Raw genomic sequence first — 222,095 nt, 5'->3', positions numbered from 1 at the left:
TAACATAAATGGGAAAAAAAAAAAAAGAAGAGGAGTCAGTGGCTCTAAAAGTTTCATTCCTTCAATATGTTTTAAAAGGTGTAGTTTTAGAGTTAAATGTAATAAATATATTAATGCCAAATGAATAAGTGAACATTTTCATTTTTATGTCTCTTCTTAGTGGTTTTATCACGACCTGAACCTTTAAACTGTCTGACATGTTAGTCGTCTATTATTACTGGTCTCAGTGACGCAGTGTCCAAATTGTGAGTAATGGCCTTGGTTATTAATGGTTACGTCATTTCGGGTTTACCAGTTTAACCTTAATCTAAAACATGATCATGCCTCCTCTTTTTATAAACCTAAATGTTGTGCTCATTAATGTCTTATAACTGCAATAGTAAATGATTTATAAACCATCAGGGAAGTCATTACTCATGAGTTCGAATCTGATAAGGACTGTCTTCTTAGAAGTGAGATGAAATTAAATTAAAATATTGGCTGAGTCTCATAAAATGTAACTGGTTACCAGTAAGCATCCATTATGGTGTATCCACGACTAAAAGCAACATGAACTGGATGAACTGGACTTGAGAGTGTAAAGAATGAGATGGATTCTATTAAAAGAAAATAAAGAAGTATAAACACTTGAATACATGCTGTAAGAATAGAGAATCCATAATAACCTACCTTTTAACTGTGTGTGTCCGTATGTGTGTGTGTGTGTGTCGTTGCTTCCTTGCATGACTGCATATTCATGTGTGTGCTGCCCGTTGACACGTCCCACCCTCCCCTGACAGTTTTAATAGCCGGGAATGAGGCTTCATGCACTTCCTGAGGCCTCATTTGCATATGATTCACTGATGAGCTGCCACCGCTAACCAGCAACACCAAACCAAAGCCCTATTAATATTCTCCCATTCAGGTTGTAAAGCACACAAACCTAATCAGCTTAGAAATTACTGTATGGAAACCATAATTACGCATGTTTAATTGCTTATCATCTGATGGGTACAAGTTTATTAGAAAAATATATTCATGGTAATTGCTTCCTGAGGTATCTGGTGTGCTACAATACCATGTGATATCCTGTCAGCTCCCATTTGGGAGGATTAATGCGTTCTGAAAAAGTCACAAAATTAGATACTATGTCTTGCCTCTTTGGATGCTTGGTTTAACTCAAAGTGATTTTTAATTTAGGGATTTCTAAATTACTGCTTAAGCTCGGATAAGTCTTTGGAGTGAGATCCGTCAAAATCAGTATATCTTGCTGTTGTTAAGACATGTTGGCATATCACAGAGATAAAAAAAAAAATGGCTATAAAAGTCAGCAAATGCCTGTGTAATCATGATGCAACCAGAAAATAGTCACACACCTGCCTGGTACGGTGGAGACTACATTTCTATACCCCTGGCAGAATGAGTTGTAAAATCAGGGGGAAGGCAGGAGCAGCACAAAAGTGAAAAGTCACAGGCATGAAATGAGGAAAAACATCTTATAAGAGAGAGTTTTGAAGTAAAGCCATCTGAAAGCCAATGAATTATTCAGTCCTGAAACAAGCAGATTAAAACGCAGCACACTGCAGGTCCCACGGAGGGGCCCGCACCCAGCCAAGAACGTCGAGTGGGCCTTTTCAGCCATGGACCTCAGTGAATCTTACAGCTCCTGCCCACTCTTTGATGATCTCTCTGTGGTTTATTGTAATCACTGTTGGCTCTCAGTCCCTCCGACACACTTGTTAATTCATGCTGTCTTATAAGAAAATGCGGTGCAGGTCCAGTCAGTAGATCCTCTCTGGATAACTCATCCTTTGATCAGACCGGTGATTCCCAATTAGGAGAGTTTCTTCAGTTACCAGTGTGCAAAGATATAGGAGCTCTGTTAAATTTTAAAACACAGATTTATTATTTAAGGACTAAATACGCCATGCAGTGTATGTTTTTAGGAGGAACATAAATGTACAAACATACGTGAGGCTAATATTTATTACGGTCTTTATCATCAGTTAATTAAATAAGACCAACACAACAAACTGAGATTCAGACAGTTCTAAGTTCTGTAAGTGCACTGTACAGGATTTAGTGGCATCTAGTGGAGCGGTTGCAGATTACAACCAACTGACTACCTGTTGCCTTGTCAAAATGTTCCAAACAGGTAGAGCAGGGGTGTCAAACTCATTTTAGTTCAGGGGCCACATTCAGCTAAATTTGATCTGCAGTGGGCCGAACCAGTAAAATAACAGAACATATATAACAATATAACATAATAATATATAAATGTCAACCCCAAACTTTTCTCTGTGTTTAAGAGTGAAAAAAGCTAATTTACATAATAAAAAGGTTTACATCTACAAACTATCCTTTCAAACAATGTGAATAACATGAACAAACTGAAAAAATAAGTCTAATTTTAACAATATTCTGCCTCAGTTTATCATTTACACACATGTACATTGTAACTTACAGATCACAGTGGATCTACAAACACACAAAACATTTAATAACAGACAGAATTTTATTAAAATTGTACGTACTTCTCTTAAGACATTTCACATTGTTCATATTTGTTCAGGTTATTCACATTTTTTGCTAAATTATACTTTGTTTTAGTGTAAATACATGAAAATATTTACATTTTGTAAGAGAAAAAATTGGAGTTGTCATTATTTATATGTTATTATGATAGTATTTGACTGGTCTGACTCACTTGAGACTGAATTGGTCTGAATGTGGAACCTGAACTAAAAGAATTGTTAATATCTTAGTGTAATTTTTGCATTTCACAAATTCACCCCAAGGGCCGGACTGGACCCTTTGGTGGGCCGGATTTGGCCCCCAGGCCGCATGTTTGACACCTGTGAGGTAGAGGAACCTGGTGGCTGCTACAAATATGGACAATGTAAGAGCTAGCATTTGTTTTGTCTTTTCTAGGCTACTGTAGAAACACACACAGGTACCTCAACGTCGGAGGTTAAGAGACAAGTATGCATTTACAAGGTATATGAAGTGAAAACATGGAAATCTAAATGAGGAGCAAACAAGCACTAATGCTCCATCTCATCATCCATAGCTGACCACGTTACAAAACCACTTCGGCTTTTTTTTTTTTATCCTTCACAGTAAAAGTTATGTGCACATACTGTACACTGCAGAACTGAACTCAGATTCACTGAGCTTTGATAATCCAGTAAAATACACACACACCATCGACTGTGTCCAAATTAGTGCAGATTTTCTTCCCTTTGAAGCCAGAGAAAGCGCACAGATTTAAAGAAATGTATAGTTTATTCATTAGAAATAGAGTTTTACAGTTATAACCTTCCCTGTTGAGATCTGTAACTTAAAGTGGTTGAAGTGATCTCATCTGGAGTTCTGAAGGGTTCCTCTCATGTAGACTCCATGGAAGACGACTTGCTTCTATGATGTGTTAGTATTAAAACTGAAATCAGGACCCTTAAATAATACCCTTATTAATGGCAAGAGGCTCATTGGTAAAACCCATTCTGCTCTCTGGGTTATGATATGCATAACTCTGCAGTGATGTCACAGTTATTAAAACCCCTTTTACTGGCATTTCTACTATTTAAAACATCTAAAACTAATCTTTTTTTGCAATCATAGCTGTTCTGTCAGCAGCTTTACAGACGTCTCTATGAGGAAAATTGGTAACAGTTCGGAGAGGTGGCACTATATACAGACGTCTATGATCTGGCCCCTATGTGGAGACCAACTGCTCATTCTGACACAACAAACACAGCCATCTCTTTAGGTTTTATATAGTAATTTTAAGCCATTATATACAACTGACAACATATCTGCAAATAGATCCCTATAAATCCTAAACTATGTATTTCATAAAACAGACAAAAAATAGACAGCAGAGTTAGTTTAGGAACAAATACTAAGAATATCTAAAATAAACTGTGTTCAGAGGTTTAAAAACACTACAAACAGGTTGCCTCTAAGATACAATACGTGCCAAAAATTGAAGGGAGCATTGGTTGCCAGGCAACCTCACCTGAAGAAAAGACACCAGGAGCATCGTAGACCCGATAAAGAAACACTCCAGCCCATAAAGGCCTTTCAAACAGCCTCCTAAAAACCCCTGAAGAAGATATTAGATATGTTTAGATCATCAAATAAATGATTTTTACACAAGAAACTGGGCAGAAGGAGAAACAGGAGCCTGTTGACTCCTAAATGCATTTACTTTACATCATTTATAAAATAAAATGTGCATATTTTACTAATTAAACTTTAAAAGTTGATTTTAAATTAATCTCCTAAATGTAATAATTTTGTTTCAAGTACACTGTTGCCCATAAAGTTGGAATATATTGGTTTTCAGCCACATTCCTCTATTTATTCTTATGTTTACACATCAGTAATCACCTTTGACCTTTGAGTCTCAGTTATAATTTATTTATCAAGAATAAATCACATTGTCACAATCACTTCATGAAAAGTTCAAAAAATCTATAAATCTACAAAAATGGATTGATATTCCAGTTTTATATGCTAACCACACTAGTTGTTACCTCCGCCAAGGAGGTTATGTTTTTGCCAGGGTTTGTTTGTTTGTTTGTCTGTCTGTTTGTTTGTCTGTCCGTTAGTGTGCAACATAACTCAAAAAATTATGGACAGATTTGGATGAAATTTTCAGGGTTTGTTGGAAATGGGATAAGGAAGAAATGATTAAATTTTGGTGGTGATCGGGGGTGGGGGGGCCCACGGGGGGGCCCACTGATCAGCCTTGGCGGAGGTCTGCGCTCTCCGAGTGCTTCTAGTTTCCTCTGCTTCCAGTCTTTATGCTAAGCTAAGCTAACTCAGACCGTGTTGGAGCCTCAGACAGAGTCGTATTGATCTTCTGATCTGAGTCTCTGCTGGAAGGTGAGTAGGAGTAGCAGTGGTGGGAATGATAAGTAGCTGAAAGGTCAAAATGTATAACATGGTGGAACAATTTTATATTTACTTCAATTTTTACTTGATGTGATACTTGATCTTTTTGGTATAAAAGCCTCATTTGTGGAAATGTGCAGTATTATGGGTAACGCACCAAAAACAGTTGGTTTTTTTGTGGAATTATTGGACATATCAAATTCAGATGGACTAGGATCAGATCAACTTGACTGTTGAAAAAACACTGAATACTTTAAAAATGTATCCAGACTTCAGGTGCTTTTACCTTTTGCCCTCTGAAAATGCATTTTCAAAATACCTGCTGATGGTGGGGCTTTTGGATGGTAAGACACAACATGCTGACAAACATGTCATTTCCCCACAGAGTAGGATGGGAGATCCCGGAGTGTTTGCCTGTTGGAGAAACTGCCTGGGATGCTTTCCAGGATTTCCCAAAGAGAAAAGCCTTGTTTTTCTTTGCTGGTGTTGTTGGGAGTGAATGGAGAGCAGATTGCAGAGGCTGTGCCTCTCATGTCTGTCCAAGGCCCTGATACCTTTGATCTTCTTAAGAAACAAACAAGCTTTTAAACTTGGCACTCAAGGCTAGTGTCTCTCTGCTTCTTCTTCTGTCAAAATGCTGATCCTGAGAAAATTGATCTTGCCAGAATAGTAGCACATAAGTCATTGCTTATGCAATGACTTGAGATTGAAATATGGACCTCCAACATGTTGTCAAAAAAAACTTAAAATCTGGAAAAGAAAAGCCAGATCAGATGTGATATGTGACTGCACTACAATACACACAAACAACAACAAAGCTTTACCCAGACAAAAATAATGATTTTGCATTTTAATGCAGCACAACAGTGTATAGCTCTCGGATTAATCTTTGGAAAAGCTTGTGTTTCTTTCTTGTCTTTGAACAAACTACTAAGCTTACAGTTTAATCAGCTACTAACAATATTTCAAGCATCCTATTTTCCTCCCAAACTACCATTTTTTTTAGATTTTCTATTATGGATCAAAGATGAAAACAACATTGAGGGACTTTGAAACAGTTTTCCAAAGAAATGGATTCTGAGTATAATTATTTATCCTCGGGTGCTAAACTCATGTCAGATGTAAAATTCAGCGGTGAACCCTTCAATGAACCTGCAGTTCAGTCAGAACCAGCCACTGAATGACAGTGAAACAGGTTTTAAAGGTGAAAAGAGCCAACATCTGGCTGTGCAGAAAAGGCAAAGCCTTCAATCAGAAAACAAATCTCCTCTCATTACCCTCGTGCTTCCTTCTCTCTGGTTATTAATGCGCACACAGCAGCCACAATGACATTTTACAGCATTTCATCTCTGTCCCATCATGCATCTGGGGATACCCTGGCATTTGGCTGCTGTGTTTTCATCAGTGTCTGTGGTGACGCTGACCAGCGCGACTTCAATCCTGCTCACTGTCACTCATCATAAGTGAGTTTATCAACACACATCTAATCGCTGCACTCCGCAGGGACCTTAACCATTTGCATACTAAGATTGCTTTCTTTTGCTCGGCTGAGAACGCACCTCCTTTGCATAATTATTAATGATAAAGAGGCAGTGAACAAATGTGTCAGAAGGTATTAGCATCGGGTATACAACTAGATTCTAAAGGATCCGTTTAGTAACGTGCCGGGAGGAAAGATGAGGGCAAAGTGTAGGAAAACTGAGTCTGCACAGCACAACTGTCAAGGGATGCACTTTTACATGGAGGGAAGAGGTTAATTAAAGGACCAGAGATGGAAAACAGAAAGAAGTGGGATTTTTTTTTCTTTTTTTCAAATCAATGTGTTGCAAAATGCCCCAATGACATTAAAATGTTCTGTCTAATAGAATTCAGAAAGTGCAGACAAATGTAATAAATACACTGGGATTTAAGTCTAGAAGCAGAGCAGCAGAAATATAACATATAATTACACCAAAGAAAATATTGCTCCAGTTGAAGGAAAACCCACAATGGTGAACAACACAAGATGTTTACATACAGCAGAGTCACTGTAGCTGCTCATTTCAGTATTTCTGCTGTGTACCATTAAAGCAGCAGGCCCATATTGTCTGTCATCTGTTGTCTGTAATTACCACTTTTTACACTGTCTTACCCTCTGTGGATAATGTTCAGCGTCTATACCAGAAGTGTTTCGTATGAACAGTTTAACTGTTTGCCACTTTATATGAAACAGCTGCACTCTTTTTACAGGACAGGAATAAATAAGCCGTACACACTACGGTTCAACTGGGGGTTGAAATGCCCTCCCTGTATCCTCCGCTAAACACAGGCCTGTATGCGCCACATAGCATAATAGCATGATATTAAAAATGCCCACAGCGATTGTTAAGTCACGGCGGCACATTTGCACTACGATGGATGACCTTTTATGAATCCTAATGAGGCTTTTTCATGAGTTTGAAAAGCAAAACATACTCTAGCATGTAGAATAATAACAGCTGTGTGAAAAGTCTCTCTAGTTAAATGCTTTTGTGAGCAGCACAAAATTAAATCACAGTCTCTTGTAAACATATCGTACACAGACAGCTTTGTTTTCCTTCTTTCTTGACTGCATTTGAAATAATTCATGTTTAAGCTTCTCTGAAAAGCATCACACTGGTATTTGATGACTTTCAGATGGAATATTAGATGGCGTTTCCCCCCTTTTTGAAACATATAAAGGTTGTTTCACAGGGTGCACACTTTAAAGGTCACATGATGAAGAATAATCTCAGGGGTCACGAGGGGTCATCACGTCTCCCTGTGGCTCTCAGTCAACAAATAACTGATAATGACCTTTGACCTCCCTGTTTTTACATGACAATTGGCATCAGTCTCCTGCAGCCCCCTCCCAAACTTGCATTTTTTTAATGAACCCATCCAGAGGTGGGGGGTGGGGCTGCATTTTGGAGGAGGGAGGAGACACGGGGTGAGGGAGTGGAGGAGTTGAAGGGGGAGGTGGGGTGGGAGGGCTGGCTTCGGGCTCATCTGCATCACAGATTAGGGTGCTTAGAGAAAAATCAACCATCCATGATTCATTACATGTTTCCTGCTGAGCCTCTGAGATGGCAACCGTCCTAGCAACAGGATCCTAGCAACAGCAACAACTCTCTGCCGCCGCAGCAGCCTATCAGAAACTTTGATGCCTGATCAAAATTTAGCCAATGGAGAGGAGAAGACATGCGGAAAACGTGATGATGCGCTTCCTCAGTGGGACGAATGGTGTGTGTGAGGAGCTCTGAACTGTGGAGTAACAGTTTGTTTATGTGCATGTTAATCTAATGCATCATGACTTGTCATCATCACATTGTTACTGATTCACATTGAATTTGTTTGCTTTTTAATAAACTAATGATAAAGCATAAATAAATGATAATATGTAGCATATTAAAGATACTATAATGTGTCAGCGCTTGATCAGTTAAAATAAATATACAAACACAATAAGAGGTGAAAAATCAACTCCTGTTTTCTATTTTTTTTTACTGGAACATCAAAGCTGCACCATGTTCTATCTACACCTAAACCAGTAAAAGCTCACTATCTACTTTAACATTATTATATCACGTAGGAGAATGTGGATACAAACAAAATAACCAGTATTATATTTGTTAGTTTTGGCACATTTCAGTCTGTGAAAATTTTTTGATGTGATGCCATGTTTACTACTCTGAATAAATGTCCACATTGGCTCTAATTGTACAATTGTATTATATTTAAGACATGCAGTATGAGATCTCCATGTTATTATTATGTTTAACACTGTCCTGGAAAACTTGTATAAACTTGTATTGTGATGTGAAACACATCTTCTGCCCTCAGCAGATTATCTTTAATGCTATCTTCAAAGCATTTATACTGTTTCTAATGTTTCAAACTACTACAAATTACCATTATTTTAAAGTGAAATTATGTTAAAATTAGGGCTGTCAAAATGAACGCATTAACGCAGATTAATCCATCATCATGATTAATCTGATTAAAAATTTGAATGCAATTAACCCATTTGTAGTGCAGAATGATTCTGAATGTTTTTGTCAAGGCATTTGGGGCAGTTTGTCCAAGAAGAGTTACCTTCGCACATGTGCAAATGGGCAGTTGATCCGGTGGTGACTGACAGAAGATCCAACCCATAAAGATGGAAGACACTAAACAGTATATTTGCCCTCTGGGTGGAAATATGGGGATAAAACAAAACAAGACGTACAGTCGACCAACATAAAGTATTAAACACACTCTGCAGGAAGGAGTTTTCTTTTCACTGAAGCACTTCCATCTTAAAATACCACATTAACACAAAACATACGTTAGTTGGGGATTCTGCTAACACTTTGGATAACATATCGCCCAGCTTGTGTTAAGTGTACATATGTCCCTTCTTTCTTGAGTCTGTTTACCTATGCAAGGTGAAATGTGATTAATATAGATTAAAATTAAATGATATTTAATTGTGATTAATCGAAATTAATCCACAGCAACCCTGTGATTAATCTGACTAAAAATTTTAATCGTTTGACAGCACTAGTTAAAATATATATCAACTATGATGCAGCAAGTGGATAATGTAGCTTATATGTAAACACCTTAATCCTCATTGTATTGCAATTCATGCCATTAGTCTTCCATAATGGCAATAAATTCATTTGATTATTTAACTGAACTAAAATGTCATCCTAAATCTATTCAGAGAGCAATTTTTATAGTTTTATGTATCAATTTATAGAGTAAAATTTATATACAGGGTTCCTACGGGGTCTTAAAAAGTCTTAAAAGTCTTGAATTTCCAAATCTGCATTTAATGCCTTAAAAAAGACTTTAAATGTCTTAAATTTGATATGGTAGGTCTTAAGTTATGTTGCCATAAACTTGTTGGCTGTGTTGTGTTTAAATGTGTCTGGAAAATTTCCAAGCTGCAAAGAAAGTAACATTAGTCCACTCAGTTCCACCCGTTCCAACCCGACAATTTATATTGAAATTAGGAACCAGTGATCACCTACTTTGCAAAACATTCAGCCCAACACACGTGCAGCTGTTAGTCATTCCTGCACCATCTGAGAAATCTGACTTTGGGAACTTTAATGGCAGCTTAAAGGCTAAAAGTAAGCCTAGGGAAGTGCAAATGTAAAAATGCCAGGTTGGAGAAAAGATCATTCTGGACCTGGTTGACACAAGTTGAGTTGAACATGTCTGAAGTTCGCTCCACCTTGTGCAAGAAATCAATTCAACTCGGAACGATAGGAATCAAGGCATTAGAGTAAATAAATACATTCTCCTAAATTCTAGAAGTCAAGAATTTTTGCCAGTATGGTTGTGAAATAAGCTGTGAAATGGGCATTACATTCTGTTCTAAGTAGTCTTAAGAAAGTCCTAAAAAGTCTTGAATTTACCTTGTAGAAACCTGTAGGAACCCTGTATATATGTATTTTTTTTATATACATGCATATGTGCTCTCATGACATGCAATAATTTGTTTGTTACTTTCCAAAACTTCTTTATTTTTCTCGTTGGCTGTCACTGAAAGAAGTACAATTATCATTATGTTGTTATGATATAACCTATTTGGAAACATACACAAAATGTATGACTTTACAGAAACTGTTTCTTTTCTGAACTGCAAGGAAAAAATAAAAATGTTTTAAGAAATGAAAAAAGAAGCATACCAGTGATGCGTACACTTTTTGTACGTGTAACTGTCTGTGTTAAATAAGTAAAAAAATTAATTTGACCAATGATTACATTAGTATTTTCATTTTTCTTCTTTTTTTTTTTTCTTTGCTTTACTTGGTTGGTCAACCTTGACAGGATTAAAGAGACTTTAGTTGTACTTGTAAACATCTAAACCCAATTTTACCTATTTTTAATGGTTTATAAGGAGAATATCATAACCTTGATATTTTGTCTAATTTTATTTGATGTGAAAAATGTATTTTGTGTTTCAACAACATAATTCTGTTAGGTATTTTTTTCACATAACACTTTTTAGAAAATACAAACTTTTTCTTCATATATAGCATAAAATACCCACAGTGTTCCCACAAATGAAAAATACATAAACAAGTTACCGAACTCCTACAAGATAAGCCTGGTTTATTTCCATTTAATCTATGATAACGAATGCACATTTTGCCACTAAATGACTCACTTCTTTCTGTACTTTATTGTAAACATCTCCTCAGCAGCCCACAAACAACATAATGATGATATTTCTGATTTACAGCATACTCCTCTCACATGTAAATGATCCAAAAGTGTGGGATGTTTGTTCACCTGCTTCCCTGTAATCATCGTCATTATTCACAAAGCGCTCTGACTGTCATCTGATGTCAGATAGGCCTGATCTTCACTTGAAAGGGATATGCACTGTGCTGGTCCAAATGGTCTGATAATATGCACAGCGATAATGCATCACACTGAAGTCTCTTTCACCACTTTAGAGTAATCTTGCTCTCTCCGCTGTGCAGCTTACAGCAGCAGGGTTATCATCCCCCCATGAGAGGAAGAAAACTATACAGGAAAACTCAAAAATGTAGATTAATGGATATGTTTTTGCGGTCTTCTCTTCTGACAGGGTGGACTAGAGTGAATAAACTTCAAGCTAAACATCAATGATCTTTACATGCTATACTGAATATGACTGAATGAATGTCTGAGCCAAAAGTAAAAAATAAAAGAGTATCAGTAACCTTTTTGGGTCATGAACTTTTACAGACCTAGAACTATTTTTGTGATGACTTCCAAGTTATTTTTCCCTCCATACATTTAACCTTTCCGAAGTGATTTGTCACCATTTATTATTACCCCGGCCCCAAAGGGAAGTCAAGGGGTATTGGTTTTTGGTTCGGTTTGTTTCTTTGTTTGTTTAACATTCTAGAGGCACAACTATTGGGTTAATTCGTATCTATTTTGGTTCATAGATTTCCAGTGACCCAGAATAGATGTCATTACATTTTGGGAAAAATAGGTCAAAGTTCAATTTTTTTAAAATAAATTTTTTAAATCATTTTTTCCCCATTTATTTATAATGGGTGGAATTTTAAATGTCTGTAGCACCAGAAGTATTAGTTGAATTTATACCAAATTTGGTTTATAGATTGCCAGTGACCCAGAATAGATCTCATTACATTTTCAGAAAAATAGGTCAAATTTCAAATTTTTTATATGTTTTTAAAATCTTTTTTCTTCGCCCATTTACTTATAATGGGCGAAATTTCACATGTCTATAAAAACATCGATTTTGTTTCAGTTTACTTCAGACTTGGCACATATATAGAGGCAATTGATATGCTGACATCATCACACGCATAGACATGATGACATCAGCTGGATCGATGCCAAAATAAGCAACAATACGTGCAAGGGGCGGGGTTTGTTGTGCCTGGAACCACTTATTCCATTACTGTCTGCATTTTATATGTTACAGTGAAAATCAGGTAGTTTATTATATTTAATTTGCTGATCGTGTAAATGTTCATAAAAGCTCAATGTAAATTCAAAGTTTATTATGTGAAAACAGAGAAAACTGTAAGAAATGGTAACCTTTGAGTCAAAATATTTAATTATTTGGACATAAAGCAAGTGTCTACAACCAATGTTATTTGTCAAACTACACAGGTATTACTGGTGAATCAATGTCACAAAAGATGACGATGTTTTGACATTTCCTATGGAGCGATCGTCTAAATGTATCACATCTGATGTCACTGTAAAGCCGAGAAACTGCATTTTTACCTGAAATATTCAATGTATTAACCCTTTCATGCATACTGATCACTACAGTGGACAGCTATTCTACAGCTGTTCTATTGTTACTTCATGGGTTTTGTTGTTTTAGTTCCATATCAGGACTCTTATGCATCATCCAAAACATTGCAATACATACAATTACTGTAACTTTGCTGTTCTTCATAAACCTGATCTGCGCTAACATGTTTTAGTGTGACTGTAATAAACAATTTTATTTATTTATTTATTTATTTGCTTATCCTCCTGAGACCCAGCAATGCATTTTGTCCTCTGTAGGGGACAAAAGTTTGACAGTTTTACTATAAAAATGCTATGCATTGCAAAGGACATTCCTTTAAAAAAATCAATCAATAAATAAAAATAGTTTTAAAAATGTATCTGAAAAAACTGTTGCATGATGCAGTTTCCAATCAAGACAAATTTTAAAGTAAAAAAGCTAAAACTGTCCATTTCCTGGGTCTCAGGAGGATTTTATCTCCATGAAATGAGTAATAACTAATATTAGAGTACGATAAAATGTGAGAAAACAGTAGCGATTTAGCAATTAGCGGCATTAAAAATGCTTTTATTTCATAGTTTTCACACAGTTTATCATTTTCTGATGATGAGTTTTAAATAAATGTTTCTTTGCTTCAAAACTTAAATGCATGGTGTCCAGCTGAGTGGACATTTTTGTAACTCCATGAAAAATACGTTCATAAAAAATTTTAAAAAATTAAAAAATCAATTGCATTGGTTTTTTTATGCGTAAAGTGGAATAAAAACACTCAAGAGAAAAATGTTGACTAAGGTTCTCATAATTCGTGCATGAAAGGGTTAATAGGATTAGCAGTTCTAAAGTTATTTTACATTTTAGATCGGTAGATGTTTTTAGTGTTTTCTTTGACACAAAAATACAATCTTGGCCCTATAGCTGAGTATAGTATGGGCTACATTACAGCAAAGGATGTCTTTCGTTGTAGTGTTTGATTGCTAGCTTCTCCAAGGGTTAAACATTACAAATCTATCGAGCACAAAGACGAGGATGCAAAGAAGAGTGGAGGTTACAAAGGGCAAATACTGTGAAATGCTTTAAATGCTGTGGTTTTCTTTGACCTTATCTTACATTGTTATTCTGTAAAACTGTGTGATTGAATGCAGAATTCACTCAATAGTGATATCTAAGCCTGACTGAACCCAGGAGTATATTCTGAATGCATGTGAACAGTTTGTTGTGGAGAAGTGAGCTACAAGTGCATAGAAGCACAAAAGCAGTGCAATATCTACAGAAGGATGAAGACCTATTTTTTCCTTGACCCCTTTTCCATGCCATCATATTAAGTGTGACAACTAGTAAACAAAGATGAAAATAAAAGTATATGGGTTTACGTTCCATAGTAGAACATTCGTTTCTGAAGCCTTGAAACCTATCCTCTTCACATGAAAATGGCAGAAAGGGCAGATTTCTGTTTACTTGTTCTGTTGTCACACAGCATGAAATGGATAGAAACAATATATAAACCACCTTGATACTGACACTTGACATGGAATTTTATCTCTCACCAATTCAAACAGTATTATCACAGTATTCAGTGCATTCACATGAGGCAAAAAAAACAGTTCTTATCAGAATATTTTTCGCAAAACAGGGAACAAAACTGGCCCTACTTTAAAATAAGCCTATCCTTATGAAGAATTTAAAAATTATTTATAATTAGGTTATTAATTAGGGTTATAAATACACAACACATAAGCATCATTTAATACAAAACACATCAGCTCCATCTGATTTGTATTACTAAGTTACCATCCATCCAGGGGCAGCGACCTAACCTGATAAGCTTAGACTTCACACTCCCCTGTCACCTCCTCTAGCTCCACTTGGGGACACCAAACTGTTCCCAGACCAGCCGAGAGACATAATCCCTCCAGTGTGTCCTTGGTCTGCCCTGGGGCCTCCTGCTGGTTGGACATGTCTGAAATACCTCACCAGGCCGGTGTCTGGGAGGCATCCTGGCCAGACGAAGAACATTTATTTTCTCTTAAAGGTGTCCATCCATCCATCCATCCATCCATCCACCCACCCATATTCTTCTTATCCATGTCTGGGTCATGTGGGATCATCGTAACCATAGAAACTGGTCTCTTCACCCCCAGCCATGTCCTCTAGCTCCTCCTCGTGGACACTGCTGTGTTCCTAGGCCATCTCAGAGATATAATCCCCCCCAGTGTGTCCTGGGTTTTGTTATGACCCTGGGTCATAATTTGTCTATTTGTGTTTATATGTACAGGGTGTCCCACAAGTCTCCATACATAGGAAAAATAAACGTTTCTTGACAAAAACCATTTTTATTTATATAATATGCTCTATATGACTGCCATTTTGTCGGGAACACATTTCAATGCGTGTCCTCCAAGGCTGAAGAACTACAAAGAAGAAATATAAAGAAACATATGTTAGAACCATGTATGTATGGAATTTATTATGTCTCCTATGTATGGAGACTTATGGGACACCCTGTATAAATGTTTTCTGTATAGTGTGTGTTCTCCCTCCCAGCCCTGTAGGGGTGCTGTGCCTTTTTTTTTTGTCATTTTGTTTCCCTTACAGGGTGAAGCTGATTGGTGGAGCAAGATAACCCGGCCCCTTTTAAAAATGGCCCTGGTTCCAGCAGTTCACGCTCTCCTTGTTCGCTGCCAGCTCACAACTGTGATTCCTGCGTGTGTGTCAATTGTCAGTCGTCATGTGTTTGTGTGTGTTAAGTCATAAATTGTACATAGGTGTAAATAGCATTTTTGTAAATCGATCCTTTTTTCTGGTAGGGGAGGACAGCTCTTTTATTTTCACGTTTTCTCCTATTTTTTCGTAGGGAGTTTAGGTTAGTTGTATTTTATTTCTTGCATTTATTTTTGGTCAGGGAATTTAGTTTGAACTTTGAAGAAGACTTTTTGTTTGTTGTTTTAGCCAAGCCCTCCCCTAACCCTCCTTTAGTTGTTTAATAATAAATATTGTGAACTTTAGTTTGGACTGACGTGTGTGCTTGGGAGTTGGGAGAGGACAAGAGAGTATATTATGTCCGTCTCGGTAAACCCCTAGGCTGGGACGTAACAGTTTGCCCCAGGGTCTCCTCCTAATTGGAATTTACTCCAACACCTCACCAGGGGACCGTCCAGGATGCATCCTGATCTGATTCCTGAACCACCTCAGCTGGCTCCTCTCAATGGGGAGGAGCAGCAGCGCTACACTGAGTCCCTCCACTGTGGCTGAATTCTTCCCCATACCTCTAAAGGCGAAGACACACCAACCCGACTGCCAACCATTGCCAGAAAAGGTAGCATGAAGTCCATAGTCAACACTGACTGGGACTCATTCAGATACAATACAAGCAGTGAATGGATTATTATAGAAGACAATAATAGTGTGAAGTACCTTGGCATAGCTGTATTCACCTGTAAACTTCTCCTTCACTGATTCACTAGTCAAGGGCTATCCCTCCACCAATCAGATTGGTCCAACTGAATGACAGGTAGTGGCCAATTACACATGTTGAATTGGCTGAAAAGACTGGCGATGACATAAACAATGGCCAATCGCACAGAATACACCAAACAGACTCATGTCACTGACCTCGCCAAACTGCCCGACGATGTCTGACCACCGAAAATCGGGTTGGTGTGTCTTTGCCTTAAAGGAGAGCCCACCTTGCAGAGGAAACGTTTTCACACTTGTATCTGTAATAAAGCCTGCACTAGGAATGAGTCTGAGTACTGACAATGTGGATCAAATGCCGCGTTTCCACTACGTGGAACCAGCTCGATTCGGCTCGGCTCGACTCTGTATTCCTGGAGACCATTTCCATTACAAGATACTACCGACTTTACAGTACCTGGGTGTAAGAGCAATGCGGTGCGTTACATCCATGTTGGCTGTTCAGAGAGCTGCTGACAAACTCGCTCGTTGCTCGTTGTTTCGTCAGAATTTTTACGTCAGCCACCAAAGACTGAATCTCCTCGACCGACCATGGTGTAGTTTTGGGCTGTTATCATGTGAATTAATGTACTGCTATATTTACTGTCCACTTCCGCATCTATTTTATGTAAAACAGCGGGTCACAGAGAAAACTCTCTGACCAATCAGTGGCCTGCGGTGTGTACACATCACGTTTTAGTGTTTGGTCCCCAGTCCTGGAACCTCGGTGGAGGTGATACCAAAAAGGTAGTACCAGGTATCAGATTCCAGGTCCTTCTTCGCAATGGAAACGCAAAAAGGCCGAGCCGAGTCGAGCTGATACCACGCAGTGGAAACGGGGCAAAACTCTGACTATGATCATACCAGCACCAAATGGCCCATAGCAGTGGACCATGGACCCTGTATTCCCCTCCCAAAGGGACATGGTTGAATACCACAATTCAACAAAACACATGGGCTGGCTGCTTAAAAAGTGTTTACAACCTAAGAGTAACTTAATTAATTAAAAACAATTCATTAATATTTTATAAGAATTCTCTTATGGAATGAGGTCCCCAAAAACCTAGTGGAACCATAAAGTTTGAATATTACACACTGTAGAGGGACTTGGAAGATCTAATCACAGAAATTAAAAAGAATATTCACAAATTATGACTTATGTCTATTTTGGTATAGAATGAAAATAACAACAGCATTTTTCTACCTTTACAAGGCCATTTATTTCACAGAGTGAGCTGGTCTGATGGTCCAACATGCCTCTGACAAGATCATCAGGGGATTCTGTCATTAAGTTTTTTTTAACACGTAATTATTACAATATTCAGTGTGTTAGCGGACCTTAGCTACTTTAGCTAATGATAGCATTCAGCCTGCAGCCTGTTTCAGTCTCAATAATTTCCCCTGGGATTAATAAAGAATTCTGATTCAATAATTTATATAATAAGGATGAATACGATATATCAGCTAGCCTCCTAACTAGCCCATCCAGCACTAATGGGCTTTGTGCACAGCCTCACTACTTCCTGAACTTAAGACAACTCCTTTATTTCCTGTCTGTCATTATTGGACACACTGATTAATCCAGGTGTGTCTGCTACTTCTTATTGTGACTACTTTGGTCACACACACCTGGATTAATCAGTGTGTCCAATAATGACAGACAGGAAATAAAAGAGTTGCCTTAAGTTCAGGAAGTAGTGAGGCTGTGCATAAAGCCCATTAGTGTATTTATACATTTCACACCTCTGATATCACTTATGAAACACACCTCTATATGTCAGCCTCAACGCAGTAAATTGAAATTTCTTTAACTGAGTACAATATATATTATATATTAGTCAAAGTGGACATGTTTTGGGTTCACTCTTCCACAAATCTATCTTCATTTTCTAAATATAGCCACTTTATACAAAAATAAAAAATAAAAAAATGACATGGTGACAGTCTCAAGCATCTCAAGACTTTAAAACAGCAGCCCAGAAACTAATGGGAGATGTCGTCCAGTCTGTGATGTGGACCAGAGATTTATCCCCTTTCAACTGTAGTCTTTTATATTTTTTTCCTGACACTGGGCAAAAATTCATCAATAACTTATTTAACTATTTAAAATTTCATTGTAATTCCTACTCGTTTCCTGTGTTTTCAGGCTGCAGAATATATACCCTATGATACCCCAGTTTTGTCTAATCACAGCAGTTTTCAGTTAGGGGGTGGGATTAAACACATGACTGACATCTGTGTTTTCCAACGCAACCTGGATGTGACTCTATTACTTGACATGGAAACTTGGAGAACCTATGTTTTTATTGTGTCTTTTCAATTGGACAAAGAGGAGAGGTCAGCTCCTGCATAAACACTATTAAAATGTAAAGATCAGACAAAACAAATACTGTCTTGAAAAGTTCTTTTTAGTCTTTTGTGGACACCATAGGGGAAGGTGAGGTATTCATTAGTGTGAAATTAACAACTTCACTGCAGGATGTCACTAAATATTACACACAGAACCTTTAAAAACATAAGTCTTTTAACCTCCTGAGACCTACCAGTGCATTTGTTCTCTCTAGGGCGGTGTTTTTCAACTTTGGGGTTGGGACTCCACATGGGGTCACCTGGAATTTCTAGTAATTGATAAAAATAAAAATAAAAATAAAAAACTAGTAAGAAATATATGGTGAGTTGAGAGAGACAATCATAATACATAAAAGACATGACACACTCTGAAACTGAAGCACTGTGGTACTATTTATCTTTCAAATGTTCATTGTGGTCGGTTTCAGATGCTGCAGCTCTTTCATAATTCATAGTTTGACTTATTGCTTTTTCAGTATTAATTTGCAGCTTTGTAAATACAAGCTGGACTGACTGTACATATCCTGACCAAAGAAAATAAAATTCTCACTTTGTGCAGTAATCTACACCTGGCTTTTCTGCCTCCATCCAGAATAATATACATTATATAGACTAAATGTCATCTAAAATTAATATTTATTTGCAACATTGTATAGCAAACTATTACATGATCAAAACCAAATTAATTTTAGCAAAAAAAAAAAAAAAAAGTCTCCGTTTTGAATGTCAGGGGTCATCAGAAATTTGTGATGTTAAAATGGGGTCACAAGCCAAAATGAGTTGGGAACTACTGATCTAGGGGGCAAGAGTTTCACAGCTTTACTTTAAAGGTAGGGTAGGAGATGTTTTCCTAGAGCATTTTTTACTATATTGCTTAAAATCCCCATCACACCTCGATTGCAACCAACTAATTAAATGCTCTAATACAAAAATAAAAAAATTTAGTCACCTCTGGATCGGACAGGACGGAAAAAACACCATCCAATCATTTTAACTGGCCCATCGGAATGATTGAACGGTGATATGTCTATCAAATTCAACTGCAATTTGTCCCTCCCCCCTCTGCGAGTACAATCAATACAATGGAGGCGTGGCTTCGGGGAGAAGTCTGAAGAAAAGGGTTTGGACTTTTGAATTTTTCAATTTTTCAAAATGTAGCTTGCTAGAACCGTTTTTCCAAGCTCTCCTACCCTACCTTTAATAAAAGAAAAAAAATAAAAAACACCACAAAAAGAATTAAAAAAATGTATCTGACAAAAACTGTTGCATCATTCTGTTTTTAATCAAGACACTTATGCAATATAAAAAAAAAAAAAAGCTCAGACTTTTACTTTCTTAGGTAAACTACTGATTCTAAGTATAGATCTCTTTTCTGATCACTACCTGTAACTCTGTTTTAGTAACATAGGCTCCTATTTCATCTAATAAATACATGTACTCCATTATTCCCCAGCAGTGATGTAATGGTCCCTGGAGAAGTGGGTATATACCTTGTTTTTTAAGTAGATCAGAAAAACGCCCTGCTTTAGAAACAGTGGCATGTCAGACTACTCTATTTAGTTTACCTAAAAATCCATCAGTAGTATTTGCTCACTGTTATAAAATTATCATGACTTAATCAGGAGCAGTTTGTAGGTGTTACTGGTCACACAAACAGCTGCATGAATGAAAATGTATTCAGCATGAGGCAAACATAGAATAATGTTAGCCTTTCATAACGTTAGCCTTTCATAACGTTAGCCTACTCACATAGTTGAACTATTGGCGACAAAATCTCTGTGCCTCTAAATAAGCAGTCATATGGCTAGTAGTTTAACAGTGACTCATTTGAAAACCACCTTAACCTTCTAAGACCCAGAAAAAGTCAGCAAAGTATCAGCTTTTTTTGTTTTTTTTATTAAATAATTGCCAATATAGAGGGAATGCACATATGTCACTTCCCCCCTGGGCCACGCCCCTCTAAGTCAGACTGAGTGGCAAAAACAAACCGGCTCTACATGGCGGAGCATAGCAGTAACTACAGCGAGACCGGGAAAAATGTGGAATATAACATGAAATTAAAGACAATTGGACTCGACATGGATCCATACAAGCTACCAAACAAGTGATCTATGAACATCGATATGTGGCCAGAAATCACGTATCCTGAAAAACGATAGCTCCGAGTGCTTTTTAAGCCTATTTGTGTAATCAATGGCACAACAGCTCTTCCCCATTTTTTAGGTTGTTCTAAAGTTTTCGCAGTATTCAAGCCAAAGCCGCTACTCGTCTCCCTCTTTCTGCCACTCGGTTGACGTAACCACGGTGACTTCCGCTAGCGGTGACGTCACGTGCATACCCTCTATTGAAACATCAGGATGCAACAGTTTTTTCAGATGCAGTTTTTAAAATCTTTATGGAATGTCCTTTGTGGCGGACAGTTTTCTTTTCTTTTTTTTTATATAAAGTTGTGAAACTCTTGTCCACAAATGTAGACAGAAAACCCATAGCTGGGTCTTAGGAGGTTAAAATTTACTTCAGAATTATGTATTCCATGTAAGTAGGTTCTCTGGATATGTGTCACTCACTTAAAAGATGTTTATTCTGCCTTTCTCCTTCACATTTCCAACAATCACACACTTTTCAACGAGACGTGCAGTGACCCGTCAATCAACTGGGGTGGCACTGGTTCCAGAGGTGTCCAATCAGGTTCCAAAGGTGGCCAGCACTAGTTAGCAATATTTTCCTTGGCATGACCTACCCTACTTTGCCTCTGATTGGCTCATTAATCTTCATGCCTAAAGTTAACCAATCTAATCAGTGACGGCAGCGAGTACTAGCCAATTAAAGGCAGAGTAGGGCGGGTCATGGCTTCACCATCCTAGGGGGAAAAATAATTTGGCTACAATTTGGCTCAGATACTACTGAATGGTGCACATCAGGGGGATTTAGAAGTGGGTATTTGCAATGCTGACTGAAAAATAAGTAGGTATACTCCATTTACTGCCGTATACCCTGGACTACACCACTATTCCCCAGCACTGGATGAACTCACCTACAGTGCATACAGTACATGGAGCTCACACTCAGCCCCACTATCCAGGGACTAAGTGACACTCAGACTGCCCAGACAGATTTCTATTCCTGTCAGGAAAAAAATACAGCCACCTGAGTCAGACGTGGACTCCAGTAACTCTGCTGTCACGGTCACAGCTCCTGCCGGCTGTCGTCGCATTGCAGTTATAAGACAGGGTTTATAGTTAGTGCGCTAACGATCCAATTTGTACACAACAACAAAATGTGAGGCATTTGTTCAGACTGACATAAATCCTTCACCCACTCCCAAAACAAAACAGCATTAATTCCTCTAATGCGTTAATAAGCAGAAGGGAGTCAACAAACAGTACATGAAGAATCAATCACTCAGGAATTTGGAGATTTGGATGAGAGTCAACAATTAGCAGACGTCTTGCCAAAACTTACCCAAAAATGATCTATCCACTTGTTTATTTATGCTAAACTCTGTGTTTTTATGTTAGGATATATCACAATTTGACATCAGGAGAAACATGCAGAAGCATAGTGAAGAAAGCTTTTATTTCAGGCCGTGACTCGCCACCTTTCTGTTTCCTTTGCCCGTTTAATAAAAGGACACTTGCTATGATGGCTCCTCTCTCCTAATCTGCTGAGTGCTCCTCTAGAAAAAAAAATCACACTCCAATTTAGCTCCACGTAAATCCCTGTCTGACAGCTGTTCCAAAGTAAAGTACACACAGGTGGCTTTTTGTTTCACTTTGTATTTTGTATTTTTACTTCATTCCAACTGCATCAGGTAACCAAATTATTTAGTTAAACTGAAAAGGAACAAAATAGCATCAGGCTTCTTTTAACCTAAACTTGTTATTCTAATTCATGGAAAGTGTAAAAGTCTGTGAGTGTGACAGAAAAAGCCCTTCTGATGAGCAGATGAGTAACAAATTCTCTGCAGTGACGACTTTTCAAAGGCTGTCTGATACAGGAGGGATTTATGAGCAATTTCTGCACCAAACCAATTTGGCACTGGTGGAAAAAAAGAAAAACATCTGTGTGTTTAGAGCTTATTCTGTTTCATAATCCAATCAAGGACACTTATAAATGCAATTGCATTTATTAATTTCAACAGGAGTGTATATTTGTCGTGGTCACGACCTTCTAGACTGCTGCAATTTGAATTATAATAACAATAAAGAGGCCATCTGGATTGATCAGACCAAACAATACCCACTCGTCTGCTTTCTCTGTCAGATGAATAAAACATGCATGATGCAATTTGTGACACTAGAGATGACAAAATGTGTACTTTGATCAGTTGCTTAGAAAGATTCTGAACCACTTGGCTGTTTCTTGTGCATAACACATATTTTTCAGTGTTCCTCTTTATCTATCTATCTATCTATCTATCTATCTATCTATCTATCTATCTATCTATCTATCTATCTATCTATCTATCTATCTATCTATCTATCTATCTATCTATCTATCTATGCTGTCAGACAGGTTAACGATAATAACCTTGCCATCCATCCATCCATCCATCCATCCATCCATCCATCCATCCATCTATCCATCTATCTATCTATCTATCTATCTATCTATCTATCTATCTATCTATCTATCTATCTATCTATCTATGCTGTCAGACAGGTTAACGATAATAACCTTGCCATCCATCCATCCATCCATCCATCCATCCATCCATCCATCTATCCATCTATCTATCTATCTATCTATCTATCTATCTATCTATCTATCTATCTATCTATCTATCTATCTATCTATCTATCTATCTATCTATCTATCTATCCAGATTATAATAGTTTTGGATTTTTCATTATAGTTTAGTTTTATTTAGTTTTGACTTTTTCTCAGATTCAGTTAGTTTTAATTCATTCTTACAGCAGGTTTGCTAGTTTTTATTAATTTTCATTATTTTCTAAATGCTTAGTTTTAGTTTAATTTTATTTTTTTATTGTATCTTTTATCTTCCGTGGTATTCAAATAAATCCCAGACAGGACTCTGCTGCTTTCTCCCACCTTTACTCTCCATGTTTCCAGGTAGAGTGGGGACCAGAAGACGACTGTAAACCACAAATGATCACAAGTGATGGACCCTTAAATATCATATGGTGCCACTAGCTAAAATTGCTTGAAGGAAATAAATCGATTTCCTATCAATCCGACATTGACAAAGACGAAAACGAAGGAAATTTTATCCATAATTTTTATATGTTTTAGTTAGGTTTGTAAACACACAATACAGTTTCAATTAGTTATCGATTTTTTCTTTTAATTATAGTCTTTATTTATTTCAGTCAACGAGAATGTTTTTACAATTCTAGTTTTTGTCATTTCGTTAGTTTTCGTTAACGATTATAACCTTGCCATCCATCCATCCATCCATCCATCTATCCATCTATCTATCTATCTATCTATCTATCTATCTATCTATCTATCTATCTATCTATCTATCTATCTATGCTGTCAGACAGGGTTGTGTCTTTCTTTATGCTCTCATTCGGCTGTATTACATGTACACACTTACATTTAACATAATTTCCCTCCATGCAGTGATGGGTGTCGATAGGTGCTCCGCTTCATTCAGGTGAAAGTGGGTGATTTTTCTTTTAAAGGAGGCAGACAGTGGCTGACAGGGAGCCTGACAGTGAGCTGTCACTCCCCTCGTCGCTCCTCAGGAGGTAGATGTCCTCAGAGTGGAAGTCAATAGGAGGATTTCACTGTTTTTTTTTCCTTCCCCTAGTCAGTAACAGTTGTGTAATGACTTCAGGAGGAGAGATGTGTTAAAAAAAAAAAAAAAAAAAAAAAAGTAAGGCAATGGAGGGAGATGGGCCACTGCCTCGACACTGTTTAATTAAACCCTTAGAGACTACTGGCTGCATGGGAACAAGAGCCAAATGAGTTGCTGGGTCATGTGCATGAGTTCTGCCACATGAATAATACAAAACACTGCAGGCTCGTTCAAAATAATCGGAGAATACTGCTCCTTCCAGGGCTCTACCCATGTGACAAGAAAATCCAGGGTGTTTGGTCGCTGCTTCTATTCAATTACTGTGCTTACAGTAGGTGAGCGGAGCAGGAAACGCCATATGTGGCTCAGGTTAATGACTGAGGAGGCAACACGACACAATAGGACCTGGTTGGCAGCATTTGTTTTGTATGTGGTTTTGGAACTTGATATAGAGTGCACTGTGGGGTTATTTTTAGTTGGAGAAGATAAATTTGGGTTTTGTATCCTAAAATCCACCACATGACTCAGTATGTACAAAGGCAAACTGGAACTTCCATCTATTGTTGGCTCTAAATATATTTGGTTTTGTTGCATTTAGTAGAAAATTTAAGATTTGTTTAAAATCTGTTAGATCAGATTAGATTAGATTAGATTAGATTAGATTAGATTAGATTAGATTAGATTTGATTTCATAGAACTTTATTGATGCTTTAGGCAGAACCTTCTGGAAATTGTTATTGCAGTTATTCGTTGTTGAGGATTAGTGTCATACATTATATGGACAAAATTAATGGGATACATTACCTCTACTTCTTATAGGTCTTCCCATTCCTGTTGGTTTGAAACATTATTATGATAAAAAATAAATAAAATTCAGGTCAGAATTGTTACCAGCAGTTATCACAGTAAATGTCAAATCAATATTCAAAGGCTGATTTTTGTTTCTGAGTAAGGCTGGTTTATGCTTGCCACACGAATGTGATGTGCGGAAAATAGATGCGGGGAGTCGGCACAAGAGTACGCGCGTGGTGCTTTTATACTCCGGGTAGCTCCACGCAGCGTCTATTCCTCAACTGCAGGGGGCAGTGTGCCACAAGTGCATGTCTATCACAGTTAAAAACCAGAGACGAAGAGAAGTTTTCTGTTTTCACATAATTATCAATAAACTTACATCCTCCAGAGGGAAATTTGTGTCTGTTTCCCTGTGTTTAATAAAATTCCAGAGCCAGCTCAACTCTCTCAGAATCCGTGGGACATTTGGGCTCCCCCGTGGGTCTCTACTTCTCCCTTTGGGGGTCTTTTTTGCTTTCACATATCTGTCCCGAATGTTTTTCCAGGTTTTTTTTGCCCATTCCTCCTCTTTGCCGACTGTAGCTGCAATTTCCCTCCATGAATTGTTCACCACACGGCTGTCGTGGTGGTCCTAGTGTGAGGAATCATATAAGTGCCTGTACTTCTGCACTTCTACCACCAGGAGCTCCTGAATGTCGGCCATGTTGTCCACGCGTTTCTTACAAATTTTCTGAGGTGCACGACGCGGAAAGTTTCCACTTGAGATGAGCCATGCAAAGGGGTGTGACTGTGAAAATAACGTCAACTGACCACGCGGAGCTCGCTGACACGGTAAGCATAAAACAGCCTTAAGAGTAAAAGGACAGAGACGGTTATAATTTCAACATAAAGTAAAATTAAGTAAAAACAAACTGTGTAAGCATTGATGACAATGTAAATTAAGTTAACCAGAAAGAAGAAATAAAGACATTTATTGATGTGATATTTACCACAGTTAAAAATGATATTATATTTGCCATTATTTTGTAGCACAGCCCCATGTTAGCAATGAAACACCTGACTTCAAAGTGTCCCAACATTTTTGTCCATGTTGTGGATGTGTTGCCTATTTCAATGATTCTGCTTTTCACTTATGGCCCAAGATGGGCATGATAATAATTAGGACACATTACTTAGCATTATTTAACATGCACTTAATGTTAGCATCAGTGTTACACATCTAATAAGCAAACACATGGAAAATCCAAAGGCCACTGACTGGGTTTTATTTTGTGATTACGGATCAGCGTTCAGTACACTCCAACCTCATTTCCTTGTTCAAAGCTCACTGACCTGCATGTTAATCCTTTAATCGTTAAATGGTTTTAGTCCTTTTTTTTTTTTTTAACTAATAGGACCCAGCAGGTAAAGGTAAATGATTCTCTCTCTGCAGTGAAACATCAGAAGTAGAGGGAAACCACAATACTGTGTGAGCTCATCTATCCTGTTCACACTGTGCATGAACAAATGTGGACACAGGCAGCAGAACCGGTGCATCATCACATTTTTTGATGACACTGTGATTGTAAATCTGTTGTGTAAAGACGACTATACTGCAGTATATCACAACGAGACTAAAACTTTCAAAGACCAGTGTGACAACTATCGTGACTTGATTTTAGATGTGAAACTAAAACAAAGAAACATTTTTTGACCCAACAGAGTCCATGAAGCAGTGACTTTTAAATATAGTGAAATTAAACTAGTACATTCTAACTTATGTGTTGTGATGGACTGTACTTCAGTGGAACGACCACATCCAGTGTTTGGGCTCTAAATTAGCTCAGAGGCTGCATCTTCTCAGAAGACTGAGACTTCCTGGGGTAAACAGCACCATCATGTTATGTTTTCATAAAAACACAGACAGTATTCTGTTAAAAAGTAGGGTCAAAGAAAGAATACCACTGTGTCTACACCCCCGGTTAAAAAAGAAGAATCATTAACGACACATCCTCTGTGAGTAGTAGTATGTAATTAGTGTATTGTCACTGTCGGGTGGAAACCTCCTACATCCAAAATGGTTATTTTCCAGGAAACTGCATATTCTAAATAAATTACTAGAGTTAGAGATCTAGTCATGAGCCATTTTCAACACTTTTGATTGGTTAAATATTTCTAAAACCTTCAGGCCAACATGAAGACTGACCATTCATTTATTCATTCATTCATTCATTATCTGAACCCGCTTTATCCTCACTAGGATCATGGTGGTCGCTGGAGCCTATCCCAGCTACTTATGGGCGAAGGTGGGGTACACCCTGGACATGTCACCAGTTCAACACAGGGCTATGAAAACTGACCAATAGAATCATTTTATGACCAAAAAACCCCCAAAAACAGACTTATGAGGTTTCGACCCAACAGCAACAACATAGTTGTGATTGTGTTTATCATATAGTTATGTGGATGGTAGAGGTTTCTGGGTCAATATATAATTGAGGGACTTTTGAAGTCCATGGGCTATATCTTGCATACATCTTATTAAAAGTACAAGAAATGCATGTTTTTATGTTCATTATGAGCATGTCTTTAAAAATTCCATAATTATTTAATTACAGAAACAATCACTTATTAATAAATGATTAATAAAGAATTAATGAATGATTAGATATACTAAAATGTCAACTAAATAACTGCCCGAATTTAATAACAACCACCCTCTAATTAGCTAAGCAATACTAAAATGAGCTTATTGAAAATTTATTTTGATTGTGTTCTTTTCATTAAGTTGAGATAATCATGACAGATATTTCTTTTTTTGGCAATATATCAATATTGCATGTATCTGTGTCCGACAAATCACTTTCATCTAAGTTACCCATTAAAAAAAACACCTCTCAAGGAAGTGTGTTAATTCCAGATCACATGACCTGCTCCACATGGTGTCATTTCCTCCCGAAGAAAACACTGGCTAGACTCCAAGATATGTTCTCTCTCCTCTTTCTTAGTTATTTTATATAAAGTAGTGTGTGAGTCAAGTGTGTATTTGTCACACTCTTATGTCAACAGTGTTATTACAATATCGTTATAAATAACTTTCAATTTCAATTTTACTCAATTGTATATATGATATTTACAAAAATCTTTTTGTAAAAATGCCATGTGGTGTTTGGTTATGTTGATTTTAGGTCTGAAAACAACAAAAATGTCAACTATACCTGTCAACTACGTTACCCTGTAAAGGGAACTCAAAAAGTCTCTAAAATATATATTAACCCTTCCATTACTGGTACAGCTGCAGTAGTAGCATATCCACTGTTAGTACTTGTATTTGGAGTAGTAGTATTAACACTTATGGGTATTTGTACTAATTATTGGTAGTTATATTAATAACAGCAATATATTCTGCTGTCACCAAGTGTTTGCTCCTGGTGGATTCAGTTGGTTTCTGTAAATTGGTTTAAGAGTCTGGTTTAGACCAGCTCTATGTAAAGTGTCATGAGGTCACTACTTACTTACTCCTCTTCATCCCCTTGGGGACAAAAGGCTTCAATGAGCTCTCTCCATCGTATACGGTCCTTGGCAGCATGTTGTGTTTCTCCCCACGACATGTTAATCTTTTGAAGCTCCTGTACCACAGTTCTACACCAGGTGCTTCTGAGTCTCCCAGGTTTTCTTTTGCCAGGTGGTGTCCATCTTAAGGCAACTCTTGGGATCCGGTCTTGCTCCATTCTTAACACATGTCCAAGCCATCTGAAGCGTCTTAATGTGATGTCCTTGGTGATGTTATGTTACTGGTTATGCTATTTTGTTATGATGTGGTGCTATATAAATAAAATTTGGTTGATTGATTGATTAATTAACCCATAAGGACCCAGTGTGACATTAGTGGCAGTTCCCAAATAAATTTTCCTCTACATTTAATCTTTCTTAAATGATTTATCACCACTTATTTTAATAATATCCTCTGAATTTTGTGGGGGGGTTTTTCATAGAAAGTCATGTATTTTCCTATATTTAATTTACTGATCATGTAGATGTTCATTAAAGCACACATGCCGGCGACAGCCTAATTAAAATCACACGGTTCCGTTACTATTATTATTCTATGCCGCTTTTAATGTAAATTTGACCCCCTGAATGTTAACGAAAAGTCAATTTTATTTGACCAAAAATTCAAGTCCGGCGAAATTTTTTTTAATTTGAAGTCGCCAAGAAAACATATCGCAAAATGACTCAGCAGCGCCCCCTCAAAAATCAAAATACATTACGCGGAACGGAGCCTTCCCCAAATTTTTTTCCACGTACGAACATGGAACTTGGTTCAGACATAGCCCATGGTAGGACAAGTAAAAAATTACATTATGGTCCCGCCCTAAACCCAACAGGAAGTCGACCATATTGAATGGACGTGTGGACCTCTAAAATCTCACCCCTCATACTTTCATCATCTCCTCCCAGGGTTTACATCCAATTTGGACCAAACTTGGTAAAAATCACGTACACATGTGTGATCAAAAGTTATCACCTACATTTTTGATCAAATACTGGGCGTGGCTGTATTGGCCTCACAACGAAGCGGCCATTTTTAGAAGTATAAAAGTGTGTATATCTCACACATACAGTGTCAGATTGTGTTGGAACCAGTGTAACATTTGTGCGGAATGACAACCTGAACACGATGATATGGAACTCGTATCGTTGGATTGTAATTTGGCTCTCTGGCGCCCCCTACAGTTTTTGAATGGGAGTCAAAAAAATTTTTCACAAACAACAACCGTGTTACCATGGCAACACCAAAACTGTACCATTCGAATGGGGTTTTGACACAATGATGCAATTGCTGAAAAACTCTTTGTGTTACACTAATGGTACACAGACTGAAAATTACACTGTGGAAAAAGTAGAGGTTTCAAAATATTGAAAAATGACTTGGCCACGCCTGCTCAAAATATGAAAATACATTGCGTGGATGGGAACCCACCCAAAAAAATTCCCATGTAGAAAAATGATACTTGGTACAGACATAGCCCATCGTAGGACAAGTAAAAAATTACATTATGGTCCCGCCCTAAACCCAACAGGAAGTCGGCCATATTGGGTGGAAGTGTGGACCTATAAAATCCCACCCCTCATATCTCCTCCTAGGGTTTACATCCAATTTGGACCAAACTTGGTAAAAATCACCTACACACATGTGTGATCAAAAGTTATCATCTACATTTTTGATCAAATGTTGGGCATGGCTGTGACGAGCCTGTGATGAAGCGGTCATTTTCAGAAGTATCAAACTGTGCTTATCTCGCAGAATGTCAGATCAAGTCCACGATACGGTGTCCTCTCACTGTCGGTGGCCTCAGCGGTCACATGGGAGGGCGAGGGGCTTAACACTGCCTGCGGTTTTAATTATAATAATAATAATTATTATTATTATTATTATTATTATTATTATTATTATTATTATTATTATTATTATTATTACTATTATTATTTTGCTACTTGTACTTTACGGTGTGTAATTGCTTGTTTTGTTTTGTTTTTTAATACAGTTTTCTTTTTTAGAGTTACATTTTCTTGTGTGTATATTCAGTGTTTGTGCAGCTATTGGAACCTGCATTTCCGGAGGTCTCTGCCCAAAGAATCAGTAAAGTTCTATCAAGTCTAATCTAATCTAATCTAATATGATCTAATCTAATCTAATCTAATCTAATCTAATCTAAATATAACTTGATCTAATCTAATCTTATCTAAATTAATCATAATCTGATCTAATCTAATCTAAAATAAACTAATCATAATTTGATCTAAAATAATCTAATCTAAACTAAACTAATCATAATCTGATCTAATTTAATCTAATCTGATCTAATCTAATCTATTCCAAACTAAACTAATCATAATACAATCTAATGTAATCTAATCTAAACTAAACTAATCATTATCTGATCTAATCTAATCTAAACTGAATTAATCATAATCTGATTTGATCTAATCTAATCAAATCTGATTTGATCTAATCTAATCTAAACTAAAATAATCATAATCTGATCTAATCATAGTCTAATCTAATCCTAATCTAATATAAACTAATCCTATCCTAATATAATCCTAATCTAATCCAAACCAATCCAAATCTAATCTAAAATAAACTAATCCTAATCTAATCTAATCTAATATAATATAATATAAACTAATCCTAATCTAATATAACCTAACCTAAAGTAATCTAAACTGATTCTAATATAATCCTAATTTAATCTGAATTGAATCAAATCGAATCTAACCTAATCCAAACCAATCTAAACTAATCTAATCCAAACTAATCCTAATCTAATCTGACCTAACCTAATCTAATATAAACTGATCCTAATCTAATCCTAATCCTAATATAATCCCCATATAATCCTAATCCAATCCAAATCTAATCTATTCTAATCATATCTAATATAACCTAACCTAATCTAATCTAAACTGATTCTAATATAATCCTAATTTAATCCGAATTGAATTGAATCGAACCTAATCCAAACCAATCTAATCTAATCTAATCTAATCTAATCTAAAACCATCCTAAACAGAGTCCTGACAGTCCTAGTCTGTGTGCAGGTGCATCTGTTGGACCTGGTGCACAGGAGTGTCCGTCTGGCTGCAGGTCCATCCACAGCGGTACGAGCCCCAGACGTCTGTGCGTCTGTGTCGGAACAGCTGGCCTGCATACAGCTGACACTCATCCACATTCTCCTGCTCCTCCACTGTGTGGGCAGCACCGTCTGTGGCACTGATGGAGAATGCCTCTTAGGGGAACTTGGTGTCTGACACTGGAAGGACTCACATTCAGATTTATTCATCATTTCATCTTAAAAAATACACAGAAACTAAACACTGTTCTCAGGTCCCTGATTGTCAGCAATATTTAGTAAAATACAAATAAAATACTGACAAAAATAATAAGATACTGTCATGACCCCTCCCTTGTGGTCATGTGGGCTGCTTGTCCGTCCCTAACATTTGTCTGCAGGTGGAGTTAGGGGCGGACCAGCGTACATGTGTGGCACATCTGGGCCCGACGCGCAACACCGATTTATACCGGAGGCAAAGCGCCGGACTCTCTCTCTCCTTCGCTGCTCAGGCCGACACCAGCGCCAAACCACCTGTATCTTTTCATTACCTTTGTCTTTTGTTTTACACCATACAACACCCACACTTATCACATTCACTCACCTCAACGCTCACCCCATTACTGATGCTACAGATGTCACATCCAGTACGGTTTAAACTGTTTTACACATTTCTCTTTTTTTCATTGTGAATAAATGACCTTATTCTTTGATGCATACTTGTAGACGTCCTTTTGCCATGCCTACACCCAGGACATGAAAATATAAAAAAATAAATAAAATAAAAACAATAAAAAACACCCCTCCCTTAAAAAGTTACACATAAATAACTAAGGTTTAAAAAAGTGCAAATGTAAAGCACATTCCAGGGCTTCAAAGGATGAGTGTGAGGAGGAAGAGGAGGAGGAGGAAGAGGAGGAGGAGGGAAAGAAGGAAAAGGAGGAGGAGGAGGAAGAAGAGAAGGAGTGTGAGGGGAGGAGGAGGAGGAGAGAGAAAGAGGAAGAGGAAGAGGAGGAAAAGGAGGAAGAGGAGGAGGAGGGAAAGCAAAAAAAGTAGTAGGAAGAAGAAAAGAAGGAGTGTGAGGAGGAGGGGGAGGAGGAGAGAGAAAGAGGAAGAGGGGGAAAAGGGGGAAAGAGGAGGAGGAGGAAGAAGAGAAGGCGGAGGAAATAGAAAGAGAATGAGGAGGAAAAGGAGGAAGAGGAGGAGGAGGGAAAGCAAAAAGTAGGAGGAAGAAGAAAAGAAGGAGTGTGAGGAGGAGGAGAGAGAAAGAGGAGGAGGAAGAAGAAGAGAAGGAGGAGGAAATAGAAAGAGGAGAAAGAGGAGGAGGAGGGAAAGCAAAAAAAGTAGTAGGAAGAAGAAAAGAAGGAGTGTGAGTGGGAGAAGGGGGAGGAGGAGAGAGGAAGAGGAGGACGAGGAGGAGGAGAGAGAAAGAGGAAGAGGGGGAAAAGGGAGAAAGAGGAGGAGGAGGAAGAAGAAGAGAAGGAGGAGAAAATAGAAAGAGGAGGAAGAGGAGGAGGAGGGAAAGCAAAAGAAGTAGGAGGAAGAAGAAAAGAAGGAGTGTGAGTGGGAGAAGGGGGAGGAGGAGAAAGAAGAGGAGGAAGAGGAGGAAGAAGAGTGTGAGGAGGAGGAGGAGGAGGAGGAGGAGAAGGAGGAAGAAGAGAAGGAGTGTTGTACCAGAAAATTGGGTTGGGGACTGAGTTAACCCTAACCCTAACCCTAACCCTCGTCACAACCCTAACCCTAGCCACAGCCCTAACCCTAGCCAAAGTCCTAACCCTAACCCCTCACCCTAACCCTAACCCCCTAACCCTAATCCTAACCCAAACCCTAACCCCTAACCCTAACCCCTACCCCTAACCCTACCCTAACCCTAACCTTTACCCTAACCCCTAACCCTAGCCACAACCCTAACCCCAACCCTAGCCACAGCCCTAACCCTAGCCAAAGCCCTAACTCTAACCCTAACCCCTCACCCTAACCCCCTAACCCAAACCCTAACCCCTAACCCTGACCTTTACCCTAACCCCTAACCCTCGTCACAACCCTAACCCCATACCTAGCCACAGCCCTAACCCTAGCCAAAGCCCTAACCCTAACCCTAACCCCTCACCCTAACCCCCTAATCCTAACCCTAACCCCATACCTAGCCACAGCCCTAACCCTAGCCAAAGCCCTAACCCTAACCTCTCACCCTAACCCCCTAACCCTAACCCCTAACCCTAACCCCTAACCCTGACATTTACCCTAACCCCTAACTCTAACCCTAACCCTCCCTAACCCTAACCCTAGACATGACACAAGAGGAGAATTTAACAAAATAAAACTGGGAATAACAGACAAAACAGACAAAACATGCCTACACCCTAACCCCCTAACCCTAAACCCTACACCCTAACCCTAATCCTCTAACCCTAACCCCCCTAACCCTATTCCTAACTAACCCAAACCCTAACCCTAACCCCTAACCCCCGAACCCCCGAACCCCCGAACCCCCGAACCCCCGAACCCTAATCCTAACCCTAACCCAAAACCTAACCCCTAACCCTACCCCTAACCCTAACCCTAACCCTAACCCTAACCCTAACCTCCTAACCCAAACCCCCTAACCCTAACCCTAATCCTCTAACCCTAACCCCTAACCCTAACCCTAACTAACCCTAACCCTAACCCAAACCCTTTCCCCCTAACCTCTAACCCACTAACCTTAACCCTCATCCTAACCCTAACCCTAACCAACCCTAACCGTAACCCCCTAACCCTAACCCCCTAACCCTAAACCCTAACCCAAACCCTCTAACCCTAACCCTTACCCCCCTAACCCTAACCCCAACCCTACTAACCCTAACCCTAACCCCTAACCAACCCTAACCCTAACCCTAACCCAAACCCCCTAACCCTAACCCCCTGACCCTAACCCTAACCCTAAACCCAAACCCTCTAACCCTAACCCTTACCCCCCTAACCCTAACCCCCTAACCCCTAACCCTAACCCCTAACCCAAACCCTAAGCCCTAAACCCTAACCCTAATCCTAATCCCCCTAACCCTAACCCTACTAACCCAAACCCTGACCCTAACCCTTTAACCCTAATCCTAACCCTAACCCTAACCAACCCTAACCCTAACCCCCTAACCCAAACCCTAAACCGTAACCCTAATCCTCTAACCCTAATCCTAACCCCCCTAACCCTAACCCTAACCCTACTAACCCAAACCCTGACCCTAACCCTTTAACCCTAACCCCTAACCCTAAACCCTAATCCTCTAACCCTAACCCCCTTACCCTAACCCCTAACCCTATCCCCTAACCCTAACCCCTAACCCTAACCCCCAACCCTAACCCCTTAACCCTAACCCTAACCCCTAACCCTATCCCCCTAACCCTAACCCTATCCCCCTAACCCTAACCCCTAACCCTAACCCCCAACCCTAACCCCTTAACCCTAACCCTAACCCCTAACCCTAACCCTAACCCTATCCCCCTAACCCTAACCCTATCCCCCTAACCCTAACCCTAACCCCTTAACCCTAACCCTAACCCCTAACCCCTTAACCCTAACCCCTAACCCTATCCCCCCTAACCCTAGCCACAGCCCTAACCCTAACCAGATGCCCTAACCCTAGCTACAGCCACAACCCTCAGAAAACTGACAAAGAGTGACTTTTTAAGCAAAGATATCATTAACTGAACACAAAAATAACTTACAACCACTCTCATACTTAACTGGTGAATCAATTTTGTAGTAGATGACAGTGTTTCCACGGTAACTACAGAGCCTCTGAATGTCCCAATGGGTCATATTTGATGACTATGAAAAGATGACAAACTGCATTTTACACCAATTATTTACATGTTTTAATCAGAAGTTTGTGAACATTTTAGAGCAGTAGATCATTTTAGTTGCCAGTCGCTGTTTGGGTCTTTGTGGGTTAATTGATTGATTGATTGATTGAATGAGTCTTACCTTTAGGTAAATGTTTCAGAGTCAGTAGACACAAAAAGAATGGTTAAGTTCTCCTTGCTCTCCAATACCATGACCCTACTCCACAAACAGCTGAGGTCTAAGGCAGTGGTTCCCAACCTTTTTTGTCTCGTGACCCCATTTTAACGTCACAAATTTCTGGCGACCCCAGACTTTCAAAACGGAGATATGTTTTTGCTAAAATTGATTTGTTTTTGATCATGTAATAGTTTGTTATGCTATGTTGCAAATAAAGGTTAATTTTAGATGACATTTAGTCTATATAATGTGTATTATTATGGACGGAGGCAGAAAAGCCAGGTGTAGATTACTGCACAAAGTGAGACTTTTTTTTCCTTGGTCAGGATATGTACAGTCAGTCCAGCTTGGATTTACAAGGCTGACAATTAATACTGAACAAACAAGAACTCAAACTATGAATTATGAAAGAGCTGCAGCATCTGAAACCGACCACAATGAACATTTGAAAGATAAACAGAACCACAGTGCTTCAGTTTCAGCTTCACAGTTTGTCATGACTTTTATGTATTGGGATTGTCTCTGTCAACTCACCATATATTTTTAATTAGTAAGTTTTCATTTGTATTTTTATCAATTACTAGAAATTTGAGGCGAGCCCATTTGAATTCCAGGTGACCCCACATGGGGTCCTGACCCCAAGGTTGAAAAACACTGGTCTAAGGTATTAAGGAGTATTTATTCTGGTGTTTATGTTCTTTTACACTCCTTTACTTCATATTTCTTTCACGTTCTCTGTATGTATTTTAATCTGATTTCATGCCGACTGCTCATTGACATTGCGGGGACAGTAAAATATTGCATTGCATTGTACTGTATTATTTATGCTTAAATGTGACAGTAATGTGAAAGACTAATTTGCCTGTTGGAATAATGACATATGTTTATTTTATACTTTCATGGTATGGAGTTTAGAAAGTGGAAGAAATGTGACCTCCATATGTAGCCTTATTACTCCATTAAGGTTACAGTTAGAATTGTGTTTATATATATATATATATATATATATATATATATATATATATATATATATATATTTGTGTGTGTGTGTGTGCTGTGCTTTATTCTATTTTATCTTAACTGTCTGTGTTAAATAAGTAAAAAAATACATTTGACCAATGATTACATTAGTATTTTCATTTTTCTTCTTTTTTTCCTTTGCTTTACTTGGTTGGTCAACCTTTACAGGATTAAAGAGACTTCAGTTGTACTTGTAAGAGCAAACATCTAAACCCAATTTGACCTATTTTAATGGTTTATAAGGAGAGTATCATAACCTTGATATTTTGTCTAGTTGTATTTGATGTGAAAAGTGTATTTTGTGTTTCAGCAACATAATTCTGTTAGGTATTTTTTTCACATAACACTTTTTAGAAAATACAAACTTTTTCTTCATATAGCATAAAATACATAAAAATGAAAAACACATAAACAAGTTACCAAACTCCTACAAGATATATGTGTGTGTGTGTGTGTGTTTTAATGATATACACTTTCCAATACCAATATTTTGTTAGTTGTAATAAATTTTCTGTGAGTGTTTGCAATTTGTTACAAGCGTTTTACCCAGCTGTGTTTGTGTTGTTTCTAGGTTTTCCTGACTTTTCTAATGAATGTCCTTGTTCATCTGTCAGTTCTTGACTTCATTCAGACACGACCTGATCTATGTATGTCCATAAAATGTTATAAAAGCCCAAATATTTAGAGTATTTAAAGAATTTGACAGACAAGAGGATGTAAAGTTGGCTGCCCACGATGATCTTTTTAGCCTTTATTGGTAGGAGTCCATATAAAAGAGCACTTCTCAGACTTGTCCATCTTTCCCCATAATCAAGAAAACAACCTGTCAGGGACAAACTAGACGAGGGAAAGTGTGACAACCACTTCAACACCCATGGAAGGTGAACAGGCAGTGGGACTCAGTCGGAAGAATCCTTCAAAATACAACAACAACAACAGCAACAACAAAACAAACTCTTTGAGAGGGGTTAATGGTTATTTTCCACCCTTTTTGATGAAGGAATGGAAAATGTTACCACCAGAGTGTTGACAGTGTTTTCACGGTGGTATTAACAGGACATTCCCTTTATTCTTCAGTGTTTTTATTCTCTATTCACCCTCATATTCACCTCTATCATTTCCTCTTTCAAAAAATTATCCACTGAACATCTTGACCTTCACTTATTCTCACATGTTATGTACAATAGCAGCATATTTTGTCTCACTTATCAAGACTGCTAATGTTCACCTCCTTCCTCTTTCTCATCCAAAACACTCATTAAAAACATACTTTAAAAAGTGGGCAACTTATTCATGGGATTAATTACCTCTACACCTCTTAATGCTCACAGTACATCTGCAGGGTCCAGCATTGGCAGAAGCTTTAAAAGGGATCTCAGACAAAACAACAACAAGCAACAGGTGAGGTCTCTGCAGGCAGGTGTTACGCTCTGCACCGCAGCTGATAGACAAGGCGAGATATGGCACAGCAGTGAGGATCTAATGCCATGTATGATTAATGGCGCTCTGGCCAACAGATATGGATGTGAGTGTTTGTTTAAAAAAAGGCCCCGAGTCCACCGAATCGGGGGAAGAGTCGAGGTGCTCTTTTCTTTTTGGGGTCTGCCTCCTTTAACCACAGTTTCTTCCTCTTGGTGTCGGTGTATCCTACAAAACAGAAAAAAAAACCCATAATTATCTTTATTTGGCATCACTTTTTTATTACTTGAAAAAGAATCCAATGGATGCCAGTTGTAAAATGATGCACTAAAGCATTATTGATCTTTATAAGCCATTATATGGAAGTAAATCTGTCTCATCAGATTTTGAATTATAAAAGCCATTGAATTTCTAGCACTGAATTTTTTTTGCACTAAAATTAAGTATCTGGATTTTTTGTCTCTCAATTTAACTATGTTGATAAATTTATATAAAAGAAATTCAGTAGCAAAAAATTCAGAAGCAAAAAATTCAGAAGCAAAAAATTCAGATGCAAAAAATTCAGATCACACATCCAGGACACCAAGGATAAGCAATGATTCTATCTCAAGTCGAACCGTCAGCCAGCCAATCAAGTTACGTTAGATTGGTCATGTGACACTGATGCAGGAAAACGGTCAGCGCGGATGTGTGACCTGAATTTTTTGCATCTGAATTTTTTGCATCTGATTTTTTGCATCTGAACTTTTTGCTTCTGAATTTTGTGCTTCTACATTTTTTTCATCTGAATTTTTTGCATCTGAATTTTTGCATCCGAATTTTGTGTATCTGAATTTTTTGCATCTGAATTTTTCACTTCTGAATTTTGTGCTTCTAAATTTTTTTCATCTGAATTTTTTACTTCTGATTCTTTTGTATCTGAATTATTTGCTACTGAATTTTGTGCTTCCGAATTTTTAGCGTCTGAATTTTTTGGCTTCTGAATTTCTTGCATCAGAATTTTTGCTTCTGAATATTTTGCATCTGAATTTTTTGCATCTGAATTTTTCCAGCTGATTTTTTTGCATCTGAATTTTTTTATTCTAAATTTCTGAACATATTTGAATTCAGAGACTTAATTTCAGTGCAAAAAAAAAAAAAATCAGTGCTAGAAATTCAATGGCTTTTATAATTCAAAATCTGATGGGACAAATTTACTTCCATACCATTAACATAACTACTTTTGGGCTACGAGGTTGTAAAACATCTTTCTGGCTTCTGTTAGAAACAACAAAAGTCAGTTCATTGTTATGATTAGCTGCAAAACACTACATTTCACTATCACTGCAAACATTTATTTATAATGTGTTGTAGCCTCCCAAAGGAACTTGGGCCCAAAACCACAGGCACTCAAGTGAATCACCCCCAAAGAACTCAGAACTACGGGAATATTTTTATGTTTTTTGCCATTTTGCGACTAAAAGTATACGTCAAACTGGGGCCAGAGCTGGACAACGACCATAGACTGAATATCATGAGTGGATGAAGGGACTGTGGCGTCACGCACTGGTTTCTTATCCTCTATTTTGAAGCCAGTAGTTTGTAATTCTTTTCATCACCATATTGGATTTTTGGAGCTGAAAGTGACCATATTTGGACAAAGCATGCAGGGCTAAATGACCTGAAGGGTTGGAGGTGAGTTAATGCTAAACAGTAGCTTACTGATTTGGTAAAATTGCAAATTTCATCAAGCAATGCATAACAAAATCATTTTACAGTCTTATTAGTAGAACCTGTTTATCAAAACTACAGTCAAGTATGTCATTCAAGAAAAATATTAAAACCTTCTAATCAACCTGAACAGGGCAAAAATCAAACTCTAATCAGATTATTTATTCAAGGTTCTAAATATGGATGAGACAAGACTGGCTACTGGAAGAAAATGTATTCCTTTAGTATTTTTTAGAGTATTTTCTGAGATTAGATGTAAGTAATTCTACAAGCACCAGGGCTGTTTGGAGTTCAGTGCATATCAACTGTATTAGAACTTTAAAAGATTTCCACATTGGCTTCATTTTGGAGGCAGCATCCTTAACCCAGGATAAGGACAGAGTTATGCTGATGTTACGGATACATTTTATAATGTATTGTCACTGATTAACCCTCCGGTATCCCGTCCAGCAAGGCCCTTACTAAGCACCAAGTGTGCCTTTTTGGCACACTTGTGGAATAATGTCAAAAAAAAATTTCATACAGTTTGTTTTTAATTCTTTTACACTTTTTTCTATTTCATCAACTTGAGCCGTAAATAAAAATACCAAATACTCAATAACTGTCACATTTTTCAACCCTTTACATGCAGTATTTGTAATGTAAACAAACCTTTTTTTTTTATGCAAAAAAACACAAAAAATAAATTTTTGTCAATATTTTACATAAAAAGTGGATCACATATTATTTGATTTTTGCAGCCTGGCATATGTCAATGATTAACAGCAAAATCGGTGCATTATTATTTTTGGCTCAAGGTCAAATGTTCAAAAATACTATCATCTTTCAGCAAGTGTGCCAAAAATGCACACCTATAAATCAAACTATTAAATATTGATTTATTTCTCTGCTCTAATTTGGTTTTATTTTTGTAAATCAAGGTCAGCTCTAATTATACATATCAAATGGAAGAAATAGTGCGTTTTAGGCACACTTGGGAGACAGATGCTAGTCCTGTAATTTTCTTTTGTTTACAATGTGCAAATTTTAGTTGGTGGCCAGAATTTTAAAGATCATGCAAAAATGAACAACTTTTGAATTATAACCTTATTTAAATTGGGAAAAATAATATGAAGTTTTTTAAAACGAAGTGCAAAGTGTGCCTAAAAGGCGCACCCGGATACCGGAGGGTTAAAAACAGTCCTCTCACTCCCTATGATCACAAAGAAAGAAAACATACCAGTGCATAAAGCCTGGGTCACTAAAGCAACAAAAGTGATGCATATATAAAAGTCGGAATACATTGAAACATGAGAAACAACTTAATGTCATGTACTGATTACTATGTGTGTTTTTACTACACTGGAGCTACAATGGATGTGATTGTTATTCTTCATTGGGGATGAAATGATGTGACTCATTAGTCTGTTGATCAACTGGACTAACTGTGAGAACCATATTACTGGTATTTTGAGAGTCAGTAAATACTTTTTAAAAAGGGACATAGTTGTGGAACTTCCACACAAAGCACAAAATCCACTGTAAACTTCACAATGAAGTTCCAGGTTTTTCACTCTATCTCTACTGGCAATTACAAAAAAAAAGCTGATTTTGCATATTTTGCAATTTTGTTAAATGTATAGGCAGAAATGGGTACGGCCTATATCAGCAGCATTTGAATGTGGAATGTACAAGTTAGTAAAAAAAAAAAAAAACAGGTTATTCTAGCACCGTGTTGTGGTTCATATGTTGCAGGTTGAATTCAGATTATTTCCTTTTGTAAGTTCAATCATTCTCCATTCAGTTTTGTTGTTAGATAAATAAAGATCCAAGAAAAACAACGTAACACAAGTCTCAACCTGGCAACCAAAAGTTGTCCTTAATCCTAATCTTTAAAGAATTAGTAAATAATTTGATAAGAAATATTTACAGCACTCTAAAAAGTGGTGCTGGGTTTTCTCATATGTAGAAATCTTTGTTTCAGTCAGAAGCAGCAGTAGCTAGAACCGTACCCTCTAAGGCCGCATTAGTATTTTGTATCATTATCTCACAAAGAGAATTAGCGCTTTTGTTTGCATCCCAGCAGGAACTATGCATAGTGAAATTAAAGGTTCTTTACTTAACTAACCAAGCTGCTATTATAAAACATTCAGTGACTGTGTTCTATAGATAATTGCTGAGCTTTTCTGTGTGACGTCCTGACCCGGTGAAGGGAAACAGAGGCCGGCCTCTGACCTCTGGTCGTTACTGTGGTGTAGAACAGAGCTGCCTAATGAACACCTCGGTTTTCAGTGTTTACATGTGCCAATCAAGCGTGCCACTCTTCGTCAGCTTCCTTTGTGTGGCCATCAGACACAAAAGCAGACAATTAGCTGTGCTTATTAAGACTCTGATCTTTAAAGGAGGGCTCTGTCTGCTGGTAATTAATCAGCCCTGCAGTGGCGGATGGGCGGACCTCTTGTTAGTCCCAGACTCTGTAGGCCGTGCTCCTCCTCTTCCTCTGAGGGGTTCTGGGCGGAGTTCCTCAGGTAGCGCTGGTGGAGGCCAAAGGTTGGAAGTGCATTCTGTCTGCGGCGACGGAAGTCTTCCTCCAGGGGGTCTTCAGCTCCAATATCTGTGGGTGTGAGCAGAGCGTTGTGGGTGGAAATGAATCAAAACTAAACCCTATCTTCATACTGTCTGTATAGATGGCCCGAGGTGCTGTAGCCAGCATTAGATCTTCATTTTTCTATGTGAATTTCTGCTTTCTGACATGAGATGTGTGATGCAAAAAAACAGTACACTGAAAGGAAAACATATTACCTTGTGATGCCCTTGGCAGTGTGACAATACAGTCAGATAATAAAAAAAAGAGAGATACATCTATTACAGCAAGTTGAGCACTGGTGCAAAAAGGTATATTGATGTAACCAACAAAAAACAACAAAAATGATCTGAAACAAGTTCAAAGAGTACCCAAGGCAATAAAGACCCCTCCCACTGCACAAACGCCAGCCATATATTTCATTCATATTTCATCTGCCCGACTTTATTGTGATTAGTCATGTAAATAAAATGAGATTTGGTTATTCTTTTCTCTAGGTAATTTACATTTATATTGAATTAGTGGCAGGCAGGGTATAGGGGGGAGAGGGGCGACTTATTATGCTGCGAGATTACAGGCAGATCTCATCGCCATTGTGTTGTGTAATTAAGGCAGTGGAGAGGAGAAGAAAGGAGGCCAGATGCTCACCGTGCCGAACCTGGTCCTATTTAGAGGAGATCTGCACCACCATTTCATATCCCCCCGCACGGTGTGTAATAGCCCAGCCTTAAACAAATCAGAAGTCATTAGAGGCACGCCAGCTTTGTTTGACAGATTGCTGTATACCTGTAGGAACACATGCTGTCTCAATATAAACGTATAGCCATTTGAATCATTAATGCAGACTGGAAGCCACTCATTGTGGGTACTCTGCAACACTGTCCTTGATGGTTTTTCTTCCCTGCGTGCAACATAAATGTATTTTAAATCAATGAGGGGTGGGGGTGGCTCTCTTTTGAGTCTTTCAGCCGGAGCTCAAGGGTTTTGAGGCAATCAACAACGGCTGCATGTGCTCAGGGTAAAAGAGGCCTTAAGAGAGACAAAGGCATCACTAGATTTAAATTTTCACTGAATAGACGTCTTATTTCTGCAGGTCGCCCATTTTGACCCGAGTCTGTCTCTTTGTCACAAACGTTTTGGGAGTGTGTTAAGGTCAGATTGGCAGAGCATTTGCTATGTAAGGTTGATTTTCTTGCTGAAAACACCTAAAGGGAGGTAAACAAGAAGCACAATTCAAGCTTTTTTTTTTTTTTGATTTGGCTTGAAGGATTTCTTTTCTCCCCCTCCAAGTTTGTAAATCAGCCGGTTATATCCAACACACTCCCAATCAGACAGTCACTTGAAAAAAACAAAATAAATAAATAAATAAAAATACAGAGGTGACCCCACAGACACAGGGAGACCAGATCCCATTGGACTTGCTAAAACAGGACAATTTGTAGCTTTATTCTGAAGGCTTCTGCAATTCCATCTTAAGAAAAAAAACAAAAACAATTCCCAACCTGTATTTCCCTCTTTGCAGTATGCCTGGTGATCCTATCAGTCCTGCTGTGCTGCAGTAGATGGCTGGATTAAACCAACATGTGACTCCAAGGTTGTGTGCTTTGTTCCAGCTTCCCCTGCCCTAGAGGATCAATATTTGCGTCTATTATGGTCCAGTTACCTGGGTGATAAGATTCCTTCCGCTACCAAGTCGCATAATCCATCATCATTTAATTAATTTCAACAAAACAATATCAAAGAGCAACAGTGATAATGAGATCTTTTAATGCTCATAGAGGGGCCCTTTTATTTTCTGGATCAAGGACTTAATTTGAGAAGCAGAGTGAGTACAGCGCACCCAAGTTCCTGGGTGCTTTCATTTGCAACTATTGTCTTGAGAGTGCCTGTCATTTATCTCCTGGCAGAACAATGCTGTGTGTATCTGTAAAGGCTTTGTGGTACATGCTGTCTAGACTGCCATGGAGTGTACACAGGCACAAGCACTCATGTTAACACCTAAAACACACAAAGACACAAAATCTATCTGTTTCTGCACAGTAACTGGCCTTACCGCAGCAGGCTGGAGCTTTAGTGGAAGATGGGGAAAGTTGAAAATAAATCACTGTGGAAGAAGAGGCTAACCCTACATGACAACTACAACTGTGGATCAGATTATTTTCAACTATCCACCTTACTCCGGTTCAAGAAGTCTGGTGTTGTGCTGATGTGACTTTACTGCTGAGCACACACAGATACTGTCTGTGCCCTTGTTCAGACGCTGTCAGAGAGGAACAGGAGGCTTATCTTTTCCCCATCGTTCATAAAGTGGCCCATGGCCCCGGGTTGGGCAGACTCAGACAAGTTAGACGAGGATTAAAACTGGATGCTGGGATACCCGGGGGACAGGAAATCAAAGTATTATGTGTCGTATTGTAGCAGATGGATAAGATAGTCTGGCAAAAGATCTCAGACTTCATTTCTAACATATTTTGGTTATCTTTTTTTTTTTTTTTTTTTGAGAGAATAAGAGGGCATATTGGAAAACAAATGGAGCAAAACTATATATCATCATATGAATAATCTGATGCGTTTGGTGATGTTGATTTGCAAGATGCACAGGGAATTCCAAAAAATCACAAAGATGAATATCACATGTCACGTGTTGCCACAGCTCCTTCCTGTTGTACAAATTCATCCTGCCAAATGTCATGTTGGTGTGTTTTGTGCACAAACAGTGTCACCTAGTGGTCATATCTGATTCAACCTTGAGTTTACATTTTTAGACGAAACACTGGAGCCATTTTTCAGCCTTAGCATTTATTTTCGACGACTGCTTGTTTTGTTCCACATTATTTTTCAGAGGTTTGTAATAAAGAAAAAAAGAGATGTAGTTCAACATGATTTATAGAATACGGGTTAATCCAGCAGAGGGTGCTATTGTAATATAAATCTAAAAACCTGCTACTGCAACGCCTGTCATACCAGTTTTAATAAAATTAATAAAAAAAAAAGCCACATTTTATTCTATGTTCAATAAATTGCAATATAGACTAAAATAATGAAATTCTGGTCTACATGGGTAAATAATAAGAGGGCATATTTGATTTATGATATATATACACGGATGGTTAATGTATTAATCCAGCCCCGTTTAACCCTTTCATGCATAGGTCACCTCAGTGGACAGTTATTCTCCAGCTGTTCTCTTGTATATTAATGAGTTTTGTTGTTTTAGTTCCATATCGGCCAACACAGTGGACACTGATGCGCCATCCCATACACTGTAATTCAGACCATTACTGTAACTTTGCTGTTCTTGATAAACCTGATCTGCAGGAACATGTTTGAGTGTAATTGTTATTTGTTAGACAAGAAGGTTTTTTTTTTTTTTTTTTTCATATTATCTCCATGAAGTGAGTAATTACTAGCATTAGAATATGTTAAAATGTGAGAAGACATCAGATTAGCAGCATTAAAAATGTTTTTATTTCATTGTTTTCATATCACTTTCTGATATTGGGTTTTAAACACATGTTTCTTTACTTCAAAAATTAAATGCATGGATATTTTTGTAACTCCATAGGGGGGAAAAAAACTCGATCGCATTGATTTTTTCATGCCTAAGGAGGAATAAAAACGCTGAAGAAAAAAAAATCTTGACTAAGGTTCTCACAATTCATGCATGAAAGGGTTAATAAATCTATCCACGGTCACTAATAATCACACACCAACATGCTCTTGCACAAGGACAGGGAGGACTGTGATTGGTGCAGGCTGCGGTGTCACCTAGCAACAGGACTGCGCAAGCGCAACAGCCACCTTAATCAGTGCCGGAAGAGGAATTGACACAAGGAAAAAAGTAGACCGTAAATTGTAAATTATATGGCTTGTACTTATAAAAAAACCCCGACGTTTAGACATTACACCAGGCGTGGCCCTTCAGGTACATAGTATAAAACGTGGTCACCTCAGCTTTCCTTATCTGAAGGCCTCACCCTGCCCCTTTAGTTCCTCACTCCTGACTTGTCTCACCAAAATATGCAGTGAGGATTGTGTAAATAAACTAGCCCCGAGCACATTCCACAAGAAGTGCACACAGTGTCTTTGTACACAGTGACCTATAAGCTGACGGCAATCACACTCACAATCCGATCTGAAGTACAAAGAATTCAACAAGTGTATTTATGACAGACTAAAAGAATCCCCCCTTTTAACACTTTATATATATATATATATATATATATATATATATATATATATATATATATATATATATATTGTTTCCTCAGCTACTACATGACACAAGACAGTATGTCAGTGATGAACTTTAACCCTTTCATGCACGAATTATGAGAACCTTAAAGGGTCAAAACACATTAATGTTCAGTCAGAGAGCGAAATTTAATTGATTGCCATTCCAACATTTATTTCAATATAATATAACTCCTGTTATGGATAATCCCTTATGGACCAACTAAAGCAAAAATAAATTTAAAAATAAAAATGTGAATCAAATTGTCTCTAAAACGTCCCTTCAGAGAGATTTTGAATACCGTTTTTTGACCCTAATCAAAATATTTTTCCTGAGTGTTTTTATTCGTCTTTAGGCATGAAAAAAACAATGCGGTTAAAAAAATTTTTATGGAGTCGAAAAAATATTAATTCAGCTGGACATGATGCATTTAATTTTTGAAGCAAAGAAACATGTATTTACTGATATACTGTGTGAAAAGTATGAAATTTTTTTAAAATGCTGCTAATCTGGTGTTTTGTCACATTTTAACATAGTCAAATATTAGTTATTACTCATTTTATGGAAATAATATGCAAAAAAAAAACAAAAAACTTTTTGTTTAAGAAACATAGTTTATTACAGTCTATTAACACTAACAAGCAATTTATTTAGACACAAACATGTTACTGTAGATCAGGTTTATCAAGAACAGCAAAGTTACAGTAATGGTATGAATGTCAGTGTATTATGGGATGATGCATAAGTGTCCACTGAGTCAGCTGATATGGAACTAAAACAATAAAATCCATGAATATACAAGAAAACAGCTGGAGAATAACTGTCCACTGGAGTGACCACTGTGCATGAAAGGGTTAACCCTTTCATGCATACTGGTCACTACACTACAGTGGACATCTATTCAAAGCTCTTCTCTTGTATATTTTTGGATTTTGTTGTTTTAGTTCCATATCAGCTGACACAGTGGACACTTATGCATCATCCCATACACCAGTGTTTCTCAAAAAGTGGGGCAGGCCCCCCCAGGGGGGGGTGCGAAGGCTTGCCGGGGGGGCATGGGATCATTCCTAGGTGTTTATTTTTTCTTCAGGTTCGAACATGTAGTAGGTGAAACTAATGTTTTAGCGTTGGAGCACCCTGGACTCATTTTAGGGATGTACAACAAATAAATCTACTGCCATGGTGATCTGTCACTAGACTAGACCAAGAGTTTAGGTTTGGAGAGTGGACAAGGACTGGACTGGAAAAGACAAATGTGCAATGTTTCTGTTTTTGCACAGTTTGTACAGTTTGCACTTTGATGTTCTCAGATCTGGAATGTAAACGGGCTCACTGCAGCCACTGATATTGTTAAAATGTTCATCTTTGTTACCAAAATGTGTTTGTTGTTCTAAAAAAAAATTACCTTATTGTCATAGTTGTAAGATAATTACACATTTCCTATTTTTATTTTGAAAAATAATTTCTCAGGGAACAGTCTTGTTGAGTTCATTTGTATTGTTCAATCAAAAATCTACATTATTTTTAATTTGCACTACAAATTATTCAAGGAAAAGCAAAAAGTATTCTTACGATATTGATGTTTCTTTCAATAAAAGTAATAATTGCACCACAGGTACAATTTTGTTGGGGTTGAGGGGGGCTTGGAGATTTTTCATGCTCCAAAGAGGGGCCCGACAGAAAAAGATTGAGAACCACTGCCATACACTGACATTCATACCATTACTATAACTTTGCTGTTCGATATAAACCTGATCTGCAGTAACATGTTTGAGTGTTGAAGGGGTGGGATTAACCCTTTCATGGATAGGGGTCACTACAGTGGACAGCTATTTTACAGCTGTTCTCTTGTCCTCAAAGAGAAATGACGGCAGGTCACCACAGAGCTTCAGTCTATAGACCTAAAAACCACCAACCAGGCCAGAAATCTGGGTGTAGTGATGGACTCAGACCTAAATTTTGAAAAACACATCAAGGCAGTCACAAAATCAGCCTACTATCACCTTAAGAACATCTCAAGGATAAAAGATCCGATGTCTCAGCAGGACCTGGAAAAACTAGTCCATGCATTCATCTTCAGTCGGCTCGATTATTCTAACAGTGTCTTCACAGGTCTACCTAAAAAATCCATTAGACAACTGCAGCTCATTCAGAACTCTGCTGCTGGAGTCCTCACTAAGACCAGAAAAGTGGACCACATTAGTCCACCTCTGAGGTCCTTCCACTGGCTGCCTGTCCGTCAGAGGATAGACTTTAAAGTTCTGTTGCTGGTCTATAAAGCTCTGAAAGGTTTAGGACCAAAATGCATCAGTGACCTCCTGACCCAGTATGAACCCACCAGACCCCTCAGGTCATCCGGATCCGGCCTGTTGTCAGTTCCCAGAGTCAGAACCAGACATGGAGAAACTGCGTTCAGCTTCTATGCTCCACATGTCTGGAACAAACTTCCAGAAAACCTCAGATCAGCTGAAACACTCAGTTTATTTAAATCCAGGTTAAAGACCCATCTGTTCTCAGCTGCATTTGAATAGTTTGTATTCATCAGTTCAGATCTGCACTGTTCCTTTTAAGCTAAAAGTTTTTATCTGTTTTATCTGCTTGTCTCTTTTATCTGTTTTACCTTTTTATCTGATTTTTGTTTTTCTCATGCCTTCTGCTGTAATGCTTTTGTTTTATGTAAAGCACTTTGAATTGTCTTGTACATGAAATGTGCTATATAAATAAAGCTGCCTTGCCTTGCCTCTTGTATATTCATGCAATTTGTTGTTTTCGTTCCATATCAGCCAACACAGCAGATACTTACGCATCATCCCATACGCTCCAATTCACACCATTACTGTAACTTTACTGTTCTTGATAAGCCTGATCTGCAGTAACATGTTTGAATGTATATCAATTGCTTGTTATTATTATTAGTGTTTTGTTTTTTACTAAACATAGTTTTTTTTTGCATATTATCTCCATGAAGTGAGTAATGAGTAGTATTAGAATGTGTTAAAACGTGAGAAAACAGATTAGAAGCAGTAATTTTTTAAAAAATTATTTCATAGTTTTCAAGTGATGTATCAGTAAATACGTGGTTTTTGCTTCAAAAATCAAATGCATGGTGTAAAACTGCATGGACATTTTTGGAACTCCATGAAAAATAGATTCATAACAAAATTTTCAATCGCATTGTTTTTTTCATGCCTAAAGAGGAATAAAAACACTCAAGAAAATAAATCTTAAGGTTCTCACAATTCATGCATGAAAGGGTTAAATAAATTATACTTCCTCCTACTCCTTTTCGAATGTGCAAATGAAGTCATGTATAAGTGTGGTTTTTTTGTTTTCTTCCATGACCTCTTAGTGTTTTATTCCTAAAGACTAAGATTACTTTGTCTTGTTGCATATTCGAAATAAACTAAACTAAAAAAAAATTTAATTGCTTGTTATTGTTACTAAACTGCAATTAACTGTGTTTTTTTAAACAAAAAAGTTTTTAGTTTTTTTTTTGCATATTATCTCCATGAAGTGAGTAATGACTAGTGTTAGAGTATGTTAAAATGTAAGAAAACAGCAGATTAGTGGCATTAAAAGGGTTTTTATTTCATAGTTTTCACATGATATATCAGTAAATCCATGTTTCTTTGCTTCAAAAATGAAACGCATGGTGTCAAGCTGACATTTTTGGAACTCCATGAAAAACAGGTTCATAAGAAAATTTTCAGTCGCATTGTTTTTTTCATGACTAAAGAGGAATAAAAACACTCAGGAAATAAATGTTGATTAAGGTTCTCATAATTCATGCATGAAAGTGTTAAAGTCCTTGGGTTTGTATGTGAGGGCGTACTCAGAAGAGGTGCACTATCAGCACTTTTACACGCTTATAAAAATGCAAACCAGAGGAACGACTAGAGATATGAAGAAATGAGGAAAGAAATTTGAAACCTGGAATTCAGTGGGTGTTGTTTCATTCTCACCTGGTCCTCATCTGAAGTAAATTATACCTACCGCAGAGTCCGAATAGAAGTATCCTGGCAGGTTTCAGCTGGAATAAAAGTTATCACCTCTCAAAAACTCATAATAAATGATAAAAGTAATTATTTTAGTGAGTGCAAACATGGGAGTAACACACCAGATGAGTGACCAAGCCCTGATGTGAGTCACCTCCGCTGAAACCGAGGCATTAGTAGTTAGTGATCAGAGCACACAGTGAGCTACATGATGACATGTGAGTGTTCAAATGAAACAGCCGCTGTGGTTTTCTTTTATTGTGATAATGTAAAGCAAGTTTCAGAATGAGATCAGGCACAGGCACACACACCTCAAACATCCAGAAGAAGCGCGAGTTGAAAAGCCACGAAAGCTATAAGAAGAATCATCACACAGACACCAGGTGACTGCAGCAGCCGTTCCGCAACGTCAAACTGAAGTTTATTGACCAAATCTGAACTCTTTATTTTGGTTTTTACAAAGAATGAAAAATCCCCTGTCTGTCCGGTAACAATGCACGGTTTATGTGAGGTTGAAATTCATGGTAAGAGCTGTTGTTACACTTACAGTGAAACTATAAAGCAGCCTCCTGGAATCAAATCATGCAGAAACAAATGAAAACACACTGTGGTATTTCCAAATTCACAAACAAACTTTAAAGTAAGAAAATGCATATTATCATTAATTTATTAATAAACTATGTCAAATTACACACGCGTGAACATGGTTACAGCTAACAGGTTAGCGATGTGAATTTTAAGTTAAAGACACTGGGTGAAGTGGTTAAGCTTTTATCATTCACTTGTTAAACTGGTCAAATGAAAAGAGCAAAAATGACATGCTTGAGTGAAATTACACAGCATCTTGTTCTCCTGTTACAACAAGAAATACAATATCCATCCCAAAGGAAAAGTCATATATAGCACGTACCCAGCTTTGTGCATATGGCAGAAGTAAAAGGTACAATTCAGTTATTATTAGTAAACAAAAAAAGAAAAAAAAAATTAAAATCCCGGCACAATGGTCCCCCCGAAATAATGGAATAAATACAAATATACATATACTCTGCACATCTGTGTCTCTCCTCTGTTTCTGCAAAGCTAAACTGAGAAAACTGTTCTTCAAGATGAGATGTACGACAGAGAGAGGAGAGACCAACTGCCGACAGCAAACACAGTCACTGGGTGAGAACTTCCAGGTTTGAAAACTGTATGTTGGTCAAATGTTGTGTGGAGATAATTACTTGTTATCCAGTCTTAGGAGCTGCTCCTTACCATTAACTGTTAGAGATTTTAACTGACCATCCTCCTCCACCTCCACGCGCTCCTGGCCGTTCTCCACGATCCTGTTACCAACACAGAAATGTAGAGGCTCGGTGAAATGCAAGTCCAGTAATGACGGAGCGCCTTTAAAGAAATACTTGACTTTTATTACCGCTTTGTTGTAATTTTTCTGCCGTTGACGAACTTGGTGGAGGTCGACACAGATTTGAAATTACCCATTCCTCCTCCCCCGCCGCCAAACGATGAAGTAGAGAAAGAAGTAAATCCTCCTCCTCCCATTTCTCCAAATGAGCCAAAACCTGCAGAAGACCAACAGAAAAAATGTTAATGAAGTGTCATGAATTAATTCTGAATGAAAACACATAGTACAGTCATGGAAAAAATTATTAGACCCCCCCTTACTTTCTTCAATTTCTTATTCATTTTAATGCCTGGTACAACTAAAGGTACATTTGTATGGACAAATATAATAACAACAAAAATAGCTTGTAAGAGTTACATTTAAGAGCTGATATCCATCTATTTTCCAATAGTTTTCTTGATAATAACCAAAATCACTTCAGTTCTTACATCAATAGCTATGGCACACTGCAAAAATCTAAATCTTACGAAGTGCATTTTTCTCATTTCTAGTCAAAATATCTCATCACACTTAAAACAAGTCATAATCACCTAAAGAGTAACTTGTAAGTGAGATATAAGAACTTATTTTTAGGCAATAGATCTTGAAAATGTCCGGCCGGGCCCAGCCCGAAGGAGCGACGTGGGCCTGCCCTCCGGTGGACTCACCACCCACCGAGGGAATCGTAGGGGCCGGGTGCATTGTGGATTGGGTGGCAGTCGAGGGCAGGGAGCCCGACAACCCGATCCCCGGACACAGAGTCTAGCAATAGATTGACAGACGGATCGGTGCAGCGTCTGCAGTGATGCAGTCGCTGTATCGGTCGGTTGTGGTGAAGAAGGAGCTGAGCCGAGAGGCGAAGCTCTCGATTTACCGGTCAATCTACATTCCTACCCTCACCTATGGTCATGAGCTTTGGGTCATGACCGAAAGGACAAGATCCCGGATACAAGCAGTCGAAATGAGTTTCCTCCGCAGGGTGGCTGGGCGCACCCTTAGGGACAGGGTGAGGAGCTCAGTCACCAGGGAGGAGCTCGCAGTAGAACCGCTGCTCCTCTGCGTCGAGAGGGGCCAGCTGAGGTGGCTCGGGCATCTGTTTCGGATGCCTCCTGGACGCCTCCCTGGGGAGGTGTTCCGGGCATGTCCCACTGGGAGGAGACCTCGGGGAAGACCCAGGATACGGCCTGGGAATGCCTCGGGGTCCCCCCGGAAGAGCTGGAGGAGGAGTCTGGGGAGAGGGAAGTCTGGGCATCCCTGCTTAGACTGTTACCCCCGTGACCCGGCGCCAGATAAGCGGAAGAAAATGGATGGATGGAAGATCTTGAAAATGTTATTCCAAGAAATCTTACAAAGATAATTTTCACGTTATGATAGTGTTTATTATACAGTTCCATAGATGTTCTAGTTCAGTTATCTGTGCATCAGCTACTTCCATGTGTGCCCCCCCCCCCAGTCTGTCTCTATCTCTATCGCTCTCTCTTTTCTCCTCCTTTACTCTCTCTCTTTAACCCAACTGGTCAAGGCAGACGGCCATCCTTCAGGAGTCAGGGTCTGCTCGAGGTTTCTGCTGTTAAAGGCAAGTTTTTCCTCGTCACTGTCACCAGTCACAATGGTTTGCTCCTGGAGGATTCTGTTGGGTTTCTGTCAATTGGCTTAGAGTCTGGTTCTGACCAACTCTATATGTAAAGTGTCATGAGATAACTTTTGGCGCTATATAAATAAAATTTGATTTGATTTATTTGTTCTTATCTATCTCTCCTTTATGTGAAGCACTTTGTAACATGTTGTTTTAAAAAGTGTTATATAAATAAAGCTTTACTTATTACTTACTTGTTCCATTGGCAGATTTCTTTTTGCTTAATTCAAGATTTTTTTTTTGCTTAATTCAAGCACAAAAATCTGCCAATGGAACAAGTGAAAATTATCTTGGTAAGATTTCTTGAAATAAGATTTTCCAGATCTATTGTCTAAAAGTAAGTTCTTATATCTCACTTACAAGTTACTCTTCAGGTGATTATGTCTTATTTTAAGTTTGATGAGATATTTTGACTAGAAATAAGAAAAATACATTTAGGTAAGATTTTGATTTTTGCAGTGCATTGTACTGCCAAAAACAGTGCTTTTAGGCATTCCATGTTTTTTTTTCTGTCTTTTAGTCACATGATTCACACAGGAGTTAGCACTTGATTGTATAACCGTTGTTTCTGATGGCTTTTGATGGTCTAATAATTTTTTCACAAATAATGAAGACTTAGTTTGTTGAGACGTGCACACCTGAGTCAAACGCTGAGAAGCCAGGTGCAAACTGCGGGAAGCCCCCAAACCCAAAGAATGACCCCCCCATTCTGCTTCGGCTTGCGCCCCTTTGTCGACTGTGAATACCTCCAAAGAAATCATCACCGTCATCACCTGTGGAGGGAATGGAAGCACAGGAATGAAACAGTGATGAAGACGTCTGCATGTTTTTCAGCTTTAATGATGATGCTGGACATAAAAGCATCAAATGAGAAAAATCTAGTGCCCACTACTAATTCTGATCCCGAAGCCCTGTGGACACGCTACTAATTGTGCTCTCCAATCTGGGTCACCTCAGCAGGATAAGACTGGATCACTGGCACCATTTGTTGAAAGAAGACTCCTCCTTCAACCTTGAATGTACAAGGCAGAGACAAGAAAGCAGTGCTTGTTCTCTGTGACAGAATGCTTAAAATAAAACTATCCCCTGACTGCTGTTTTAATGGCATTATCCTGTCAATATACCTAGAGGAAGACATTACAGGAGGCGACTATTACCATGAGGTTAATAAGAAAGACAGAGGGGAAAGAGCTGAGAAATGCCACTACTGTTTAAACATTTACATTCTGCTTGAATTCCACTGTACATCAACATTCTGTACACAAGACACAGCTGGAGAAAAATTGAGGCAGATCACAGAACAAAAGAAAATTTAAGAGGACCTGTCAAGCACTAAGACAGCACTTAAATTAGTCATGAATGTGCCACACCTATATATTACAGCTACGGGGGAAACAGAAGAAAATGAGAACTACCAGTGAGTTTGCAGAAAGTGAAGTGACACTAAACTGATACTCGACTATGATTAAAAAAAAAAATTAGAACTAAAAGTTTACAAGAATTAAAACAAGAGTATAACTTGACAAATCAAGACCACTTCCTGTACCTACAATTAAGGGACTTTTATGACAAAAAAAAAAAAAGCACAGTATTGATTCTAATAACAATGAGCTTGTAAAAATGATCATTGGAGTATATCATTCTAAAAAATACAGACATATCTTCTCTTCACAAACATTTAATGGGGAAGAGAGGTTGAAACACTTTGGATGTGAAACAGAAATGGGAAAAAGAACAAGGAATTGCTGTCTCAGAGGAGGAATGGGTAAATATCTGGAGAATTCAACAGTCAGCCGCAGCTTCAAGAATATGGAGGGAACATTGCTGGAAAAATATAATTCGATTTTTCATAACTCCTAAAATTACAGCTAAATATGTGTGCAGAGTTCAACCTTATTGGAGAGAATGTGGAGGTGTCAGTGTAAATCATGCACATGTCTTTTGGTTATGTGCTAAACTTGCATAATTTTGGGATAATGTATATTTTACAGTTGTTAAGATACTGGCTTATGCAACTCCTAAAACATGTTTGGTGATGTATTTCGATACACTACTGGGAATAATGTAATTAAAAATGATAGAGTTTTCTTTTTTAAATATACTTAGCGCCAATAAAAACGCATGGTCCAAACATGTGGTGTAATTTTCAGAAAATTCTTTGCTCAGGCGTCTATTTTGTATATGTTGCTCACGAGATGAGTAACATGGTTAACAGCTGGATTTTTTTCATTCCCGATGTATGAGACATTGGCGTTTGGACTAATCCCTAAATGTCGGACAGTGAGTTGAATCTATTGTACAGAGTCACACTTGACTGGTAACTTTAGGTGTGGTCAATAACCAATATAAAGGCAGCAAAGAAAATGCACAAATGTTTTTGCCAGCTCATCGCCGTCTGCGCTGTTATCTCTATACATTCAGTCATCTGATTGATTTGATTTCTCCTGGAAAGAATCATGAGATCAGTTCCATGCGTCGTCACTGCACTGCTTGTTTGGAAGACAGAGGTGGAAACACCCGATATTGAATGATGACACTTTCAATTTCTGAGTACCTGTATTTAGCGTACTGAATAAACATGTTAAGCTGACAACAATTTGTCCACAGTTCATTCTCTAATGACCAATGCTTCCCTCTTTGATATGAAGGTAACCCCAAACCAATTAATTTACTCTATCACCAAATATAAATATTATTCTGACCCATGCGTTTTCAATGGCGCTAAGTATACTATTAGCAGCCTGTAAAAAGGCTATTACCAAAAAATGGTGCAGATTAGAACCACCTGCAACTAACAACTGGCTACAAATTGTGAATGGAATATTTGGGATGGAGATTCTGACCCATAGATTGAGGACTCAAGAAGAGCAGTGTCAAGATAAATGGGAAAAATGGACAATTTTCATTCTAACGTCACATTATTAAAACCAATTGTTACCAACGGTCAGTGTATCCCAAATGTCCCTTATGTCTGTATTGTACAAAATTCAAAACAATAAAAACCAGAAAAGCACTTGAGAGCGCAGATCTCCACTAAGGCAGATCAGTCGTCCCATCCCTCGATCACCATCAAAAATCATGTATCATTTGTTCGTTGTGCCAGTATCAACATTTCCTGAAAATCTGATTCAAATCTGTCCATAACTTTTTGAGTTATCTTGCTAACAAACAGACAAACCCCGATGAAAACATAACCTAAGGTAATAAAGTAACAACTAGAAGCACTCGGAGAGCGCAGACCTCCGCCAAGACAGATCAGTGCCCCGGATTTGGATGAAAATTTCAGGAAATGTTGATACTGGCACAAGGAACAAATGATTACATTTTGGTGGTGATCGGGGGGGGGCCCCACTGATCTGCCTTGGCGGAGGTCTGTGCTCTCCGAGTGCTTTTCTAGAAAAGACAGCACAGTAGAAAAGACAGCACAGACCTCTGCCAAGGCAGATCAGTGGGCCCCCCCCCCCCCGATCACCACCAAAATGTAATCATTTGTTCCTTATGCCAGTATCAACATTTCCTGAAATTTTCATCCAAATCCATCCATAACTTTTTGAGTTATCTTGCACACAAACAGACTGACAGACAAACAGACAGACAAACCAACGCCGACAAAAACATAACCTCCTTGGCGGAGGTAAAAAAACAAAGCAGAACATCTCCATAAATCAATCTGTTCGATTTAAATGGGTGGTACATCAATTACTGTTTCAACTGTAACCTTACTTGAAACAGTAATACCTAATCCGTCATGCACTCATGCTTTTTTTTAACCCAAGAAACTGAAAACAGAAAGTGCTTTCTGTCAAACAGAAACCTTGAAACAGTCAGCAGTGTTTGAATTGCTTCATGTCTTACATTACTAGAACTCCCTTTTCTCCATATGCAGCAAAAGGTCTCACCACAATTAATCCAAAATGCAGACACCAGGACTTTACAAAATACAGGACTGATTAATTATCGGATATTACCCATGTGACAGAAATTAAGTTCACTAAATATATGACTATTAGAAACGGAATAATTGTATAGCTGATTCAAAGTATAAATAACTCTATCACTGAACATCACATTCAAATACTCAATCAATAAGTCTGGAACTTTTCTGAGGTATTATTTTCCCTCAGAGTCAATAATTCTGGTTGAGTAGGCTAACAGATATCAGCCACTATCAAACAAACATTACGCTGATAAGAGTAGTTTATAGAATGTTTTATTGGCATATTGTGTGGTCCAATTCTTCAGAAAATACTAAAATAAATACATAAATACATAAAAGGTGACAGAGCCTGACCTTTTCAACTGCTAAGAGATAAAGTTGAATAAATCTCTTCTCAAAAACATACTTTTATTGTCTAGCCTTGCAGTTAAACCTTAACACTCACTTCACTGTTTTTATTTTGTATGATTTATTACTGTGTTCTATGGTTACTGCTTCTTGTTTTATTGATGGTGCTATTCCCCCTACTGATTTTTGTTTTCCCCTTCTTTATTTTTTACCTTGCAAAGCACTTTGTAAAGCTGTTGAAGTAGAAAAAAGGAGCCATATACGTAGTGTCCAAGTTCTGCTGTTTGTGCCAAATGTACCAAATTTGTACCAAATGTATGTAAAATGAGCTTGTGATAATCTCCTCCTCCCCTTGTTCTTCTCGTGTTCATTTAAGAATGAGTGTGTGCTGTTCTTGGCAGACCACCAGGCCCTCGTCATCAAGTGAATCTGTATTTGTCTCAACACCCCCCTCCCCCCCTTCCCACTCCACTCAGTGTGTTTGCGGCTCCAAGGTGGGTGAGTGACAGATCCACGGGACCAGCTGCTGCTCACTGAGACAAGCTGCTGGACAATCCGGACTCAAGGCTGGACATGGATTTTTAAGCATGTTTGGTCTTTCGGTGGTTTCTAACTTTAGTAAGGTCAGGAAAAGGTTCTTTCAGAGGGAACATACATGATACAAGTTAGAAATAAAGTTGGCAACGTGTCTCATATCCTGTGCACCAATACGGCATAATAAAGTAGCCCCGGTCAAAATAGAACTTGAACTTGACTTTTCTTGGAGACATGCAGACAGCTTTACGGGGAGGCTTTTTTTACTCTCACTGTTTACTGGAAAGAGTAAACAGCAACAGCCCGCCTCTTCTATTTGTGCTTATGTTAATAAATACACATCAGCGTCACATACATGTATAAAAGTGGGCACTCTCATCTTGATTTTCAGAACTCTGTGTCCTTTTTAAGCATCATGTCTAACAATTCTTTATATTACAGTTTTTACAGCAACTTTGTCCTACACAACCGCGCACTGGAGCTCACGTCGTACCACGTTTTCCATGTGCTCTGACACATGCAGTCACTCACACTTGGCGTTATTACATCTGCTTTTGTTTTAATACGGAAGCTATTTTTGAAAGCATTCCAGTTGAGTGATGTAGATGCTCAAATCCATCCTCTGCCTGCGTCTGAACTCCATATTTAGAGCTACACGGGGTGAACTACACATGCCTTCCAATCAGCCTTTTGCTGAACCCAGACAAACCGGGGCAAACGATAAACCTCCTATTACTATGGAATATTTAATATTCGACTTGCGAGGCGATGAATGAGAGGCCATTGCTAACAGTACTGTAAACCAAAGTAAGATAGTCAATTGAAAACATAAATTAATTAAAAGGTCCTGGTTAATTGATGAAGGTTAACTAATGAAGCTGAGGTCAATATCCAGCAGAGATACCCTGCGTTTTCCAACATGTGACATTTAGTGTCAGCTGACCTCCTGATGTGAGCAGTGATTAATGTATTAGAGATGCACACTGCAGTGATGAGATTAGCACCGCGGCTTAAAAGAAGCTTAAATATGCCATCTTCCATATTTCTACTTAGCTGCTAGCCAAAAGACAACGTAATTAAGAATTCATAATACCATTATTTTACACTATTTAAAACAGGGCCTACTTTTGACAAGTCCTTTTTTCCTGACTTGATTTTTCTCTCTCCCTCTTAAGCTTTCCAGGCCATCTGTGTTTATTTTTGACCAGATAAAATTATGAAGTTAATAATAGCTGCTGCATGCTCCCCACTCTCTGACTCGCTTCAGATCCTCTCTCTTCCTACGAGATGGACTTACCGAAAAAATCTGCAAATGGATCTCTGCCACCAAAAAATTCCCTGAATACATCTTCAGGATTACGGAATGTGAACCCGCCACCGCCAAAGTGATCGTAATGGCCTCCTGGAAAACAGAAAAGGATAGCAAAGCTTGTAAGCTGTAGAAATACTCATCACAAACATTCCTACAACCAGAAATGTTGTTAAAAGGTAATAAGCTTTATTCTTAATTTAAATTAATAAAGGTTGGTGCCAGTGGAGAACAGACATCCCACACCTGTCATTAAAAATCAGCAGAATCATGCTTAATTGATATTCATGTCCTTACCACCTCCTCCTCCTCCTCCTGAAAGGCCGTCTTTGCCATATCGGTCATAAATATTCCTTTTCTTTTCTGTAACAGGAAAAGCAAACTTTAGACAAGATACAGAGAAAACACACAGAATATGTTGCTCTGTAAACTTTTGTCAAGATCACATTCATTGATTTTGAGAATATCTAATTTATATTTTGGGCTTTTTTCTGTGAGTTTCTATTTCTTCATCACATACAAAAGACAGAGTGATTTAATTCATCATTCTGACTGATTGCTGTGACTTCAATTGGACAAAGGTGCTCTTCAGCAGGAAAAAGGTGGAGTCACTCTGGTAAAAGTGATAGCCACCTTTGGCCTTGGATGTCAAAACAAAAGTAAAACTGAACCCAATACACAAAGATGTTGGTTGCGTGATAACAAAAGAGACATACATAGCCCAACCCACACAATACCAACATTGTGCAATGCCTATGCCAACAATGCATATTTCTCCGAAATGGATGTGTGGAACATACCAAGAACTAATAAAAATGTGGCATGCCCCTACTTAAACCTACATCTGAATTCCTGCTGTTTGTTAAAGTTTGTGGATGTCAGACAGAAACTCAGGAAACAGAAACACAAACAAAAAAGTTTGATAATGTTTTTTTTTTTTAATTTATAGAACGATGGAAGAAGGGCTGAGAATCTAAAATCAATACTTTCTGTTACCAAGTAAAGTATACCTGCAGTACAACTAATACATTTGGAAATACATGCCAAATCAGATAAGTAGGCTTGTTAAAAGATTATCTGATTACATCCTGATTAAGCCTTGGCTAGAATTGCAATTTTGACCATTTCAGGCTGTATTTTTATGTCCTATGATGCTGCTTGATATTAGAATACATGTAACATTTAAAAACACAAAAGTTTTCACTGAAACAATGATCATCCATGTAAATCGCAATTAGCAATAGTTAAAAGTGATTGAACCATTTTGAAATATTTTTCACATCTAGATCATCTGATGTGAAAACTGGGCTAGTTGTCTTTGTCTATAATGATGTAACAGCTTGGGTACTGCTGATTTAGGTTGGATGATTAAGAAATTATTTTTTTCTTAACTTAAAGCTTGTCAAAGGTAGGTACAGAAGAAGTATTGTTTTGTTAAAGCTCATGACTGTTAATACTGCTACATTCTTTCAGAAAACGTTGTGTTGTAGTAAGGAATGCAGAAAGTTCTTACCGTCTGAGAGCACCTCATATGCCTCTGACAGCTCTTTGAACTTTTTCTCTGCTTCGTCCTTGTTGTCTGGGTTCTTATCTGGATGCCACTTCAGTGCCAGTTTTCTATAACTGAGACACAAATACCACACAGTAAAATTACATCAGGGTATTTCTAGATCAAGGATAAATAGTCAGTTCCTAATACACTGGTGGGAGGGGGAAATGTGTATTCCAACAGATATGTAACTGTCAGATAATATGTAGAAACATGTCAAGTCTTTTTTTAGGACAGCAACCATGACAACAACACACACAGAGATGTCCACCAACCCTGTGTACACATACACACGGTCCTTTCTTTCCAGCCAAGTAGAAATCACAAAGACAGCCTGAACTCCATTGACGTGCAGCGTAGGCACGCACAGCGGCTTACGCTGCATCAGCTGTTTGTTTCTAAGCCGAGCAGCACCCACCAGCAGCGGACACACACACTGTAGATGAAGCTGGGGACTGAAGGTTAGCCTGAAAAAAAGAAAAGGCTCCATACAATCCCGGGATTGACTCCCTCATGGATCCATGATGAATAGTCTTTGTAGTCTCCGTCTTTGTTATAATCGGTGACATTATGCGCCTATCAATGGTCAACCAGCAGAACTATTTCGAACAATGTAGTGTGGTTGTAATGCAAGAGTCTCTAGTGTGACCCTACTGCCTGTTCACTAATAAAAGCAACAGCCCTATTGTCTTCCACAGTGCTCTCAATATAGTGAATTCAGCTGGAAAGTCTCTGAGGTAAATATTCCAATGTCTGTAACTAACATCACATTTAATCGCAGACCTTGACAACACATTGTACTATTGAGTCACTATGGGCACACAGCCAAAATTACAGAACAGAATTTTAAGTCTAAGTAGGCTGGAATCAGGTAATATTTCATGCCTTTTTCGTCATCTCTCTTTGCACTAAAATAAGTAAGGGTATCCTGGGATTCACACTTACATTTGTTTTCTTTTCATTATTGCACTTAGAACAGTTTATTAATAAATACATATTTATGTTAAAGTGAAAGGAAATGTTATGCTGTAAACATCAATCAGAAGAAACTGGAAAATAGAAAACAGAGCTGGTGTCAAGGGCTGCAGGGAATCTGCTGATTAGTGTCAGTAAAGATAAGGTCTGGTTAGAAGATTGTCAGCCTCTCTGTTTTTTCAACCATGATTTCAGCCTGGTTTGTAAATGTATCCATAGTTATTCAACTTTAACTGATATAGTCAGAAAAACAATCCTCCTATTTAATTATCATTTTCTTCATTTAATGAATTACTGACACAAGCATTTTTAGGGAGTTAATGTTTGTAATGTGTGAGTATAGGGGAAGGTATTTGATTGCAGCAAGGTTACAGGAAGAACAGTGGAAACTTTCTGCACTGTGGACTCTGTGCCTGTTCTCTCCGTAAGTTTGCTCCAGGGAGATATAATTAACCTATTACACCCCTATGAGTGGCTCACGTTTAACACCACCAACAACAAAGGAATACTGTGTCAGAACCAGGTGGAGCACTTACGCTTTTTTGATGTCCTCTTGCGTTGCATTTTTCTGGACTCCTAATATCTGGTAGTACTCCACCATGGCTCTGTCTGCTGTGTTTGTGGTGGGTGCTGTCCTGGATGAGGGTCCTCCACGTGGACTCTGTTGAGAAAGAGTGAAGTTCTGTTAAGGCATGTTAGCTTGGGGAGATAATGCCAAACAAATTCAACTGAGTGTAACCATGTGAGACGGGTAAGAAAACCCTCTTTGCGGGCCAGGAGGGGTAAACTTGGAAACAAGATGGGGGTGGGCATGAGCATTAAACAGGGTGGCAATTCCCAACAATGTAATCAACTGCACTAAAATAGAGATGCATGGAAGAGGACAGCTAAGCTAATACAAGCCCAACAAAATTACATAATAAGTGAGTGATCACCACTCACCTAAGGGTGTAAGAGAAAATGTGAATAGTGTTCTTCTGTCAAATTTTTGGAGATAGCTATAAAGACCATGAAGATTTTTTTTTTTTTTTTGAATGTGACCTAATCCTGCAAATATGAAAAGCAGGACAGAACATGTCTGATGAAAAAAAAAAATCAAGCCATCCTTCTGAATGTGTCTGTAGTGTACTGGCCCAGAGCTTTCTTTGGAGATAATAACCTTTACCAACAAAGTCACATGCTTGTAACATCCTCAGTTATCATCTTATATATAAGTCTGTCCTGAAATGAAGAAAGAGACAACTAAGAAAACTAAGATAATATTCTTCATCAGTGACAAAGTTGCTAACTGGTGGTGGATGTAAACATTTATTCTTACCTGCCAAAGTTATTATTGGTCAACGTAAACTTTTTATAATAATTAACATGAAAGACTCTTAAACTAAATCTAGTCATCTGTAGAAACCAATGCTCATTAGCCTATCTGTGTAATTACACTGCTCCGAATCCACAACAATCTACTGAACACATATAGTCTTCATCTGACACTGAGAGATGCTTATGACATCTTGGCAGTCGCATGACCTTCATCATGTTTATCTTCCAATGCTGATTATCAGTAGTACTTTCTTACATGTAAAAAGACTTGTTTATTGGTTTGACTACCTTTCTAGGTCCAGTACTGTGCTGGCGGACTAAAACATGGCACAAGTTTTCTTTTGAATGTCAAGTTCAACTACAACTTTTCAACATTTATATTAGGAGAAAAGGAAAAAGCTCTGCGTCTTCGTGAAGATTTATACTACTATGCTTTTTAAGGCTAAGGAAGTCTTTGCCAAGGCGTCTTCTAATCGGAGTACAGATAAAGATTTTAATACGCAGTGATCCTGTTTCATATGAAGTATGACAACAGTCCCATACACGCATCCTTAAATAAAGTCTGCATCTCTATGACAACGCTTTGGCTGAAACCATAAAAACTCTATCACACCCAGTACTGGTCAAAATGTCCACATTTTTGTTCAACACACTGACCTCAACATAGAACTCACACCTAAACAAGTAAATTTTGTCATTCTCACAAGGTGAAAAAAATGAAAAGTCCATCTACAACCTTAAAAAACCCACCTGCAAAAAGACCCAAATCTAACTGACGTGAATCATTAATAATTAAGTCATATGATATCTTTCTAAAAATAATCAACAAACCGGTCAGGACTACTTACACTGGGAGTCCACTGTGTCCTGTTTGTTTGCTATTTATAACTGGCCTTTGCAGTTAGATTGTGTTTGTGTGTTATGAGCATGTGGGGGTTGGGGCTTTTTGGCAGCATCGGTGAATGGCTCTTGGTTGGACCACGGTGCCGACACTAAACACCTCACAGTGTTTTCAGCCAAGTCAGAGTTAGACAGTATACCTTATCACACTGTGATACCTCCTTTCTCACATCTGAAACCTTTTCAACCTTGAAGGCTCTCTTCAATTATATCCACAATCTACATAGATGTGACCCCAAAAGTCGTCTTTTATCACTGCATTTTTCTAAAAAACCAACTCAGTGTCCTGACTCATCATATTAAATGTACTTTATTTTACCTCCCACATTTTCAGCCATCTCTGACCCACTCATTCATCACCAGTTCCCTGCAGCAGCTGAGATTTAATGGATACTAGTGGTACCTTCAGATGGGTTACTCACAGTTTTGTGCAGTGTGTGTATTTGTGTGTTCATGCATGTATGTGCAGATTCATGCCTTGCAGTAGCATTAAACAGCTAACCCAGATCTGACGGATTTCTACACTATACAGATTGAACCGTGCCTCAGTGTAAGTGAAGTATGTGGGTCAGACAATCCTATGAAACCTCAGTGAGCCAGAGGTGATGGTAGCATGGCTAGAAATGGTATCATCTCACAAACAGAAGCAACAAAATGCTAGAATTCACATTTTAAATTATTAAGTTTGTCTAAATTTGTCATGAACATAGTCTACATTTTTCTTACAAGAAAAAAAAACATAGTTAAAAAAAAATACTCCTACCCTTTTAGCACAATTTTTAACAATGTATTTAACAATGGTGACTCTCATGAGTCCACAAAATGGATGCATGGATTTGGGTTGTCCATTAAATCAATGACAATAATTTTAACAGAGCCTTCACTAGTAATTCTGCTTAAAAGGTAATTTAAAATAAAATAAAATGCAGGTGATTTCAGAGGTGAACAGAAAGAAAACAGGCTGAAAGATAGTTAGGTGTAGTATATGTGCTGGTGGTAAAACCATAGTGTTAATGATAAAGCTGTTCCGCAAGGTAACTCTGAATTTGCAGTTTTAGGGTGAACCTGACATAAGACAAACCCCATCCACATCATTTTAAAAACAAAAACTCCACACAACCAAAATGAAACCTTTCCACGGGGCAGGTGGCCTTATTTTCCACTAAGTGAAAAGGTGATGACCTCTGTGATGAGGTGCTTCTTCTATGTTTACAGAGGCCAGCTGAGGCAGGGTGGACCCTAGACCCCTCCACATATTGACAGGTGCACTGAGCACATCTGATTGGAAGAGCACCCTGAAGCACAACTCTCTGGAGGGGCTATATCAGCAAGCTGCCTTTGAAATGTGGGATTCCCAGCAGCAAATGTTGAAGGATGCAAGGGAAAAGAGATCTCAAAAATCAATAAAGGGAGGATTATTCAGTGATTTAAGAAGTAGGTTGCCAAAGGGAGAGCTTATGACTTATGTGTGGTGGTGGTTATGAGAAGGTCTGCTGGTGAAAAGAAGTAAATAGCAATGGTCTGATCTCAGTGCTTACTTTCTCATGAAGTTCTGGCTCATTATGAATCTTTACGGAATTTGGGAACACATACTTCCAGACAAAATAAGCAGCCAGAGATTACAACATCTGTTCGTGTTTTTTTTTTTTTTTTGTGCTGTGCCAAATTAGATCTCCCTTAAAGGGGCAACATTGTGTAACTGATGATGAGATGAAAAGTCAAATTATTGGAAATGGGAAGCAAAAGAAGCAAGAGTAAAGCCAAGAATCCCATAGCGTCTATTTTATATTACCTACTCTGTGTGAATAAATCCAGTCATTGCTAAATGTCATAAAATGCTGACATGATTTTGTTCAAGTACAAGCTGTAATGATTTCTGTGAACAGAGCAAGTCTCCAGTTAATTACCTGCAGAGCAACTCCAGTTTTTATCTACTGATTAAAATCTCTGATTAGACTTGAATTCTGTTTTTAGCTTTGATCAAGACAACCCATGTGCGTGTCCACCATTAGAAATACAATAAGCTATAAACTTCTCCTCTTACTAGTGTTATTACCTGTATACTTAACCTCTCACTGTAAAAGACTGCACACTTTTGCAAAGACTGGAATCAAAAAGACAACTCAAGGAGGTCCGTCAGCGCCTAAGAACACTCACTACAAATTTGACATTAACAAGGCAAGAGCAGCGAACAAGAGGCTTTGCAAAAATGGAACAAAACACCCAACACAAATGAAAGCTGACAAGACAAAGACACAGATAACAGCAAAACACAACAACAGAGTGTACCTTAAGTGAGAGACCCTCCAAATGCATCATAAAGAGAGTATGTATATGACCAACAGTGTATTTGTGTTCAAACAGAAATCAATGGAAATGTATCATCTGTACAATATCACCTCATTTAGGTATTGTAAACATCATACTGGTCTTGTTGCAGCAGAAACAGTATTTATTTACACTTCCACTGACAGATTAAATGACACCATAAAACAATTCATGCTGTATCTTGTCTTAAATGTCAAACAGAAAGAATGAACTGAAAAGGTTATCAACAATCCCAAATAATAACACTCCTACAAATGTTTAATTTAATACAGGTTCATTTAATTTATCCACACTTCTGTATTATTCATGAGCAACTCTATGGCCAGTAAATGGCATAGATGGATGCAGATTGGTGTTGTGGTCTACAAGGAAGTGCTGGTATTTACACTACACCCATCTTAGCAAATCGATGCTTGAAACCGAAATGTCATTGAATACGACAGCTAACAACTTTATGCTTATTCATATTTCATTACCCAGTGTTTCTCCAGTCAAACCATGTGGTAAATACACCGACAGGCACATCTGTGAAACACATTTCAGTGCCTGGGAAATCCTGAATGTTTTATTTCATGTGATATATACAAATTGTTTGGCTCTAGCTGTAACTGAGCATAAATTTGCTACGCAGACTGAACAAAATGGGTTTCCTTCCTCTGAACATAATGTAGCTGCACTTTCAGGAAGCTAACATCAACAGGCTAATCAGTCATTGCAAGTGTCATGGTTACTTAGGAAGTGACTAGAAACTTCTGGAAACACTTTAATCTGAAAGACTGTCAGTCCCAAATACACTAAATATAAATGATAAAAAATAATCTGGAAAGTCACATAAAAAGAAAAGCATCTCTTAATGGCGATTTCGTAACTTTAGCTGTTAATTGTTACGTTTTTTATTTCCAGACCTGGCACTGAATCAACTAGCTAGCCACGTTGGAGTAACGAAAGCGGTAACTATAGCTAACGTTACACAACAAAATATATATCTGACAGTAGTTTGTACACATTTTAACGTGTTAGAAAATACTTCATAGGAATTAAACAGTATTGAGAAGTTCCTAATGTGACTAAGGTATAATTTGAGTTTGACTAAGTACAACCAGCTCCACTTATACTTTGTAATGTATCAATGTTAATTTATGCTAGCTAGTTATAAGATAAACATTAGCCGGCTCTACTGTAAACAACTATTACCAAGAGTGTTACACATTTATGGTCAAGACTTAACTACAAAATCAACATAGATATAATATAGTTGAGTATAGGAGCGATAGTATCAGAGGGGGGGACATCAGGTTGCGACATCCCAGCATCCCCACATGTACTGAAGACTCTGCGACAGCACACCGTAAACAACACCGCGCTTTCAGTTACGAAAGGCTGTCAACACATTTAGCACTGACACTATATATCACCAACTGCTCACCTGTGATGAGGAAATGTCCGCTCCTAAGGCCTGTGTGTTGTTGCTACTCCCCTGTCTGTGCCTGAGTGCGGAAAATGTAAGAGCAGTCGCTGGTGGCTGGTTGGCTGCTGGTGGTGTGGCTGCCGATGTCGACTGGCCCACAATGTTACTGATGCTTTCAAGTACTTCCGGATTTAAGACGTATCAAGTTAACCAATTAGAACGAATACTTCTTCGAAAATTATACGTGTACATTTATACAAAGAAGTTAGATAAACATAACTTATATATTTTCTATACGTAATCTGTGGTTAAATAAACAGGTGTTCCATCGTATCCCTGAACAGCTGTGGCTTTTCCGAGGTAACCTGAATGCATCCCACCTCTCAGTGTTGAAGACAGGGCAGATCTGGTCTCCGGCTTTTCACATCCTGACACTGAACAGACAGATTACCGGGACAGACGTGTCTCTGCTGTTGTGAGAAGACACGAGGCAGACACAAGAACTGTCCCGTGGCTTATATATTTTTTCCCGACATAAATAAATTAAGGCGATCCGACTGTCGTGAAGCATGCAGACACCAGGACGCACCGGCTTGGTGCGCCATCTGTCGCGTACTATTCTGAACTGACGCCCCAGGGTACAGGCCAACAATAAAAACACACATTTACATCAGAACCATCAGACATCTACGACAAAAACATTCTTTTAACTTTTTCATGCATGAATTATGAGAACCTGAATCAAGATTTTTTTTTTTTCCAGAGTGTTTTTATTCCTCTTTAGGCATGAAAAAACAAACAAACAAACAAAAAAAAAAAACAATGTGATTGAATTTTTTTTTTTTAAATCAACCTGTTTTTCATGGAGTTACAAAAGTCCACTCAGCTACACCATGAATTTTATTCTTGAAGCAAAGAAACATGTTTTTAACCCTTTCATGCATGAATTACGATTACTGAAATAAAGATTTTTTTCCTGAATGTTTTTATTCCTCTTTAGGCATGAAAAAAAACAATGCGATTGAAATTTCTTTATGAAACTATTTTTCATGGAGTTACAAAAATTTCCCCTCAGCTGGACACCATGCTTTTAATTTTTGAAGCAAAGAAACATGTATTTACTGGCATACTGTGTGAAAACTATGAAATAAAATCATTTTTAATGCTGTGAATCTGATGTTTCCTCACATTTTAACATACTATAATACTAGTTGTTACTCGATCAGATAATATGCAACAACAAAAAAAACCTTTTTGTTTTAAAAGAAATTTAAATTACAGTCTAATAACAATTAGCAATTGATTTAGACTCAAATATGTTACTGCAGATCAGGTTTAGCAAGAACAGGAATGGTAATGGTATGAATTGTAATGTATGGGGTGTTGCATAAGCGTCCACTGTACTGGTTGATATGCAAATAAAACAACAAAATCCATGAATATACAAGAGAACAGCCGTAGAATATATGTCCACTGGAGTGGCAACTGTGCATGAAAGGGTTAAAACCCAATATGATAAAGTGATATGAAAATAGTGAAATGAAACAATGTTTAATGCAGCTAATCTGGTGTTTTCTCACATTTTAACATATTCTAATACTAGTTATTACTCACTTCATGGAGATAATATGCAAAAAATAAATATTAACAATTGATTCCCACTCAAGAACCGATCAAGAACAGCAAAGTTACAATAATGGTATGAATTGCAGTTTATGAGATGATGCGTAAGTGTCCACTGTGTTGGTTGATATGGAACTAAAACAACAAAATCCATGAATATACAAGTAAACAGCTGCAGAAGAACTGTCCACTGTAGTGACCTCTATGCATGAAAGGGTTAATTTCAAATCATTATGCCCAAATCTATTACATGAATTTTAGTGAATGCAAGTTTGATTTTGATTTGATTTTAGTGATTTATTCCAAGCAAGCAATGAAATTTAACATATATGCACTTGCAAAACGTACATAACAATACAAATATTAAGAATCATAACAATCGTAGTTGGAAGAAAAGCACAATAAATCCATTTACATGCCTGAAAAGGGGTGGGAAGAAGTACAATTTATTTAATCCCACCCCCTCTCCCTACAATATTATTAATAACACTAGGTTACAAAAAAATGTTTTTTTGCAACTTGTCTAGGTTTTTTCAACTGATTTAGGACCATTTTGCACCACTAAATCCAAAAATGACACCTGTTTTTCTCAGTCAGGTCAGGTTTTTTTGCTAATTTGAGTTTGAAAAATTTGATCTTCTCACAAAATTTATTACATTTTTGTGACTTTATCAGTTGATTTTTTGTGTAGTTCTCACCCAAAATAGGTTTTAAGAGAAAAAAAAAATCATTTTCTAACAGGATTCCTGTTAGGTACAATGGTGTATTCACTGCAGATGTAGCAGAATACATCAGGCTTATTTTTGCAAGATCTTCTAGTCAAAGCCATTTCATTCACTTGTAATATTAAAAAAAACATGAATCATAAATTGGCAAAAGTAAATCTTCAGAACTCGTTTATTGCAAGAAATATGAAAGAATTTTGTATCATATGATGTGAAAATGCCCATAAATGTAAGCAAAAATGTTAAAAAGCCAATATGTAGCATAGTTCAGAAAGTTGACCTGATTGAGCAAAATTAATGTGATTTTTGGATTCAGCACACCAAAATTATCCTAAATCAGCTCAAAAAACTTAAACAATAAATTTGTTGTTGACCAGTGTAATATATGTCCTTCTTCCTTTTACATTACTCTTCTATATTTATATATCTATTCACACACACACTCATTCATCCATATATAGGGGTTGGACAAAATAATGGAAACACCTTCACCTCAAGATGATAATGCCCCAATCCATACAGCTAGAATTGTTAAAGAATGGCATGAGGAACATTCTAATGAAGGTGAGCATCTTGTATGGCCAGCACAGTCCCCAGACCTCAACATTATTGAGCATTTATGGTCAGTTTTAGAGATTCAAGTAAGACGTCGATTTCCACCGCCATCGTCTCTAAAAGAGTTGGAGGGTATTCTAACTGAAGAATGGCTTAAAATTCCTTTGGAAACAATTCACAAGTTGTATGAATCAATACCTCGGAGAATTGAGGCTGTAATTGCCGCAAAAGGCGGACCTACACTATATTAAATTATATTTTGTTGATTTTTTAAGGTGTTTCCATTATTTTGTCCAACCCCTGTACACATATATACATTTATACATATACACACATACAAATACACAAATAATCTTTTATCAATGCCTTTCTTAGTTGTGCTGGCAAATAAATAAACAAATAATAACTAACTCAAGGAAGTAAATATATACATAAACAACAGTGAACATATGGTGACAATTAATAACCCTCTTCCCTATATCTTGTGAAAAACATGTTCTTATAAGTGTTTTTGGATTGTCTTCTGTTTGAACATTCCTTGTGCTCCTCCCGCAGTCTATTCCAGACTTTAACACCACACACAGATATGCTAAAACTTTTCCTAGCAGTGCGCACCCTTTGAATTTTGAGATTAAATCTACCCCTTAAATTATAACTCCCTTCCCTTTCAGTGAATAATTTCTGTATTTTTCATGGTAGTAGATTATTTTAGGCTTTGAATATGATTTGTGTTGTTTGTAGTTCTATGATGTCTTTGAGTTTTAGTAATTTTGACTGTAAAAATAATGCATTTGTGTGATCTGTGTAACCTGCCTTATGAATGATCCTTACTGCTTTCTTTTGTAGAATGATTAGTGGATGGATTGTACTGTTGTAGTTATTGCCCCAAACCTCTGCACAGTAACTTATATATGGTAGAACTATGGAACAGTAGAGAATGCGGAGTGATTTGTGATCCAGAACCTGTTTTGCTTTATTTAACACTGCTATGCTTCTTGATAATTTGGACCGTATATGTCTTATATGTGACTTCCAGCTGATCTGCTCATCTATTGTTTCTTATTTATTAGTATGTTTTTAAAGGCTTTATATTCTCAGATGGTTTTCTGTGCAGGTTGTCTCATCCTGGGAGTCAAAGAGATGTAAGTAAACACAGGTCTGTTCTAAGAAGAGTTTGGTACAATGGTTCCCAAACTTTTTTGGCTTGTGACCTCATTTTAACATCACAAATTTCTGGCGACTCCAGACATTCAAAACAGAGACTTTTTTTTTGTTGTTGCTAAAATTAAACTTTTTTGATCATGTAATAGTTTGCTCTACTACGTTGCAAATAAAAGTTAATTTTAGACAACATTTAGACTATATAATGTAAATTTTTATTAGAAAGTTTTATTTTTTTTTAATTTTTTAAAATAAATTATTAGAAATTTCAGGCGACCCCAGACATTCAAAACGGAGTTGTTTTATATGCTAAAATTAATTTGTTTTTGATCATGTAATAGTTTGCTATAATCTGTTGCAAATAAATGTTAATTTTAGGCAACAATTAGGCTATATAATGTAAATTTTTATTAATAAGTTTCAATTTTTCATCAATTGCTAGAAATTTCAGGCAACCCCATTTGAATTCCAGGTGACCCCATGTGGGGTCCCGACCCCAAGGTTGAAAAACACAGGTTTAACACAAAAGTAAATACCCATCCTGATTAACCCTTTCATGCATAATGGTCACTACAGTGGACGGCTATTCTACAGCTGTTCTCTTGTATATTCATGGGTTTCAGTTTGTACCATTACTTTAACTGTACTGTTTTTGATAAACCTGATCTGCACCAACATGTTTGAGTGTAAATCAATTGCTAATTGGTATCACTGTAATTAGCAGTTTTCTTAAACTTTTTTTTTTTTTTTCGCATATAACCCCATGAAGTGAGTAATAGTTAGTATTAGAGTATGTTAAAATGTGAGAAAGCATCAGATTAGCTGTATTAAAAATGTTTTTATTTAATAATTTTTACGCAGTTTATCACTTTCTGATGATGGTTTTAAATAAATTTTTCTTTGCTTTAAATATTAAACAAATGGTATCCAGCTGAGTGGACATTTTTGTAACTTATTAAAAAAAAAGATTCACTAAAAAAATAAGGTTTTCATAATTTGTGCATGAAAAGGTTAAAGTGAAAATACAGGGTTGGATTATTCCTATGCAAATATTCACAACTTACCACAAATGTATTGATCATTTGATTGAATAGGTACCAAACCCTGGATTATATTATCACCTGAAATCAAAACATTAACAGAACTCAAGGTTTTTAACACAAAAAAAGCAATGGCTGAGACTGAAACAAGCCTGTGAACATTAACTTTTACATACTATTGCACAGGTAGCCTCTGGTCCTTATCTCTCTTGTGTTACTGTTTGATATTTTTGGTCAACTTTTCAGGTTTGTTTTTATATGTTTGGTATTTTTAATATTTTCTACACTATTTTATCTCTGCTCTTAAACTTTGCTTTGACAGTAAAGGCCTAACCAGGGACAGTGGTTGCAAATTAGCCTTGGCTAGAAATTCATATGCATGACTTCTGCTTTGCATTTCCTATGAAGTAATGCAGGGCCGTGGCCAGGGGCCAACTTGGGGTCAGTGACACCCCCCCCACTCCCGGACAAAAACTGCCCCCCACAGGGACATGCTCTGTCCCCTTGAAATGTCCTGTCCAGCCTGTCAGAGCTGAAGGGATGCTGTTTGACAGTCATGCCCCCCCACCCCCACCCCCCCAATCCTACAAACACCCCACCACCACCACCCTGTCCAACAATATTTTTCTGCACTCCCAGATAAGCAAAATGCCCACACATCTATGACATTCTGGTCACACCTCTGAAGTAATGTCAGTTGCAGTTGTCCCTGTTAAATATAAATAAATATCTAAATAAATAAATAAATAAATAAACAAATAAAGAAATCTTATGAGGATAACTTTCAGGAATGAGCTCATACTGTAAGCTTAGATGAGTTATCGAAACACTTTTTTCTGTTTTTTAATTTCAATAAGGTTCCATTAAGCTTTCCTGTAAGATCAAGCACCCAGTCAGACCATTCACAGCTTCTAACAAGAAATAAGAAATCTGAACTCCCCACAGCCCAAAGAACAAAAAATGAAGTCTGTCTGGACTCTTCATTGCAGGTTATAACAGTAAAAACCAAACTGATTCTGAAATGACAAAGTCGCATTGATTTTAAATGGAAAATGAAGGTCGTTCATGCAGTTACCGCCTGCAGGAGCTCTTGCCAGCTTAAGAAGTCCCAATGAAAATGACAGATTGCTATTATACTGGATATTATAGGCGGTCAGCATCTAATTAGACTCATTGAGCAGGACAGAAAGGAAGAATCACAGAAGTAGATATCATGTACACACTGATAGTTCTGGTTTGTCTTACTTCACATGTCAGATCTATCCTGTATTTTATATGGTATTTTTTGAAAGAAAGGCAGTGAAAGTTCTTAACTTTGAAATAACTCAAATAAGGTAGGCTGTAGTCGATCACAAACCGGTAATCTTAAAAGCAGAAATAAGGTGGGTCTACTCCCTTTCATGTCCAGACAGGTAGACAGTATGCTCGCAGCTCTGCCCTATCATCCACAGAGCTGTACCCATGAGCCTCTCTGGCATATTATTAAAGCAATGATTATGTCAGAAACCTGTTTGACATTTTAGATCATTATGCAAAAACTTCTCCAACTGCCAAAATGCAACAATTATCTCTCTGTGGATTGTTTCAGGGAGCCACCAGCAAGAAAAGGTGTAGTGACACAGTTTTACATGAATTGTGCTGTTGTAGGCAGTTCTCTGTACTGGGAAGTCTCTAGAGTGCAGGACCTCTGGTTGACCACAAGATGGCACTCACGTATAAAACCTGAACTGATTGGACACAAACGTGACTTATTTGATGACAATACATGACATGAAGCTTTACAGCCATTCTGTAGTTTTTTTGTTTTCTGATTGCCTTGTTGGATACATTTCTTCTTGGGTTTACATATATTAAAAAGTAAGCTTACCATTAATGACATTTTTGGGATAATCCTTTGAGAAGTAGGCTTCAATCCCCTATCCCACCCCTGTGATTTTTTTTTTTTTATGTTTCCTTGCACTGCAGTAAGATAAACAAGGCTAAAAGCTTCAATTAGCCCTTAAAAGGCCTGCAAGCAAGCTAAAGTATATTACGTACTGAGGATGATTCATAACATCCTGCATTAACTTTGTCAGTTATAATCCATCACAAGGTAATAGTCTTAAATAAATCTCATAGTAATTGAGATGAATCCCTCATTTCAATGACAAGTCTGGTTTTTAAGACCCAATTACCACTTTGAGTTCCCTGGCCCAGTGGATGTGTGGGGTTTGGGCTCTGAAACGAAAAAAGGGGGCAGCAGTTGGCCATCCAAAGCAGGAGGAGAGGATGGAGAGATGGAATTGGTCCAAAGAGGGATGGATCTCCTCCTGGGCTGTGCTGCATCAGAGGGCAGGTAGATTTATGACAAACGCACACAATCTTAATTTGTGCTCAGGCCGATAATGCATCTCAAGGCCAGAATAGTTCTGCTCAGTGTTTCTTAACTGGATGTTTCTTTAATTATATGTCAGAGGCCATAAAACTCGGGAGGAGATTTTCCCACAAAGCACTGTTTTATGTCTTGATCATTACTGTAAATTACAAGCAATAAGAAAAGAGACTTATGGAAGGAAACTGCAAAAGAAAAGTTGGTTTATTCATTTCCATACACTCTTTTTCACCCTGTTAGTATACTGATCATTTGTAGCCGTACTCGAGTGATAGACGGAGTGTTGTGCTCCGTAAGAGCGAACTCTAGGGCGCTGACCAGGGAAGAGATTGTTCACCTTAGCAAGCATGTGTGAAAACGAGGCCTCCATTCATCACACAAAGGAAAGAAAAACAAACCTGTACAAATAATGAATAATACAAGAGTAAACATATACATATTCACAAATCCATAATCATGTAATGCACTCCCCCACTCTAGTACAGCAACACAAGCCATTTGCTTCAACATATCCACACATGTAGCATCAGATGGCGTGTGCACACTTATGGTATGGGTTTAGACATGACACTTATTATTAATACTAATAATAACCACTTGAGAAATCACATAGACTGAGTTTTGGTGACCTCTATGTGACAATGCAGGATGGCTATACACAAAAGCTCCCTCGCCTCTACAGCCCTTGGCACACCATAAAGTGGCTTTAGAGTCATACAGTCTGCCCCTCTGTCATTATATTGCCTTTTTTTTTTTAATGATGCCACTTAATCTTTGGTGAAAAATACTCTCTGTTCATTTTAGATCACATAAGAGAGCAGCTGCTACCACTCGATTCTTGTTTTTGTTTCAGCGCATGATGACTCCTGCAAAACTCCACTATTGCTGTTCTTCTAAAGTGTTCTGACATTACATTTAAAATATTTAAAAGTAATAAGGATAAAAAAGGTTCTCTACCCACCCCTTCATCCTCGCACCCTTTCATTCTATGGGCGATCATTCCCTCAGTCGTCTTGGCACACACACATACACACATACACAAACACACAGTAAATCAGGCAGGTCTGTGCATCATTGTTTCCTTCCCCTTTCCTGTCGTTTCTTTTCTAAAACATGTCATGTCTGGGGTGTCAAGTCCATGGATGCAGGGACAGAGAAGCCTTCGCCCTGCTCAGCTCAGCTCAAACCCAGCGGAGGACTCGATAGCATACAGGAGCTTGTTCCTCATCAGGTGCTGGTCGCAGAACTCCGGAAGCTTGAGCAGGTTCATGCATGTGCTGGCCGTGGGCAGACGTTCCAAGTCAGTCCCACCGTTGTGGATGCAGAAGGCCGGGTAGAGTTCCTGTGTGCATGTACAAGCCATTAATAAAAACCGAACTTAATGCCTGGAGTCAACAGAAATTTCAACATTTACAAAGACAGACAAAAAATGAGATGTGAATCAACTCGTGTCAGTAATGATCACAATTTCCAAAGCAATTCCAATTAAGCAATAAATGTCAAATTCCACAAGTGGATAAATGTTAAAAGACAGACATTAAGCGCTAAGCTAATACAGTGGAAGTATAAATTTAGGAAATCAGTTTAGTGCTTGAAAGGTACTGAGTGGGAGACTGGCCCACAGTTTGACCCTTGGATGAGACGCTGAAGGAATGGTCATTTCATGTTGTCTATCTGGCATTTTTTAAAACAAGCCTCCTTATGATGAGGCCACCTCATCTGCAGACTGTGACACTGACCGTTTCCATCACAAGCCAAGCCAACAGACCTGCTCCTCCACCCTGATTTCATTCTGCTATTTAAAGTTAGCATATACCGAGCAGCGGCTATACCAGCCCGATTAAATGGCTCTTCAGGGGCTTAGCCGTAATGACCCCATTTTTCTGACAATTACCGTATTAAACTATCGTTGCTTATTGAGAAAGTGTCATTACCACGGCTATCATTTTGGAAAAAAAGAGAGTTTCCATCATCTTTTTTAAATGGCTTCTCCTGACAGAGCTATTTCTCCTCTAATGAATCCTGGGCCGTTTTCACGACAGCTAATTAAGCCTTAGCTGGCTCAAGCAGCAGGCCGGGTCAGGGGCCGCCTCCCCCTCGAATTACCGCCCTTTCCGGACCAGAGTAGAGACAAAGAGGGAGGGGGGAGTGTTCATATATTGGCCAAAGTCAAACTGATTAAATGAAGAGGGTAGAAAAGTCCTAAACACAGAGGATATACCGCAGAGGATTTTAGGAAGAGTGTTGTTCCTTACTTCTTCTGCAGAACAGCAATTAGGTTTTCTTAACTAATGACAGTAATAAAGAGTACTAAAACCAATCATATGATGATTACAGTGTCTGGATATATGACATAAAATTCTTTAATGGCTCAAAGCAACATTTTCTGCTTTTTTCCCCTTCTTCGAACTACTGAAGTGTCCCATAAGTCAAAGTAATGAGAAAGTGAAACGGCTTCCAATTAAGAAATCATTTCAACTATAAAAGGTTAGCAAAGATGTAGCACTGCTGAAAGGATGTTTTGAAGTTAAGAATATAGTATCCTTGATTGGACATTTAGCTAACAGGAACTGTCTCCTGCCACGTCACATACAGTAAAAGGCACAAGTTCAAAAGTTCAATCTGCTACCGAGTTCTGAATGGTAATATTTGTCCAGCCAGGATTTCTAACACAGCCCAAACATACAGGGTTCTACAAAGAGTTCTTCAAAAGAGGAAGGTCATGAACTATTAAACAACACTGGACATGGAGATAAGACTTCACCACACTGGCCCAGTCTTATCAGCACCTAATTTGAAAATGATCATTTTGAGGGCTGTTATCAGTCTGGGTATTTTCATTACAAGCCCATTAAAAGGGAACACTCCCTTCTGTTGAGCTTGTATAATTTCAAAGGAACAGAGAATACATAGTTTGAAACTCAAGTACACTAGGGAGGAAGGAGAAAAACACATAGAGCACAAGAAACCTTCCGCTTTTGTTGGTCCTCACCTTGAAGCCAAGCAGTGGAGGCCTGGAGCAGCTGGTGACAAATTTCAGCAGCTTACGTTTTTCCTCGTCTGTGAAGCCTTCTACCACTTCCCAGAAGATCTGGATTACAGGATGAGTGGGTGAGTAGCCACCTAAGAGAGAGGGGAATTAAAGTTGAAAAATAAATAAATAAAAATCAGCGTTTCAACACATTATAATACACTGCTACTCCGGTGCATTTTTAAAAACATCCGATCTTACCTGAGTAGTTTGTGAACTGTTTCAGGTCATCCAGACAAATTGGCACATGAGCTCCAGATATGAGTACCTATGAAGCATAAGGACAGATATTTTTAATAGATTTTGTGATTATAATTGTGTGCCAAGTAGCAGTTGTGTGCATACTACCTGGATCTCCTGCTGGTCAAACATACGCAGCCACTCTAGGTTGACCACATTGGCCAGGCCCTGCCTGAAGGCCAGACAGTGAGGTCTGATCTGCTTGTTCAGCCTGTAGTCGGCCACCAGGTGGATGTAGGCAATCCGGTTCGCTGTGGTCACAGGAATGTCTTTTCCTCCTGGCTTCAACTCAACAACCTGGATAAAAAGCGAAAGGTCATTATGTTGTTTTAGATGAGCATGAAGCAAATGTCAATACTGCTTTAAATTGTATTGTATGGATTCTCAGGAGACTTTTAGATTGATTACGTGGACTCTTTTACTGAAGCTAGCTCATCATCATGGAGAACAAAAGATGACCACACATGTTGGTACTACGAAGTGTCACTGAACTCTTAAAGTTATCCTCTTAATGGGATATTTTTATACCTGTCTACATTTCCAGTCCAAGGTGGAAACAGGAATTCTAATCATGCAGAGTCTCTCCTAAAATCAGAATAGTCTTTGCAGCCTCTGAACTACAGACATTAAACCATTACATTCTTAAGGAGTGAAGCACCTCTTGTGAGTGACCTCTGCAACTCCACCCAAAGATGGAACCATTCCTTCAAAATAAACGGCAGTATTTGAGTAATATTACTGTTGGCTATTCCATTTGCATTCTCCATTATGCATATGCATGAGTGTGGGGTCTAAGACGCCAGATGCCCAACAAACAAAGGTGGATTTAATTCAATCACAGTGAGGTAGTTAAAATGTTTTCCAATCGCACTCTGATTAAAGGTAAGGCTCTCTTCAGTGTGTGTTACAGTGAGTTTCAGTATTTCTAAATATAGCACATCCACTGAACATCTGGTCCAATACAATTTGGCCTCAGGTTCTCTTTTCATTAGCTTTAGAGCAGTTAGTGCTTGATAAGATGTGCTCATCGCTGTTCATAAAGCCTGGAGTATGATTTTTTTCACCATCTCCCATAAATCCCATTACAAAATAGAGAAATCCGATTTTCCAAAGCTATATGAAATAACTTAAAGTGATAGAAAAGGGCAAATAGTGTATAATAACATTACACAATGGTGCTTTATTACAAATATGGCAACACAACAGTAGCTACGAAAGTTGTTTTGTTCTTTCTCTAAGTGAAATTTCACTCCTCACAAATGAGAAACTATTTTCCAACTTTTTTTAACCCTTTCAGTTTTGATCCATAAGCCTGAAAGAGAAGAACTACACTTGTGCTACTTCCATCTTATGAGGCCTGTACTGAGCGTCTCATATTAAGATCCTATTTCATGTGCAACAACTTCCTCAATTATCAATAAGCAGCAATTAAGAGATTATAGAGGGAAATCTGTTAATGTTCTTGTGGTTGCAGAATGTGGTCAATTTGAAGAAGGTCTAAACAAATGCTTTATAATAACAGGCAAAAAACCAATATGCTGCTAATATGTGAACTAAAAAGCAAGTGGTTGAATATGTGTAACTTAATATAAAGTGGACCCAAAGTTGACATCCAGTGAGTGTATTATCTCCAGTCTTTTCTCAGTTGCGCTTATTTTCTAAATACTACATAAATCCAGGAGGTGACATTCTAACAAATGCCTTTATGTAAATTACTGAGTTACAAAATCATCATGACTCAGGCCAAACAGGAACACTGCATTAACACCGAGCACAGGTGGTCACATGTAAACTGTCACCAAGACTTACTGAGAGATATTAACAGGATATTTGCTTTACAACAATACTAACTACAGTCAAAACTTACAATGGAGTTGAATCAGCAGCACTCTGACGCAGTCTCGACAAGAGCAGATTGATAAGGTATTGATAAGTTATTGTAATGCAGCGCTATAGAATTAGATTGCATTGTAAGTTTGTAAGGTGTTTCTCTTATTTTGTCAGTTCTTAAAATGTTGTGTACTGAGCATGTGGCCTCACTGACATGTAATCATTTTCAGTTTTTCCCTGCAGTCAATTCTGATTATGTGCTAATGTAAGAGAATTACTGTTGTTATCTTGCTTGCTTTGGCTATCTCATGAGGGCAAATGCAGGGCAGACTGCTCCCGGGTGTGTGCCTAATCTTTCGCAAATTGTTTTCCCTATCGTGTTTGCGATGCCCTATTTGTGACCAGGAGGGCTACATTGTAACTCAGCCATTTCAGGTGTTGTTTGAGAAGAGCTAATAAGACGCGTTAAGGCCCTGAGCAAACAGGGGCTCCGGGTTGAGTGCAGGTCTGGGACTAGGTGACTCAGAGTGGCAATGACTCGTCTCCACAGCCTTGAGCTTTGGAGGGGACGTGCCTAAGAGCAGCTAGCTGCTTCTGTCAGGCGTGTTTTGAGATAATTCCTGGGGTAAAGGCAGGTGGAATGGTCAACAGAGCTGCTGTGTTCCCTGTACTGCAGCAGAGCTTAGGGCGACAGTAGCGACGTGCTTTATCTCTCTCAGTGCTGAAAAGCAGCACATCATGAGGGAAATGAATTATTAACGCCACAAAGAGGAACCAAACAGGAGGAAGGAAAGGCGGATGAATGGAAGGTACAGACCAGGATAGAGACAGAAATGGAAAAAAGGACACGTGAATCATTTATCCATATTCAGCCCACCTGAGCCTCTCCCAGATCGTTGTTGACCACTGTAAAGTTGAGGCCCAGCTCCTCCACGTCACCCTCATAGCTCTTGAGAAAGAGGAGGTTGCGATACATCTCTGGGTCCAGCGAGGCCAGGTGGTGGATATCCACATCAGCACTGGTTCCCAAAAGTTTGGACAGAAAGAAACTGGCAAAGGGCAACTCTACCAGCATGTTCTCATACAGCGCCTGTAGAAAGATGTGGATGTTTACTGGAGGACAATCGCAGGACAAATAAGTAATAGAGATCATTCTTGTTAATTTACAGAGAAACACAAGTCAATCAGTAAAAGCGACAAAATGCAACTCAAGCATTGTTTATTGCTTGGGTGTCACTGAATAAAACATGATGATTAGATAACCGAGATAACTTAATGGGCTGCGGCTTGCATCAAGAAGCAAGCATAATATTAAGTACATACTTAAAAGTCTGATTACAACATACATTACACAATATTAAATTTACTCTACTACTCTTGTATCAAAGAATCATGAGATAACACAGAAAGTCTGGTCACATCAGACTGACTGAGAGCAAAACACAGAACACGAGGGCCAATCTATCTAAAACACACACGCTTCAGTTTCGCCCGCCTCAAACTTTATAAATGCCAATTCTCACCTTGACCTTAAATGCCATTAAGCACCGCAGTCGGGCAGGTGACTCATAAAACCCAAAGCTAATGTACTGGAATAGTCCAAAAAAAGAGCCCGATGGAGGCATTAAAATATACAGGTCTTTATAAATGATAGCGCTAAAAACCCTGACCACATCAGCTAAATGGATTATAAATCTAGAGGATTTCCATAATGCATGCATCTTAAACACACACACACACATAAATCACAGCTATTTTCTAAACACAGGTTAATTGCACAACTTCAAACATTGTCTATTTTTTATGCAAAATAATCCACTTAGTATTTCTCTTGTGGCCGATGCTCGTTTCAGACCATATGCGCGTCATGGCCCCTTGAAACCTATCAATAACACTTGTGCCGGGAAGAGGCAGCAATAAGTATATGGAAAAAACCTGTAGCCTTATTTTTTCAATGCCACTTACTTTATTTATGAGTGTTTATTGCCAGAAATTGTGCCAAAATGACTTGGGCTAGAAAGAATTAATTATTATGGCCTGGGCCTTTTAATATAAGTGAGTGCAGTGGCAACGCAATTAAAGCAGATCGCAGCACCATCAGGTGGAATAAATGCCAACAACATTGCAGGTGCATTCTGTTTGCTGCCAAATAAATTCCTTAATTTACAACATTAAGAATCAATAAAATTATAATGCCTTTCAAACGCATCTCTATCAATCAGTGTTGCCAACCTAACACACCTTTAAATGGAACTATCAGTTGCTTGAGATCAACTGGAAGAGACGGTGCTGAAGTCTGGTGTTAAAAGAGGGAGGAGGATCAAACTTCACTGTGAAGGTGATGATGAGGTTGGAGGTTTTGTGCTAATGAGAGATAGATGAGCCGCGCACATATGTGGTATCCTACAGGTTATATTACATTATGGCAAAATGCGATTTTGACAAAAAACTACCAGCAAACTCACCCAACAAGATCTCATTCATTTTTTAGGTTTTACGTTGGGGGGATTGAACCACAAAAGCAAAGTAACCTGTTTTCATGTCTTCCCATTTGTGACTTAAATCTTTCAGCTTGTCAGCCGAGTGGACAAGTGAGGAAGAAGGATGATGACCGGCCTCTATTCTGATGTTCAATCCCATTTCAGTGAGTACCCTAGACAAGCCACTCCTGCCTGTAATACATCACCCCCACAACAATGGCACGCCTCGGACATTAATTAACAATATTAATCTCCTGTGTCCTTTGAGCCGCAATGTGCACTGTGCACATTGCAGCACCGGTGATGCAATCCCAATCTATATAAACGGTTGCCTTTTATCCAGGCAATAACGGCACTAAACAAATATCAATACACCTTTCAAATGGCCACTCAAACGTCCATTTTTATGGAGAAAGAGGAACTTAAGGTAGGGTTAATTGAAAGTCAAATTCAAATTAATTTCCCCCCACCTAATTGCCTGAACCATTAGCTATGGAGAGCACAATATTGAAGAAGTGGGGGCGGAGAGCTTGTGGCTGCTGATTGATCATTTCTCACTTGGAGAGGATACAGAGAAGAAGAAGAGAAGGAGGAGTTACGATGCTCTGATAAGCAGACCGGACCGTCCCGGGCCGAGCAAGAGAGAAGAGACCTGGATGTTCCTGACTGTAAAACAGATCAAAATGCTATTACCACATGCTTTGAACGCTTATTTATGTCCTGTCTGTGTGGGCTTGCTGATTTAGTGCCAGCCAAATGCAATCACTACACAAACAAGAGGTAGGAATCATCGGCTAATGGAAGCCCTAATTGAGAGGCGACCGCTTGTCATGAGGTAATTCTTCTCTGGTTCAGCTGATAGCCCCCCCTCCATAAGGAAGGCATCTTGATAAACAATCACTACCACATGCATTAAGGATGATTTAGAAACATTAGGCTCTAATAAATAGTGCCATCAAAGGAAGGCGGGGACAGAAAAACAATGCCATCAACAGATTAAGCACAAGGCTAATTAACAACTAAAAAGGCAGCATATGTGCCACGTTCAAGCTCTAAAACCCAGCTCTAAATTCTGGAAGAAACAAATGACAGCAATTTCTTTAAACACCAAATCAACCCTGAACAGTACATACTGTAGGAGCCTCAACACCGACTGACCTTAATTAACATGATGACCATCACATCAAGCAGATCCCTCAACTGAATAGTTTTCTTTCTTTAGAGGAGTGCCATTTAGTAATAAAAATGCGGTGTCTAAATTATCATTGATATTTTGTCTTATTTTGGAGGCGTACCTTTCCAAGAATCCTGCCTAGAAAGTAGTAATGTCTTGTGAAAGAGTCTCCGACCAGCATCTCTGCAGCAGGGCTGGGGTACAGCAGACCCTCGTTGGTAGTTTTAAAGAATCCCTGGTTGGGATTGAAGCCCGACTTGAGGAGTTCATTGAGAAACTCTCGGAAGATTCCCCCGCCATCGATACCAGCTTCATCCAGACCGTGAGCATTTAGGAGATGGACTCGAATCCTTTTCTTCAGGTCTGGTTCTAAAAGACATAGATATATAGAAGAATTTGTAAAGGTAGATGAGGGAAAAAAGTGGGGGAAAACAGAATACATTAAGTGACTATTTTCACTCAATGAATAAAAACTCAAAGGCAATGGGAGGTCTGGCAGAAAGGCAGACGGTGTCTTCCATTGCATATTACATTTCCATTTAGTCCCCAAAAAGAGTTTTATTTTTCATAAAAGGGTACTATTCTGAATTTGGGATTATAGTCAATGTCTTTAACAGAGTTGAGTGTTTGCCTATAGAAGTTATAAATACTGTAACCTGCATTTTCCACATCTGTTGTATAAAATAAACCACATCAAAATACAAAACCAAGCATAACAGTCCAAGTAAACTTCTCAATGAATAAAAAATAAATAAACAAAAAATGTAATATCTATAGAACCTATACCCAGTTTTCTTATTGTTTTCGTTAAACAGATTTTGCAAGGAGGCACTTTCTTGACCTGCAGAATATTCAAATCAAATTCTGTAAGAGGTCATCTTTCAGAATAATTAATGTACAGTGATAAATCAGAGCAGCTATAACTTATAGACACATAAATGATATAGATCATGTCTTCAGCCCAGGTCTCCTACTACTCTTTTTAATCAGATTGCCCCTACTGAAGTGCCCTTTCAAATTCAAACACAAAAGAGGTGACTTAAAATAATTGATTCTGCTTTTATGCGATCCATTATAATAATCGGGACCACAATTATGCTTTGCCGAAATTCAATACTCGGCTCAAGGAGAGAGCTAAACTTGAACCTCAGTATTAACATTTTATAGAACGTAAGAGTTTTTGTAATAGTGCCCATGATACAAATACTTTGTTTCCTTTATACTTACACTACCTGTCCTTAAGAGCAATCAGGGCACATTTTCCAGACATGATTTAATCCATCTTGGCCACACACATTTCATCTAAACATCAACAACACAAGCATAGGGAGAATTGTTCATTTTATGCGTTACAAGTACCATTTTCTGGAGAGAGTTTATCATAGGCGTCTTCATAGATATAGTTGCGTCTGATGGTGACACTAATGCCGTCAGGGAATGGTCCATCTCCCTGCACGTCCCGTTTGTCAGCAAAGATTAACCTCTGGAAGATCTATAAGACAGATGTAAGCCCAGTGGCAGGGTCAGTGACAAACCCGTTCAGTTATAAGTCTAGCAATATGTTTTATTGTATTTTGATCATGCTTTTTAAAAAATTTGATAGTACCTTTACTCGCTCCTCGAATGGAACCACAAAAGGGAGCTCTGTGAGGATGGCCAGATGTCGCTCCTCAGAAACAGACAGCTGGGGAGGCTCTGAGCCAACTGCAGGATAGAAAAAAAAAATACAAGTCTGAATGTTTTAAAGTTTGGACAGAAGGTTTCTTCAAAGTGATGTGACCTGAACAACCTATATTACTGTTATTGTAAAAAAATTATTATACACATGGAGAAGATAAGTTTTCAATGTCATTAATGTAACCACAACAAATTCCCAGAAAGAAGCAAACATAAAAACAAATCTAACAGCCACTCACACTTCTAAATGTGTACGCAGTTAAGACTTGGTCCACTGCTTATGGGTGATCTATTAAAGGCATTTCCATCCTACACCTTTTAATTACACCTTTTTAATTAACCCAACTGTGAGTTGCCCTTCCACCTGCTGGGCTTCATCCATTAGGCTGATGTTTATTTTGTATTAAACTCAGGGTTTAGCCTCTTAAGTCTACAAAAAAATGCCACAATGGCTAAACTGCTCTTCACCCTGCTCACTTTGCGCCCACTGCAGCTCAATTATTCTGCTCAATTAGTCAATCTGATCTGCATTTTCCCATCAGGTTTCCATCTTTGAGGAGAAATATGGCCTTGCAGTGGTCAATACGTTGCTCGTTCATCAGCCACGGGCCTGTCCATTTAAGGAAATGAGAAAAGGCCAGACAAACACATGGACCAGATGTGGCTGAGTTCATCAGGTACTTTCACACTAATTGAATTTATCCCATACAGCCTCTGAGTGGCATTAGGTAGATCATACACACATTGTTATCAGCTTGTTTTCACACCATGTTTCAAAGAAACCCTGGAAGCCAAATTGGGCCAGATGAAGCACTGTGTGTGTCAGTGTATTTTCCTCTGAGTGCCTATCTGTGTCAGTGAATAAAGTAATACATCTTTGTTAAAAAGGTTCTTCTAATTATTTTTGCTCTCCCCCTTAAGGCATTCAGGGAGAGTCATTGCATTCAGAAGCATTTGTTCTCGTCTAAGAAAAGATAATTTGTAAATCTTCACCCAAAGACAGTTCAACTTACAACCTAGCACCAACTCCTGTAAAGACAAGAGCTGGTTTAACTTCCTCTTATGTGATATTATCTTAATGTACAGCTCCATAGTCTATGAACAGCAAACAGAGAAGGTGACTTTGGACAGCAACTTGGAAGATTTCCTGGGCTGTGTCTCAAGCTGACACAAGCATTATACTATTCCAAATTTTCATTCACTGCCAGTTGAGTATCTCTGTGCTGTACGCTGAATGTACTGTTATAGATAACACCCTTAGGAACATCCTGATCACCAATACCTTACAAACTCTATTCCAACAAATACATAATATATCTTGTCTGCCAAATGCATAAACATAAACATATCTTGTGTTTTTAAAGGTCAGGATGAATCGGAATATTATGTACTGATGTGAAAAAAGGTTTACCGTAAGCTAAGATAGGTCTATTTATTTTTAGCTCAATGACAATTTTTACTTGTTTACTAAAAGACCTTCAACATGGTCTTGAAGTAAAAGCGATCTTGTAATTAAAGGTACCATCAAGTGTTGACTGAAGTGGCCCGATGCGACCCATCCTTCGTGTTCGCCACACGTGTCTGGCAGATGGCACATACAGCTGAGTGACCTGAAAAGTGGAGAAGTAGATCACCTCTTCTCAGCAAACCAATTCAAGGAGCTTATGAGGTTTTTCAATCATGCTGTTCAAGTGTAAAGCATCTATTGAATATCTTCATGTAAACTTGACATGAAAGGCTCTAGACGACTCAATTCCATGCAAAAATGTAACCTGCTTAAGTGAATGGCAAGAAATAAACAGCTGAGATGACAGTACCTTATCGGCTCGAATGTTGACCTCTTCAGAGAGCCAGTGACCTGCTGGACAAAAGGGTCGTCTAATGTCACGAGCTTTCACCATCTTCACCAAGTTAGTGATGACCTGGGTAATAGATCAAACAGACCAGCACACGCTGCATTAATATCTCTGCTACCATATGATGCACTTCTAAAGAAACATTTCCAGAAACATACTTCACTGTAGTTTTGCATTAATAAATGTTTCACAAAAGTGTTGTTTGGCCTTTTTCAAAAACTAGTTAAATGCACATTTGGATTAGTGGAAATGTCTTTTTTATTAATCCTCCAAACAACACAACATCAGATGACTGATTAGCTGTACGCAGTTTCTTCCCAGATATTCGGAAAAAGTGTGAAAACGTATCTGGTGGTACAACAGCTAGTGTGGACTGATAAGGAGACCAGACCAGTTCATCTGGCTCATCTGTGATTAGAAAAAAATGCAAACATTTTAGATACAAAACAGCAATGGCATGGTTTACAACCCACTTTCAACTAAGAGATCACAAAGTGGACACAGAGTGTTTTTTCTGTGCGTTGGCTGTTCAATAAGATCAGGTGCCTTATACGAGGAAAAAAAGCAATTTGAGAATTTAGCCATTAGTGCGCCATTTATAGGGAGTATAAAAGAAAAACGACCTGCGCTGTCCCTCAATGTCCAGCCCTGTTAATTACTGGCAAGGTCTGCTGACATCAGCCGTCAGAAGCAGAACGCAAAGACCCAGCACCAATGGTTCAAAGGCTGATAGTACTGTAGCAGAGGTGGTAAGTTTTAGTTTTATGCGAATTTATTTGGACACACATGCTTTAAAAGTTAATCAAAAGGATATTCCAGTGTTTACCACAGCAATTTCACATTAAACCAATTCCACTTATTAAAATTTAGGTGGTATATTGGGACTGTTACTAATAACGTAAGTCTCTTCATCTAACTTCATGAGGGCAGATCATAGGCTCGGCTGTTGCTATGACCAGTTCCTGCCAGACATTCACTGTATAACCTCATACGTGTCAATGCATGAAGATTTGTTAAGTCTGCCATAACAGTTTCGAGCAGTCCATTTCCATATAATACCTAGGCTAGATTGTTTCAATCGAAATGTTCTTTTCTAAAGCACGTCATTTTCATAGAGTGACAATCAATCTCGGCCAATCACCAGAAGGCAACCAGAGTCCGCAATAAGGGCAAGTGCAAAATGCTGTAAAAGGCACGTGGCGATGGGTTTGGAGCGGGCCTACCCCCTGACTCTGGGAATGAATAAGCATTCCTTAATTAGCCCATCGGGTTAAGTGCAAGCCTTAATGGGCCTTTCCCAAACTCCTGTGTGACATCGTTCTCCAAACATGGCCAAGAAGAAAGTTCCATTAGCAATATTAATACAAGCTTAGTTGATCATTTTCATTCAATTAACTTCTTTCAATTAAATAGATAGCTCGACAATGGAGGTGATAAAAGATGGGGAGGGACGGCTGATGACACGAACCAAACATTAGCGTGTTAGGGGTCAGCAGCGCTAAACCGACTGTAAATCCCGCCGTTCAATTTGGAAAATGCATTTCCCCTGCTCCCCACTTCTTTAATGGGTCGTTTTAGCTGACAAGAGGCCTTTGAGCAGATCTTTTATGAAAATTCCCAACGTGCTCTTTGTGTATTTGCCACCTTTAGAAGAACATTGGTGTTGACTTTTAAATCCTTCTGTCAAAGACTAACAGCCAGGAACAAAGTTACTTGATTACAGTTTCCTTGAGAGAGGAAAAGAAAGTGAGGTGTGGAATTACAAAAAGAGGTGCGCTGAATGAAGTTAATGCTGTTTTCTGCCTCATTTGCTCTGGGTAAATAACGAATGCATGAGCTCCATGACTGTGATCCAGCTTGTCTTTCCCTGTTCATGCACGCATGCTTGATTTCCCTAATGCAGATGAGCCTTTGGCCACTATGCTTAAATGCACAGAGAAGCTACATGTTAGTGTGTCACAAATTATGGTTTATATTCCAAGCAAAAATGAAACTAATCTATACATCTGTTATCTGTATATTATTTTTGCAAATCATGGAATCGTGGATCCAAATGTTTTATCTATTTGTTTTGAGAAAATAAGCTAAAACATTTAATTCTCTCGGTTAAATATGTACCTACAGATGATGAACTACGGTGCCAGAAGCTGAAAATTAAAGCTGGGCAAGATATCAGTGATCAGTGTCAATATATTCAATACACTTCTGCATACAATATATGAAATAACAATATTTTTATAGGAAATAAGTGTAATACTTCCTATCATATATGTGCATTTTAAACAAGCCAACAGGAGAGTACAGTGTAGACGAACAACTCTTTTCTTTCTCTTACTAATTGATGTGTGGGCAGTGAGACGCACTGTAGTAGCAGTCACCATTTTCTGCTCTAGTAGTTACCACTAGAGTAATGACAACTGGTAAAGCAGACAACAATACAAGAAAACTAAATTAGTAGAAAATATCCAGTTATCCAGTTTCTCTGGGCTGTGGGTGATTAGTGCTACCGTTTGCAACATAAATTACAATAACAGTCAAATTTGTCCGACCACAAAAAACAACACGAAAGAACGGATGTTAATCTCAGACAAATGCAATTAATTAATGCACATAGAAAACAGTAATGCCCTGTAATTTCTAATGAAAAATTTAATAACATAATAAACACCTAAAATATTACACTTCTTAATAAGTAACGCCAGTTAATGTGGCTTATTTAATAATTAGAACACAAATGAGTGCACAAATGATGAACATTACATTATTAGAATATATAATATACTCTATATGTGGTATCAGATGCTTTTTTGGTGATGCAATGAAGACACACATTATCATTATACTAAATGTATCTAACCTTTAGGATACGGACATACGAATTTTGCAGCCTCATCACCATGCTCTACTTGCAATCATTGTAATCCAAGGAAATTAATCGCACAACCAAGAGATTTTCGTATGGTAAATATAGTAATGTCCAGCAAGTTATTGTATTCATTACTCAATACCTCAAATTTCTGATTAATCAAGAGGATTTAAATTTAGGGCAGCTATGCCTATTACCCACATTCATTTTCTTTTTTTCCCCCTTTACTTGGGGAGTGTAAGGTGTAAATATCACACTGTGAAACACTGTTACCACAATAAGGCTGTTTGGCTTTTGGACATCACTTTTACAGATGAACAAACCTATATTTAATTACTCTAAAACCTTCAGGAAATTAATTAATAAAATTAAAATTACCTAGATTTATTTTTAACTTCTAATAAAAAGTCAGAAAGTGATCAAATTATTGAACACTTGGTATTAGTGATTGCACGTTGTACTAGGGGGAAATTATCTTGATAATTGATGGTGTTGATGATGATGACAGTTATTGTACATGTGGCTATAAAGCAACACAAAGAATGGATTCTCTGACACTAATATATTTCTAAGAGTGAAAGATTTATATTACAAATTGCATGCTTTAAGACCAACAATTTTAAAATATTTCTTCCTCTGTTTTGACAAATATGAAGCATGTTTAGCTGTAGTTACAGTCTTGTTGTAGGAATAACTTACCTTGAATAGCTGCACCCAGCGTTTCTGTTCAGCCTGGATGCGCTGCTGAACCTCTGTGTTTGTCTTGACACCCACACTACGGAAAGCAGCCATGTACTCTTCACGGTGCTCTGTTTTTGTCTCTGGATAGGCCAGCTTGATGATTCCTAGACACGCGTCTCTCAGACAGCGAGACAGTGTCACCAGCTCTAACAAAGTGAAGGGCATCATGGAGGATTGTGTCTGACCTGTTCAGAGGAAGAATGAGTTCACTGTCATTTGCTCCTATTGATTTTCTCATTTACATGGAGGTAAGACAATGTGCCACAAAGAAAACACAAGACACTCGGATAAATCAATAACTTCTAACATAAGAATTATGTTTAGCAATCCTAACATTTCTTAAAGTAAATCACAACAGATTAAAAATTAACAAATCCGACTAAACAAACTTCCCTTTCATGGTTTGAAAAAAAACAAAAAAACTTGGTCTTCTTATTTGCAAAAAAATCTGGAGAAAGTAAAAAGTGTATGATATATAACAGAAGAATCATGTTTAGCAATCCTGACATTTCTTTAAGTAAATAACAACAGATTAAAAATTAATAAATCCAACTAAACAAACTTCACTTTCATGTTTTGTTTTTTTTTAAACTTGGTCTTCTTATTTACAAAAAATATTTGAAGAAAGTAAAAAGCATATAATATTATCTCCTTAAATTACATGACATTTTTAAGATCTGATTTTGGTGTTCGTTACCTTCCATTTCATGACCAAAAAACTCGCTGTCATGCACAGAGATCAGTGAGTGGCTGAAGAGAGAACTGAAGAGATAGAAAAGGGGAATAATGCGATTAGAGTCCTCAAACGACATGGGAGATCCTCTTGAGATCAGCTGCAGCAGCGGCACCATTGAGCTGTAGACAGACAAGGAAAGACATAAACCAAACTGAAAGTACGGTACAGAAATATACTGTATATTTTAGCAAGTGGCACACATTTCTAAACATGTAGATTAATGATATAGGCTCACCCTGTGATCATTTTGGTTGTCATAGACGTTATCAGGTGCCAGAGATGCCTTAGGAAACGTGCATTGAAAGCTAAACTGTACAGCAGTCTGTGAAAAGAACACAGGGACACATCCACCATGAGCATCTATACTGATAAAATGTACAAGTGCAATTAAAAAGAAGACATGACTTAAGGGCTGAATCAGTCTGATGACACAATCAGTGTGAAATATTGTAAAACGACTTTCCGACAATTTGTCTGCCTTGTTGAGACTGTTAACTTTGCCCTGTTAACCAGAGGACTCAAGTAAATGGAGGGAAAAAATAAATGACACAGTTAACCAACATTTCCCTCGTAGAATTTTCTTGGCCTTTCTTTCCCCTTTTATACCTTGTGAGGGCCAAAAAGAGATTAAATGAGCCATTAAGGTTTATTTAGGCGAGGCACCTTCCATTAGTAAACTAGTTGCTGGCGAGGGTACCCAGCTCGGGTCATAAACAGCCCCTCTGGCTTCCTGCTGGAGCCCCATTTAACTTAATGGCCAAGGAGCAAGACAATGGAAGACAGAGGAGGAGGGGAAGCCTGGTCCTCGCTGTGACCCCGCAGCGCCAGCATGCTTCCACACTCACAGTGAATTACATGATAACACTGAGGTGGGCCCGCATACCTCGCTATAGTAGCTCCGCACTCAAACAAGGCTGTGGCACTAAGGTGTGAAGCTGCTCTTTGTTCAAGTGTAAGTGTTTGTGTACTCCTAAATTGCATGCCTTTTCACACAGAGGGTAAGGACAGGTGACAATAATGTGGTAAGTAAGCTAAAAGGCAAAATAAAGTACCCCTGCATATAATAGGGTCTTGTCTAAGAAGTGACAGCATTGACACCTTTAAGGATACTTGCCTTTAATAGCACAGCGTGTATTCTCAGTAGAGTAGAGGAGTAAAGGTCAACAGAAAAGGAGGAAAAAAGAGAAAGGTAATGGACAGAGGAGAAGAGGGGAGCCCTATAATTGTTAATCATCCCTGTGTTGGTGCCAAAATTTTCATCCTACCATTCAATTCCCCAAATGTCATTTCAAAATCCCACAATGGAAATGAGCTATAGTAACAAAGTGGCAGACAACCAACAATTTGTCTTGAAAAATGGTTTGTGCCGAGCACACACCATCTGTCAGTACTACAAGACTCAGGAGAGAAGAAAGCAGTAGTGCTGTGGGCTCATAACAAGTGATGCGGGTGTTTGATTGAAATGGGAAACAAAGCACTAAATGCCAGCTGACATGCTGATTTACAGCCTGAGAGAACCCAAACCCCCATTTCAATCATGGAATGAACCACTAATAAACAAAGTCAAGACATCAAAAGGGGTTGCGTGTGCATGTGTGTTTGCGAAAAAGCTGCTTGATGAATCACACCCGGATCATTTCATTTTGCGGTAATGAAAGAATCTGTTCAGCAGAAAAAAAAAATTACAGTAATGCTCCGGTCAGGTTTTACACCCTAAAGACTGAACGGCTTTCGGCTGATTTACAAATTTGTTTTGCAATATTAGCATGAACATCATTATCTCCGGTCAACACAAAAGTCACAGCAACCATTCAAGGACCTTGCTCATTTACAACAACTTTTATCAGAGCAAGCCCCGTTAGCGACTGAGTGCTGTAGTGAGTGAAACCAAACGACCAAAGAGACACTACAGCAAATATCTAAACACTAAACTATTAAAGTGAAATTACAGCAAATATCCAACACTAAACAATCAAAGTGAAATTACACCATACCTACAAGAACAAAGATGAGCTAAGTACAATTACCAAATCAATCAAACTCAAATCAATTTTTGTACCGCTGTTAAGTTGTCCTCTGAACAAAAAGGCAGAGTGCAGTTTCATGAGACATTTTACATATTTATTAAAAAGGCAGTGTGCCGGGCTGGCTGGACCACCGGCCAGCCTCCTTTTTTTGCTGTAAGAGCAGTAAATCAAGGCTGGGATGCAATTTGCTCCCCTTAGCCTCTTGTAAAGCTATCCCGTCCACTCCTGCAGTGATTAATCTTTCTCAGTGAGCTAATTATTTTGTACAGATATCCAATAATGATGGAAGACGAAGGGCAGGATTTATGGTAAAAGCGGAGGGATGGAGGAAGCCGTAAAAAATTAAGGGGAATGAGCGAGTATGCACTGAAATGATTCTAAATTTGTGAGCAATGCTGCAAAATTACTATATTACCATTGCTCTCCTGCTGCACATATCCACTCCTTTATCCTTCAATGCATCGTTTGGGTAAGCTATGGCTTTAACGGTGATGGTATCAGTAAGACAGTGGCCAAAATGGAATAAATCTGTATCCCACACATATTCCCTCCCACACATAGATATCAACCAGCAGCAACTAGTTCTACTAATAATTAACTAGAGCAGGTTGACCATCCATGAAGCTCAGTCTAGATCACCTCCTGTCAGTCAATGCAGCTCCCTCCTCACCCCCCCTCCCACCCCCCCCACAACCACCTCTGACATCCTAGCCCTAATGTAATCAACCTGAGAAGAGGTAATTGCCCCCATCCAGAACTGACAGCTTTCCTGACATCCCTGCTTCCTCTGCCGGTTGTAAATGCCAGTGGGTGCGGACCACTGATAACTGCCTGCCTGTTTCACTTCACCGTTATTTACATTACTGCTTACAGCGCGGAAACACATAAAGACACAGTTTTCCTCTCAATCAGCTAGGTGTGTAAACATGCCATTTCAGTGTATGGGCTGATGTTTAAAATGTTATGATATGAAATAAAAATAAAGATTTTTAATTAGATTCAGCACACCTTCACGACAGATAGTGTGTCAAAATGCATCACATGAACATGACCCACAATTAGCACAATTTGTGTTAAATGGCCATCTGTTGTTCATTTTGTATTTATCGGACATATTTTCTTTCTTTGTCAATTAAAGTTATCCTGTTTGGACATTTGTACCTGACTTTTGGCACCATGAGGCGATGCTGGACCATCAGTGTGTGACAGATGGAAGCCATCATAGTAAAAACCTCCTCGCTGGCCGAATCCCTCCACACCAGGTTCAGCAGCGCATTGGTCTGCTGCTTGGTGTCCAACTTGTGGACACACTCCTCTGTGATCAGCTGCACTGAGATTCTGCTATCATCCTGACAGGGACAACAGCAGATGTGAGATGAATTAAGGCTAAAACTAAAAAAAATATTCTGTGAAACAATTAAATGACGGTTTTCTTAAACACAAACTACAAGTGAGACAATGAACTTTTTCTAAGTAAGTTTTCTATTTAGCTCTGTGTGCTAATTACCAAGCTCTGCTGTGGGTCCAACAATATTAGTAGTGTTAAAGAGTAACAACTGTAAATTGTTATTTAATATCATGTAATTTTAATCCTATCTCTATCCTCTTCTGTAAATCAACTCTTTCCTCATAATATCTGAAAAACTACTATTACAACCATTAACTGCAATTAAAATCCAAACTGACAGACTGATTAAAAATAGATGAAAAATTCAAGCCTATAATAACTCAGGGGGTGAGTGACTGGAAGTGTACCTGCATGGGTGGTGGATGGATGCCAGCTTCATCCTCGTCTTCTGAGTCGCTGCTCACTTCAGGCCTGCTGCTGCTCTCGGACACCGGCAGCAGCGGCAGCAGCGTCTGCAGAGCTCGCAGGTACAGAAGCAGACCCTCCTCTGATAGTGAGCCTGCCAACACACACCCGTCATCATTACTGTGCACACTATCATATCTTACCAGTCTATAAATCAGTCATCTTAAGAGTTTATGCTTTAAATGAGCCACTTTATTTCCCTTTATCAACACACAGCAATATATTAAGTAAATAAGAAATACAAAGTGTAACTGCATCTACTGTAGCCTTAGCCACCTACCTAAGCAGTTCTCTCCTGCAGAGAGGACAAAGTAAAAGAGCCATGGAGCCTGGGTTTGTGCTGATGAAGAGGAGCCTATGGTGGCTTGAAGGGAGTTTAGGAAGGCCTCAAATGGGAATGAAAGACGGAAGTCTGACAGCGCCGGGATAAAGAAGTGAAAGATTTGTTCGGTGAAGGGTGCCGAGATAAACTCCTCAGTGAAGGCCGCAAACACAAATTGCCTGAGGATGAAAGATACAGGAAAAAGGATTAGAAATTTTGACACCACGTTTTCTGCAGGTTTTAACTAGTTAAATTTAGGACTAACACACAAGAAAATTCGGGGATTTTATTGTTCAAGCAGGAACTTTTTCTTTCTCAATGTCTAAGATCTATCAACAAATCTATAAATCAATAATCAAATATATAAAATTAATACTATTGGTTTTTAGACTTTCTAAGAGGGAGAAATTGTATAACATGACATGAAAACATTGACTGGGTATTTGCGTCTGCTAATTGCTGCATGGTCATGTAGAGTTACTTTGGGAGAATGAGTTGTTCTTCTCTCTGTTCTTTAGGCTTTGTGACTGCGCCAAATATTGTCTTCCCAAACAGAGCGGCTTTGTGTGGCTGTCACACACATCTGGTTGGTCACATCAGATAATTAGCTGTTGGAGTCACAGTGTACACAAGTTCCTCTCACACCCGCCTTGCTTTTCTTTAAAGAAGAAAAGGAGTCCCCTTGTCGTTTGTTATTAAGAATGTCTCAAACTGAAGGCAAATATTCTGCACTCTGGCGAGCAAGCGAGTCTGGGGGCCTTTTATGGTTTGTTGTAAATTGGTCTCTGGAGCAATTACTGTTTCACCACTGACTGGAGGGGACGAAAAACTGCTGTAGTTTGTCTGATCAGACTAATGGATGATTTTAAAGGAATTCACAAGGGACAACAACTTTCCTCCACGGCTATGAAGTAGTTCCTTTATTCGTCTTGATCAAAGCACAGTAATTTTGAACCATATAAATTGTCTATAGGGAGATTTGTTTTTTCGGGCTCTTCTAGAGCATAGTCACAAAATAAAAAAATAAAAAATAATAAATAAATAAATAAATATATTCAGCATATAGATATATATCATCTGCACAGAAATCCACAGAGAACTCATCAAATAAATATCTGTTGAACATGGACACACATAAGCAGAGGTGGTAAAACATGTACACCTCATACATACATAATACATGATGAAGCCTATCTGCTTTCATTGAAATTTAATTTTTAATACCAGATCAGTGGCAAGTTACATAATAAGGGGAAAGTTAAGCACCAGACAAGTTCAACAGTGGAAAATGCAGTTTGCAATAAAGAACCAAACATTTAATTATGAAGCACTGGCGATATGGACTTAGTAAACATATAGAATAATTATTTATTTCCAAGAGAGGACCACTTAATTTTCCGTACACATTCCAAGAAAATACTGTTCAGACAATAGCAGCATTTTGCTCTGGAAAATTATCGTCCTGTGTTGGTCTTAAAATGGTAAGCAATGCATCTGTATCTCAGTAAAACTATACTAAAGAATTTCTGTGTCAGTTGCCGTACCTTGCGCCTGTTGTGCAGGAGGAGTAGGTAAAGTGCAGAGGTTTGAGGATGTGCTCCAACAGTGTGCTTGCCAGAGGGATAGATGCAGTGTCACTGTACTCCAAGCTGGATGGGAGTCTGTGATTCACAAGAATGTACAGCGACCTGTAATATCCTAAAGGGATGAAAAAGATTTTAAAATAATGTTAAGACTGCATCTGAGCCTTTAAACAACAGTTAAACTAATCAACATGTACAATTTTCATTTCTGGACTTTCTACAGCTTTTTATGCTATGTAACCTCCTAATCACCTGTTGTTTTTTTAAAGTCATGTTTGAAAGATACTTTGTGTTTATCTATATTTAAACTTTAAATTTCCTTATGAAGCCTGTTTTACAGCATTTTCGAGGGTATTGAAATTCTCAATCTTATAGCGCTGTTAAAGGTAGCACTTAAAAACACTGCAGATCAACCACTATTGACATTTATCTTCTATATATAACCCTTATTTTTGACAGCAACATACTCAGGGTCCATCATTATTAATTAATAAGGTGGTTTAGGATCACAGCTGGAAATAGTACAATTCTTTATCGACCAGAAAAAAAAGCTGACTGAAGAAGAGGAAACCATCAATATATCAAATGATGCATCTTTCTGATTTACCAAAACAATAACAGATACAGCATCAATTCTTCAGCGTTCCTACATATTTGAAATTTCAAAATTCCAAACTTTTTCCAGACCCTAATTTCCAGATGTCTTGGTAAAAAAATTCCAGCCAGCCAACCAGCCTTTATAATTGGGATTTATGAGCCAGTCGTCAGAGAATTTATATCTACCCATTATGAGTTCGGCCAACGATCATACAAAGCATGTTGAATATCTCACTCACTAACAGTGTGTGGACATCACCTGTCCGTCTAAGCAGCAGTAAAATTTGACGACACCTGGGCGGGTCTTAAAATGGGTTGAAGGAGGATAAGAGCAGAAGGCTGAGCATTCAACTTGTCACTCTACTCAAATGTTTTCTGGGACTCCTAGCCTACTGTATGTCCTCTCACGCAAACACTTTAGCTGTGCTAGCAAGCACCTTAAAAAAACAGATCAATCCATTTATTTTTTTGGATATTCATAATTTTATGTTTTAGAAAATAGAACAGTGGTAACAGTCTTGGAAACATGAATATTTTTCCATACATTTGTTTCCATTTTCCATACTTTTCCAGACCTGGAAATTTATAAAACCAAATTCCATACTTTTCCATACTTTCCATACTTGCATAGGAACCCTGATTTTTCTTTATCTGCAAGATGAACAAATACAAAATACGACATCCATTGTGAACTATGACTTACCTTTCTGTACCATATAGTGCAAAATCTGCTCGAGTAATGAAGCTACATAGTTAGCATCTGGAATACAAGGAAGATAAGTTCTGTCTGAAGAAAAGATTTCTAGCATCCGCATGGGAATTGCCACATTTAAACTGTCATCCGTGCAGTTCTGCAAGAGTCTGGGAGACAAAAAAGGACATGTGATCAATGACAAGTGTTTTAATGAATACGGAGCCCTCTCAATGTGCTTCTGTATGTATGGTTTATTATCAACCAGGTTTACCTGCAGCAGAAGCCTAGAATCCTCTTGATTTGAAAAACACATGTCTGCCTTTGTGGACCGACCAACTGCTTTACAAACTGACCGTTATGTTTCACCAGATTGTGGCACAGCCATATCTTTATCAATACACAGACAGAGACAGTTTGAAGGCTATGCAACAGGCTTTGATACACAAAGCAATGGCTATGACAGGATTTGTGAATCAAACTATATTAAATTCTCACCAATCTATGTGAATCCACACTCTGTCTGTAGAAAAATATCAATTGTCTCGATAAGAGGCAGAGACCAGGACCATCCAAGACCTGCTGACTTCCTGCTGCTTGCGTCTGGGTCACACATTCATCAAACTTGGCTCTCTGTATGGCATACTGGAAGAAAAACTTCAAATTTCACTTGAAGAAATACATCACAACTTCTTCATACAATGCAGGAGAAAACTGCTTCTAAAAATGTATATATAATCATTCTGATGAAGTTCTATGTTGCTTGTTACTTCAAAAGTTTACCGTGCAATTGTACATCTATTCTAAATATTTGAACTGTCTATTTGTCAGCCTTATCAGCCTTGAAAAAAAAACCATAACAATCAATAATCTCATTAAAATCTCATTGGACAGGCATCACCATTCACAAGAATGTTACAAGTGAATGTTCACAACCCAGGCCAACATACCTGTCGTTTTAAGTCTTGGTAGCCTCGTATGTAGGACTGAATGATAATAGCATTCTTCAGTCGTTTTCGTTCATCCTGATTGTTAGAAAATAAACATTTGATGATGAACAACTGATGACGCCACAGTACCAGTGATCACAGAAACAAAGTCCAATAATAACTAAGTAAATAATTCAGTACTTAATATTTTGAACTGCAAACATTGGAGATATGAATTATGCGTAACGTGCCAAAAAAGTACTGCACAGACAGACATTACCTCTCTTTTTCTTCTTTCTTCTTGAGTGCGGTGCAGCAGAGAAGCTTTCTCCTCCTGAAAGTTAATATAATAGAATCAATTTAGAGATACATGCTTCACAATGACAGATGATTGGTTGTTTAACTTTATTGTTTGATCATGTTTATTTTTCTTGAGCTGAGGGAAAAATCAATTTGCCCCAATGGGTAAATAAAATGCATCTGAATCTGTATCATACTCCATGGTAATTATGGATGTTTGAGGGAAACAGACTGTGTCAAAACCTGCAGGTTTGTTTTCAGTTCTCTCACGGACTAAACTGTATCATGTCAAGTCAAATGACACGTACCTTTTTACTTGCTCCTCCAAGTGATACCTTGGGTCTTGTCTTGAAATCTCCCTCAAAGCTAAACATTGTTAGATTTTTTCCATCGACTAATTCCGATGTTGCCACCGACTTCTGAAAGAAAAGGCAAAGGAAACACGTGTACTTACAACAGTTGTTTAACGAAAAAATAAATGAAAATGAAACAAACATGACCTGAAGATTCGTGACTTGGCTAAAATGTAAGCAACTACCCGGCTACATTTTCACCCGACATTTTCACATTAGGGTTTAACTTGTGATGTTTGTTTTTAACATATGAACCCGTCATGCACCTAAACATGGACAACTGTTGATCGACAGGACAGAAGTTAGCCGATCCACAGCTTCAGTTTAGTTGCAACAATAGTTAGCTAGCCGCCGGTTGAGTTAGCTAGCTAATGACTCAGCAGCTGTCTAGCACTAAAAGGCGAGATCTACGTTACAAGACTCAAAGCAGCAACGCAGAGTCGAATTTATAACACATTTTTTAATGACATGTCTTAGAGCTGCTTTAAACGTGTGTAAGTAACATGATTTTGTTGACGTTAGCACTGTAGCTAGCTAGCAGAGCAGCTAAGCACTGAAACAGGCTAACTTTACGGGGGGTGTCTTCGTATCCGCATGTCCTTTTGACATCGTTCATATTACAGGACACGCATTCGAGAGTCATAAAAAGACAACCTATGAAACGTTTACCTTTGACTTTTCAAATAAGTAGCAAAAGAAATACAATAACTCTGGGAAGGCAGTTAAAGTTAATCCAAACGTCAAGTCTTCTTTTCCTCTCCTCTCTAGAAATCAACACAACACAGAGAACAGACGGCTGAACTACATCCGCTTCCTGCCATATCGGAAAGATGATTGGACCAAATTCACATCAATCAAATCAGAGCCGCCCAGACCCGCCTCTTTGACTACTAGAATCATTGAGAAGCTTCTCTGTGTATGTGTGTGGGTCACAGCATGTAGGCACACACACAAAACATGTAACAACAGTAGTTTTCCACCACAAAGGTGCTTTATATTTCTCAACCAAGAAATAATGAACCATCTGCTATTCAAGACGTAATAACATAGAATCAACTTAAATTTTATGTTTTATTTGTATAACATTTAATTTTTCAGGATGAATGTTTTTAGAAAGCATTTTGAGAATTAGTTCCACAGTCCAGATTCACATCTCTAAAACCTTTGATATTATAATTCCTGCTATAATATATTAGTACCTCATCTGCACATATTCAGTAAGGAAAACAGCATTGAACTAACTGCATTGTTCTTTATTACTTGTGATGTTTAGGCAGGATTTTGAGCCACTCTTAACATTGTCCAACATACTGCTGTTATAAATAAACAGCTTTAGAAATAATTATTGGATCTCTGCCATAAAGTAGTGTTTTGTGGTTAAAGCCCACGTTTCTTTACAATTTACTTCAACTTTACTATACTGACAACAACAAACCTTCTTTGCTACAATGATTGTATCTGTCATTTGAGTGATTTAATTGGTTTTCCCCTGTAAGTCGCTTTGGAAAAAAGCGTCTGCCAAATGCATAAACATAAACATTTCTTTATTTTTTTCTATGAAGATGTTTAGCTGGTACTGAACAGTATCATTGTATCATTTGGTAAGTGTTATTCTTGATTTGTCAGGTATGTATGGGTACATAGGAAACTCATGTTGATATGATGGACATTATACATTCAGTTATTTTAGATCTAAAATTGAAGTATTATACTTTCATTTGCAATTATTTGTTATGACATTAAAAGTGTGACAAAATAATTTTTGATAGCTTTATTTTGCTACCCTTTTTATTATTATTTATGAGAACATGAATAGACTTATAATAAATATTGGGCAACTGTGTCTATAGCTGATGTCATGTTATGCAGCTTTAAATTAATGTTTGCCAAACATGTAATATATTGAACATAACGATGATGATGATGATGATGATGATGATGATGATGATCATGCCTTACATTGCTGACGTTGGCTCTACACTAGTGCCTGATGTAAAATAGCAGACAAAATACAGTCACTTTAATCCAGGTTTCATAATATTAGTTTTGGAATATCTGTAATAATCTAAATCCTTCTGTAAATCCTTCTCTGATATTCTAATATTGTACATATAATAATATTTCTCCATCTTTGCGCATTTATATCCAGTAGAACAAAATATCCAAAATATCTAGGAATATGGTACTGTCAGTAAAGCTTGATAATAAACTTTAATCCTGTTTCTCTGACAATGTCAACCAATACTGAATATTATATTCTCATAAACCTGGGAAAAGCTCTTTTGGGATGGATTTCATTATGTCATAATAAACTGGCAATAATACCAGTGTGTGCTGTTTTATTTGTCTGTATACTACCACCTAAAATATTGTTATTCATTTTATAATAGAGAAACTTTTTTTATCCAAATAAAACTTAGAAATCCACCTGGCCATCTAAATGTGAAACTATCTGATGGAAAGATCCAGATTCAACAAAATGCTAACCCTAACCCAGCTTATATCAAAGAAATGCAATTTGTGATCAAATATTTTTCCATTTGACAATTTGACTTATTTTGAAGGTCTTTGAATATTTCCCTTGGCTTTCAACCATATGCTTTAAGTAGGTTATATTTAATAGGCTATAAAATCTCAGACCAATTTAACTCATACATGAAAGAGTCAATTTTATGTCATGGTTTAACATTGCATTTAACGGTTGCATTATTGTTATTGTTATTGTTATTATTATTATTATTATTATTATTATTATTATTATTATTATTATTATTATTATTATTATGCATTCTTCACACATTGTGTCCACAAACTAATCACTTACACACCGGGCTTTTTATTTTTATTGCCCCTGAATGAATAAAAGGCTTTAAAAGCATGAACACATGGCGCAGGCAAATGGTTTCATCAATAAGATCTGATTGGGCCTATATATAATAGTGTGGGCTTTCCATGTTGAAGGAGACGCAGGTAGTACCCTCTCCAGTCAAACTGTATCGATAACACGTCTGAGACAAATTAAGCACCGATAGCCCATCGAATTTCATAAAGACTTGGAGACTTCTTCAGGATTCATAATTACTAACAATAACATTCATATCACATTTTTTTCCTTCTTTTAATCCGATGTAAAAGGGCAGCCCATCAGTCCTTGAGATGCAGAAAAAATCAAACAGAAAAAAAATGATGATGAGCCACAAATGTTTTTAAAAGCATTTTCACACTTTTCAGCGTCCATTTGTGCCAATTTAACCAAACGTATTTATTGCTGCAGCCTAAAAGAGATAGTGCAGGTCCCTTTAAATCGCCTTTTCATAATGAACACATTTTCCGAAGGTAATTAATATATAAACTATCCCGATTTGTCACTTTGATTTGTATTTTAGTTAATTGTGAAAGTAATTACGGAGCAAATTAACAGCTTTCAGGAAAGACCGGGGTTTTAGGGTCCGGTTCCATCTTGGGGCCCTTATTAATTTTCTCTCCCCTAGATGTGATGAAAAGGAGCGATAAATCTCGGTGATCGGTGAAGGCCAATACTAAATGGCTCCATATTTCACCGCTACTTTAATAGAAATATTCATGCTGGGCCCTTAATGAAATTAAACCCGCGGTGGGGACAAGGCGCAGCTACAGGCCGAGAGGCGATCAAGGCTCCGGCTGTTAGAATAATAATAATCATCATCTCAAGGCTGATAAAATGTATTTAATTGATGAGCGAACTGCAAAAGAAGACTGCTGCTTTGGCGACTTAATCCAAAGGTGAAGATGTTTATTTAACTCTTTACATAATAATACTTTTTTTCCCACAGCTTCATCCTTTGTGCACGTGCATAAACGCATATAGGTGCTGAAAATAAATTAGTATATATATATATATATATATATATATATATATATATATATATATATATATATATATATATATATGTTATTATTATATAGAGATCACCGATATACAATCATTATATACATCATATGAACACATCTTAAGGCAGGGGTGTCAAACTCATTTTAGTTCAGGGGCCACATTCAGTTTAATTTGATCTGCAGTGGCCATACCAGTAAAATAATAACATAATAATATATAAATAATGTCAACTCCAATCTCTATATTTTACAGTGAGAAAAGTCAGATTAAACAATGAAAATGTTTACATCCACAAACTGCCCTCTCAAACAACGTGAATAACTTGAACAAACTGAAAGAATAAGTGTAACTTTAACAATATTGTGCCTCAGTTTATCACTTACACAGGTTCATTATAACGTACTGATCACAGTGAGTCTACAAATACACAAAACATTTAGTATCAGGCAGAATATTGTTAAAATTGAACTTATTTTTCTTCAAATATTTCAGGTTCTTCACATTTGCTCAGATTATTCACATTTTTTTGTGAAATTATACTTTGTTTTAGTGTAAATACATGAAAAATATTTATATTTACAAAGAGAAAAATGTGGAGTTGTGAGTATTTATAGATTATTATGATAGTATTTGACTGGTCTGACCCACTGGAGATTGAATTGGTCTGTATGTGGAACCTGAACTAAAATGACTGTTATTTTCTTAATATTTATTTTTGCATTTCACAAATTCATCACAAGGGCCAGACTGGACCCTTTGGCGGGCCGGATTTGGCCCCCGGGCCGCATGTTTGACACCTGTGTCTTAAGGAGTAAAGAGATTGGATACCCTAAGTGTGACATGAAACTCACTTCATTTTCAGCATTATTATTTTTTCTTTTAGATGTACTGTCACTGCCACTATCTCTCTCTGTCTCTCTCTCTCTTTTTTTTTTCCACGTTTCCATGTAGGCCCCACGTCCCACGCACATCAATCTCTCCGTTATCATTCTGTAATTGCTCATGATCATCAAGGTCCACAATTAAATGGCGATCCTTTACTTGAAAACTAGCCGGTGACTTGTTGATTTCCCCCGAGCAAATAAACGTCCCAGGAGCGCGGTTAGCTGATGAATTGACAAAAAACTAATCAGCTTTATTGGTAGACAGGTTAAGGGCAACGGGGTGTCAATAATTCTCATTTTGACCTCCTCTTCCATTACTTTAACTGGCTTATTAGACCGAAGTCACCCCAAGTCACGGGCCTATTACATCTCACTCCTCATTACACTTAAGGCTTTCCATTACTAAATTTTTGCAGCTGGATCGTCACGGTTTGGACCTAAATGTGACATATCTTGACAGCTGTGCATTTAGTTTCTGCAGGACGTGAAAATGGGCTATAATTACATGTCAGAGTGGTTTTTGAAGACGAACACCAATAGCATTTTTTTTTTTTTTTTTTTTTGCAAGGACAAAATAAGATGCACTTTAAGGAAAAGTATATGCGCAATTAAAATACGCACAGTGTAAATTCTAATGCAAAAAATAGTTTGGATTATACAGGCAGCAAGGAGGCTATATGACTGATTATACAGAGCCATTATAACAGGTCAATGTGTCTCTGTCACCTCCCAGTTTGAGGAGCGACAGAAGGAGGGCTTTTACTCAAATTTCCCTGTTGGCCTCAGACAGTTACGGCTCAAGATGTCCACTTTTACGCATGTTTTTCGTCTTATTATTGTTTTTTTTTTACTTACAAATATATAGATTAATTCGATTATTTATTGAAGCTGAGTTAATTCCAGATGGTCCGGATGAACCCAAACGGGTCATCACCTTCACAGTAGGATTATAATGCCGTTTTCCACTGATAGAAAACACATCCATCCATGGTTCACCTACACTGTCGCTTGACGTTGGCAGTTTCTCCTGTTTTGCAAATTCTTTGGTTAAAGGTTAATGAAGCAGCTGCTATCCTCAGATGAACCACCATGCACTTAGAGGAGACAGGGCACATCATGACACTAATAGAAAAAAAAAAGTTACATTCAACACATTTATTGATAATTAGATTAATTTTTGCCAATGATTTTTTAGAATTGATAGAAATGATTTTTTTTAAATTTTTTTTTAATTTTACAAATCTTTTTCAGTAGATATTTAATAGCGCATTACTCATGCTGTCCCAGGGTCATCTGGGAGATGTAAAGTAAAAGCCAAAGCACAAAATCATAAAGTCAGTCATATTCATATAACATCATCCATATCAGTAGTTATACTGTAAACTTCAGCAAAACAAACCAAAAAAAAATATGAGGAAAATTTCTACTCTGTATGCCCCGATTTTATTAAATCACTTATTTTGACTGACTGGTGTATTTTTTCTTTGCCAATATCTCTCATTTTTCATTTGTAGTAATATTTTATGAAAGCTATAAGGCAGATAACGCCGTGCTTGAGTACAGTGATTAGAGCAGAAAGGCGTAGAATGGTCCATTGCGGTGCTTGGGACAGCCCCCTGGTGCACGGCTGCACCAATCGCCTCCATCTAACAGGGATTAAGTGTCACACAGAGCTGCTCCCTCACAGTCCGGACCACATCATAACTTTTGAGAGGTGGGAAAACGGCCCCGACTTCTCCTTCGTTTACAGTAACGCAAGCGACAAGGACGCGCACACGGGGGCCCGTCATGGAGAAATCCAAAAACTTTCGCATTGATGCGCTTTTAGCGGTCGATACACCCAAAGTGCAGACTTCCCCGCTCGCACTTGTAACTTCTCTGTCTTCCTCCTCTTCTATCCCGTCCTCTGGAAGCGTAGCGGCCCCGGAGCTGACCACCAGCGCCGAATCTTTACGCACCGAGACACCGTCCCCGCCGAGGATTTCCACATGCGGGTTGATTCCCAAACCGGGTTTCCTCAACAGTCCGCACAGCATGGTTGGATTACATCCGCAGAGTACCGCAGGGATCCCAGCACAGGCGCTCTACGGCCATCCCATGTACACCTACTCCGCAGCTGCCCTCACAGGCCAACACCCTGCCCTGTCCTACTCCTATCCCCACGGCTCCCATCACCACCACACCAGTGATCCCATCAAACTGACAGCCAGCACCTTCCAGCTGGACCACTGGCTCCGGGTTTCCACAGCCGGGATGATGCTCCCCAAAATGTCGGACTTTAACTGTGAGTAGCTGTTTTATTATAGAACATCCTGGTGATTTTGAGCAATTTTGCAAATGGAAATAATCTAAAGTATTATTTACCACCACAAAATGTCTACGATATAGATGCAGCAATTTTATTAAAATGCAAAATATGTTTGATTAAGATACATACATATGAAGTATGCCTGCATGATGCTGCGTTTACAGGACAGAACCAAATGCATGCCAAATCTGTTCAGATTTTTTTTACCCGTATATTACATTTTTATAGATTTTCAGTGATAACTTCTAGTTTTTCTGACGCATCTGAATGAAACAGCTGTCAGAGGATGATGTTTTTTCTAAGAGGAACTAAAATGGACAGATAATGGACAGTGGGAAAGTGTCAGAGGAGTGTGAAACCCACAGTCGACATGCTATTTGCTCACCAGATACTGCCTTTTTGTTTCTGCTCGTTTTAACAGATTTGTTCAAAATGAAGAAGCAAATAGCTTCTCTATGGAAATATTCATATGTAGTCTGAGACAGAGATGTGGGAAATTATATTATTACATTACTGTTAACGTTTGGGTGTTTAGTGTTTTATTAGTGCCTGTTGGCTGTGGACATTATTTTACAAACTGTACAGTTTTTATCAGGATTTACTGGAATAAACCACTGTTTATTTTTATACAACACGGATGATGTTTTATTCTTGCAGCTCAGGCACAGTCGAACTTGCTTGGCAAATGCAGACGACCAAGAACTGCATTCACAAGTCAGCAGCTGCTGGAGCTGGAGCATCAGTTCAAGCTGAATAAGTATCTGTCACGACCAAAGCGCTTTGAAGTGGCAACGTCCCTAATGCTGACGGAAACTCAGGTAATAATGTCTAAAATACAGAGCTCACTAATGATACACTTATCCTTAATACAGCTATTCCACTTGAATTTTGAAGACTCAGCAGAACAAAAATGTCCATCTGGTTAATTTATCTCATTTGGCTTCTTTTAAAATATTTTCCATTAAGTATTTATCCCTCTTCTAACCTGTGCGTGTCCTTTTTGAAGAGGTAGTTCACTTAATCTAATGTTTTTTTTTATCTTCTAACAAACCCCATAAATGGAAATAACAATTGGATAACACCAGTTATGTTTGTGAGGCTAGTCTTTCATTTTCTAATTTGTTAACTCAATAAGTTTTTGGTCATGTTTTATGTGTAGAGTGTCTGTAAGAAGCCAAAGGTCAATGTCAGGTGGATTTTACGCAATTTTTACGCACCGGTTTGTGTCCTTCTGCAGAAGTTTAGATCAATCAAACAGTTGTTTTGCTTTTTTTTAGGTTAAAATCTGGTTCCAGAACAGACGTATGAAGTGGAAGAGAAGTAAGAAGGCCAAGGAGCAGGCCGCCCAGGAGGCCGAAAAGCAAAAAGGCACCAAGAGCGGCCAAGAGAAATCTGACGGACTCGAACAGTCGGATTATCATAACAAGACGGACTCAAAAAATGGCAGAATAAGAGACTTTAGAGACAGTGACGACGATGAAGGTGACAATTTCCTGTACAATTCGTCAGACTGCTCTTCAGACGACGAGAGGAATCACGCCAGTGACACGAGTCCGCAGCCTTGAAACTGACAGTTGGCGTTGTCCATTTACAAAGACTATAGGGGGGACTTTCCATATAAAAATGCAGTTGCATGTAATCCAACCTCTAATCACTTTCATGGAAATAATGAGAATTTTATTGTTATAAAAGAAAAAGATTTAGGTCAAGACTCGTCATCAACAAGCAATAAAGAATACGTTTTCCAACGCACACATCAGCATCATTTAGCGACCGGCTGTAGGTAAACTGTGACACTGCATGGTTTATATGCAAAACGCTGTAAACTGGCTCAGGACATTGCAATCTTTACCTGCTGTGATGGATAGTTTGATGGAAATAATCTTTCAATAATATCCTATAGCCCAACACTAGTCTGCTGTTATTTATCTTATTTCGGCTTTATTTTGTTCTTTGTGGTGTTATCATTTAGTAGTGTGTCATATCACACTGAAAAAAATGTTATGTTTATTTTTCTATACTGTATTTATAATATGGTTATACCAGTGCATGCTAAATTATTGTTTAGCGTCTCTCTTGGTGCAAACAATGTGAAATAAAATTTTTTATATATATAAAAAAAACACTGCTGTTGTTTAAGCGTAAGTGTTCTTTTAAAAATGCACTCAGCTGATTTATGATTCAGTGGCTGGATGCGCACAGAGGCTTGTGTTTTTCTCCTTGCTCTGACAGGTCGGGTCATGGGAATTACTGTTAATAGCGCTGTCGGATCTGTGCAAACGTGCAGTGAGAGCAAACAGCAAGTAGGCAGTCAGACGGAGGAAACATTTCACACCACACTAGCAATGGGCTCGTATTAATAAAGCTTTAAACGGCTTGATAAACGGCGACTTTTTCAGGAGTCAAGGAGCAACTTATGTAGTATTTTAACTGCGTTTTTCCAGGCAAAAAGATATAAATTACATTTAGCCTAAATGTTTTGTTTTTTTTTTAAATCGTAGTTTTTTGGCCAGATGTTTAACTCAAAATTTTGCAATACAAATAAATAAGAGACTGAAATGCAAACCGAACATCCACCAGATCTCTTGAAATTATTTTGAGCGATATCTATTGTGCCTAATCATAGTGGCGCATGTTGGCAAACCATACCAGTCTCATTTCCACCTGCTTTTATTCTTTCTCTTTTTTTTAATTAAATAAAATTGCATTGTCTGCCGTGGTGAATGGCATATATGGGCTCACTGGTTTAAACGATTCACCAGTTCCTTTAACAGTTCACAAACTGGTTTCGCTCCTTATCTCCGCTTTCCGCAGTCATCAGCAGTAAACCACAGCGGGTTTGACTGATTATGCGCCATTTGTAACAGGATTACTGAGAGATCTGCTGGTTATCTTTCAGGTGTTTGCTTTAGCTTTAGCAGACTAAATCAAAGTTCAGAGGAGGGTCAAGCCCAAGCAGAGCGCACCAGGTTCTGCCTCTCATGGCTCACATCTGCACATCTATGGACTTGAAAGGTGGACAAATAGATCCTAATATCTCAATTTTAAGGACAAATTTGACAATTTTTTCATAATTCTTCTGTCATCAAAACAATCAGCATTTTCAGGTACCCTCTGGAGATTGCTGTGCGCCTCCTGGACTAAAGGAGGACGCGTCAGTCTGGCTGACCTTGGTGGCCTACTGTTGACCTCATGCCTCCTTCCGTCTCAGACTGATTCAGGCCGCACTTATGGAGCTAATTAATAAGAGCAAGTATCAAATGTAACAGAATGACTCTGCTATGCTAACCATGTGGGCAGAAGCTGGTGTCAGCGAGCAAACAGAGCAGGAAAGAGTGGAGGCTCCGGGTCATTTCATCAGGGCGTGTAAACAGTGAATGAACGACATCACCATCTCTGTGCTCTCACTCACATTGTTTGGGTCACGCTCACAGCAGCCCAGTGGAAACATGAACAGAAACTGGTTTTATTAAAATACAAACTTTATTGTAATAGGCTTAATTTTGTGGAAGTGTGTCAACAGACTTAAAGCCTGAAAGAATAGTCCCAGGTGTTTGAGCTATGCAATATTAGATCAGCCTGTGCACTGCCTCCAAGAGAGCGGCCTCAGAAAAACTGAGGAAAAGATGGCAAAGCTTTAACCTCCTAAGACCCAGCTATGGGTTTTCTGTCCACATTTGTGGACAAGTTTCACAACTTCAAACAACAAAAAAGAAAAGAAAACTGTCAACCACAAAGGGCATTCCATAAAAATTTTAAAACTGCATCTGAAAAAACCTGTTGCATAATGTTTCCAAAATAGGCACTTTATTGAATAAAAAACAAAAAAAGCTTGTACTTTGCTGACATTTCCTGGGTCTCAGGAGGTTAAAGAGAAAATATCTACAAATAAGTCTCATCATGTGGAAAAAGGTCAGTTATTTATTGAGGATATAAACCCATATATATAAAATTCTGTATGCAGAATCAACAGGTCTTTGAATTAGGTCGACATGCCACCAGTTTTATTCACCTTTACTGTACAAAAACAGAACACATGAGAAATGCATCTGGGAGTCATGCCATCAGGCATGACAAAAGTCTGCAGTTATTTTTACTGATTTATACAGCTGAGCTAATACACACTATTGAAAAATATAGATATTTCTAATACTTGTGTGTCTAAAAGTTCCGTTGCCAATTTCCAAATTAATAAGTATTTTTTGTAACAATTATGTACAAAGACAATTTCTAAGTGAAACAATCAATTAATACCACCTGATCACCACCTGATGACATCTCCTGGCTGACAGCTACAGTCATACCTGTAGTGACTGAAGTAGAGAGCACCTAGATGTTAATGTAGATATTGTCCTTTAACGTAAACTGAATGTCTTTGTTCTTTGTATTAAGAGGCATTTCATGACAACAGTCCTTCTGTTCCACCGTTGTTTCACAGAATGTCTTTCGCGTTTCTGGTATCTGTGTATGTACCAGGGTTTTACAGTTTGAGCTTGGCCTCTTTGGCCTCCATAGCTTTGGTTGCGACCTGGGCACGCTCTGACAGTAGTGCTGCTTGCTCAGCTGGTCCATGCGACTGGACATTCTTCAGCAGAAAGTGACTGATGAAAAGCTTCAAGCCCTCCCGCAGCATTCCTAGCTTGGGAATTCCAGAAATCCTGAAGGATGAGAGACAATGAGGCACATTGATTTCAGACACTCGCATAGCGTGAGACAGTAAAAAGTAGCGGTTTACAAGATTTGGGTTAATGGAGGTTAACATTGCTTAAAGGTTTGACTATTTTTAAGCGTCTTTAAACAATAGCTTTAGTGTTTTAATCTCAAAGTGGCATGGTGGACTATGCTTACCTTCCAAATATGCTGGCAAGGTCCTCAGGCTCTGTTTCCTTTAGCAGTTTGTTCAACACCTGACGCAAGAAACGAACTTTGGGCTTGTCTAGTTCCCCAAATTCTATGACCTGCACAGAAATGACACAAACTGTGCTCAACACTCACTCATATTTAATCCTGTTTACAACATAATGCCATAAAATACCACTTACTTTGAGTATGGAGAGTGAGAGACACTTCTTCTGCAGGAATGCTGTAACCAGATGCACCAGGTTGTTAAAGGTGGTAGTGGGAAGGTTGGACAGCTCCTTGAATTTGTCCCACAGACTGAACTGGAATGTCATCTAGAATAGTTCATAGCATATGGAGAAAGTGTAAGAATGTATGACTGACACTGACAGAGTTGAAAACACTGTAAATCACACCACCTTCTCACAGGTCATCCTCTCATCCAGATCCAGTTTACATGTGAAAAGCAAACATTCAGCTCTGCTTTGAGCTCTTTGAGGGGGACAATGCTCATCAGTTTCTGATATGGACTGGTGGCCTACATGGCGGCAAAGTAGGAAATGTGCTCTCGCCCCCATTGTTTGTGTGTCGCGGGTTAAGTCAAATAATATCAGAGGGGAGAGGTGCGAAAGGGTCCCACACTGCAGGCCACACAAAGGTCACAGTTTGAGAGTGGGTGGTCACACACATCCAGCAGGTACATTTTATTAATGGTTTAAAACACTAATCAGACACATTTTAATTACCCTTTAGCTTCTCTTGAGTTTTGCATTAACATATACCACATACACAGGGTTCTATGATTGCTGAAAGGTACAGTTGTTATTTCCTAGTGTTAATATCTATTGTAGCAAAGATAAGTTTGGCTCTTTAATGTGATTTTGGAGTAATAAAAAAACCCTACTGTTATCAGTTGGCTGGTTACAAACTTAGATCAAATAATGGTGGAATGTAGCTGTGTTTTTACTCACTGTGCTTAAAGACACAATTCATAAACATGTAGCTGAATATTTACATTTACACCTGTATATTCCTTCTCCACTACATTACTGTGTCAAATATTGTACTTTTTCACCTTCATATATTTGACTGACACCTTTGGGTGCTAGTTAATTTTCAGATTACAATTTTTCATGCGTTTCTTCTTCAATGAAAACCGCACCTCTTCAGAAGGGTTGATTTTGACTATTTATAATAAACTGAAGAAAGAACTGCAGCATTACATCTTAAGAAAATTCTCCTCCTTCCTAAACTGCAGAAACTCTTTCAAATCCCTTTTTGCTGCCACTAGTTTGAGAACGAGGCTGTTTTTCAGAGCTCACATGAAAAGTCTACAGGCATACGGTGATTATATAGACCATGATGCATTGGTGTAGATTAAACTACCCAGTCTATAAAGTACAGCCTTAAATGTATACAGCACAAATACAGAAATAAAGTGATTCCAGAAACATATGTGATAGTAAAACAAATGACTATTCCCTTTTTATGCTTAAAGTATATTTTGGAGACTTCTATACTTTTACTTACAGAAGTATTAAATGTATCTTTTAGTTGTAGTGGGGTATTTTGACAGTGTGCTATTAGTTTCTTTAAATAAAAATAAAGGCTCTGATAATTTTCCACTGCTGTCTGACATCAATGACAATGGTATTTTACGTAATGCTCAATATTGAGTTGTTAAAATGTGAAGGAAAATAAACTGTGCAACCCTGGACAACATAACCACAGAACTGCTAAAACATCTGTAGGGGTCTGAAGTTTAAATGAAGGTGAAGCATATTATACAAAATTAACACATGAGCCAATATTTACCATATACTGTATTTGCATAGACCCACTATAGACCATCAGAAACAAAGGCCGTACTATTAGACATCTAGAATTATTGGCTCTTTTCCTTTACATTTAGATAAAAAAATATAATGTGTTTGCAGATCAAACAAATATCTGAGAAGAAAACATTCACTGTATGCACTAATCTGTGTGTATTGTGGTATGCCATTAAATTTTTGTGGAAATAAGCCAAGTGTGTTTAATGATGTTGTGATTGATAAGGTGTAGCACATGTTCTGTAGGGTGTGTTTATTTGGAAGGTTGTATATGAACAAGGGTAAGTCTATTTTTTATTTGCAATCAAGCCATGTTTTTTTTTTTTTTTCTTCAAGCTTGAGCACCTGGAAGCGGCGGTCGTGGGAGCAGAATTTCTCTCCGAGCACGACGTAGAAGGCGTTGAATGTTTTCTCCTGCAGACAGCAGTCCATCAGAACATGGACGATCTCTCTCTCCTGTTTGTCTTTCAGGCCCATCCTTCACAGGAAGGAAAAGATCTTTTTTAAATTTTAACTTTACATTTGCAGCACATGTAAATCCATTTTATGCCCATGTATTCAGAACAGGACACAGATGGTAAAGCTGAGTAATAACAAACCTCAACAGTTTTTCAAATGCATCCAGGTAATCTTCACTGGTCATTAGCACGCAGAAAATGTTTCTTCTGACCTCAGTGTTCATCCGCTGTTTCCTTGCCAGCTCCAAAACTTTGGCACTGAACTGAAATAATACAAACATTCAAGTGACCAACAATAAAACCACATATGTTAGTACATATTCTAACCTTATTTTATTTTCACATAAAATGCAGCTGTGTAGCATTCACATAGATGCACAGAGCTCTTATATTCATAAGTGCTATAGAAATCTAATCCATTATTATTATTATTATTATTATTATCATTATTATATTTGTAGATTCTTACCTGTCCTTCAGTAGTGCTCTGCTTTGTCGCTGTGTTCCCCTGTTCTCTGATCATGGGCGCTCCACTCCAAGAGGAACCGACGATCCACCAGCGACCAACCTGCTCGGCTGACAGGAGACTTTCCAGAGAGACCCTCAGCTTCATGTCACTTCCTCCTGCGCTGCGGTGGATCTACATTGAACATTCAGAGGAGGAGTTAGTCCTAAATGCACTTAAGAGAAGAACACTGAAAAGGAATTGCAAAATAAGGATATCAATAAGTAATTCTCATACAGTCAACTCTCATAGCAACAGCATAGACTGAACTCTGACTTGGTAAAGGTGGTCCTCTAGGGCCACCTTGTGGTACAAATGTTAGATGCAATTTATGTACAGAATTTACAACGCAGTCTTATCTTTTCATTTTGGGGTGAAGAGTGCATCAGGAAAATAATAATTACCTCTGCCAAGGAGGTTATGTTTTTGCCAGGGTTTGTTTGTTTGTTTGTCTGTCTGTTTGTCTGTCCGTTAGTGTGTTGGAAATGGGATAAGGAAGAAATTATTAAATTTTGGTGGTGATCGGGGGTGGGGGGGCCCACAGGGGGGCCCATTTCCAACAAACCCTGAAAATTTCATCAAAATCTGTACATAACTTTTTGAGTCATGTTGCACACTAACGGACAGACAAACAGACAGACAGACAAACAAACAAACAAACCCTGGCAAAAACATAACCTCCTTGGCGTGGGGGGGCCCACAGGGGGGGCCACTGATCAGCCTTGGCGGAGGTCTGCACTCTCCGAGTGCTTTTCTAGTGTTATTATTATTATTACCTCCACCAGGTTATGTTTTCATCTGGGTTTTTCTGTTTGTTTGTCTGTTAGCAAGATAACTCAAAAAGTTATGGACAAATTTTCATGAAATTTTCAGAAAATGTCAATATTGGCACAAGGAAGAAATGATAAAATTTTGGTGGTGATCGGGGAAGGGGGGGGGGCGTGGATTTTTGTTTGTTTGTTTGTCTGTTAGCAAGACAACTCAAACAGTAATGGAAGGATTTTTATGAAATTTTCAGGAAATGTTGATACTAGCACAAGGAACAAATGATTAAATTTTGCTGGTAATGGGGGGGGGGGGGGGGGGCTGATCTGCCTTGGCGGAGGTCTGTGCTCTCCGAGTGCTTTTCTAGTTCTACATATATTCACTCACCAGAGTCCTCTGTAACTTCCTCAGCCTCTCCACAGGTTCTGGATCATAGCCTGGGATTTTACGCATGTCATTGTTCTTCAGGGCCAGCATAGTTTCCAGCATAAAACGCACCTGAGGACGAGCTATTGTTATATAACTGACACATAATCATCACATGAATAAAAGTGAAGACTAATAAATGTAACTGTGCAGAACCTGCTTTCTGTATTTAAACATGTCTGCTTAGATAAAGTAAGGTTCTGTAAACTTTGCTTCAGACTCTAAAGCCTTACTCTGGTTTGATCATGAAACTTTGACCCCATATCATTGGCCTTGCGTTGGGCTTCTGAGATGAGCTCCTTGAGAGCCAGAGCGTCGTCCTTCCTCAGGGCAAAGCCGACATTTCTCAGCACAAACAAAACTAGTTCAATGTCTTTCTCTGTAAAAGCCCCGACGAAGAGTTTGAGGATTTCAAAGATGAGAAGGGAGTGCACCACCTGGAAGTTATACAGGTGAGCGATGATGGCGATCAGGTTGTCACACTCTTTGCTCTCACTTGGATTCTTGTAAACCTCATCAAACTTTCGCACGACTGTCTCTAAAAAATTAGCTCCCACCTAGAAAACGATAACGTGGAAAAAATGGAACACATGATTAATACACAAATGTTAATATTACATAAGATAACATAAAACATTCTTAAAATCATCTCAACATTCTCTCATATTCAGTGCTAGTTGTATATGATACTTCAGTGTGTAGTCCTGCAAAGGATGGAAAGTCAATACATGTGAGAGATAACAGGCTTATTACACCTTAAGTAAAGGAAACAGACGTCTTCCATATCACTTTCTAATTATTTAAAGGGCATTAGTTTCCAAGGGAGATGTGTTAAATGCACCAGTCCCTTTGAGAAAAACAAAGCATTGAATGAATAATTCAAAAGTTGATGTCAGTTTCCAGGTCAGTGGGTACTACTTATTTGTTACACAAAGGCAGGTGAAACCAAAACCTTCCTGTCTCCTCCTGTTATTTTCATCAGTGAAGAATATAGTGAACAGAAGCTCTACACAGAGGAAATGTAAAACTACTTAAAAACACTCGATTTTCATACGCTACAAAGGTAAACCTGTCAAGTGCCATCTTTGTGTTTGTCACATGAATTTTTAGAGTGTAAATGCACTCACAGTGCAGCAATAGATTCACCAAATTACAATGAAAACAAGATACTGGTTCACCCCTAACAGCTGACCAATGGCAAAAGGCATTCAATATCTATGTCTAACTGGATGGAAAATAAAATCACCCATCTTGAGATTATTCATAGGGCTAATATTACACTACTTAAGTTAAAACTGTGGTTCTGTTCCATGGTGCAAAAATTGTTGACAACAATGATTCACATTATACAGGAGCAACAGAATGGTCATTTGCATAAACACCCTAATGTATTTATACTTGGGATTGCAATGAAAATACGGTATACAGGTAAGAACTACATATTGGAAAGAAGAAAATACTTTTGAACTGGAAAATCCACAAACCAGACTGCTATAGTATTTATTACTTCTTGCATTTACTATCTATGGACATTATGGCCTCGATCCTCAGAGACTATGATAATAAACCAGGTGCTTGGAGGGCTATTAGAGAAAAGCTGAATATTGCAATGTTTTGAACTATTTAGGTGTAAGTATCCTTATATGGCAAAAATTGATACCAATGTGAATCTCTATACCAAAGTCCACATAGCCCCTGTAAGGCCTGATGTCACCTACAGTGAAAAGGACCTGCTTTATTTGTCATTGTATGTCTTGTCAGCTGTCACTGATCCTGTTTACATGTACATCAATACTCCAATCACTATCCGAGTTCTGTAGCTGTCAGATTATTCAAGTGCCCATGTAAACAGGATAATCTGATATGCTTTATTAGATAACGGCAGTTATATGATCATGAGAAATCAGATTTACACAGCTGAATATGTCCCCAATACTCTGATGTCTTCCTGCATGTATACAGGTTAATCTGATTTATTTTGTTCTTTTACGTCTGCGCATGTGTAAACTCAGTTGAAATTGTAGAGAACGGAAGTTACATAGTAAAGCATGAGTGAATGACAACAGGATGTTAAAGTCAACCATCACTATGTATGTACATACTCCAAAAGAAATCTCATAACAAAATGGAGCATCTAAACCAGGGTTTTTCCATCATGGCATTTCTTAAGTGCATACAAATGTGTTAGATCTGATTATTACAATTATGCAATTACTCCCAGTTATCTGAATTTTATGGCCATGTACACAGGCTCAATGTCATTCTTTATTATTTTCCTTTTCAAAAATAAAAAACTGGAATTAAAGGAAAAGGACAAATTAAAACCAACTGTAAACACTCAAAAGCACAAATATAAGGGTGTGTCTTTACCTCCAAGCCAACGGCGTGATGGAGGATGCTAATCAGAAGGACATGCTCCATCAGAAGTCTGTCAGGCATCAGGGTGGGCGTCACACATGCTGCTAGTAACACCTCTGTTAGAGTGTCATTCATATCCTTCCTGCTGCAGCTCATGTACAGCTCCTCCAGCTGACCACTGATGGATGTCATGTTGGGCTCACTCAGCCTAAAGGAGGTGAAAAGATGATTCATTTTCACTCTGACGAGACTTTACTGGTGCTTATATCACAGCAGTCATAAGGCTTAGAGTAATTTTTATATTCCCATTATTTTTTTATTATTTTGATGTTCGATCAATTCAAGCTTCATTTTAAATGAGTTTTTAAAGGAGGTTTGTTATTTTAATTATTTTTTTGGAAAAAGATTAATTTTTGTTTTGTTTTTATGTTTCAGTGTTAGTATTTTTTTAAGTGTTCAGTGTAATCCCAAATGGGCTCTGAAGCTTATTTTCAATTTTTGTGCCATGTGTGGATTGCTTGCCATCTGCTGGTGTTAAACTGGTACAGCTCACAAACTGTAAAACAGACTTCATATCCACTCAAAACACTAAGCTTATGTATGAAATAAACATGCTGACATGAAAAATCAACAGTTCCTCTTTTATTTAAGTTAAACACAATATAGTTTCAATTTTTTTGTAAAACTAAAAATTATTTTACCCCTGCCTTCAGCTATGTTGTTTTACATGGTTGTAATGAGCATACTATCCATTTCTCAGTCTCTTTATTAAAATAAAATAAAAAATAGAGAAACATAATGTGCACAGCATTAACAGACAGGAAACAGGCAGTAGCTCACACAATAAGAAACATTGGACATGTGATGAATGAAGCATAGTCAAACACTAGATTAGTTCCGTAAATCTCGTAATGTCTGTGCAAAAGAGCTCAAGACATGCTAAATACAAAGGAAGGTCACACTAAATACTGGACACTTCAGTCACATTGTTTCTGAAATTCTTGTTTTAAATGCTGTTCTATATTTCAGCTGTATTTTGTTACACCGACTAAGAAATGCATATGTACACTATATCTCATCAAACTTGTTCCAAAGTAACAAACTTACTTGTGGTCTAACAGCTTGCTCACCTCTGTATATTTCCACACCTTATTTTTATTGTTCTGATAGTTTTCTTTAACAATAACAACCCTGAATCAGAGTAATTATTCTATTTATTATATCTCAAAGTGAATGACATCTCAGGAACAGCATTGTGTATTTTTTGCAGCATTATGGCGATTTATTAGTGTGTTGGAGTAGTAAGACTGTTACCTGTTTAACAGGCCTTTCACATTCCTCTTCAGTTTTTCAAGCTCAGCTTTACGTTTATCATCTCCATTGTTTCGCAAATGAGGTGGTACATACTTTCCTGCTGTAGAGGTGACCTAGACATCCAAATGTGTAAAATTAGGATTAAGGCATGCAAAGTGGACAATAATGAAAAAAGAAACACACATAATGATTCTTGACTTACTACTTGTGAGTTTGACCCAGTGTCAGGAGTGTCATTTTTTCCCTCTTTATTTTCCTCATCCATGTCTGATTCAGCACTTTCATGAAGTCCATCCAGGTCATCTTCTATTTCCTCATCCTCTGCTTCCTCCCCATCAGTCATGTCATCTTCCTCACCTTCATTCTCCTCCTCACCATCATCACTCTCCTCCATGTCCTCCTCATCTTCATCAACCTCATTCTCATCCTCACCACTACTACTTTCTTCACTACCTTTGATTCTTGATTCATCTTCTTCTTCCTGGTCATCATCCAACAGTTCTGAGTCATTCTTATCAAGTTTTTCAAAGTTCTCTTTTGCCATGTCCATGTCATCATCACTGTCATATATTCCCACAGCTGATGAGCCAGAGTCAAGCACACCAAGAACATAATCAAGTCCATCAGCAACAAAAGACTGCGGTAGAGATTTTTTGTTTTTCCTCTTGTTTAGTCGAAGATACTTCTCTAACTTCTTTATTTCTCTATCCTCTTGCTCATTTGCCTCTAAAAGTGCCATCTTTCTTGACTCTTGAAGCTTGTTCATTTTCTTGCCTTTCTTGGAAGATGTTGCTGTTTTGGTGGGATCTAATTTCTGTGTAGAGTTTGACTTCTTTGGCGCTACTTTTCCAGAGTCTTCCCTTTTCTTCTTCTTTTGCAGATTTGGCTGCTGATCAGCTGTTTCATTATCAGCAGTTGGTAGAGCAAGGTCCTTTTTACCCTCATAATGACTTTTCATTCTGGCTTTCTTCAGTCTGCGTTTTTCCTTGCGCAGCTCCTTTCTGCTTTTCTTTTTCATAAATTTCAAACCAGGATTATGATCCAACTCTTCCGAACCGTGTTTATCTTTGACAAACTCTTCCACTGCCACCATGTACTTTTGTAATACTGCATTTTTCTTCTTCTTTTTGCTGTTCTGTTTCAACTTTCCCTTCATTTCGCCAAAGTATGTATACCAACCATAAACTGTAGGCTAACCTGTAGACCGTGCGCTCGGTAAGATTAACTTTAGCGAGCTAGCTTGCTTTGTAAACTAACAAAGCTAACAAATTATTAAATGTAGAGGCTTATAAAAACGTTCTTGCCTAGTTTATTATTTAAAAACCTTAGACTCATAAACTGCACATGTATTTCCATGAGGCTAATGTTGATATGACCCACGAGCATACGACCATCCACTTCCGGGTTACTCCGACGCGTAATAATGACGCAGTTTATTTTGGGGCGTTTTGTTGGCACGGAGTGGGTTTCGTTCGGTGTAAACTGTCTTTTAACCAGTCAGAGCAAATTTTGCAGCGAAGGGAGACATTGGAGTTGATGGTGCATTTGCCAGTTTAACGAGCTAGCATGTAGAGAGTCTGTAGCTTTTTGTCGTTGCAATATGAAGAATGGAAGAAGACGACGTTACTATCAGAGAGCAGAATTTCCACAGCCAAGTTCGAGAGTACATTGTAAGTAGCGTCCGGAGCAGCTAGTCAGGGCTAGCTTGCTAACAACGTCCTCTATTGCACGGTAACGTTAACGGTGGCTAGCGTTAGCTTGATTTGACAGTTTTACTCGGCTCAATTTCTTTTCACGGACACTTTATTTTTGTACTGCAGATAATTTTCCGAATGGTGCACTGCTGTTGTGCTATTTTATTGTCATTTCGTTTCTTAGCCAAATATTTTATTTTCTGTCAGAAACCACAAGAGAACGGGATGAATAAGTTAGCATATAATAACGTCAAGCTAGCCTCCGTTAACGCGTAACTGGTGACTGTATTTGTATTACTCGTATTTGATAGCTCGAAAAAAATGTTGCTGCTGCTGCTCTCGCTAACCACTTTTTGTCGTGTTTAATGACGCAATTTAGTAAAATATTAATATCAAGCGATTTGATTCAAGAAATACACTTTACAGAGTAGGGCATCATTATTGGTCACTACTTTTATGGAATATAGAGACTATCAAATTTCTCTCGAGTAAGTAAGCTTGACACCTCAGCTTTAGTCTGCACATTTTGTCCCCTCCACACCTTGAAGTCTATATCCAATATCCTTACTTTACCAGAATAAGATCCGTTTCCTTACCACATATGAAAGCCATAATATTTCTGTGCCATGTTACTTTAACATTTCTTAACAAGTAACAGATTAACTGAATTCTACTGACTGGTATTATTATATATATGGAATTGTTCTAGGACTAGTATAAGGTGTTAGAACTTGACCCACTTAGAAGATTGTGTGTTCTTTTAAGACTCTATGAACCCTGGGAAGATATTTCTTTGTAGACTGTTAATATTCAAGAATTCCATGCCTCAGTTCACACAGGACACAGAAAATTAGGTTACTACAACTAATAAGGTTAAAGCAGGACAATGTGTGACTAGTTGGTCCTTGAAATGTCAGTTTCCATGCATGTTGGTTGGTAATCATATTTCCTTCAGCGCCGCCAAACAGAGCTATGTAATTATGATCAGACACAGTCCTTCCACAAGAATGCACTGTGTGAACATTGTAAGGGTGTGTTTCATCAATGCCTGTCTCTAGAGTCCATTCAACTACATTCATAAAGACAGATGAAGATACTTGTAAGGGTTTATGTCATAATATTCCACTATCATAGAGTGCACCTCATATAGCTTCATCTGATTTCAAAAGCACTATGAATGAAAAAATTACATTACTGCAATACCTGGAATTACGCTAAATATGTTTACTTTCAAGGATGTTCAAGTATGAACACTACAAGTGACCCTCCTTCAGAAAATGTACTCACTGCCCCTCACCTTCACTCCTCAGTTCTTCATATATCATAAAAGTGTGAAATACTGTTGGAGGGGTGTGTTTGCAAGCTGCTTGTGGAACTCTTTGTGTTCTTTGTGTGTTATAATTAGGTGTAACTGTGACTATTTTGTTTGTGTAGGGAAAACGGAGCGATTAGTATGCTAGCTAACAGTGATCAGCCTCCTTGTAACTTGGCGTTATCTCTGTCCAGACTGGCGTGTCTTTGCGTTTGCTCCAGTTTATCAGCTGTGTGCAACTGATTCTCTCATGTTCTGAGTTTTGCCTCTTTATCAAAATGTTTTTCATTGAGTCATTGTCACCATGTAGTCTTAGCACTTTGGTAGACTGGTGATGAGGGAAAACAGTTTTTGCTTAAGCTGTCACATCACATAATATCCCTCAGATTAACTGACAAGGTTTGGGATGTCAATTTGTCCATCTGAAATGTGAACAGGCCGCCTTGTGTCCAGCTGAGTCATCTCATAATCCCATCTTGGCCATGATGAGTTGTGCAATGTTGACATGGGGGCAAAGTGCTGAAGTGAGAGCTTCTAACATTAGTGTGTCCTAGTCACTGTCACAGTAGAAGGGGGAATGTGGAATGTGATCTTCTTGTAAGACCATCCACCTTGTTTTGGGGCTATGATTACCTAACAAATTGCATGCATTGGGAATTTCTAGAACACCACACAAATATCTTTAGAAATTAGTTAATTCAATGATTGAAAACTTATGCTTTGCTTAAAAGGGTCTTGCTGATCTAACTACTTCCAAGTAGCCAATAATTAAGTTTCCTATTCTGAACATTTTATAAGACTTAAAGTCCCATTTATTTAATGGGAGCAAACATTTCCATACCACTACTTAGTCAATTTCATTACAGTAGTACGTGGAAAGAGCTGTACTGACAATGAGACACTATTACGATCCGATTACATTTAGCAGGAGAAGGTTTTTTTTTTCCTGTTTTTTGTATTGTGAAAGAAATCACATACATTTTTGACACAGATGCCAAATATAATATTAGATCACCCAGTTTCCAGCATCTAAGACTGTACTTACTGTTTAATACTGAGGCATCAGTGTTCTTACATGACCTCTCCGGGATTATATTTCACATCAGCTCATCACATTAAATCCTAATGTCATGTCTTCTCTACTACTACTATGCTTGTAATCTTATACATATCTCAGTAGAAATAAAAGTTTTATAAGATTTTGTACATGTTCATTAATTTGTAACGTAGTCAGTGGTATGTTACAACCGGAACTCAAAGACAAGTGCAAAATCTAGATGTGGTGTAGATTGCTGCTTGCTCATGTGCTGCATTCATAGTTGATGTTTTACTAAGATTCACATATTGTCGTTTCAGATTTGCTTCCTTCTGTTTGCCGTACTCTACATTGTATCGTATTTCATCATAACCCGGTACAAAAGGAAAAGTGGTAAGCATTTTTGGAATTCATGAATTTTCATACTGTAGCAAGAAACATTATGTGTTTGTTTGAGACTGGCATGCATGTTAAAAAAATCTGCAACACTTACACAGCAGAAAGGTGTTCCATATGTACCAAGTTTACCGTAAACATCATGGAAGTTAGTCTGTATAGTCTGCTTGTACTTTGCTTGCTCACAGAAAGTGCCCTTCATTGTGTCAAGACTAAAAGAAGGTCTCAGTCAAAAGGCTTAGCTTGTTTCACACCACACCTATCTCTGTATAGAAATCAGCTCCAGTGTGCTCTTTATCAGTGTAAGCTCTATCCGCCCAAAATTACTTTAAGGGCTGTGGCCAACATGAATGTTTGTTACAGTATAACAAATGCACTAATACCCAATATAACCCGTTTTGCATAGTGATATTTAGATATAAGTAAAAACTTAATTGCAGTGAATAAAGGGTGTTTCTCTTGTGCATTTGACATTTGAGCTTCAATGACCAGAAATGACTGCAAATAAAAAAGTAAATTATTTAGTAGAAAACAAAAAGGCCTAAGCAGGTATTGAAACTCTAGCCCATTTTCTCTGGACAAATATAGTACGTCCAGGTCACCTAGGCTTCCCTCGTCTCATTTTGAAAGTAGACCACTCTGCACCAGAAAGTCCTCTCTGGAGTTTTATACAGTTGAAATCTGGGCTGCGCTTATGCTTGTAGGATTTAGATGCTTTATATTATTTTTTATTTTGATTCTTGTAAATTCATTCTTTTTCAGATTATGCACTGATGTTATGTATTTGTATCTGTAAATCAGCTTTATACTCATCCATACATACCAGTATGTCCTATCTCAGCTACATCACAACATAATTAACTTAGTTATTATTCCACTCTATGGTTTGTTTTTCTCTGTAGATGATCACGAGGATGAAGATGCTGTTGTCAACAGGATATCGTGAGTGAAACCTGTTTCAGTTCATTCTTTTTAAGCAAAATTTTCATATGCTCTGTTGAGCTGTTGAAGACATTGGATTATACTGAAGTCACATTTTGTGAAAACACTGAAACAATCTGAGTCATGTATAGAGCCTCTACATTGTTTGGATTTTCTTGTAATTCCATCTGTCACATAGTACATGACTGCATTCTGATGCTGACTGTTTTCCTGTAACCTGCATGTTTAAAATAGGTGTTCAATGAAATCGGCTATTTAGAGAAAGAAAGATGACATTAAATATTTTGAATGTTATTAATAACTACTTACATCAAGTGAAAAAATGATTACACTAACTTAAAATTAAATAAATTAACACAATATCCCTGAATGTATTACAGATTGTTGTATTCACACAAACATTTCACTCAGTTATATTACTAATGGTGATTGTACTCAAGGGCCCAGTAAAAGTAAAGGCCTTTCACATTAATGAGCCTCCTCAGTGGTATTATGAAGTGGTGATTTTTGTCATCCCACTGAGCAGATGGTAACTCCCCTGGGCCCAATCTGGATATCTGCTGCTTCTGAATCTCTACAAATGACAGTCTCCATCACCTAGTCAGTGCACATCTGTTGTTGTAGCACAGCGGCAGGGGTGGATAAAGTGAGGGGTAGAAGGATAATGTAGGTACAGATTAACAATGGGCCATCTGTCTGTAAAAGGCACTGGTATTACATCTTTCTATCAGTAAATGAGCTCATTCCTTGTTGCCTTGCTTATTAATTCATGTTACTCAAAAAACCAAGTCACTGTGTTTCAATATGTAATCCAGAATTAATCCTCCAGTGACCAAGTAAATGATTGTAAAGTATAATCCGATTTTGGGAGAAAACATTTGTGGTATTAACTGGTAGTGGTGTTTTGGATGTGTGTCTATCTGGAGTAGCCCTAACAGCTGTGTGTTGGTGTATGTGTTTCTGTGTTTGATTCCACTTTCAGATTGTACTTGTGCACCTTCACCCTGGCAGTGTCGGGTGGTGCCGTCTTCCTACTGCCTTTCTCAATCATTAGTAATGAGATCCTCCTATCCTTCCCCAAAAACTATTACATTCAGTGGCTCAATGGCTCCCTCATTCACGGTCAGTAGCTCACAGATTCATTCATCTTCTCAAATTGTACTTTTTCCCCCCTTATTTGTCTTGACTGACTTGTTTTTCTTTGATTTAGGAAATATTTCTGCTTTGCATATGAATTAGATTACTTATAGTAAATAAACAACAACACTGATCATATTTTTGACAGTTGACTTTTTTAACCATAATAATGTCTGATTCATTTGTTGGTTAACATCCTTTCCCAACTGTACTGTACCCAAAAAAATGTTTATATAAATGGACAGTTTTAGTCTCTATAGATATTATGCACTGCCTGGCCCTTTGAAGAAGAAGTTGTCACTTAGATTTAACTAATACAATGGGTCAAGTAGACTTTGATGGGATAATTACTGCAATGATTAATATGTTTCAGCTACATCAAGTTGTTTAAGCATAACTGATGCAGTGAGTAGTTTCTCATTTGTTAAACCATCATCAGTTTGACAGAGAGCGTGAAGATTGGACTGTGTTTCAATGGATAAAGGTCATGTGGTCGGATGAGTCCAGGTTGACCTTGTTTCAGAGCAATGGGTGCATCAGGGTGAGAAGAGAGGAGGATGAAGTGATTACCCATTATGCTTAGTGCCAACAGTGTAAGCCTGTGGGTGCACTGTCATGATCAGGGGTTGATTCAGTTGGTGAGGTCTGGGTTCAGTAACATTCATAAAATGAGGTCAGCTGAACCTGAATATACTGAACGACCAGGTCTGAACATCAGTGGAGCAGATGATGATGACAGGATTCATCAGGCTCATCGAGCCCGTGATTGATTGGTGTAGGATGAAATTTAATTTTCACATATTGATTGGCCACTACACAGTCCAGATCTGAACCCCACTGTGAATCTTTGGGAAGTGATGGAGAATACTTCATGCAGCTGTCTGACTCTGTCATTAAGAATAGTCTTGCCAAAAATTAATGCAAATATGGGCAGAGATAAATGTTTTGACATGTATTATGGCGTTGCATAAATTGTGTGACAAAAACAATGCCACAGTGAATGCATCCTGCAATAAAAGCTGTAGATTATCCAATGAAATATTTGCCTTTTTTTGGCCAGGCAGTCTTCTTAAATCATATGTCTTTTAACTTCATAACTTTAATATCATATTTGCCACCGGTGATATTATCATGTTTTTTTAAAAAAAACAACCTTATATTCATGTTTCAAAATATGTTTGAATTAATTTGGGAGATAGTTTGTTAAACTCTTTTTGAATACATTCCACTTTCTCTGATCTCGGTGGAATATAGTGAGCATGTTTTATGTATCCTTGTTTAAAAATTATGGTAAAGGTTCTACTTGATATCAAATGTCTAAAAGATGATTGTTGTAGACTCAACTGAAACCTGCTTGAGCATTATGTATGGTTAACTCTGAGAATAGTGTCCTGTACCTAAATTAAACAGAAATGGATGTTTTTAAAGGGGTTGTACCGCACTCATTGCAAAGTGCATGGTTAAAACTGACTTGTATGAAATTACATCTGCTTTCATTTGCAAAATCAGATGATGTGACAAAGACAACAGTCACTACTGCTCATGTTCATTGTGCAGTTGAAGCTGTTATGTTATTTAACAGCCACCAGAGGTCATTACAGTCCATGACTTAAATGTGCCAGAATTAAACTGGCCAGATACAACACTGTGTTGATAATTGCAAATAAAAGTAATGTAACAAAATGTTTAACAAAATGATTTTTTTTTTGTTCAATTCAACACTTAACAAGTTATTACATTAAAAGTGTGACATTCAATTTTGCAGTATGGTGTTTTTGATACCACAGTATGTGTGAGCTTTTGTTGGTTGGTTTCTACAGGACTGTGGAACCTGGTGTCACTGTTCTCCAACCTTTGCCTTTTTGTCCTGATGCCCTTTGCTTATTTTTTCTTGGAATCTGAGGGATTTGCAGGATCAAAAAAGGTAAATAGCTTTTTACTGATCTTTTGTGAATTATACATTTAATGTTATTTTAATGATTATTGCATTGTCTTATTTTCTTTGGGATTAAGTCAAATTATCAAATGTGTCAAAAAGGATGGAAAACCATTTTGGGCGGTTGGGCTTTTAAGTGTTGTGGAAAGATTTCAGAAGTCTTGAAATTTATTGAGCTGCAGTTTTTATAATGGTGACTCAGTGGCCAGCAGTTGGGTAAAAAAAAAATGGACCATGCTCTGGTAGAGTGTTGATTTAAAATGCCGCCTTCACAACAGCCAAAGCAGCAGCAGCATCAGCAGGTGCCTAGCTTTTGCCCTCTCCCTGACTCACGCCACTGACCGTAACTGCCACCGCAGAAAACTCATTAACCATGAAAGTCTGAATCTGGTCTTCGCCCAGCGCCACATCCTGACAAACCCTTCCAATAAGGCCATGGGCTGCAAACGCTTCAACACTGCTGCATCGGCCCCACTGATTTAAGGCCTGATTCCTTGTCACCCCCTCCCCAGCCCCCTAAAATAAAACTTCAAAAGGACAGGCTAATAATCGAGTTGTAAGGCTCAGCGAACTTCCTTGTTTAATTGATTACCCCCCAAAAAAAAGAGGCTGGGGGCTCGTGTTCCAAAAGTCCATAAAGTCGCAGCAACATGACAGCACAATAGAGCCTCGCAAAATGGAGGGGGAAAGATTTACTTTTAATACACCTCTATCCTGTGTCACAGTTTGAAACTTCTCTGGTTTATGTCCCTTCTGGCAAAAGCACATAAAAATTAGTCTGTACTGTAGCGTATAGCCACCTCTTTTCTTCCTCAACCCACTAATTTGTTTCGGTTGGATTTCTTCAATAGAGGGCAGGCCCTGATGTGTAGGAGGCAGGATGAGGGCCTCTTTCACGTTGTTCCTTTTTGTTCCTTTTCATTTTAGCAAGACTGTTTCTCGCTACTGATCTTCCATAAATTTAGAGGAAGCACTGTTCAATGTTGAACTTCACTTCCAGGTATACATTTCGTGCACCGACTTAGAAGGTGGGGGTGGTGTAGGGGGTGGAAGTGACATGTCTGTTTCACCTACAAAACCAGGTTGCCTGTAGAGTCGATCATGAAGCCAACAGCAGGAGGAATGTAAAACACAGATCCACGTTTTTATAATGTGATATTATCCCTTACCCCTATAACAGCATTAGACCGCAATGTCATAAGGTTTTATGTGGCATTTTAACCTCCTGGGCTAATGTTATGGCACCGAGAGGTCCTTTTGACTGCGGAAATGAAGTGAATGATGAATTTCACTTCTAACGTTGTAAGTCAGCCTTTTCATGTGGCTGTGTTTACTTTTGACGATGTACTAAAAGACGCCACCAGAATAAAGATTGAAATGTGGATGTTTTTTTTTAATGTTAACTGTTCAGCTCTTCAGAGGCTCTGTCACTTGAGTGATTAATAGTTTAACAAATTGTCCAAATTGTGGATGAATCAGTGTGACTTAGGGTCTTGATGTCAGATGTTATGATCTAGCTTTATTTGCTGCTGTAAAATGTCTCCCATTTTACTGCTGTGTTCTCAAATCTTTGCTGAAGAGCTGTATCACTGAGGCCACTAAAGGTCGTCCTATAGTTGAGCTCTTTAGGTTTGACCCATTTATGTGCAGTTTTCAAAACTCAAGTACTTTGTAATGTTAGGATATTTTTGAGCGTATGGATTTAAACAAAAATATGTTCAGTTTTGGGGCTTTACATAGTTAAATATAGTATTTCTGTTACTGTATTTAAGCTTTTGTTGAATAGTTGCCTTCATTCTGCCAGTAGATGGCATTATAATGATGACAGCAGACAGTGTCATCCTTATTGAGATGATCAGCTTGTCCTGACAAAGACTGTGAACAGCAGCACATGCATTTGGTAATGTTCCTATTTATGTCAAGATTAAGATTAAATACATCCAGTTATTATATGAGGAGTGCGATATCTTGAGACTATATTTACTCAAAAACAGATCAGGGTGAGCTGTGAAGTTTTGACAGTGACAACTTATTAGTTTATTTCTAGTATAGTCACACATTTGCACTCAGATGTTTATAGTTTATCTCTAGATAACAATGTGTGCCTACAGCTAGAGCTATCAACATTTATTGTAATTTTTATTATCGTAAGGATGATGAAAAGGGTGTAGTATTTTAGCATAGTGTCAACTTTTTGGTTAAAGAGGGTTTTTTTTGTGAGCAAACCATTTAAATTGTGGAAAATGTGTTTAATTACAACTATGCTTTGCAGTTTCCCCCACAGTATTGAAATGTGTTTGATCCTGAAACGAGTTGGAACGAGTCTGACCCCTTGACTGACCCAACGAAGGGCCAACAGGTTTCATCTGGTAGTTAAAGAAACTCCTCATCAATCTCATCCTAAGCCCTAACCCGCCGATGATGAGAAGTGTGTTTATTGTGGAGGGAGGGGAGGGGGGAGAAAACGTCTAGCCGAACAAACCCGCGTGGTGTTACTAAGATACTCGTCTTTGTTGGAGCTCCACAATGGGGCCTGGATATTTATTTCAAATCTCCTGCACATGCAGACATTTTTCCCAGGGCTTCTTTCGGGCAGGGCCAGCCGAAGAATATAAAGTGGTGTTTACATACCTTCCTTTAAGGTCACAATGTCTCCCTAAAGCTGCCTGTTACAATGTTCGTTACCATGGAAACATATTAGTTTGAGCTGGGAATTCAAAAAGAACAAGCAAGTTGCTCAGGATTTTTTTCTTCTTCTCTCGTGACTCAGTTTTTCCAAACAGAATATGTTCTGACATTTAAAGGGTTTCTCTACCATTAGATTTTTGTTATTTCGCTGACTGTTTTGTCATGTGTGAAATAATTATTTATTCAGCACAATTACTCCACATAATTTACAATTTGGAAAAATTAAGTTACTGTTAGGCTACTAAGTGTACTAAGCCCTTTTTGACCTTTTTGTTGAGGAAACCCAGCGTTTATTCTTCGAAGGCTTATCCGTCTGGCACTGTACTGTAATCAGAACAAGCTGTCATCACTGTAGGATGGCAAATAAAAAGTGGCAGACATCAGACGTCCTGAAGCCACTTCCTCCTTATAAAATCTTGTGTTTTGTGACTCATCTGGTGAATCAATCATCAGATTAAGATGGAAATAGAATGTGTTGATTCAAAGAGTTTTTAATTCACATCTCACAAACAGTGTTCCTGAAGTAGGACTCAAGCTGCAATGTCTTCTTATTTTTTTAACCAACCACCCCACCCAACCCTCCAACCCCCAGGTTTGAACGATACGATGTGATGCTGATCATGTTCCATGCTCTCATGTCATTAGGGCTTTATTAAGAAGTCTTATTAAGAGTCTTTAGAAGTTCATTCTGCTGCTTTACTGGCGAGTGTCCCTCTCTTCTGCTTTTCTGCTTTCTGTCTTTGACACGGTCATTGCACTGTGGCTGACTGGTTGAAGGATACACTAATAAGGTCCCTGGGCATCTGGCATGTCTTTAGCAAGGAGGGCAGTCCTTTTGCTGGGGAGCAACATGGACCCTGCCCCCTCCCTCACTTACACTCTTGGCCCTTGTTCCACACGCCCCTGACAGTGAGCAGAAGGATGGTTCATGGGATGATCTCTGCCACCGCCTGCTGACCTGCTAAGGATTAATGGCGACCACTAGGAAGCTCCTGCAGCACCTAACTCTTTTCCTTTTGTTAAATTTGGTCTTTCTCTTTTTCCCACTTTTTTCCTATGAATCACTTATGTGCTATTGCAAAGTGGAAGTCCGTTTCCAAAGGTGAACTCTGCTGGAGGAATCAGTCAAAACACTACATCAAAGACACTGACAGATAGTGCTTTAGTTTTCTCTGCAGCACAAGCTAAGCAGAGCTTGCGAACGGTTTCCAGGCCCTCTGCGGCTTTGTGTAATTGGATGGATTTGGAGGTTGATTTATTTGGCTGGTTGTGTGTGTCTCCGTCTTGTGTGTGTACGTAAATTCATGCATGTTTGTTTGCTTTCTGCATATGAAGCAGTTGCTTTTCACAGAGCTGGCCACTATACACATTTCTTGGAAGTCTCTCCAGTCTTCTACAAGCATAGCTGCAGTTAACCAGTCCCTCACTCGATGTCGGTGTGAGGATCGGGGGATGCTGAATATTTCAGAGCTGCTATATTTAGAGATGGTTACACATTTAGAATGGCAAGAATAGAAACTTTCAGCGGGCGCTCTGGATGCCAAGGCACAGGTCTTTTTTCCCTCCCTTTCTTCACCAGTTGACAGTTTTGTCTCTGATCAATGATAATGGCTTAGATTGACTTATTTTTAGAATCATATAATTTCAAAATATTTGACTTTCAAGGGAAATTTTGCACTCATTTACCTTTGTGATGGGGACTAAAGAACTTTTTCTCACAAGAACTTTCAGCTTGCACATTTGATGCATTCAGATGGATCATTGAAACCACTCAGGGAAGGACAGGTCAACGTCCTCTTTCTGCTGCACAGTCAAATCATGTCTGACACAGTGGATGATTCTTCCAGCGAGGCAGGAACCAGGGATGATAGTAAGGGAGGTGACAAGCATTGCCTTTGCCCTAAATGATCTGAATGGGTAATGATTTGAGTCTTATAAATGATTGAGAGACCTATCTAAGGGGAATACACCTTCAGCATGGCATGGGCAGCTTGTTAAGGTGGACTGGTGCGCTTGAACGGATACATGTCCTGCTTGTGGGTTCTACTTATCTTGATGCATCCTTAAGAGAGCGCGTGTGGGACGTGGCTGTAGTCCCTGAAAGCATTCCTCTCTCACCTCTCTTACCTCCAGGGAATGAGATGCGCTCAGACGTTGACTCTGCTCCCCTACTAGTCTCTCTCTCTCTCGCTCTCTCTCTCTCTCTGTTGTTCCCTTTCTTTATTTCTCTTCCCTCCCTTTTTTCCCTCCGTATACTTGTGTTTCATGTTTTTCCCATCTGCCCAGTTGTGCAGGGCTGCAAGATGCTTGATTGTAGCATCCATCAAGTGTACAGAGAATGTACAAAAAAGCGTGAAGCAACCAGAAAAATTAATGTCCCAGTCACATTTTTTTTTCTAATGCAGATTGATTTGTATTATTGCTAGCAGTACATGCTCACACTGTTTCTTTCAAGATAATATAATGTCCATGTTTATATTATACATTAATTCATAATATATCCTGGGGATAGTTTTAGATTTGTTTAATTCTTACCAAAGGTTCTATTAGGATCACTTACACTCTTAAAGATTACCTGTCGAGTGGCTGCAGTGTCCAGCTTTGCCACACTGGGGCACTCCAGACCCTGCCCACTTTCCTTTCTGTGGTGCTAGAAAATTCTACACTCTACCACTGAAGATTTTTTTCCAGAATCTCACCATAAGATGAGGCGAGAAGCATGCACAGAACAAGTGACTGCTCTGTATCAGTGAAAAGATGCTACAGGGGATTTTACACTTGTGATAATTAATGAAATCTGCGAATTTGCTTTAATTCTTTTTGTCACTACTGCAGATGTGTTCTGAAGGGGTCAGTCACGATGTGCAGACATTAGATTTACTAAAAATGCCAAAGATGTCTGTCTGCTTTATGTGAAATATAGGGTTTTCCCTGGGTTTCATTTGGGGTCATGGGGTTTGGCGAGTGTTTGTTGTGCATTTTACATAATATTTGCCTTCTACTATTACAGCACTTACAAAAAACAGACAGGTTGCAGATTTTTACATTGCACTCTTGTGGCTTATATGCTGTGAAGAAACACTTAATGGGCCATATTTTATGTTGCATGGTAGAGAAGTCACCAGTTACTCCAATTGTAATGCAAACACTGAAGGACAGGTGGTTCAGATAACAAACATGAACTGCCTTGGGTAAAAGGCACAGAGAGTAATATGATGTTAAAAAAACGAAGCCTTGTCTGATTTAATTTGCAGAATCAAAACCATTTGCATTCTATAAAGCAGCTCATGCTTAACAGGGCAACTTTCAAAGAGAGACCCCCTTCATGTACTTGTTGGCAAATACTGAACAGCAACCATGCAGCTATTATGTTAGCTGGTAACAAATTGCTCATATGTACCCAATTTAAGAAGTGCTCCAGCAGCAGAGAGCCCTTGTTATCCTGTGCCTGGTAGCCTACCTGACATGTGCATGAGAATGCCCATCTATCTTACAGTGCTAGACAGCTCGGCTCTCCAGCAGGGGGGGAAATGGAAACTGTGTGAACAGGTAGAGGAGGACTTTATTAACCACTCAGCAGTTTGTGACCCGGAAAACCCAAATTACCCCAAAACCCTCACGTCTGCGCAGCTTGGGACACGACTGTGTGAAGGGACCTCCTAATCGGCCCCAGATGGGAGGCCTGCTCTTGATCGCAGACAGTAGCTGACCCAGGCAGGCTTCTTGCTCCTTACAGCACCCCTCTTTTTAATTTCACCTCTGCCACTACCAGCCCGTTAGACTCACTTTATAGACCACAATCTGTGTGTAAAAGAGCTGTCCGTGGAAGTGTTTATGTCATGTTTGCCGTGAACAGAAATGATTGTGTTTAATAAGAAGCTGCATTGGGGGGTGGCCCCAGTAGAACTGGAACATGTACTAAATTGTTGAAAAGATATATAATGTTGCTATGAAAACATGTATGTTTTTTGTCATTGGTTGAGATTTAGCTTTATCTAACCAGATTGCTTTTCTTGTTGTATATATTTTTTTCTTTCAGGGTATAAAGGCACGCATTCTTGAGACATTTGTGATGCTCTTCCTGCTGGCTTTACTCATTCTGGGCATTGTGTGGGTGGCATCAGCACTCATTGACAATGATGCAGCCAGTATGGAGTCTCTCTATGGTATGTTTTTAAAAGATTTTGTGATTTTTCATTGTAGCTCTTTTCTGTATTTTCAAATTAATATTTTTTTTTTTCTGCAGATCTTTGGGAATTCTACCTACCATACCTGTATTCCTGTATATCTCTAATGGGAGGACTACTTTTGCTGAGTAAGCCATTTAATTTAATAGTATACATACTGAAGAAAATAGAAGTGTAACTCATCTGATAATAAACTGAACTACTACTGTTAAAATTAAGTAAAATATTACGTAAAAGTGATTGCGCCACTTTCTATCTCCTAGTGTGCACACCAGTGGGATTGTCGAGGATGTTCACGGTCATGGGCCAGTTACTAGTGAAGCCAACAGTAAGTTGTCATTCATATCATTTATTTACATTTTTATAAATTAAGATTAAATTGAACTTGAACCGATCGTGATCAGGCTTTTTCGGTTCTCCATTCTAAAAGCTATCAGTCCCAGTCATCCATTCATATCCATGACAGAGGACTACAAATACATCACCAACTCATCCTCCCATCTGCCATCTCTCCAGTCCCACTTTAGGCCTAATTATAACCCATTTCATCTCTTCCTTCTCTCCTCCCTCCCCTTCAGATCCTGGAGGACCTGGATGAGCAGATTTACTGCATCCATTTGCAGGAGGAAGCCCTTCAGAGGAGATTAAACGGTATGTCTGTGGGAGACGTGTTGGCACATTATAGGGAAGGGGAGAGGTTGACTGCCCTATTGGGTGTGATGGAGCGCGCCACACTGGAATCAATTAGCATTGAAAATTCACCTAGCACACACACAGTCATTCACTGACACCAGTTTAAAAAAAATCTACAGACACTTGACATCAGCCTTTCTGAAGTCTTATAACTTTCTGCTAAAGGGCAAAGTAGCCACTATAGTGAGGACCATATTTTATGTTTAGGAAGTTTTTAAGCATCCATTTAAGATACTCCAGTACCACCGTCACTACTGCCGAAATGATTGCCTCATTTAATGTTAGGCTTAGAATGGTAGTCGGGGTAATAAGATGGAAATTAAATCTTTTATTACAACTTTTGGCTTGGCAATTGGACAATAAGGAACAGTGACTTTTTAGTGACTTCTAAAAATCAAAATGAAGTTGCTGTTCTCTGGACTTTTCTGGGCACCATGGAAAAATCTAAAGAAGATTTTAAGAATATTGACATTTTTTTGCCTGCATTTCCCTTTCACGCATTACTTCCTGTATTCCTGAGGTACTTGTTTGCCACTCAGTAATCTCTGAAATGCAGGAAGTATTTGGGGCAAGTTCAAAAACGTACTTTAATATTAACTCAAGCACGCAACCAAGTGTACAGATGCGAGTAAATGAAGAGGATGAGTGTCCTTTCAAACCAGGGAGGTATGGGGAGATCCCTCCCTGATAATGCGTGTTTTCAAACACTGTGTCGGCCACCTCCATAGACTGCCACCTAAGCGTATGGTTCCTTAGAGCTCATTCCACACTGCCCTGCTTTGAACTAACTGATAGTATAATTGTAATCTGTTCCTTATCATCTCTGAGACTGTTTGATCTTTACAAGTCTGTGAGGCAAAAAATAACAGTGGTCAACATCTCCATGTGTGCACTGAGGCCAAGCTGCAGTTGATTTTGACCTGTTAAGAGACAGGAATAAAGAGCTATAGGTGGATGGCGATCAGGAGAGGCTTAAACTTATCAGACATAAATGTTTTTTATGTACGTACTGTATGCACATGCACACTGTCAGCGTTAATGCTCACACACAGGTGAAACTAAAGGCTAGAGCGGTGTTCCTTTGATCTGCTGAGAGCATTGAGTCGAACGCAGTTCAGGAACAGTTCACAGGACACACTCCACAGGCAAGCAATGTTGTCTTCTTGCTTCACCTGTGTCCGCTCTGCATCCAGCTCCCCTAAAAGATTATCCCAATCCTCTTAGCCAGTGTGTATTTGTATATTTGGACTGTTGAGCCACATCAGTCTCTGCATCTATGTTTATTTACATTTCGGCCTTATTGGTTGCTTGCAACTTCCATTTCTCATAACACAGAAGACTGTTTTAAATGTACCAGACCCTTTACACATGGCCGGTTTTCTGACCACATATGCCTGTGTTCCTAGTTAAAGATATGAATTAAAGCTTCAGATCACAATTTCTTTCCTGTTATTGGGTAGATATTACATAATTACCTTTCAGCCTATTGCAATTCAAGTGGTCTGAACTGAGACCTTGGACCTCTGTTGATTGTTTACAAGATGTTTCTGTTCTAAGCAGTTTTAAATATCATCACCCTTTTAAAACAATGGCCTAAGTTATCATTTTTAAGTTTTTCAAAAACTAAAAAATAAATCGTGAACTCCGTTTTGTTATATAGATATATATATTTTTTAAAACTTTGAAATTATCACATAGGTCATTATTTTAAGAGGGTGACAGTATGTAAAATGTTTGGAGACCTACCTCTACAACCATAAGACTGTATGACATGATTCCATATTTTTACTCCGTGTACTTTGGGCACTGTTCTTGTGGCATAAATACCAGTAAGCCAAGCTTTTACAAACTGAACCAGATGTAGTGGCCATGATGTGTTTGATTTCAAATGGTAATTAGCCGTAAGCTTTTCAAAAAGTATAATGGAGGAAGCAGAACACACACATGTACTGCAGCACAAGCAATGTGAAGCATATACTTGTCCACAATGTCCTCTTAAGACCCTGATCTGCTGATAGCAGACCAACAGAGTGCCCGTCCAGATGCTATGCGGCACAATGACCTTGCCAGTGCCTCTGTTGTCTCAGCATGGTGTTTAGCATATTTGTGGATGACGTAATTTTTCGACTGTGGTGAAGGTTGGAGAGGATATGTTGAATTACTCTGGGCTTTCCTGGCTGCCAGAACCCTCACTCAGCATCTCTGTCTCGCTGTAACTCAGTCTTTTACTGGGTGCTGCCAGCAGAAGAAAAAGACTGTCTGAACTCAGTTTGGAGTGATGTCATTCTAGACTTGGAAGTTAAAATTCTCACCGTTCTTTCTTACTGCATTGAACAATTGATGACATTGTTCTTTGTTTTATTAAATTCTCCAGTTTTTCAAAGCTAATAAGAATACGTTGTTCGTTTGATCAGTGATTTATCTGTCCTGATGAAGGCCAAGACCATGTTTGGATATGTTATGTACATACAGTAGGTGATAGATTAGTTCACCTATGAATGAGCAGATCTGACTACCCTCAGGGAGACGGTTCAGTTTGAAAAAGCGTTGTTGAACTGCCAGTGACATTTCCTGTTGTGTTGTGACTGCATTTGCTCGGAGGGTTCAAACTTTCCCCTGCTTAGATCCTGGGACAGGTGTCTGCGAGGGCACAGACAAGACTGTTCGCTCTCTCTCCCATCTCTCTCTCTCTTTTACCTACTTAAACCCATCCAGACAGGGCGTGTCATAATAACAGAGGGAAGAAAAAGGTTTGATCAAAGTGATTGGTCTTTCACTCCTGTAACCAAGATGAAAGATGGTATTTTTATTGCACGCTAGTAACAGTGTAACACTGAACTAATTGGTCTTGATCTGTCAATCACCCCAGGGGATGCAAATGGATACTCTTCCACTTTTGCTCCAAGGGCCCTTCTACACTAGTGCGTCAAGCTGGAAGGAAAACAGAGTAAAATAGATAAATTAGCCTTAAATGAGCTGGCCTTGTGGTTTTCCTGGAGAATCCCTTGCTGTCTTCTCCAGCCCACTCAACCAGTTGTGGCATGTGCTAGACAGCTCCTGACACAAGAGATTATTTTTACTTGTTTGAGATCACATTGTTGTGTTCAGAGCAGGATTACTTGTTTTATTGGGATTGCTTAATAAAGATAAGTCAAACCTGAATGTTGAGGTAATAAAAATACAGTAGGCCAACAGCCCCTTAATTCCCTCAGGACACAATCTTTTACTTTTGACAGATATAAAAATAAAAAGTTCCCTTTTATGCTGTTTAGCACTGGATTGCAAATAGCCATCAGGCAAAAACTGTTCTGTTTCTGGAGTGTATTGCATTATGTGTTTACTGTTTCACACCTCATGCACCTTATTTTATCATTTTAATGTTTATTTCCTTTGTCTTGCAGGATCTTCCTTACATGCCTACACCAGAGTCAGCTTTGCTCACCAGCTCAACAAAGAAATAGACAATATTAGAAATCAGAGGAATAAATTAGGTAAGTATTTGTATTATATGGCAAGACTGATGTATCTTTTTTTCTTAGACCTTGAATTACTGTCGAAATAAATGCCAAGAAGTTAGCTTTTTACATATTGCTGACAGGCAGCCGCTTTCTCCCCGTCTGCCTTAATTTCTTAATTTGGACTTGGACCAGAACTGCCTGATAATTTTCCATCCATTTTAGGATATTATAAATGAGGCCTGAGCCTTTTGGGGAGCAGGGTGGGGGAGGAGAGCACAAAGGCACTTAGGATATTGGACAAGATGCAAACTTTATATTGTAGCAAGCCTTTTAGTGATGTCATTAATTTAGAAGGATGGTGCATATAAAGTGCATTTGGCAAACTTCTCAGGCAGGCAGGGTGGGTGCACTTTGAGAATAAGGAGTACTAACAAGGTTGGAAATAGAGAAAGAAAGTCAATATGGCAAGGACTGGAGGGCAGTCAGATAGACAATGTAAGTGAACTGTGGATGTCCATAACAGCAGATACAGTTCATGTGCTCTACAGGCTGAAGGTAGTGCATACAAACATGACTGATGAGCTAAGAAAGATATAAATGTGAAATGTTTCATCTGGCTTTGCAGAATGAGGCACATGAGTTGCTCACCACACACACGCACACATGCACACGCACACACACACACACACACACACACACACACACACACACACACACACACACACATTCTGACCGAAATATAAATCACAGAATTAATTACATTGCCTTTCTTTTTATCCAGGATTTATTGTTGTTTCCACTAATTAAGGCACTGATGAGTGTGGCTAATTAAAGAGGAAGAGAACTTTTTTTTGAAGGTTATGAAACCTATATTAACCTGGAGGGTGGTGGTTGAGATAAGAGGTGAGATTGTGTTTGGTACACACACTCACATTATGTTTTACCAAACCAAACTGTACAAACCTCATCAACAAAGGTAGTCTTTAAAATAGGGCCAGAAGTCTCGAGGGTTTAAGTATTAGTCTTTGATGAACACATTAATTAATCAGAGTTAGAAAGTGGTTTCTAAGGTGGAAGACTTCAGCTCATCAGAGTACAAGTCTTTATAGTACCGAGTGGCTCACAAATGTAATATGAAGTATTTAAACTTTATTTCATCAAATTTGTTCTCATTCTTTCTCAGAGAGGAGGAAAAAAGCATCCGGTTGGGAGAAGAACTTGTTGTATCCAATAGTGATGCTTATCCTGCTCACAGGAACGGTGAGTTCTAGAGGCTGACCTATCATTAAGCCCAAACTGTTTACCCATGGTGTACTCAGCCTGGCTGCTGGCCATCGAGGCTAACACCCTGCACCTCAAACCCCATCCTCTTACCGTTTTCCCACAGAATCTGGGTGGGGAGCTACTTTTGTTTAATAGCTGTTTAAGAAAATGCTCAATAGCCACCTGCAACAACTGTGATTTTCAATAGATTATAGTTTGGGAAAACCCTTTCACGCCGTCTGATACTGTTAGATAAGATTGAAAGGCCATGTGAGAGGCATAGCACATGTGTCAAGCAACCCTCATATTTTTCAAATTACGAAAGGCTAAATGTCACAAGATATTTATTATGCATTACTAAACTCGCAGATCAGTAAGTCCCTCCAGTTCAATAATATCATCATGCCTTATACCTTGAGGATTTGATCAATCTTTTTGATAATTGCACAGTATCAGAACACATTTTTATCTTCCTCTCTGTCTGCAGACAATCTCAGTTCTAATGGTGGCATTGAATATCCTGTACCTTCTAGTGGATGAGACTGCTATGCCTAAGGGATCTACCGTAAGTCTACTCTCTAACTGTTGTACATTTTTACACCCCACATACACCAATACACACCCAGAGTGTAAACCACACAGAAGCTTGCCTATCAGAACTGCCATGTCCCTGGCAGAGACATAAATCAAATTCCGGATATGCTCAGGTGCATGCTGGAAGAAAAGGCCCGGCCAGATTTTAATCAGCCTCCAACCTTCCTTGTGCCTCTGGTTTTTGTTTTGGAAGCTCATTGAAAGTCATTTCACAGCAACACGCAGATTCAATGAGCTAGCTACGTGTCTCAAGTCCACAGTTGAATAAGCTGCTTTTCCTCCCCTCTGTAAAGGCAGAAAGGGCCAGGTGAGTAGCTCTCACTGTGATGCAGACTAACCAAGTGTGGAATGGCTCTCAGAGATTCTCATCTCCACCTTACATGCAATGTGTTTTAAGCTCTCCTTATCTCATCTCATCTGCAGTGACAGAGGTGCGTGTGTGCGCTTGCATGTGTGCGTGTGTGTGTTTGTGGTCGCATTCTTGTCTGAGAGGGGGCAACATAATGTATCCTATTTCTCATTTCATTTCGCATCTCACAGGCAACTGACAGAGCTGCTCTCGACATTCCAATTATTTTATTGAGCAGAGATGTTTTCTTTGGCATGACGCGTTGTAGAAAATCCCCCAAATTACACTTGTCATGCATCTTGAAGCTGTCCTCCCTGACAGTGTGCCCCCACTAAATGGTTTATGCGTTTGTTGTGCTGGATGGATGCCACACCTCTGATCTCACAGTGCTACAAGGAATAAGAGGTGTGGAGTGTGGGGTTCTCATCCTCCAAAACAATCAATACTGATATGATATCTATTCATCTGTTGCTAAAGCTATTAAACCCTCTAGCATAGAAATTCCCTCACCCAAAACCATACGATGTCTCAGAAAAAGATGAAGCCAGATGACAGGAAGTCATATGAGGAAGTAGAGGGAGCGACTGGAGTTCAGGACAAGGTACTTCTGAAGCCGGGACCCTCAGACTGTGGGAAAGTCAAATGAGGCCCTGATACGCTGATTGTTGTGGGGGAAGAGCACAATGGAAGTGCCCTGTCAATGTTTGTCTTCCCTTCTAAGCATCCCTCCACAGCCCGTCGCATATTGAGCAGTGTCCCACTCAGCTTTACAGAGCAGAGGATGGAGGTGGACAAGGCTGATGAGATGAACAAGGGGGAGAAGCAGGTGGATGGAGATGAGGAGAATGTAGAGGATATGAAGGGGAGGAGAAGGAAGGGGACTGGAGCTGCCTCTGTCAAAGGACACTGTGTTTTACTACTTGATGAACAAGCACTAAGATGGACCAATAAAATGTTACTGCAGGCCTCCTCTTTGCTAGCCGCCACACTTGACACTGTATCTTCTATAACAGACAATTAGCTGCAACTGGACTGTAATTTTCACCTGAAGCAGCCCTTTTCTAATTCAGAACATACGTCTTTTTCAAAGACACTCAACCACATATTTGATGAAAGTATGAAAATCACTACTGTATGGCATAACCTTATTTATACGTTATATACGTGTCCAACCGTGACCATCGTTGTCAACAGTACGAATATCCCTCACACCATCACGATCACACCTGTGATTCTGTAATTATTACAATGAATGATGGGAAACTGATTACTGAAATGAGGAACACTTTGACAAGATAGGCCCGCCATAAGAATTAGTGCTCCCCTGAATCTACTGTTGTTCCACTCCTTGCCAGTAAAGGTCTCTAGCTCCACAGTTAAAAATGATAAAATGATGTTGGCATTTTTATGGCTAGATAAATTAGAGTTGCAGACAGAATTACTTTGGCCCAAAAACAGATTGCACAACTCGTAGATTAAAGCCATGAGTGGTACTTTAATAACTAAACAGACAACTATAATATGAGCGTTGTCAGAGCACCTGCTATGTCAAAGTGTGTTTTGCGATCTATCCCATCCCTAAGCCTTCTCATTGAAGCGGGAATGTACAAATAGAGTTAATATGAAAATTAGTGCACTGTATTGAAAAAAATAAGGCAACACTTTTATATTTACAGCTTCAGAAAATCTATAGTACATGTTTTATTATTTACTAAGGAGTTATTTGGTGTACTATATTTAATGTTGTCAGCACTTGTAGATAGAAGTTCAGAAGTCTGTACTTAACTTAATAACATGTTTTATATATTGTATTTACTGAGTCTTTATGTCTTGCTCTTAATTGTTAGATGTGGGCTGAATTATATAGTGAATAATGGTTTGGTGGTGGAGGAAGTAGGGGAAGGTAAGAGTTATTACAGTTGTGAAAGGTAGATGAGAAGTATGCACATATCTGTTGGTTAATTTACATAATCCGTCAGACCTTCGGAGGCCAAAATATGAGCACGTGTAGTTGTCCATCAGCCTCGCTGGTGCACAGGTATTACGAGGTGTTAATCTAACAAGCAACAAATGCAATGTGTCTGCTGACTGAGTCTCAGCAGCGAGCAGCACAGACAAATGTACCGGCCCCTTCCCCTGCCGACCCCTCCCTCTCTCTAACATACAAACACACACACTCCATCACCCTTCCTGCAATTGGCATGAAAAGAAGTAAGAGTTGAAAGGAGGCGCACTGTGAAAGCTAGCTGTCTTTGCGTGCGTGCGTGCGCATACACACATATGTGAGTGTGCACACACAGTCTTGATGCATGCCCGCCTGCCCGCCCTCCCTCCATTAATAAATGACATCAGATGCTGTCTGCTAATTCCCTGTGTAAGAGAGAAAGAGCACTGCACCAGGGCTCTGCAGTAAGCTCCCAGGGATGACAGTTGCATAAAAAGACATGAAACAACCTGCCAGGCTTTCCTTTTTTCTTCAGGCTGTTTTACAAAATAAATCAAGATAAGGACAGTCAAGGTGGGTAAGAAGACATATAATACGATAAATAGACTAAAAAATAAACTAAAATGTGCAGTGGTGAAATATTGTGTATTGATAGTGCAAGAAAAGTAAATACTGTATCAACACTGTATTGATGTCATGAATTGCTCTTGTGAGTGCTGTATTTGACTTGCGTATCTGCTGTAGATCTGGCATATCGCCTATCATGCACTGGGGTGGGATATTGTAATATGCCTTCTATTAAGCTATATAATGTGCAGCATGCAGGTTACTGTTTGTGGGAAGGCGTTGATGGCCACTTCTTACCTATGGGTTATCTACAGTTCTGTGTGTATAGCATACAATGAATTCAAGTGCCAAAACCTGACAAATGTAAATATTTATCATTTGACAACACAGATGCTTGGTATTTGCAGTGTATGTCAATGTATGTATTTTTTCTGCACCACTTTCAAAAGGCCTTAGGGGTTGAGAGAGTAGGGGAGGGGGTTAGCCTAGTGTGTTTGCTGAAGTATTTGTTTTGTTGTTTTTATGTTTTGGCTTGCTTTCAGCCTGTACACTCTTCTTACCGTAAGCAATGTGCCGTTTTTGTTTGAACACCTGTTCACATATTGTATGATCGACAGTGATTTGAAAAGAGCCTCTTTCATCTTGTTCCATTCATTACTTAGCCAATTTGATTCTGTCTTTCTCAAGTGGGGAATTTCTTCATGCACTGCGTACTTACTTTGCAGGATTTCTGTAATTGCATGTGGGTGCAACTGCCTGCAGTGCTGTCGTTTCCCATTTTATTTTTTATTTGCAATGTTTTATATAAGATTGTTGTGTAGTGACACTGAATAACCCAGTTTTTCCGTTTATGTCTTCATCTTCTAGGACCGAGGCATTGGGAACACCTCTCTATCCACATTTGGCGTGGCTCAGGCAGTGCTGGAGATCATCCTCATGTTGTATCCTTTCAGTGACCCTCCCATTGTCTGTAGCCGGAATAGCATGCTCCACAGCCAAAGAGCATCATTGTCAAGCCAGCTTTGTTTACCAAAGACATAGTTCAACCAGACACCTTCCGGGACGTATATTTTGAAGTTTCATCACCTTTTATCATACCTGAAAAGGTGCAGACTTTGAACACTTAAAAAGACGACTCGATGAAGCTGCTTTGCAACCAACACAGAAGTGTTTTTGGTCCTTGATTGATTTGCTGAACAGCTACTTGATGGTGTCCTCTGTTGTTGGATTCTATAGCCTGCGAGTCTTTGAGGGACTCACTCCCAGGAAGGACGACACAACCATGACAACGGTAAAGATGGGGTGGAAGGGCACAGGGTGGGGGTGAAGTGGGGGCAAGGGTGCAGATATGCTTCTTGGGTGCTGATAGTATGCAGGACCCCCTGTGTTTCATCTATTTCCTCATTTTTCCCCCGTCTTTCTCCCGCTGTCCCCTCTACACTGAACTCCTACTGCTCACTAATGTTTTCCTCAGGGCCCCTCAATGGCTTTAGTAGATCTGTCCAATATTTGTTTGTGGGTTGCGCAAACACTGGCAAAGTGCAAGCTCCTTTCTTGAACATCAGAGGGAGAGTGGGGTTTTGGGGAGGTGGAGGATGTGTGCTCTGTTGGCCCATAGTGGCACCTATTCACTTGGTAATGAGTTTGGGAGTGGTGAGGCTTGTTAACCAGCCATGACGCTCCAGTGAAAGGACTTGAAAGGACAATGGAGGGAACCTGGTAATGAGCCGCTTCAGAGGTACTAATTGTACAATCCGTGGAACCAATTTAACATTAAGTGGCGTGTGTTTATGTGTGGGCATGTCACTGCCGAAGCTGTCTGTGCACTATGTGCTTTTTCCATCTATCTTACAGTTTTCTCCCTTATATTGTGGCTTTTATGATCTGAAATGTGATCTTTGATTATTTACTTTGTTTGCTCTAATTTATAGATTATTGGTTGCTGTGTGTCAATCTTGGTCCTGAGCTCAGCCTTGCCAGTGATGTCCAGAACATTAGGTGAGTATTTGTGATTGTTTCTTTGGAGTATGGGTATACTTATTAAATCATTTGCACCTAGCCCTTGTGTACAGACTAAATATTTTGGAGACATGTAAGTTAAACTGAACTCCTTAACACCTTAATTTCTAAAGTCCAGAAAGTACAAATGCCCCTCCTCCATAAGCAGTTTCATTGCCACCACCAATCCCAGACCATTAAGGTTAGCAAGTTGAATTCTCCTATAGTTTCCCTTAGTGACTTTAGAAAGCAGTGCAGGAAGAAGGGGTAAAAATGACAGGAGTAGCGCCATCACAATGGCACTAATAAACATGCAGAGTGCAGAGCACAGCTGTTCAAATAGCCCTACTCTGTGTGTATGTGTATGTGTGATTGTGAGACAGACCAACAGAGTGGGAGAATGGGACGGAGAGAGCATACAGTGACTCACTGGGAGCTTTACAAAATATCAACAGGTTCTGCTTTGTGACGCTGAATAGATGAAAAGGAATAAATGCATGAGACAGCTGAAGAAAAAAGGCCTCCCAGCAAAAGAGGAAAAAAGACATATAGAGTTGAGTGTGACAAAGTGAGATGTTACAAGACAAGAAGGGGTTTTGTGTGTTGATCCGAGGTGTTTTTTGTGTACGTCAGTGTGGGAAACAGAACTACATACCCAGCAGAAAGAATGCCACAGACTATTTTAATGTACTGAATGTACGTAATAGTTGTTGAATTTCCGCTTCTGTTGTAGAAATACTGTATATTTTGCATAGTAAAAAAAAAAAAGCTTTTTTAGTGATTTGTTTCCATGAAGTGTCTTGTTATTTGTTTGTTAAAGAATGATAGCTCGTAGATGTGATGATGATAAGCAGCCGTGACACAAATGACAGGAGTTTCATTTATTGAGTATGTACAAGGAATGAAAATCTGACTGATGAGATGCCATTGCCTCTTAGATGCATGCCCAGCTGCATGCTAATGTTGGCCGCTCTGCCACTGCACCCCGGACATTTCAAATGTCAAGTATCTTTTAAATTAGATTTTCTCAAATTACCAAACCAAGCTCAAAACCTTTGGCATTAGAAATGAGTTTAGCCAGACCACAGTGGCAAGCTGTGTGGACTACAGTCTCCGTCATCTCTCTCCCTGTCTCTTCACAGGCAATTTTGTTAAAGGTCCCTGATGGTTGCAAACTGCTTACTGCGGCCGTAAATACATCTCTTTAGACACTGAATTGATTACCCAATGAAATTGACGACAGAGGCTGTGAAGATGTTGTACAAGAAATACAAAGACCAAGGCCTCTTCAGTTTTGTTCTGGTACTTAGAGTTGAGATATTGATGCTGTTGTAGGTCAAGGTGGGATGCAAGTTATCACAAAAGACGTGTAAAATGTTAAATACAGTAGCATTAGTTTGTAAATCGCACTTTTAGCCGTTTCTCATTGAGTGCGCTGGCATGTCAGGAGTAGAGACAAAGGAAAACAATAGGGTGTTGATGTTTCACCAGGCGACGTGCTATGACAAATTGTCTCAAACTTGTGTTGCCACATTTAGCCACATGGAGGTACAGTAAGAGTATCTCACAGGAGACACCTCTCCTTTATCTTTGTGTGAAGGTCTTAAGAGAGATGAAGTCCACCTGCATACCACCTTTGCTTCTATACTTAGTCACCCATCCTTTTCTACACCACAGGGAACAGTCCTTACAGAACTGCTAACCAAGGTGCAGTCAAGTGATGAAAATAAGTCTACGTTTGCAGGGTAATAAATTGGTGGTTGCCTAAGCCTGATTTGAGTTATTATTGCTATTCCTATCAAAAATATCAACAAACTGCTGTTTCAGTGGCACTATTTTTATAATTAAATGTTATGGTATAAGAAAAATGGCAGCTTTCTTAGCTTGTGTTACAGTGTGGTCGAATCATGCAGGTCATTGGCAGGAAACAAATTATTGTGCTTGTTTATTGTTTTAAAAAAGATAAAGCTCAGTGAGGAAGTAGAATGTAATCTATGTACAGGTATGTCAAGGACGGAGCAGGTATTCACAGGACAGAGGATTGAAGGTTCGAACATAATGGGAGTCTAGCTAGATAAAACATTAAAACAGATGCCAACCCAAATAAGACCTAATTGAATGAGATAAAGGATTTAACCCCTTCATGCATAACTGTCACTACAGTGGACAGGTATTCTACATCTGTTCTCTTGTATATTCATGGATTTTGTTGTTTTAGTTGCAAATCAGCCAAACACAGTGGACGCTTATGCACCATCCCATACACTGCAATTCATACCATTACTGTAACTGTGCTATTCTTGATACACCTGATCTGCAGTAACATGTTTGAGTGTAAATCAGTTGTTATTAAAAATTGGGAATATGACAAAATGTGAGAAAACATCAGATTAGCTGCATTAAAAATGTTTTTATTTCATAGTTTTCACACAGTATATCACTTTCTGATATTGTGTTTTAAATACATGTTTCTTTGCTTCAAAAATTAAACACATGGTGAGTGGACATTTCTGTAACTCTATGAAAAATAGGTTAATTAAAAAATTTCAATTGCATTGTTTTTTCATGCCTATAGAGGAATAAAAACACTCAGGGAAAAAATCTTGACTAAGGGTTAATGTGTATACTACCTGGTCACCTAAATATATAAATAAAGATACACAGCATGGAAAACAAACAATAGTTTTAAGTCAACATATGAAACTCCAAACTGCTGTTTTATGTGTTTTATACCAGTTAAAGTGACTGCAAACATAAATGACTAAATGTGTTGATGTGGGTGAGTATGGGAAGTGTAGGGAGTATCTTTTTTTCCAGACCATAAACAGCATTTTAGGGCCTTTAAATTACATCCACTGGACATAAATTTGGACTATCAATACAATCAGATCAAGGTTCACTCATACCCTTTTCAGTAAGTGTTCCTACTTTTATCCACTTTCTTGTGTTTACAGTCAAGGAAGCAGAGGAAAACACTGCACATTTTTGTTTTGTTCTCTGGTGCTTTTTTGTGAGGAAGAATTTTAACTATGAACACAGTATTTATCTTGCCAATGTGGAATCTGGATAAATGAATATTTTCTCTCCAGTCATTCTAAATTTGCTGTTCTTACTTTTTTTTTTTTCTTGTCTGTTTTTTTTTTTTCCCAGGTATCACCCGGTTTGACCTCTTGGGAGACTTTGGGAGATTTAATTGGCTGGGAAACTTTTACATCGTCCTTTCATACAACCTGCTGTTTGCAGTCGTGACAACGCTCTGTCTTGTGAGAAAATTTACCTCAGCAGTACGGGAAGAGCTCCTAAAGGCCTTAGGTACGTTTATTTATTTACCTGTTTATTATTGATGTGTCATAATTTTCTTTGATCACTACCACATATTCTAAGGCAGGGGTCTCAAACATGCAGCCCGGGGGCTAAATGCGGCCCGCCAAAGGTTCCAATCCGGCCCATTGGATGAATTTGCAAATTGCAAAAATTCCACAGTCAAGGCTGTCGAACTCATTTTAGTTCAGGTTCCACATACAGACCAATATGATCTACAGCAAATAATAGCATAATAACCTCCAAAAAATAATGACTTCATATTTTCTTCTTGGTGTGATGTGAAAAAAATAATATTACACTATGCCTATAAATAGTGACAACTTCAAATTTTTGTCTTTGTTTTAGTGCAAAAAATAAATTAATAATAAATTATGAAAATATTTACATTTACAAAATATCCTGTAACAGTAAAATGTGAATAACCTGAATAAATATGAACAACCTGAAATCTCTGAAGAAAATTAAGCACAATTTTAACTATTTTCTACCTGTTACTCAGTGTTTAGTGTCTTTGTAGATCCAGTCCATAATGCACATGTAGAAATGATAAGTTGAGGCATAATATTGTTAAAATCACACTTACTTTTCTTAAGAAATTTCAGTTTTTTCAGGTTATTCACATCTGCTTTGTTTGGATAGTTTATAAAAGTAAGTATTTTTGTGATTTAATGGGGGTTTTTTGCACTAAAACAAAGACGAAAATTTGGAGTTGTCATTATTTATAGGTTATTACGCTATTATTTTACTGGATATCAAATCGGGCTGAATGTGGCCCCTGAAAGAAAATGAGTTTGAGACCCCTGTTCTAAGGTGACATGGATGCTGTATCTTACATACAATAGGAAATGGTATATTTTAAATAGCTGTTTCATCCTAATTCTGCATCCAGTGTTTTTGGTCTGAAACACGTTTAAGTCTGTGGCTTTTGAGGGAGATAGTGTTTACTTCTCTCAGACAGCAGGACCTGGAGTGACAAAATGGAAGAAATTGAAGTAAGATTCAATGTGCTGCGGGACTGACATGTGACAGAGAATGGGGCTAGTCTCAAAGGCTTGTGGTGACAGGCCCTGGATGTTTGATACACAGGGTGGGATAGGGTTAGAAAATGTCAGAGGCACTGAGGGGAAAAAAAGCACATCAATACCTCTGTCTAAGTGAAAGTCTGAGGCTTTTTAATGAGATTTCTCTCCCTTATCTCCCCCCGCCCAGGTCTGGATAAATTGCAACTGTCAAACAGCCCCACAGACCCTGAATCTGGGAAGCTCTCGGCCAACGGGCATCAGAAAACTCTGTGAAAGGGACGATAGATCAACACACATGTGCACTCGCAGACATACACACACCTTAGCACAGCCAAAGGGAGATTTCGACAGTACTGCCTGACTGCTGAAAGGTGAAAGGGATTGGAAGGAACTTAATAAACCCGGGCAGTGTCTGACGGATGCTGCAAATGGAGGCTGAGAGCAATTTAGCTTCATGACATTCCATCCTCTGCGTCTCGGATGGAAGCTGGGACAGAGCCAGGGATGAGACTGAGGAGTGAAATAGACTGGCATCACTGCAGTGACCTTGATGTTGACCTCAACAGTGACTGTGACTTTAAACCACCCATCCCTGCTTCAGGAATACTCTTCCCCTTTTTCTTCTACAACCTCCCTGCACTAGTAAGCGGGTATAGCAGGTGAAATAATGCACCTTCTGTGGTGGATTAAGAACTTACTTTTTTTTTTTTTTTTCAAAGTCTTACATCCCACTAAATGGTTTCTGTTGTCAAATTGCTTCCCAGCTCTATTCATACTGTATATAGACAGTCTTATATATAATGGCAGGATATGAGCTTCCATAGAGTGCTTGCAGTTCATGGTCTATAATTGTGGGTCTTTGAAATGTGAACAGATACTGGCATGACATGGTGTCAAATCTTCATTTTGATTTGTTTAAACTTAATATGCTAAAATAAATAAAATGTGCTTTGTGAAGCATCACAAGTCATTTACTCACACTCCTCACAGCCGGTACATATATCTGCATAACAGTAGTAAATACAGTTTAATATGTATTTATTGGACTGTAGGTTTAACATTCATTCTGTCCTTTGTTTTTAATTTGGCTTTACTCAAGTGCGCTTTAACTTCATAGATGATGTCATTGGTCTGTTTAAGGTTGGGTAAGAAATTTTTAGGTGCTCTAGATAAGACTTGAGGGACTCCACCGATGGGAAATTGTACAAGAGTTATATCCACTTCAGTTGCAGTGTTTTACACATCTGTAACGGATCCTTTGGAAGGCTAAAATTTAATATGCACATGGTAAATAATTATTTGCTCATCCAAAAAATTTAATGCACAGGGCACATAAAAAAAATTGTCTTTTTTTTTTCTTCATTTTTGTAAATGTTGTATTTGCATGTACATAGATTGTGTTTCATACCTCTTTTTCATTATTTGGATGTAAATATTGGGCTTTTTTAAGTCCACTGAGGGTCTGACTCACTGAGCAATCAACCCATTTTGTTTGTTGTTGTTGTTTTTTTTTTTTTTACATCTAAATCTGATGCAAACATGTAACAGTCTTCATTTACACACCAGAGAAAAATGTGCAACTTTGCAAAGACTTGGTGACTCAGGCCCTGTTTCTATGTTGTATTGCTGCATAATCTTCTGAACTGTGATGTTTTCTGTCTCCAGAACCACCTGAAATGCCTTATACGACAAGCATCTCGCAGGCTTAATGTTAAGGTTGTTTCTTCTTCCTTGTTGTTTCTGTACATGTACAGTGTATGAACATGTACGTTGTGAGTCTCTAGACAGTTCCACTGTGATCCCCCTGTACGCCACCGAGTTTAAAGTCTAAAGCCAGCCGGACATAGCAGACATGTTTCTTGTTTTTCAATGAATGTTGTCACGGTAGTGCTCATTTAGTGAGAGCCTTCACTTTGAGAATCATTCATTACCCATGAAACTTGAACACTTGCTAGGATAGAGTTGTGTGACCTGATGATGCTATTTTAACGGTGTGTTGTTGATGTTGTGTTCTCACGGTGAATAATAAGTCATAATGATAACAAAAAGGATGTAAGAACATTTTAATTTATAAATGCATTTGATACATTTATCTCTCACAAACAAAACTTACACACCTTTTTTTCCTCAAAGAAAGTAAGCTGTTTAGCCACTGGTTGTTGATATAAGAGCAGATGTGAAGAAAATATGAAGAATGATGTCCAATCCATCTTCTCAAGTAAACCGTTTGGACTAAATGTTTTCTGTTATCCCTGGCATAAAATAACTCAATAAAATCAAAGCAGGGCCTTTTTTTGGCTTTGGTATATAATCTTTAGATACATTTTAATGAAGATTGATTTAGAATCATGTTACTTCCAACAAAGATTTACCCACTTAAATTCTTTACTGGCAGAAACGTTTGTTCCCTTGAGTTTTGACATGTTATGTTTTTTCTTACAGCCATTTTTCTATTACCCATGTGGATCATTTGTGTACTGTGAAAAATGAAAATGGCCCAAAATTATGTCATAACAGTAATAGTGTAAAGAGGTTAAAGATAATTGGACCTTTGAATGGAACTGAAACCAAATGTAATTTTTGTTAACTAAAACTGCTCTGGATTCTGGGTTCTATTATACCTTGGAGGATAAGTTGTGCAGAATACACAGGTTGTAACTCCGTACTGAAATGTAAAAACTTTCCTGCTCACGGTAGCCTCTGCAGTGAGAAGTGACAGGCCATTTTCTATTGAAGCGAGCTTTTCCTGGTTGCCTTTCCAGTACATCTCCGAGTTTTGTGAGGGGTGTAAAAGGTGACAGTTGGCCTGTACTGTAGGTAAAGCAGCTCTTCTTTTTCTGTCTTTGTCAGTTGATCTCTGCATGTAACTTTTGGTACATGTTTTGTGAATGTATTTTTTTACATTTTCTGAGTTTGCGATATGTATGTTTCGTTATTTTTTTGATGTCCGTGTGTTTGCAAATAAAAGTAGAAAAATGCTTTGTAAGTGTCTGGTGGTTGTGCCAGTGACCATTAATGCTGAATGACTATTGAGATTGTCATGTTTAGTGTTAATTTCATTTATGAACAGAGCTTCAGTCAATAGATTTTTTTTAATCTGTTAATTATTTTGACTGAAAATCACACCATTCTTCTCATCCATATTCCATTTTTTCCAAGTAATTCATTTAAAAAAATGTTCAGATTAATATATGTGAAGCAGTGACCAGCAAATATTTGGCATTTGTTCAAATAATCAGAATTCATAATTAAAAGTTAATCTATTACATGGTTTCTCCACGTTTCAAAAAGTTACTTTTAAGACTTAAGAATGCAGTTTTATATTAATAATGGAAAAAATAGGAGGGAAATGAATAAAAATCAAGGTCTCTGAACTACTTTCAAAGTCAAAGAATTTAATTACATCCAACATGTATATTCAAGTAACTATTTTTTGTTGAGAATATTCCACATTCACCCACACACACCAGTTCAACACAGCTGGGTATGTTCTGATAAATTTTGCAGTTTGCGCTGTGGTCATTGGCTCATGCTGGTTTCCTTTTGCAGTATGTTACAATGTTAGCAATACTATTTTTTCACAAAACACAACTATAATCAATCAAATTTTATTTATATAGCGCCAAATCATAACAAAAGTTATCTCATGACACTTTACATATCGAGTTGGTCGAAACCAGACTCTAAAAACACACCTTTTAAAAGTGTAACATCTTCATACCCAAGAAATTTGTAAGATTTATCAAAATTATTTTATTACCATTTTAAAGGCCTAAAAATCAGATAATTGAATCAGAATTTTTAAAAGTAGAAAACCTTTATCAACAAACTGAAGGTTTTTAAATACGTTTGTTTTGATTCCCAATTAATAGTTTAATCTCTACATATAATAAAGGTTATTGTTATTTTTATTTGTTCATGGGGGTGAACCAGGATGCTATCTTGAACAAATACGGACCTAGCTTAGATGATTTTTTTGTGGTAGGCAGATCTGCACAGTGGACATGAAGGTCTGCTGTCTGCGGTGAAGCTCTCGAAGGCCTCCAGACAGAGCTGGTGGAAGAGGTGGGAACAGGAGAGAAGCGCGGTGTGCCTTGGTTGTAGATGCTGTGATCCCTGTGCTTCTGTTGTCAGGTTGGGGCTGTGCAGTGGTGTTAGACAGATGGGACAGTCCCAGAAACCTCTCTGGATAACCTGTCAGAAATAGAAATGTGAGTTCTTTGACCACATAAGAATATTCATAACTCCTACCTGCAGAGATGTGCTCGGCAAGATGCACTGACAGAGAAAAGTTATGCAAATGTAACCTGATTAGGCACAAACATCAGTCACTTTGAGAGTGCCTCTGCTCAAGTAAAGGCCATTTCATTATAAAAGAGAAGCACTGGCAACTACCAAACACACAAGATTATAACATGTTTATCAGTGATCCTTATAAAAACAAAGCAACACACACACAGCTCTGCCAATGATTAACCACAGACAGCTTCCTGTATTTAGGGCCAACAAACCCCACCATTAAATGTTTCATAACGAGCTGCAGTCTGCTTTATAGAGTTTGCACCCGTGAAAAAGGTGCAAGGTATGTGTTGAAAGCACATTCACTGTTTGATACTCCATGTCAAGGCTGAGCCACTCCTGCCTTGTGCACAACCTTTTCACACCAGATAAAGAAAAAAAAAAGACATCTTCTTTGCACACACCCCACCCCTTCTATGGAAAATGGTACTGGCTGCTATGAAAGCCTTATGCACAACAATGGAGCCCTATGGAACAGCAAATCTTAATGTCTTTCAGTTCCTCCGCAGCATTTCAGGTGATGAAAAGCCTGCCGTGCACTATCAGACTGGGTCGTGTTTTTGTAAACACAGAGGATTATTAGCCTACCAACTGCCATTCATTTGGTAAAGTGAATGATGACCTCTGGAGAGATGTGTACTTTCTATATCACAGCTGTAATGCTGTCGTTCTCATGCAAGCATTAACATGTCAAGGGAAAGGGAAGGCTGGGAGAAGAATTACACTAAGATTAGATATTTTCATGGGGCCTTGTTTAATAATATGACAAGCTTCTGGTTCAGTAGAGTGTGTCGTCTTCCTTACCTGGCTCTGTATTCGGTCCCAGTCGTCCTCCTGAGGTTCAGAGATTTGCTTTCTCTCCAGCTCCTGGAACACTCGTCTGCTTGATGACAGGGAGTGGTCGATATCACTCAGAAAAGCCTCCATGTCGGTGTGACAGTATCGGACAAAGCTGTCATTCAACTCCTGCAACTAATTAGAAAAACATTTTAGTGGCACAAAAGAGGCACGTTTCATTCAGATATACAATAGAGTCTTGTTTTCAGTGAAGGCTAATTGCGCGTGTGTATTGTAATGACTGAGGCATGCTGACAGGGTGCAGTTGTTAAACAGCCAGATCAATACAGTCATGTCTCCTACTAACATGGAGAATTAATGGAAACCACTAAAAAAGGAGGACAGTGGTGGGAAACAAAAAGACACACATGTCTCTGACACATCTTCTGTCTCATACACACTACTGTGGTCAGAACTAATCAATTCAATAACATTTTCAGCAAAATGTAAAGCATATTTCTATACCATTTTAGCCAGGTTAATCATAACTTCATCATAACTTTCATTTGATTGTAATAATCTCTCTTGTTAACATTAAATAGTCTCCATTCTTAAATACCATTTTTAAACAGTTCTTTCCAGTGACTATCCCCCCAGAACTTGTCTGTCTTCCTCCATTTACAGCACCTGTTGCTAGGCAACAATTCACGCCCGCCAATGAATATTAATGTTTATATCAAAAAGTATTGAAAAGTCAAAGAATAGGCTATTTATATAACAGTATATAAGGCAGCACAATGTGGATGCAAGTCCTAAAAGAACCAAAAAAAGAACCAAACAGGTAGCTAGATCTTGTGATGACATGTTCACAATTACTGAGTGTTTGCAGTTACAGAAAATTATACATGGATGTGATAGACTGAACCAGTAAAATTCATGGAATTATTTTAACTATATTTAGCATCTGCTTGCATTTGTTTTCTGTCTCTGGCATACACACACACACACACACATATACGACGTCTTTCTCTTAGTCACAGTGACATCAGAATTGCTTTACAGCTTGGCTTTTATCACTAATTAAACAACTGTTAACCATTTGGATGGAGGGTTTTATGAGCCTGGCTGACTTTTCGACAGTCAAGGCAAACAGTACAGCCTCTAGTGAACTTTGCCTTGCTCTGCAGTGGATGTGAACAGGAGAGGGACACATGAGGGGGAAGAGGAGGTGGAGTGCAGAATTGCTATCTCACGGCAATCCATCTAGATGTCGGTAGTGTCCCCCTTAATGTGTTGACTCAGGGTCGGACCTCTGAAGTGAATAAAAATGGAAAGCTGGGCATCGGGATCAGCTGATAAGATTTTCTGAAACTGACCCGATTACGTAGATTTTTTTCTGGGAAACACCTGTGGCTTCATGGTACAAAGATGCTTTATTGCCTCCTGCTATCACGAGCAAAACGAAAAGAAAAGGTTTTCTCTGTCTCACACAGGTTCCAGCCCAGCACTAACACGCCTGTTTGCATTACAGTCAGCTAAGCAAATAAGTCTTCCCCTTGAAAATCAAGTCAATCAGACCTGTCAGCGCTGCGTTGCACAGCTCGCAGCTCTTGAAGATCATCCTCAGTGTGACAAAAGATATGAGACAATCTCATGACCACCCACGACTACTGATTCACACATCCTGAATGTAAAGCGGCTCACAGTACATCTATGACTTCAGTCTGAGTGTATGGAGCTGGACATGGCCTAATGTGTCAGAACAGAGTTAATTGGTTCTGTAAATGCCATGTCTCTGTTTACATGACACGTTAAGGCTTGGTTTATAGGCACAATGATGTAGACTGACAGGGGGATGGGTAGGACATGCCGACAGTTGCAGCATGTTATAAGTGTGGCCCTCATGCATTTGTCACATTTGCTTAATCAGCCTTTTTGAAGCACGGGGCACTCTCTGTGATTACAACACTCAGTAGAGAAAGGGACGCAGACTGTTCTAAACAGTGGACATAAATGTGTTGAAGCAGAGTCACTGGATTGAACTGAAGAACAGAGTCTCAAAATCCTTTCATGAAAAAAAAAATCCTGAAAAATGGTGACCATTGTCATCTTTACTTGTCCCAGACCTCAACTGGGGGAGGTTCACTAGGTGGCAATGTTCCCTTTTCCTGAGAGCCACTGTGAAGGCAACATAGTCTCAGAATCAAAAAGACCCCATCCATGGGCTACACTTCAGACACTCAGCACTTTTTTTCAATATTCCCTTCATCAAGTCAAGTCGCACATGATTAATAGCCACAAAATGGGACAAAAGAGCAAAGACTGAAATGACAACCTGTGTCAGGTATTCAAACACTCTGGCCAATCTCACCTCACCTCACCCTCTTCATCCAAGCCAGGCACAACACTACACACACAGATAGTTAAAGAAATACCAGACCCTAAACATGAGGGGGACGTTGTGCTTTTGTGGTGACCCTGGAATGTGCAGATTGTTTGACGAAAACACAAAACTCTGTCCAGATTAGCAGGCAAACAGTGTGTGATTGACAAAGCATCAAAGACCTTAAGAGGCAGAGGGCAGGTGAAGGTGTGTGTGCATGTGTGTGTTCATGTGCGTATACAGGTTAGCACTGGGGTCAGTGAGTCCCTGAAACCCATGCCTCACCGCTAAGAGTTCCAAAGACCCCTTAGAAAAGTAAATCTAGTCTCTGAGGAGACAGAAGCTGGCCAGTGTGACCTTCTGTTTGTTCATTGTGGTAAGTTCTTTATGGGTTAAAAAGGGAGTTTAGTAAATATCCTAAAATTGATCTTTATGAAGCTTATGTCTGAACCAACCTTTGCTTCAAAGAATTTGCGTCGCAGCTGTTTATCTTTGGGGCAGATGGTTTTCCTTGCATTTCTGTACCACTGTCTTACACTGTAGCCTCGCCAGCAAGCCTGAATTCTGTGCAGACACACACAAAAAACCAAAAATGAGTATGAAGAACCAAAAATCTAATGTTATCAAAGTTTTCATCATATGAAGCTCAAAAAAGTAATGAATGTGATAAAATTAAAGGTTGACAGATGTTTAAAAATCAGTGGTCTTAAGTGTTTATGTAAATACATTGTCTTTTCAATAGTAAAAATAGTTTCAAAACAGAAAGGGATCCCAAAACAATAAGAAATCCATATATAGATCACTTGTGTACAAGCATATATTACATACATGAAATGTATACATGCAACTACAATATTTTCATTTTGAGCATATTTCTATATTTAATTTCATATTGATATACATTTTTTTTACATATGTATTTCTTGTACTTTGAATGGAGATGTGTTTTCTAAACGTGCACTGGAATGTCTTAAAGATCATTTTTAGTATAGGTTTTTAGTGCATTTACCTGGTGGCACACTGGTGTCTGAAGAGGCGAGCTGCATCATGGATCACCCGTGTCTCATATCGCTGCCTTCTGCACATCGGGCAGCACTTCTTCCCTGAAAACCTCTCAAATGCCTGCAGACATGCTCTGTGAAACACATGGGTGCAAGAAAGCAACACCTAAAAGGAACAAAGGATATAATTTGCTCATGAATCCAAAACAGTGCCATACTTCCGATGACCAAATTTTATATATAGTTGTCATGTCTCATAAGGTCACCGCTGCCTGTATATCGCCTTTCAGGTTTCTTTTAGTGCTTTAGAAGACTAAATATACAGTCTATATGTGTGTGGGTGTATGTGAGCTTTATGCCATGCTAAACCTGTGTGTATTCACACACTTACGTGAATGTGTGTGTCCACTTTTAAGTGTTATTTGCCAAGAGGATAGAAGGAGTCAGTGGGACCCCCATTGGGCTGGCTAGGATGTGGACTATAGTCTCCTCTACCTGTGAGAGGGACGCTTTTATCGTCTGAAAGGAGACAGCCACAGCTAAGGGGCTTGGCACACAAACCAGTTTACTCAGATCTCCAGGGGGGGACATATTGATTTCCCATTGTTTTTGGCCTGACCAACACACTCCATCACCAGTGAAAGGGCACCCTGCAGTGTACAATTTCTAGAAGCTTGACAAGCCATTAGACAAGAGAGAAATTTCACTTCTTACTAAGCTTTAAGGCAACAAGCTACATTTTAGAGTCAGACATGCAATATTAAAATAGGAGGAATGGAAAATTTAAGGACTACTGCCTTTTCAATCTGAACGCGTGGAATGATAAAAACACACTATAGAACACTGAATTGAACAAGTGCTGTTGTAAGCATTTTTAATTGTCACATTAATGCAACAGAAAATTGCAGCACATAAACACATTGTTACAATATGAAGGCTTGTAAGAAAATGCCAAATCAACAAAAAGATTCCCTCTTGTCACTTTCCCTTGTTAGCAGCCTCTAATTAACTTTTTTTTTCCTGAGTCAAACTAATATTTACACGTGCATCTATGGCAACTGTTCTTTGAGAGACCGCCTTTTCTAGTGCTGCATTCTTGAGGAGATTGGCATCTTAAAAGGGGGATCGGAAAGGTGTAAAAGACTGAATGACCCTCACAGTAACACACTGATTGCTACATCATCACGTCACAGTTGAGTTCCAAGGCAGTATGGGTAAATTTGTACAGTTGTCTACACAGATTAGAACATACAGGAACTGCAGGGGGGCCACTGGGGGGCTTTGTATGTATGTGTGCTTGTGCATGTGTATGGAAACACAGGAGGACAGATACAGAACACTGGAAAAGACAAAGCTATTAACATTAACAGCTGTGTTGGGGAATACCTGTGGCTTAAGTCGAAACTCCTCCCTGCATATTGCACAGGGCTGAGCTGATTCCCCCTGCTCAACAGACCTCACTTTGACCTGTGCCCACTGGTCCTCAGTCAGTCTCTCTGCTGGGCAGGGCACCAAACCCATCTTCTGAGCTGACAGATAAAATGAATTGAGACTGTGACATATTAATTAAGGACTTAAATCAACATTTCCTCATTTTCAAGAAGATTTTACCTAATGTCAGCGTAACTGGACGTTTACCAATCACATATTCTCTCTCATCTTGCTCAACTCCTTTCTGCAGACTCTTGTCTTTCACTACACATTTTTCTTGATGATATCTGCTGTCTGTGGGTTTTCTGCTGCATCTCGGCAAAGAGTCAGAAATTGAGAAATTTGGCAGTTCCAAGCTCCGGATGATGTGATCTTGAAAGGCAGCCGAGATGAGCATCAACCTGTTGTTAGGTTTAGGTGCTAAACCCTGTAAAATATAGAATTTACTACAATGGGCTTTATGCACAGCTCCACTACTTCCTGAACTTCAGGTGGCTCCTTTATTTCCTGTCTTTCATTATTGGACACACTGATTAATCCAGGTTTGCCTGCTACTTTTTGTTGTGACTACTGATTCATTAGGCACACCTGGATTAATCAGTGTGTCCAATAATGAAAGACAGGAAAGAAAGGAGCCACCTGAAGTTCAGGAAGTAGTGGGGCCGTGCATAGAGCCTATTATATCACAGGTGTCAAACATGTGGCCCGGGGGCCAAATCCGGCCCGCCAAAGGGTCCAGTCTGGCCCAAGGGATGAATTTGTGAAATGCAAAAATTACACTGAGATATTAACAATCCTTTTAGTTCAGGTTTCACATTCAGACCAATTCCATCTCGAGAGGGCAGGACCAGTAAAATACTATCATAATAATATATAAATAATGACAATTCCAAATTTTTCTCTTTGTAAATGTAAATATTTTCAAGTATTTACACTAAAACCTGATACTTAAAGATCTGGTTTCATTGGACACTTTTAAGAGGATGTTGTATGACTTAGAGAGGGAGACATCTGGCTGCAGATGTTTTACCTGACGCACTTTGTCTACATTTCATGAGCACTTTTTGCAAAGTTGACTTTGGAAGGTTTGACTTGTCTATTTGCTTTTTATGTATTCGTTTTATGTATGAAAGTCTGTGTCTGTAACTATTTAATGTACTGCTGTCCGTCTTGGCCAGGACACTCTTGAAAAAGAGATTTTTAATCTCAATGAGGTTCTCCTGGTTAAATAAAGGTAAAAACAAATAAATAAATAAATAAATAAAACAAAGTATAATTTTGCAAAAAATGTGAATAACCTGATCAAATATGAACAACCTGAAATGTCTTAAGGGAAGCAAGTACAATTTTAACAATATTCTGCCTGTTACTAAATGTTTTGTGTATTTGTAGATCCACTGTGATCTGTAAGTTATAATGTACATGTATGAATGATAAATTGAGGCAGAATATTGTTAAAATTACACTTATTTTTTTCCAGTTTGTTCATGTTATTCACATCTTTTGAAAGGATAGTTTGTAGATGTAAACCTTTTCATAACATAAATTTACTTTTTTTGCTCTATAACAGAAAAGTTTGGAGTTGACATTATTTCTATATTATGTTATTATTTTACTGGTTCGGCCCACTTCAGATCAAATTTAGCTGAATGTAGCCCCTAAACTAAAATGAGTTTGACACTCCTGCATTATATCAACAACTGCTGAATACAGCAAACAGAATTAGCTCTTTAAAAATGGACATAAACCTAGGATATAACTTAAACTTTAATGTAGCAGGCTAGCAACATAATCAGTCATGTTATATTTACCGTGAACAACCGTATGGACCATAAATTAGCTGTTAGCTCACACAGGTGTTAGCTGTTGTCATTAATTAAGCTAGCAAAATGACGGATCAAATTACAATGATTGACGACTCTAAAAACCAGTAGTGTAATAAAAGTATGAACACCACGCGCACATGGAAGCGGAAGACCTGGCCACATGCATGCCACAATTTTCAACTTTTTCATCAATAAACAATTAGCAAAGTGGATGATAAGGAACAAAGCCGCAAACCTTTCGCTTTGCCATCCCGTAAGACTATGTTAGTGTAGTTACCAAGCAACAGACTCCGCCCATCTTTTCCTGTTCCCCATGAAGTCGCTATTCTAATTGGTTGAGCTGAGACCTCTGGGTCAGCTGATCAACAAATCAAAACACCACCAAAATAACATCAAATTAAATAAATAATGTTATCCTTATATGTACAGTGTGTTTATTTTTGTGACATGAAAAACTTTGCACTTTTGTCAACTACATTTAAACTTACATTTTTAGAGTTATCGCTGCCATTTACAGATCAATTATGTACTATATATGTATAATTTTTCATTAAACTTCCATATAGTTGGGTACTTTAACCCTTTCATGCATGAATTATAAGAATGTTTGTCAATTTTTTTTTTTTCTTGAGTGATTTTATTCCTCTTTAGGCATGAAAAAAACAATGCAATTGAATTTTTTTAATGAACCTATTTTTCATGGAGTTACAAAAATGTCTACTCATTTCGACACCATGCGTTTAATTTCTGAAGCAAAGAAAGATGTATTTAAAACCCATCACCAGAAAGTGATATGTGTGAAAACTATGAAATAAAAAGATTTTTAATGCCGCTAATCTGATGTTTTCTCTCATTTTAACCTACTCTAATACTAGTTACTACTCACATCATGGAGATAATTCGCAAAAAAAAAAAACTTTTTATTTTAACAAAACTGTTAATTACAGTCTAATAACAACTACAAATTGATTTACACTAAAATATGTTACCGCAGATCAGGTTTATCAAGAACAGCAAAGTTACAGTACTGGTATTGATTGCAGTGTTTGTGATGATGCATAAGCATCCACTGTGTTGGCTGATATGTAACTAAAACAAAAAAAAAACATGAATATACAAGAGAACAGCTGTAGAGTAACTGTCCACTGTAGTGACCACTATGCATGAAAGGGTTAATACAATTTCCCCCCTCACTGACAATCAATTAAATGTCTTCCTGAATTTTGATTTAGCAAATTAGATAATAACAATAAGCTACAGTGTGAACATAGCGCTTTACACCTTTATGTATTGTAGATTTTCCTAAAAAACATGCTTATTTTTCAGTATTTCTACATTGTGTTGCTTTCGTAACAAGATAATAGATACGTCCTCCATCACCGTTAGTAGCTTTACAGTTGCAAAGTTTTTAATGTCAATCCCCTTCTATCACCATGAGAGGTGATTCTATATCTAAATAACTCTTTGAGAACTTTGTGTAATGTCTCAATCTCACTAATGATTATTTTATTGTCAGGGAGTTGTCAGTGAATAGTTGGAACCTGACCAAAGGAGGTTAGTCTATGCGTCTCAGTGACTCACCAAGCTGTCGTCAGAGAAGGTTCTGAACAAAGCTAAGCTGCTCATACCTGTGCTGTGAGCTAAGGGATCCCTCCCAGGTCACCCTTACATGGAAAACCATACACACAAACCAAGCCATCTCTTTTTGTGAGCCCGATGAAAAGTTTTCTTTATTTCTCACACACAGCGTGAGAGTGTGTGACTTTTAAAATACTTTGCAGCCTTGATTGACTTTGATGTGTTCAGTCAGAATCGGTGAAAACAGATGGCCGAGGAGTGGGCTAACGGTGAGGCCTGTCAATCCAGGGAGTCCTCTAAGAAAACAAAGTGAAGACCTGGCTCTGGGAGAGGAGGAAACCCCTGAGCTTCTCAAGAGGCTGCCGCATTCTTGAGATTAGAGCAAGAAAAACGCAGACCACTGCTGTTAATGCCCCAGACAAAGGCGTGGAACAATTTATTAGTTAAGAATTCAAGCTCAGAGCTCAATCAAAGGCCTGACATCCACAATGCCAGACTTGGAGCTTTGGTTTGTTTTTTTTAAGTAAATAATCATGCTTAAAAGATACGGCAAAGATGGGGCTCAAGTCCCCCATAAAGCCTGCATTCTTCCAACTGTCATCAGAGTGGATTTCAGCCTGCGCTTTTATTTTCAACAGGGACACTGTTTGTCTTTTTCTTTATGAATACCATTTTAAAGAGCTTTTTATTTAACTTTCTTCTCCCTGGACCTCTTTACCTGATCTGTGGTATTTTTGAAAAGACAACTCACCTTGACATGCAGAGAGCTGATGACTTAAGCAAAAGGGAGAGAAAGAAAGAAAGAAAGAAAGAAAGATAGATAGATAGATAGATAGATAGATAGATAGATAGATAGATAGATAGATAGATAGATAGATAGATAGATAGATAGATAGATAGATAGATAGATAGATAGATAGATAGATAGATAGATAGATAGATAGATAGATAGATTTTGGACTTCAGTTAGAAGGGAAAATACTCATTATTCCTCAGTGCTCAAGCATATACGATGCAGGTTTAAAAACTCAGATCAAAGTTGAGGGTTATTATATCAAAAACAGAGAAAACTGAAGAAAAAGTGACTTTTTCCAGCAAAAATATCAATAACTGAACATAAACCAAGTGTGTTCATCTACTGTCATGGATCAAACTCCATGGGTTTTACCAGTGAATCAGTGTTGTAGAAGATGATGGTGTTTCCACGTTCATGATGGAGCCTCTGAACGTCTAAATGGGTCATATCTGATGACCATGAAAAGATGACAAACTGCATTTTACACCAATTATTTTCATGTATTGATAGGATTAGTGGATCAACAGTTATTATACATTTTTGATGATTTTGTTCAGTGGTGGTTGTTTAGGTCTTTATGGATTAAATACACTTGGTAGCAACATTGATACTACAAATTACCCACAATCCATTGTTTTGTGTACACCGTGTGTTGAGAGGGAGAGAGTATGAACAGATAGACAGACAGACAGACAGATAGACAGACAGACAGATAGACAGATAGATAGATAGATAGATAGTGCTCAAGCATATATGCTGCAATTTTAAACAAATCTAACTAGAAGTGATCGACACTTGCTGCCTGTAGAAAACATCATGCGACAAACACAGTGTGATGATAATCAATACTTCAAAGCATCTCAACATGCCAATAAATGCACAATCATGATGAGTTAGTCCGTACTCATAAAACAGGTCTGCATCCATATATCATTACTGTGATATATTGCATTGTTGTCAAATGAGTAATTGCTGTGAGATATAGATGAGAAAGGGCAGCCCATAATGGTTAATTAACAATTATGTCAGCCAGTGAGATGACCAGGAGACCAATCACTTTGATAGGAGACAGTGGAGGGGGACAGAAATCTAATTATTTTATGACTTGACCCATAATGCTTCCATAACATGACTTTAATCACTCCATGGTGGATAGGAGTCCCCCATGACTATCTGGGAGTGAACCAGTTCAAGGAAGAGCACAGCAAGGCCTTACTATTTGCTGTTATCTCCTGCGTCATTGCTGAGTAAGTAAGCAATAAAGGAACACAGCCATCATTACAGCCGTTTGGTTGCTTTTCAGAGAGATGGAGCTCCTAATGATTAGACATGTCCTTTGTAAATGAAATACAAATCACCCTAGGCTTTTGGTTTTACTTCATTTACTAAGTGCTACATTACCTCATACTTTGGACCTAACAATGGATTTCCAATAAATCTCTGGGTAGTTGAAATGATGAAGGGGCTCACATATCACAAAATGTGCCAGTGCTTATTAGCACTTGAGAATTTATTGATCGGGCATTTTGATTAATGTCCGCTGGGGGCTACGGTGGCATTAAGAGGCCCATGGAGGCCCCCCTGTGCAACTGGCTGGGACTTCTCTTCTCAATTACCTCCAGTTTGTGCTGACTGCCAGCCTGAGCCCTGGCGAGACGATAGTCACTGCAATGTCCCACTGCCAGGAATAAATAGTAGTAACTCACCATCTATCTCCCAGTTCTTTCAAAGTATTCAGAACAAACGTATTGAAAGCAACAGAATGACTCTGCTTTGATATACTATTGTTGGGTCAGTATCAGTGCAGGAAAATTGTTAGATAATGATCAATCTTCTGCGAACAGTGAAAGGCCAGAAACTATCTCAGAGGTTCTGGACTGGATATTGCTGTGAGATGCACTTTCAATTAGGATCATAATTCTTATCAATGGGAGACACTGTAATCACAATTAAGACCGGAACTCTCCAAGCAAACAATGAATCTACCCGTTTGGGGTTTTAAGAGAAACAAATTATTTCAACCACCATTAATGCCCAATTACACTGTTGCCCATAAAGTTGAAATATTTTTGTTCGCAGACACATTCCTCTTTTTTATTCCTACCTATGCACATCAGTAATCACCTCTGACCTGGTGCAATGATTGCATCATGAGTCCCAGTTACATTTTATCTATCATTTTTATGCATAACAGTATTTAATACTCAAGACTCATTCAAAGTGGTGCTAACCGAAAAACATAGCAGTACCAACTATACTGTTTACAAATATCTTGTCCTCTGCACACTGTAAAAAAAATCCTGTTGCTTTTACGGAAAAAAAGTGGCAGCTGTGGTTTCCAGAAAAATACTTTGGAAAACACATCCAACTGTAAACATATTTACAGAGTAACATGTAGATTTAACATTTTAAACATGTTTATTTAACATTGGATTTAAATGGTAAATGGACTGCACTTATTATCCACCTTCATGGTGTCCAAAGCATTTTCTAAAACCACCAGGTTCTACTGGGAGCAATTTAGGGTGGACATATGGACAGTCGGAGCCAGGATTCGTACCACCAACCCTTTGGTTATTGGACGAGCCGCTCTATCAACTCTACCAACTCTACCAACTCATTCATTTACAAGTTTAAAATGTTAAATTGTCAAATGTTTACTTTTTTATAGAACTTTTTTATAAACAAAAAAAGAGGGGAAAAAAAGCAAATATGCCGTTATTTCAGCATTATGGTCTTGCAATTTAAACGGCACCACAATGTTTTTCAATTTACAGTTTTATTTTCTAAAAACAATGGAAATACATAATTTTTACATACAAATCTGGTTCTGTTCACATACTCTTCCTGTAAAAACTACAGCTATATTTGATTTAATCACTGACACAAAAATCTTTTCAGATAAACAACTTTGCACTGTATTGTCACTCACAGTTTTTTTATGTTGTAATTTTGCAACTTTTTGGTGTTAATTCTACAGTCATTTTTTACAGTGCAGTGTAAGTTTATTTTTGGCCAAGTTGGTTGTGTGACCAACTCTCAAATGCAAAGACTACTGCATTTGATTTTGGGTCGATTTTGGGTGAAGCATGCACTTCACCAATATTATGAGACATATTACTTCTTCTTGTCTCTTATTTGGCCATGGCCAGAATGGTTGAAACCATTGTAAGGATGAATAAAAGCAACCAATGCTGTTTTTTTTTTTTTTTTTTTTTTTTTTTTTTTTTATGAGTACCTAACAATATTTTATTCCATTTTCTGTATTTTCCTGCTTGTTTTTACATCTGTTAGAAAAAAATTGTGTTGCAAGGGTGTTTGAGAGTGTGGTGCTGAGATGGAGTCAAAGTCAGTTTTGTCCTGATCTATGTGTCTGAGAAATGGGATTTTTATGTCAAAATGCTGAGAAGTTACTATGTGGTTTGTGAAAAATGGGTCCAGTATTTACAAAAGAATCAGTCGTCTCCTAAAGGGGTGGGACAGCAGAGAAACCCATGTGATACAGAAACAGGAATTGACTCCACATGGACCATATTGTCTCTTAACCATCATTGGTAACAGTCGAAATGAGAAAAGTCCTGAACAGTGGCAGAAATTGACAAAAGGGATGCTGGACTATTTTATTTAATTGTTCATTTATATTTATATTTATATTTATATTTATATTTATATTTATATTTATATTTATATTTATATTTATACTTTATGCAAACTGGAAAGTCTTATTGAAACACAAGATTTTCCCTGTCAGGGTGTTCTGATTAAGATGACACCACCGGTTAATCCATGCTTTCATTAACACAATGCTCTTGTATGGAAAAATTAAATGAATAAAGATAGAACTATTAGATATAACCTTAAAATATCATTTTGTATTTTATTATTACTACAGCTGTGACTGAAGTAGTAAGTAACATTTGGAGTTTTAACTTGAAATGAAAGTGAAAGCTTTGGACAATACTGCAAAAAATCTCACGTAACAATTTCAGTCCAGGTTACTTTTGACTGAGCTGAACATGCAGCATGAGTTCTATGTAATGTCAGTGTATTACTGCCAAGGCATGGTTGTGCAGCCATCTTTCTCCATAATGGACAATAATTGAGCAGAATCCATCACTATAGCTAGAAATAGACCACCATAATGGCCATAAATTGTGCCCTGTAAAGGCATGAGAGACAGAAAATCCAACTGCCCCCGCTGTGTCTGAGAGGCATTGCAACTTCTACATATTCCCTTTCATGCTTACCTTTTGACTCCATGCTGATTACATACAATGCACAGCCACTTGAGGCAAATCATAGCTTTTGAGCTCAAAGTGCAGGCAAATTGACCTTTGCAGAGTTTATGTGTGTGATGTATGGCAGTAATGTTGCTGAATAAAAGATGTTTGATTGAATTCTAGTTTTGACATGAAATCCATTTGATGTAAATTCAACATCTATCAGTAAAAAGCAAATAATAAATAAAGGCAATATATACATTTTTAACTAGAAGTACTCATCGCCATGGCTGTGGAGATTTACAGACATATTTATCAACTGCCCAAAGGAGGAGGTACACTAAAGGTAATTAAATTATTTCATTTTTAAAGGAGCACCTGAATTAAATGAAAAGGGCTGGAGACTTCCTTCAAAACTCCACCATAAATCAACAGCGGCAGCACCAGCAGTAGCAGCAGTAGCTATTTCATCTGATTGAACAGAGTGCAAAGAGCCTGAAGTTTGCCTCTGCTGTGGGGAATGTGTTTGTGGTGAGTCTCATAAATGCCAAGTTCTTTGGGCAATAAGAATAAATATCACAACCACTCTCTAGAATTACCACATAATTGGGGACTTTCCGCGTCTGCACAGGACCCCACTGTCTCCTCCTCCTAACCTACATGTACTACAACGGATGAGTCCATATTTAGGTGATAAGGGGCGTGAACATGGTGGGAAGAGCCATATTTAGCCCGTCATTGCGCATAATTTAAGACTGGTAGCAGACAACAACAACAACAGCAAAAAACTCTTGCAAGCAAGCCTCATGACTGTTCACATTTACATTTTTTATTCAAAGATTTATTGTTTTCAAAGATAAATGCCACAATCCCAAATTACACAGTCATTCTACAAAGTAAAAGTCACAAACCAATGAACAATCTGAAGCGTCAGTACCGACACTAAATGCTTCAAGTGAGCTGTTGACAGACGCTATCGTTCCATTTCACAGTGGAAATTACGTACTGCTCACAACTGGAAAAAATGACAATACAATACACACAATAGAGAGACAGCTCCCGAAACATATTTAAAATCAGAAAGTAAATCCACATATGAATATATATAGATGAATAAAGTTGCTTTTTCATTGCAAAGTTTAAGCAATTCCTAAGATAGAACAGCTCTTGGCCTTGAAGCTGCATGGTTTAGGGTGCCAAGCATAAACCACAGAGTCTCTTATTCAACATGTAGTCCAGCTGACCTTTGTTGCCTGCCTTTCGTCATCTCTTCTTACCCTCAATTCCTGCCATTTCTCACGGTTCATCCATAAATAAAAGTTAAAAAAAAAAAAAAAAAATACAAATGCAAATACATATTTTAATCATAAAATAAAATAGCTTTGCACAGTTAGACCCATTCTTAGAGCTTATAATAACACCTAATTAGAGTTTAAAGATACAATATGTCAAATTATTGCAATAAAATGTGTAAAAATGACCAGGCATGTGTTATATTTTTCATTGAATTACATGCTTTCATTATATCAAATGTTACCAACTACATTCAAATAAAGATAATTTTATGTTTGATTGCGGTGAAATAGCTGTAATATTGTAGTAAAGGGGGATTCATGCCAATGGAGGCAACCAAATGGAACCGACTTTTACACTGAACAAAAATTTCATAATGTTAATGTGAGTCACAAAATGTATGAACCGGTCTATAAAATGAGCATCACCAATATGCACAGTAAAAACGTCAATTCCCATGATCCTGTGCTCCTTCACAGCATCATCTAACGCAGGGGTTGTCAACCGGGGCGATGCGGACAGTCTTCTGGGGGGGGGGCATTGTTGCGCATGCGTGTGGGTGCGTTGCCGACTATTGTTGTACATCACAACATTATAAATCACTCTGCACATACTCCAGTGGTTCCCAACCTTAAATGGCTCGTGACCTCATTTTAACATCACAAATTTCTGGCGACCCCAGACATTCAAAATGGAGACTTTTTTTTTTTTTTTTTGCTAAAATTAATTTGTTTTTGATCATGTAATAGTTTGCTATTCTATGTTGCAAATAAACGTTAGTTTTAGACGATATGTAGTCTATATAATGCATATTATTATGGATGGAGGCAGAAAAACCAGGTTGAGATTACTGCACCAAGTGAGAATTTTATTTTCCTTGGTCAGGTTATGTACAGTCAGTCCAGCTTGGATTTACAAGGCTGACAATTAATACTGAACAAACAATAACTCAAACTATGAATTATGAAAGAGCTGCAGCATCTGAAACCGACCACAATGAACATTTGAAAGATAAACAGAACCACAGTGCTTCAGTTTCAGCTTCACAGTTTGTCGTGTCTTTCATGTATTATGATTGTCTCTCTCAACTCAACATATGTTTTTATTAGCAAGTTTTATTTTTATTTTGTTTTTAATCAATTACTAGAAATTTCAGGTGACCCCTTTTGAATTCCAGGTGACCCCATGTGGGGTCCTGACCCCAAGGTTGAAAAACACTGACATGCTCCCACCGTTCACGGATTGGATTGAGGTCCGTGACTGGGGGGGCATTTCAACCAGCACATTGTCCCCTCCTGTTGCAAATTTGTTTTCGGGGGGCAGCAGGTACTCAATGATAATGTGAGGGTAGCTCACTTTCACTTTCACTTTCTCACAGCTTTATCTACAGAGCTATATAATCTACCACATCCTCCACATACAGGTCCGTTGGGTTACTTGTAGAAGTATACCCCCACCCCACTCCACCCAGATTTTTTCGGGCATTGGGGGGGCGCTAGTAGGCTGATGATGCCGTTAGTGGGGCTTTGTTCAAAAAAGGTTGAGAAACCCTGATCTAACACATAAAACGAATGTCAATGTATCTGAACTTGACTAAAAACGAGTGACACCAGGTTTTTGTGTGTAATAGTGCTGAAAACTTCATTTCCCAAGATTCAATGCTCCTTCACAACATTGTCTTTTTAGATCTTTTGTTACTATTTTGCAGTTTGGCTTGCTGGAAGTTCTCTGATGTGAAAATCTCCCACTCGTCATGACAGACAACTTCCAAGGAGTAAAATCACCCTGAAAATGACAAATTTTGACAGACACGACTTTTTATACCACTACTTATAAGGAGATTAAGTCATTTCAATACTGTGAAGTTCTCCATCATGTACAGTCTACTCTCGTTAAACCGCCCGCCGTTATACCGCCATTTTCGCTCACCGCCGACCAAAACCATTGCACAAAAATCCCCAATGCATTATTCCATTAGATACCGCCATTTCCACCTATCGCCATCCGCCAGCCCAGTTCCATGCACAAACAACACTTATACCATTGATTTCCCGACCGTTATACCGCCAGCGTGATTGCCATCGAGTACACATAAATTTTAACAATGCACTGAAACAAACGCGCCAGATGCTGATCGCGACAAGCTACGAGTAGGTCTACGGAACGGCCACCGTTCATTTATCGCAGAACACTCAGTAGGTCAGGATGTCGGGAAGAGGACGTGGGATTAAGCCAAAGCCTCAAGATGATGGGGTGTCATTTCCCGACACGGTATAATAATGCTTAAAATGTTTCCCCACTTAAAATGATCCCTTACAACATAACAGAATCAAGATTTATTTAGAAACGCAATTAGAACGGGTTAACGGAGGCAGCATAGACATCATATAGTAAAGACATGCACATTATGGACGCAACCCGTTGTAACGCCATTTTCGCTATACCGCCAATTTGGCCGTGAACGGAAGTTGGCGGTATAACGAGAGTAGACTGTACATGTTCAACCAAAATAATTTCTCTGTGACATCATTTTGCAGATACACAGTTGTAACCACCTTCACTTAATGCTGCTCAATAACAAGCCAAACAACCCAGATAAGTTTTTTCCCCCTTTCCAAAACAATGTTGTATTGTGTTAGTCTTATCTACACTGTAAAAAAAAAAAATCCTGTTGTTTTATACAGAAAAAAAATTGCCAGCTGTGGTTACCAGAACAATACTGTAAAAAACACATCAAATATATTTACTGAGTAACATGTAGATTTAACATTATAAACATGTATATTTAACAGTGGATGTAAGTGGGCTGCACTTTTATAGTGCATTTTATATGCCTTTATGGCTTGGAAGGACGTTTTGACATGTGGACAGTCAGAGCCAGGATTTGATCCGTCGGCCACTGAATGTCCGCTCTACCAACTGAGCCATTGCCACCAGTTCTCTTACATGTTTAAAATGTTAAATGTTTACTTTAGAAAAAAAAAAAAGAAAAAAAAAAGGAAATAGGCTGTTATTTCAACATTGTGGTCTTGCAATTTAAACAGCACCACATTGTTTTTCAATTTACATTTTTATTTTCTCAAAACAAAAGAAATACATAGTTTCTATGTACAAATCTGGTTTTGTTAACATACTCTTCCAGTAAAAACTACAGCTATATTTGATTTAAGCGTTAACACAAAAATCTTTTCAAATAAACAACTTTGCATTGTATTTTCACTTACAGTTTTTTATGCTGCAATTTTACAACTTTTTGGTGTTAATTCTGGGGTCATTTTTTTTTACAGTGTACAGCACTGGCACTGTGTTAATGAAGTGCAGAGATAGAACTGGATATGGGAGACTGACTGTTTAGATTGGGAAACCCCTAGCAGTAGAAATACATACTGCACATTTAAGATAAAACTGAATTAACCAAAATATAAATAAAAGCTGAGACAGATGTGTGCATGTAATTTTTTCCCCAAATGTAAGTATGTATATGTGTAATTTTACTTCATACAATGGTAAAAAAAAAAGTATTGCAATAATACATACATGATGCATGACATCCTGTTTAGCTTGTGTCACATCTCAGTGCATTCAGTATTAAGTTGTCAAGCATCTGCTCTAGTAAAGCAACCCCAAAGCACTTGAATGTCAAAAGCCAATCATTAAAAAACATCACATCTGTCCATATTCTAAATGATGCATGTTGCTTTGCCATTCAGAAAACAAGTTTTTCAGCATCGCCCTCTAACTTCAAAGCATGCTGACGTTCTGCCAAAGGAGTCTGTTGGTTTTCTGTCGTAATTGTAGTGTATGATGAAAGGTAAAGTAGCAACAGTTATTTACTTGTTACTCAATGTGCCAACAGCGCAGCCACAGATGTTTTTGTTTCTATTATCTGTCTCATTGAATCTGTGCCTCCGATCATCTGATAAATGTTTATTTATGAGTCCCACATCTAATGGCACAGTTTGAAAGAGCATATCATATAACTCCATTCTAATGACATAACCTTTTACCAAAAATAACCATGTGTTTACCTATAATCAAGATTTCCTTCCAGTAATAAAAGAACATATATTAAATGCCTGCAGCGAAGAAAAATTTGTAAGCTTTATGTTGCTGAGGTGATGTTTGACTGTCACCACTTAATTGCATTTCCCATGGTGCACTCAGCTGAGAAGACTTTGAAAGACAGGTTGCAAACTGTTGGGGGATAGGAAAGTTTGATATTGGAAAAATAAAAGTTTTGGCTTGTAATCTTAGTCTGCAAAGGAAACAAGATCCTGATGATGTATCATTTTGTCATCTATCAAAGTATGTTCATCTACTATGGATTAGCCAGTGTAACAAACAGACACAAACACAATCAGTTAATTCACTTGAATGAGATTTATGTAAGAGAAAATCCGTCTTTTAATTTACATAAGCTCCTCCAGGCGGGACTGATCCTGAAATGTTCCCCTGACCCGTGTTCGTCATGTTAAGTACAACGCCAGGTAACATTTCTGCATGAGTTACATTGAGTCAGTCACATGTGAGGGGACATTACCGGAGGATCCATTGGGAGACGTGACAGGCTACTGGCTGTTTGCCTGCTCAGCCTCCTCTGCCAAAGTAAACAGGTGAGCTTCTCATCTTTTCACACCTCTGCCTGCTCCTGACAGAGAATCACATGGAACAGGACCAAGAAGAAGCACATCAGACACTGTGGACTAGTTTGGCCTACTTACAGGTAGAAAAGGTGTTTTGATAGCCTCTACGCTGCACCTAACCAAACCTGATATTTCAAACAAAACTTCTACGAGAATTCACAGCTTTGTAAAAATGTTTTCAAGTTGTTAAGGTTAACGCGTGGGTCTTAACTTCTGGCAAGAAACGCCAAAAAAAAGATCAAGGCTGGTTAAGCAGACCGCCTCCTTGTTTACATTCCTACGTGATGTCCCACTCAACATATTTCATTTGACACCACAAATCAATATTAGGAGAGATGAAGTGGGAAGGAACTCATGAAATTCAAACATTTCTCTGGTGTATATTCCAATTCGCTTGACCTTTTGATAGGGTCAACAGTGCTACGTCAGTCACAACGCAATCGCTTTGTGTTTATTTTCCCCCAACATTTGTCACATACTTGTGCTGAAAAGCAGGCCGGTGCAGCTGCCTGCTGGGAACCTAAGATGTGATATAAGCAGCACACAATACCTGGCCATCAGAAACTGACAACCTTTGAACTGTCACTCCTTGAAACGACTGAATCTGCCGAGGCTAAACAAGACGTGTCAGGCTAAACAAGCTGGCGTGTAAGCAGACGTTTGGAAGGCCACAGACAAATTCTTTATTAAGAAACTCTGACCATACACAGTTTCAGAGATTTACCCACACTCACCTACTGTACGTGCGCCCACGTGCACATGCACACACACTAAACACTCAGTACACTCACAACCTACCCATACAGCAGTGACTTCAAAAGGAACAAGGAGATAAAACAAAATGAATTGCAGACACATCAAGCCTCCCATGCCCTTTAAAGCTTAATTATACCTGTTGGGGTGATGAGAGACACATCACAGAACCTAGTGATTAATAAACAAACGGCGCATCCCAAAAAGTGTCTGACAAGTCCCTGCTCATCGCCCCTCACACTCACAGTCTGGGCTCAGGTGGAGTACACATATCAAAGTGTATCAAACAGGAATGAAACTAGCCCGACCTCGGCCAAGGCTCAACCCCCCCCCCACCCCCCCATCCTCCATGTCCTCGTCTCTTGGCCGTCTTCTTCCTCCACCTGTCTGTCTGAAGGCCGATGAGAGCATCATCTAGACACGTGCTTCAGAGCGCCAGTCGCTGTCTGAGCTTTCATCTTTCATTGCCAGGCCCAGATCACTCGACTGGGGCTTTGTACCCGCCGACGGGGTAAGTGTTGTGTTTGCTGGGGTTTTGTAAACAGACACACCTTTTGTGAAAGATGATGTGAATGAGATGAAGTTACTAACTGCCGCAGCTCACCGGCTGTTGCTGAAGGAAGAGGCTGACCCGAGTCTGAGGGCATATTAGATTGCCTTGTCTTGAAAGGGGCTTGTGTGGAGTGAGCTTCCAAACTGCACCTAGCTTATCTGAGCTTAAACAGTAGAACAGTAAGCACTTATACATAAAAGAAAACACCACTAATAATACTTGCGAGTGAGGGGAACTATTTTCTTCTGACAAACCTTCCGTCAAGACAAAATTGAGCTGTCATTGGGGCTCTGCTTGCAAAATGTAATCTCAGTGCCATTATGCAATACCCCCTTCATTAAAATAGCACTGAAAGTCAGACTGTAACTCACAGATTTCAGCTATGTTTTCCATGTGCATGTCTACACAGAATAAATACACCACAAACATTTGCACTAATATCACAGAGAAACCATTTTTAAAACCATTAAAAGCCCTGTTTACAATGAAAAAACTACCACTGCATTACGTTTCACATTTACATTCAAGTTTCACCTCGATTAAACTGAAAATTCACATAAAAGATGACAGAATGAGGCCATTAGCAACTGTTTATTGTTTTGTCAGACTTTAGGTATTTCTTAAGTCCCTCTCCAGTCAGTGCGCTGGCAATACACGTCCCTCGCTCTAAGCTGCTTTGGCCAAACAAATGTGATTTAGCCTAATCATTTCACTCGAACAAGATGGTATTGTTTGAGGTGTTTTTCCACTTGCAACTGTGCTTAATTTGCATAAAGGGAATTATGGACAAATCACATAATGAAAATGTTTAACCTACACTGACTCCTGTTCTTAATTTTGTCATTAATTTACATTTTATGGAAAAAAGAAAGGCAAACTATTACACCAAAATGGCCATTACTGTTGTTGGATGAAGCTGCTGTTTTGTTTTTTTGTTGTTGTTGTTTTTTTTAGCAATATTGGTTATGAGTAATTTGCTGATACACTGATTACTCAATAATTGTACTGTAGAATTTTGATCCAGTCACATAAATGAAGTTTCCTCAGGTTTTAAGTAAATTTTGGGTGGTTGCTAACTGACAGATTTCATCCCAGCCCCTCCCCCAAATACTTTTGATACTAAAAAACATGTTATTAAAACTTTAATAGCAACTGAATAACTACCATCAAACTGTAATAAATCTTGGAGCGATTTGTATCTTTAAAGCTATTATTTCACAGGTTAGATGCTTAATAATAGTAATTAGCTTCTATTAGCACTAGCTTATTATTATATTCATATTGATAGTTTTAACAGCTTCTTATCAATAGTTTAATTTAATTGTTAACGTCTGAAACACAAGTGGACAAAAATATTCACACTGAACACCTTTTAGTGTGTTTTCTCACCCCTTTGCTGCTACACTGAAAATCTTACGATGCTTTATAATATGTATAGAGCTTTTAAGTGCAGGAAAAATATCCCAGATAACTGCTAAATCCTTTCTAAATTCAACCATTCACTCGATGTGTGGTTTATTTAGTCATTTAATTAGTTATAATAGCATAATAGCTGTGTCACGGTGAAAAAACACACTGCATAATGCCTTACTAATTTTATTTCACCCTGTTGTTGAGATATAAAATCCGATTATTAGGTGTCACATGACAGTTGTTGTCATAACTACTGGCTATTAGGCGAGTGTCTGTGTTGTACTGGTGGGGACTGCTGATAGATTAGGACCAAATGAAAGGGCTGACAGAGACACTAGAAGTGCGGTATACTATAAATGATCATGCCTTACCATTGATTTAACTAATGATGAGTGCTCTGAGTGCAACAATAGTAATTTTGTCATAAAGCTGTCAGCAGTTAATCAATCTGTTAAGGGTTTTCCTCCTTCAATGTAAGATTTATTAAATGTTCATGTAGGCCTGCCCAGGCACGCACAAGTCTGTCTACTCAAAGCAAGTCTAAATGTTTTAAAAGAAGTCTCACTTTGATGTTCCTATTTGTCACAGCCCCCGTCATTATTTTATACTAGCTGCTTATGAAATTAAGGTGACATAATTGTGTATTTTTTTTTTTTTTTTTTTTAACATGTAGAGTTGACAAGACAATTTCTGTTTCTTTCACCTGTGTGATGGCTTTATTTGGATCTGGGGTTTGAATAGTTTGTCTGAGCTCCTCAGGCTGTGTCTCGTATAGCCAAGACTTGCACAGCAGATGCCTAAAGGACTTTGTAGGCCTGCTGGTACATCTGCCAACAATAGGAATTTCCCCAGTTTACACAACTCCAACACAAAGCTGGGTTATCTCTAAAGATTTAGCCTCATTGTTTCCTTTTTGGAGGGTTCATGCTAGTGAAGTGTTTGACTGCTGCTACCACAGAATCTATTAACTAAACCAACTTAATCTGCAGTGATTAATGTAATGAACATAATTCACCATGCAGTTTTGTAATTACATCCCCTTTCATACTGAAAAATAAAATTGTAAACTTATGGCATGACTCATAACACCTCTGTTGTTATTTCTATACCTTTTTGTGCAATATGTGTTTAACATTTACCTTGTTGTCTCAGGGTAAATAATGATAATAAGTATAAAATTAAGTCAAAAGAAAACATGACAGTTATGAAATAATACAACTACAGAAAAAGTAAAGCTCATTGTCCAAACCTGTCATTACATGAGGTAAAAAAAACAAAAAAAACAAAACTAAAATCTCACCAAAAAGCTGATCTGAAATGTAACTAATATTTATAATGATGTATGAAATTATTGTTTTTGCTGTTGGTGCTTGCTCCTGGTGATCTAACTCTGTCACTTTGAAGTCAAATATTAAAGTGCTGTTTAATGTGGTCATGAGGTGTTCATATATTGCCTTCTGACTGCACTCAGCTCCTCTTAAATACATAGTCAGAACTGTAATTTTTACAAGTTAAGGCAAAATGCACTCTAAGTACAGTATCATAGTTTCAAATGGCTGGGATAACCATCTCATTTTGTATATATCATTTGATATTCTGTGAGAAGCAGCAGCGGCAGCCATCCTTTCTCTCATCGAGTTATTAAAACATATAATCATAGATTTTGTGAATGAAACGACTCACTGTTGAGTCAAAATGGCAGGTATGAAGCACTTACAGTGTTATAGAACTGACAAGCCTCCAGGAGTGAGTGTGTTATTTAGAAAGCAGAGCGTTTTCTTTCAGACAGGATATGAACATAGGTTCACTTTGACATGACAGAGCTCAGAAAAAACAAACACTGTGATCAACAAGCTGATATAAGGCTAATAGGAAGCAAGCCTGTGTTCTTTAATTGCACTAAGCACACATTTTAACATTTTGGAGGTTGATATTTGTAATGATACTCTAAGCTTTTGGAATAGGCTTAAAAGAAAAAGTGCAGATAAGCTCACATGCAATAACTGTCTTGGTTTTATCTCTATTTTTACCTCTGTTTCAATACATAAACTTAAATTGAGTCTATAAATACACCTGTTTTGACACAGTTTGTCTCAAAATAACCGGTTCACAAGCTTTCATGTCTTTCTATCCTTTATCTTCTTAGAGTGGTGGCATCAAAGCTAAAAGCACTGAACCTCTAAAATAAAGACACTCTTGAGTTGAAGCCTTTTCTGTCAGGTTTTGTCTGCAGGTCTCATCTGACGAGCAGATAATGAATAGTAGCCGAACAGTACTGGTAACCGGGCGCAGACCACCACAGGCCTCCTCTGCGTCTCTACCAATATGAAGCGCCTTGGTGTGTTATGAGAACAGGATAGCTCTTGAGACGCTCGCCTTTCACTCCTGAGATAGTGCGTAAACAGTGCAGGGGCCGACAGATGGGCCTCAGCAAACTGGTCCCGTTGACCTTTCAACCCCACTGTCCAGCGCTCCCCTCCTCTCTATAAGAAACTGCAGTGGAATTCCAAGGAGATTATCATCCTTTATGTCCCTTGGTTTGCTACCCATTTCAAGCGGCGAACATACAGAATACGCCAGGAAACGCTGTTCGCATTCCCAGGATCCTTGCACAGAGGGAGAGAACATAGTGTTCTGCTTAAGTAATCGGTTACTCAAAAGTTACAAACATCAATAGAAACTTATGCATCTTAATGTATGGTTACTAGTGTAAGAGTCTAATCTGAAAATGTACACTTTGGCTGAGCTGAAGTGCTGATTTAAAGCAAAGTTGCACAAATACCTGCTCTTACAAATAAATAATGGGCCCATACTGATTGGCACAAACCCACCTCTTTTGTAATATTAGTGTATAATAACGCACATTCAGCTTCCTACTGTAGGACTGCTGTTTACCTGTTCACACTATATGTATGTGCTGAGTGGTAATGAGAGAGTCGTCTGTCTGAGTGAGGGATTTGAACTTGTACAGTGAGACAGAAGAAAGGGGAGACTAGCAATTTGGAAAATTATCACTTGTGATTGCCTCAAGCTATACTTTTGTATATTCTTGTTCTTATTTTCACCCTATTTCCTGGTATAAGCAGGGCCTGCCCAGGGTTTTAGGGAAATAGTAAATAGTGGCTACTGTCGGCGGTTGTTTCATTCATAACTTTTTTTTTTTTTTTTGGTGGTGGTGGTGGTGGGGGGTAAATTAGCTTAATGATAATAGCAGATTCTGTGCTCACTCTACAGGTTCTTCATGCTTAAAAATGCATCTCAAAACAGAAAAATAACACTCTCTGCACACAGCATTATGCATGTTGGTCTTATTGACAATTACTGTCAATATCTCCTGCTTTTGATTGATTTTCTTAAGTCATTCAGTGCATCCCTGCTCCTTAGTGAGGTCATATTTTCCGTTTTTTGTTAACTGTAATGCTACATTGTAATTTAAGGGAATGAATTTGAAGATTCAAGATAGAAAGTCTTCAATTACTTGAGTGATGAAAGATTGTAGTCCAAAACTTTCCATAAAACTTCACTGATGTTTTACCCCTTGAAGGCATGAGAAGCCATCTTGTTTTCATTCTAAGGGGAAAAAACTGCTGAGTTTTCTTAGATGGTTCACATAAACCTTTGTACTTATATACAGGCACTTTATGCACCTGTTATTTAGCATCTTTGAATGTCAGGAAGTCACCCATTCTATCGGCACAAAGACTGCTGATTAATTTTACTCTGCTACTTAAAAATATCCTGGCATCCAACTCAGTGCAGCACAAACACAAATATTATTATTTAATATGGTCTGTCTGACTGCTTTATGTCAGTGTTGGGAAGTAAACATTCATGTAGCATAGTTTAGCTGATCCTCGCAGAGGCATTTTTTGCATTCCTTGTTGAATTTTAATCTGCTTTGCATTTTTTTCATACAAGGAGTGGGAAACAATTCTCTTTAAGCTGGTCAGGTCAGCATTGTGGTTTGTTTTCCATGCCAAGTGCAAGGATTTAAACTCCTGTGAGAAATGACTAATGGATGCAATTACACAACAAACTCTGAGCGTTTTCTGTTCAGTTTTATCGGAAAAGCTACACATGGATATACCGGACACACATTTACTCAAAAGCAAAAGGCAAGGCAGGCAGATGTTGCACTGTGAGTTCACTGAAGTTTACTTTCCCAACATTATATTATTTGCAATGCTCATCCTCATCTCTCAGTATCAATATTTTGCATTCATTCTCTGGAGGAGACGTTCAATCATGTAGTTTTGTAGGAAAGCACACTCACTTCTATAACAATGCTGATTAACAGAACATTTCCCTTTTGTAGCCAACCACAAAGAGCGACTCTTAGCGTCTCTGTGGCTGAGTCACCACACAGCTTGGGCCCCATTCATGTTTTTCCCATGTTGCAATTTACTCACTGAATTAGGCCTGCACCAAAAAAAGTGTTTCAGTCCCAATTATCATCTGGCAAGGAAGAGAGGCAGTCTGACAGGGGTGGGGGGTGAGATACTTAAGCCTTTTCACTAGTGCTGCCTTGTTTCCCCTGTTCCTCTCCTTGAGAGAGTAATGTGTTTCCACACACAAAAGGAGGATCTTCAGAGATATGCCAAGAGTCTGGAGAGTGTGTTTGCTGGACCTGTGAAGAGACCTCTTTAGGAGGCTTTGAGGACAATGGAGCATGGGCACCGGCCGTGGTTTACTTTGTCCACGCCAAGCATTTCACACGCACCCGGGGCAACAGCCGGTCTGAGTAAAGGCACAACATTAGTCTGAGTTATTGAAAAGGCCTTTTTCATCTTTGTCACCCAATCAGTGCAATGATCACTCTGAGGGAGTTATGTTTGCAGGATTTTTTTTTCTATTTCTTGAGACTCCTACTACATTCTTTAACTACAAACTGCTTTTATAGTGGTTTTTTCATGTTAATGCTAAATCTTATATTTATGTTATAATTTATTATATATTTGCGGTATTATTGTAAATTATTCACACTATCCATTTCCTACATTTATACTATGTCGCCAGATAATAGCGCTATTTAAAAGAGTTAAGTGAACAAGCAGAGGATGTAATTCTAGATTTGTCAGATTGTAAAGAGGAAGAACAATGATCTTAATCACATGTGGACATTCAGGGAATCTATGGTTTCTATCTATTGTAATCCCATAACATTCATTTTATTTGTAGTCTTTTGAATAATTCCACCTCAAATCATTTGGTTGAAGAAGAATTTGTTTCCAACTGACCATCTTTGATTTACAGTGCAGACATACTGAGCCAAATTTGCTCTGAAGCGTGAAACTTTTTTTTGTGTTACAGTTGTCAGCAAGCTGCAATTTGACAAATATAGAACAATGTCTCTTCTTTTACAGAAATTAAAGACATATCTTACCTCAAAGCAACTTCTGAAAATGTCATGCATCTCTCATGGTTCAAAAGTGAAGGACTTACTGAGCTCATCTTTTTCTGTATCACTAGTTTTTACAGTAAAATCAGTGTTACACAAAGCAGTGTTACAAAGCCCCAATATCTAAAAAATTAATGAAGATGTGAGGCTGAAATTCTGCACAGTGTTTATTAAGACTAAAGACATTTTCTGAAATCAGAAATCAGAGTTGGTCAATTGAGAGACCTGCAGTGATTATAATGGAAAAACAGTCATGTTTTAATAGTTGATAGTATTCCATCACAAAATATTACATGTATGAAGCAATATGGTACTGCGCATTAATTCAGTGGTGATTATTGTTTAGTGAAATGCTGTGCTTTTATGGTAATTATCACCCATGTCATTCCTCCTAAACATCCTAAACTGACGTAATGAGGACAAACGCATCATTTTCAGTCCTGCAGCAGATTCTGAATCGTCATTACTCCCCTTTCCATTTCCCATTCCACTGATCTGTTTTCAGTTTCAGTCCGATCCCAGGGTTTGGTTTTTAAGAAATTTTCAATGAATATCTAAACCACATAATCTAAACCTAAAACATGTATGATATAAAAGAATATTGTTTATTTCAGATTGACAAATACCCTGAGCTTATACTGATAAATACTGAAATGGGAATCTTTCAGGTTTGCAGCCTGTGTTTTCCATCAATGGTCATAATAATCAGGTGTAAATAAAGGTTTTAGCTGAACAGAAACTGGTCTGCATAATGCCACATGTTTTGATATAAATAGAAATTTTGATTTTTTTACGAGTTTACTGACGACAAATAAGTTGTTCAATGTTTTATGTTTATATCATCCTTATTTTTCACACTGGAAAAAACAGAATTTTCAGCACTCCCACAAAGCCCAGTATCTGTCTGTGACCTTAAAAGTCATCCTGTATGCCAGGACAACAACAACACACCCACCTATGCATCAATCATCTGAGACAACCCATAAATGCTTTGTTATGAACAAGAAACTGATAACGGTGGCAGCAGAGCTCTTAAGAAAACACAACCACACAAGCACAGCTTCTATGCAGCATTTTCAACCAATGTTGTGTTAAATATTAATCTCACACACTTTAGAGCAGCATTCCTGTGCGATCACAGTCGAGGCAACTTGTGGAATGCAACTTTAAGCCCTGAAACTGTACTTCCTGAATATGAACAGAGGCAGGCTGGGTAAAGGCCCACAGAAACCTTTTACCCTCTATCTCTCAACAGGTGGCTCTTCTTCCTGATCCTTAAATTACTGCTCTCCTGTGAGACCCTCAATGAGGGATGGGTTGGACAAATATGATTGTCATTGTTGTATTCTCTGTTTGATTTAAGACTACAAAAGCAGCATGACAGCTTGCACTGACATTTGGACTTAAGCTTTTGAAGACCTTTTAAGTTCATGAGGTGAAGGTGTGACTGTATCCAATACCCAAACAAATAATAGCCCGACCAATCCCATGATACACGTCTTGAGTGAGCATGTGCGGGCAGAGCTGTGGTAGTCCTTGTGAAATATCTTGATATAAGCCCCACTTGCCAGACCACATAATTAGCTTTTGACCTACATTTGTGCCAAAGCTTTTTGTACATACACTACAGGTCAGTTTCACTCACACTCTGACTCTCCTCTCTAATAAACCTCTACTCTCGGGCCTGATGCTGTTTACCGGACAAAACTATATCTTTCAATTTTATTAACAGCTGTTAATGGTTGTACGAACATGAAGTGAGTTGAAAGGATGTTTGTGCATGACTCATTACCACTGTACATAGTAAAAAGTCTTCTTTGATGATGTGATGGTGTAGGTGGACAGGTCTGCTGAATGGTGAGCTTCTCTGTGTACTTTGAAGTCTGACAAGGTGTGTGAAAATCTGCTTCCTCTGTAAACACACAGAATAACGCAACACAACACAACCTTCTTAAACCCTCTTAAAGTCACAGCAAGACATCAAATAATGTAACATGAAAGGTAATGTACTGTAATGTACAATAATGGGATCTAATGTGACATGTCGTGGTTCAGTTTGCGTTGTTTCAAGCAATTTTGTGCCTGTTCACATAGAAGATGATGGCAAAATGCAATATACTATTAGGATCAGGAAAATCTGCCTATAATGCTCAAAAAAACTGTGACCCATAGATCAATACAGTACTGTACACTGTAAAAAAAAATCCTGTTGTTTTTACAGAAAAAAACTGGTAGCTGTGGTTTCCAGAACAATACTGTAAAAAACACATCCAACTGTAAACATATTTACGGAGTAACATGTAGATTTAACTGGTAAATGAACTGCACTTATTTAGCTCATTTTCTCCACCTTCATAGCATCCAAAGCACTTTCCAAAGCCACCAGGTCTGACTGGAAACAATTTAGGGTTCAGTGTCTTTTCATGGACACTTTGACATGTGGACAGTCGGAGCCGGGATTCGAACCACCAACACTTTGGTTATTGGACGAGCTGCTCTACCAACTCTACCAACCCATTAATTTTACAAATTTAAAATGTTACATTGTTAAATGTTTACTTTTTTTTTTATAGCTTTTATATAAATATATAAAAAAAAGCAAATAGGCTGTTATTTCAACATTATGGTCTTGCAATTTAAATGGCACCACATTGTATTTCAATTGACAGTTTTATTTTCTAAAAACAATAGAAATACATCATTTCTACATACAAATCTGGTTTTGTTCACATACTCATCCTGTAAAAACTACAGCTATATTTGATTCACTCGTTAACACAAAAATCTTTTCAAATAAACAACTTTGCATTGTATTGTCACTTAGAGTTTTTTTTATGTTGAAATTTTACAACTTTTTGGTGTTAATTCTGCAGTCATTTTTTACAGTGTACAAAAGTCTTAAGCCAACACTAGGTTTTGTTGGTTTAGTAAAATTATAATAACCACACATTTGCATTTCCCAGTCTCTGTGTTAAGAGATAATTTGGATAAATGGGAAATATGTAAATCAGTAAAAAAAAAAAAAAAATTTCAGGACATAGTGTAACCTTCCTTTGCACTTAACATGTTTTTAACCCTTTTGTACAGACAATAAGAGATTTATTGCATTATTTTTCTGATGTTTTATTCCAGGTTTCATTCAACACATGTTAGATGTTTCTGTTTGTGCTGCTTCATGTCATGGGGTCAGGGGTCAAACTAAATATTCACTTAAACCTTTAAAACCCATCTAGTTTCAGTTTTTTTGTGTCTTTTAAGGCTGTGCACATACAGTCGGGGGGAAAAATTTATTAGACCACCCCTTGTTTCTTCAATTTCTTGTTCATTTTAATGTTTGGTACAACTACAGGTACATTAGTTTGGACAAATATAATGATACCAATAAAATTAGCTTGTAAGAGTTTAATCTAAGAGCTGATATCTAGCCATTTTTCATGTTTTCAGGATAATAACCAAAATCACTTAAGTTCTTATATCAATAGCTATGGCATTATACTGCTAAAACAGTGCTTTTAGACATTCCATGTTTTCTTTCCTTTCTGTTTTAGTCATATGATACACACAGGAGTTAGTACTTGATTGCATAACTATTGTTTTTGATGACTTTTGATGGTCTAATAATTGTTTCTCCGACTGTGTCTCCTGTATTTTCAAGACAAGACAATGAGAAATAAACAGGTATGCTCACTTAAACCCTGCAAAAACAACAAAGCTAAAGGTTGCCTAAGACTTTTGCACAGTACAGTATACTGTGTTTCTAGCTAGAACACTTGTTAATGGATCATATGTCAGTGTGGTTCCCATACTGGTCAAAATATTGACCTGAGAAGTCATACAAGTAAAAGGTAGAGCTGCCATTTTTTATTACAAGCTCTATAGATTTCACATTGCTTAACAAATTTTAATTAGTTGTTTTATATTAAATTGTTCATGATCTGTGTGTAGAATAACAATACATTTTGCTCTGTTTAGTTCTATGTGTTTTCAGGCCAGTCTTGATGGTGGGTACATTGACATACGACAATAACAAACCCACAACTGACCAATGTTCTGTCTACGTTAATCACAGGTGTCAAGTAATGAGGTACAAATACTTTGTTACTTTACGGAAATAGAAATTTTGGTTGTCTATACTTTAGTGGAGTAATTATTTTTCAGCCAACTTTTTACTTCTACTCTGTCTTCTACTTCTGTACATTCTACTCCTTACATTTTAAAAATAGCCCTGTTACTCCTATTTCATTTCGGCTTGTTTTTATTCTGACTTGTCATCGTACAAATAAAAAAAAACAAAAAACAAAAAAAACCAACCAGATAAATTGTGCCATCTGAATAGAGTGAATTGGATTGTGGTTGGATGAGAAGTATAAGCATGTACCATTCCGACACCCTATTGCACAGGTGTCAAACATGAGGCCCAGGGGCCAAATCCAGCCCGCCAAAGGGTCCAATCTGGCCCGAAGGATGGATTTGTGAAATGCAAAAATTACGCTGAAGATATTAACAATCGAGGATGTCAAAATCATTTTAATTCAGATTCCACATACAGACCAATTAGATTATAAGTGGGTCAGACCAGTAAAATACTATCATATTAAACCCATAAATAATGAAAACAGCAAATTTTATCTTTGTTTTAGTGTAAAAAAAAGTAAAATTACATGAAAATATTTATATTAAAAAACTGTTATTTTACAAAAAATGTGAATAACCTGAAATGTCTAAGATAAGTAAATGCAATTTTACCAGTATTCTGCCTGTTATTAAATGTTTCGTGCATTTGTAAATGTAATGTAAGTTGTAATGCATATGTGTAAAGAATAAACTGATGATCTGAGTCATAATATTGTTAAAATTATTGTTGTTTTTCTTAAGACGTTTCCAGTTGTTAATATTATTCATGTTTTTGTAGATGTAAACATTATCAGAATTTAATTTCACTTTTTCACTATTATTATTTTACTGGTCCGGCCCACTTCAGATCAAATTTAGCTGAATGTGGCCCCTGAACTAAAATGAGTTTGACACCCCTGCCCTATTGGTTTGTACGTAATCCATCACATCTGCACATGACGCAAATTACGTCACACTCCAGCAAGGACATAGTAGACGTATGTAGCCTAATATGAAGATGTCTGTGGGAGAGACTCAAGGGAACTAAAGCGAAATGTCCCACCCACTGTACTGTATATAGACAACCATACGAGGGCCATTGTTACTAAGCCTGCCCTGGGTACACCCAGTTTCTTGTCCAGTGTTTTTATCTTGCATCCGTTGCCCTCACAGATTCCTGCAGCTAAGCTTGGATGTACATTTACATTCCAATAAAGGTTATTGATAACATGCCTCTGAAGTTTGACTTTTTGCACCATTCCAATACTTATATTCAACTAGTCATAATATTTTCTGCATGAAACACATGTTAATGCTCAATAGTGCACATATATGGTTCTTTAATACATTTGCATTGTACTAAAATGTGTTCATTTTCAATGAGCATATATGCAGCTGAAACAGGTAGCCTAGTGCATCATAAATGCTTCAACATTAACATTTTAATATAACATTATAATCATTATGGCCTTTAGAAAAATGTTTTTTGGGGAGGTGGGGTAGTGCACTATAGGCCCCTGTGGCACCGCCTAAGCCAGGGGTCAGCAACCCTGGTCCTAGAGAGCCAATATCCTGCATGTTTTAGATATATCCCTCTTCCAACTGTTATGGAAATGTTCAACTGATAACCCACACACAAAGAGGAGGAGAGAAAGTTAGAGTTAAAATAAATGAATGCATTTATTGAGAAGTCAATCACAGAGAAACTCTGTAAGTGAAGTCTGATTAAACAAGAGAAAACTAAAGATTATATAGAACCAAATCCAACCCCCTCAAACTATGATGTCATTCCTTACGTACATCGTACCACCCCATACTACTCCTTCTCTGCTCCGGGAAGAGGTCATGATGACCTCTTCACTCTAACCTTGCTTGGATCCAATCTGGAGTGCAGGCGACATCCTCTATCTACACATTCAGACATTTAGGTGTTTGGGTTTTAACTCAAGGCAAGAACTCTGTTCCTGGGTTGGGGGTGTTACAGAGTGGTAAACATCACACATAATGAATAATGACTCAGCATTTAAAGAAGATGTACTAACAGTATAAAATATAAAGAGTATAAAATATAAAAAGTAAATTTTTCCACCACACAACACACCTGATTCAAATGATAAGCCTGTCATCAAGCGCTGCAGAAGCCTGATAATGACCATCAGGTGTGCTGGAAGAGGGAAACATCTAAAACATGCAGGATAGTGGCTCTCTAGGACCAGGGTTGCTGACCCCTGGCCTAAGCTTTTGTCCTAATGGCATTTTTTCCCTTACATTTATTTTTATACTTTAAGTAGTTTTGAAACCAATACTTTTACACTTTTACTTGAGTAAAAAGATTGAGCTGATACTTCAACTTCTACAGAAGTCTTTTTAAACCCTAGTCTCTATACTTCTACCTGAGTAATGAATGTGAATACTTTTGACACCTCTGACATTAATACGTCTACATGGAGGACATCCAAAGGACAATAAACCAGGAGGACATCCAATAAGGGAAGACGTGATACAACATCAGAAACACACCAGTAAGAAATACTAAAAGGCCATCCATTTTTATTCGTCTTTTTCTTTTTAAATTAATATCAAGTGGGAAACAAGCCAGGGAATATTTTGTCAGGTGACAGTTGAGGTCAAATATTTGGAATAATGCACCACTCAGTTCCAATTCATTAAAAAGAATAATCTGCAACATAACTTCTGTGTTCGATATGAAACAAAACTACACTGTGAAATGCACGACTACACATGTAATGATGTACACAATGCACCGCAGTGAAGTGTATTACCAGAAACATCCATGATGAAACATCCATCAACTTGTGTGACATGAAAGTACATTTGACTGAATAAGGCAACGTGTTACATTCCATTATGACACATGAAATATTATCTCTATATATGATACAACATGTAACATGACAGTTACATGATCTGACATTCTGTGACATGACGTCAACTCAACATGCATGTACTCTTTCATGTTATAATATAAAAAAAAAAGTAGATTTTCAGTTAAATGTTAAGTCTGTAGGCAGATATCAGATGAAAAAAGGGCCAGGATTTGATTTGTTCAAATCTATATATAAAGAAGACCATTATATTCACAGAGCATAGCAACATTTCAGCTTTCATATTTGTGATATTTCAATTGTTATAAGTAGAATTGTTACTGTTGAAACCTTAGCAGTGATTGGTAAATAAAGCTGTCAATCAAATATTTAGCCTCACTACCTGCTTTAAAACAGCTGTGATCGGATAAAAACTTGTATCTTAAGCCTGTAAACAGAGTCAAGAGGAGGTGCGGAAGCCTTGTTATACTGAAAGATAATTGACACTGAAGCTTTAAATGATTTATTTCATGATAAAGTCTCATTTTTGTGATTAAATTTCTTTTTGTTCAAATCAGCACAAAGGTAGAAGGTCAAGTTCAGAGATGACGAAGTGGCCAAAGCAAAATAAACTGTAATTTCTGTGTTAATTCTCTTATAGTCATAGAAAAACAAATCATGACAGTGATAAAAGTAACCTTAAGTGAAGTAAACCTTAAGCTTTCATTGTATTGAAAATGTGACCATTTTCACAGGTGAAAATGGAATCTGTTTTATGACTTTGGCAACTATAAGAGAAAATTAGTTTTGATGTATGGAAACAGCTCTTACACCTGGGCAGGAAATGCAGTCTGGCTTACTGCGTTCCTATGATAATTTAGAAATTCATGATGACACTTGATTATTCACCATAGCACGGCCTACTTTTGTATCTTGTTCGAGCAATAATCTATTTATGCGAGAGAACGCTTATCATGTGTGTAATCCCGGTCTAAATTCTTGCGTTGAAAGAGGATGCAGGCCTTACAGCAGATTAATGCCATGACGATGTGTTCCGCTGCTGATGAGAGCAGTTTAAGCAGTTTCTTTCTGGACGGGGGAAATGTCGGGGTTCCCTGCACAGAGGGACGGGACGGGACGGGGGCGGGGGGGTGCTGGGTGACATGCGTTGCAGAATTCATACTGTTCTTAATGTTCTCACCATAGAGAATAAAGGAGTTGAAAAAAAGAAAAGACAAAGTAATTCAGGCCTCTTTTGTATAAAATCCTCCCAAGAGCTACTCAGCCCATGATTTCATTATCAGTCCGACTTACACTAATCCTCTCAGAGTGGAGTTGGCCCTTGTTAGATGTCTATACTTGGGTATCAAAAACCCTGGGTGTCAATGGGTAGGAGGGATAGGAGTGTCCAATATGCCTAAAGTTTACGTGTGTGTCTGTGTTGGTGCATGTTTGCAAATGAGAGTAGAGTGTGTGTCTGTGTGTGGCTGTGGGTTTTCGTTGTGTGTTTGCAGGTAGGGGAATGCTGGATGTTTGAGATCATCCCCAGATGCTCAAGACTGTTTTGATTTCCCACTTCATGGAGAACGTGAGAGTAATCCCCTCAGGATTCCCCCTCTAGAGGTCTTTAGCTGCCATAAGCCACCATTCAACAGGCAAAACCCGACATGGGCTCTATACAGCCTGCTGGTATTACTGGATGATTGGGGAGGGGAGAAGGCTTAATCTGCCCTGGTGGCTAACCTGTCGCTGAAAAGAAACCTGCAGGGAAGCCAGCCATGAGACTGGTGGACTGACAAAGTATATTGTTCATCCTCTGACTACATTGAAGGAAACCTAGAAAGGATTTGTAAACTGAGGAGTGAATTATAAATTGCTTTATTACTTTCTGAACAATCTTGTTAATAGTTTTCAAGCTTTTCATCAAAGTCCATATAAGCTTAAATCCAACGAGTGCAGTTTATGGTAATAATAATACTGTAAAAGAATGTGGCATACTTTCCGGCTAAGATTTGCTTAAAGGTCTTATTTATGTCTTTGTGCATAAGAAATCAATATAAGTGAATCCCTAAAGGAACTTTGTGTTGGCAAGTGCAAGTTATGCAAATTGACAGGATTTCAGTTCTGTTCAACATGTTGATGGTCATGTGAACTATGTTTTCAGCTCAAAAATGTCCAATTTCATCACAATTAATGCTATATTTTCATGTCACAAATGGCCACGTTATATTTGAACTGAATTGACCTGAAAAACAAATATTCTGTTCTTCTAGATTCCCCAGTTTTTCTTACAAGATTCTTTACTACATATCACATGTTTTATTTTTACAGGTTCAATCTGGAGTATGGTGCTGATCCATCCTGCTTATGTTACGCCAATACATACATTAAGAATGTCACACGTCACTTTTTAAATCAACAGTTTTCTAATAATAAGCATTTTTATAAAGAAATAACAATTCTATATTGTTATTTACTCTTTAGTATGATGATAAACTATACAATAAATAATGCTGATACTAGCTTTTGCACAGGGATCATTTGTGGAAACGGTGACATGGCTGCCGAGCATCAGTATGATGGGATCTGTAACAACCATGTCACATCCGTCCACTGACACATTTTGTGTTTTTGTGTCAGCTGTTATTGTTTTAGATCCACAATACTAACATTTATGAATAAGAGGAGAATTAGCAATAGTAAGTATATAAGTTTATTACTAATAAAGTACTGGTACTGACCAGAGCATCATGGGTAATGTCACATCCATCCACCAGCAAAAGTTTTCACATACACGTGCTATTCAAAATCCAATATTTCTGAAAATAGAGCTTCCACTGTCAAATAATATCAGTAGTCTGTGCACAAATGGATTAGCATTATTTCAACACAGGACCATGCATTTCTTACAACTTTTTTTTTTTTTTTTTTTTGACAAAAATGGCCACTCATTTGACCCCCTAAGTAAATTTTCGCTGTTTTACATTATAGACTTTAACATGAAAATCTACTTTGAAAAATGACAAGATGAGAAACCGTGTGATGACTAAAAATGAGAGCGTACAGAAATGGCTATGTCTCAAAAATGCTTCAAATTAGATTTACAACTAGAAAAGCACTTAGAGAGCGCAGACCTTCGCCAAGGTAGATCAGCCCCCCCCCCCCCCCATTACCACCAAAATTTAATCATTTGTTCCTCTCCAACATTTCCTGAAAATTTTATCAAAATCCATCCATAACTGTTTGAGTTATCTTGCTCACAGACAAACAAACAAAATATCTGTTCCACTTGGAGGCAATAACTTCATTTCCAACATATGCATTGCATCTTCTGTACATTTTAACCCTTTCATGCCTAGTGGTCACTACAGTGGACAAACTATTCTACAGCCTTTGTATATTCATGGGTTTTGTTGCCAACACAGTGGATACTTATGCACCATCCAATATACTGACATTCATACCATTATTGTAACTTTGCTGTTCTTCATAAACCTGATCTGCAGAAATATGTTTGAGTGTAAATCAATTGCTAATTGTTATAAGACTCTAATTAACAGTTGTCTTAAACAAAAAGGTTTTTTTGCATATAATTTCCATGAAGTGAGTAATAACTGGTATTAGAATACGTTAAAATATGAGAAAACATCAGATTAACAGTATTAAAAATGTTGTTTCTTTGCTTTAAAAATTTACCTCATGGTGTCCAGCTGAGTGGACGTTTTTGTAACCCCATGAAAAATAGGTTCATTTAAAAAAAAAATTCAATGGCATTGTTTTTTTCCATACCTAAAGAGGAATAAAAACACTCAGGACAAAAATCTCAGCTAAGGTTCTCATAATTCATGCATGAAAGGGTTACATTCAGAATGTCAAATGAGTGTTAAACTATCCCCATATGTTTTTGAAAAAAAGTTTCAATCAATTAAATAAGTTTGATTTTGTCATATGTTGGTTCATCTCTTGACCGTTTCCACTGCTAATTTTGTGTTTCTAGAGGAGAGGTGGCAAAAAAACACACACATTCTTTACTCCAGTAGAAGAACAGATACTTGTGTACATATAAAAGTACAAGCGCTAAGAGACATTTAAAAAGGAAGGTACAAAAACTTTAAAAATACCTATTTTTTTCATTCTAACTTCCAACATCCTCTCTACAGTAAATATAACAGTTTTAATGGATTCATGCACTAAAGTTCCACAGCTATTACACATACTACAAAAAAGATGTTACTGCTGATCTTACTTGTTTAAAATTATGATTAGGTCTAAAGATATCCAAATAAGTAAAACATAATCCTTTACTATCCATTATCTTCAATAAAACATAACTCTACTATTTACCAGTAACTCTTACCAAATGAAGCATAAATTGACTTCATTATTTAAATTTTCTGCTATTTTAAATGGTTTTACACTCATTTTAGTAAAAATTTTATTTTTTTCTCAGCTTTTTACTTAACATTTATTACTTTTTTACATGAAATACTTGTGATATGCTTACACCATATGGACAGATGTATTGGGGCAAAAGTAATTCAGGTGTTTCATGGCCAATGGGGCTGAGCTACACAAAACAAATGTCATAATATAATTTTATTATGCAATAAATATCATTGCATTGGTCATTATGTCTTTGGGGCTGATTTTGTTTAAATTACCATCTACATTTACAAAATGAGTCACTGCTTGTTTTGACATTATTTCACTCAAAATGGATTTATTTTTTTTTTATCACTGGAATTGTTTTAAATGCTCTAAATCTAGATTCCTAAAATAATTGGCATAAATTGCCATAAATTATTATTTTAAATCACAAGTAGCTGTCTAGTTTCTTCAACTCTCCATCATGAAGAAAAATCAGCCTTTAAACTTATAAAAATACATTGATTTGATATCCATTGTGATAAGTTTTGACAATTGACATGATATTTCAGAATGGGATATCCTATAAACTGTACAATATCCCATTTTTGTCCTCGTGTACATATTACTGATCTATCCAGCAATAATATAGTGATACAATAGACCCTCAATTTGTCTTCAAACGCTCTTGCATGTGTTTGTTATGGATAACAAACATAATAATATAATAATATAAAACTACAACACAAGTCCATCTGCATAATGAATACTTCTATTTGTGATATTTCAAGTGCATTTGGCTGATATCACTTGAAAAGTTGCATTTCAGACTTTGACTTTAGTTATTTTCACCCTGTGATAGATACGTATTTCCTGTGTTGGTTCAAAGTTACCATTTTAAGTGACATGTTTATTGAGGATCAGCCCCATCCTATTCAAACAACCTGGATTTACTACAAAAACTAAGTGGTCATGGATCAACCTCCCATTTTTTTACAAACCAGCCGCCACCTCTACGTGTGGTAGAAGGGGTATATGATGCAACAAAAGGCAAAATTAAAAGAAACATGTCACTGTAGAAATATTCTTAAAGTTGTACCTGGCACTGCATTTTGATGTGTTTGCCAAATTCTCCTGCCATTCAAGTAAATCCAGATGATACACTAACTCCCTTTTAAGTGCTTGATCTGAAAGCAAGTATTGTGAAGAATAATAACATGGATGTGGGATGGATAACACTGACAAGGAATTAGGTGACCTGAATGCGATGCAGTAGCATGCCCTCCTTTCCAGCCAAAAGATTCATGTCACATTGCACATATTGGTGGATTACTGGCTAGTTTAAAGAGCTTAAGATGAGTTCCTCTGGTGTGCGATCAAGTCTGAGCAGTGTGCCTTATAATGCACGGCTAAGAAGAAAAGGCCCTGTCACACTGGCTCTGCTTCCGTCTTACTCTCAAGGTCTCTCGTCATTTGACTGTTTCAATGGCTTTGTGTGACAGCCGCAGCTACACTGCACTGATTGCAGCCAAGCCACATGGTGTTACCATGGAAATGGCATTCAGGTTATTTCTTTTGTGCTATGCTTCGTGGCAATCTATAGCGCTTATACCTGCAACACATTTTTCCATTAATGGCTGCAGCGAAAGCGTAGAAATACGAATGACAATCTCAGTGTGATATTATTCATAAAAGTAAAGAATAAGCTCACCATTTTCACAAAAACATTTTTAATTATGCTTATTATATGATCCAGTTTGATCCTATAACATCATGGAGAGCATTTTGTCTTTTTTTATTTGTATATATACACATAAAGCTAAATTTAAAAGCATTTTGGTCAAAAATAGATCCCATAAGTATGTAAGAATACCTAATTTCTTAAATATGTAAAGATCTGACTGTTTGCTTTCATATACAATACTTTTACAGTTTTTGTAATAAATATGTGTTACAGTCACTGTGCAGAGTTAAAAGCTGGTCTTACCCAAGACAAATTTAACCCTTTAAAAAATAGCAAAACCACAAAATGGTCTGCTCTGAAATATTAGTGATGATGCTGAAAACACACAAATATAGTGTCAAATACTGTACAAGCTGAAAAATGGATGCTACATCTAGGAGGTTTATTGGACTTATACATCCAGACATGTAGAGTTCTAATGGTAACCCAAGAATTAATCATACTTCTCTCAATTTGTGACATAATGGATGTTTTTGAAAGTTAATTATATGTATCACTGACTATTGTAATCTACAGGGTGTCCCATGAGTCTCCATACATAGGAAAAATAAATGTTTCTTGACATAAACCATTTTTATTTATATAATATGCTCTATATGACTGCCATTTTGTCGGGAACACATTTACATGCGTGTCCTCCACTGCTGAAGAACTATAAAGAAGAAATATAAAGAAATACATGTTAGAACCATATGTATTATGTCTCCTATGTATGGAGACTTATGGGACACCCTGTAGTTGTAATAGAGTTAAAATTAAGTCAAATTTAAAGGCTTCACAGTTGTTATTATAGTGTTATTGCATGGCTGTGTGGTCCTGTGCAGCAAAAAAAGAACTTAAAAAATCTAACTGGTCCAAAATAGAGCAATGAGATTGGCCCTTAATTGCTCCTTCAGTACAAATATTACAAAAATGCATTGCAGTCTATCATGGTTGACTGTCAAAGCAAAAATTAAATTTAACCTCCTCCTCCTTATGACGAGTGCTATTGTGAAGGGGAAACCTGACTGTCTTACCGACAGAATAAGGCATAGAGGTCTACAACATAATCATGGCACCAGACAGGTTACCACCGGTGACCTTGAACTTCCCAAACTAAAAACGTATCAGTTGAAAAATTCTGTCTTTTACAGGGCCTCCAGTCTATGGAATAAGTTACCTTCATACATCAAACACACTAAAAGAGTACATTCATTCAAAAAAAAACACTCAAACAGGAATTACTTAAGGAAATACAGTAATGCAAATGATTGTTTTGACTCTTGCAATCCAAATTGTTGTAAAGGTAAAAGATAAAAGGATTTAATGCAGTGATTTTCAACCTTGGGGTCGCGACCCCATGTGGGGTCACTTGGGATTCAAATGAGGTCACCTGAATTTTCTAGTAATTGATAAAACACGGTGGTGCAGTGGATAGCACTCGTCCCTCACAGCAAGAAGGTCCTGGGTTCGATTCCAACACCAGTCGACCCGTGTCTGCGTGGGTTCTCTCTGGGTACTCCGGCTTCCTCCCACCATCCAAAGACATGTACTGATAGGTTAATTGGTTAATCTAAATTGCCCATAGGTGTGAATGTGAGAGTGATTGTTTGTCTCTATATGTTCAGCCCTGCGATGAACTGGTGAAATGTCCAGGGTGTACCCGGCCTTCGCCCGTAAGTGGCTGGGATAGGCTCCAAGCGACCCCCATGACCCTAGTGAGGATAAAGCGGGTTCAGAAAATGAATGAATGATAAAAAAAATAATAATAAAAATATTTTTCAATGATTCATTATACAGGGGTTGGACAAAATAATGGAAACACCTTAAAAAATCAACAAAATATAATTTAATATGGTGTAGGTCCGCCTTTTGCGGCAATTACAGTCTCAATTCTCCGAGGTATTGATTCATACAACTTGTGAATTGTTTCCAAAGGAATTTTAAGCCATTCTTCAGTTAGAATACCCTCCAACTCTTTTAGAGACGATGGCGGTGGAAATCGACGTCTTACTTGAATCTCTAAAACTGACCATAAATGCTCAATAATGTTGAGGTCTGGGGACTGTGCCGGCCATACGAGATGCTCAACTTCATTAGAATGTTCCTCATGCCATTCTTTAACAATTCTAGCTGTATGGATTGGGGCATTATCATCTTGAAGTGAAAGTGTTTCCATTATTTTGTCCAACCCCTGTATATTTCATTATATTCAAAACACCACACACTTTTCATAAGTTAAAATAAAGTTCAAATAAAATGCAGGATATAATATCTGACAGGGCATATCTTGATTGACCCAATCATATGATCGCATGCGTTACTACACTTCAACCGACCCGAACACAGTTGCAGTCAGAAAACCGGTCCAAACAGAGTATATGCATGTATATTATAAATTATATAGCCTAAACGTCATCTAAAATGAAGGTTTTTTTGCAACATAGTATAGCAAACTATAACATGATCAAAAACAAATTAATCTTAGCAAAAAAAAAAAAAAAAAGTCTCTATTTTGAATGTCTGGGGTCGCCAGAAATTTGTGATGTTAAAATGGGGTCATGAGCCAAAAAAGGTTGGGAACCACTGATTTAATGTTTATGTGTTGAGATGAAGCTTTCATTTTGCTGATGATAACAATGAATTGTAAATTTGTATTTATTTATGTACATATTTTGCAACTGTATTTGTATTTTAACGGACCCCCAGAAGAATAGCAACCACTACGGTGGAAGCTAACAGGGATCCGTATAAACAATAAACACTGTTGTTCACAAGAAAAAAAAAATCTAGCCCTTAAGAACAGCATTCAGTATAAAAACTTTAAGATTTTCCTGAGTTGTAAAGAGGATTTGATGGATGGTTCAGTTAACAGCAGTTATTGATGTCAGTCATATGTATCATGACAATGAGCACGATTGATGGCAAAAACGCCAGATCCACAGTTTATTGTTATTGTAAGGCTCAGAAGTGAAAATAATTTATGTTGAAGGAATGTAAAGTTTAAAAATGGAAGAAATTACAGGGAATAAGTTAATTCAGGTATTTGTTAAAAAAAATATGTTGACAGTGTTTACACAAATAACTATGTACATTTATGTTTGCAGAATTATTATTTACACATATACACATTTAATTATTTTCATTTGTTGTATATAAGCAGCAAATATAACGTGTGGAATGTGCCTTTTCTTAATCACTTACATTTACCAGTTTAGGTACTGTTAGTTCCTGATTGGCTGGTTCGGTCATGTGAGAGGATGTTTTCAGGAAGTGTTGTGGTAGCTGTTACGATACATGAAAAATAAAGCACTGTAGTAAGAAGAAATCCATCTCCATCCTGCAGTCTCATTTTATAAAGAATGAACTATTAACCACCAACGAACCCTCACGTTACATTATGATCGTTTCAGGAAATGGATTAAAAAGTGATTGCCTGGACTAATTGCAACTACTTGAGTGGAAAAATGATCAAACAGTCATAGAGCAACAATAATTACTGTACATCTGATGACACAGACCACTGATGCTAATGTCTCTATCTTATATATAGAATAAAATATGACATATAATACTCTGGAAACACAGCTTAGTGGTCTAACTCCATCAACTGTTGTTCCAGGTGTAGTGTGTATCGAAAAATAATCTGTGAATTGCAAACTCTAATGTTCAGTAGCAAAAGGATCACATGACCGCTGCTGAAAGTCTCATAATATATTAATGATCTGCACTCCAGACAGTGTGAATATTTACTTCATGTCTGAGAAATGCATCACTGAGACGTCCACCACAAAACCCAACGTGTCATCATCCAGCGCCTTAGAAGTCATCACCAGCGACGCTCTGCGTAATCTTGAATTGGGACTGCTCTGTTTGATGTTGTCTGTGGGAGAGAGAAGGCTGAGCGACAATTATCTTGTACGTCCTCAAGAGGTTTGGTATTGTGGAGGAAAGGCTGAGTAAAAGAGATCACAGAAGGAGGGTGCACACAGAAGTACATCTGAGGGCTTGGTAGATCCCAGGTATTACCAACTGTCTGAATTAACAGGATACACATACTTCACTAAACAGTCAACATGTCACGTCTTAACAGCGTTTGGCTTCATCTATGAGCCAAAATTCTTACATGAAGCCCCATGAGCCCCTTGCTGTTTCGCAAGCTTAGATGAGGTCTTAAGCCTCAACAGAAGATGAATGCAGAGTGCTAAATTAATTTGAGGCATTTTCTTTTGTGCGCTGACAAAAGCGACCAGGTTGGTGCTGGTTTCCATAGCTGATGACAGATCATTGGGCTGCAGTGTTTGCCCAGGTGTCAGGCCTCCCGCTGCAGACAGCAAAGGGTTTGTCCAGGTTTCCGAAATTCACATTGCGAACCTTGTATGCCTTAATTGTACAGATTGCTTCTTTCAATATTGCCATGAAAGAAGCTCTAAAAAATAATCGTGACCGTGCATGTGACAAAATAACTATGCTGCTTGTAGAAATGTTGAAACATGCCCTGGATTCAAGACATTTCAGGCTGCAAGAAATAGGAAAAGCCACTTTCAAAACATGTTTGAAAGTGACATTTTTGCATGTGGTCTTAAGAAAACTTCCTCCCTTTAAGCTGGAACACAAACTTGTCTTAAATCTAGCTTTATATTGTGTATGCAAGACTTTAAAGCACTGTTCCCAACAACATTAATCAAGCACATTATTTTCACAACCTCATTGTAATTTGTTTTGTATAGACGGCAATAAAATAAAGTGTTTTAGTACCTCAGGAGCGTATAAAAAGCCATGCCCTGTTTTCAGTGCAGACAGGAATTTTTTTTTTGATGCATAAATATATCAGTATTTATATGGTTTGAACTGTGTGTCATTGAAGTTCGCAGTGTTTGCTTAAGGTTAAGCTTTCTGTGTCAGGAACACAGAGGGCAGTCCAAAAGTTTGTATCCCATCACTCAGGAAGCTTGTTATGTCTGCATTTGGAGGATTGGGCGGAGTGATTGGTGCACAGCTGGCAGGTACAATGTGTCTGGATCTATAAATTCCCTTTGACTGCCATGCATGACATCCCTCACCTTTACCCAACCCCTGCGATAAAGCTGTTACAGGTAACAAACCCAACCAGAAGCCCCTGATGCTTTCTAATCACGCCTTCCTACTAATCTACGGCTTGTCATGATTTAAATACTGATATATGCCGCACACGAGAGCACAACAGCATTTTTAATGAGCTTATTGCAGCAAATGAGTGATCATTGACAAGCCTTGAAAGCACATTGTGCTCGTACGTCGTGAAATAACAGGTGCTCTAAATCAATCTCTTTGCCTTGGTTGAGGGAGTGTCATTTGCACTTCTCCCACAGTCGGTTTCTCCTATGATGTGTTCAGCCTTTTGAAAAACACACTCCTTGGACCTGATCATGTGCTCACACGCTTCCCCTGCAAGTTTATATTTGTTCCTCTTTTCACTTTTACGAGTTGATATAAGAGGGAAAAAAAGCAGAAATTGACAAACTTAAAAAAGAGCACAGGTTTCTCTACATTGCTCCGGCTTATTGGACAAAAGAGTGAGGGGGTTCATTTTTTCCACAGAATGAACAGGGAAGAATTAGAAACCTCTGCCACTTAATTTGGCGGCTGAGACTTACCCTGCTAAGTTTTGTTTTTCTAAGCCTCCAACATAACAGAGTGTGCCTTGCCGTCAGCACCTTAAGCAAGTAAAAGCGCTTCCTTTATGAACTAAACCCGCCAGATATTTGCTTTGCGAAGCCCAGCGAGAAGAAAAGAGGAGGGTTTGCAGTGAATAACTTTTAAAACACTGTGTGTACGAAACGAAAAGCAGCAGGAGACATGAAAGAGCAGGAGAAATGAATTGAATGTTGTTTTTTTTCCTACTCTATGAAAAAGAGGGCGATGGGATCTGAAGCCTTCTTTTCCAAAAGCCTTAGCCAGGTGATTCATCACAGCACTCTGTCAAAAGAGCTTTCCACAACATGAGATGAACAATGACACTGTGATTGCAAGGACAGGAGAGCTCTTGATTGAAAGATATCAGCTATATGTTCAGCTTCTCAGAGAGGAGGCCGAACGGAGGAGGGGCTGGGGGGGGGGGGTGGTTGAGGGTGGGGGAGCACCAGTCACAGATGAAAATCAGAAATCTTAACCCTCCGACATGGGTGTCAAGAGAGCTTTTTAGGCTGATGTGCGTAACGAGAGCTTCCAGATATAAATTAACCAAAACAATTTAACAGCTGCTTTACTGTGAACAGAGGAGCTGCCAGGTAGATTGATTGGAGATGTAGCAAAGAAGAGCTACTTTTAGATCGCTTCTCCGTAACGTGGAGTCCTCAGCCGTGGAACGATGCCAGATCTTAAGATCACATATCCAGCAGAACGGGGTTTGTTGTCCTGGACTTACATAATGTATTCAGTTGTATTTGATTGAGCCACAGTGCACATTAATCAACAATGAAAAAAGGCAAATATTCCATTATTTATTCATGATAAACCTTCTGTGAGTGAAAAAAGGAAAAAAAAAATACATGGATTTTTTGGTATTTAAAGGTTTAATATTGTTAGCCTCATAGCATAGCTGCCTAACTCATACACAAATGGACAAAAGTATTGGGACACATTGAATTCAGGTGTTTCTTTTCTGGGATACAAAACAATAATAACAAACGTCATAATATAGTTTTATACAGTGATAAATATCAAATTGATTATTGATTTTGATGGTCATATCTCAAATCAGTGTGAATAGGATGTCCTATGAACTGTAGCTACACTGTAAAAAAAAAAAAAAATCTGTAATTTAAGAGAATTTTCACTGTTTATTTTACAGATTTTTCCTGTATTTTCAAGATACTGGAAAATATCAATGAAATTACAAAATCAGACTGTGATTTTACATGTCAAATGTAAAATAACAGGAAATAACTGTAACTGTGAATAACCATAAAATTTGAATTTTTTAAAAGAAATTTTTTTCTTTTTTCACTGAAAAATACAGTTAAAATGCATTTGCAAATGTATCGTAATTTCACAAATATTTCTTTTCTATTTATGAGATTAAACTGTTAATTTAAAGTTTAATACTGTAAAAAAAATAATAAAACGAGATAAAATTACTGACAATTAACCATAAAAGAAGTATTTGTTCTGTAAGTTTAACAAGACTTGTTTGTTAATTGACAAATATCTTGCATAATTACGGGAGGTTTCACAAAAAAAAAAAAAAGTTGAATAAATGTATTTTTGTGAATGTATAACATGTATAAGCACTGATAAACTGTCCAAATGCAGTTTTTATCAGTGGATTGTACAATTTAGTGTCATTAAAAATGTTATATATATATATATATATATATATATATATATATATATATATATATATATATATATATATATATATATATATATAAGAAATTTGGTTTTTTTAATACATGAAAATATTCATTAAACATTAAAAAGTAAAAAAAAAAAAAAAGCAAAATCTCATGTAAAGTTAGGGCAAAAAACTATATTTTAATAATGGAAAATTACCATATTTTTATGAGATGGTTATTTTCTATTACTTAACAGTATTTTTTTGGCACCCCTGCTGCCAGAATAATACCGTTTTTTAACAGGGTTTTTTTTTTTTTTTTTTTTTTTACAGTGTATGATGTGTCCCATTATTTTTGTCCATATAATTTATAAATAACTATATTTCCTTTAAGTTTAATAGGAAATGTATCTTCCTAAGTGATATGTGAAGAAAGTAGAGGGTTAACTGTGGTAGAAAATTATTAATAAAAGCAAGAAAAATATTTTAGAAATTTAGAGATGGTACATCTAAAATCATAGTCATGGATAAAAAAAACATCAATGTTGAGAGAAATTAAGTAAAAACCATCTCTGAGGCCTTTTGGAAGCAAAGATTTAATCCAAACTAACCAATGCAATGATATTTATGACAATATAAAACTATATTATGATATTTGTCATTATTGTTTTGTATCCCAGACCCCTGTTAGAAAAGAAACACCTGAATTCAACGTGTCCCAATACTTTTGTCTATTTGTGTATGAGTTAGGCAATTATGCTATGAGGCTAATGATATGCAAATTTATACTTTTATATTTCCAAAGTGAGATTGGATTGTAACATATTATAAATAATCATCACACATCCAGACTGTCCAACCAGTGCATTTATTTTGATTCTGATTCTCATTTCTATTTCCCTGAAACCCTTTACACACGTGCTGCCTTCATGTGCTATCGGGGAGATGATCCTTTCCAACTGTGAATTTGAAATTACCAGTGTGTTGTGTTCAAGTGCTTTTGTTGAAAAATGGTTGATACACAATTTATCGTGACCTGCTACTTGGGTAAAACTGTTTTGGATGTATTAATTCATTGGCTACAGCTTCTTTTTTTTTTTTTATTTATTCATTCATTTATCTTCTGAACCGCTTTAATTCAGTTCAATTCAATTTTATTTGTAGAGCCCGATATCACAACAAGGTCACTTCAGAGGGCTTTGAAGAATTTGTTGAATATGAAAATAAGCAACAGTTAAATAAATAGTCAATGAAGCAAATGGATTAGTGTCCCAGGCATCCCTCATCCTTAGACCCTCGTTTTTGGCAAGAAAAAACTCCAAAAAAACCCAGTGGGAAAAGAGAAACCTCGGGGAGAACCACAGTGAAGGTGAGATCCACTCCCACAGACAGACAGGCTGTGGATCAGGGGTATCAAACTCATTTTAGTTCAGGGGCCACATCCTCCCAATATGATCCGAAGTGGGCCGGACCAGTGAATTAATAACATAATAATATATAAATAATGCCAACTCCAAACATTTCAATGTGTTTTATAGTGAAAAAAGTAAAATTACATTATGGAAACTTTTACATCTATAAACTGTCCTTTTAAAAATGTGAATAACATGAACAACCATGAAAAAAAATGACATTTATTAAGAAAAATAAGTGCAATTTTAACTATATTTTGCCTCTGCTTACCATTTGTAAATGTGCATTACAACTTACAGATCATAATGGATCTGCAAATACACAAAAATATTTTAGTAAATGGCGGAGTATTAGTAAAATTACACTTACTTCTCTTAGGACATTTCTAGTTTTTCATATTTTTTGTGAAAGTCCAGTTTGTAAATTTACACATTTTCATGGAATTACACTTTTTTACACTAAAACAGAGGAAAAATTTGGAATTGTCATTATTTGTGGGTTTTATGGTAGTATTTTACTGATCTGACCCACTTGAGACTAAATATCTTCAGTGTAATTTTTACACTTCACACACATTCATCCTACGGGGCCAGATTGGACCCTTTGGCGGGCCGATTTTGGCCCCCGGGCCGCATGTTTGACACCTGTGCTGTAGATGAACCAGGACTGACATCCATTTGCTGATGTAGTTCATTCATTCATTTTCTGAACCTTTATCCTCTCTGGGGTCATGGGGGTCGCTGGAGCCTATCCAAGCTACTTATGGACGAAGGCGGGGTACACCCTGGACGTGTCACCAGTTCATCATAGGGTTAATATGGAAAAGCACAACCAATCACTCTCACATTCACACCTATGGGTAATTTAGTAGGCAATTTTGTATAATACTTTTGAGAATTGTATATGCTATAAATGAGTAAAATCATCAGCTAACAGCAGCAAAACTTTAACCCTTTCATGCATGGTGGTCACTCCAGTGGACAGTTCTTCTACAGCCATTCTCTTGTATATTCATGGCTTTTGTTGTTTTAGTTCCATATCAGCCAAACACAATGGACGCTCATGCATCATCCCATCCACTGCCATTCAGTCCATTACTGTAACTTTGCTGTTCTTGATAAACCTATCTGCAGTGACATGTTTGGATGTAAAGCAATTGTTAATTGTTATTAGACTTTAATTAACAGTTGTTTTTTTAACAAAAAGGTTTTGTTTTTTGTTTTTTTTTTGCATATTATCTCCTTGAAGTGAATAATAAATAGTATTAGAATATGTTAAAATCAGAGGTGGGTAGAGTAGCCAAAAATTAGACTCAAGTAAAAGTACTGTTACACTTTAGAAATATATTACTCAAGTACAAGTAAAAAGTAGTCATCCAAATAATTACTCAAGTAAAAGTAAAAAAGTATTTAATGAAAAAATTACTCAAGTACTGAGTACTTCCTGAGTAACATCATATTCATTGTTCTTTTAAATTCAACAATTAATAAATGAAATGTTTAAATAAAATATATAGAATATATATGGAAACATTACAGCTAGTTACAAATATACTTCACAATAATCATTGTTGGTTCCATCACTTTAATATTTCTAGTCTGTTCTTATGGAGGCAGATACTATGCATGCTTTTCTATTTACTTTTACGAGTTAGCCTAGATATCTTTATCTTAACATATCTTCCCTTTCTGTCAAATTTCTTTAACTCATGTGACTCATGTGAGTTTTTGGCAGAAATCTTTCTAACAAAACAAAACAAATGGTTCGTCCATTAACAAATGACCAAAAATAAAAGTAACAAGTAGAATGTGCACCATTGTAATGGAGCAGAAGTAGTGTTTCTTCTTCATAAATATACTCGAGTAAAAGTAAAAAGTATGTCATGTTAAAAGTACTCTTAAAAGTACAATTTATGTAAAAAGTTACTTAAGTAAATGTAACAGAGTACATATAATGCATTTCTACCCACCTCTGGTTAAAATGTGAGAAAACATTTGATTAGCAGCATTAAAAACGTTCTTATTGCATAGTTTTCCGTATCACTTTCTGATGTTAGGTTTTAAATACATGTTTCTTTGCTTCAAAAATTAAATGCATGATCTCCGGCTGAGTGGACATTTTTATAACTCCTTTAAAAAAAAAAAAAAAACCTTGATCGCATTGTTTTTTTCATGCCTAAAGAGGAACAAAAACACTCAGGAAAAATATATTGACCAAGGTTCCATAATTCATGCATGAAAGGGTTAATAAAAGCATTGTTTATCGTTTGCAATTAATCCTTCACTGCTCGACGCCATATTGAAAAGTTCAATGGTTATTTTCATCTCAGCTCATGTATCAAATTTTTTTCCCAGTTCCCAGTGGAAAATATGACATGAGGGGGTGTTCATGTGCAATTTTGGAGTTTGTAAGTAGTATTTACCATAATTCCCATAGCACATGAAGGCATCATGAGTGCCTCAGTGCCTCTGTCCTGATCCTCTACAGCAGCAGCAGCAGTGTTCAACTCTAATGACTTTTAACTAATAAAAGGAAATGAGGGTCCAATGTCTACCCTCACGGTGTCACAGACTTTCATTCCCCGTAGATGAAACAAATGATTGAAGGTTCGATTGTGGACATTTTGAGCCCTTTATAGCCAAGTTTTACCAGAAGAAATTAGACCATTTACCAGTGTTTTTCAACCTTGGGGTCGGGACCCCACATGGAGTCGCCTGGAATTCAAACAGAGTCGCCTGAAATTTCTAGTAATTGATGAAAATTTAAATAAAAACTTAGAAAAATAAAAAAATATATATATGGTGAGTTGAGAGAGACAATCACAAAAGACATGACAAACTGTGAAGCTGAAACTGAAGCACTGTGGTTCTGTTTATCTGTCAAATGTTCATTGTGGTCGGTTTCAGATGCTGCAGCTCTTTCATGATTCATAGTTTGACTTTTTGTTTGTTCAGTATTAATTGTCAGCCTTGTAAATCCAAGCTGGACTGACTATACATATCCTGAGCAAGGAAAATAAAATACTCACTTTGTGCAGTAATCTACACCTGGCTTTTCTGCCTCTGTCCATAATAATATAAATTATATAGACTAATTGTGTGTGTGTTTACTTTTTTTTTTTTTTTTTTGCATGCTTTTTATTACAAGGTGAAAGAAACAATATCTCAATTCTCTGTTTGTCCTGTGCATCTAGTAAATTGACAAAATAAAAATCTTCAAATCTTGAATCTTTGAATGTATTAACCCATAAAGATCCTAATATACGCCTGTGACCAAAAGCATCTACTGATCTAAACTGTTTAATACCTGTTGATCATTCACCAAACCTGTCAATCCATGTAAATAATTGGTGTAAAATGCAGTTTGTCATCTTTTCATGGTCATCAGATATGACCCATTTGGACGTTCAGAGGCTCCGTAGTTACCATGGAAACACTGTCATCTTCTACAACATTGATTCACCAGTAAAACCTATGGAGTTGGATCAATGACAGTGGATGGAGACACTTGATTTATATTCAGTTAATGACAGATTTTGCTGGAAAAGTTACTGTTTCTCCAGTTTTCTCTCTTTTTGGTATCATAACCCTCAAATGTAATCTTGGGATGATGATTAAAGTACATGATCAGTAAAATAAATATAGGAAAATAGATGATTTTTACTGAAAAATACAAAATGGAGAGGATAATATGATGATATATGGTGATAAATCACTTAAGAAAGGTTAAATAGAGAGAAAAATGTATTTGGGAGCTAACACAAAAGTAGCACTGTGGTCTTTATGGGCTAAAGCAAAATAAAACTAAAACTGAATTTCTGTTGCCTACTCAGTTTTGTTTTTGTCTTTTCTTTTTCGTCATCATGAAACCCAACCTGGGTTTGTTTCCTCAGACTGCAGCTGTCCCTGTTAGGACTCACATGTCAGACTTTCTGTTCTTCACGTGATAAAAGAGTAATCACCTTAGATACTATTTACACTCAGGGCCGAGGACTACCATTAGCCTTCCATCAATATCAGCACTTAAACTTCATAAAACTGTGAGGCAGAACTCCAGCCTGTAATTTTCGTAGTCCTTAATTCACGGTGAGAAGAAATAATATTACAGGGTATTCAGCTAAGTAGTGATGATGTTTACACGTAATTGTGAAAAAACTCTCACTGAAGCCTCAGTGCACTAACACCCATGGTATATGAGGAAGTTTAAGCATCAAAACAATATAGTTATGAAATTCTTTCTGTGGGAAAACACTGGGTGGGTAAAAAGCACTTTTCCTCTGCATACACTGCGGTCGCGCCATTAGGAGCGTCTTCCTGTTTATACACACAGCTTGATCCTGCAGACAGTGAATCAGCAGGTCGTTTCTATTCGACTAAATGTGAGAAAGGGCAAGACGTATGATTTAGGCAACTTTGAACATGATATGATTGCTGATGCCAGACGCTTCAGCTCTTGCAGTCGTGGGATTTTAGCATTTTTCACTAACTAAAATTAGACAATTATGGTTCAATAAACATCCAATTAGTGGTAGAAATTCAGGTAGAACTCACTGATGAGAACTGTGAAGACAATAGCCGCTCAGTAAAATCATAGAGTGCAGAATTGCACATCCGGAAGCATGAAAGCCATGGATGACCATTAGGGTGGTCCAACAATCATGGTAAAAAAATAAAGTTTCAGATAACCTCAGTTAGAACCCTGCATTAGGTTTTGGCATTCAAAAGATGATTTAGGAAAAAAATTTGGAAGAAAAAGGAGACGTTTTAGAGGTTGCACAAGTTGCTGGAAGTTTCCTGGAAATTGACTAATTGCTCATTTTCAGCATAGCCGAGCTGACCTGCTAAGAGAAGCAGCAGTACTATCAAAACCAAGGTTTGAGTGCTTCATCTAGCAATATATGGATTAAGTAAGGCCGCCCACATCTTTGATACTAGAGTGAAGAATTGGTTGGCCTGGCATTCTTGGACTCCAGTGTGACACCAGAGCAGAAGCAGCTGATGGTTCACAACATGATGGAAAATGAAGGTTCAGAGGTTCCACTAAAGCGTTGGGATGTTCTTAATCCATCAGATTATGAAGGGAAGCAGATCAGGGATTTTGTCACCACCAGCACCATGCGTTTCTTTGAAACTTTGGATCTGCCACAAACATTCTTCAGAATTCCTCCAGAAGACTGGGCTGATGATGAAGACTTTCAGAGGGCTGCTAAAATTGTGCATTTTAGAAAAGTTGTCAGTGATGTTGCGGAAAGAGGGGTGGAGCTTATTGCAGACTTCAACTGTCGCCGAACAAAAAATGAAGATCACACACAGTACTGGCTCCAAGTTGTCAAAGAACACAGGAACATTTTTTTGTAATTTCAATAAAGCAACAGTGGTTGCTGGACTTTCTAAGTAACATTTTTATGCGAGTTGCAGTGTGAGTTTGAGAATAAAATTACAAATTATTCTAATATGCCTTATTCATTTGGCCAGTTTGGCTAGTGTATGTTGATATAGAGCAATCTTCATGTGTCTTGTGCAACCTCTAAATATTAATTAATTTGCATAAAATTTGGACCTAAGTAATTTGGCCAGATATTGAACCAAATGGTTCTACCAAGGTTCTAATCCAGAGAATCTTAACAAAAAATTTTTGGACCACCCTAATGACCATGCCAGACAGGCTTACACTGCTGCAAAAATATGCAGGATTTGGCAGAAGCACCACATATATAGTGACAAAAGCATAAATATGCTAAACTCTTAATTTTTAACTTCCCTCTGCTGCTGACTACCTGCATTTCTTAGCATTTTGTTCACACCTACCCCATTATGTCCAGACTTTTAGATTTTGCAGGTGGATTTAAACCAGATTTGCGAATGTGAAACCTCCTCAGGACCATGATGATGACCAGACAACAGGTCTTTGGTTCAGCCAAAAGATGTGGTCTCAGTACAATTCAAAAGAGACCACAACCCAGTTTATGTGTACTGTAAAAACACTTTATGGATAGTTCTGACTAATCGCAAGAAGTCATACACTATCACAGAAAACAAAAAAGAACAAACATTAACATTACAATGACATTAAAAATGGTCATTTTAAGCAAACATCACCACACAATTAACCCAGAAAGACCCAGTGCTACTTTTATGACTATTCCCAAATAAATTTTCCTCAAGATTGAACCTTTCTGAAATTACTTATCATCATTTTTGATAATATTACCCTCTGTATTTTGCGCTTTTTCAGTGAAAAGCAAATATTTTCCTAGATTTAATTTATTGATCATGTAGGCGTTCATGGAAGCACAGATTTAAGTTGAGGGTTACTAAGAAAACTGAAAAAAAAAAAAAAAAAAAAAAAACCCCAACTTTTTAAGAAAAGATATCAATAACTGAACACAAAAAGTAGCATCTCCATCCACTGTCATTGATCCAACTCCATAGGTTTTACTGGTGAATCAATGTTGTGGAAGATGATGGTGTTTCCATGTTTACTACGGAGCCTCTGAACGTCCAAATGGGTCATATGTGATGACCATGACAAGATGAAAAACTATATTTTACACCAATTGTTTACATGGATTGGTAGGATTAGTGGTCAGTTTCAGCTTCAGAGTTTGTCATGTCTTTTATGTATTGTGATTGTCTCTCTCAACTCACCATATATTTTTTATTAGTTTTTTATTTTTATTACTTCCAAGGAATGGCGGAGGTTATGTTTTCATCGGGGTTTGTTTGTGTGTTTGTTTGTTTGTCTGTTAGCAAGATAACTGAAAAAGTTATGGAAGGATTTTGATGAAACTTTCAGAAAATGTTGATACTGGCAGAAGGAACAAATGATTACATTTGGGTGGAGATGGGAGGTGGTGGTGGACGACTGATCTGCCTTGGCAGAGGTGTGCGCTCTCTGAGTGCTTTTCTAGTTTTTATTTTTATCAATTACTAGAAATTTCAGGCGACTCCACGTGGGGTCCCGACCCGAAGGTTGAAAAACACTGCAGTAGTCTGACCCTTCTGACATCAATACAAAAAAATGAGCCAAAAAAATTTAAAGCTTGGAAAAGAAGTGATGAATAAATGATGCCACAGCTTCTTCTTTTTTTGGGGAGCTGGGTAATGCATATTATTACTATTATTATTTTTTTAACCCTTTCACTCACACTAGTCACTACAGTGGACAGCTGTTCAAAAGTGTTCTCTTGTATAATCATGGATTTTGTTGTTTTAGTTCCATATCAGCCAACACAGTGGACACTTATGCACCATCCCATACACTGACATTCAGACCATTACTGTAACTTTGCTGTTCTAGATAAACCTGATCTGCAGTAACATGTTTGAGAGTAAAAAAAAAACTGCTTATTGTTATTAGACTGTAATTAACAGTTTGTTTGTTTGTTTTTTTGCATATTATCTCCATGCAGGTATGTTAGAATGTGAGAAAACATCAGATTAGCTGCATTTAAAATGTTTTTATTTCATAGTTTTCACACAGTATATCAGTAAATACATGTTTCTTTGGTTCTAAAACTAAACGCATGGTGTCCAGGTGAGTGGACATTTTTGTAACTCCATAAAAAATAGGCTAAAAAAATCAATAGAATTGTTGTTTTTATGCCTAAAGAGGGATAAAAACACTCAGGAAAAAAATCATGATAAAGGTTCTCATAATTCATGCATGACAGGGTTAATTTTTATTTTTTTAAAACTTGTCTTGTCCAGCACCATAACAGCAGAATGGTGTTGCAGTGCATATTAATTCCACATTATGAGTTTTAATGCATGGCTGTAAGGTCCACAGCCTAGCTATATGTTGTGTATAGTCACCTTGAAATCCCACTGGATTTGTGTTTTGGACTCTGTCCTACAGCTTTGCAGTATTGGAATAGTCAGTATAACATATAATACTGAGTTTTGCTGCAGGCGCTGACAAATCTCATAGGAATGTCATATTGATCCCAAATGTGCTAATTAATAACATCTCAGATTGCACTGTAGGTATTCTATACACTGTAATTTATGCAGAAAGGAAGGGAAGCTACTTGGCTGAGAGTGTGTGACCCGAGGCCATTTGAACTGTGCATTAAAATAATGTCTGCTTATCAGTGATGATATCACAACTTCATTTACATCCGTCTGGCGTTAGAATGTTTAGAAGGGATTCTGCTTTATTGACAAAACTTAAACTACAACATGTAATCCATGCATTTCTGAATATTTATTGGACTTTTAATATTTACTGGTTGATCTAGTTGTTATGTAACTAACTGTATGACTTTTACTGTAGCACGGTAAAAATAAAAAAGGGCTAAATCAGAAGTATTATGCAAAGGCAACAGAAAATGGAGCCATCTAATTGTTAAAAAAAGAAACTGAAAAAACTGGTATTGATTTTTATCCCATTTTCCTGGATGTGTCTGTGATAAAGAGTGTATTTTAAGCGCATTGAAACTCAAACACTAAGCTGTGTCATTTAATATTTTTAGATGCATTTCCTCAGAAGCTATAATGTGCAGTTGCACTTTGGCAAGGCTTGTTAGAAGGGAAAGGTAAATATTTGCTGTTCTGGACTTCAATATGTGGAAATTCATTCTTATCACTTGTGTAACTAAAGCTCATATGTTGTGCCGTGGTGCTTCATTTCCGTCTTACAGCTCCGAACTACGAGAGATAAGAAGAGAGAAAACACCAGGCTCACATGAAGGAGAAACACATGAAGCACAAACAACACAAAGTATGAGGTGGACATAGATTTGAGTAAATAAAGAAAATTAAACAAAACATGAATATAAAATGAATGAAGCCGCTTTTTCATCTTTCCATGGTTTTACTTGGTTATTTTTTTTTTTTATCAGCTGTTGTTACAGATACAGATGATACTGCAATCTGGTTTTGTTTGCTGTCAGGTTCTTATAATTAGTCTTAACATATCACAAACCTCTTTGAGATTTGATCACTGCTAGCATTTAAAATGATCTACACATGTCATAAGTAGCATTTATGTCTGTCAGTGCTTCAGCTTTAACGTGTAAAAACATGTCAAGTGCATTTAATACGATTCAGCACGTTATGAAAATAGACACTTTCTTTGGACCAGTGTGGAAACAATGACCCAACTACAACATTTCTACCCATGATATTCAGTGATTTTTCAAAGCATAACATTAATTATTGAAATGTGTTTTAGAGGAACTAATGGCACTCTTTTCCCCAGACAGATGTCGATATGGAGGATAGAGAAAATAGATGTTGCACTATAAAACTGTCAAACAACTCTTCGGGGGATATAATTGCTCCTTCCTGCACCCTGGTCTTGTCATTCCCACCCCAAGTGTAGACACATTGAAAGCTTCCTCATTTCCCCCCAAATCCACCAACTTACCAAACTCCTCTAGACTATCCTGAGATACTCATTTTCCCCCATGGCATTACACATGATTGAAAAGCATCTGCTAAATGATAAAAAGGCACCGTCGTTGCCAAATTAGCACCACATTCAAAAGTTCTGAAAGGCTGCTGAATGTCAACAATGGAGGCTGAGCAGCAAAAGCTTAATTATCCTAAATGTGTGTGTGTGGGGGTGGGTGTGTGTGTACAGTATGTGCACATGTGTGTTCTACCCAGGTTTAGTACAGATGAGGTAATATGAAATGTCTGTATTTGTGTCTGGATGAGCATTACATCACTGATACCTCAGGCTGGCAGGGGCAAAGATGCTCGACCTCCACTGGAGGCGTCATCGACTGGAGGATCGCTACAGCAGCGACATCTGCAAAGGGATCTCTGAGCAGTCTGGCTGGTAGGATGTTCTCTGATGGATGAATCTTTCCATTGGGGAGTCAGTATTCTCCTCCTGTCCATATCTGCATGTTACTGTTTTCAAGCAACTACACTAGTGTTTTTCAACCTTGGGGTCGGGACAACACATGGGGTCGCCTGGAATTCAAATAGGGTCGCCTGAAATTTCCAGTAATGGATGCAAAAACCCAACAACTTACAAATAAAAAATATATGGTGAGTTGAGAGAGACAATCCCAATACAATAGAATAGAATAGTCTTTATTGTCATCGTCCAATACAGACAACGAAATTAAAAGTGCAAACCCTTAAAGTGCATTTAAAAACATAAATAAATAATATAAAAACAACACACACCAACTGAACCAACAAAGACATAAAAGACATGTCAAACTGTGAAGCTGAAACTGAAGCACTGTGGTTCTGTTTATCTGCTTTGTGTTCCAAAAGTCAGAACTAAACATGGAGAACCAGCGTTCAGTTTCTATGCTCCATATATCTGGAACAAACTACCAGAAAATATCAGGTCTGCTGAGAGTCTGAGTTCTTTTAAGTCCAGGTTAAAGACTCACCTGTTCACTGCTGCCTTTGACTAAAAGGCTTTTGACTTTTTAAATTTTATTTTCTCTTTCGCAACTCTGCACTGCAACTCTTACTTGAACCCTTTCATGCATAGGCCACTCCAGTGGACAGTTATTCTACAGCTGTTTTCTTGTATATTCATAGATTTTGATGTTTTAGTTCCATATCAGCCAACACAGTGAACACTTACGCACCATCCCATACACTGTAATTCAGACCATTACTGTAACTTTGCTGTTCTTGATAAACCTGATCTGCACTAACATGTTTAAATGTAAATCAATTGTTATTTGTTAGACAAGAAGTTTTTTTTTTGCATATCATCTCCATGAAGTGAGTAATTACTAGCGCTAGAATATGTTAAAATGTGAGAAGACATCAGATAAGCAGCATTAAAAATGTTTTTATTTCATTGTTATCATATCACTTTCTGATATTGGGTTTTAAACATATGTTTCTTTACTTCAAAAATTAAATGCATGGATATTTTTATAACTCCATAGGAAAAAAAAACTCGATGGCATTGTTTTTTTCATGCCTAAGGAGGAATAAAAACATGGAAGAAAAAAATATTGACTAAGGTTCTCACAATTCATGCATGAAAGGGTTAATATGTGGGTTTTTTTTTATATTTTTGGGTTTTATGTGTTGTTTTCTTACTTGCTGTTTTTAATCACCTTTTACATATTTCTTTTATAATGTTTTAAATGTGTTTCTTTTTCCCTTGTCGTTGTATTTCAATGTCCTGTGTGAAGCACCTTGAATTGCCTTGTTGCTGAAATGTGCTATATAAATAAACTTGCCTTGCCTTGTCAAATGTTCATTGTGGTCGGTTTCAGATGCTGCAGCTCTTTCATAATTCATAGTTTAAGTTCTTGTTTGTTCAGTATTAATTGTCAGCCCTGTAAATACAAGCTGGACTGACTGTACATATCCTGACCAAAGAAAATACAATTCTCACTTTGTGCAGTAATCTACACCTGGCTTTTCTGCCTCCATCCATAATAATATACATTATATAGACTAATTGTGCGTGTGTGTGTTCACATTTTTTTTTTTGCATGCTTTTTTATTACAAGGTGAAAGGAACAATATCTCAATTCTCTGTTTGTCCTGTTTGCATCTAGTAAAATGACAACATAAAAATCTTCAAATCTTGAATCTTTGAATGTATTAACCCATAAAAACCCAAATATATGCCAGTATCTACACAACTAAACTGTTTAATACCTGTTGATCCACTATTCCTGTCAATCCATGTAAATAATTGGTGTAAAATGCCGTTTGTCGTCTTTTCATGGCCATCAGATATGACCCATTTGGACGTTCAGAGGCTCCGTAGTGAACGTGGAAATACTGTCATCTTCTACAACATTGATTCACCAGTAAAACCTATGGAGTTGGATCAATGACAGTGGATGGAGACACTTGATTTATATTCAATTAATGATAGGTTTTGCTGGAAAAGTAACTTTTTCTCTAGTTTTCTCTCTTTTTGGTATCATAACCCTCAAATGTAATCTTGGTATGATGATAAAAGTACATGATCAGTACAATAAATATAGGAAAATAGATGATTTTTACTGAAAAAATACAAAATGGAGAGGATAATATGATGATATATGGTGATAAATCACTTAAGAAAAGTTAAATAGAGAGAAAATTGTCTTTGGGAACTAACACAAAAGTAGCAGTGTGGTCTTTATGGGTTAAAGCAAAATGTAAATGTAAATCCAAGCTGGACTAACTGTACATATCCTGACCAAGGAAAATAAAATTCTAACTTTTTGCAGTAATCTACACATGGCTTTTCTGCCTCCATCCATAATAATATACATTATACAGGCTAAGTCATCTAAAATTAACATTTATTTGCAACATAGTGTAGCAAACTATTACATGATCAAAAACAAATTAATTTTAGCAAAAAAAAAAAAAAAAGGAAAAAGTCTCCGTTTTGAATGTCTGGGGTCACCAGAAATGTGTGATGTTAAAATGGGGTCAGGAGCCAATGGGGTCAGTCTGAAATGTCACTTTTTTTTTTTTTTATAAAAACATACTGTATGACAGACTTTGGAAAAACAACATTTTCCTACCGTGCACCATGGTCATGGAATAATCTTCAAAAAAACCTGTAAAACTACATACATTCATTTCTGTTAAGGATTTTAAAAGTATCATAGAGAATGCTGTAAAGGAGGGATGTCACTGTTTTTCTTGATGCCATTATGGTTGAATAACTGTTATTGTGTTTTATTGTTCATTTTGTATCATGTATGAGTTTTGTATTGTTTGGACTTTGTATGGCTCTTATCTTGGCCAGATCTCCCTTGCAAAAGAGATTTCTAATCTCAATGGGACTTCCTGGTTAGATAAAGGTAAAATAAAATAAAATAAAATAAAATACTGTTAAATAGAACAGAATAAAATAAAATACTGTTAAATAGAATAAAACAAAATAAAATAAAATACAGTAAAATAAAATAAAATTAAACAAAATAAAATAAAATAATACAGTAAAATAAAATAAAATACTGCAAAATAGAATAAAACAAAAGAAAAGAAAATACCGTAAAATAGAATAAAACTAAATAAAATAACATAAAATAGAATAAAGCAAAATTAAATTAAATTAAATTAAATACATTTAAATAGAATAAAACAAAATAAAATAAAACATCATAAAATAGAATAAAACAAAATAAAATAAAATAACGTAAAATAAAATAAAATAAAATAAGGGCAACACGGTGGTGCAGTGGTTAGCACTCGTGCCTCACAGCAAGAAGGTCCTGGGTTCGATTCCAACACCAGTCGACAGGGGTGGGACCTTTCTGTGTGGAGTTTGCATGTTCTCCCCGTGTCTGCGTGGGTTCTCTCCGGGTACTCCGGCTTCCTCCCACCATCCAAACACATGCACTGATAGGTTAATTAGTTAATCTAAATTGCCCATAGGTGTGAATGTGAGAGTGATTGTTTGTCTCTATATGTTCAGCCCTGCGATGAACTGGCGACTTGTCCAGGGTGTACCCCGCCTTCGCCCCTATGTAGCTGGGATAGGCTCCAAGCGACCCCCGTGACCCTAGTGAGGATAAAGCGGGTTCAGAGAATGAATGAATGAATGAAAATAAAATAAAATAAAAACAATGCCCTTTTTATTTTGCTGTGATTCAGTCATTTGAATACCTATAGGCTCACTTTCTCACATATATGTCCCAAACAGATTCTCCTTCACTATTGTGTTCTTGAAAAGCTTTAAAGCAAACATAAATTGTCCAAAGATGACGAATTGTTTCATTCTTCTACTCCACTATATCTTAGAGTCATTAGTTGTTTTTACAGCAAATATTTTACCTGCAGTGAAATACATTTAATTTTACTAATAATTTTCCTACTTTTATCTTTTATAAGAAGCACAGTTTGGTTTTATTTGAACACTCTTGTTCATGTTAACAATCCTAGCAAAACTTGGAGGTTGATATGGGGCCTGAATTAACAATAAATACTTTAAAGCATTTTGGTTGAATCCATTTATATGTGAGGAATCCTGCATACTGTCCTCCCAGACACCAGGTGAACAGCTCTTGCCGTCCTTTTGCCTCCTACTCTGTTTTATAGGTCGCCCACTGAATAATCGCTCACCAAGAGTGACAAACTTACTATGACAGAGTATGATTATTCAGTTTTACTCTGAAAATATACAGAAAAAAAAAACAAAACAAAACAAAGTAGGATATGAAATGTATTTAGGAACTTGATGTTATCTTGGTTACACTTGGAGAGTCCTTGTAATTAGTATAAGTTAGTAATGAATAAGGCTTCTATAGGTCCTTAAAGGATGCTTATTGACATTATTATGACTATTAGGATTACTAAGATTAAGACTATATTAATGTTAAAAAATAGCATTAAACAAAGTTCCTAAAGCATATTTCATACAAACCTGCAGACTAAATTGCTTCACACATCAATAAACACATACAAAAAATAGGTGCAATTAAAATTTTGGAATGCTAAAAGTTGTATTTTAATAAAAAAAAAAAAAAAATAATGCTGAGAACAGATAACGTTCAGTAATAGATTAAATGAAATGATAAATGAAAATTCAAAAATATAAAATTAAAAAACTCAAATCTATATTCCATTCCAAATTCAAATCTGACAAAAACATTCTTAACATAATGACAAAATAAGTCCAAAAAAAATTTTAGGAAGGTCTGTATAGAAAGTGTGACTCAACTAAATTAGTTTCTTGGTTCGACATTGATGCATATGTCCAGGCTTTGAATATGAAATTTATATTCAAATTCAGAATCATAAATTTCTTCAAAAACTTCAAAAACTAGATTCTTTTGCAACACTTCAAAGTCAAATTCACAGTGTAAAATGCAAAGTCTAATTTCAATGTAAAATTCCAAATTCAAATCCACTCTACAACATGACAAAATAAGTCAAAAGTCAAAAATCATAAATCAAAAATGGCCTGCACTGAAGGGCGAATCAGCTGCGTTAGTATCACTCAACATTAAAGCACATATGCAGGCTTTAAATACAAAATTTATATTCAGAGTCAAAATTTAAACTTCAGAAATTCAAATATATTCCATTAATACAATCAAATTCAAGTTTAAAATCATACAAGTGCAAAACATAATTCCAATGTAAAATTCCAAATTTACATTCAAAACTAATAATAATACTCTAAATTTAACCCCAAAGGCACTCAATAATATAATGACAAATTATGTCAAAGTAATTTAGGAAGGTCTGTATAGATGGATTCATCGCTAGGCTTATCATTTAAATTCAAAAATAAAATTAAAAATTTCAAATCCATTTTCCTCTGCAACGTTTCTTATTCAAGGTCAAATTCAGAATGTGAAAACTCAATTTCAATTTAAATCTAATCGTAAAATTCAAAATCAACACTAATATTAGCATTCTAAATTCAACTCTTAAGGCACTGAATAGCATAATGACGAAATAAGTAAAAGTCCTTTAAAAAGGCTTATATAGAAAATAATAATATATATATATAATATTAAAAAAAAGCTATTGAACAAGTAAGCCCATTATATTATTTATTAAAGTTATTAAAGAAGTGTTTTATTTGATGTCTGGTAGCTGCAAAAAGTAGTGAACTGATAATATTTGCACAATACAAAACATATGAATCTAAATAAAGTAATAAATAAGCTTAGAAAAGGTTCAACATAGACATGATAGATAATACCAAAATGTTTTTGTAATAATAATAAACAATTACAGTATAAGAAATATAGTGTGAAGATTCATAAAGCTTTTATGAACATTCTGAACAAACCATAAACTGTTGATAAATTAAAGTATAAAATGCCTTGTAAACTGACAATAAATGTTTATGCTGTTAGCACCATTTATGAAGTCTAATAATATTTATAGGCATCTTATAAGGAGTTATATGGTGTTTGATGCTCATTCTACTAAAACTCTTCATACAAAGGTACAGGTTCCAAACTGGAATTTTAAAACAATGTGAGGACATTACAAAGTCACACCAGGAGGAGGACTGAAAGACATGAAATAACAACAATAAGATGATTCTCGACTGGATAAAGGTTCATTCAGTGACTTACACAAAAACCAACACATAAAGCAAAAAGTGCTTTGTCATTTTGCATTCCTGGAATTTATAATCCTTAATATACTTTGCTCTTTGGAAATGCAGAGCAATGGGTTTAACCGGGGCGCTTCTGAATTATGAGCCAAGTAAAAAACTGTTTTCAAACTTGGCTCATATTAAGTTTACTTCCAGTGGCCTCATTACACAATTTAAGTAATCACTGCAACTGAGTCATGCACACATTTAGAATAATGCAACTGGGAATGTGATATTGCTAAGTATTGATCTTTCATTTTCATTATTTGGTAACTTTCAGGGAACAGTGAAGCTTTTGACAGACTGTGGATAAAAAATGGCTATACTCTGAGTTAATTACTTGACTTGGAAACACATCCTGTGTTCAAAGGTTGAAGTAGGGAACATAAAAATCAGGCATGATCGTCTATGCAGTGTATGTGTTATGACCCTTCATCTTCGGCAGCAGCCAGCTCTACTTAGTAAGCCACAAGAAAGTGTGGCTGACAGTGTGCAGGAGCCCTCCTGTAATTCCTAGTGATACCTGTGCATTAAACCACCTCTGCTTGGTGGAAGAACACATCAAAAGGAGATTAAAATTAAAACTAAAAACACGATGTATGGTTAAGTCGAGGCAGATGAGAAGCTCCACACTGGGAATTCAAAACACAACAAGGTGTTTAAATTACCATAATGGACATGTACGAAACTCTAGTGGGATGAGTTGGGGGGTTTTTGTCCCGGTGTTTTGCAGGTGCTATGAATGATGCAATGTGGACAACCACAAAATATCAAGTGACCCTATTATCACGATGCAGATAACACAGCTAATAGAGGATTTAGAGATGGTGTGTGTCTGTTGTGCAGTGTCAGCCTTCCAAACCAAAGGATCAGAGAGAAACAGGGAGGGGGGGGGTCAGCAAAAACATGTTTGTCTGGCTTAAGAAGTAAATTGATCACTGTGTGGCTCTCATGTAGCTGTTCTTTTCTGGAGCCACAGAGAGGGTCATTGTTGTG

The 222,095-nt window shown here is 37.8% G+C and overlaps 6 protein-coding genes across 10 annotated transcripts; 2 read left to right on the top strand and 4 right to left on the bottom strand.

Annotated features, from left to right (window-relative positions):
* Nucleotides 1-37,325: 37,325 nt before the first annotated feature.
* Nucleotides 37,326-68,329, bottom strand: dnajb6b (DnaJ heat shock protein family (Hsp40) member B6b). Of its 2 annotated transcripts, none has more exons than XM_030123160.1 (10): nt 68,173-68,329; nt 62,738-62,862; nt 61,191-61,300; nt 59,975-60,040; nt 59,666-59,770; nt 54,188-54,322; nt 51,944-52,091; nt 51,784-51,854; nt 42,172-42,330; nt 37,326-38,255 (listed from the first exon to the last, which is right to left on the bottom strand). In XM_030123160.1, the coding sequence occupies exons 2-10, from the start codon at nt 62,800-62,802 to the stop codon at nt 38,146-38,148; spliced, it is 969 nt and encodes a 322-aa protein (XP_029979020.1). In that variant the 5' UTR covers nt 62,803-62,862; nt 68,173-68,329; the 3' UTR covers nt 37,326-38,145. The 2 variants fall into 2 exon arrangements, with proteins under 2 accessions (XP_029979020.1, XP_029979021.1); XM_030123161.1 differs by having other exon boundaries at nt 59,978-60,040.
* Nucleotides 68,330-75,815: 7,486 nt separating this feature from the next.
* ube3c (ubiquitin protein ligase E3C) lies at nt 75,816-101,676 on the bottom strand. The gene is made up of 24 exons (XM_030123115.1): nt 101,545-101,676; nt 100,831-100,941; nt 100,503-100,556; nt 100,244-100,318; nt 99,792-99,938; nt 99,568-99,683; nt 99,306-99,463; nt 97,967-98,120; nt 96,381-96,601; nt 96,043-96,194; nt 95,449-95,636; nt 92,496-92,582; nt 92,222-92,379; nt 91,483-91,709; nt 87,879-87,983; nt 87,584-87,671; nt 85,991-86,088; nt 85,744-85,876; nt 84,506-84,753; nt 81,608-81,820; nt 79,009-79,197; nt 78,862-78,928; nt 78,622-78,752; nt 75,816-76,971 (listed from the first exon to the last, which is right to left on the bottom strand). Exons 2-24 carry the CDS (start codon nt 100,894-100,896, stop codon nt 76,801-76,803), a joined length of 3,246 nt encoding a protein of 1,081 aa, XP_029978975.1. The 5' UTR covers nt 100,897-100,941; nt 101,545-101,676; the 3' UTR covers nt 75,816-76,800.
* Nucleotides 101,677-107,418: 5,742 nt separating this feature from the next.
* On the top strand, nt 107,419-109,503 carry mnx1 (motor neuron and pancreas homeobox 1). The gene is made up of 3 exons (XM_030123164.1): nt 107,419-107,914; nt 108,596-108,756; nt 109,216-109,503. Exons 1-3 carry the CDS (start codon nt 107,419-107,421, stop codon nt 109,501-109,503), a joined length of 945 nt encoding a protein of 314 aa, XP_029979024.1.
* Nucleotides 109,504-111,937: 2,434 nt separating this feature from the next.
* nom1 (nucleolar protein with MIF4G domain 1) lies at nt 111,938-121,838 on the bottom strand. Of its 2 annotated transcripts, none has more exons than XM_030123119.1 (11): nt 120,638-121,591; nt 120,436-120,548; nt 119,134-119,329; nt 116,997-117,320; nt 116,725-116,835; nt 115,537-115,707; nt 115,209-115,330; nt 114,955-115,087; nt 112,981-113,112; nt 112,787-112,896; nt 111,938-112,596 (listed from the first exon to the last, which is right to left on the bottom strand). In XM_030123119.1, exons 1-11 carry the CDS (start codon nt 121,589-121,591, stop codon nt 112,419-112,421), a joined length of 2,544 nt encoding a protein of 847 aa, XP_029978979.1. In that variant the 3' UTR covers nt 111,938-112,418. The 2 variants fall into 2 exon arrangements, with proteins under 2 accessions (XP_029978979.1, XP_029978980.1); XM_030123120.1 differs by having other exon boundaries at nt 112,419-112,596; nt 120,641-121,838.
* A 55-nt stretch (nt 121,839-121,893) lies between these two features.
* Nucleotides 121,894-153,962, top strand: lmbr1 (limb development membrane protein 1). Of its 2 annotated transcripts, XM_030123144.1 has the most exons (17): nt 121,894-122,105; nt 124,798-124,870; nt 125,776-125,815; nt 126,798-126,937; nt 128,773-128,876; nt 135,616-135,742; nt 135,823-135,891; nt 136,027-136,091; nt 136,342-136,414; nt 139,858-139,947; nt 141,098-141,174; nt 141,665-141,742; nt 145,500-145,573; nt 145,833-145,923; nt 146,564-146,630; nt 149,781-149,942; nt 151,164-153,962. In XM_030123144.1, exons 1-17 carry the CDS (start codon nt 122,043-122,045, stop codon nt 151,247-151,249), a joined length of 1,479 nt encoding a protein of 492 aa, XP_029979004.1. In that variant the 5' UTR covers nt 121,894-122,042; the 3' UTR covers nt 151,250-153,962. The 2 variants fall into 2 exon arrangements, with proteins under 2 accessions (XP_029979004.1, XP_029979005.1); XM_030123145.1 differs by lacking the exon at nt 126,798-126,937 and having other exon boundaries at nt 122,037-122,105.
* On the bottom strand, nt 150,762-214,827 carry rnf32 (ring finger protein 32). Of its 2 annotated transcripts, XM_030123157.1 has the most exons (8): nt 214,774-214,827; nt 161,048-161,294; nt 160,823-160,965; nt 159,445-159,602; nt 158,891-158,999; nt 156,080-156,247; nt 154,935-155,170; nt 150,762-150,918 (listed from the first exon to the last, which is right to left on the bottom strand). In XM_030123157.1, exons 1-7 carry the CDS (start codon nt 214,819-214,821, stop codon nt 154,940-154,942), a joined length of 1,104 nt encoding a protein of 367 aa, XP_029979017.1. In that variant the 5' UTR covers nt 214,822-214,827; the 3' UTR covers nt 150,762-150,918; nt 154,935-154,939. The 2 variants fall into 2 exon arrangements, with proteins under 2 accessions (XP_029979017.1, XP_029979019.1); XM_030123159.1 differs by lacking the exons at nt 150,762-150,918; nt 214,774-214,827 and adding an exon at nt 162,929-162,964 and having other exon boundaries at nt 154,669-155,170.
* Nucleotides 214,828-222,095: the final 7,268 nt, after the last annotated feature.

Source organism: Sphaeramia orbicularis, chromosome 20, assembly GCF_902148855.1.
Source record: "Sphaeramia orbicularis chromosome 20, fSphaOr1.1, whole genome shotgun sequence".
NCBI classification, from domain to species: Eukaryota; Metazoa; Chordata; class Actinopteri; order Kurtiformes; family Apogonidae; genus Sphaeramia; species Sphaeramia orbicularis.
This window is presented reverse-complemented; position numbering and strand designations above follow the sequence as displayed.

Bases quoted from the DNA above. Each gene is read 5' to 3' on its own strand.
- ube3c (XM_030123115.1), bottom strand. From the start codon at position 100,896: ATGTTTAGCTTTGAGGGAGATTTCAAGACAAGACCCAAGGTATCACTT. The intron at 100,557-100,830 runs GTACGTGTCATT...ATTAACTTTCAG, and splicing joins TTGGAGGAGCAAGTAAAAAG to GAGGAGAAAGCTTCTCTGCT. The intron at 96,195-96,380 runs GTAGGTGGCTAA...GTGTGTTGGCAG, and splicing joins TGCAGGAGAGAACTGCTTAG to GCTCACTATCAGAGGAGGGT.
- nom1 (XM_030123119.1), bottom strand. From the start codon at position 121,591: ATGAAGGGAAAGTTGAAACAGAACAGCAAAAAGAAGAAGAAAAATGCA. The intron at 117,321-119,133 runs GTAAAGACACAC...ATCGTTTTCTAG, and splicing joins ATCACGCCGTTGGCTTGGAG to GTGGGAGCTAATTTTTTAGA. The intron at 115,708-116,724 runs GTGAGTGAATAT...TGTTCAATGTAG, and splicing joins GGAAGTTACAGAGGACTCTG to ATCCACCGCAGCGCAGGAGG.
- lmbr1 (XM_030123144.1), top strand. From the start codon at position 122,043: ATGGAAGAAGACGACGTTACTATCAGAGAGCAGAATTTCCACAGCCAA. The intron at 136,092-136,341 runs GTAAGTTGTCAT...CCTCCCCTTCAG, and splicing joins AGTTACTAGTGAAGCCAACA to ATCCTGGAGGACCTGGATGA. The intron at 141,175-141,664 runs GTGAGTTCTAGA...CTCTGTCTGCAG, and splicing joins TTATCCTGCTCACAGGAACG to ACAATCTCAGTTCTAATGGT.
- dnajb6b (XM_030123160.1), bottom strand. From the start codon at position 62,802: ATGGTGGAGTACTACCAGATATTAGGAGTCCAGAAAAATGCAACGCAA. The intron at 54,323-59,665 runs GTAAGTCCATCT...TTCCCTCCACAG, and splicing joins TCCATTTGCAGATTTTTTCG to GTGATGACGGTGATGATTTC. The intron at 51,855-51,943 runs GTAATAAAAGTC...TGTTGGTAACAG, and splicing joins AGAAAAATTACAACAAAGCG to GATCGTGGAGAACGGCCAGG.
- rnf32 (XM_030123157.1), bottom strand. From the start codon at position 214,821: ATGACGCCTCCAGTGGAGGTCGAGCATCTTTGCCCCTGCCAGCCTGAG. The intron at 160,966-161,047 runs GTAAAATCTTCT...TTTATCTGTCAG, and splicing joins TCCAGTTACGCTGACATTAG to CTCAGAAGATGGGTTTGGTG. The intron at 159,603-160,822 runs GTATTCCCCAAC...TGTTCCTTTTAG, and splicing joins AGTTTCGACTTAAGCCACAG to GTGTTGCTTTCTTGCACCCA.
- mnx1 (XM_030123164.1), top strand. From the start codon at position 107,419: ATGGAGAAATCCAAAAACTTTCGCATTGATGCGCTTTTAGCGGTCGAT. The intron at 107,915-108,595 runs GTGAGTAGCTGT...TTATTCTTGCAG, and splicing joins CAAAATGTCGGACTTTAACT to CTCAGGCACAGTCGAACTTG. The intron at 108,757-109,215 runs GTAATAATGTCT...GCTTTTTTTTAG, and splicing joins TAATGCTGACGGAAACTCAG to GTTAAAATCTGGTTCCAGAA.